Here is a 288,358-nt window from a genome sequence, read left to right on the forward strand (position 1 = left end):
TATTAGAAAAGATTTAAACACTGTTTTTCATGCTGAACCATAAACAATTATTGCACATGCACCTGTGGAACAGTCCTTAAGACATTAACGGTTTACAAGCGGTAGACGATTAAAGTCACAGTTACAATAACTTATGACATTAATGATACTGACTCTGAAAAACACCAGGAGGAAGATACACAGGGTCCCTAACACCTGTGTGAATTTCAAATGTTAGTTATATTTGAAAAACGCTTCTCTGCTTATGTTAATAATAAATAACGCCAATAACATAACAAACTATAAGTTTTCAAGCATTTCAACCTTTTAAATATTTTTTTTTCTTTGTGATAACAATTCTGGACAGTTACACCACCTAAACATTTCTGATATTAAGCTATAAAAAAATATCAATAAAATATTTTATTCAGAAATAGAAAGCATGTTCATCATGTATGATGTGCATTCAAATCATTGGCTGTTTGAATTTAATTTTTAGTGTAGCTTTGAGTAACATGATAGATCTGGGAGGAAAATATCATCACATCATTGAACTAAATATAAGAGGTGAGAATAGCATGAGTTGATAGCAGAACGTACAGAATGGATATGAAATGTAAATGCTCTTAGGTAATAACACTTCCTGTGCAGATTATTACAGCAATACCTTTGTCATTAAACTGTCATTTTAAAATACTAATGAAATAACAAATGATCTCCATAAAACCATTCGCCCACTGGGCAAACGGAGCGGCATGTCTGCTTCTGTGAGTAAATGTATTCTCTATTCACTAAAGCTTGGGCTTATCTATCATCCATATTACTTGTGCTGACATCCAGAGCCTGCCAGCTGTTTTCACTTTTCCTCAAAAGTAGACTATTTAATGCTTAAGCATACTGCTCTCTCCTGTGATCTCCTAAATAACCGATGGACACACTCCAAGTCATCCTCTAGGCTTTTTTTAACTGTTAGAAACAGGGCAGCGTACGTCCCACAGCTGATGACAATCATAGCAACACACTCCCGGCAATCAGTATTTATCTTAGATGAGGTGACATGAAGCCTTGGACTCTTCAAACAAAAGCCACCTCGTGACTTTAAGCTTTGGGTAAACCACACAATTATCCCAACATACTGGCAAAGCTCATTAACTGCGTTTTCAAAAAACAGTTCATGGTGTGCTTTGGGTTTGACCCTGAAGGAAAAGTGCTGTCCTTTAACAATCCCTATTACTCAATGGTGGTTGCTCAATTGGCCCCTAAAGTATGCGATTTATAATCTACCATCTTTGCTCACAGTCACAGAACGTTTTGAGCCAATCACCTGAGCCGTAAATGCCTCATGAAAAATCACATGACTTAACAATAAGGGCATCCTGCTGACCTGGGGTGAGTGTGAGAGAGTTTTAGGCCACTTGATGAAACTGCCTCTAAAAACGTACGTTTATTGATCTTGTGCATCCGTTAACTTAATTTAGGGCCAGATTTACTAAACAGTGCAAAATTACATGAGAGCACAATTTTCAAAAAAGCGCGATGGGAGTGGAATTATTTTCATAATGACCAACGCAATCTACCAAGACCAGTGCAAATTCAGCCTGATCTCACGGCAATTCGTACGAATTCTACGAGGTAGCTAATTCATACGAATTCATACGACCTCACTCGTATGAATTAGTACGATTTTTGCTAAATCGTACATATTTTACGAATTGCCCAATTCGTATGAATTCATATGAATGACCTACCCCTGACCCCGCCCCTAAACCTACCCATCACGTGGGTTTAGACAAATCGTACAAATTCATATGAGTGAGGTCGTACGAATTAGCCACCTTTTTATCACTCGTATACGAATTCGTACGAATTGGTCGTGAGATAGCGTTGACAAATTAGCGTCTGGTTTAGGGGGGGGGGGGGTAAATAATAAAAAACAGTAAATAATGGCGCAAATACCAGTAAATTGACTAGCGCAAACCTTATTAAATCACCTTGCATGATTCACTCATATACATTTTCTCATAACTAATAACCTCCCATAAATTTTGCATCTGAAATGAAAGCTCCTACAAATGCATATGCAATAAGGTCAGCCGCAAAAATAACCCTGTCCAAGCCTTTTCAGCACAAGTTTTTCACTTCATGTCTTCAGTAAATTCTGACAGTAGTTTTTTTTTAACGCCAAAAGCGCTGCACTGGCGCAAGCTTACATAAACATCAGTAAGAATGTGTAAAAATAATCAATAATATTTTGTGTTGCCATAATTTTCCAATAAAGTGTGTTAATGCATTTATGGAGTTACTGAGGATCACTGTATCATTTCTAGAATTTTGCATTATTTTTTTTTTTTTTTTGGAGGTTACACTGTTTTAAGGTGACAGTTACTTACTCAAATAAATACTGAGTAATATTAATTAACTACATGTACTAACTATAGAGTCACGGTAAGGGTAAGGTTTAGGGTTAGTTACGTGTAATTATGTATAATTTACTGTTATTACTATAGTAAGTACATGTAGTAACGTATAATTAATAACGTACTAACTAATTAAATTATAGTAATATATAATAAATAATGCAGCCTTGGTGAGTATAAGAAACATCTTACCAACCTAATATTTTTATATTTTATTTTTAAGTGTTCATTCCTACAATTAAAAGCTCATTCTTTCAAAGTGGGACCATTAAAAATGTTACTAAATGACTAAACTCTCTAGAGAGGTTGAGTGTCAGAGGCTGCTGACATCACTTGAACGGTCACATGATTGATCTGTCCTCCTGAGGAACAGAGGAAGCCAAATCCAGCCTTAGAATTGAATGTCTGTTCCTCTGCAACAACGGATGGAATCAATATTTGAGCATAATCACAGAGGACATTTATCACTATCATATGAAACCAACTGAACTTTGAAAAGCAGAACATCTGCATCTAAATTTAGCTCAAGATGGGTAACAGTAAGGACAGTACTATAGCATTCGGTCACCGCACAAAATAATTCATTGCGGTTTCGGTCTCTAGACGCATGTGTCCTTTTAGGTGGTTCTGATTAAGCTTTAAATCACGTTGTAATCATAAATTTTCCTCTACAGATTCCAGCAGCATTTCTGCATGACTTGAGTTGAGTATCGATAGAGCAGAGCAGAGCAGACGGGGCAGATAAAACACTCTGCTGCATCCTCTCATGTTGTTTCTCAAGTCCTCGTCTGAAAAAGGCATCAGCAGTCTCTCTGAGAGAACTAGAACCCATTCAAGCCCACCGGGACATACGCAGGGTGCCTTTTCTCACATATCCCACTGTGGGGCGGAGCAGCATTCTTGTGATGTTTTTAAAAACAAAGTAGAAAAGCAGACTGCGTATAGGATTTGTGTGGAAAAGGAACCCTGCTTATTAACAGTGTCTGTTTATGACGGTTTGCGTCAGCGAGAAGGAACTGAAGTTAGGAGATTGACACATGGATCTGTGAGCACAGAACTCACAGAAAGCTCTGAAGAAGTAGAAAGCCTGTCATTGTATGAATAGTTCACCCATAAATGAATATGTTGTCATCACTTATTCACCCTCAAGTTGTTCCAAACCTGTATGAGTTTCTTTCTTCTGTTGAACACAAAATAAGATATTTTAAAGAATGTTGGTAACCAAACAGTTGATGGACCTTCCATATAATATAAATACTATGGAAGTCAATGGCTACCATCAACTCTTTGGTTACCAACATTCTTTAAAATATCTTATTTTGTGTTCAGCAGAAGAAAGAAACTCATACAGGTTTGGAACAACTTGAGGGTGAGTAAGTGATGACAACATTTTCATTTTTGGGTGAACTATTCCTTTAAATACTTTGACTATTATTATTATTATTTTTTGTATTAGATTCAAGGAAGAATACACCCCTTTTATGATATTATTATTATATCATAAAAAGGTTTCACTAAATATTAATTAATATTTGAAAAACTTTTATCCAACAAAGTTATGCGATTTAGTCATGCAAACATGCAAGAAACCCCACAGGTGATGTCATATGATGTCACAGAGAGCCTGCTATATAGCAGGTCAAAAGTTTGTGGTTGGCAGGATTATTTTTTATTTTTTTTAAGTCTCTTATGCTCACCTTAATTTATTTGATCTAAAATTTTGTACATCTAGTTATATTGTGAAATATGATTACAATTTAAAATAACTGTTTTTCATTTACAGCATTATAGCCACATCATTTATTTGAAATAGAAATCTTTTGTTAGCTTATAAATATCTTTACTGTCACTTTTGAATGCAAATTTAATGTATCCCTGCTGAATAAAAGCATTACTTTCTTCAAAAAAAAAGCAAAAAAATAAATAAAAATCCTGCATCATATGTATTCAAGGTGTAAAGAAAATGTTATTACTTTTACTTAATGTTTCACCAAATTACATTTTTATTAAATTAAATTGAAACTTCTTAAAAATTGTTCAAGTTTAAAAGCACATAAAACTAACATGAGTTCATTCCTAAGAACTTGGCACATGTATTTGGCACATGTATTTCCTTTTCTTTAACCTGGACATTTATGATACTATACTTTCATTCTAATTTGGCTCCAAAAAGTCTGTGGTTTGGTGCCTTGTGAAATTCTTGATATGGTCCACAAAACCAGGGTAAGGTATATGCCCTGCGATAATTAGCTGTCAGGTTGAGGTATTACTCAAAAAAGGAAGTAATTCACAAACCAACAGGGGACGATATGCTGGGCTTTATGAAGAGACATTCTCATTACCGGCCAATCTTTATGGTGAGACAGTCCAATCTAAAGAGCGGCTCCTTCTCCCAAAAACCAGCTGTCTGTCTTTTGTTGAGGTTGAGCCTTTTTCCGCCACAGGGAGTTGGGGAGAGAAACGCGGGATGCTCCCTCCCCTCTTGCCCTGATGGGCTTTGCAGGTTTGGGAATCAGGAGAGAGAGTGAGAGGGATATGTTTGTTGTGTTAGGGGAGAGATAGTTGGACTGGGAAAGTGATCAGGACACATGATAGGGGATGTAATGAAAGCGTCTTCCTTTTGCAATGCATCGTTCTCACTCTCTCTTCCGATCTCTTTCTCTTGTCTCTTGCATGTCACACCTGCTGTGCGTCTCATGCAGCTCTCTGTCTCATCCCCATTTTCACTTCCTGTGTCTCTTTCCTCCAACACAAGTCCCACCACCAGACACTACTTCAAGGTTTAGTGTGATTTGAGCTCAATTGACAGCATTTGTGGGATAATTAACTACTATAGAATGTAATTTTGGCGCATCCCTCAGTTTTCTAAATCATATTAAGTTGTGACTGGTTTCTGCTGTTGGTGGTTGGATAACTCTGAATGATTCTGTTCCATTAATGATTGTTTTAGTACTTTTAAGGAAAATATATTTGGTAACAAAGAATGCAGTAGTAACAGTTTAAAAAATTACTGTCAAATGAATGGGCCCCATTCACTTAGCTTGTGTACACACATATTTGTGTTGGAATAAATCAAGTTTCACCAATAACTTTTGTACTAAAATGTATTTATGCAAAAACCACCAACTTTGCATGGCCTTATAATAGTGTTAAGATGAAATTTTATACATACCATAAGGTATTTCATCTTAAACGTATTTCTTCATATACAGTGAAAAAGTAAGAAAAGGTGCGATGTAGATTGAGTGAGGTTTGTATGTATAAAAATGTAGATATGCATATGTACAGATAGTGTTTGATGGGTCTGTGTAAAAGGTGTTGATTGTATTTGAGCTGGTCTTGAGGATGGCACACTTGCTCAGCATACTTTTAGGCAAGAGAGCATCTTTAGAAAGCCTGTTGGCTGAGAGTGACGAAAAGGCTGTAAAGGAAGCCCTTAAATAGAGATGGTTTGGGTGTGTTTTAATTCAAATTACTAACTTTGGGCACAAGGTCGCTCATTTAGAATATTTTGAATGAATTGACATTAGAGCGAGATTAAGAACAAATTCATATTTTAAGAATTAGGTTGACATTTTTGTGAGAAGTTCTCCTGTACGTACAAATTCAAAATAATCCATGTAATTATTAGTAAATTAGTCCCAATGTATATCATTAATAAAACATTGTATTATGAACTAAACGTATTAGTTATCTGTGTGTGTTTGACCTACTAATAATAACCGGTTCCCTTTTGAGGGAACTTACCGCTGCGTCATTTTATTGATGCTATGGGAACGCTTTAGCGGAACCGGTGTCTGAAGCATGTGTGAAATTACGCCAATCTTATTGGCCATGGTAGTCATATGATGTCACCATGGGTGTGCCAGCATTTTTATAAAAGGGCGCCCTCATTAAACATCACCTGCTTCTTTGTCTTCAGAAAGCTGCTTTTTTTGTGTGTGAGTGTGGAAATCTCCATGATTGTTTGTCTATTTTCGAACCAAATATGGTTTTCCCTACTGCCTCCCTTTGCCCCGCATACGAGAATTTGGTTGGAATGATGACCTGTGTTGTAGGCTTGATTCTGAGCAGACTCGGCTTTAAGAAGTTAATTCCTCACCGTGTACAGCACAGTCTGGAGGCAATATCCGATTGGTGGTTATGCATGAGATTGAAAAAGTTCCCCATGCAGATTTTGCTCATGTTCAAGTTGGTCAAGTGAATTTGCCACTCTGACCAACAAAAGGCTGCTTGGGTTCAAAGAGACTTCTGTATGAACTGATTTATACATTGCTATGTTAATTGACAATAGAAACTGTACCTGTTTTTTCTGGGAAATTTTCAAAAATTCTTGGTTGTTAGCTGAAGGAACAAGTTGAAATTATTTCTAGTGGTAATCAATATTGTGCTGTTGATTGTGCTGCTGCAAATGCTGTTGAATCAATAAAGCTCAACTTAAACAGAGAACTCTTTTATCGCTGCCTTTAACTGTCAATCAAGGTCCTTCCCTCATTTTGTGTCAGTTAAAAGACAGTGAGATCAGAGAGGATATGGATGTTGGGTCACCAGTGGGTGGGGGTTTATAGCCTTCTCTGCTTACCGGAGGCAAGGCAATGGCACGGCCAATCCCACAGTACATAAAACTGTCACACACCAACTGATGGTGATGAACAGTCACCGCCAACGTGCACATCACTGGACATTAAATAAATCCTTAAAATGAGTATTAGATGGTCTGAGTGTAATATCCTACAAACTATAAAGGGAAGGCCAGAGCTCCTAAAAATAGCTATTACTTAGTTTTTTTTTATGACCTGTCCAATAAAACCACTATGGCATTTTAATCTAATGAGAATGTGGCCTTGCATTACCTTTGCTCAGAGATTGTTTTATCCATCCAAGCTAAAATGATTTAGGAAATCATCAAAACACTCTCTATTCTCATTGACCTGCAATAAAAAGGTTCATGTCTGTTGTAATAATGACTTGAATCAGTAAGCAAATTAAGCTAGCATGTGCTTTTTTAGTTAACAGAACACTTGAGAATAATTAGCTCTGGTGTTGATTCCAAAAGCCCTTTGGCTGATGATGTCACGTCACCATTAAGAACATGTTTATCATAAGATTCCACCATGATCACGGCTCAACTTGCTTATTTCAGTTAGACGGCCTGTTCCCTCTTAATGGCTCATTTGACCCATATGTTTAATGGATGTGGAGTACTTTCAAGGATTTTTACTCACATTGCAGCGTTCTTTTTCGCCTGCTGGGTCAGTTATGTTTTTCATGCGTGTTCCTGGGTCAAAAGAAATAAAGATGTGTGTGATGGAATGGCAGCTCTGAAGGAAATCTCCATCTCCAGCCTTCACAGCCTCATTGTCCCCCCAGGGGGTAAAGAGGTCCTTCTGAGGGCCAAAGTCCTAGCGCCCCCTGTAAGTGCTTCTTAAGCTTCCTGCCATGGCCTGGCTTTGTTCTGCTGTTGTGAGAACAGGGGCTACACACAGAGTGCAGTGCCTGTGAGCATATGTTCTTCTAATTTGCTTTGATAACTGCCAGATGATGAGGCCGGGGCCCCTTTCGAGTCTGTGCCGTGAGGACCAGGATGGGACTTGTCTGGAAAGAGGAACGGTGGGAAGCCTAGAGATCTGTTCCTGGAATGAGGTCCCACTTTCTCTTCCTGTGACATGGAGGCTGTTTCGGTCACTTCCCTGTTAGTGAACCTGCATCTGTTGAAGGAAAGTATCAAGGAACAAAAAGAAAATGCTGATGCTCTGAAAGATCTATAATGAATTTGTAAATCATATATTTCTGGTATCATAGATACACTACAGTTCAAAAGTTTGGTGTCAGTAAGATTTCATATTTTTTCCTTGCAATTCTGACTTTTTTCTCAGAATTGTGATATAAACTTGCAATTGCAAGTTATAAAGTCAGAATTGCAAGATATAAACTCGCAATTATTAGAAAAGTCAGCTCAATTCTTACTTTATAAATCGCAAAAGTCAGAATTGTGAGATACAAACTTGCAATTGTGAAAACATTACCTCATCGTCCATACTTCTGTTTCCATGTAGATTTTGATTAATTAAAAAATGGCTTTCACAGTTTGACTAAAGCTATCCAGTTGGATTGGAACAGGCTATTTTTATCTAACTATTTCCATTTTTGGATGCAATGTACAACAGATCGTGAACAGACAGTGGGTGGTCTGAGAAACGAGACTAGAAGACACCACAGATCCTGATTTCACCAAGTGCAACATATTTGTTGATCCTGGAACAACATTCCAATCAACCAATCAGATTTGAGGGACAAGTTTACAGTTTATGTCAAGTTTAGGGTTAGGGTTTGGTGCTTCTACATCAGTGTTGTACACCTACCATTTCCCTCTGATTTTAGGGATAAGTTATGGGTAGGGTTGGTTTTAGGGGTATGGATTACATTTTCGGACAGGAATGTTACAAGATCAACAAAATATGTTGACCCAGGACCTTGTCTAACTTGGCTAAGTCAAAGTCTAACTTGGCAAAATCAGGACGTGTAGTTGACATGATGGAGAAAGAGTATTGATGAACCGAGTTATCAGAGAGATGCAAAACTGCTCTTCTTAAAGGCTCACTAAAGTGCCTTGAAATCCGCAGCATTATTCAATGTGTTGACGTCATTTCCACTGAATCAGGAAGACAGGGCGGGACATTGAACAGCTCCTCCCCTTTTTTTAAATAGTCAATAGCGTTTCGTTTATATCACAGCTCGGCCAGGGCCGTTGAGCTCGGTAAAGCCACAGTTTCCTCCTAATCTCTATCCGTTTCTCCTCCTAATCCATTATTGCTTTAAAATACAGCATTCAACCGATGTGTTTTGTGGTCTGCGCCGACTCGCACATGTGATCCACTCTGTGCGATCGTGAGCAGACTATGTGTGTGCACTGCGGCGGTTCACATGATACTAACATGAAACCAGACTTCATTCGCCTCAATGGAAAGCATATTTACACTGGCTGAATCATTCCCTGTCCCCTATATAGTGCACTATGTGAAAATAGTAAATGTGTGAACAAGTGACCGATTTTAGCCGCAGTTTCAGCGTCTATTTATTAATTAGATGATTTATGAATTTATTTGATCATTTATTAATTATCTATTATAAATTGCTACAGTATCTTTCATTTGCTCACAAAATGTGTTTCTTTAGTGTGTTATAGTTACTTCACTGGTTATGAAACTGTTCCTCAATTGTCCAATATCTGCTGGTTTTAAATCTGCACTCTCAAAGGCCTTCCACTCTGCAGAGCTGTTTATTTTATGTATCGTTCCTCTGTGCACTAATGGTGTCATTTGTAATGTGGATAGCTGGAGCCGGTGACGTTCTTTTTTGAGAAGTCTGTGGAGTAGAGTGTGTCCATAACTCATGGATCTCTTCACTCTCGCAGCTGTCTGGGCAATTATGCCCTGCACACCCTCACAGACACACAGAGCGGAGATGAGATGGCACATTTTAGCAATCAGTGCAAGTCTCCACTTTGTAATTTAGTGCTAATGTCTATTTCAGAAATGAGTCAATCGGCTGGAAGGCAAGGTCACGTCATCCAGAGATGAGAAACAGCAGATGATCAGTGCGATTTTAAATGATCCGATTATCTTTAAGCAAAGATTATTTTCAAAACAAAAAATTGGACAATTCTGGATAACTCTATCATAGTTAATTCAACTTCAGATATTGTTTTACTAACATACTTTTATACTAAGTAATACCCTAAGTTACCCAGCTAGATTATTTTTAATTAATCTTAACTGTGTTTAGAATATAAATTGAAATTCATTGTATTTAGTGTTCATTGCTAATTGTTCTCCTGCCTTTCTTCATGAGCAGAATATCCTCTTGCCAGGGTGTTATTGTTAACAAGTCTTGTTGGTGATTTAGTTAGATTTTTTTTAAAATAAATTGTTACTTTTATTCAGCAAACATGCATTAAACTGATCAAAAGTGACAGTAAATATCTAAGTTCAAAAGATTTCTATTTAAAAAAAAATGCTGTTGTTTTTAATTTTGTTAATCAAAGAATCCTGGAAAAAAATGATCATGGTATTAACATTGATATGAAATCATAAGAATATTCATACGAAATGTTTCTTGAGCAGCAAATCAGCATATTAGAATGATTTCTGAAAGATCGTGTGAAGACTGGAGTAATGACGCTAAAAAAAAATCTGTTTTGCATCACAAATCAATTACATTTTAAAAATATTAACATTGAAAAGTTATTTTAAATTGTAAAAATATTTCACAATTACTGTTTTTACAATATTTTTGATCACATAAATGCAACCTTCCTGAGCATAAGAGATTTCCATCAAAAACATTAAAATATCTTAATACCTTCCCCAAACTTTTGAATGGTACTAAATATGTTACAAAACTGGAAATTATTTTAAATAATTCTTGAAAGCACAGAAAGTGTCTTGAAATGATAGATAGCCGTTATATTTTCCACAGAAATGACCCTATAGATGAACCTCCTGTGCATGTAATCATTTGAAACCATGACCAGGAAGCAATTAGTTACTGTAGGTCTGGAGTTCGGACTGCAGGTCAGCCCGACAGATATTTCCACTAAAGCCCTGTCTCAGGAGTGAAGAGCTGTAAGTTTCGTGCGATGCGGTTTCCGTAGGGTGGAGAAAAACAAAAGATACTATAAATATCCATTGAAAAAGTCACACTAGATAAGCATCAGTGAAGGAAATCACTTTAAGTGCTATGTGTCACTGCTGCTATGTAATGTCACATTCCGCTCTATGCTTCTCCGCTCCAGAATGGGCTAAACGTTTTTTTTTTTTTTTTTTTTTTTACACCGTAGCCAATAAATCTGTTTGCCTCGGTAGATTTAAAGCACAAAGCATTAAATATAAAATATTTCAGTAAGCCGAGGTCACAATGTTAAAGACGTAAACGTTGAGCTGAAACTCGGGGAAAAAGTTTCCAACAGTAATTAGACAACAGAAGTAAAAACCTAGTATTTTACAGGGCTGAATATAGCTGTCAGCATGGTGATAAAATGTGAAAGATTTCCCTTCTGTTCTGTCCTCGCAGGACTTCACTCAGCACTGATCTAGAGGTGGTCAGACAGTAGTGAACCAGGATAACAACAACGGAGTCAGCCAGATCCAGGCTATTAAATGCTCCATCAAATAAGTTTTACTGAGCTGTATTGGGTAAACACTGCATGGAAGAGCAATAATAGTGACAGCTTTCAACCGTTTTTTATTTTTTTCTTTCGAAAAATTTGACTGGTCCTCATGATGGTCCACAGAATATGAAAGTCTAATGTGTTGAGAAGGGGCCAACTAAAATAAATGTTGGCAAATCACACATTCAATGTCATCATTACCTGACAGATACCACTGAGAGCTGGAGTATCTAATTGTGTGGTCACATTTACTCCTGCTTTAGAAAAATCTAGTTATTTTAATGGAAATCGGTGCAAAGAAGACTTTAACCAAAAATTGAGCGTCAGCGTCAGTTCTGGCAGGCCAAGTAGTCATTGGCCAACAACACGGTCTCATCAGCTGTTCAACTCCCCTCGCTGCTAATGGCTACGCTCAAAACAGGGCACCCTCTTTATGGTAAATGGAATGGATGCACCCTCTTTAAACAGATTCAGTTCGCTCCTAACTGCTTGCTGCTCGCTTCTCTGCAGCCCGCCACCTCCCCAGCTCCTCCTTGTCGTGTATAACGTGGCATTTGCTTTTCTGTCATCGTTGCTGCTCTGTTCATATGGGGAATAGTTCAGCTCTCCCAGTCCTAAACTGTGAGCGTTCCCTAATGCTGCTGCTGTCTTCTGACTCTCTGCTATTTCATGGTGCTCATGAAAGGTCAGAGGACTCCCTGAACAGAGCCATACCGCCAAAATTTAATTCAGAATTGATCAACTTGAATGGCAATTTATTCAATAAAAAATTCCTAAATTATTTTTATTGTCGTGTGTTCTTGACTTAATGGACCTGACAGAACTATAACTCAATCAAAACTGCAAAAATGTACTTACATTTCACTGCATTTTCCAGCTTAAATGAACACTAGTAGCAGTGAAACATCACAACTTTATGCACATTACTGGTGCAGATTATCAATTGCACAATATTATGTAATATTGAGGATTTTAGACTTGGACTCGTCCAATATTGGAGTGATGATCGGAGGAAGAATCATTAACAATTTGAGATATGCAGACGATACAATCTTGCTGGCCAAAAGGGAAGAGGACTTATACATTTAATTTTGAAAATCAAGAAAGAAAGTGAAAAAAAAAAAAAAAATGGAGCTGGCTCGACACCATCAAAAACCAAAATGAACATTAAGCAGTGCTCGACAGGATAGCACGGAGAGTTATTGTCCATAAGGTCGCCGAGCATTGGATACAATTGTATGGATGGATCAAATCAAATGTTATGACCTTTTACCATAGTGCATGATTTGTAAAATAGTACACTTTGTGGTTTTCATCATGTAGGTTTTCTGATGTAGTAAAGTTTCTCAAGAGCTCATATGGTACAGCATTACACTTTCAATGCTCGGGTACGAGTCCCATGAAACAAAGGCAATGACACTCCCCAAAAGAGCTCAAAAACTGTAGAAACAAGATAAAAGTGCCAAAATAATGGTCCATCATTAATAGGTAACTATGCTGGAAGTAATGCATAGTAGTGAGTAGTAGAACATTGATAAAAAGGTTGTAGATTTGTGGATTTGATGTACTTATCTAAATGATCATATGTCTTCATCAAATGACAAACGGGTCGCCTCCCTCACTTTATCCTCTCTACAATACAGTCTTAACCTTATGCTCCTTATTAACCTTGAAATACATCATGAGGCTCTTAAATAATTAGAGCTGTGTCATGCTTGTGTTTGTTTGGCACTTTGTTATCGGTTCCCACTGGATACAGATCATTTCCACTTGAACCGTTTGAATGCATTTTAACTGTATGCTCTCTCTACAACATCCATCTAGTTAAGATAACACAAACATCCCTTTAGATAGTAAGAGGATAGAAGAGTGTGTTTGGCCTTTTAAGAGTGTTCATTAATCTGTTCACATCTACCCTCCTTCATAGATACTTGTTGAAAACTATTCATATTAGTGGAAAACAGAGATGACTGTAATGCGGAATAAATGTTACGGTAATAGCTTAATGCTCAATACTCTCACAATGACCATATCAGGTATCCAAGCCTCGAACTCTTCTTGACAAAAGTAATAGACCGTTTTAGTAATGATAGACACAGATGTTTTGTATTGACTAAGATAATTATGCATATATAATATAGAATCATTCACATTATATCTTTCATGTACTTTTTACGTTTGTAATCACATACCACCATTACATTTTTAAGTGTTACGAATGTAACATTAGCCAGTTAATTGTAACCAGATTGATAGGTTTAAATTCAAGTAACATTGGTTCCTTAAAGAGGAGAAATTTCAAAGCTTTGAGTTAAATGTTTTCTGTCTAAAATGAACAAAAGTGTTATACTTATGTGTTTTTGCAAGGCCCTTTCTGTCTCGTGATCAGTTGTGATACACCATGTAGTGCAATGCCTGTGGATGAAAATATTGACTTTTTTGGTTTATTCATATGAAAACTGAACCCTGTAGGTGTTATGCTCCAGTGAAAGAGTTTGCCATTTTATGTCTGTAATAGACCTGTATTGATGTAGATAATCCATCTTTATTTATTCACCACTGCTTCCTTTCTGCATGTGTATTGAACTGAACGTGATGCCCTGATTATAGACTGGTATCTGCTGCCTGAGGCTGAGGCCAGATGCTACAGTCTGCATTCAAAATATGTCTGCGCTCTGGCTTTGATGTCTTACCCTACCAGTTCAATATGCCAGTGATTTCTCAGGAGGGCAGGAAAAGTTGGACTGTACAAATGAGAGAATCACTAAAGCAAGAACACAGGCATGGGCAGTCATTAAAGACTACAGAAGAGCTAATGTTTCCACCATATGCTTTGGATTGTAGCCTTTGAATAAATGGAAAATAATTACAATTTAAATCTTTAATCCATATGAAATGTATCTTATTGCATAAAAGCTTTAATGGCAGATTTAAGGCCAGACGAGCCATTATAAAACCAGCTACTCCAGACAAAATGCTCAGAATTAATAGCACTTGCACCATGTCTAAAGTAAGTGGAGCCTTCAATAGGCCACAATGTCAGGAACATACGCAAACTTCCTTTTGATATGGTGGCGTCTGCAGTCGGTCTTTGAGGAGATTTATCATCGGATGAAAAGGTTTCTGCGTATCGTTTTTGTCGCTTGACCGGGCTACTACACTTCAGTTCGCTTAAACTGGGACAAAGAACTGTGCACTTAAGTTAAATCACAACTACCAATTGGACTGGTGATCTTCCAGAAGGGATAATACATCTGTTACTTTTTTTTTCAAAGTCACAAATACTAGTCCCAGAGACCCTGAAGAGCCCATCAGACTTGGCAAAAGTCAAAGTCACAGTTTGGAAACGAGTTAAAAGCATCAAAGGAAGCAATTAGTTGATGCACAGGCGAGCAATACGAGCAGACAGTAAAAACAGCTGCGGTGGATCTGCAGGGAAACGTTAGTGCTTCTGAAAAGATGAATGCGCTGTAACCTGGGAAGAACGACTCTGTGTCATGCCTGATATGTTTGTTTGAAACTCCTCTTTTGTGCTTAAAAGGAAATGACAGTTTCAGGGCATGTAACAGTACAATATGATGTCAGATTGATGTCTGAATGTCAAGGTTCTTTTGACAGTTGATACTATTAACGATGCTTTTATTTTTTTCTTCAAAGAAAGTGGTATTGCTATCAGCAGGATATCCCCAGAATCAACATGAGTGCCACGGAAACTCCATTGTTTGTCCATTGCTTGTGCAAAACTGGAGATTATATTGTGTTAACCTGCGTCATGTCCAGTATCTCATATGCTTTTTGACCTATTGTACTTGATCGCTGACTTTCAGGAGATCTGCCCTCTGCAGTCGCTAGCAGTTGTACAACACTTCATATAGAGGTCATAAAGGGGTGGTTAATTTTCTTTTTTTAGTCCCGGCGTTATTTGTATAAGCACTTCATGATAGGCATCACATCCTCCCAAATGTTCCCTATTCAGTTGTGAAGTGGTGTGGATTAGGAAGTACCCCTTGTTTCACCCTGGTCCACCCTCTGCAGATAACATGTCCATCTCTTTGAAATTACAGTAAATTCCATGTCAGTTCTGTATATTAAATTGCAGTCATCACAAACTTTTACATTTTAAAAAGTCTACCCAGAATATCTGTAAAAATAAAAAAAATTACTGCCTTAAATTAAGTAGAATCAACTTGGATGTTAAAGTCATTTCAACTTAAATTACATTTAACTGACTATATATATATATATATATATATATATATATATATATATATATATATTTATTTTTTTATTTTTTTATTTTTTTAATAATTTACTTATTTTGCTGAGTTAAAGCACTGTAAAAACATATGTTGTCATAACTTATTGATCATATAATTTCTTACAGTGCATCATTCAAAGGTTTGGGGTCAGTAAGATTTTTTTTTATTATTATTTGAAAAAAAATTAATACTTTTATTCAGGAAGGACACATTCAATTGATCAAAAGTGACAGTATAGACATTTATCATGTAAAAACAATTGTGTTTTTACTGTATTTTTGATTTTTTTTTTTTATCCCAAACTTTTGAACGGTAGTGTATGGTACGGTGTCCTATAATACTAGTTTACTTTTTTTTAAAAATAAATGATTAAATACTAAATTATATACTCTTCTATTATAATTATTATTTTTTTTTTTAGATTTTTATAAATATAATGCCATTTTACTTAAAGGTGTTGCATATTCAACTGATTTAAAGCTTTTAAAATGCTGTTTTCATGTAAAAAAAAAAAAGTTTTTTTAATAAAACTAACAATATGCTATAATAGACTTATGTAACATAGCAAAATCAAAAAGGAGCATGTTCTGTGACATTTTTCTAAAGGAAAAGTTAGAAAATGTTTAATTTATTTTTATCTATACTAAAGATGCTGTAAGGATTTTTAAGAATATATCACATGAAAATTGCTACTACAAACTGAAAAATATCAGTGAAATAGCCAGAAGAGTGACTTCTTCAGGGATTTTTTAAAATAGCGCATGTAAGTTTGCAAAACTGCTATATTTATATGTACTATGAAAATTTTATAGATGACATTTGCTTTGATGTTTTGAGAGGTATTCTCAGAAAATTGCCGCTGGTTATGCCATTTACTAATTCATCAGTGGGACGCCATAGAGTGCTCTCCACTTTAAGATTGCATGCGTTTTACATAACACAATGAGACTGATCACACTGCAATCACATGGAAATGAACCATAGTTTATCTGCCCTGAGGCACGTGTGACTGAAATGACAGCAGCCCCACTAAAGACATTTAACATTTCTCAAAATGTCACTCAGGTCCTGGTTGGGAGGAAGAAAGAGTGAACAACAAAGTGAACAACCTCTGTTGTCTTTGTTTCAGTATTACCTCTAGTAGATGATAGTGATGAAATTGCTGAAGTTCATGTAACCGTTCACTCATCACTCCAAGAGAGATACTTGCCGACTGTCAAGTCGAGTAAGATTAAGATGAAAAGACTTTGAACGAAACTGCCACCCAGCAACTGGTGTAATGGTCATTAATGATAACTCCAGCACCTGTGTCAACAGCCTCTGTGCCTGAGTGTAATGAGCGTCTTTAGTTCAGGCGGCTCTGTCAAGTCAAGTGCAGCATGGCTACAATTACCCGCCATTGAAGTTCATCGAACGGAACAGCCGACTCCCCTGTTTATGTTTTTTCTCAAGGAGAGGCCAGTTTAGTTTAATGAAACCGAACAAAAAACCTGATTTGGTCTCTTTCAGTCACACAATGGGATTGCATAAGTGCCAATAGGATTGCTGACCCATCAGCATGTATAGCAGCTTAGCTGCTGCAAAAATTCAGTCTGTGCAGTTAGTTTACCATCATTAAAAATCATAATTTAACCCTTATGTCATTCCAAACACGTAAAACTTTTGTTCATCTTCACAACACAAGTAAAGATATTTCAATGAAATCTAAAGCTCTCTGTACACCTCCATTGACAGTTACACAATTACCAATATGACGCTTCAAAAAGTTCGTAAAGAGATCGTAAAACTAATCAATATGAATTGAGCGGTTTAGTCCAAATTTTCTGAAGAGACTGGATCGGAACAGAATTTAGGCTTTTATTCACATATAAACACTGATCAGTGAACATAAACAGAAGCTCATTCGTACTTGCTTGACACACGAGAATGAACCTCATTGGTTCTTGCCGAAGCTCAAACGTGATGTGTAACACGAGAATGAACCTCATTGGTTCTTGCGGAACCTCAAACATGCTGTGTAACACAAGAATGAACCTCATTGGTTCTTGCACGTCAAGCGAACATGCTTGAGTTTACCATATCTGATGTTTATCATATCAAGCACGCTATACCAAACTTTGAACAGTAGCATGCTTGATAAGGAACAAAATGAAACTTGATGTAATATATCCTGAATTATTTTTTCAAAATAATTTTACGACCCTACTGACAAACATTTCTTTTTGTTTTTAGCATAAATGTAACAATGTATTTTGAGATTAAAAATAAATAAATGTGTTTAAAAAAACTAAATTAAGCTAATTAAATTAAATTCAAGAAATATTCTCTATCATATCTAACTTTCAAATAAATGTAAGGATTTCTAGAATAAAACATAAATATTACACAATGCAAAAGTGATACAATAAATGTCATATAAAATGTTTTTGTGCCATTGGAAGTTCTGCTGTGAGCAAATGATCAAGTTTTTAAGTTTTTATAGTATGATCAACATTAGCAGGTATATCCTGAACTGAACTTGTGAACTCTTCTTTGTGTCCATGTTTCGACACTTTTCCCCCTGCCCCGATGGTGTACCTATGATAGAGCCTTTGCACTTCCTCTCTGTGTTGATTCGGGCCTCTTCCTGTGCCCTCTGGGGTCCAATAAGTCACTGATTTTGGGGTAGATACTTAATATTTTCTTACCACCCGGTTTCGTCTCTGCCCTAAGCTCTGTTTGGCTCTGTTGTATACTGTACTTGCTTGGTTAAGTTGGCTCTCCTTGTGGTTAAACTGAATTAAAGATGAGGTAACCGGAGCTGCACAGTAGCACTGATGCTGCTTAGCTTTGGGAAAATTAAGTCTTTTTGTTCCATTAAAATCTCATTATGTCTTGCCCCTAAACCCCAAACGCATCCCACCCACTTTGCCAAATGGGCCCCGTTGTGCACCACACCGAAGGCACTGGTGGAATGTGTAAATTCTTTGTTTATTGCCCTGAAAACACTTAACCCTCTTTTTGACCCAGGTTGGGTACCGCATCCATCCCCGAGGACATGCTGAGATTCAATGACCCAACTACTGCTGCAAACTCTAGTAGAGCGTCAGAGCAGTTCAGAGCACTGACTATTCCATACAGCACTGTTTATCCTAAATAAAATAAATGAATATGTCTCAAGTGACCACTGTGACGAAGATCAAACGGGTCAGATAACACATTGTGCTGATCATTTATAAAAATGGAAGCCATTTTGTTCACTTATGATAGATACATTCAGCTTTTCATTTTGCAATTCTGTGTTGTGCAAGACAGTCGTCCGTCATCAGTTTGTCCACACCCTTAAATAAAAGGAGTGTAAAAGCCATCTGGGATTGGGAAAGTCCCTGCATATTGCCTGGTTAATCTATTCCCTGTGTTTGGTGTGATGATCCTCTTATGGTGTCTGAGGATGTGAAAAATAAATTATGGAACTTGATAGATCAGTTCAATAGTCCTGAAATAAATAAATCACATTTTTATGTATTTAGTTGATCAGTGAAAGAAGTTCCTTTACTTTCAGAAAGCATTGATCATCAACCTCAGGAGGTTGATAATATTATTAAAAAAAGATCTATTGAATCTATTGACAATTAATTGAATTATGACAAATTTCATATGTGTGTTATGTGTGTAACTACCTAATTTTCAAACTATGATAATCTTATACTAGATAATAGATCTAAAAAATATATTAGTTATTGCTACCAGTGTTGGGAAAAGTTAAGGTAATGCATTATTTATGATACTAATTGTAACTAATTGTGTTCTTTTTTTATGGAAAGCAATGCATTGTTACTTTTGCATTACTTTTTCTCATCTCGGCTAGGCTTGCTTGTTTATTTGTTTTTTAATAACAAAAAAAAATTGCCAAATGTGAAGGCCTTTCACACCAAAAGTGAAATGAATAAGCCTCAGGCTGAAGGAAATGCACATTCACTCCTGTACAGTAGAGGCTCAAACAAACCTTTCAGCTGTGCTGCCATTCCGGATTGAAGTAGAATAGGACGCAGGAAAAGAAAGTTCAACACTCATACTTCAGCAAAAAATAGAAAATGAAATACAAATGAAATGTTTAGCTAAAATTATTTTTGCTTATTTGTATGGCTGAATTATTGCAGGTTTTCATAATGCTCTAAGTTTGTATTTCACTGTTTTTATTTATTTTGAGGAATACTGAATCAGTTTAGTGCAAGTGAGATGAGTAAATGCTCACATTAAGTCTAGAACTACAATAAACATCATGTTTACACAGCGCACACAACACCTCTGCTTCTATTTTTCTCTCATCATGGGGACAGGAGAGGTGTCAGTCAATAAATGGGAAAACAAAGTAACTTAAGTTACTTTTTAGAAAAGGTAACTCAGATATTTTGTTGTAAATGTAAAAGTAGTGTGTTACTTAGGGGGGGAAAGTAGTCTTATTACATAACTTGCATTAATGCCTCTAATGCTTTAAGAAAAAGTAATTGGATATCAGATTGTATGATATTCATGGAATTTGCCTTCCACAGAAAAAGTTGAATATGTTAAATGGCAATTATGCTTCATATCACCATGGCCTTGAATAATACAATGGATACATTTGGAGTCCTAAGTAGGTTATCAAGTAGGATGCAAAGGAAGAACCATTTTAGTAAAAGATACTGAAATTAACAATTACTCAAATAAGCCTTGTTTGTTTCCCACGTTCTGGCCAGTTGCAGTACAGAAGTGTGTTTGAAGGATCATTTTTCTTTCTGATACTAGAAGAGACAATGGTAGAGTTGTATTGTTACTTTAAAATATGGTAAGATGGGTTGGCAGGAGGGTGTTTTGAGTACTGTAATTACTGGACCAGACTTTACAGCAACATCTCTGTGTTGAGGAGGAACTTTATACTGAGAAACACCTTAGAGCAGTAAAGCTCACAGCACCTGGGCTTTAATAGGGAAGTGCTGTTTCAGCTATGAAGTACCCAGCAGGTTGGATTTCTCTGAGCTACAAATTTATGACATTGCCCTTATTTTGCCTCAACACTAAATATAAACAGTGACAGCTGAGGTGGGATAGAGAGAGTGCTTTGAGGAGTTTGTGTGGAATTTGATTTATGCCACATGAAGAAAAACAAAGCCTTTAATTGGGTGTTCTGAGGGCAAAGGAAATTTATAGAGCAGCTGCCTGTTACACAACAGAATAGTGGTTTATTTTCTTTTTTAAAGTCTTGATGGCAGGAGGGTGAAAATACAAACAATCTACGCATCTGCTTCTTATATAGCGAAATATGCCATAGAAGTGCTAAGGTACATAGCTGTGTTAGACACACAAGACTCTTTTCCACCATCAAACCAAACGATTCTCTTTGTGAAGCCATTTGTTCCGTGCCGATCCAGGACATAGCACGGACACGGTTCTTTTTTTTATTGTGTAATGAAATAGTACAGTACATACATATCCTAGTTGATGACATATACTCTAGGTAAGCATTGGAGCAAAAGGTGCCACCGAGGATAATAAATCATACAGAGAGGTAAAAGTTTCCAAACTAGCCTCACCTTCATTTATATAGCGCTTTTTACAATACAGATTGTTTCAAAGCAGCTTTACAGTGATAAAAGGAAATTAATGCAACAAAGATTGTTTTGGCTGTACAGCAGCTCTAGAAGAAAGTCATTATCAAGCTAAAGTATAAGTTTTGGTAACACTTTATTTTACAGTGTCCTTGTTACATATGTTACATGTACTTACCGTAGTAATAACAGTAAATTATGCATAATTACATCCAACTAACCCTCAACCAAACTCTAATCCTACCCTAACAGTAAGTACATGTAGTTGCTTAAAGGGATACTTCACCTCTGGGAAGATGAATGTGTATTTAAAATAGGTCATTTAAGTAGAAGAAATGTGGAGAAATTTTTGAATTTGGAGCTTTCTAGACTGAGAAAAGCCAGAAAATGTATTTTTGGCTTATGTGGATGAAAGACAACAACTCCCAGAATGCACTTGCTTCGCTGCCTTAGGAGGCCACGCCTACCGGTTAGAGAGCACAGTTGAAAACAACAAGGCTAGCCTAAGTAAGTGATGAGTTTGCCAGGGATTTAGAGACCCAAAATGTCCGGGATTCGGCTTTTGCGTTCTACAGTCGCCATTCATCATGTTTACTGTGGCGAGCAGGACGAGGCTGACGGCCGCGGGAGAACGGCGCGAGGCCGGTGGCTTCATTACTGAGACGCGCCGGGTCTCGCATCTCTCACGGAGGAGCGGGAATTTTCTTAGCAATGTTAAAACGCACATCAACCGATCACTTTTTTAGCGTTCATGTAAACACTACAGTCAGATTCACCGATCGGAATTAATTCAGTTAGATTGAAACGAGAGGTGAGCATGTAAACAATGAATGGCGACCGCAGAACGCAAAAGCCGAATCCCGGACATTTTTAACAGTCTCGCCCGCCGGACAAGTCAGGGAAAAGGAGGATGGTAACCCCTACTTACTCAGCTTTCTCCTATTATTCAGCTTTCTCCACAGAACAAGAGCATGCTAGCTTAGCTTCCAAAAAAAGACGGCTGATACTGTGTACATTCTGTGAGTGAGATCCCACCCTCTATGGGCGGGCTGAAAACATGCGGAACAACGCCATCTACTGGCTGTAGTCTTTAGCCTCTGGACAGAAAATCCTCCGATGACGCAAAATGACGATTTTTGCGTCATCGGAGGATTTTTTCCAGACAAAAAATACATAAATCTCTCGTCTCAGGGGGATATGAGGGGGGAAAGCATGGTAATTCGAAAATACTACAGGTTTTCTACTAATACAAAGCTTAATGCTAAATCCTGAAGTAACCCTTTAATATTACTCAGTACTTAAATATATAAATACACTGTAACAATGACACCTTAAAATAAAGTGTAACCTAAGTTTTTAATTTCCATTGTAAAAATCATTATTTATTAACTTAGGTGCCACGTACACAACACCGTTTTCAACTGAAAACAGTTTTGGCTGCTCATTTACACGACAGTGGCGTGGAAAGTTTCAAGTAAGTTTCAAGTCATAAGTTTCAAATTGCAAATTGCAAGTTTTTGACAATGGGTTTTGAAAAATGATACCGTTATCTCAGTGTAAACTTCAAAAATGTGAATCTGTGAAAACGGTGACGGCATGCACATGTATATTACGTTTTTAGTCTGTAGGCATGCGCATTTGAATGCGTATGTGAGCGAGCGTGTAGTCTTTCTTTACAAAGTGACATTGCCAATTACTTATCTGTCATTCATAATACAGCGTTTTTAGTCGTTTCCGCGGATGCGTGTGAACGGGAATGATTTCGATAACTTACAGAGAACAAACCCTTTTGTCGTGTCGATGGGGCCTTTGCAGGGGATAGTCTAGTTGATAGTCTCTGCTGACAATTTAGGGCTGGTTGTCGTCATGTTTAGGCGCAGGTCCTTCATCTGATCTGGATACGGCCTGGATCCGGCTGAGTATGGTAAACCTCGGGATAAACAGAGAGACTAATATTGCCATTCTTCTTATGATGTAACAAGTACAGGTATAGAGAGATACAACCACGATCGGATAAGAGCAATTTATTTGTAACTGTAATGAGAGCTGTCTCAGTATATGATACGGTCTAAATCCTGACTGGAAATTCTCACAGCTACCATTTTCTTCTAAAAAGGAACATTGTTGTGAGGATACTGCCTTTTCTAGTATCTTTGATCATTATAGTTTATAGCAAACTAGCTGCAAAGGACATTTATAGACGTAGTATTATGTTTAATATAGCGAAATATTATGTTTTTTAAAGGAGTTAGCTAGTATAATGTATCTTGCTGAAAAAAGTTATGCAGAAAAATATTGTAATCTATACCATTAAACGGTCACATCACTACAGACCCCTAGAGTCGCTGTGGAGTACTTGTATTTAACGTTACTGTCGTAAATACCACTCACGCAGAGCCGTCTGTGCACTTTTCTGACCGCGCTTTCTTCGTTGACTCTGCCATGATTTATGTCTGAAATGTGTGCTAGTGTCTTCCATACGGCTGCTTCATATGTTGTTGATGTATTTGACGTTGTGCCGTAAAGCAAGTCGTGATTCTCGCGAGATTTGTCGGGGCGCCACCTCTCAAACCTGCATTGCTGGTTTTGCCAGCGGCGTCCCCCCTGCTTTGCTATCAGGATGGTTCGCCCTACTAAGAGTTCGTTTACCATTGAAATGATTTTGAAGCTGTTATATTAAGGTACAAATCTTGCATAGTGTGCCTTTTAAGTTGTTATTCGTTATATGTTCCATTAAAAAAAAAAGAAAGTCATACAGTTTTGGAATGACATGAGGGTAAGTAAATTATGACAGAATGTTTGCTTCAAACTGAATGTACTATTTATGTCACAAATCAGAAGTGTTAACGCATTACAAGTAACATAAGATAACGTTACATAATCAGATTACTTTAAGTAACTAGTAAAGTAGTGCATTACTATTTAAATTTACAACAAATTACAACATTTCTGAGTTACTTTTTCAAGTAAGTAATGCAACTGACAACTGAAACCTCTCCTGTCTCCATGTTGAGAGAAAGTGCAGATGTGTTGTGTGTGCACTGTGTCAACATGATGATTATTGTAGTTCTACTAGAAATAGTTATAACAACTCAAAGTGTTGTAGAGGATGACTGTGGTCAGGGTGAATGTCTATATGCTGGTATTTCACTGATCCCCGCCAGTCTAATTTGTTTCTTGGGGCGTCTGATTAGGCCTTGAATTGCTGTGATTACAAGTAAAGCTCTCATGTTTTCTCAGCTGACAGTCAGTCGTATCTAGCTTCAGGCTAGCAATTAGACATCCTCTGCCCTCTAATAGTAAAAACATGGCCCAGCATTCAAGAACTGCATTTAACCTGAATTATCTCTCTGTAAAAGGGCATGTTTACTTTATATTGCTAGTAACCTTACATTATAGAGTGCATTGTGTTAATGTAGTGTTTTCTGTTAGCATGATTTATTCATTTAAGGAAAGTGAATTTTTCACTTTTTACATTCAGTGTAAAGCCTTATCCTGTTCTAATGTTTATTTTTTCATGTTAATGTTGCAACTTTCCTTTGTGACAACTAGCCCCCTCTATTCCCTATGACTCCTCTATTCCCCTGACGCAGTACTCCTCCTTCCCTGAACCGATGAGCAAAAGCTTAGAATGGGCCATTATCTCAAAACCAGCTGGGAACAAATGTGTCCTTTGTCTCTGCTGCTACAAAAGGTGTGTGAAAGTGACCAGGACATTTGTTTATTTTAACTGCTATAAAAATCTCCTTTCTCCCCTGAAACACAAACATTGTTGTTCAGTGCTCATTAAGGGATGAGGTGGGTTTGGTATTTGGTTTCTAGAACATTTAATTGTATATTGCCAAAACTGACTTTTCTAAATGTGCTTCTTTAAGGCTCATGTATATTGATGTGTGGGTATTTAAATTTCCCCTTATATATCCTCCACTGACTAAAGGGTGACCTCACAGTACCAAATTCAATTTGTGTAACTGCATAAGGAAATATATTCTTATGTGCAAATTTGTGGTGTTTTTTTTCATATCAAATCCTGTGTGAGATCTCTTTACCAAGCCCTGATTCTTTTTATATTATTTTGGAGGAAAATCAAGAGGAGTGGATTTAAACACGGTAGCATGATGCCAACTACACTCTTATTAATTGCTGAAGGAATAAGTGAATGTTAAAATAATAATAATTAAAAAAAAAACATGCAGGTGGGGGATGTACCCTTGTAAAAAAAGTGCTTATCATGGAAATAATATTATTAGAAAGAATTTACTTAAGTGCAAACTAAATGTAATGTTTTTAGAGACTTAAAGGGCTAGTTCACCCAAAAATGAAAAATCTGTCATCAACGACACCCTCATGTCGTTCCAAACCCATAAGACTTTTGTTCATCTTTGGAACATAAATGAAGATTTAATGAAAGTGAGATATTTCTGTCCCTCCATTGAAAGCTAACTACCACTTTGACACTTGAAAAAAGTTCATAAAGAGATAACTAATCCATATGAATTGAGCAGTTTATATGAAGAACTAATTATATTTAGGCTTTTATCCACATTTATCAACTCACACATCAGTTGTAGTAAACGGAAGCTCATGCATGTTCGCTTGACGTGCGAGAACCAATGATGTTAATTTCTCGTGTTACGCAGCACGTTTGACCTTCCACAAGAACCAATGAGGTTTGATCTCGCGTGTCAGCCTGCTTCAGTACTCCTGCATGTGTATTTTCAAGTGATCCTGAAGAGCTTTGCTGTGTGCGAAATCACCACCTATGAATCATTCATTTTCCAAAGACTGTACATCTACACTGCAAAAAATCTCAACTCATTATATTTTGTTTATTTTTTACATGGGCTTTTGCTTCCCAAAAGTTGAGATATTTTATTTCATAATACTGAAAAAATGCAGGGTTGAGCTGAATAAGACAGTAAAATATTCCTGTTTACAGTGCCATAGAGATTGTGGATCATAAATGAACGGCGCGGAGGAAAGAGTCACTCGTAATACATTGCATCATCATCAGAAGTACTTTTGCAGCTCTCAGAGAAAATAAAGTCCCATCAAGATGGTGAGGAAAACAAAAGGGATGCCGTTTCCCTTTATGAATAGATAGACAGATAGCGGTGTAGAGTTACAAAGCTTTCAATGCCCATTCCAGCTGAACTTTGTTCAACTCACAGCTGTCAAGCTCAGAGATGCAGAGAAGTCTTCACTTCAGCTTTGAAATCTATTATCACTCAAACATGTGTCATTTCTTGTGAAAGACACGGCAGGCCCATAGTAAGCCAACACTCCTACACTGGACCCATCTTCTTTCTTTAATGGGGGATACGATCAGTCAGAAGAATGACAGGCTGTCTGCTTCACGTATCATGGAGTTTAATGTTGGAAGTGCCGGAAGCATCCATTTCTCTGTCCTCCCCCTCTCCACACCTGTTCAGACTGCTTCCTCTACAGCCAAGATGATCTGAGCAGCAGCAGGTTGATGGAAAGCAGCACACACACACAGCTATGCTAGCTGGAGGTCAGCTAATACATTGCATATGGACAGTGTACAGTGTAGGAAGAACTTCTCAGTGTCTTCTCTTTTTCTCCTTTCACTGATTGGAAGCCAATGCATTTCACACCTGTTCATTAACATGGCTGGAGAGAAATGTGCCTGGCACATAGCTGAACATTTTACTACACAATGGAAGAGACTATCTAAAGTTTATAATGAGAAAATGTGTATTACAATGTCACTGCTGTAGGAGAAAAAAAAAATTCCCTTTCAAGGACAGTCTGTTCACTCTGCGGCCATATTTGCAAAGGCTCCAACAGCTATTTCGGGCATCCAAGACCAAGGCTGCGTCTCATTTCTCTGTCTTACCCCTTACTCTTACCCCTTCCCCTCGGTTTTGCGCGTTCATGTGAGGGGAAGTGGTGTCCCAATTCTCATTTTGACTAAGGGCTAGGGCCAAGGCGTAGGGCTATATAGCCCTTGAAACGAAGTCTGCGGAGGACCACACTTGAAAGAGAGGGGTAGGAATTTCTCAGAAGTGAGTCGCACAAATGTATGTATTTTCAGCAGTTTAATGACACTCGTGTTTTATGATACCTTTAATAAAACGTTCAAGCGGTTTTAATTGTAATGTTTTTGTTTTGAATCACTAGTTAACCGCTAGCTAGCAGCTATGCGCTATTTGCCGTTTGCTAATGTTTTGCTTATGGTGTCACCGGCGCCGCCGTTAAATACAATGAAACAATGTCTTGACTGATGGCACACAAGCGTGCAAAGATAAAGGGAGACCAGGCAATCGATATCACAACCCGAGACGACGGCATCTTCGTTTGTTTATGTCAACGCGTATCGCCTCTGTTGACGTAGCAGCCAGCTAGCGGAAAGGGAAGATGACGCAAACGGTAATCGAGTGGTGTCTCATTTCTTAGAGAAACGTTCTTCCCCCTACCCTCCTTCACTCGGTATCGAAGGGCAAGGGGAAGACGCAGACAAAGGGGTAAGGGAAGGGGAAGGGGTAAGACAGAGAAATGAGATTGGCCCCAAGCCCCATCTATTTGAATGGGGGAATCCTGAAATCTCAAAAAATGCTTGCTGAACTCACAAGTAAATAACATATTTCAAATCAGCAATTGGCTCTTTTATTTAGAAGGTGGGATGTATTCCGCCATATTGCGCGTTGCAGTTTCTCCCTATTCATAAGTAATAGGAGTTCACCGTCTTTGTTTATCTATAGTCTTTAACATATCTGTGTTTGCCCATGTAAACTCAACGCGGTGTGAAGCGTTGTGAATGTGATGTGGACCGTTGCTGACAGTTGGCTCAAAGTGGTAGTTTGTAGTTAAAATAAGTATTTTTCTCGAACACACCTTTTGTCGTGTTTGATTTTTTTCATTGTTTTCATCAACTTTGAGGCTCCGATCCACTTTCATGTTAATGGACTTTTTATTTTTTACGAGCACGTTCATCTGAAAACAGAAAGTCATAAACATCTTGGAAGGCACGAGGGTGAGTAAATGTATCACATTGTTGCATTAGAAAATAAAATGTCAAACAAAGTGGCATTTCTACACTAAACTAACCTACAATAATGTAAGCCACTAGGAGACCGCAGATGGCTGTCGTTCACTGTATTGCATTAATAAAAAGCCAGTTAATATAAAGATTTGTAATACAAAGTATTTTTTCAAAATGAAGTTTTAATAGTATTTTTGTGCTGTGACTGTGGGGGCGGGAAGTCGGGAACATGTGACGTACCAATGCACTCTTAGACTGTCTCATTAGCGTTTAATTGCTGAGTAAGACATTAGCCTACAAGCCTCAGAAGGACTGAACTAGAAGGACGCAGTCTCGGTAGGATGCAGCCATCCTTTTGAGAAATACCCGATGACTAAATGGGACATCCTACGGTATCATGGACTTAACGGACATGCGTACACGGCAGCCATTGTTAGTCCACAAGACCGAAAGTGTATATTAAGTGTGCCATTTGGGACAGTAGCTTTTATAAACATGCCTTGGAAGAAAACATTACTGGTGTGCATCTTGAGACAAAACAATGGCACTGATATATTTTAAGATATGTCAGTCCTAGTTACTTTGTTAAAACAGTTCAAACAGGCATTTTTGTTTGGGACTATGCTTAAGCCTTGTCTGTGAAACCGGGGAATACTGCTCAAAATAAATTGTGAAGTGAGAGGAACTGGCTTCATACATCCAAGGCATTTCAAATATGGTTCAGAAAAGTTCAATTAGTTCTGAGAAAAGATCTAGGATCAAAGTGCATTTATTTATTTATTTTAATTTATAATATCTATCTAGATGTCAGTTTTCCAGAGCAGAAGTGATGTCAACTTACATTTCCTGTTCTAGAACCCCATATTACCTGAAACATAATCTATCATCACCTGCTGTTCATAACCCCTATGCATTGAGTAAACTGGCAATTTAACTGCACAATAACTGCAAGAAAAGGACATGGACTCTCTGGGAGGAGCAATGAGGTGAGAGATCGGAGGGAAAAATACAGCTGTGAAAATAGCCCATAGATCACATGTTACCAGAAAAATAAGCAGAGTGATTCAAAGGATGCACTTTGACTTAATATAAAGGATACGGAGTGTGAGAGATTTCAGCAGCATGAAATTAACACACTGATCATGTTCAAATGATTTTCACTCCACTGTTTGTTGTCCTTTCTTCATTACACTAACAAGTGCTCCACATCTGCATGTGTACCTGTTTCTAATTTGTTCTTACTCAAACTTTAATAAAACGTGTAGTCTGACATATGAGACAATAGACCTAAATATGGAACATGTTTATTGAACTTTTAGACAAAATATATGCAGCATATTTTAATCCGTATCATATGTGATACATCAGTCTTTTATGGCTGAGCAAAAATATACAATTTGTTGCAGTTGCTGATATTTATATGGCTAAAAAGTAAGATGAAATTCTGCTATCTTGTTCTAATTATTATTCTAAGATATTTATAACTGTATAGACTACTTGCATAAAGTCCATATAAATATCAGATGTCACATATTTCCCAAGTAGATGATATTTATGAGTATATTAAATGCTTAGTTTTATGATCACAGCTCTATAGTTTTAATTCTGGTGTGGAACTGCAGCAATACATTGATGATAGTATCATATTTGATCTTTTTTAACATGATAGTGTTCATTTTGAAATATTACTAACAATACAAAATGCATTCTTACGTTTGCATTATAAAGATTAGTAAAGGTGGAAAATTGTAGGGTGTTTACATGTGGCAATGTACAAAAAACGAACAGACGACAACATGGTTGCTTCTCACTTTCAAAAAATCACTTTTTTCCCCCATGGAGATAATAATGGTATCGTTTTCAAAAACGTGCACTTTGAAACCCGCTTACAAAAGCGTGTCGTGTAAACGAACTAACAAAAGACAAAAAGTTGAAAAGTTTTTAGTTGAAAACGGTGTAGTGAAAATGGCCCCTCAGAATTATAATAAAAGGCCTTTTACTTGCTAAAAAAGTATAAACCATAATCAGATGACAGAAGGCATGTAGAAGATTGTGTATAACACGTTTTGATCATGTTGATAAGTTAGAGGCCTTGGAAATTTGCTAATTCACATATGATTCATAGGCTTTATAGTGTTAAAGATAGACCTACAGTAAATCGACCCAATGGTACAATTGCAATACAGTGAGAAAACCAGAATGAATATATCTAGCAATGACTTGAGGTGGAGCACCAGCAAAGATGAAGAAAGATGAACAGGTTCATTTAAATGGTCTTTAAAGTCACACACTACAATAATATAATAATAGGATCTGATTGAAAATGCATATGGCTATTAAAGTGCTTCAAATGAAAAGGAAGCAGTGAATGATGTTTTTCCACTCGCAGTCTTTTTCTTACAGTTGTTTCCAACATGATAGATGTGCCAATGAGCATTTAGTCAAAACCTCCAGATGAGTTTTAAGTCCACCTATTAGTTATGCTGTCATCTCTCTCTTCTGTTTTGCACAAAAGAAGTTGGCAAATGTTCAGAGCACACTCATTTGTACAGTAGATTAAGAGCAGACTGTATTAGGAATCATTAGGTCAGCTTGTGCCACAGGCAGACAGGTGCATACATATAGTGAGAATAAAATGAACAAAATCCTCTCTCTCCGGCTTACCCTTAAAAGAAAAAAAAGACGAAATTACCTGACCATAAGTGCTCTACAGCCTGTAATTTATTTGATGTGGATGTCAGCAATACTTTAATATCCAAAAAGAAAAGAAGTTTGAGGGTGGAGCCGGAGCCTAATTATAGAAGTGTGAGAGAGCCATACAGACTAGAAGGGGCCTGAGGCTTGAGCTAACCACTGTAACCCAGGACCAGCCATCCTTTGCACCTCATGTCACTTAAAAAAGAGGGCAGCTCTGCGTTTTGGCCACTCTTCATTGCCGAGAGGCAAGAGGGAAATGAAACGAAAGAGGCGGGCAGAAAAGCTTGCTCTCATTAACATCTGCACAGGGATTAGGACACTCTTTTAACACGTGCAACCCATAACAGTCCCAACATGTAATAATACAGAGCTGGAAGTCGAGGTAGTAATTTTGATATTTAAGAGCCGCAGCTGTTTGATAGGCTGGTTAGCAGTCATGTGAAAACGCAGAGCAAGGAAGATCAACATGTTTTGCATGATGGTTACTCAGCATCACGAGAAGTTCAAAGGAGTCACAAGGAATTTGATTTTCCTTTATCTTTGATAAATATCCGTAGAATTAAAATGAATGGTGCCTATAGGAGGTGTCAAGCTTCTGAAATGACGGGGAAAAAACACTGTAAAAGTACCACAACGTGATCCAATATGTGAGGACAGCCGAAAAAGGGACTTTTTCACACAAAGGGACTGACACTCACATTAGCAAAATTTCGCAGGTTCATTGTATCTTGTCAATAGTGTATATGAAGATCACACAGAAGTCACTTTCAAATCAAGTGACTTTCTGTTGGTCAACTCAACAAATCTGCGTGACCAACTTTAACCCATTGCAAAATCTGCGTGTATGGGGAAATATTTCTCCCTCACATGAACTTTCCAAATTGTGTGGATTTCTATTGAAATGACTGGATTTTACCTGTGAAAATTTCCTCACTAATTTTAACCTCCCCTTTAAAGGCACAACATCAAAAAGGGAGAGAGTGAAAAATGGCCATCAAAAGATTTCACTAACATTATATATATATATTAGGAATAAAGCATAACTGAAGACTTATTTTTTCCTTGTAAATATATAGCATCAGAGTCATACAGAATATGATTTTTTTAAATATTAAAAAATATGTTAGTTGACCTGAACAACTAATTTTTTAAGGTCGACCATCTGGGCCATTATTTGTGTTTACAAAGAGCTATTCTTAACAGCGTAATATGCGATTACATTTTAATAAGATATCATCAAATGCATATGTGGTTAGTGAGTCACTGGCCTGAATTTGGAGGCACAAAACCTTTGAGAATCACTTCCCATAATATTTATCCTTCAGCACCACACTCTAAAAGATCTCCAGACCACATGATAAATGCACCACAGATCTGATTTCTCAATCATCACCGGGGTGCTCTTGAAGCAGGCTGTTTAGTATTAAAGGGTTAGTTCACCCAAATATTCTGTCAGTAATTACTCACCCTCATGTTGTTCCAACCCCCTAAGACTTTTGTTCATCTTCGGAACACAAATTAAGATATTTTTGATTAAATCTGAGAGCTGTCTCACTCCTCCATAGGCTTCTAAGTTATTGAAACTTGCCGGCCCAGAAAGATAGTAAAGACAGTGACAAAGACAAAGCGACAAGAATACTTTTTGTGCGCAAAACCCCCCCAAAATAACAACTTTCACACACACATCACACACATGACCAGCGTCGGCCAATAGTGAGCCTGCGTTCTGACGTACAACCCAGAAGCGCTGCGCTGTTACACTACGTGAACTCACTCAGAGGCCCACACAGAAGAAAATGAATAGTTGAATAAAGTCGTTATTTTTGTCGTTTTTTTGCACACAAAAAGTATTTTTGTCACTTGATAAACTTAAGTGTAGTCACTTGGTCTATTTTAAACATTGTCTTTACTAATTTTCTGGGCAGGCAAGTTTCAATTACAGAGAAGCCTACGGAGGAGTGAGACAGCTCTCAGATTATATCTAACATCAAAAATATCTTAATTTGTGTTCCGAAGATGAACGAAAGTCTTACAGGGTTGGAATGACATGAGGGTGAGTAATTACTGACAGAATTTTTGGGTGAACTAACCCTTTAAGTATTAGTTTAGCAGGCAAACCTGTCTTTAGAAACCTAAATATTTTATACCATTCAAACGTAAACATGACCTGTTCTATCTATCACAAGAAGGATGGAGAAAAATATTAATGAAACAATATTTCTGTCTCCTTCAAAAATGTGATATCGCAACAAATAATTATAGTATGAGAAATCTGGAAAACACATGTCTCCCTTTAGATGGACGTACTTAAGCTACACTTCTTGTATACGGTAATACAGTATAAACACAATAAAATGTTCACTCAACAGATCATTACTGCTGGGAAACGTGCTGTACTCTCAGAATAGAGTAATAGCTTAAATACTGTCACTATAAAAAAAAAAAAAACAAGAAAAGTAAAAAAAAAAATTTTCTAACAGCGTTGGCCTAGATTAGAATATTACAGCAGTTTGGAACTTTGGCAGCTTCAGGAGAGACTTGATTGGACTAGATTGAAGGTTATAAGCCTTGTGTAGTTAAGCTAGGACAGTATGACGAGAGATTTAAAATGATGTTGGTCTTTCTATGTGCCATCTTATGTGTTCAGACTGGCTGCTATAGGCAATTGCTTGGGTGTTCAAGGTGGTTGCTCTAGTGTTGCTAGGTAATTGATAGGGCATTGCTAGGTTGTCAGGGTGTTCTGATTGGTTGCTAGGGCGTTGTTAGGTGTGAGATAGATAAGTTTGAATACTTTGGGATGGGGACTGACATTGAAAACAGAATTTTGTTTCATTTATTTCATATTATTGAAGAAATGATGCAGAGCTGAGCTGAATGCAAGACAATAAAATATTCCTCTTTACAGTGCAAGAGAAATTATGGATCATAAATGAAACAGCTGAAGAAAGGTTTCGTTGTAATACATTGCATCATCCTCAGAAGTACTTTTGCAGCTTTCACAGAAAATAAAGTCCTATCCAGACGGTGAGGAAAACAAAAGGGATGCTGCATCCATGCACAAATATCCAAACCTCCCAATCTGTTAAGCAAAGATTCATAGATAGATAGACAGAAAGAGACAGGGAGACAGACAGTTAGATAGACAGACAGATAGATAGACAGACAGACAGACAGACAGACAGACAGACTGTAGATTGAATACTGTATGGTATATACTGTAGAAGATGGATGGATGGATGGATGGATGGATAGTCGGGCCAAAGTGATCATGCTTAAAGTCATCTAAATTTAGAGCAAGAACACACTGAATCTTTAAAGATCTTTCACTGTCAGTGCCCATTCAAGGACATTGAACTCACTGCATGATTACTAAGTAGTTGACCAGAAAATTGTCATGTTCAAATTGTGTCCAGATGCCCTTGCATTATGGTGAACCAGATGAAATGGCACTGCTTTGAGAATGTGCTGGGATGAACTTGAGAGAGAGAGAGAGAGAGAGAGAGAGAGAGAGAGAGAGAGAGAGAGAGAGAGAGAACAAAAATGAATAGATGGGGCTTTTCCTCATGCACTTATACTCTCTGCAATATTGAGAATTTAACCTGTCTGTTGAAAAGACATTTTCTAAGTTTCCACAATCTGTCAAAAAAGTATCTGACAGTTTGTGTTCACATTTAGTATTGCTTCAAAATTCAGCAGGGTATGTATAATTGTGCAATGCATTGCACAACAATATTAGATCATTTTGAACAGGCAGTCTATCTCATCCATGTCCAGATTAATTTTTCATTCCTAAAATCAACTGGCAATTACATTCGGTTGATACGGCTCCTTGGACACCCTTCATTTCACGTGTAATGAACCTCTGTGGGGCCATCAGAGCCTCAGATGTGGTTGATAGTGGAAGGACATCTCTTGGTTTGACTAAAATCACAGCTGCACAATGTGGGCCAGGAAATTCTCTATTAGCTTTTTAAAGCTTTCTGTGGGCCTGTGGAAAACACACTATAATCTAATCTGCCCGTGTGGTTTTGTAAATGTAATTAAAGCAGCCACTGCATGAGGTCGGCGATCTTGATTCTGGAGGTCCAAAGCTCATCTGCTCAGCTAACCACAGGCCCAGTTGCTACAGACAGCAAAACAGCAAACAAATGAAGTAGTAATTATGACTGGCATGACCTTTAATTTACAGATTAATGAAAATCTATTAAAAGAGGTATTTTGAAACCAATGTAAAAGCCTCTACGCATAAATATATGGCTGGCAAAAAAACACAAACACACTCTGAGCTGCCAGTTTGACAGAAAGGCAACGCTCACATCCTTGCGCTCAGGAGCAGAATTAGATATCATTCATACACTCTATCAGCCCTTAGTGCTGAGCCAAACAGTCCCCTGACAGCCAACTCACATGTGTTTTGTGGACAGAGGACAATTCTTCTTTTGTCCTCATGCATGGACTGCCTTGCTCTGGCTCTTGTTTTAGAAAGCACTATTTTGTGTCTTCTTTCTTGTTTAGCCTAGAAACATTCCTCTTTAGAGATATTTGGTGATAAAAATGCAAGTTTGCTTTGTCCTTTAGCTGCAGACTTTGATTAGGTGGGAGTCGTGGGATGGTTTGTTGTTTGTTTTTCAAATGAAGAGTCCTGCCAACTCACTCCAACTCACTCAACACAGATTGCGATGAAAGGAGAGCCTAATCAAAGAGTTAGTGGTGGAGGTGGTAAAGATTGACAAGGGGGAGGCTAGTTTTTTTTTTTACCTCTTGCTGATAAAGTGTTCTCAAACAGATCAACCAGATTCATTAGGAATTTACAGCCACCTGTCAAGAAGATACAAATTGCTAGAGGAATGTTTTGAAAGGAGGGACTCTTATATTGACATAAACACAAACTCATGAATCTCAGGTCAAAGCAATGATCTATGGCATTTCATTTTACTGTTGTGACGGTCTGACACCATATGCTGTGCTAGGCTTATCATTTTAACATTTGTGTTGGCAATAAACTGGCAGCTTATAGTTACACTATCTAATTCATATTGTGGTGCACTGGTTAAAGAGCTGGATTGGTTACCAAAAGGTTGCAGGTTTGAGACTCATAAAGTCAATGAACCATCACTGCAGTGTAACCCCAGGTTGTTCCAAAGCAATTGTCCCTGTAATAAGTGTACGGTAAGTCATTTTGGATAAGCGGATGTCTGCTAAAATGACTACTTACTTGTTTCCAAGGCATTCATTAAAAGGAGGGACGGGAAATCAGGCATAACTGTTAGCAGTGTTAACCTACTTTGTTCTTTGGCTACAAAAGAAACCTTTAGTTCCAAATAAACAGACAATTTTAGATTGTTGATTGACTGATCTCTTAAAGCGATAGTTCACCCAAAAATGATGCCATCATTTACTCTCAAGTTTTTCCAAAAATTAAAAAGGATATTTTGAAGAATATGGGTAACCAAACAGTTGATGGGCCCCACTGACTTAAATAGTATTTTTTTCCCATATTATGGAAGTCAATGGTCCCATCAACTGTCTGGTTACCAACATTCTTCAAAATATCTTCTTTTCAGTATAAGAAAGAAACTCATATAGGTTTGGAACAACTTGGTTGAGTTAATGACAGAATTTCCATTTTTGATGAGCTATCCCTTTTTTTTTTTTTTTTTTTTTTAAAAAGAAAGATTAGATCCACATTGATTTTAAAGCTATATAGCCTTTAACTGTGTCATCAACTGAAAAAGTTTATATTAGTTTAGATATTTACAAGTTAGAGCTATAACAGAGCAACATCTGAGAAATAGATTGCGTGGTTATCATGTCCACTTATACGTGTTGATTCTGTGAGTTCACCTAAAAATATCGTATATCGAGATCAGGATCAAAGCCGGGGTCAGCTCCTCCGTGAATCCCGCCCTACCGTTTAGCCTAAATAAACCGAAAGGAGGGGCTTGTCCGCGACAGAGAAGCGAAGGGTCCCGTGGTGAGCGCTGCAGAGCCGTGTAGTGTGTGTGTGTTTGTGTGTGTGTCAGGTTTCATTCTGAGAGAGACTCAGGCGCGCAGCAGTCAGAGAAACCCGTCAAATGGCACGAGCGAAGCAGTCGGACTCCCACTAGAGCCGGACCTCACTGAACCAATATCTCCATGCACTTCAATGAGCAGCATGCCTCTGTTGAGGTCGTTTTGAAGATTGATATTTTCACGTGAAAAACGGTTCAATTACCTGGAAGGAAAACTTTAATCAGTTTATTTGAACACGAACCTGCTCAGCCTGATAAAGTTGTTGGATAAATATTAAAATTGACTATATAAGCTACGTCTCACAGACATGGAGGACATGAAATCGCTAGTATCACCTCAGTCCAGTCAGGAGAGGACCTGCGTTCAGCATCCCTTCCAAAAGCGCATTTTGACGAACTGGAAGGACGTGTGCGCTATCTGCGTGTGTTTGATCTCGTTTGGAGTTTGTGTGTTGCTTTACCTGAGGACGTCGGATCTGCAGTCCAGGGTGCTCAGTTTGGAAAAGGACCGAGATCCCCGTATCTCAAGTTGGATCTCTCTGGAACAGGTGGAGCCCGTCCTGTGGAGTCGACTGGATCAGATATTAGAGGAGGTGAGCGTATCTTTTATTCTTCAGATAACCTATTATTCTGCGGTTTTAATAATATCTAGTAATATTTTATACAAGTTATTTACATGAGTCATGGGTGGGTGCGAGGTCAGTGAAAGATAAAATACTCATGTTTTCCCACCTTGTGTTGTGTCTTAACGAGAGGTAGAAGTGCGTTACTCAAAAAGTTTGAGTAGAGAGACTTTGTGATTGAAGATGAGGAATATATGTCTGGAATTCAGGTGTGTTAAAATATGAATGTAAAGAAACTGACGAGCTAAGCTCTCAGTCTCCTCGCCCTCGTCTAAGTTTGTTTATTGGTCCTCGTTGTTTACGCACTTTCACTGAGCACTTTCAGTGAGCACTTTCGAGCTCATGCACAAAAGCGCATGCACATGGATCAGAATAATTATTTTCTGTGCCGTTTTCTTGGGCTTTTGTTTATTTTTGACGAACAAATAGTAAATAAAAAGTTCTTAATACAAAAAATAATTAGGACTACTACTAATTTCTAAAACTAACTCTTTACTGACTAAAAATAAACTAACTAGGCTACTAGATAATATGAATTAGCTTATTAGTTGATTATAATATTTCAACCAATTAATGTCATTCAATGTCTCACATCATGAGTAGGAAATAATTAAATCCTGATTATTAAATTACATTTGTTAGGTGCTGTAGCTTTCCAGATGCCAGATCAGACTCTTTTACATGGCTCAAATTTTTCACATCCTATTTAGCATTGCTGTAGAACAAGTGTCTATAAATAACACAATAATACAGCCAAAATTTCCTTCTGCCATTTTGACACATCCATTAGTATAGCTGTCTTAATAAAAGAACACTGATCTGATCCGGTAGCTGCACCTGTATTTTTCACATCTGAGCCAATCTGTTCAATGATAAGCAAATCTGCTACTGTAAGCAGCAAACTATTATTTGCTGCATGCAAAACCTGCTGAACACATTGTGTCACCATACGACCACCTGTTTTACATCAACAATCAAGCAGTTAGTGCTCTCACCAGCTTCAGCACTGGCTGAGCGCACGTCGTGTGTAAGGATTGAGCCTGAAGTGTTGAGGTGGAGGAAAGTGAGTTATAGCATATACATATATATAATATATATATTCAGTGCATTGCCTGCGGCCGTGGTCCCTTCACACTGGCCTCTGGTGGATCATCACATAGCTGCATGTAAAATATTTGCAGTGTTAAAAGGATCTTGGGTAGAATTTTGCTCGGGGAAAGGCTACCATCTCACTATCTGTGGTTCATAAAATAATAGAGTCTGCAGAGAATGATGCAGGTGAATATTAAGTGTGTTTAAAAGACTAAGCAGACTGTAGAGACAGCCAAGTGTGAGTCAATCTGAGGTTGAGTTTGAGTCCAGTTGAGTCATTTACAGATGAATCTCACTGAAATCTTTCAAGAACATGTCAAAGAAAGAATGTTTTTCTTTTTCTTTTGCATTATGACATGACAATTAAGCATATTTAGCTTTTTTTAATCTGCGTAATGCAAAAAACTGATAAAGAATGATAGTATTATTGTAATAAGAATCTTAATGAGAATTATCCTTCAGCATAATTTCAAAAAGTAAAATTCCCAGATGCATTACAGTATAGAGTTTTGCTGGATAATGTACTTAATTGTAATGAAAAATAGGCTTATGAATAGGCTATAATAATTTAGTTTTGTTTAATACTTATGGGCCTTTGAAAGCATCCGAAGTTTGTTTATCTCAAGGGTGTTTTTATCAAGGGCATATGCTTCTCATAGAGATATTTACTATACTGACATTTCAGCATCACCATAAATTGCATCTATAAGTCTCCATTAAAGGTGAGAAACATATACATTGGAAGTGCCTGTTGAAGTTTAGAAAGGTGCTGATTTCACAATTTATAACAGAATGTGCCAGAATGTCCTTTAGGGGTTTAATCAAGATCTGGCCAGTGGGAAAGTAGCGAAATGAGAGGGAAAGAGAATAAAAGAAATGGAAAGAGAGATAGAGTTAGGCCTCTGGGCACAAAGTTTGTGGGTCTTAGTTGTAATCAGACATTGGAATTGTAAAACGTTTTGTCATCCTTTCAAAATAGATTGTTAAAACCAGATCAAATACTGGGCATCGAGTTACCATTAAAGCTGGGAGGCAGAGAATGTCCCCTCCCTCCTAACTCATCCCTGCAAGCACTGGGGCATCAGCTGTCTCGTGTCATTACTGCAACCTTAACATTTACATCACGTCATCTTAAAGTCCCCATTAAATAAAAATCGAAGTTTTATGCTTTTAGTATGAATATATTCGAAAATATAAGCATTCAAAGCTTAGTCTCTCACTTCCGCCAATATGGATCAGTGATTTTGATTACATCACTTTGCACTTCAGCTTCTCATCAGATTTTCTGTCCAATCAAATGCTCTAGAATCTAAAGCGTCCCGCCCCCTGCATTATAAATAGACACTAAAGCTGCAGCTAAAATCGGTCACTTGTTCACACATTTACTATTTTCTACATGGTGAATGGCACATAGTGCACTAGGGGATAGGGAATGATTCAGACAGTGTAAATATGCTTTCCATTGAGGCGAATGAAGTCTGGTTTCACGTTAGTATCACGCAAACCGCCGCAACACACACACACACACACACACACACACACACACACACACACACACACACACACACACACACACACACACACACACACACACACACACACACACACACACACACACACACACACACACACACACACACACACACACACACACACACACACACACACAAGAGTCTGGTTTACCGAGCTCAACGGCCCCGGGCCAAGCTGTGATATAAACCAAACGCTATTGGCTATTTAAAAAAAGGGGAGGAGCTGTTCACTATGTCCCGCCCTGTCTTCCTCTTTCAGTGGATATGACGTCAACACATTGAATAATGCTGCGCATTTCAAGGCACTTCAGTGAGCCTTTAAAGTCAGCAAGAAAACTTTGCAAACCATGTTACTTCCAGAATTTGATGCATGAAGTCAAATGGTATTTAATGCGAAAAAATGTAGGACAGGACACAATTTTTACAATTGGTAAATGACTGGATTGTGAAAAGGGGGTGTTGCATTCCAAAAAGTTGTTGAAAAACATTAGGCTATTCATGACATCAAAGTGGTTTCAGAGGTGAGCAAGTTGTTACTTTTTGATGAAAGATTGCAAAACCTCTCCCAAAAAAATCTCTTTGGAATAACATGCACTGATGAATCATGTGCACAATAAGTCCAGAGAGATGGGTATTAAGAAAGTAAATGGGGTCATTGTTGATTTCATGTTGACTTAAAGAACACCTTTTTGAACAAAAAGGAACACACCCTAGCAGAATTAAATGCATCAGAAACGTCATGTGCTTCAAAGTGAAAGCTAATAAGTCTCTATCTTTTGATCTTGTTCACTGTGCTTCCACTCAATGCAACTCTTCATGCTAACTTTTCATCACTGGTTATTGTTTTCTCAATGTCACGCTGCATTGCTGTTTATGAGAGCACTTAGCTGTAAGTGAAACAGGGTCTTGCAAGCACTTTCCAATGGTTTGATGTAAAAACATATTTTTTAAAAGAAACCTTTTATGTGGACATAACCTGGGAATGCGGCACTGGAAAATCACGAGTTAAAGCTCTGGGAAACTGTTGCGTGTGCATTATCCCTGGACATTGCTCCTGTGGAAAAGCCGTTTACGCACAGCACATGGGTCCTTCCTAACTGTAGTGCATTTTCCACGGCTTTCGTGCTTGCAGAACAAATGTCTGTTGGTTAACCCAGCTGTCACATGTACTGTATATTTTCATCTTAACATTCTTCAGGTTTTCCTTTTCTTCTTAACCTCCATTAGTTTATTTTCTGTTTTAGAATATCTGTGGTGCTGCCGAGTTCAGTAGTGTGGAAAAACACTAGTAGTGTCTGAGAGCGGTCTGTGTAAAGACTTCTCCAGCTGGGAAGAGGCTTTGCCAGTATCAACCAAATAAAGCCCTGGAACGATCGTGGATAATATAAACTGGGGCAAGAAAAATGTCCAATAGCGGCCCCAGAATTATTTAGCTTGAGTGTTTCAATGTTAGATGGGGATGGCGTGACCTATAGTACCACATTGTAGACGTTTGACAAGCTTTACAATTCGGTCTTAAATGTAGCCGGTCAGTGATTGTTCTACCATGCAGAAAGTGGGTTTGTCTATTTTAGCTGGGGTTTTGTAAGTTTAGGATAAAAATGGAATAGTAGCTCTGTTTAATGTTACTCATTGTTCTCTAAATCCTGTTTATTTATAGTTAATCGTTCACTTTGATACATTTACTACAATACACTGGGGTGTCCGTCTAATATGTATGAATTGATTGGTTCCAAACGGTGACCTATGGACACATACATTCTTAATCAAATAACTAATAACACTGCAGCACCTGTCAATGTGACGCTTCCAATAGAGCAAACGGCTTCAGAAGATATGCAGAGAATATAGACATTGTGCCTCTGATGATGGTTAAAGTGACAAATTTATATGTTTAGCTTTTGAGGTCAATTCAAAAATATATTTTCAGAGCGTTTTCTTTTGAATTTGAATCTGATTCAAATGTCATGTAATATAGTTTTTTTTTTTTTTTCAAATGCAGCCTTGATGAGAATAAGAGACTTCTTGCAAAACCATTCAAAAATCTTACCGACCCCAAACTTTTGTATATTCTTGTTTAACTCTTGTTTAATGTTTGATTTTGTGGGAAATGTTTCCTTGAAAACTGAAGACTGAAAACAACAAGGGAGAGGAACAAACTAAAACCAACTAAACTAACTTTTGCATTATACCTTATGTATTACATGGTTTGTTTCTGCACAGCTGACTTCAATGTCCTGTCTGTTTATTTCCAGAAACTAGCTGCACGTCTACCGAAGATCCGGGCGGCTCGGGATGCACCTCACGGCTGCCTCTGTCCACCAGGTATGCCTGTTAACCCCATGTGTCCCTCCCTGATCACAACACACCTGGGACGCTGTGCTCTACCTGTTACTTAGTTCTGATATGCATTTGAATGTGTGTTGCGGTTAAGCATTTTGAGCTTCCCTTTTGCCTGCAGGTATAAAGATATTTTGTTGCTCCGGCATTAGATAGAGACATGATCCCTGTCGACTAGATCTCATTTCCCATGTAATGTAAATGAGTGAAAAGAGTCTCCTCTCCCCAACCCTTTGCTGTCCACTTGTGCCCTCGGACTGGCATTGCTATTGTGACAGGTGCAGCCATATTTTCATGTGCTGTTGGCAGTCATTGGCTTCACTTAGTGTTCGAGTGGTTCGTGATGCAAGCCGCAGTGTTGGGATGGCGTCATGTGGGCGTTCTTGAGCGCAGGGAACAGTCAGCAAGTTCACAGCGTACACTAATAAGTCACATCCATGTGTTTGACAGGACTAGCCTTGTTCAATATTCATAAAATTAGATGAGATATTTTTTCAGGATTCTTTGATAAGTAGAATGTTTAAAAGAACAGCATTTTTTTTAAATGAGAAATCTTTTGTAACAATATAAATGTTTTTACTGTCACTTTTGGTCAATGAAATGCATCCTTGCTGAATAAAAGTATTATTATTATAAAAATCTTACTTAACTCAAGTGAGATTGAAAACTGGAGTAATGGCTGCTGAAAAATCTGTTTTGCCATCACATTACATTTTAAATATATTAAGTATGTTAATTACTTAAACAATATTACTGTTTTTACTGTTTTGAATCAAATAAAAGCAGCTTGGTGAACATAAGAGACTTGTTTCAACAACTTAAAATATCTCAATTATCCTTTTAAAATGTATACGAGCACAAATTAAAATGGCCTACTTGTCCGTCACACTGTTTATAATAATGTGGCTTCTTAGCGGTTACATTTTTACTTGCTTCCCTAACGTGTGTGTGTGTGTGTGTGTGTGTGTGTGTGTGTGTGTGTGTGTGTGTGTGTGTGTGTGTGTGTGTGTGTGTGTGTGTGTGTGTGTGTGAATTTACACATCTCTGAGAACCAGGCCAGATGGTACAGACATCTCAGTGTTAATGAGGCTAGTCAGTACTAGTCATTGTTGTGTTAACTGAGTGGGAAGTGACTTCAGACAGCGCAGTGAAACCAGTTTAAGATGGACATGTCGTGGACAGGCACTCGTGAGCCAGGTGTGGAGACCGTTTAACAGCAGGCATCCCAGATGATGGTCGCGTTTGTTGTTGTTTGGTCTTTACTGCTGTGCCGTGGGAGAGTGTCTGATCTCGCAATACAGACTGCGCTTTTACTTCATTTCAACCATTTGATGAAAACCAGGCAAAAAATTTTTTTTGTTTAGCTGAAAGCTGAAGTGACTGTAGATATAGTGCAATGAAAGCACAGTTTGTACATTGTGCATGTGTTTTTTATAATGCATGTGTATAAATAATGTGTATGTAAAGAAGTGTCCACATATATGTGGTTCTCCATATCGCCAGCTGCCGCTTGTCAATCATTCCAGCATGCAGTGTTCAGATGACTTCCATTCCATTGTTTATTTTGAGTGCTCAGCAGTGGGCAATAGTCTGTGACTCCTTCATCAAGCGCACACAGTATGTGTATAGCATTGATGTAATGTTTGAGCTAGAAAAGAGGCATAATAACTTTTCTATTGGCAAAGGTATAATTGTTTCAGTTGTTTGCATAGTTAGCGCCTCCTCTTCCAAGTTCATAAAGAATGCTATGTGTTTGTCATGTGCAGTTCAACCCAGGGACAGTGTATTATTATTCTTGGCTCGGCGTGTTTAAGTGAAGATGATGTGTGGTGTGTCTATCTTTAAGACTTACCTGGTGGTTTTATTATTACTTCTCTGAACTGTGATTAGTCTGAGTCTGTACCTTTTGCAGCACTACTACAATCTCAAAACACCTCGCATATGGGCTTGGGGAATGTTTCAACACATCCAAATGAGTTTATTTTTTCTGGTTTTGCAAATCCCAGGGGGCTGCAGAGGTTAAATTCACTCAGCTCGTGTTTAAAAACCCATTTGGCCCATTCGCATTCACTCGGAAATCCTCCAATATTTGTTTTTATTAACAAAGTCAGAGTCAGTTCATACACACAACTGTTTACCCTCCTGCTCTGCACATTTCAGCACTGAAGCAGTAACAGTGCCCACGTTTCTTACTGTGAAGAGAAGTATTTACCTTCTCAGTGTCATCTTTACATTGCAGGAATGAACTAGCCTATGTGGATTATAGGGTTGCATAGTATTGGAAAAAATGGAAATTGTTATATTTTGTTTTTCTGTGATATACGAAGTTCTGTCATGAAACGTTCAGAACTAAATCTGCTTGCAATCACATCATTCTCAATAGGGCACAGCTGATCGGTTCCTGCTTTATCAGTAGCCAATGAGCTCACATGCTCAACCTTCAAATACTTGGTCAGCATTTGCTGTAGCAGCGAACTTTCAGAAACCCTCCACCCTTATTTAAGGTAATTTATGTATGCTATTGTACAGCAGCAGCATCTCTCACTTACTCACAGCATAATGTCGTGTATATTGGCAGTAGCAAGTCCTGTACTTTTGATTGCCAAGACCAAACATATCTACATTGTCATATCCATTACCATGCCAAACACTCCGGGTTGTCATGCCAGGAATATATTGCAATATGAAACATACAGGACTTTTGAATAGCTACAGTCAAGCCAAAAATTATTCAGCCACCAGATATAATTTTTTTACTAGTGGGTGCAGGACACTATAGTTCATTTATGTAAGTGAGGATAGCAAAATAAAGTCAACTGTGACATATTATACCTAAATATTCTTCATACAGTGACTACCAGTTAAATTTATAAAAATGATGTACCAAAAATTATTCAGACACTTTGACCTGACCATGTTTTGCTTTTATTTTTTGCTTTAATTGCTAATGCGACCTTTTTACACCACAGACTGAACAAAATTAAGCATTGCTTGGTAATTGGTTGACCTAAATTGCAGCTTGTGATGCAGTGTTGCAGCAGCTCCAGCCAAAGATATGTGCCAAGTTGTTCTGAAACAAACACAGGATCCCATTAACCCATATAGCATATAATATATCTGCATATAATTATCACAGCTTTTGCGATTAGAACATTTTATATCGCAATATAGATTTTATTTCTATATATAGTGCAGCCCTACTTATTAGAAAATGTGGCACTGTTTTAACCATGTACTTCACCTAAGCATGCCCATATTCATACTCGCATGAAACATTGCTTTAAGAATGAATGTTCTTAAGTTATATTTTCCATTTATTTTAAAGCTTGATATTTTGAACTTTTATGAGAATCATAGACATATGCCACCATGGCAGATTGTGTGACATCCTCATTCTTAAAAACATGAACAAATCCATGCAAGGTACAAGCAAATTTGATCCAGATAACTTTAAATACGGGTTCACTTGAAGTGAGGATAAACGTGACTTTTGCTGAACACAACATGCTTTGTGTGGTGATTTATTAGCTTCCAAGAGCATGAAACCATTTAAAGAGACATTTAGAAACCAAACACTCAAACAAACCAGTTGAAATTACCATAATACTTTAATAAATATTTAAATAGATTTCTATGTTTGATTTTGTTTACTTTTGTACAATAAACAGTTTTTTTTGTTTTTGTTGAGTCACCATTTTGTAAAACCGTTAAGAACTGCTGGTTTCTAAGAGTTATAAGTCTATTTTCAGTCTGCATGTTTCTTAGCTGTGCCCCTTTGAACAGATGTGTATATATAAACATCATTATTAAAAAATGACATCTGCGGCTTATCATAGATGTGTGACAGTTCTGTCAACAGTGACTGATGCATTGTCGCTATTTAGTCATCGGAGAAAACAAGAACGTAGTATGTATACATAAAGACAATGATTTATGGCTCTAAAAAATGTTTTGGAATGGTGTGTTTATCCGCCCTAGTATGGAAGAGTCACAATGACGTGAAAACCAAATGCACGCCGCTCAAGGTGTGAATGAACTGTGTAGACAATTGTGGCATGCTGATGGATATGATGCTCTTTGTTCTAGCAGAGATTTGTAAAAATGATGCCAGAGGCGCTTACTGCCAACAGCTTTGTCAGTGTACAGGAAAACTCCCATGTCAGTTAGATTGAATCCAGGCCCAAGCGTCCAGAACGCTCTTGAATCCACACATTGTTTTCCAAGAAGCTGAATGGCACTTTCTTGGATGTAGTTGTAGGAAACCGAGAAAAAGAAAGAGACTGCCGCCCTCTTGGCTTCTATGCATCACACACCCACAATGCTCTTATTTCTGAAAAACCAAAGACCCAATTCCCCAAAGGATTTAGTGTCTTTGTGACTGGATTCCGATCCGCAGGCCAGCATTGGTGGCATTAGTTGTGTCACCAGGGGTCGTAAGGGATTGAGTAAGAGTGCTATCTTTAAATGTGTGCATCACGGACACTGGTTTGACTGCTTGTCTGTTGGTCGTCAGTTGGATTGTTGTGGCTGTCATGAAGAGCGGGATGAGGGGTTTCATTGCATGCTGATCTGAGGGGATTAATCACGAGTACAACAGGAAGGGTGAGAGGCTTCTAAAGCCTCGAGCTTCTCTGCAGGAAGTGACATTTGACAGTTTACCTGGATGCAGTCCGAAGAGAAGCCACATCTAGTGTGTGTAATCAGAGACTGACTCCGGGAACTTTTATGTATGACATATTTGCCATATTTAACATCCTCATCATCCCTAAAAGTACAACACAGCAACACAGCCAAGAGGAAATGTCTATTGCTCATAGGTTAATTGAGTTCTCGGTTACACTTCAATTATGTATCATCTCAAATGTTTTCCTGAATATGACTCAATAGAAATAAAAATACACACATTAGGCAACTGTCAACAAACAGCAAGAGGAAATGCGATTGTAGCATAGCTCTGGGTGAATTTGATGAGAAATATTTGAGACTCTTGATTGCAGACTTTGCAGTTTGAGATGTTGTTGTGATCTCTTTTGAAATTCTCAAGTACACTTGTGAGAATACTGGGGTGTTTTCTCTTGAGAAACATCTGAGAAGTCAGACACTTCAGCAAAAGTCTCCATTTGCTCTACATTTAATCTCATTGCTGTCTAAGAGAATTAACTGAGATATTAGAGAGATATAATTTGAGGGAGAGACTGTTCACAGCTCATTGAGGTTTGTACAACCCAAAAACAAACCTAAACGGACTGGTTAAAATATTGCCATGTTTTAGTGCTGTAACTGGAATTGTTGTGATACCAAATTTCAGTCAGTATCTATGCCAGTAAAATTTCTCTGTACCATAACACAAACTACTGGAACTACTATTTTATTTAACTATTTGAAAATTGAAAAATAAATTAGTTAATTAATAATGTTAATAAAAATTCCAAGTAAATAACACGGCATATAGCATTCACTGTCAATCATTGACAATTTAGGATTGAATCATGCATTTAAATACAGAGGTCACTCCCAAAACTTTGCATTGTTGGTAGGATAATGGTACTTTTGTTGTATTTTAAATGGGTCACATACAGATAGCATACAAAGAGACACTGAAGCTGTCAATTACTTCAGTTCAGCACAAGCTACCTCTTGCAAAAACTCCCGAAAATTAATTTTGAGCTGCATTGAGTGGATTCTGGCTAACTTAAACACCTCAAATTGGTCATTGTGTTTGGCACTCAACAGAAATATCTGTGATTGGCTACACTGATCAATACTTCAAAAGCACCTTGTAAATAGACTCTTTTGACACTCTTTACAGACCACACACACAAATACACAAGTGTTTGAAAGCAGCCGCTCATCAGCGCGTACAGAATGTCTTCAAGACGACCGGAATTGCAGAAAAGCTTATATTTTCAATTTCAGTATCGAATTGGTTCTGAAGTAGCGGTACTTTTGTCAATGCCAGCTGTAACTCCTTATACACCAATTATGTATAGCAGGATTTTGGATCAATGAGATTTCACTGTGGACTGAGCTACCCAAAGAAATAGAAAATTCACAAAATGTCCTACAGCTCATTGGTTGTCCATCCTGGTACAAAAACTTTGGGATGACTTGTTGCTTTATTGTCACATTTGTTAGTATACAGTGTTATGTTATTATATTATGGCTGTTGGATATGGCACACATTGTCAGAGTGGTCAGAGCGTCTCCAGAGCTCCCACAGGGACAGGGTGCACACAGCACATGGCATTCTGGGCACTCAGAGAACGCCCAGTGCATTGCCTGATGACAGACCAGTGCAGACCCCCTGGACTGGATCAAAGAGCACTGCGGTGTGTTGGTTAGAGAGAGAGAGAGAAATACACAGAAAGATTAGCGGCGACCTTAAAGTAGCTACGTTTTGCATGCTCAGATTAACCCAGTGCATTAAAACCAGCTGATACTATGATTTGAACAGCACATGAGAAGAAGGAAAGGAATAACGTTGCAGCAGTTGCAGTTAAAAACACCTTAATGCTCTTGTAAACAAGTGGCTTCTTCTGATCCTCACAGCAGGGTCAGGTGAAAGGGTCGTGCTGCTGGTTATTTGAGGAGATCCAAGTTCACCTTGACATGTCTGCTGACAGGAAGAGGGGCTTTTGGATCTCGTTTCCTCACCCGTGATTACTTTACACTGCAGCTGCCAGAGAGTCATGACCGACACAGACTAGAGATCTTCAGATGGACAGAGGGAGTGTAAGGGAAGCAGAGAGGATGAGACTATGAGAGAAACAGGGTTGGCCAAAATTCTGATTTGAGACTTCATTTAACTCATATAACTGTGCTTACTAGGATACTCGACAAAACTGGCATTTTGGCATAATTTTGTGTGTTTTTGTCTGTTCAAGCACTGTCTGAAGCGCCTTTCTGTGCGCACGAGTCGTGTGTGTGTCACAGTCAGGAGATTGTTATCTTATCTTATCAAAATTGTCTTATCGCACTTGAATGGTTTAAAAGTATATGATTAAAAGCATGATCAAATATTGTAACTAGCCAAAGGATGATGGGAAAAAGCGGATGCTGCATTTATTGTGTTAAATATTTGTATATATAATATAAAATATATCTCTCTCTCTCTCTCTCTCTCTCTCTCTCTCTCTCTCTCTCTCTCTCTCTCTCTCTCTCTCTCTCTCTCTCTCTCTCTCTCTCTCTCTCTCTCTATATATATATAATATATTCTCTGTTTCTGGTCATTAAAAATATGGTCCCACTTTATATTAAGTGTCTTTAACTACTATGTACTAATATTTAAAATAATCATTTGATACAATATACTTGTAGTAAATACAAATTCAGTTAAATTCTAAATGATTCACAACCGGTGAGAAAGAAAGAGAGAGAAATGCTATCAGTCATGAGAGTGAGTAATGTGTCTGTTTTTCACATACCACATCTTGTGCTGGATATTTATTCCTGATGTTCTCACAGAAGATATTCGCATTGTATATTTGATTCTAATCAGTTTGAATCTTGGTCGTACACATATTTGTGGTATGAGGAATCTTCACTCGAAAACAAAGGAAAATGTATGATGAAAATTCAGTGGTTAAATATCTCAGCAAAAATATTCCATGTTATTCTGGGAATGTTGCTCAAATAAGTAGTTTTAGGAAATGCACGGTCGTTCCCCTGTGGTTTGCCAAAAACGAGCAGCATTATTTTAGTTTCTACAGATGCATGATAGTGAAATAAAGTGAAATTAAGTGTAATAGAAACCCAACTCCATTATGTCTATCATAAAAATACAGTTGGAATGTATGTGATAAAACAAAACCAATTTTACATAAAAGCTTGCTTGTCTGGAAATCTTGGAACATTATTTTAGTTATAACAATGTTATAGCCCTCAATTTAAAAATCCAGAGAGGAATGAAAATTGTTTCTTAGAACTGGGTTTACATAAAGGCTTAATTATATGCACATAGCTCAATGAGAAAATAAACCAAAAGTGCAAATAATTTACCAAATTTTCATCAGTCACTCTCTGCTTGTTTATCCTGATACATAAGGAATCCAAAGATAGACACTTCAAGACAAACAAACAACAACATACAGCGTGATTGTGTTTTACAAACAATTGTGTCACTGTGGGTTTGCTTGAATGAACTTTAAGCACAACATGTTGAAGTCTTTGCAGACATCATCACACCAGTCCGCTCTTTCATTCGTAGCAGCACGTAGTCTCTGGGGACCAAAAAAAAGGAATAATAATTAAGTTATTCAGGCATTAATGTCTCCATTTACTATAAATGAGAGTGCAAATGGTGCATATTTCGCTATAGGAAGATCTCTCACAAAATTTTTGAACAAGACAGAAATTCATGCAAGTTTTGATTTTCTTTGGACTTGAGCCAACAAACACAAACAATCTTCCCACCACGTTTTAAATTCATAGAAATTTTAAGTATTTCTGCAGATGGTGATAAAAAATTAGCAGTAAACTGAACCGATAAAATCTCCCAGCTGAACATAGGAATGATATCAAATGCTGCACAAGCTCGTGGTCACTTTGACTTTTTTTGTTTGAAATAGGACCGTTTAGTCACACGCTGGAGGAATAGTTTCATTTTGGAAGCCTGAAGATTCTAAATCTTTCTGCCTCCTAACAGATCATGTGTGTTTGCGTTCCCTGCTGAATTCCACTCATTGCACACACTGTACACTCAGCACTTCACAAGAAGTGTGCTCTGAAAAAGCATTTTAGTTGGAAAATAGTTTTTGGCTGTTTAGCAGTAGCCAAATATAATATAATATAATATAATATAATATAATATAATATAATATAATAATAATAATAATAATAATAAGTTTTATTTATATAGCGCCTTTCCAGAGCTCAAGGACACTTTACAATAGACAAACAACAAGGCAGTTGACAAAGACAGCAGACAGAACAACAGTAGGCAGTTGAGAGTGCAAGTACAGTAAGTGAAAAATGGGTAGATGGGGAGGCAATCAGCATAATACAGACAGATATAACTTTGAAAAAAAAAAAAAAAAAAAAAAAAAAAATAAAAAAAATAAAAAAAAAAAATAATAATAATTAAGAATTATAACATTCAGAAAATAGGTGAGTTTTGAGCATGGATTTGAATTCAGAGATAGAGTCAACAGAACAGAGTGATCGGGGGAGAGAGTTCCACATTTTGGGCGCAACAACACTGAATGATCTGCCCCCCATTGAAGCAAGACGATGCCGAGGGACGACGAGAAGGCTAGAATCAGCGGATCGTAAAGAGCGAGTCGGGGTGTAGGGGAGAAGCAGGTTACAGAGATAGGGGGGAGCCAGGCCGTGCAGAGACTTAAAAGTGAGAAGGAGAATTTTGAATTTGATACGGTAAGCCACAGGAAGCCAGTGAAGATCATGCAGAATTGGGCTAATATGTGCAGAACGCTTGGTGTGGGTGAGTAGTCTGGCAGCAGAGTTTTGAATGTATTGTAATTTGGAAATGGAGCTAGCTGATAGGCCAATGAAAAGTGCATTGCAGTAATCGAGACGTGAGGTGACAAATGCATGGATGACAGTTTCAGCATCTGAGATACTGATAAAGGGACGGAGCTGAGCGATACGACGTAAATGAAAGAATGCCAATTTAGTGATAGAATTAATGTGAAAGTGGAAAGATAGATTGGAATCGAAAATTACACCAAGATTTTTAATAGTACTAGATGGTTTGATAAGAGAGCCAGCGATCTCACAGGTGAAGTTGGTAGGAATTTTTTTAGTGAGTGACGGAGGTCCAGTGAAAATAATCTCAGTTTTGTCCATGTTAAGTTTTAGAAAATTTGAATGAAGCCAATCTTTTATTTCATGTACACAAGCAGAGATTTTGTCAGTTGTGAGAGATAAAGTAGATGTACAGGTAGTATATAATTGAATGTCGTCAGCGTAAAAGTGATAATTAAAACCATGACGGCGGAGGATCTGACCAAGAGGTATTATATAGATTATGAATAACAATGGCCCAAGAACGGATCCCTGAGGGACACCTTGCTTCAGGGGGACAGTAGGTGAGCGAAAATTCTGAAGTGAAATGTAGAACAGTCTGTCAGAGAGATAGGAGGAAAACCAGGAAAGAGCAGCACCAGAAATACCCACATCCGAAAGGCGAGAAATGAGTAGTTGATGGGAGACCGTATCGAAGGCAGAGCTGAGGTCAAGCAGCAGGAGCATAGACAGAGAACCAGAGTCACCAGAGAGAAGCAGATCATTCAGTACCTTAACTAGTGCAGTTTCAGTACTATGCAAAGGGCGAAAACCAGACTGAAAAGGATCAAAAAGATTATTTTCGACTAGAAAAGACTGAAGCTGGGAGGCAACAGTACTTTCTAGTAATTTAGCTATGAAGGGGAGATTTGAAATGGGACGATAATTAGATAAAACTGAGGGATCAAGGTTGGGTTTCTTGAGAACAGGGGTAACAGCTGCAGTTTTGAGTGACAGAGGAAATGAAGCAGAGGTAAGAGATGCATTGATGAAGTGAGAGATAGGTGCAGCAATAGCTGAATGGCAACGTTTCAGAAGAGTAGTAGGAGCAGGGTCAAGATGACAAGATGAAGGGTTGGATTTCAAGATTAACTCAGAGACAGAAGAAGGAGTAGACAGAGAAAAGAAAGACAGGGATTGACCAGGTTGATTCGGCAGATAACTAATGTTCGTAGCATCATTAAAGAGGCACTGGTTTACGGCATCTGTCTTTTCTAGCAAGTAAGTCAAGAATGAAGTGCAAAGTTCATCAGAAGCTAGAGCAACATGAGATGGAGGTTTGGTGAGTTTATTTATTGTGTTAAATAATGCTTTTGGCCTGTTACTTGATTTATTAATTGTAGCAGATACAAAACTGGAACGAGCCAGGTTCAGGGCCGATTTGTACGTTTTGATATGTTCAGTAAATGCCAAATGGTGAACAGTCAGGCCAGTTTTCCTGTAGTAACGCTCAAGCCGTCTACCAGTGGCCTTTAAGATACGGAGCTCAGGAGTGTACCAAGGAGACGAATGTGTGGAAGGGACACTTCTGGTCTTGACAGGAGCATGCTTATCGAAGATATCCGCGATTATGGTGTTATAGTTAGATAGTATCAGTGAGGGTGAGGAGATATCAAAGACATCAGAGAGATTAGAAGAGGAAACGGAGGTACAAAATAATGCAGTATCAACAGCTTTGAGATTGCGGTAAGATATGACTGTTGTAGAACAATTCTTAAGCATAGGCAGGCTGAGGCTAAAATCAAGAAATTTATGATCAGAAATACCAGTGTCAGTAGAAGTGATGGAGGAGATATTGGCCCTTGATGTACAGATCAAATCAAGGGTGTGACCACGGGAATGAGTGGGAAAATTAACATGCTGAGTCAGATTAAAACATTCAAAGATAGAAAGTAACTGGTTGGTGTTAGAGCAAACAGCATCAACATGAATATTAAAGTCACCAAGCAGTAGAATGGGAAATGACAATGAGCAGGCAAGGGTCAACAGTTCGCTGAGTTCAGAAAAGAAGTTAGACAGGACCTTAGGAGGTCGATAGAGCAAAATAATTATGAGAGAGTCAGCCTTCAAAACCATGTACTCAAATGTACTGGTATCATGAAAGTCAAGTTGCTTGATACGGAAGTTATCACGATGGATGATAGCAAGACCACCCCCTTTACCATGGGGTCGCGGTCTGGACAGATAATTATATCCATCTGGCGTAAGTAGATTTAACTGTAGAAAATCTTCGGGAACTTGCCAAGTTTCAGTAAGAAGAAAAATGTCAAGGTTATTGTCAGTGATCATTTCATTGAGATAAGGGGCTTTGTCCGAAATTGATCGACAGTTCAAAAGTGCAAAGTGATGATGCGATGGATTCAAATTAGGTGTATGTTGCAGATCGCTATCAGTGAGATAGATCAGAGAACGCTGAATGGTGGGACCGGCAGACAGTTGTCTAGGCATGGAAGATAGTCTATTGTTGGTCCAGATGCAAGGAGGAGCATCAGTCTTTGAACAGAAGGAACTCAAGAGTGTGCGCCGCGAACGGTGTATGTATCTTGGGCGACGGAGAATCCCTAGTCTCTGGCAGTATTCATACGTCACCGAATCAAGACGCGGGCGGCAGTTAAAGGCCCTCAGTTGTGATGTAGAATATTCAATATCCATCACAGATGTAAGACAAAAAATAATGCAGAGGAAAAAAGAAAAAAATGTTTTTGCACAAGGCATGTTGATGCTGAGAAAGTGAAAGCCCAATCACAAGCAAAACCACGTTAGCCAAACCTGAACGTCACTTCACCAAAACAGCTGACTAAATAGGAGGCAACGCACCCAGATAGTAAGCAGTAAACAAACAGCGCAACCGACAGAGAGAGCAGTAACTCACCCATCCGAGGAGCCGAGTGTGGTAGAGATGTAACAGGGAAGAAAGCTCGCAGCAGCCCGATGGCAGACTTATCAACAGTTCAGTTCAGAGTTTAAACAGTGAAAAAATGGAGTAATCCAACCAGGCGCGAAACAGATGCACAGACACGCACAGTATTCTCAACGTCTTGCAGACAGCAGAGGTGGTCAGTGCAGTGACAACAGTCCAGGTCAGTGAGCAATAGTGAAAAACGGAGTAATCAACACAGAGTTCCGATGAAAAAGAAAAAATATCCGAACCAGACAAACAGTACAAACAATCCAGGATTCGAAGCGGCAGCACAAACGCGCACAGCGTACTCGACCCGGAAACCGGAAACCATAAAAACATAATAATATAATATAATATAATCACTTGGATAGGTTCCAGCATCCATACATATAAAGCGGTATAATTATATTATATTATATTATATTATATTATATTATATTATATTATATTATATTATATTATATTGGTAAATGCATATTTTTCTTAAAAGGCAAATTTATTTTTCTATAAGGCCAAGGAAAGGAATATACTTATTATGACGATTTACATGATTTCATTATTCATTTACTATAATTAACATTTATATTTGTGAAATTAGGCTACATTAAATTATGAATTAAATATCTTTATTTGTTATATCAGGCACTGAGGTCAGAATTGTTGACGAGGGACAGTACTTGGAAAATGTGGTTACTGCTACAATTTCCCTTATGATAGATGTTAAATTGAAAATGTATTGAATGGGACTCTTAGCAAAGCCAACACAGCAAAATCAAAACCTAAAGTATATTGCCATTATTTTCCAGATCATTGAAGCACTGCAAAGCAGTAAATTTAATTGTAGGCAGACTTAGTTTTTGCATTCAGTCCAGGAGTCTGATAGTCTAATATCATAAACCAGTGCGGTCTGTGTGCATACAGTATGTGTATCAGAGTGTGTGTGTGTGATCCATGGTCCTGCTCCCCCGAGGCCAAGTGTGTGCTGGCATCATCAGTTGAGGCCCTGCTTGCTCCAGATTTCCTGTGGGCATCAAGGTGCATTCCCTCACTTCTACTCACAGGGAGCTCGCTCACTTCTTGTTAACAGCTCTGGGCAGATGTCCAAAAACAACAGTTTTTATTGAATTTGAAAGGAGAAGAAAAAAATCTCCTATTGGACTATTTTTGTTCCTCAGGCTATTGCCTTAACGGTAGTTGAAATTGTAGTAGCACATTTCTAAAGGTTGTGTGTCACCTTTGAGAGTCTAAGACTAATTAAGTGCTTGAAAGTCTTAGCAGAAGAGGATGTTGCTTCCTGCTCAGAGGCAAATCTCACTCTTTAACTCCTTCAAATATTTCGAAGTTTGTTTTACGCTGCATTCAGATAGCATTCACACCTCCATACAATATTCACTCTACTGCTGGGCTCAAAAAGCCTACCATTAATTTGCACAATATAGACCAAATATGACTGAAAATGCTCAGTCTTGCCAAGTATTGCACAGCCTTTTTAGTACGTTTCCACAGACATGTTATCAACTTATATTTGTCACTATGTTTACAAGAGCATGATGCATTTGTTTTCACCTCCAGACATTTTTTTTTTTTTGACTTATATTATATTATTTATCAGAATAATATAATAAAAAATAAAAAAGGTTTGGGCATTCTTATTTCAGAATACTAGAAACTGGAATTTTGGAGTAATCCTGTTATGCATGTTATGGTGATGATGCATTTGAAATCAAAATACACATATCAGTTGATATCAGACTGTTCAGAAAATGCATGAATTGTGCTGAGAAATGTTGCGTTTGAGAAAGTTAATTCATGACGTTTGTATACAGTATAAATGTGATGTTTTTAAGCATTAGATGCATGAATTTGTGCTCGTGGCCCAGGATAGAGATAGAAAAGTGGCATGCATTACATCAACCTTTTATTTGGTACAGAAGCACAGGCTTAGCTATTGTGTATTTTGCACAGGATCACAGGATTGTGTACACAGGATCTCTCCAGTCAGGAAAGAAAAGCTACACAGACTCATAAAACATGGCTTTTTTTGGCTTTGTCAGTAATTCTAGTCATCTTTAGAGTATATTACATGCAAAGTACAGATTTGTTTTCTCCTGCTCTATGGAGCGAATAAGGCAAGTGTTTACCTAGAACAAGCCAGATCCAAATCTGATTTCATCAAGCTTCTCACTAACAAAATTTGATCTTCAGTGACGGAGCAGGTTAGAATCTGTGCACCTTCTAATTTAAAGATTGTTGTTACTAGATGTTAATCTCCCTGATCTGGTCTCTGGATTTTAAACATGCCCTATGTGAAAAGGTTAAAAGAAAAGGTAATTTGTTGTCATATGAAAGAAGAATATCTTCATGCTTAATCCTCCAGTTTTTCAAGCATACATGGTCCAAAATAATGAAGAAATCAGCCCTCTTCTGACTAAACCCTTGGCATCAATGCTGCTTTTAAGCTAATAAGGACTAAAACAGATGGCTCAGTATGAAAAGACTCACGTAGATGACTTACCTCTCTCTTTTATGTCCACATCAGGCACTTATTTGGTAAATCGTCCTTGGAGTCATGCTTATGTCATTTCCTCTGAAGTTCTGAATCGCCTTTTCATATGAGACCAGAATTCATTAGATCAGTGACGTGCATATCTGCGTTATTATTGAGAGGCACTAAAAAAGGATTAGGTCACATGAAGGTAGCAATTTTTAGTCATTCATGTAATGGCATGTCAGTTTAATATGAGGTTAATTTGACTTTTACTACTAGCAAATGTATTTCACATTATTCTTAATAATTCAACTAGAATACAACTATTTAATTGAGGTGTCACCAATTGAATCCAAAAGTACCATGGGATATTATTTACATTGTCATTAGTGTTGCTGGATAACGCTGAATACCAAGAATATAATTTGGCCAATATAAAAACATTTTCCAATTCATTACTGAATATAACATTTTCCTTTGTCCCTCAATTCCAACCATATCAATGTGAAACCAGTTTTTTTCCTGCTATATTTCTTGTGCTAGTAATACAAGATATCCATTCCGGAATCCTATTGTCGAAATTACGGCAAAGTGACAGGTTTAATGTTGCACTGTTTAAGGCTGGAGATAACCACAAAAGACTGCTGCTAATTTAGTAAAACAAAATCTGTTTCACGCTATAGAAAGCCCTGAAGGCTCACATTGACCTCTGACCTCTCACCCCCCTGGGTCAGTGCTGATTACTTATAATCCCTATGAAGTATTTATTGGATTGGACATTGGAGCCTTTTTTATTGTCACCTCGACACAAATCCAACGATTTTTTGTACTTCTTTTGATTAAATGAACTTTATTTGCCCTGCTTTTTTTCTGCAGAGTCGCCTTTGTTTCGGTGTTTACAGTGTCCAGCCCCCATCCCCCTCCCCAAATCCAAGGAAAGCAATTAGGAACTAATTACGCCCATTAAACAGATAGACAGCATTTCCTTTCCTTTGTTTGTCCTGTCAAGTTTGAGAGCTTTGTCACCTTTTTTCATTCTATTGTCTTTTACTGTGTTTACCTGAATCAGCCATTTTCTCAATCCCTCTACTCATCTGTGCTCTGCTTTCATCCCTCCTCATCTTCACCTGTTTTTTGTTTGTTTTGTTTTTCATCTTTTACAAGCACATATTAAAGAATATTTCTACCCTTAAGTCAAAATGACAAAATCTTGAAAGAAAAACTTTTGGCTTCAATTCTTGTGATTTGCTACAAAGCTACGGTTTTCTTGAAGTTCTTTGATGTTTTAATTAGCATAACCTTAGGACATGAACATTTTATAGGTAGCAGTAAGCAATAAAATGTCCCACATATATTTTTTTTTATGTGTAACACGACCAATTAGTCATGTCATTTCAGACGTTTTTAATAAAGTACAAACACATGTATAGACTCTGTAAAACAAAAGCAAGCACATTTTAAAATAGTTTTAATTGTTTTTACGTTATTTTATTTCTGTAAATATAATTAGAAATTTTGGCTTTTAAAGAATTTTTTTTTTCTCACTTTTTTTTAACTACTGTATATGCTGCCAATGTTAGGTGACTTTATCCTTCCCCATTTAAATCAATATGTAAATTAAACATACATTTTTAATCTTTAGGCCAGATATTCTAAGCATGTACGCCGACACGCTTGCCTGGCCAACAAATTCTTGAATACAGTACCAAACCTCAGCACTCACTGGTGCGATAGAGTTACTTTCAAATGTCTGTGCCATTAAACCGGATGTGTTATTATTCGGGTTGCTAAATATAAACTTGTTTATGCTCTTGTTGCTTCTGAATGACAGTTATTGGCCTAGTGCCCCTTGTGGCAACACTGAGTATACAATTCGTGCTTGACGTATAAATTGCTCTGACCCATTTCAGAAGGCTACAATGTGTGAATCGAGCTGCCACAGCTAGAAATGTGTGTGTTCACGTGTTAGAGATGATGACTGCATTTATCTCTGTTTTCCTGAATGTATTGGCTCCAAACAAGCAAAAAACATTCTCAAAGTCAATTTTCATCTCGGAAGAAGAGCTGTGGGATTCCTGAGTTCTTGGTTTCTCGGATGACCAAATTCACTGAATTGTAAAGTAGCAAATAATTTAGCCTCGGTGGAGGTTCATCAGTTATATGGAACTACAATCTTTTTTTTTTTTAAGTGAGTTTTTATTCAAGTATGAATTCAAATACTCCCACAAAGAGTTTTTGTCTTGGAAAGACTTTAGAAAGTTCCACAGATGAGTATGAACGACACAAAAATGAGGTATATGTGTTTAACAGGGAGACTGGACACTGACTTAACTTCCACTCTAACGTCAAAAAGCTCTAGACCTCTGGTTGACTTTCTGGTCAGGGAGATGGGGAAAAGAGCGAGGAAAGCATGAGGAAAAGAAAGTGGGAGAGAGTTAGGGGAAAAAGTTGCCTGATATTTTGGGATACAATTACCTTCAATCAAAGCATTGAGAGCCTTGAGACTGCCACGTGATGTGGTTTGTCCATCCAACATGGGTGCTTGTGAATGTGTCTATTTGAGAATCAACACACCAGAGCTCAATTAACAGTTAAACTGCCAGTGAAGCAAAACAGATGCAAGCTCAGCGGAGGGTCGAAATGCGGCCAGAGTGAAATCATTTCACACACCCCTGTTGTTTCTCCATCTCACTGTGCAAATGACTGACACTTATCAATTCCAATAGCCCAGACAGGGACTGAGTTCACAAGCTGTGGAATCAGACGAGCCTCCTGCGCTGTCAACACGCCTTAGGCTTCCCAGAAATCTGCCCGTTTACTCATTTTATAAGACCCTTGGATCTTGCCAACCGGCATGAATTTTAAGAGACTCAGTGGGAAATTACGTAAAATGCTCAAGAAGGAAAATAAGACGGCGGCCAAATTGTACAGAAGTTTGCTTTGCTGAAATAAGGGAAAATCTGTTTGTTAATGCTAAACATTTAGGTATGTAATTTGTCAAAGGGCATTTTCTCAGACTCGTTTTCGAAATATTTACTTTAGACAAATGAGCTTTTCAACCTCTTCCACAGCCAACAGATGGTTTATCAGTTGCTCTGGAGCGGAGGACCTTAAAGGTGCTTTAAATTTATGTTGTTTATGTTTCACAGGCCCTTTTCCTAAACAACTAGTACGATAGTGTTGTTTATACTGCCACTTATTGGCATGGAGGCAGCATTGCACAAAAGAAAAGGTTTTCAGATACAGCTATTGTTATTGAATTATATTCACAGGCATATTTTTCATATTTTTCAAGTGATGTCTGATCTCTGGTAAGACTACCATTGTGTGGAAGAAAAAAACAAAAGAAGTTTTGGCGCCTCTTGTGGCAACACTGAGAATACAACTCATGCTTGACGTATAAATTGCTCTGACCCATTTCAGACTGCCACTGCTAGAAAATGTGTGTTCATGTATGCGGACAAAAAAAAAAAAAAAAAAAACTCAAGTAGTTTTTCAATGCCACTAATACGACTGAACCTTCATCTCATGTGAGTAAAGTAGTTTAAGCTTTGAAAATTAAAAGTTTTTTTTACTTTAGATTAGGGTCTAATTCTCACTATTAACCAACAATTAACTATGACTTTTGCCTCAATAAATTCATAATTACTGCTTAATAGTTAGTAAGGTAGTTGTTAAGTTTAGGTATTGGGTGGATTAAGAGATGTAGAATATGGTCATGCAGAATAAGGCATTAATATGTGCTTTATAAGTACTAATAAACAGCCAATATCTTAGTAATATGCATGCTAATAAGAAACTAGTTAATAGTGAGAATTTAACCCTAAACTAATGTGTTACCGTATTTTTATTACAGTATGTAACCTTTTCAGTGTGACACAACTCTGGGGTTTGTCAAAAACAGTTTATTATTCGCCTCTGGCTTTTCTTCTGGGCAGTTAATTTGGTGGCCTTGGTATCTAATTGATTTTCTGGTTATGGTAAGAGCCGTTTAAACTGAAAAGACTCTGGTTGTGTTTACTCCAGATTTATCTCCAGGTTGATTGCGTTCTGTACCTGAGGTCAAAGGTCAGTTGTAGCTCTTCAACAAGCTGCTGTTGTTGAGGCATATCTGATGATGCCCTACTGGGAATGATTTTCCCAGCTGTGAAACAGGAGTGCGAGTGCCCACTTAGTTTGTGTGTTGGGGGAACCGATAGGAGCGATCAAACATGTAGAGGCCAGAGAAACGGGGAGGGTGCAATCATCTACAACTCCTTAGCCATCCTACCTTCCCCCTGCAGAGCCCCAGTTGGTTTGCTCATCTTGCTGTGAAGCATCCGTTTGATGTCCTCAAGATAAACAGGGTTATTTACAGTGCCGATGGCTTTTACTGAGGGGCCCTTTCTGGGTTGTCAAGCAGAGGTGTGTGTATAAACGTGGGACTGTGTCAGAACCTTGTTCTCAATTGGCTTGGTCAGAGTAGACTAGTCATATATACACGTGATCCATCAACGCTGACCTCAACTTGCCCTGTTGACCACAAGACGCTTTGTAGACTACATTTTCTTTTCATTTATAGAATAATGAAAGGGCGGTGTAATGAGTGGATAGTATTTAGTATGATCTCCCCTTTAATCAGGATGCTCAGCAAATTAGAGCAAACCTCAAATAAGCACCGTAACACAACCACACACTATGAGCAACCCCTATGACAGTAAAGTGTAGTCTGACTACAAAGTACTGACAGTTACGGTTTTCAGAGAGTATACAAATATTCATATAAATCATAGGCACCTGTGTTGTTAACCTGTGTTGTTCAAGGCTTTTGAGCTTTTTGACTGGTCTTTGACACCTTTTTTTCTCCAACATGATGCCAATGATTGAGACATTTCCACCAAAAGGTGGTCCCACTGAAAAAAATGATTCGTTGAATTTAACAAAAAAAAAATTATGGTAAGTGGTTGCACACAATTGATTTTCAATTCTCACTAAAATCAATTGTGTGCAACCACTTACCATAAAAAAATTGATTAAATTCAACGAATCGTTTTTCAAGTGGAACCAGTGATGGCAGAGGTCAGAATAGGGAGCGGATAATGTCCTGACAAAGTACAGTACAGTGCAGTTGATCTAAAAAAGCAGTAGCCTAGCTGTAATTCAAAAAGAAAACCAAAACTAAATGGTACAAAATTTACAGTGCATTTAGGGTCCAATTTCGGGAGTAGTCGTAACATTATTAGAATTAAGTTGTAGTGTTTTGAGAATAATCTCATAATCTGTCTTTTATGCGAAGAAAGCAAACTTTCAAGAATATATTTGCAATATTTTGGTTACTTTTTGAGATTCTTTAGGACTTTGTAATAGTAAGACTTTAATCTCATAATGCTACTTTATCCTTTATTTGCATTAAAACACCTTTGTAAAAACAACAAATCAACAAAGTGATAGTAGACAAACATTAACATATTTATTTGTGATTACTCCAATCAGTTTATTTTCCCCTTTTGTTTGAGACAAAATATGATTCATTAAAATCTATGACATTTATTCGTTTTATAACTTTTTTTTTAACTTTTCACCATTATATGAGAGTCAGCCTATCATGACAAATCCTCAGTAAATTAAAATATGTACTTAAATCTAGGAATAAAACCAATAAGACCATATTTGTGGTAAGTTAAGTATATCCATTATGTCATCATTCGGCTCCCTAGGCTAAGTCAGGGGCCTGCCGGCTGAATGAGTGTTTGTAGATAAAATCAAGCATGTTTTCAGGCTCCAAACCTATATTTACTGTACTCCAGCCCAACCAAAGCCACAGGGGAAGAGAAGGGGATTTAAGCTTGGTCTTTCACAGTCACAGATGAGCTAGTGTGGGGATTGTGTTATCAACTAACCAAAGTGCACTATGGTAATCCAGGATTAGAGCACAAAGTGACTGTGTGCATGTGTGTTGCGGCTTTCTTTTTATGTGCCAACCCTTTAGATCCCCATGTTTGCCTTCTATCAGTTACAGCTCTAACTCTGGCAGGAACCTGGTAATTAATCTTAATCCCGAATTGAAGGTAAAGATGGAAAAGACTCAGAATGCAACATGCTCCTCTCATGTACTGCTCACGCTCACCCTTAAAATGAAGTTCACTCAAATCCCATTCTGACATGAAATTTCAATGTACTATACGTTTTTCGGTTTTTAATGAATTTCCTGAATAAATGTGTCAATTACAAGGCCTATAGAGAACACTAATAATATTTGTGGCTTTAAAGCAACATATTGTATAAAGTGGTATAAATAAACACGCTCGTGCAAATATATCTGCATCGCTATGATCAGATGCTTTCTTAACTGCTGTTTTCTCACCTCTGTCAATTTTGTAGTGTGTTAATTTGTCATTGAGAGGATAGTGTGCAGCACATATTTACATATTCATCTAAAAGTCATGGAATATTACCACTCCGCTCCTGATCACATGCTCTGCTGTGGACTCAGTTCATGAAAAATATGGATTGGTTTTGTTGGTAATATGTTTTGTAGGTAGCATTAATGGTTGCTCTTGTGATTTCTGTACTAGTGGCACCTAATGGAAATGGTGGATGGCAATTCTTTCCTTGTTAATTTTGTACAGGATGGGATGTTTTTTGTCGCTTGCCAGATTAAACATGACAAATCATTTATAGCAGTGTCAGTGTCTCATTGCAACGTCTTAATGCTCTGTTCTTGGAAGGCAGAGAAGCAACTCAGCACCTTTGTCTTTTAACACCTGATGCCATCATTTCGACAGACTGTCGAAAATGTTTGGCTAGGGTTCATGGGTATATGTGAGACAAGAGACACGAGAGATACACAAACGCCTGCTGTTTTATTTACAGCCATCCTACACACACACACACACACACACACACATACACACACAAATAAACTCTCATACACACTTGCCAATTTCTAATGTCAATGTCAACATTTGCTAATGACCATGTGTTTTCTTTTTTGATGGACGAAATGATCTTCATGGGCTTGAATGAATAGTTCCCCCAAAATTCAGTGTTGATTCATGTTTCAAGCTGCTATACTGTTATTTTCTTGAAGCACAAATAGAATTTTATTAAAGAAACATTACACTTCATAAAAACACATCATAAAAGAATCACGAAAATAGAAGCCTTTTTTTTTTTCTTTTTTTTTTTGCTATCAATGACATTGATGGGCAATTGAGTGAATAATGAAAGTATGTACATTTAGGTCTTTTTTGTCTTTTTTTGGAGTTTAGCCATCTCTGAGCCATGGGATTTTCGTTTTTTCATCTTGTAAAGCCTGACATTAAATAATAGTTCGAAAACTAAATTATTTTAAATGCAACAGTTTATTGAACCTTGAACCTTCATCTAAAAATAAAAAAAATATGCATCAGGCTTTTATGGCTCATAAAATATGATAAAAGAGAATATGGTAGGCACACTTGAGAAGGAAAAAAAACAGCATCAGTTCAATTCAGAGGGCCAAACTGAGCAAAAATATACAATTTTGCACAGTTGCTAATATTTAAATAGATGAAGTTCCACAACCTGAAAATGGATGGAATACCACAACCTAAAGGTAGACCATTTTAGAATTATACTAAAAGGCATTTTAATATCAATCAGATTACAAAAAGCATGTAGTAGATTGTGTAAAAAGGTTTTTCTGCAAAGTTTTGATAATTAAAGTCTTAGAAATTTGTGTTATAAATTATATAGTGGCTTTACAGAGATAAAAATCCAACCACACGCATTTTTCTCATCCTTCTAAAATGATGGTGTCAACACACATTTACCTCCTCTGTCAGTCTGCTGTGTTTATAGTCAAGTGACTTCCGAGAGGCTGAACTCTTATTCCTGAAGACTAAACATTGCTGTCTTTGTTAGGAGTTGGTGAATTTGCCGTCATGGCTGACACCTCCACCTCTCGCTGTCTCTGTGTGATTAGTGGTGTGTGTTAAGCAGGATTTCCCCACGTGTGAGGCCCAGACGATGGATTGGGGGAGGACTCCGCTGAGAGCCAGCGGTGGGCCCGTGCACTTGAGCAGAATATATCGGCGTCCCATCTAACTTGTATTGTGCATGTGAAGTGCTGTAGGTAGAAGGTGCAGCAGTGTCAGTGGCAGCCGGTCAGCAGTGCTGGTATTTGGTTCAGAGTTCTGCATGGCTGATCAGAGGGACTGAGAAAAAGAATAGGCCATGATGTGAACAGGGGCCCACATTGTTCTGTGTATAACAGGCCAACAGCAGATGGTGAATGAGCCAATATGGCTTACATACACCCACATGTTGACATGAGTATGCTGGATGTCACATATATATTGTCATGCTGCCTGCAGGAATCCAGAACCTGCAACTGAGCAAGACTTGCCGGGAGCCTTTCGCAGTTAGATGTTTTTATTGGATTACGAGTTTCACACTACGCACTTTCAGTGCTTTGAAGGTTGATTTTTTCCTGGACTTCATTTACTAGGGCTTAAAATAGAGCCATTCATACTCAGGATGTTGTATTTGAATAAAATGTCAATTCCCATCTGTTCCTTAGTGATGGATTTAAAGGGATATCCATTTTAAATTCTGTCATTATTTATTCACACTCATGTCGTTCCAAACCTCTGAGACTTTCTTCTGTGAAGCACAAAAGGAACGTTCACACCACCCTAATACAAACAATGAAAGTAATTGGGACCTTTGAGCTCCAGAAAAGCACCGTGAAAGTAGTCTGTATAACTGTTGTGCAGTGTTACAAATCTTTCAAAGACAACTTGGAATTTAGAGATGAAATTGTCACATCCATAGGATTATGATAAGACACGCAAGAACCAATGATATTTGGTTGTCTGACTCTAGATATGACCATGATATATCATATTTGAATGAATGCAAAGTGTTATGGGTGCATTTTGAGGTACTTTTATAAAAAAAAAAAATTACATTAGGGATATTTATCATTTTTTTTAATGATAAATGATTAGGGATGCATATTATATCTACCAAATTAGATATTAGCTGATATTTCTAAATTTATTGGAATGGTTTGATATTAAATATTAGATTGTGCATGCAAATTCTTCTGTATCTTACAATTAGGTTAACTCTGATGTCAACACTTACTTAATCTTAAATTTATCTTAAAACAAATGATTTAATACAGTATCATAATATATGCACATTTATCATTCTTAATAAGATAATCTGTGAATCCCTAAGTTTTGGAGCTCTACTTTTGTGTCCCACTGAATAAAAACCAAAAAACAAAAAACATGAAGGTGAGTAAATAAGGACAGAATTAAACATTTTGGATGAACTATTCCTTAAATGTAATGCCAAAACCCTGATCTCCTTCAGTAGCATTTAATATAATATATACCGCAGCCTGAACAAATATACCCAGATATGAATAAGATAACTTTTGTGCTATGTTACGATCTTTCAGTTACAAACTCTGCATGACAACATCTGTTCCTGGAAACAGCCTGTGTGTACAGCATATCACACATTTTGTGGCCAAGAATACAGGCACAATGTAGCCATTAGGTTGGTGGCGAGGTAGTGTGTTACTTGATTTCTGTGAAGAGCTTTCTGACTTCCTTCGCTGGTGGAATGCCTGGAGGGTAAACATATTGTGGGCCCCCTCGCGAGCTGGCCTATTCCTCTCCACCAAATGTGAGAGCCTCCATATGCTTAACTCTGAGAGGCTCTGGACAAACAAGGCCTGTTCCCTGTATATTTATGTTGTGTTATGGTTTTTTGAGTATGTGCGTACACATTATGTATGTGGAAGAGGTCACAGCATTTTTCTCTCTGTGATATAGACACCCAAAGCCTCTTAAGCCATAAACTTTGTATAAGGATAGGTTAGTTGAGTCAAGAAAGGCCTGTATGCTGATAAAAACTCAAAAGGTTACTTGGATTTTGTGAAGTTGGATGAGAGAATTTTCAATCTTTTTAACAATTTTCATTTAAAAATTTGGCTTTTTGTCTGGATCTATTAATTTATTCAAAAAAAATTAAGGTAAGATTTTACAGTAAAGTCCCATTAGTAATGCATTAAATAAAAATTGACTAACAATGATCAATACATTTCTTTGGTATTTGTTAATCATTGTTAAAATACTGTACAATTATGCATTGTTAGTTCATGTTGGCTCAAGTCCACGAAATAATATTAACATATACAGCTTTTTTTAATAGTGTATTAGTAAATATTGAAATGAACATCTTCTAAGATGAATAAATGATTTATAAGCATTTTTCTTTGTTAATTCATGTTAATGAAATAATGCAGTTAACCCTTACATTGTGGTCTGGTCATTTTGACCCGTATATGATGTTCTTTCATACTGAAAATGCTAGTTACTGCATTGGACTAAAACCTACTGCTTTGCTCACACAGGGTATAACATTTTCCCCGCAAAATCTGTGAATGTTTGTGAATTTTTGTTTTGAGAATCGTGTTACACTTGTAGTGTTCCGGGTCAAAAAATTACCCGTCTAAAAAAAACTGCTTATAAATCTCCCGTTATGCTATATTGTCACCAAATATTAGATTCAATCTTTCTGTCAACTTGTTTTCTTTCAATTAGCACTGGTTTTGTATTTCTTTTTGGAGCTGATTTGCCATAGTCCTCATTGATCTGAGCTCATGTATCTAAAAAATGTTGAGGTGAATAAGCTTGAGTGAAATTTCTTCATTCATAACCTGCTGCGGATGAGCTCAGATCAGTGAGGCCTGCAATCAATCAGCTCCAAAAAGAAATATGTGCTGATTGAAAGAAAACAAGTTGACAAAAAGATTGAATTCAATATTTCGTGACAATATAGCATAATGGAAGACTTATAAGCAATTTAAAAGGTCGGTCATTCCTTTACCAAATTAGGTAAAGGATTTTCAACAAAGCACAGGGGTTAACAATGTTAATGTTAACAAATGGAACCTTATTGTACAGTGTTACCCAAATTAAAATGTAATGTATTATAATGTGCTAAGTTCAGAAAGTTTCTCTAAACATCAGGCAATTTAATCTTTTTAGCTTAGTTCAGGTTGTAATGTGGTGCAATTTTTCCCAAACACGTAATAAGATTTTTTATTTCTGAGAAAAATGTAAAAAACTGTTTGAAAATGAATGATTCACTGGGAGTGTGAACTGTATCACGCTGAACTTGATTGGCTCTTTTGGAATGTTAAATTTCATTCCATCATCTTTACACCCTCTACACACTGACGCCTGTGTCTGCAGTAGCTGTTGGCACTGGCACCCGCTCCAGGTCTGGTGGAGAGAGGACGTCCTGGCCAGTTGTACAGGCAGGGATGGTTTATGCCTTCAGTGAGACGGCGTGTTTGGATTTCAGGGTCAGGGTGGCACGCAGTGGTGTAGGGTGACCGCTCGGCCAGCTGGACATTGCTGGAGCTTCCAGTTGGTCTGATGAGCAGATGGACTGAAGGCAGGCTAGAAAGATCAGCGCTGATCCTAGACAGGCAAAGAGAGGAAGATAAACTAGTGGAGGGGGGAAAAAAAGAAAAAGATGGGGTTCATAGGGTTGAGGTGTGTTTGTGTGTGTTGTTGGAGCGCGTTCTGGGAAATGGCAGTGTGTGTGTTCTTGCAGCTTGTGACAGGAACTGAGCTGAATCAAGCCTCTCCAAAGCACAGCACATCTCAGACTAAGTACTTCCCCTGCTTGAGATCTCCATGGCAATGTAACATACAGTATGTAAATCAAATAAACACACATGCATATACACACATGAGTTCTCATACGAATAAAATATGATATTCATCAATTTAATTGGATTTGATGTCTTTTAGCATAAAATCTTCAAGGAATAGTTGAAGCAAAAAAGTTTCTGTCTTCATTTACTCTCCTCATGTTGTTCCAAACCTGTATCCCTTTCTTTCTCCAGTATGGATTTTTTTTTTTTTCATGCAAATTCAACAAATGGGTCTGGAATGTTTGGGCTTCACAAAGGACATTAAAGCATTGTAAAATTATCATAAAAATATTCCAAAAGTAGTCTGAAAATGGCAGTTCACACCAAGGACGGTGAGTATAGTGATAGGCCTAACTATAAAGTTTTAATAATCATTCTAATTCATGAGGAAATCGCACATAACTTTCGGAATAACTTTCAGAACAAGGTTTTTTTCCAGCTGATGAATAATGAAAATATTGACAGACAATCAGAATCCCAATGATTTTAAAGAGTGTGACTTTTAAAAGTGTCAGAAGACTTACAGTAACTGCAGCATGCGCTTTTAATAAACAGAACTTTATTGTCCTTGGTGTACAATAATATAGTTACTGTTATAGTTATCTTTATAGTTATCATTCTTGGTTTGAATGGGCCTAAAGACTCATGCACTGTATTCCAAGTTTTTCTAATAGCTTTGTGTAAGAAACAGATTTGTTGAAATATATGTTGATATATAATCAGTATAGCTAATGCTGCCTTCACGTGCTATCATAATTATCGTAAATACGGGTTTTCTAATCAGAAATTGGACATGAATTCCCTATTAAGTCGTATTTACTACTGGGAAACTGAGATAATTTGGATACCCGAGTTTCCGAGTCTTCAATACGTTTTGTCCATGATTACTATTCTTTCTGACAACAGAGTACTTTAATGTGACTAGCTCGTAATCTTCAGTAGTGGAGAGTACGAAATTTCTGATAGCACGTGAAGGCAGCATTAATCTTCCACTAACACGTTAATTCCATTGCAGATATGGGTTCATTTGGAGTGTTCACATACAAAATTCCTGTTCTTTCACATATTCTTCAGTCTGGATGAAAGTTTTTGATGTTTGTGACCCAAACAGATTGTGACAGTGCAACCAAGGAGACTGGTTTTGTGCCACTGAATATTATTTTGAGGCGTAATAGAGAAGGGTGTTGAAAAGTTCTCTGTGTCCCCGTCAACAGGCCATAACTTCCGAGCACACCGCAGCAACAATTTACAGGCACATTGCACATGCCTCAAGTTTGATTATTTGGGTTTTTGCTTCAGTTTAGTCTCACTTCAGTTTTGTTCCCAAATGTAAATCGTAGATAAATGGGAGTTAGAACACCACACTTACCAGCTTTGGGTTTAGGGAATAGAGAAATGTCGGTATTCCGGTCGCTCCTGACTCATTGGATGCTGCTCCGTGTTTGTGGCGGTGCCTGTTTCTCTCATTTGAGTTAGAAACATATAACGGAAACACAATCCTTTGTGATTTCTCCCTTTTATTCCGGTTTATTCTTTGTTCGGGCATGTCATCTTTCACCAAGACTTTTGTTTATAGATTTGTACATATTGCTGATTGGGGAACAAACTTGAGGTTTCTATAAGAGGCGAAGTGGGGTTACAGTTGCCCCAAACCTTTATAGAATTATTATTATAATTTTTTTTACATCTGCTTAATGTCTTATTTTTTTTTTGTATCACTTTAAAGTACACATACTGTACATTCCCAATTTGGAAAGTACTCCACTTCCTTTCTGGCTCACATGGAATTCAGATCAAGGAAACAAACGTAAATCGGGGAACTAAGCTTATCACAAAAATGCATTTTACCATGGAAAGATACGTTTAGTTTTTTTCCCCATAGTTCAGAACCGGAAAGCATTATTTTATTAGTTTTGCAGATATAATTACTCTTCCCAATAGAAAAGACTTGAGTTACTTACTTTTTGTTGAACTATCACCAATTTCTAAAAGGCAAAATGAATTTGTCTCTCATAAGTTTTCATGTCAAAAAAGTCAGTTTTTGTTTCCTTTTTCATTATTCTGATTGGTTGACACATGAAATAAATCAGTTAACGCCTTTTGAACATGTCTGTGAAGTAATGAAGAGGACTGTAACTAGGTAAATTCCAGTAATTTTCCAGTAATTATGGTTTTACCTGTGATTTTTACCAGTGGGAAACTCATTGTTTATTGTTTATACCTATACCCTATATATATATATTATATATTTATGTTCTTCTATGGTTCCATGAAGAATCTTTAATGTCCAACTTCCCAATTGCACAAAAGGTTATTTATAATAGAAACAGTTTATTAGATCATTCAAATGTTCTCCACACTAAGAATTTTTATTTTATTTTAAGAACTGTTAAGAACTAAAAGGTTCTTTGCCAAACAAAAAAAAATCACTGTAAAAACCCTCTGTTGGAACCTTTATTTTTAAAAGTGTACTTCCATATTTTGTTTCCAACATAAATGCATGAGAAGTCTAAATAATGACTGGACAATTCGTACATTTTCCTGGTTCACTTGAAAGCAGCATCATTCCGTGTTTTCTGACTGCATTATTGTTGCTCTCACCAACTCTGCATATCACTTTTCCAAGTCCTCAGTACCATCACGGGAGTTTATGAAAGGTGCAGTAAGCAATATATATAATTTTTTTAAATGCCATGCATACTACAGTATGTCCCTGATTGTAGCCTTATTTCAGGTATGGTAGAAATATACAGGTCTCTCCTGCCCCGGCATTAGCCCTGTTAGCAAAGCCAGTGCATGGGTATTTTAACATGTTTTTAGCTGTGTAATGTTTATTTCAACGGTTCTGCTTTTGTAATCAGCCGACAGGCTGCATTTATTTGATGGCCACTTTTGACACACAAGCCACAGTGTGTTGAGAGCCGCTGGCCAAACGCCAGCCCTGTAACACATATGGTAAAGACATTGAGCTGCTCCCTGTTTATTTCAGAAATGCCACTGAAATCTCCTTGTCAGACTTCTGTTTTAATAACTCTTGGCATGGCATGCCTTTTTACCCTCAGTAACCCAATATCGGCGGACGCCGGCTCTCTGAGCTCTCATCGCACTTCATTTTTTCGCTCTCGGCCACAGCGTGAATAGGAGCGGTAAAACCCTCAGCAATGAGGTCCTATGGGAGTTTAGCAGTCTGCAGTTTTTCGCTTAACCGATGTGACAACGCTCAATAACGGATTTGTCTGCCTCGAGTCTCGGGAGAATACTGACGCCATGTTGGGGGAAACCTCCCCTTTTTAAGTCCGTCTTTAAATGTATTTTTTAGAATGTGTGGTAAGTTGCAAAGCTATACAGATTGATTGGTGTTTATGAAAGGAAATTGTGCTGTCCTTTTGCAATCATGAAGTCAACATTAATAAATGTGTTGTTTCTTCCTTCTGATGAATTGTGTTTTTTTCCTTTCAAGCAAGTGTACTTTACTGCAAAGTCAGGTCTTTTTTCAAAACAGACACACCAATCTTGCCCTTTTAACACCATTTTAATATAGTTGTTGCATTCAAAGCTCCCAAAGGTCAAAGGTGGGCTTGCAAGCGTATGCATCGCAATTACAATTGTCAAGGCAAAACCATAAAACATCCCTTAAGCTTCCCTCAAGTGTCAGATTTTCTGTTCACCAGTAGTATAGGTGTTGGTTTAACCCTACCCTGATGACCATTTGTCTTGCACAAGTAATGTGTTTGTTGCTTTGGAGGATATGGGCAGGGTTGTGCAGAGTGTTCTTCAGAGGCAGAGGCTCAAATGTACAAAAGGGTCATCTATCACCATAAGGGGCCATTTCGTATCACCATTTTGTGTGTTCTTGACCGGCCTACAATTCACATAATAAGAGGCCTATAGATGGCACTTGAACTTAATTTAACCAACTCTGATAGTTTCCTCAAACAGTAAATCAATACACAGTACATACTTACCATTAACGTGACTTCTTTTACTGCATGGTTTTGTTGAGTGCTTTGTAGTCAATTCACATCCGATTTTTAAGCGATGCAATTCAATTGTAAAATGAGATTTAATTGTAAACATAAATTTTCCAACTTTTGAGTGATTTGTTACTGTTTTGTACATGTTGTCATATTAATTATAATTCAATTGCTTTTTGTTTTGACCATAATATTGTTGTTGATAATTGTTGAGAGGGGCACTTTTGATTCATTTTGAAAAAGGGGCTTTATTTATGTATTTATTAATTTCACCCACTTCTGGAGATATAACCATTTTATTGAGTGTTTTGCTTTGCTTGGCCACCGTACAAACACAAAAATTTTATCTGGCAGCGTAAAACAGCCTTTTTAAGACCAGTCAAATCCTACACCAACCAGTTGCATCAGCAGATGACTAAATGATCACAAAAACAACAGACAGTTATCCAATTATGGCTAGCACTCATTTATCTGTCTTAGAGAAAACCATGTCATGTAACCTGATGAATATTTATGATCTAAGCTGTAGGCTGTACCGATTTCAGACTTCAAATTGATTAAACGCGATCTTCATTTTGATCCTTAAAATCACAAGATTGATATTTTACTCATTGCCTGTGTTGTCCCTCCAATATATTTTTTAAATTCCTGTTTGTTATCAGTAATTTTGCATTTTGGGTTATTTTTAGCTGTGCTGAATAAGCCCAGACGAGACTTTCTCCACTGTTACTACCCACACAGCCTGTCTTCCGAAACTCTTCCTGCTTATTGGGCAGAGATCCAAATTCACACTGGATATTTTCGCACCATAAAGGCTGTTTGATGCTTTCTCACGGTTACAGTGAGCATCTGACACTCTGCAAACAGCTCTGAGGTTACTGGGTACATTCAGCATTCTCCTGGTTAGTTCACTGCGGGTTAGGATGGATCATAATTTCAAAGAATTGCTTTATAAAGTTGCATAATGTTAAAGTTTAATGTGTGAACACCTTTTTTTCTTCTTTAGATTCATGTATTCACATATTCTCCTTGACTGACTGTAACACACACGTCCACACACACGCACACACACATTCTTTTCATTTCATAGCACTTTTGCTACTGAAGTATAATGACTTCAGCATCTGCAAAGGCTGGCAGGTGTTAATGCAATTCTCTCTTTATAATCTGCATTTTATTTGTAGTAGATAAGTTGACCTCAGGGCCAGTAACAGAGGATTTTTCCAATGGGTGGGGATGAAAAAGTGGAATTCAGTCGCTCTCAATGGCCCTATTGAGATTCTTGACGCTTCAAATCCGTCCTGTTTCTGCTAATGAAGTCAAATGCTTGTCCTGCTGGCTTTGCCTCGGTGATTCATTGAACAGGACCCAACAAAGGTTCAGAGCAAATAAAAGCCAACCATATCTGCTTAAGTGAAATGTCTGTGGATCTCAATTCAGTCCAGAAAATTGGCCAATTAAAGAGGAAATAAAGCAAACTCTATTTAAACCAAATGCCCCTTGCACTTCCTGGCCACACTTACTGTGCATCATAGCTCAAAGAAAATCCGCCCTACACTACAGCTTGGTTTCTTTCTAATCTGGTAATTAAACTGAGTGTGGGATTGTAGTATCATTTATATATACAGTATTTACAGCTTAACCAAAATGGAGAACTAAGAGTGTATTAATTTGAAAATAGACAAAGTCCGAAAGCTTAAACCTGCTGCCTTTGGATGATGCATTCCAAGGTAGGAAGGCATCAAGGCACGTCCGAAATACAATGTTAGCTTTACTTCACAAGGTGTGTTTGGTCAGGGTTGGATCTGAACTCTGCATGTAGGTAGATTTCCATGAACAGTATTGGGCATCCTTGGTCTAAATGTATGTTTTTGACCAATGTCATTTTTATCAAGAGATTAGTATTGTAGTAATTCAACATTTGCTTAGTTATCGCCAAAGCTCTCTCTGTTTTGTCGTAGATCAATAAACTGCTATGCTTCCTCAGAAGTCTGCCTGAATCAGTTTCAAGAGGTAGGCTATCTTTGTGTGCAAATGCTGCCTGCAAAGTCATTGACTGATAAGGCAGCGAGGCAACAAATCAGATGTCTAACCTTTCATTCGCAGCCCAAGACTTTCTTTGGTTATTCAGGTTATGTCAGCATTGCTATGCTGACCAGCTCAAACCAGCATAAACCAGCTTGGAAATGCATGCTGATCTACACTGGTCTTTTCAGCAGACTAGTCAATAGTAATGCCTCTGTTGGGCGTTTCTCAGATTTCTAATCATGAATTAATTTCTGTGGGGCCAAATTTCAGTCGATGACTATCTAAATCACCCATTTAGATGGAAAAACAGCCAAAGAAAATCCACTGAAAGATTTATGTGGTGCACTCCAGTTCTCCACTTCACCACCTGGTACAGTCGGAGTAGGAAACCTTTCTTCTGCTCAGAACGAAGGAGGCGATGTATATTGATGTATATTTTTTCCTCCTGGGAACAATTCGGGAGAATAATGGTAAATTCAGTGTAATAGTGGTTTTTCTGGCATCATCACAAAAGAGTCTTTGTAGTGATCTCCTGTAAGTGGCTCACCGTAATTATTTAATCCCGGCCGTAATGGCGCACTTTTTCTGCTCTATGGATGGTTGGGGAAAATATTTCTCCACCTAGCCTCTTCTTGGCATGAGAATGAACAAGAACTCTGCACCAATTCAGACTTTCTGGGAATTCTACAATTGGCAAGAAGTACGATAGACAGGATGAGGTGCACATTGACTTGGCTTAGAACTGTGTGCCCTTAAGAAAGCTTGCAAGGTTATTTTCCCAGCCTTCTAATGTTGTATGTCTCCTTTCTCGATTTTATAAGCAAAATACTCTGTTGCTGTTGAGCTTATTGTATGCACGTCAGATGTTTTTTTTTATTGACCGGTAGGTGCAAGTGTAGTCAAGTGTTTTCCAAACTCTTTCAGTTGATAACTGAGTGCTTCTGAATTTTGAATCATGGTATGAGGTTAATACAGCAGGGCCCAGGAGCGAGAATGAAAAACGACTTGTGCTGTGATCCTTTTTCAAACTGTGACTGCAGTTTAACGAGGCAACAAAGCGCCGAGGGATCGTCGTGAATGGGCCAACTGTCATCAGTGGGCAGACGGGAGTAGAAACACTGCCGTTCGGCTCCTGTAACCGGGCCTGCGCTCTCTTTGGAGTGGGAGCTGTTCAATGAGACGTCAGTCATCTGGATTGCACCAGGTTCAGCATGGGTTGGAGTGTGTGATGGACTGTATGCTTCTCTAGGCTTGAAACTTTTGTGGACCTATTGGAACTTGATAGGGCCTTTGTTTAAGGTTTATTGGTTCCCTTAGGATACTGGAGGTGCATAGAGCACCACATCGCTTTTTCAAAGAAGTCAACTAATCTTCTCGGCCTTCTGGAATTGCCACATAACCGTATTTTTATTTGGAGACCAAGAGAACTTCTATTTGACAAGGTTATATATAACAGTTGTGAAAAGTCATGAAATGCATGCAGCGATTTTTCCAGATTTCAAAAGGTGTGGCGAAGACTTTGTTCATCTTAGTAGAACAAAAGTGCAAAAGTTCACTTCTTTTCCTCTGACCATCACACAACTGAAGCAGAACTAGTTTACTTTGACTAAATTGTAGATTTATCTTTCTTGAATTATGGCTTCCATGATCAATAAGATTTAAGATTTCATTAAAAAAATTAAAATAAACGCATTTTAAAGCGTTTATTGGTGGTTAATGTGACCTGTACATGTCCAGGTACATAAACATCATAAAATAATTCTTAAAATGCATATGTGTAACAACATGTGTAATGTTCTTGCACTGAAGTTATCCATATCTGAAAAGGAATCCATGCTTTGTTTGCACAACATTTGCTGTTTTATTCATGTCCCTGTTTCATCCTCTGCTTGGACTTTGCTGTGCTGCGCTTGCAGTTTGGAAGTCTGGAAGCTGAAGCATTCATTCTCGGGCACTATGGCATGTGTACAGGGGCAATCAGAGGACAGAGCATTTGGAGAAATTGGCAGATGATAAGGGGAGTGGAGCTGGCAGTGGATGGGTATTTTAGGTTGTATGGTATTCTTGAGGTTATTCCTGGGTCTGTATAACAGTACTCGGATCATTTTATGGCAGTATTTCAGCTGGGTTAAGTAAGTGTGCCTTAAAAAAATTGTTAAAATGTGCTTTAATTGTCACACAAAAATAGTCTTCATTTTCTAAATGCAATTTTTTTCCTTTTAATTTTGGGGTTAAATGTAATCTGGACATTTTGAGATTCACAATATGTTTATGGTACCATAGTGAATATTTTCCATTTCCATACTCTATATAAAATAGAGTATCGTGATGTGAGCATGCGTGACTTTTAAACCGCAGAAAGCAATTTTTCTGCAGGCGCCCTCAGTGTGCAATCTGAATGCTGCGTGCCTAAATCAAGCGTGAGAACAGAACAGAGCGTTTTTACTGTTATGGCATGGAAGAAAGCACAGAAACAGGAAAGGTGAATTCAAGGCAGGATAAGGACTTGGCCAAAAAATAAATAAATCAACATCTGTGTTTTTGGAATGTTTTGGATACAGGAAAGATGATCTATATCATCGAGTCAGATAACTTGCAAGACCTGTCAAACTATTGTCAGCAAAACAGAATGGGGCCATTGACACAGAACGCGGTCAAGGCGCAGGTCTAGAGACGGTTTAAAGGTTGAATTTTTACCTTGAGTGTCGTGTAGAACAGCATGCCAATGAGCGAGATGCTGCAAAAGACGTGAACTCAACGGTTAAGGACATCAGTCTAGTGTGTTTTTACATAGAATAACAATGGCACATTCCTAACCAGGTAAGCAAAAAATCGATAATACAGGTATTTGCGAAATGCACAACATACAAAAAGAGTTCAAAAAGACATAAAGAAATAACGACACGTCACGTATCATTTATTCAAAGACATGGTGCTTGCAAATAGCTTCAATAAATCCGGCTTCCAATAAATGTATACAGACAAGTACAGTATGTGTGTAAGGAAATATTGTTTCAAAATCGTGATTAAAATCGTAATCACAATATTGGGGAAAAAAAAATCATGATAGTATTGGCAGCCCTACTATCGGTGCAACATTTTGCTGCCACAGAAATCTTATGAAAGAGTTTCCAAAGTTCTATGCAGTACCATTGCAGTTTTTTTAGGAGGAAATGATACCAAACTATTTGGGTCCTCCTCATAGTTTAATATTCAGGGTTCAGTACTATGAAAAGGGGTGGGGCCGGTGACTCGGGTGCCTGCGTGTCAGCATTCAACAGAAGATCTCTATTTCCTATCACTTTCCAGTCCTCTTGCATAAGGACGGTAACAGGTGGTTGTGATATGCGGCTTGATATTAATACTTTAACTGGCATAGCACTGCCTAAACATTTAATGAAAGCATTAAATGTTCCTTGTGTTTATAGTTCGGTGTTGTTTGTTGTGTGTACCACCTCTCGCTCTCTCACACAAACATACTCCCCTAGACATGCATAGTTTTACACCCAGAGTCCTCTAGGCATCATCACATGGGGTATTTTTGACGCCCAGGCTCAATTGGCCTTTGGATGAAGGTTGTCTGTAGAGCAGGAAGTGGACTCAAGTCCAGAATGCGTCAGGAATCAGAACACATGCTTCCACGTGTCTGTGTGCTCGGTTTCGACTTTCACTTTGGGGCTTTAAGGATCTCCACACCCAGTATACAGTCTACCAAAGTGTCCACTCATCCCACTGCTGGCTGCACAGGCTCAGTTTTTGACACGTTATCTGCTTCTTGCTACTGCCACTTGCCGCGACTCTGTGGTGATGTATTTTTAGCCCCGTTTTTGCCTTTAATTATTGCAGCCACGGGGATCTTGGTCCAAAGAATTGTAATGTTATTTCTAGCCAACATTATATAATGTTGGTTTAAAACGTTATATAATAAAGTATTGAAATACAATTCTTAGCTCTGCTTGTAAAAATCTGTCAGAAAAAAATCAGCAAAAGCTTTAGGGGTGCAACAGTTTGTCAAGTTGCAAGTTTACCTTATCTACCCCTAAATGTGAATTTATCACCTACGAGTAGTAATATGTACACTTAAAGTACTACTGTAACCTTTTAGGGGTATATTCTGTAAGGTGAAACGTTGTCCCTCTAAGGGTACTGTCCCAATTCTGAGAGACTGTATCAGGGTAAGGCTTTACTATGGTATAGAGCTATTGCTTTCGAGATTCTATAACTTTGGGACTGATTGTAGGTTGTTTTTCAATCAGGACCTGGTTTGAGGGGAAAGAAAGGCCGTGATGGGGCTCCAGGTAGGTCTTTAGTAATCATATGCCTGTGCCTGCAACTCCATGGATTGCTGTTTTGTATAAGCTGCTACGTATGTGCTTTTAATAGCAAGATAAGCATGAAAACAAGCTTAAAGCATTCAGAGATGCTAGCATTGTACATAATATATTTAGAGATGAATTGAGTCCTAGTGCAAAATTAATAGCATTAATACAACAGAAACCTTTGGATGCAACACTGAAAGGTGTTTGGGGTCACATCCATCAAAATGGTATTTTTATTTCACACAATTATACTGTAGGAGTTGATAAACTTTTGACTTGAAAAATGAAGACTGTTACTGTTTGCAGCTATTAGAGCAAGAACTGCCCGCTTAGAAAGGAAGAGACTGTCTGACTGACATGTATAAAGTGATCAAACACAGTTTGTTTAACTTTTATTTATCATTTAGTGTGGGATTATCTGAAATAGAAAATTACGCGAAAAGTACTTTTTTATACTTTTATTAGTTTAAGGGTTAACTTTATGTCTTATGTACACCCTAAGTCTTATGTACATATTGGTACCTTAGAGTAGTAATATGTACTACTATGAACATGTTAAGAGTAAATAAGGTACAAAGATGTCTTTTTGAGGTTACTGCCTCAGTGACAAGCTGTTGTACCCCTAACTGTTCAATTTTTGCAACCCCCCCTCCCCCCGAAAGAGTACAGAAAATATTGTAAAATAGCAGAATAAAATACAAATTCTCAGCACTAATTTTCATTTTCGTCCCGCAAGTTGCATAAAGCCTGCCAATGAGATGTTTTTGTGTGCAGGACAGTCCATTTGAGTCTGCTACTCTGTGACCTATAGATTCCTCTATATTTTTGGCTTATGAAGTGGTTTCAAGTAAAGAGTCATGGGATCACATGGGTAAAATGAGAGTGTTTATGATGACAAAGATTGATATGGAATGTTCAGAGAGCTATTCTTGCGTGACCACACATATATTGTGTGTGTTGTTCACTTGTTCTTTGACATTATTCTTGCTTTTTGGTCTAAAATAGGGCTTGCTGCCTCAGCAGCAGTTTTGATAAATGCAGGTTCTGATTTCTAAGAAAATACAGACTTCTCAAAACAGGAAAGGAAAGAATAATGATGGACCCATAGGAAAGCTTCGTCACCGGTGTGACTGCACCATTACTTAAGGCTGCCATATTTAATGCACCATTCAGACTCACGGTGATCCACAGAGTTCAGTCCAAATGTAGATGATCTTCTTGTTGAGGAATACAGTAAACAATTGTTTTAAAGGAATTTTTGTTCTCTCTTGCATCCATTAAGTTTTTTTTTCCTCAAGTCAAATATTCAAACTCTTACTCCCCTAAGTTTCTGGCCACGAAAGAGAGAGTTGTTATCTTTACAAACTCTTTAGAGGAACAAAATGGTTCCTGGATGAAAATCCTGGAACGAACCCTTATGATTCTGGTCAAATAGTTCAATAGTTCTGTAACAAATTGCTTCAACGGACTGATTTCATTTTTGCAGTTGTCCTGACATAAGTTATAAAAGAGAAGTTCTGGGAGATATTAAGTTACATAGGCGGAAAAGATTTGTCATCAGCAATTTTGAGTTTGCTCTTCATTGATAAAGTTTGAAGCTTGAATCATGCTTGAAGCTGTGATCTATTTCTGCTTTGATTTGAAGTTTCTTGGTTAAAGGATGTAAAAGAGGCTGTAAATCATACTAATGCATGTGCTCAGAATTTGAGCTTTTATAATACTTAACATAAGGCTATCTAACTAATTTTGATCAAGCTGCATCATTGTTTGTTCAAAGCCAAGATATCCTGCTCATGGTTTCTACAGGATTGGAGCAATGTTTTTCACAAAGATCTACACATCCCTCACCCTTGCATGTTCATTTGTTAAATATTGAAGCATATTTTCATTATGCTTTCTGCAAACAATAAAAGCGTAAAACCATAGTTTTATTTAACACGTATTTTCCCAGAGGTTTTAATCTATCCTGCATTTTCCACCAGAATCACTGTGGAAAACAGTGTTTTTAACCTTTTTTTTGACTAACGATGTTAATGAAATCTGTTTCCACTGTGTATTACGATGCTAGTGTATGATTTAGCATTAGTTATGAAGGAGATGAACAGTTTGTGATGTCTGGGTGGGGTTCGCGTGGACAGAACAGGGGTGTGATTTATCTGTGCCGGCAGTCTTCCAGTGATGTGGTGTATTCTCCCACTCAGTTCTCAGTGGTCTGTTGCTTGGTGGACAGACTGCTCATCCCTGTTCCAGAGACAAGCAGCACTTTCCCACTGAGAGCTTTTCAATCCTGTCATCTACTAAATTATAAACACATTTTTTAACGCTTTATTTAAACGCTGTGACGCACTTCGTTAAACTACCTGCATGTGAGCTGTTATCTTCCTCAGAGATCGTCTTACGGTTAGAGAAATCTGAGGCGTTGTTCATCAGAACAGCCAGAACACCCACTTCGGATTCTGGTTGAACTACGAAAATTCAGACTTGCGTGACGTTTTTCTTTTCCTGTTCTTTGGGAAATAAAATCAGTCATTGTAAAATGTTTGATGTAATGTGCACATGGTCCAAACAAGATGAGTGTCTATTTTTCAAGATTATATATATATATATTTTTTTTCCAGTGTGACTAATCTCTCTTTCTCTCTGTTTTTATTGCAGGTCCTCCTGTAAGTAGACGTTGTCCCTTCATTGACTGGATTGTGGTAATGTGACTCAAACTCTGTGGCTTTCTGTGTATTTGTGTGTGTTTTGAGAGTGAATTTATCTTTCATGCGTTTTCCTTATTGTCACTGCTGATGGAGTGCTGATTACAAAACTTTTATTTACATAATGGAAACTGTTAATTACATTTCCTTCCGCCACACATATAAACACCCACACTCTCATCCGTCAGAAGAGCTTGTGTTAAAGGTGAAGTGGGCAAGTTTTGGATTTTGAAATACTTCCTTATAATTTCTATGAGCAGAGATTCTTTGGCTCTATCAAAACATTGCTTTGATTGTTTTAGGCATTCTAAGCATCCCAACATGGCAACACTGATTCAACCAATAACGTGAATGTAGGGCAGGGTTATCTGTTTGGGTAACCAATGACGTAGAAGTAGAGTGTTCAGGAGACTTGAGTGAAAACAATCATCATTTTTTTCAATTTTGTTTGGTGACTCGAGTGCCACAAAAATTACACACTTCTCCATTAAATCGCATGGCATTATCTTGGACATATCAATGTTTTCTTCTGACTCTTGGACGTTGGTAATTTTGCTAGACACTAATATAGAAGACTACAGCATTGGTAGACACAGTCTGTTCAACTTATATCTTTTGAGGGATAATGTTGCTTAATGAGGTTATAGTGAGAAAGAAGGTCAAGAGAAATATATATATATAGTAGAGGAGAAAAGAGAGTTGGGCCGTACAAAATTAGGTGCGGTTGGACAGCTGCAGTAAGAGGGAGAAGGTTGAGCTTGAGTGATTAATGAAATAACGGCAGCCACAGGCAAACACTCCTCGCAGAAAAGACAAATTACAAATAGGGTCTCTTTAACTGTTTCTATTAGAAAGCAATGAGAGTCAATGAGAAGAAAATTAGACTTCTGCTAAAACCTACTGTTAAAAAGACTCCAGTAATCTCACATTTGTCTTCAAGACTTCAATGTCTCAAACTGCTGTCAGATTTGCCAGGATGCATTAGATTTGATTCTCCATAAACTATCCGATAGTTCACCCAAATAAGAAACTCTGTCCCGCTTTATATTAAGTGTCTTTAACTATGTAGTAACATTTAAATGAATCATTATATACAATGCCCTTATTGTGTACATGCAGGCATTTTTTTTTTTATAAGCACAATATAAAAACGTATGCATTTACAGTTGTTATTAATTTCTTTATTTGCATATATAATTACTCTGTTGACCCATCCCTTACACCTTAACCTACCCATACCTCCAAACCTGTCCCTAACCTTACCCGTATCCCATCTCAATAGCAACAAAAGTGTTTTGCAATACAATTTGAACACGACAGGTACTAACCATTTTTTATGCAACTTATTAGTTAAAGACACCTAATATAAAGTGTGACCAGAAACTCCCTGTCATCATTTACTTACTGTTGTAACATATTCAATAATCATATGATAATGTTCATTATCATTGAACCTCAAATCTAGCATGACATGTCTTCACGAAAAGACCACTTTGTATGGGGTTTTTATGTGATTGTTGGAGCTGGAATGAGCGTGTCCCCTCTCCCTTTCACACACTTTTATTTTAGTTTTTGGGGTGAACTGTTCTTTTAAGTCTTCTGAGGTATGAAAGTGAAACTTGTGAGCAATAAACTTTCCCTCTGGGTGAGCTACACGTTCCAGGACCCCAAAAAATACACATTAGTATACAAACATTCCAACACCTGCTCGTATAACCCATAAATTGAAGGTAAATTGAAAAGAACTGAAAGGCAGGTGAAAGTACTGTCAAACAATGCACACAGACTTAAACATTAAGTTGATATTTCTACTGTTGTCAAGTAAGAATGTTTAGATATAGTTAGTGAATTCTTTTAATCAAGTCAGTCTTCTTTAAACAAGTTTGGTGATCTATTGGCAATCAGTGTCAGTATGTCTTTAACTACAGTGTTTGTTTTCAGTAAAGGGAGTTTGGCAAGCCTGGTCCCTGATCAATGGCCCTATAGAGGGCCATCCTGTTACACTGACCTATGGAAATTCTTAGAAGAGTATATACTGCAGATTATCCAACAAGAACACTAAGACAACACTCTTACTGATGTGATGGCAGCTGTAAACTTCATCAAATTGGCTTTTTCCTGTGCGCTGAAAGTGAATACTAAATGTTTAAATACATAATAGTCTGGGGTTCTTCACAGGTCACCTCACAGGAGCATAGCCCTTTGCCCACTTTTGAAGGCACGGCTGGCCAAACCCAGCCTTAAACAATTAGTAGTGACACGAAACATTTTACATTGACAGAAAGCACATTCGTTAGTGTGTTGAAAACTCCTGTGGAACGTGTCATGTCAAGCACATGCTGAACATTACAGGTGAAACACTTAGGGGTGGGAATCAGCAGGGACCTTGTGATACAGTATTATATCATTTATGCTTAATGTCAATTGTAATTTTGCAATCCTTAAAGGGATAGTTCACCCCAAAATGAAAATTCTGTCATTAATTACTCACCATCTTCATCTTTGGAACACAAATGAAGATCTTTTTGATGAAATCTGAGAGCTTTCTGTCCCTCCATTGACAGATATGCAACTACCGCTTTGATGCTTCAAAAGGTTCATAAAGAGATCGTAAAACTAATCCATATGAATTGAGTGATTTAGTCCAGATTTTGAGACTTGAGTAATTAATGACAGAATTTTCATTTTTGAGTGAACTATCCCTTTAACACATTTGTTTCTCATTCACCTGCATTGGACTATATATATGGATATAATATCGATTATATTCTTAGGTGAGTCTGTTTGTGTGTGTTTAAAAGAATCAAGTATGCATTGACCTCCACAATAATGCGTCCGAAATCACATACTCTCTGAGTAGGTACTTCTTTTGTACAATTTTGTACAACGGTGTCAATGCGTTGCTTCACTGCTTTTTACAAATCCTCTCCAGTGGCCTCACAGGTTAGTTATGTGTTCATCAAATGTGCACTTTGTAATCTCGGTGGAAGTAGGTAATCTGTGTACTTTTTGCTGTTTTATGAATACTTAAAATTCTGACATACTACTCTTCCTCATACTGATTTTTATCTACTATGTAGTAGGGAAGTAGGCATATTCTGACCTGGGTTAGTAAGTCTCTTCAAAAATAATATCAAAACGAAATATATACATTTTTGGTATGATGATATCGAAACAGTATTGTGATGTAAAATATCACAATACTTTATGCTGCTTTGTTTTAAAAGAACAGCATAATTAAATTAGTTTTCCCTGGTGATGTATTTGATGATTTGTCCGCTGAATATCTCTTATCCATGTAATGTTGGGCTCTAGGGAAGCGTTCGCCCCCGTTTTCCTCTGGGGTGCCCCTTCATTTACCCAGCAGCGCTGTGGGCTAAATGAGAGCCACATGTACCCTGCTACCGTGGATCTCAAATGAAGTGTTCTTCCGGTGGGTGACCTCTGACCTCGCCAGACGCTCCTCTGGGCCGGCCTGAGCAGTGCCCAGCAGGCCACAGTGGCCTGCTCCCACTCACCACCTGGGTCTGCACCTTAGACCTGCTATGCATACTTCAACACGTTCACATATACACGGCACATATAAGCCAGCTTACTCGTACACAGCATAGACCACTATACACACTCCAAATGGCAGCTACATCCAGCAGAGATCTGTTCCTCTCTCTACACACCGCCGCTTATAAACACCTTCCAGCTGCGTCCAGGTCCCATATACCTTACATGTGTGCCTATGACCTTTGAACCTATAGATCCTATTAGTGGTCTTTCATTGTTTCCCACAAACTTCAGCAGTGATACAAATTAGATTTAAAGAGAGCAGGATTTTTGTCATTGGCCAGTTACATAAATACAAAATAATAGTGTTTTTGCTTTTTTGAACTCTTTAAAGGGTACTTCACTGCTGGCAAAATGGGCTTTCAATAAAACGTATCTGCCTATGCAGTAGAAAGGCGAAAATACATTTTAAATACGTGCTACCTGACTAAATAAAACAGAGAAAAAGTGCTGTTGTCTTCCCCTTTTTGGCAAATATTAGGAAAACTTCAACACCCATAATGCACTGTGCATGTTGCCGTCAAAAGCCACTCCCAACGTGTTTGTAGTCAACATTTCAAACTGGATGACCATGAACAAAGTGTTAGGCCAAACAGAGGGGAAAAACTGAAAGAAACTGCCGTTTTCTCAAATGTTTGGGGTCTGTACAATTTTTAAATGTTTCTTATGCTCACCAAGGCTGAATTTATTTGATTAAAAATACAGTAATAACAGTAATATTGTGAAATATTATTACAATTTAAAATAAATCTTTTTTTTATTTATTCCTATGATGCAAAGCTGACTTTTCAGCATTGTTACTTCAGGTTTCAGTGTTACACAATCATTCTAATATGCCAATTTGATTCTTAAGAAAAATTCTTCTTATCAATGTTCAATTGTGCTGCTAAATATTCTTGTGGAAACTGTGATAAAAAAAAATGCAGAATTATTTGATGAATAGTAAGTTCAAAAGAAAATAATTTATTTGAAATGTTTGTAATGTCACTTTGGATCAATTACACACACACACACACACACACACACACACACACACACACACACACACACACACACACACACACACACACACACACACACACACACACACACACACAGGTTTCCATGTTTTATGGGGACTTTTATATAGACATAATGTTTTTTATTCTGTACAAACAAACTATATATTCACTGAAAACTTACTGATAGATGCTGTGTGTAACAAAAACTTAGCTTTTCAATTATATTTCATATCTTTTTTTCTGCATACATAAAACAAAAATGTGTTATTTTTTTAACTAAGTTTTAATTTTTAATATTTGAAAGGTGTATGGTCAAATCAAAGTGTACAGACAGAAGACAGTGCCACGGATGTTTTTGTCCGTCTGCAATAGTTTCCTCCCCGGGGCTGAGGCTTGATAGATGGCTTCCCTCTCCAAACTGTAGCCCAAGAGGAAAGCCAACACACACACACTCACACACACAATAGTATGTAGTTCCACAGGCTCATGAAATAAACTATAAATGCATCATCATATAATGAAGAGCGTCATGGTAGTCTTAACAGAAAGGATCTTTCTTTGAATGATCAAACAGCTGTCAGGTTTTTACCACTAAACCTCTGTAATGACTAAATAAATTTTTTTTCCACAGTGGAATAGCTCACAGCGAAGGAAGTAAACTTATTTGATTTGATTTAAACCAGAGCGATCTCCTCAATTGACTCTGAAGTCAAGCATGATATAAAGGATTCTCATCTGTGAAACTGTTTTTCATGCATGCTTGGGCCCCTAAATGAACATCTTTTTTAATCAGACATGTGGTACTATTCATTGTTCATTCTAGCACCAAATGCTTATTAAATACACTGAAATGATCTTACTCAAATATCAATCATGATTAGTGATGACATGAACTGAATTGACTTTTACAATGAAGAAAATCAGTATTTTGCCGTCTTTTCCAGTTCTTATACACGCTTAATAAAGATATTTTACAGGGGAAAATTGTGAGATAATTAATCGTATTTTCAGGAAATATTGAATTTTTTAATTATTATACAGACAATATTATATATATTTTTATCTCATTGGCATGTTTTTTTTAATTATTCTTTTAAGCATAAACATCACTAAATTAAATCTAAATCACTATATAATTAGTGATGTTAAAAAAAATGCCAGTGGGGTTATAAAAATTAAACTTAATTTAAGATTTATTATTTGAAAAACAGTTCTGGATTAAATTCTTGTTTTAAGAATGTATATTTTTACTGGAAAAAAATATATAGATTCAAATTATTTTTGTGTGATTTATTTTTAAAAGTTAAAAGCCATTTAATAAAAATAAACATGTTATTATATTAAAAAAGATTTTCTGGGGTCCAAAGAAAATTATGTTGTAAAAGCATTTGATGGTGTTTGCATTTGTGGAATGCTTCTTTGGAGTGTTTTCCTGCTGCAACCTTTGAGCCTTGCCACAATGAAATTTAATGCTGGATCACAGAATTACTCAAAAAAATTGTTTTCATTATTCAATATTGAAATCAACATCATTGTAAAAGCAGACTTAATTTTATTATGGCTTGGCCGGGTGTTGGGTTCTTCTTAATCAGTAATGTTGACTGGTTCTTTCTTTATTCTGTACCCATTTCTCTCACCCCTTTTTCAGGGTCCACCTGGACGAGCAGGCTTTCCGGTAACTGTCTCATAACGTGTCCTATTGTCTGTCTTTCTGTCTTGTTTGGTTTTCTTGCACTTTACCTTTCTGTAGTAGTGTCTGATTTTTAAGAAGCTGTATCGAAACAATTCAACCACAAAATGAAAAATACCAAATTATTTATGTTGCATATTCTTGAAAAGCATGTCATATACAGCTTCTTTATTAGGACACACTGAGGCCACCCTTTAACCAAGGGACTGAGAATATACAACCAATGTATTACGTTGAGAGTGTTTAGCTTATTTTCTCAAATTCTTAATATTGCCAATATACAATGGAGTGAAAAAGAGGGGCTAACAATAGGGGACTAATAATTTGGTCATATTTAGTTTGAATATGACTAAATTTATAAATTGTTTGATCTTGCTTCCACTGAAGTTTAAGATGTTCTTTAGATCATTCTCAAATCTGGAAAACAAGAACATCAGGTTCTACATGAACGTGTGCACTCCATTGTTATGCTTGTAAAACAATTTGTAATGTAGAAAAAGCATCAAATTAGGAATGACTCCAAAGTAGTGCACTGTGGTCTCAGACTTTTGGACCCCACTGAACATTGCCATAAACCAGATAAGCTAAGCTAGACTTAATGTAAAGCCTCTTAGCTTGGCTTTATGGACAAGTCTCTTTTCCTTCAAGTTAGCATATTGTATTTTATACATGATTGTATTCTCTCTGGCCCTTTGATGTCTGTCTGGATCCACTCTTCTGAATTTCTGCTGAAATTCTAATATTACTAACCAAAACTCAAACACATCTGTCTTTCATTAAAGCATGTTAGAAGAAGTCCATCTTATTGTATGTGAACTCTAGTCCTACCTGCCAATTATAACCTACAAACCCCCATCACTCATGACAGCTCTTCTTGTGAAAATCTTTTTTTTGTGTACGTTTTGTTTAAATTGTTGACAGGTCTGGTCAAAGTGTGAATGTGATCCCTTGCCAAAGCTTTTGATTGATTGCATCGTCAGGAAATGAGATGGAAATTTGTATTTTTGTAGGATGGAAGGTAGGGGTAGGAAGGGGAGAGGGGGCAAGTATTTTACACAAAATGTGTCCATTAGATTAGTACTTCAAAAAAATATTGATATTGGCTTTCACGCTTAGTTGAACTATTAGGGGATACTTGTGGTTTGTATATTTAAGCTTTGCTGCACATTCACATACAGTGTATATATATATATATATATATATATGGCTATTTAACACTTCTGATTTGTAGTTAAGGACTTTGGGGCTCATTTGGATAAGTCTGGACTTTGTATTGTACTTCAAGCTACTTCTAATTTAAAGCTCTAGATATATCTATCTACAGTTGTTAAATAAGTTATACTTACGTTATACTAACAGTTCAGAGTTGTACTAATTAATGCCATAAAGCCGTATTAAGTTTATCTCAAATCAGCACCTTGGACAGAGCCAAGAGAATTCAGTCAAGTGACTTTCCTCTTGGGACGTTCAGCGGCAGGCAGCGAATTAACTCTGAAGGTCCAACTAAATGGACACTTCCAGGAACCTTTATCTGAACAGCTTTAAAACTTTAAAAACTAGGCACCTGCAAAGCTACAGTCCATGTGCTCATTCATTGTTTGAGCAAATGTTTTGTTGACTTCTGATGAGTTATGGAGTCTTAGCCAACTCGCCCCATCGCCCATCCCCCCCTTCCATTACGTGTTACTCGAGTGAGTCGTCAGCAAGCTGTCAACGCTCCCAGCCCTTCTAATACACTGACCTGCAACGTCGGGAATGCAAATAAAAACAGCTGTAGGAATGGACAGCCTTACATAATAAGTCACTTCAACATTGCAGGAGTTTATGGCCATGTTACATAGTGTAAAATGTTTGGAAAAGCATTAGTCCAGGCCTACAAATGGTGAATCCTTATGACCGTTTATTATATCAGGATCTCATTTCCCAAATGTTCTAGGGATTTTCTCCATAGTTAAAGAAAGTGGTGGGGTGTATTAGTGTGGATAGCTAATTATGATAGGATGGATTGTTTTCATAGTTCATAGTTGTTAAACAGATATTTCACCCCAATTTTTTTTATTCTGTCATCATTTAGGACTCATGTTGTTCTAAACCCGTATGGATTTCAATGGAACTTTAAAAGGAGAACATTCTATTGTTGACTCCAATGATCATGATACCTTTATGGTGCTTTTGAATAATTTTTAAAGCTTGATGGCTTCAGTTTCTGTGCATTGTAATTGCATGGAATGAAGCATGGAAATCCAAGTTTTTTTTAGAGGAAGAAAGGTAGTCATGCGGGTTTAAAGTGACATACTGATGAATAAATGATGACAGGATTTTCATTTTTAGGTGAACTATTCCTTTAAACTCTTCCAAAAGGAAACAAACTGTCATGCTCCCACACTTTCTCAGTCACTTCATCATCTGTGATGGTCAGCTAGCAAACATTGTCTAATGCAAGCACTGTGAAATGGCCCTAAAACAATATTTGCTGCATTAACTCTATGCTTTCATTGGGATCATGTAAGCACTGATGACGCTTGATGTCTGTCTGCTACACGTTCATTTCAAATTCTTAAGTAGTTAACTTTTAGATTTTGAAGAAGTCTTTGGCATGCGTGCATCATCAGCTTTCAATTTACCAGTAGGTGAATGTTTAGTAATATAGACATTAAGTTGGCGTCACACTGGTCAGCTTAACATTTCCAACTCTTCGTAGCCATACCACTTGAATATGTGGCTGAATGTAATTTAGTCTCTAGCGATAGTGGTAGTAACTGCAGATTGTAGAGATTCAGTCTGTCAGATTTATTGTTCCTGATTTTCCTCTTGACTTTGCATTGACCACTAGGGAGACAAAGGATCAATGGGCATTCCTGGAAGAATGGTGAGTGATTTGATATGCACTAAGCCCAACAAGTTAGTCTGTTGTATATTGCTGTAGTCTTGAATAATTGGTCATCAATGCTCAGTGGCATGCCATTATTTAAAGCTAAACATTTGTAGCTAACTGTACAGCTCATTTGCTTTGACACCAGTAATTTATGCCAAAGGCCATACTGATTCTATCAGATCCGATTGGACAATATTAATGTTTGCTTTAATTGCTAAAGTATGTCATATACAACATCCAGTATAATTGATTATCACTTCCTAATTTGTTTTGACCTGTTTTAGCTTGCACTGTGAATGTAAGCATTCACAAACTTTCACATGAATTCCTTCCAAATGTTTAATGTAGCTTTTCAGCACAACTATATGATATAAACCAAAAACTCTATCTTATTTATTCAGCCATAAAATGGTTTCCACTTCATTGCCACCATTGATAGTTAAGGAAATGTCTTACTGAGATGTCTGAAATATTTCCGTCACATTTGAACAAGGGCTGAAGAAAAGAGTTCTTTCTGGCCGCATTTGATGAGAAATTCTCTCTCCTTATTACTCAGTTTGTCTTGGCTGCTCAGTCATGTAAAAATGATTTACTTGTTGAACTTTAAATAGAAAATAGACTTCAAAAAAGTTATTTTTTTTCTTGTCAGTTACACTCTACATGCTGAGAAGGTCAAATTTGCAGCCAAACCTAGAGGAGATCTTGGAAGAAAAGTTTTGTATATATATATCCAAAGAGAGACAATATAGATATTCAAAGCGAGAGAAACAGATTTGAAAACCACAGACAGTTGTGAGCTCTATTTTACCTCCTCATTCATAAGATTTGTGCATTTGGAATTGGCCACTTTTCAGATTAGCACAATGCATGATGTGTCGCAACAGAATTCAGGGTCATCCAAAAACCACATAGTCATATAGATGTCCCCCTGAAGCGTAGCAGCTACTCTTCCTTAAACATTTTGACTAAGAAACCGATAAAATTGCATTGTCCTCAAAGGAGACATTCCAGAATCTTGGCCCTTGTATGGTTACATACTCTAAGCTCACCCTAATGCTTTCTCTTGAAAAACAATCCCTACCTAAAAGCAGTCAGCAGCGTTCAGCTCAAACTGTGAGCCCCAAGCCGAGTTTTCCATATTTCACCCAGTGTAAAGCTACATTGTGCTCCTTTAGATTCTCACAGGAAGCGTTTTTTTTTTTTCACTCTTCATGACTTATCCTTCCCCCCTCCAACCTCCTCCACTGACCAGTCTGTCTGTGAGAAAAGTTAGCAGCCCCCTCATCTACTATCCATTACTCCCCACAGGCCAGCAGTGTAACACTCCAGTGCTTCCGTTCCCCTGTAGCCTCCACCCCTCAACAACCAAAAATGCTCCAGTACGTCAGTGTGTCCCATTCCCCATCCTCCAAACGCTCCGTCTCAGGCTGCTGCATGCCTGTGTCCTCTCAGAACCTCGCTAACCCTGGTTCCTCTCTCTGTCTCTCTCCTTCTCACTGTGCATGTGACTGTGTCTGCTGTGACTGACCAGGGCTTAAAGGGAAACCTGGGGGAGAAGGTAAGTGCAGGACGTCAGCCTGCATGTGCAGAATTGAGACTCTCTCACTGTGGGTGGCTGTGTTGATGGGGGTGGGGGGTGGGGGGCGACAACCTGAATCCATTGCACAGAGTGCACAGGTATCGTGATTTATATCAGGAAGGCTTCAGGCTTTATTTTGAAGGGCCTTGGGGGTCACATTCGGAAGACGTTTCCCACAATGCTTGGATTACCTGTTTATTCTTGTAGCACTGTGAAGTTTTAAGACTCCCCAATCTAGACAAAGAGATGTTTGGAATGAAGCAGCGTGCAATATCCTACCACTTCAGGACACGTCCAAAACTATTAAAATGTTGTGCAGTCACTAGAAGTCACTTCGAATCTGTGTTTGGTATGACTGAGCACTCTAGACTGAATTTAGTACATCGAGCTTCAGTTCCTGTTGTGGCAAATGTGGTTTGAGACATTCTTAAACCAGTTCCATTTGGCAGCTTCGCTCAGTGTTTGTACAAGCCAGCAGTTCTGTGGCCTCCCTTCATCAAGCTGGAATGATATTGTAATGTCTGAGGCCCGAACAAGCAATGTGAGGAGAAACATATTCTTCATCCTTCACCATCACAGAAAAGAAGTGAAACTTCCAAAACACTGTGGTTCTAAAGAACTTGGATGGGAAATAAATAGTGATGTGACCACCGGGCCGACAAGTAGAGAAGCAGACAATATACGACCTTGGAAAGACCCACCACATTCTCATCCAGAATAATCAGTGGGCTTCCCTTGCTGTTTCAGGGGTTTACTTTTATCCCCTCTTTTTAAGTGCGGTCATGTTTTACCTTCCAGCAAGGGTAAGTCTTGACCCAACAAATTTTGGGTGAAGAACTTCACATCATTGTATATCAAAACTAACCCCCTCAAGATAAATGGGCACATTAGCCCTGAAACTGGCAGCCTTAGTTTCGTTCGTTCCTCAAGCAAATAAATTCAGTTGAATCATAAGTAGTTGCGTTGGAAAGCTCAAGCCAAATGAAAATCAGGCGAATCGGTGATTGATTGGTTGAACTTTGCAAGAACTGCAGAACTTGAGACAATGTATTCTTTAGACAGAAAGGATTACTTGTTGAACGAAATGAAATCTGTGAAGATCGTATCATTCATTAGTAAGACCAATTCTTAAATATCAGCAGAATTTGCTCCTGCTTTGGCTGAATATATTTGGACTCTTTGTCCAGTACCCATTCCTAGCTGCCAAATGCTTGTAATGTAAGCCTGTTCAAAGGGATATCTCTAAATCTTCAGTTGTCCTGTTGCACAGATCTCTGCAAGATTCTGTGGGTAACCATAAACCTTGGGGGCAAAGCTTAGGAGTCCTTTCCTTTTCCACAACCTGAAAATCAGCCTTGTACGTCACCCCTTTCACTCTCTAGTGACCTTTGTAGGTGACTCAAAAAAGTGCTAAAACAAATACTCCTTCGTCCCCTGATAAAGTGGGCATTGAACCAGAAAAATAAAAAATTGTCCACAATTTGATGGATGGCTGAGTCATCAAAGGTGTCTTCCTGATAAAGTTTCACATGAGAGAGCTAATTAGGGAAAGTGCTGGAAACCTGAGAGCTTTCCTGTCTGACCACAGGGCGTAGCGGGATTGCGCTTGGATGTTTGGTGCAGTGCTGCGGACAGGCAGACACCGTGCAAATCACCTAGTTTACGCCAGATAACCAGCCCGCCGGGCCGTTTGCTGTTTACTCAGCAGTGCTCCCTGACCCTCTCAATTCGCTGTCAAGATGTAAACTACAACTCTGAAATGAGAACCAGGGTCTGCTGACATTTTACTTACTGACCAAAATACAGTGTTCACCTCTGAGCCACATGCAAGCGCTCTCCGTGAGGCGGCTTAGCGAAAGAGTTATGTTAAACAGATGTTATAGGGTTTTTCAGAAAGGGTTATTCTATTCTGCAGATACAATATATTCACTTATACATTTGGCTTTGTGCACTAGGTGTAGTTTAGAGGATATCATTCTTTCTCTTTTCTGTCACTTCCTCTCCTCACTGTCTTTCTACCTCTCTTATCTGTCCGTAGGGAGCGCCAGGAGAGCCAGGTCTGTCTATCATTGGCCCACGAGGACCTCCTGTAAGTGTTTGCTCTGTCACTGCTTAAACTCTTCAACATCTTCCTCTAATGCCAGATCTCCAGAGTAGATACAGGTTATAGGTGCAGATTTTAGCAGCTTTTGGCCTCAATCCTGTGATTCCAAGAGTTCTTGGCAAGGGGTTGTTCTATTGTTTTTCTTTCCACACTTAACTTACAGACCACCCCAAATTGAGCTCGATAAATTTATGGTCTAGGCTAGATAAGCAGGATCAGCGTCATCTAGCACACTACTGTATGTGGAGAAAATCCAATGAATCTCGTCTAATCAAGACTTGATCTCTAAGGTGCACGAACAGGACAGGAATCCCACTGCAAGCTTGTATGGAAGCACTTACACTTCATCAGTGTATTTCGGGGCTGTGACTCCCACGTAATGACGCCCATTTGGAATCTCATCTTCATTAGCAAGAAGGAATGAAAACATCCCAGCCCTTGTCATTATAATCCAGACATTAGACGTACAGATTGTGCTGTATCTGTTAATGAGTGGTCAGTCATCATGCGAAATGGGGCTTGTCCCCAAACTGGCACTCTTTCCCTTTCTTCGCATTCCATTCAGCAAGACAAAACTGTAATGTTACGCCGTCAGAAGCGCAATTTCCTTGTTGATTATGCCGTGCAAAACTTTGTCCTGTGGTTTCCCCATTCATCCAACACACTCTTATGGCAGGGCCGTCAGACTGTTCAGACATCTGTTTTTCTGCTTGCTGATTATACGCTTTTCTATACCTCTGACCCATCACCTCTAATAAGGCGTCAGGAGTGGACATCAGGCATAGAGAACTGGTGACAGGTGAAGTTTCATTGCAGGGCTGTCTCAAAGGGAATGTCTTCAGCAGTTGTTCTGAAAGCATAGGCTTTGTCCTCACCTCCAAAAGGGTCACAGAGGTTGATTTGAGGCAGAAGTGTGGAGAGGCCAGCGGAAATGACTGCTTTTGCCAGGCAGGTAGACCTGATAGGGTGGTAAAAGTTTCTTTCTCACACATAAGTGGAACAGTTGTGGAGTAAACAGAGCGATCATTAGATGATGTGTTGAGTTTTCACTACATTTATAGTTATTGTCTTATCTGATCAGGTCAGGGCCAAGGTTTTTGAAAGTTATAAAGATAAAACATAAATACAAGCTATTCTCGAATACGCAAAAGGAAATAAGAAATACTGAGGCTTTCAAAACAATTAAATAAATGTGATTATTCCTATGATTTCATGATATCGGTCTTTGGAAGGTCAGTTAATTACATTAAATATATATATAGGTAACATTGTTACTTTGAAAACAAATACATTTTTGCAAAATCCCTTTTGTAGTAGCACTGGACCCCAGTTTGAAAACCTCTGTCTTATGTGTCTTTGTTTTTGTCATATTTTGTTCAAGGTACACTTTGAAAAATTGTGTCTGTCCTGAAAACGACTGAAAAGTGATATGTAATCTGGGTTTAATTCCGAGATCAGATTGCGGTCAGAAAATTGATGTTGCATCACTCCTGAAGAATGTTATGGATTGCGTCCACAGTGGATTTTTGGTTTAGAGGATTATTTTTTTTTTTTTTTTTTTTGCTGGACTGGACTTGTATTCAATTGTTTTCTATTACTTTTTGCTACATTTTTGTGCCAACAAAAATGCTGTCAGTCCTGTTTTGGGTGATTCCGAGGGGGCACATGCTGCTACTTCCATTATTCCAGACCTTTAGGTTCCCAAGGCAGAGAAAATCAGCCATGTTCCAATAACTACCTGAGACCCAGACACACAATCCCCTTCATTAGCTCCGTTCACCTCTTCCTTGTAATTTTCTCTCAGGTTGCTCCAACGCGGTCTTTTTTTTTTTTTTTTTTTGCCAGGCATATTGAATGACTTCCTTTTTTCCCAAGGGCTGCAAAAGTTTATTCAGGAAAGCAAACTTAGTATTGTTCACAGGAGAATGTAGCACTAATGATTACTGACATTTACTTATTCAGAATGTGAGAGCCAATAAGACAAATTAAATAAGGACAACTCTAATGTCTTCTAGTTAGTTCTTTCCAGTGTTGAATTTCAGTCAGTGTCCCACAGTTTTTAGAGCTTTATTTGTCTTTGTCTCCTCATCCCACACAAAGTGCTTCCTACAGAACAGGAAGGCTCCTGTCCTTCAACCTCAATTACGACACAAGTTTAGAGGAACAATACTCCGTCTCTCAACACAGACCTCCTTTCATCGAGTTCACATAATCCTCATGTTTTTCGTATAGAAAATAACTGCTTATCTTTTTTCTTTCTGTTTCCCCTCAGGGTCAGCCTGGTACTAGAGGATTTCCAGGCTTTCCGGTAAGTGACTTTTGTCTGAAGCCAACTGGACAAACCTCTAGTTTATTTGTGAGTTTATAAAAGCCACCAATTAGCTACTGGTTGCCTTGACCCCTTATTTAATTGATGCACATGGAAATGACTCAAGGAAGTGCGACTAAATGTACAGTAGGCTTGTGCAGCTGTCATATAAGCACTGTAAGGTATATAATTGTCCTAGAACCATTTCTATAGGCTGTCTACCTCTTCTGGATATTAAATGCCCTTTTCAGGTGTTTATTACCCTGCACGATCACTGTTCAGCAGGACACATTGTTAAAATACAGTACCCTCAGTGTGTCTAGTTAGTGCTTTACCTTGACTCTCAAGGCAATATTTTTTTTTTTAATAAACATTGTCATATTAGCTTGTCTAGACAGGAGAATTGGAGCTGTTTTGTGCCTTCACAATATCACCAACCTGCTGTTCTCCCATTTCTTTTCCAGGGCCCCATCGGCTTGGACGGGAAATCCGTAAGTTTTGCTTTATTCCTTACAAATGTTTGAGTAATCGACACTCATGCAGGTTTGGAACCTCCGAACCCTTGCACAAAATTATTTGGCAGTAATTGATAATTGACGGTCATTTTGGCAATGAAGAGGATAATTATGGTAATAATAATTATGCCAATTATTGTAATAAATTCACTATTGTCGCCATCATGACAGAAACCAATTATGATATGTGTACAAAGAATGAAGTAATTTGTGCTACCTAAAAAGACTAAAGAGAATGGATGTTTTGTCTTTGCCTTTTTTCCCCCAACCTTACAGGGACAGAATGGTCCAAAAGGTGATATGGTAAGTATTTTTGTAACCATTTTAACCTACCATTGTTAACTGGCTTGAGAGATGCAGTGCAAAAACAATACTAAATACTTTTAGTTTAAAGGGACACACATAATGAGATCTGTCATGTTCACTTTTACTAGTGAAATACCGCTGGAATAAAAACCATTCGTCATAAAGAGAAATATGTAAAGAAGTAAAACGTATCATAAAGAAAAATTTGTCAGTGTCCATAAAACTCACCAGTAGAGGCTTTTTATTTTCAAGATGGCTTGTTACACTGATGTTTATCTAGGCTGTAAGCATGGCCATATAAATTCACAAGAACAACACTCTTGTAGTTTGATTTATGGGTAGAGTGACTGAATTGTGTATGTGTGTGTGTCTGTGTGTGTGTGTGAGTGAGAGAGAGAGGAGAGAGAAAGAGATGATAGGCCACATTTCATTCAGTGGGATTTGTCAAAAGTAACTTTAAGTATTTAGCCGCCTGTGGTATTAAAACAAGGACATTGGGTTGGGTCTGTCCTCTTAAACTGCGACTTGAAAAATGTAGTCAACAGTTTTCTTTTTCGTGATGAAAGACAATGGGCAGATAGTTTAGGCTCCCAGACTGTGTGCTTTAAACCATTCCTTATGAAATATAGTACAACCTCTATGTTCCTTCTTTTATAGTATCGTGAGAAAAGGCAAGCTTAGAAACTATAAAAGAGAAGCACTTTTCCGAAATGACACCTTTATAAGACAGCATCAGAGCTGAACGGCCCCTGCTGAGCTTTTGAACATGCCTCACTGAGCTTTCAAAGTAATACATACTTTATATAAATATATCCATCTTAGGGTATATTTGTGTAATTTCATTCATAAGTTTCTTCTCAGAATCTTCACATTTGCTTTGTTTTAAACTTATATGGAGGTATTACAGAAAAGATTTGTTGCTATTTCTGAATGAATATTATGACACGGAATCGATCTAACTGTCATTTCAAAGGCTGTGGGTTACATGTTTTTCAGAGGGCATGATGAATTGTGGGGCATTGATTTATTAAAAGCAGCCACTGATGCTCTTTATACAAACACACAATGATACTTCTAATCTAGCAAAACACTTAAAGATGGTTTTTGTTTTGTATTTCCTTTTTCAGCATAAGAAATTAATTTATAAGGAACTGTTTTGTGCGTTTGTGCATGTTATGACTGAGAGGTTTGGCACTGTTGGTCGTAAACAGGAAAAGATAATCCAGTAACACATCCGTATTGTAATTGTGATTATTTCCACAGGGTCCTCGTGGTCCTAAAGGAGTACCAGTAAGTATTTGCTTAAATATATTAATACATCATCATCATAATTCCACAGTAGTTTTTATGTGGCAGTGGAATGTCATGCATGAATTATGTTGGATGGATTTTTAAGTGTTTTGTTAATTTTATTTTTCAGGGTGAACCTGGTCCAAAAGGAGAGAAGGTAGAATCATGCATAAAATGCATTAAAATAGCAGCTAATTTTCTTATAATTTGTGAGGACGACACATGATAGATTTTGTTTTTCTTTGTTTTTCTTTTTTATTCTAGGGTGTATGTGGTGACTACACTCACAGGGTGAGTGAATGTTTTATTGAACTTATTGTTTTTGCGATATCATAAACACCGTGAATGTTTCATTTATGGTTTAAAGTAAGCTACCAAATATACTTCAAAGGTTGTCTGGTGTTGAAAAAAATCCCAAGTTTATGTTTTCATTCCAGTTTGTCAAAGTGATTTCTCTCGTTTACCCTTAAAAAGACATGTACAACATGTTTTGCGGTTAATTTAGAGACATTAACAGAGAGGGAAAAAGGGAAGGAATAATGGATTGGCAGCTTGGATAGTCTCAGATAGGCAGCACATGAGCACATGCCAAGGCAGGGCCTCAAATTTGATCAGCCCTCTCTCAGGGAAATCACAGTTTCTTGTAAACACAGCAATTTTATCAACAGCCTGCTGAATTAGATTTGATAAGACTCTCTGTTAAAAGGGGTTTTGGTAACAGCCCCAGCCTATTTAAAAGTAATTTTGGCCTTTTGAAGCTATTTTATCAATTATGTAATCTCAAAAACAACACGCAATATAGAAGCAGAAAAAAATAGTCTTGGCAGTAGATGTTTCTACTGAATCTGTGTTTTGCTTGAAAAAGAAAGTACAGAAACTGCAGCAGGACACGTACAGTTGATAGATTTGTTTCTAAGAATTTAATCGCTGCTTTATTGTGTAAGTGTAGTACCATACAGATATATCACATCGAAACAGTCATTTTTCATGCATGTCAGCCAGGCCACGTGCACTATTTAGAAAGCTGCACATAAGAGGGTATTTTTGGGTGGTTGTAGTACTGTAGGTTATTTGCAGATAGGGTTAAACCCAAAGGTCACTGCGCTAGACTGAAAGGATACACTCTTCAGTGATGGAACAAAAAATGGGTATTATCACTTGAATGTGTGTGTGTGTTTGTTTATGTATCCGTGTCCGTGTATTTGTATGTTGGGCCGTTTTAAGCAGGGGCTCCCAATGAAAACGCTGGCAGCTTTGCGCTCCAGTCAGGCTCTGATGTTGAAGGTTTGTGGGCTGTTCGCTGTCCCTCATCCCTAATACCGTGATATGTGGGTTACAGTCCTGCTGCAAAGAGAGACATAGCTGAAAACTGTGCTCTAGTTTATCCACATGCACTGTTGGAGGTGCAGAGAAGTGCCTGTTATTATAACTGATTGAAAACTCTATAGGAATGTATAATGACACATTTTATCACACAGCTGTTTTCCTGCTTTTTCTTTGGCCTTCTCAAGTAACTTTTATGGTTGCGATATATCATTTTAAGGTACACTATGCAGCTGTAACTTTATATGTCATCGAAAATGCATCCAAATGTTTTTTGGATATGTTAAATACATAAATACCATGTGTCTTTTATATTTTGATTGGCCTCCTTATGCAGAGTACCTTAACACAATGTAACATTATGGTTAAATTGGTGGAAAAACCTTCTGCAGGGAGATAAGGATACTTGAAAACACTTGCCTTCCTTATTCGTATGTATTTTTCTCTAACTCGGAAATTCAGTGAGACAATCAGTGCACTTTTATATATTTGATATTATAGATTGTGTAAATTGCTTTTTCATATATTACGTTTATATATTGGAATATATTGAAATATGTACACTACGTTCAGAAGTTTGAGGTCTGTGTGATTTTTTTTTTTACAAGGATGCGTTGAATTGATCAAAAATGACATGACATTTATGTCACAAAAGATTTCTATTTCATATAAATGCTGTTCTATTCATCAAAGAATCCTGAAAAAAAAAATCCTGAATCCACTGTTTCCACAAAATTAAGCAGCACAACTGTTTTCAACATAACATCATAATAACAAGGAATGTTTCTTGAGCAGCAAACCAGCATATTAGAATGATTTCTGAAGGATCATGTAACAATGAAGACTGGAGTAATGATGCTGATAATTCAGCTTTAAAGCTACAATATGTTTTTTTTTTTTTTTTTTAGCGGTCGCTATAACCTCTTACAAAGGCGTAGTTTGGTGACGCATAAGCGGAATTATGGAACTTGTCGTCATGCCGATGGATCTAATAATGTTTATTGAGTGAAAATATTCATGTTTTTTAACATGACTGTGGTATGAAGCAGGGCGCGATTGCTAATGAGAGACAGATATCGGCACCACACGCGAGTCCCACGGAGATAAAGGAATAAGGACATTTCATTCTACCGAACTACCCCAAGCGCAGAATTACTACTCACAAAGGTCAGTTTATTTGACGAACAACAATAGCGTGAGCATGCCACAGTTGTTCAAATAAACACCGGCTTGGTGAGCGTAAGAGCATACAGACCTGAAACTAATGAACAGTAGTGTATATTCCATGTACAGTAAGATCCAAAAGTCTGAGACCTCATTGAAAAAGTTTTTTTTTTTAAATTAGAGTGCAAAATGTAATAACTTTTGGACTTTTGGAACCATAGATGTACATTTTTATGTGTAATTCACAGAGCAAAAATATGAAATACAGGCAACTCACAAGAAGGCAAGTTGTATAGGGTAATATCAACTGTTAAGTGGTATATCTATAAGTCAATAACTCTTCAATCTGTACTTTGCAATGATGCTGATCTCAACAGAAACGCCGTATTGTCAACGTCTGTGCTGGAGGACAGGCCACAGTAAGTCTGTTGCGAAACTCTCTTTGTGGCAAGACTGAATCCAGCCTGATCTACACAGCATTGCTGCAGTGTTACAGATGCCGTCACAGTGGAGATGAAACATTATCATTGATAATGTTTGATATGGAAATTAATAGGGCTGTCAGTCAACTACAAATGATCAAAATCGAATCAAATGCTTAGTTTATAGTCTTTTACCTGCATATTACTAAACATAAATCTTTTATGTTTAATTTGAGATATTAATTTGATAATTGTGAGAATTTTTACATTTAGGCTAGAAATGGCAAACCTACAGTAGCCTACTCCACTCTGATGGACCTGTGACTGTTCAGTGATGCTGAATCCTTTTGGCTCTGTCTCTCTATCCCCTTGCCTTGCTTTTTCCTTACTGTTCACTTTCTTTTTCATTTTGTTTTTCTGTTTTTTTCCCTTCCCCTCCTCTTCTATCTCTGGCCCGTTTCCTCCCTTTGGCCTCCTGATGAACTTGTTGGCCTGGTGGTTTTGTGCACCGTGGCCCACCTGTGCTTTGTGACCTCAGCAGATGTTACCCATCACCGTCCGCAACATGCCCTCAATAAGCCCTCTAATCCTAAAGCGCCTCAAGGTACATCTCTCTCTGCCACCCTCGCACCCCTTCCTTACGGATGCCAACCTCCATCCACCGACTGCCAGCCAGGCCTCTTAGTGCCACCTGTGTTGAGTTCATTAACAAAGCTCGAACAAACAGCCAGAGTTGAATTATCTTAGCCAATAGTTTCATTGTCTTGATATGACATAGTCCACTTGAAATACACTTCTTTCCTGAAGTAATGTCCAATTCACAAAATTTATAGGCTTATAAACTCTACCCCACAGCAAGAACTTCTGTCAGGCCCTCTCTGTCTTCTATGTCCATCTGTTTTAACTGGACATTATCTCAATAAAATTCTCTAATACATAATGGATTGTCCTTATATGTCTAGTCCTATTGTAATGTTGGGGTTAAGGATCGTTCAGGTATTTTTGAGCTGATTTTGGATATAAAAGATTAATACAACTACTAGAGAATTTTGCGATTAAATATTTTAAATTATTCAAATTTGGAGTCTTTTAGTCCAATTCTGTTTTAATCAGTAACATTTACAATACCGTTCAATTTGTTAACATTAGTTAACAATTTGCATAAACTAACATTAGCTAACATGGGAACACTATTTTAATGTGTTAAATACATGTGTTAAATATATGTTAAATGTGTTTACTATTATAGTACTTGCGTAATTACACCATAACCAGGACAAATGAATATAATGAATGCTCCAATTTTTTTTTTGTTTATTGTTCATGATATCTGATGCATTAAAAATGCATTTGTATAAGTAGGAGTTGACCAAAATTAAAGTATTTTTCTTTATTTAATTTTAGATGTTGCATTAACTAATGTTGAGACATTATCGTAGATTGTTACTAACTGACTTTCAGAACATATGCATTTCAAATGAACAGTCTTTTTTAGGAAAACAGACCAACAAAATCTTCTGACATCAACTTGCACTCATAGGCCTGTCCAGTTTGTTTGTCCAATCAGATGCGCTAAAGAAATGTTTACAAAAACACTCGTTAGGCCATTTCATGGGGTGTTCAAAATGTATATATTTTATTCTTCGTCAGTCTAAAATGACTCATCAGATTCCTTAAGAACAGTAAGCAGGGCTCCAGCCACAATACCAAAACAAACAGAAGTTTACAAAAACAATGACAGTCAAAAGATGAGACCGCTTAGCAGAAAAGTGAGGCTGTTCTAAAAGGCTCTCTGCTTTTACTGCCCACTCCAGGAAGTGCCCCTGGCACAGGTTGACCACGGTTGGCACCCGTCCTCCATCTTAATTCTACAGGTGTGAAGTCTGTGCACGCCAATTTTGAGTACCATGCTTGGAGACAATGGTACAGACTGTGGAAGACAGAAAGTGTTAGGGAAAGATCTTTGCAGCTGATTGGATTGGGTCTCCGAGTTGGGTCGGGTCTGTGCATTGGATGGAGATCATGGAATGTCTCCATTTAATGGATCCACATCTGGCCTCATAAATCAAATCTCGACAAGTCCTGTCAAGGAATAAATGGATAAAATATGGATCTGAAGCTGATGGATGCGTTTCGGATTTCTTTGAGCTTCAGACTTTGCTACTGAACAGAGACCGTGAAAAGGTTTTCTTTGTCACGGTATCTGCTCTATTTGTGGTTAATCAGTCTTGTACACGGTTGCCAGTATGTAGGAGGTCTTAATTTTCTGTCTATAGTAGCAGACTTGGAAATAAATGCTTTTAATGGAAGGAAAATTATTCGAAGTTCTAACACCAAATGTTCCGTTTGCAGACTAAGCCTCTTTAATGTTGAAAACAGACATTTTAAAAATTAATTACACAGCAGAAATCTTACATAATCAATTTTCCTCATGGTCTCTTTTCAGGAAGAGTAGGATATTGTTTAGTCGAGTCTTATTTCCTATTTTCACATCCCTCTCACTGTGTAAATACTGGACACTTTCCTGTAGATGATTTTGTTTAGTCTCTTTTTGTATTGAAGGTCTCGTCTTGCTCATAACTGAAAAGTACTGAGATAGTTTTAAAACAGCCATAAGTGGATCATGTAGAGCAGTGGTTTTCAACTGGTCGGACACCTGGGAAAAGCTATGCTAAATGCAATTGATAAAATAAATAGGCTTAACAACCTTTCAAAGGGAGGAGAAAAATCATATATTTTGTTCTTTGCGTAAAAGGCTGTGCGTCCAATCAAACTCACCGGAAAAAAACATGACCCGGACTACATGGAATTTGAGTTCACTCACAGTGAGGATAAAATTTGAAGTTTCAGTTTTAAACAAAAAAATATTTTGGGTTGCCACTTCATGTCCAATTCTAAATGGCATCTTTAAAAAAAAACTCAGTTGGGAACCACTGATGTAGATGTTTCGTGAGGCCACTAGCAAAATTGTAGGGTTTGTTAAGTTTTAGACATTAGTTAATGGTTAGTGGGCCACTAAAGAGGTTCTTAAAGCATTAAGTGAAATGTTTCCCAAATTTTTCCCCCAACTATTTTCCCAAACATGGTACTCTTAAAAACTAGAATAACATCAATCATCTCATCCTGACACTTGACTTTCAACTCAACCTTCAAACTTGGGTTCCTCTCAGCTTCAAATCCATTGTCTCATCATTTAATTATTGTAAATATTTTAAAAAGAAAATCAAAATCACATTTTATAAAAGACTTTGAGTAAATATTCCATCAATAAATTTGCTCATTCTTTGATTTCATATCTCATTATTGTGAATTACTGGATTTGAATCTGAGTGGATCATGCCACTGATGTTATGAATTGTACTTTATATCCAAATTATTTCTTTATCTCAGATGCTAACTTCCTGTCTCTCAGCAGGGCGAGCCTGGAGCACAAGGACCACCGGGACTACCGGGACCTCCTGGCCCCCCAGGGCCTTCGGGGACTCCTGGTCTAAATGGTGCTAGTGGGCCCCCGGTAAATCTCACTTTATTTATTTATTTATTTATTTATTTATTTATTTATTTACTTGCTTATAACCTAGATAATGTACAGTCAGCTTTTTTTTTTATTATTATTGAAAAATAAACCCCTTTGTGTCATGTGTGATGAGGAAACCAGCTTATAAATCATATATGATGTTTTACAGAAAGTTTTCTGAGACTGGTAGGTTTAGGGGACAGAATATGCAGTTTTTACAGTATAAAAAAGTGTGTGTGTGTGTGCGTGCGTGCGTGCGTGCGTGCGTGCGTGCGTGCGTGCGTGCGTGCGTGCGCGCGCGTGCGTGCGTGCGTGTGTGTGCGTGTGTGTGTGTGCGTGTGTGTGTGTGTTTTAACTATCTACCTACTCTTTTTTGGCTTAGGGTAAACCCGGAGAACCTGGAAAACCTGGAAAAGACCCAAGGGTGAGTATTCGAATACATGCATTGTCATCCTTACCTTCCTAGCACGGATACTCGACATCAGAAATCTATAATGCTTCAAACTGAAATGTTGTTTCTTTTTCTTTGATTTTAGATGCTACCGGGGCTGAAGGTAAGCTTGAAAACCACACAGCTGTCCAGCTGCACTGCAATGATAGTATTTTCCACAGGCGAGTCATAAACAGGCTCACATGAAGTTCACACACAGTTCAGCAGCCTACAGGGTGGGTCCGCTCTGTCTTTCCCAGTACAGAAGGGGTGGATACACCATAATTGATTAACCGTGTTGCTGTTGGATAAGTATGTATTTCCCCTCATGCGTTAATTGCCACTGAGTTTATACTGGGGAATATTAATTGTGCTCCATTTCGAAGCACTAGTCCCTAATAGGAGCGTGCTTCAGCTCTCTATAAAGATTGTCTGCCGGCGGTCTATATAAGAGCTGTAACTGGAGGCTTACTCCTTTGGACATGAAGTTCCCAATAAACGAATACCACTCTGCTTATAGCCCCTTTTAAACAAATTCTCGATAAAAGCCACAGAGCAAATAGGTCTTGGATGGATATTTGATTGTTTTTTATTTTTATAGGGTGAACCCGGTGTACCTGGACTTAAGGTGAGTGTGTCCATCAAAGTTCATGAGTAGACATTGTTTGTGTTATCCGAAAAGCCATTTTTTAAATCCCACATCTTAGAACTAGAAATTTGGCACTGCTGCTGATTGCTTAAACAAAACGGATCCTCCTTCTCAGAGGAGCCTTCAGGAATTAAGCAGAATGACGTATCAATTAATCATTCGGCAGGGTGATTGAAAACCTCTAAGTTGCAGGGCAGAGCCCTGAATGTGAGGCTTATTAATCGCTATGCTAGATGAAAAAATTGAAACTTGGAGAAAGAAGCTTGGCACGTCATTCTAGACCATGGATAAAATATTAGTGGATTAGAAAGAACACAATTCATCTGGTCAAACTCTACCATTTGCTTTTTTCTCTAACTGATTTTTCCCCTTATCTCTCAGGGTGATCGTGGTGAAGGAGGTCCAAGTGGACCTGAAGGCCCCAAGGTAAGAATCTGTAACCTCTGACTGGTTTAAGCAGCTTAAATAATTAACCTGCTCCACAGGTCACCCATCACTTCTGGGTCAACCCATTACATAATCCCATACATCAGATTGACAGCTCCCTTTGAGTCTGATTCCTGTTGTTTTGTCAATCAATATCTTGAAGTTTGGGTGCAGAAAAAGGCGTATTCAAATTACATACTTTATTTAATCAGGCCTCCAACAGAAGAGAGTGGGATTTGATCTAAAAGTGTCATTAGGTGTGACATCAGATACCCAAAACATATAGTTTTGATTAAGCCAGTGGGACGGCACCTTTATTGGTTGAGTTTAAATACCACTGGAGCACTAGAGGATTTAGACAAAGTACCGACTGATAACAGCATCTGTTTGGGGTTTTACTGTCTTCCCCTTCAGCAGTGTGCTTAACTCTAAAGTCATTGAGTGCATTATCCCTGAGGTAATGAAAGATTGAATTAAGATAGTAGATGGGGCTTAGTGTAATGCCTCCTATGCTTACAAAGACTGGATTTATTTGAAGAAAAATATAGTAAAAACAGTAATAGTGTGAAATATATTTACAATTTAGAATAGCTGTTTTCTATTTTAAAATATTTTCAAATGTAATTTATTCCTGTGATGGCAAAGTTGAATTTTCAGTAGCCATTACTCCAGTCTTCAGTGTCACATGGTCCTGTAGAAACATTTATTATTATCAGCAATGCTAAAAAGAATTTTATTAAGTGCTTCTTAACATTTTATTTGAAACCATGATACATTTTTTCAGGTTTCTTAGATAAGAATCTATTTGAAATAGAAGTATTTTGTAACATTACAAATGTCCGTACTGTCACTTTTGATTAATTTAATGCGTACTTGCTGAGGATGTAACCATATATTCTAGAGAAAACTAGCTTTTGGTATTTTTTTCTTTCTTGAATACTTTCCTGCACACAATCAATCTTTCCACACTTGTTTCCAGAATAGCACAGAACAGTGGGTCAAACAGCTTAGCCTATGTGAAGTTACAAGTGCATTGATTGACACTTTGTGAGGGATAAATGTTGGCACAAAAGCCACATATAATTTTTTCCATGTGAAATTGAATTTGCTTTGCTTTGAAACAACCTATATAGTTCGCAATCTTGGATTTGTGTTTCGCTTTTACTCGTGGGAACTCTGGAACAACCTACATATCGATTCCCATCCAAATCTACCTTAGTGAACTTGAGCTTTCTTCCATCAGCCACATACTGTAGTTCATGTCCAACACACGCACCCAGTCAATATCTAAAGCTAGATTGATAGTAAGCATGTCACACAGTGAGCTTATGGAAAATTCCTCTATTCTAGAGTTAGACTTAAGTAGATTTGTGTTTGTCACGTTTATGTTCACTTTTTTTAAACTTAGCTCAGGTGAAATGTTTCGTGCTATAGCAGAGAAGCAGTTATTTTGCACAACTGCACCACCTTCTGGATACTGGCAAGTGTTGCGCTCTTAAAAACTCACAAAACCAAAGATTTATGAAGGCAGGTCAAAACTCATTCTCCCCTGTGTGCTGAGCTTGTCTCCTGTCAGGCCTCTCGTTTCTATTCAGAAAAGAGACGTTTTTACATTCATCTGTGAGAGAGGCAAAGGGCCAAGTCAATGGCTTTACAATTAAAAGGTTCAAATCAGAGGAGACATGTTATCCGGCACATTACCAACGCCATTTATCAACAGCGGACTTTGTCTTCCTCCCACGAGACTTTATTTCTGAAAAATTACGGTCTGTCGCCTTCATGGTTGTTTAGTAGTTTACTCAGCAAAGCCAAACCATACAGCATTGAATAGCACAGAAAGGTTTGTTCAAATAATTCCTCCACTAAACAGGAGACTGAACTGGTTTGTAGATAAATGATGTCATGGACTGAAACTGTTGTCCTGTTGCTGTGATAGATGCAAATTAGTTGCAAATTAGTTGTTTTGGGCTGAAGAAAAGTTTATTTTGCATTTCATAGCATATTGTTCACTTATTTTCTTTGTTTCTCTTTAGGGAATTAAAGGAGACGAAGGACTGAAGGTAAGAAACTCATTTGGTTCTGCTTGCTATATGTTTAAATAATGTTTGGAAGTTTAAAAGTGATATAATTTTGACATGTTAAAATACTTTCAGCGGTAAGTAACCTATTCGTAGGTTGATCAACTCCATAAAGTGTAAACACTGTGTCTTTATGGTGCTGTGAAAACATTGATCTGTTTGTTTGATCTCGACCAGCCCAACATGGCAACATTGACTCAACCAATAGCATGGGTTTGGGGGAGGGGCTAACTGTTTGTTTAACCAATGGCAGACCAACTTGCTATTGTGTGTGGTGACACATAATTTGCACACTTCACCTTTACATATTTTGTTGTTTGTTGTTCTGTGTATGCAAATCTTATATTTGCATTCAGTTTTGATTATCATGTCATCTTTGTGGTTTATTAAAGTGGTAACACTTTACGATAAGGTCTCATTTGTTAACATTTGTTTACTATATCAGTTAACATGACCTAGCAGTGAGCAATATTTTAACAACATGTATTAATCTTTGTTTATGTTAGTTAATAAAAATACATTCTCTGCTCTTACCCGTGCTCGGCTGCATGAATGGGCAGGGAGTTCTTGCCCTGGGGTGTGTTTCCCAAAAGCATCGTTAGCCAACTATGGTCGCAAGGTCGCTTGTACACTAGTTATTGCAGTGCACTGTGGGATTGAATAAGTGCGCTCCATAATGTCCACTGTGGTTTCGGACACCACTACAAATGGCTGTCCCTTCAAATATTGCCCTATTTAAGGGTATAGCGGGCGATTTCGGATACAGACACATAATTTTCAATTAAGCCTGAATTACTTGGTTAGCTGGATCAGGTGCATTTAATTAAGGCTGAAGCTAAACTTGCCCTCCATGAACTGAGTTTGACACCCCCGGCTAAAGCATCTTGAAGGAGCATAGAGTATAGAGAGTAAATCTAAACATCTAAAGATTTATTTTTGTATAACTGAGGCATTTGCTCCTACCGAAGACATGCATCTGCTGGAGTGATTACACGGTTTCTCACTGGGGAGGTTCTGGCCTGTAAAGAGGAGTGGATGCATGTGAAGTTTACACCTGCTGATACACAAATAGTCCCTACAGGATACAGCTATCCAGACTGTCTAACTGCTTAATGCTGAATGTTGTCCTCTAAAGCCAGCGGTGATAGACAGCCTCCCTGAACTCCTCTGCGTAAGATACATGAGAATGTGTTTAACATAAAAATACAAAATGCCTCTGTTTAACTAGATCAAAATAAAATACAAGATACTGTGTGGAAAAAAATGATCAAAATAAAAATACAGTATTTTGTCATTTGAAAATACACAAAATTTATCTGGACATATTCTGAATGCGAAGAACATTTTTACAGCTGCTTAGAAACTTTTGGTTTCATTTCACCCACCTCTTCCCTTCCCTATACTGTATGTACCGTCCCAAACTTCCTGTTTCCTTTAGAAAATACTTTACAAGAAAGAAAACTGTGCTCTCTAAACAATTTCATGGGGTGTATAATAAACCCTGTGTTCAGATGAGAGAGCAAGCTGAGGCTTGAGTCCATAGGCCAGACATCTTATGTGAACTCTGTCCCACCGAACTCCTTTACAAGCCTGAGTTTGATGGAATTTTCATTTCCTCTGCACATCCTCTCCTCCCCCCGACGTCTGTCTCAGGACCACCCTAGAGCCCTATAGTCAAACGTCCTGATGCTCACAGGATCAGAGGCTTACTTTAGATCATGATCCTTATTGATTTATTGTTTCTGGCTTCTTTATTTGGATTGTGCCAGAAGAAAACACTTTCTCATCTCATGGTTTTGTTTGGGATTACACAAACAATGTGTATTGTTAGACATGATTGGTTGGCCTCCAGCAGTTTGTGTGTATCTGTGGTGTACAGTTTGTTTTGATCTGCTGAAGATGTTCCCATCTGTGCATTTGTGTAGGGCGAACAAGGGATGGATGGGCAAACAGGAGAGAAGGGGGAGAAGGTACTCTGAGCCTGTGAAATGTACTTTGTGGTGCATTTAACTTTTGGTGTGTGTATGAAGCAAAAATCGAACTATCATGATATTTGCATGGCATTGCATGATCAGCAATGTTCTCAAACTTCTTGGATATCAACTGCAACACGATATAAGAGACTTGAGATTGAGAACTAAAGTGGACAGGAAGGGTTTAGTGAACAACGTCTTAAATTCTGCTCTGTTCGTTCATTCATTTTCGGGTCTCTTCTAAATGTGCATTCTTATAACTCATCCACCTTCATTGACGTGTGCACCACTTGTAGACACCAGCTTATGTTACTAAAGTGAGGACCTGCAAGGGCTGAGGGCAGGCCATATTCTTTGCAACTAAAACCAGGATGTGCACAAAGACATATGACTCAGTACCGGAGTCATGCTGGGAGACCAGAGGGATTGCACGCTAAGAGAAAAACAGGCCGCTAGCTTCAAGACATTCCCTCCTTCCTTCATCTGATCACCTGTGCATCTGATTTACAGGCTTCTAACCCTGCTGTTTGTGGAGAGTCCCCTGTTACACTCAGCTTGATGGACTTAGCACACTTATTTTTTGCTACCTGCCGTTGTCCCTGCCAAACACATGCTGCCATACTCTTCAATTGTTAGGTCTGTTGTCATGACAGTGCTTTGTGTTTCTGTATTGGAGCGGTCTGTTTAAGTATAAGAATCTTTTCATCATCAGACTCTGCAGATGTGCCAGCTGGGGAACTGACAAATGAATAAGCACATCTGCAGCAGTGCTATATTTAGTATTTTTTATACATTTATATACATATACAACTTGATCAGCGCCTAATTGAATGCAGAAAGAGTTTTTTTTGCGTGAGTTTGGGATATGATTGAGGTTGCAGGCTCGGGACCGGGCTATTGCCTGTTTGAATATATTATTTAGGGATTTATATGTAGTTGCTACGAATATCCTTTGACACGGTGCCCCTTAACACAACACTGTATGTAACAAATTAAGGCAGAATCAAAAACGAACCAGAAAGTGGTACTTGCATCGCATGTTGTATTGGGCACAGTAGTTCTAATAGTTCCATGATATTCTTTGAAATACCTTACTTAGAAATATTACTACAATTTAAAGTAACTGATTTTCTATTTTAATATCCTGTGATGTTAAAGCTGAATTTTCAGCATCATTACTCTAGTCTTCAGTGTCACATGATCCTTCAGAAATCGTTCTGATATGCTGATTTGGTGCACAAAAAAACATTTATTAGCATGATTGTTTTTGTTTGTTTGTTTTTTTGGAAATTTGTGACATTTTTTTTGAGATTCTTTAATGAGCAAAAAGTAAAAATAATAATAATAATTTATTTGAAATAGAAATCTTTTGTAACATTATAAATGTCTTTACTGACACTTTTGATGAATTGAATTTATCCTTGCTTTATAAGTATAAAACAATTTAAGAACTTTTGAACATAACTATGTTTAAGTGTACATAAATATAGTACTATGGTAATAATCAAAGTTTTGGACAAACCTATTATACAATTTAAAATAAAATAATTATATTAGTGACCAAAATTTTTATACAAAACTATTTCTTGTAACTATATTTGAATTTCATATTTGTCTAGATTCCAGCTTTACTCACTATGTTCATTCTCACAACTGACTTCATGAGGTGCATCCTGGGATACTTTGTATCGAAGTAGTTCACATGTGCAACATGATGATGACAATAAAATGTCTTTTAAATTAAAAAGTTAGTTTCATAAAGAAATTTTTATGTTGGCACAATTTATGTTTGTATAGATAACTCATTTCAGGCATTTTAGCATAATAATGAGAAACAGATTAAAACCAGTGTGTTCAAACTTTGAACTAGTATTACTGTATATTAACAATGTGTACCATCACTTTACTATGGTACCGACACAGCTCCTTTTTGTTGGGGAAACTGCTGTCTTCCATCAAAAACATCTGCCTTTCTCATTAATAGGCAGTACTAGGTATTGTGTCATGAAAGCCAGTGAACATTTATGAGATAAAAAGGAGATAAGCAAACGCTAAATTTACTCCTTTTACTCCTGCAGCCAACAGTGGGTGAGCCTCATCTGTATTAAGTGAGGCTGCTAAAGACTGTCTGCATTTCCCTCTAACTGGAAGAAATGCAACACACATTTACAGAAACAATCAAACGTGCACACACACACACACACACACAGAGTGAAAGACAGATGGACACGTAACGCATGCTGTCCCTCTGCCATTACACTCTTATGTCAAGTAGGAATGAGAGATGATGGCGTGACATGAATTTAAAGAACTGCCCAGTGAAGTGGACCTCCAAGATCAAATGAGAGCCGCTTTTTTTCTTTCTCTTTGACATTGGCTCTCAAAACTTCTCAGTTACACGCTCCCCTCCAGACTGAGATTGCTAAAATGGAGAAATTAAAGCAATAAGTCAGAAGAAGCCATGCATTACAGTGATTTTACAGGGTTTTTAGGCACTACATAATTGAAGTTGTACTGAGCACTTTTTTATTGCTTTAAACATAAATCCAACATAAAACAAGAACATTAAAAAAGAATTGTTCGGCAAAACAGACAGTCCTGTCCCAAACTCAGGCCATTGGCTGGCGTGAATCTGGCCACACCCAATCCGAATGTTCAATCAGACAGATTGCAATTACGCTTGGTGCTGCTAGTGCCTCAAAAATCACACACTGTGTCTTTAAAATTTTTAATAGTTGTTTTTCTCTTCAAACAAGCATCCTTTGTGTCTCAAAGAACTTGAGCAGTTCATGATGCATGTCTATATATAAATGGAAATTATTAGGTTTATTTTGGAAATTCCTTTCACCCGTCTTCCCTTTATACCTCGGGCCAAGAACATATACCAAGCTCTCGTATTTCATAGGAGCCAAAGTAAGTCATTACTTATTATGAACTGTCCTGACGGAATCAAGATTGTCAGCAAAGAAGGCAGCCACTTCTTCTCAGTGCTGATGACTGTTCTCTTCACCTTCCCAGAGTGCCCCTCAACTCCAAAGGCTCCGTCCTCATCATTTTTAGCCTGAAGATTAGCACTCCCATAAATCACTTGCTGCCTGTGTCAGTCCACACACTAGCCTCTGCCCCACCAAGTGCTCTTCACTCTAAAATAGAAGCAGACGGGGTAGAATGAGACATGACGATGGGCAGCAGGGCCTAATGGAATGGTGTGAGTTGATTGGAAATGAAGAAGATCAAAGAGACTTCCTGTTTTCAGCATGGGTCCAAGAAGTTTCTCTTTCATTAATTAAAGTGATCAACCATCACTACATCGTTCCATTCCCTAAACGGGACGGGTACATGCAGTCGGACTCTTTCATCTACTGGGAACACGCATAAACTCTCATACGACTTGTCCAAACCCAACCGCCCTTTCTGGTCCCTGATTGGACGGTGTTTATGAAAGCAGCTGAGTATGACAAGCAGTCTTGTCTCAAGCCCAAAAGCACACCAGAGTGCCTTGGATCATTAATACCCTCTCAAAATGCACACGTGGCGTCTGTCTCTCTTGATAACCTGCAACCCTCTCCAAGGTCTGACCACTGCACCTGTCAAAGCGGGTTATGCCAAGCTAGGCTCTGCCATCTGCCCTCTGCTCAGACTCACTGGAGTCTTCATGCCATCTTTGACCTCTGCCCTCGACTGCCTGTTGTCTGGCCGCCAGTCTTCGAATGTCATGCGCTGTTTTCTGTAGAGGCTTTCTGGACATGTTGTAAAATGCTTCCCTTGTGGCACTACCATGTAATGTAATGATTGAGGACTGACTAATCTACCTGTTTATTTGTTTGTCTGTTTGATAAACCTACTAAAGAATCCAGCTTAGTTTCCATACTGGTCAAAGCCGGTTTATGCTGATTAGATGTGCTTTGTCTAGCTGGTTGACCAGTGAAATATTGCTGGTTTACTGTGTTGGGAAAACTTTGCTTTTAAATGCAACACATTACTATGTTGCTTTAATTATTATAGAAAGTAATGGTGTTAATATTGACTTACTTTTCCTCACTGTCAGCTGACTGAAAATCTCTTTCCTCCAGTGGAAGTTCTTGGCTTACAGTCATCTTTTACGTTAGAAATACATTGGAAATGTATATTTTATATTGGAAATGCTGAATTCCACTGAAACAGTATTTTGAGAACATAAATCTCAATTTAACAAGTAAAGTCACATTTACTCTTGTTCACTGTTGAAATAGTCATTGCAATCGAAATCTGCACTATCAGGTATTTTGCTTGAGGGCGAAAGATTTCCCAACACAGATTTGGTCACTCGCTTTGACCAACAGAAAGCTGCTTGGTTTGAGAGTGACTTCTGTGTGAGCTGTGCTTTATGCATCGCTAGATTCACTACACTGTTGACAATTGACCAAAACATTACTTAATTAATGTGTCTATTTGACACGTTACAAGTCCCTACACTGCCAGCACATAGAGCACAACTTGCCAATACAGTGGTGAGCAGATGTGCTGGGCAATTCTGGTTTGTCATCATGTCTAACAATCTGCTGAAGCAAAAGTCTTTCAGTGGTGTTTTGCATGTGCTATGAGTGCAATCTTTGGTTTTGGCTTGTGAAATATTGAAATGATGAGTAATTGTTGATGATTTTGCAGGGTGAGCTAGGGATGCCTGGAATGCCTGGGAAACAAGGAGTGAAGGTAGTTCACTTCTACTGCAGCCTATATCTAACCACATTCCCTTTTACCCATGATCCCCAGCCTTTTATAAAGAACTATCCTTTTTTCCCAGAACATTGCATGCTCTTCCAGAAGCATTCCATTGCTAAAATTGCTCATTTGAGAGCTCAATCTTATCTGTTATGATTTTATGTAGAACTGCTTTCACACCAAAAGGCGATTAATAGCTCATTATTACACGGCTCTGTGGAATACTTGATTCTGATTGGTCAATCGTGCCATCCAGCGGTATGTTATTCCCAGATAACAACCGCTGAAAACAGATAACACGCTGTCAGGCTCATCCAGGTTACTGAAGTCAGCAGCGCTATACGCTTGCTAGGAACGTTTTTTCTTCAGGGAAGTTTTGCATTTGGTGAGCAAATAAAATATTAAAACTCAGTCAAATCAATATTTTGTGTACAGGTATTTAATTACACCATCCAGTATCGTGGACTCGCTCTCGTTTCATACAAACGCAGCTGCTGCCATATTGTTTTGTACACTGTTGGATTATAAGATACAAACAGGAAAATTTTTAAAACAGTTTAATCTGAAATCAATATCTCTTATCTCCATAATTATTTATATGGCGAAATGCTGTGTAATAAGTGGTATGACTGTGTACCGTATTTTTTAAATGTCCGTCGAGTTTGAACTTGCCGCGCTAACAAACTGCTCTCTCTGCAGAAGCTTTGCATTTAAACACCTAATAAAATATTTCAACTCGGATCAATATTTCGTGTCTAATTATTTATTTACGTGGCAAGTAGCCGTGTAATAATCAGGATAATGTACATCCAGCCGGTTGTTGTCTCAGAATAAACCCCCTTCAGGCTGATGCAAGACCGCTTCGCGTCGGGGTCTTCATCACCCTGTCGGGGGTTTATTCTGAGATAACAACCGGCTGGATGTACATTATCCCTTATTTATACAGGCACGTCACATATAACCGTCTCACCTTCTGACACTGTAAAGTGGCGTCTGAGACTTGAGGAGGGAGATGGCAGGAGAAAGACGGATGGTGCCACAAGCAGTCAGATCCCCCAGTCACCCTCGACCCCAATGGGTTGAGTGTCCTCATGCAGCCACAGCTGTGTCTGTAAATCACTGCCTTCATGTCTGCTCATTAGTTTGAGATAACAGACATGAATTAAATAACTGTCATGTGCTCTTTACTATTAATAATAAACCAATTGTAGGGGGGTGGCTCATTGCGGCACTGTTAGTGATCAGCTATTTGCGTGCCTGGAGAGCACAAACTTCGACATACCAATCTAAATATTGATTCCAGCATGTGCTTTCTAATTGCTTCAATAGAGATTATGACATCTGATAGAGATAGACCATTGGGGGTTTACGATAGATGTAAACAGTGTTTGGCTAAATAATTACAGAGAAAAATCATCAGTTGAAATTAAGAATGACTTTTTCAGGCAAAATATATGATGTTGATTCCTTTGTTGATTTCAAAGGTCAGCATTTGAGGATGTGTTTAGGTCTTTTCTCACTGTTTTCCTTTTCTCTCTTTTTCTGTTTTTCTAATGTTGAAATCTTGAACCCTTCAGGGAGAGCCTGGTTTCCCAGGCGTCCCTGGACGAAAGGTAAAGGCCTGGTTTGGTGTGGCTGTATCTTTAACACATTTGCTGAGGATATGAAATTCTTAAAGAAATGTTTCTGTCACTATGAAGGGTCAGGCAGGTGTTTCTGGTATCCCTGGAAAACGGGGCTACAAGGTACACCTGAATGCACGCTGTGGCTATGTCTTGCATAGGTGCTTGTTCTGACATTATTGAGGGTGAATTTTACTCACGCTTTTGCAGTTTCAAACCTGAATGACTGTGTGTGTTTTTTTTTTTCCATGGAACACAGTTATTAATTTTCAAAGATTTGTGGCCATTCTTTTGAGTTTAATGATAGCCTATTGTCAAGATTCAAAATGACAAAATAAAGCATCATAAAAGTGACCATACAATTATGCACCTTTTTCCAAAAATGTAAGTGCTATTTTAGTATTATTTATGTACTGTGGTTGTATTTATTAATATTTTTTTTTTTTTGTGCCATTTTATTATATGTTTCTATTTAGTGTTAAAGTATTTTCTTTTAAGCTTTACCACTTTTAAAGTTTAAGTTTTTCATTAATAATCATATTTCAAATACCTAAAACGTTTTGATCTGGAGGGGAGGCCTTTAATGCTATTACTCAAAAAATCACCTTTTTTGTTCCACAGAAAAAAAGAAGCCATGTGGGTTTGGAATAAAAAGAGGCTGAATTAAAATAGCAGCATTTTATTTTTGTATGTTTTATTTTTTGGGTGAATTGCATTGATTTGACTTTAATTATACATGCCTGTCTGAAAGACATGTGTGAAGTGGTGAGCTGAATGTCTGCACTCAATGGTGTTTGTACACCTGGAATTATTATTTGCGGTCAAACAAGACTTTGTGTTCCATTTATTTTCTATGCACATGCAAATACAAACAATCATTACATCTGCATGGTTTACGGTGTTGCAACAAATGAAAGAAGACGGTTTGTTTTAACACTTTTAAAAGTTGTGATAAATTAATAAATTAGTGTTTCTGCTAAACAGAAGCCCTACAAAAGTGGCCTCATATCCTGTAGCTCATATTTGTTGTGGTGTCTGAAATAATCTAATCTAATGTGACCACACCTTTATCCTCGCTCCCTGTGTTTAAGTACCACATCTGTTGTGAATTAAATACGCTAACTGTAATGCTTCAAAAGCAAATGGGAACAAGATGCTCACACTAGAATGTTTTGTACGCCTTCATTAAATAGAGCTGCGCCTTGAATCTTTGAATCAGTCAAGTCATGGTTAACTCCTAAATTTTTATTTATTGCCAGGGAGAAAAAGGCGAGTCTAATGCTGCAGGAACTGGTATTAAAGGAGAACCAGGTACCCCAGGACAAGCTGGACCCAAGGTACATAGCCCTCATTCTCCGCCAACTAGCTCCAAGTAACCTTATATCTGCTGCTAAATTACTTTCTTTGTGTGGCATGACATGCCCAGTCTACCAAAATCTGCTTACGGTTTAGTAAGAAGTGAATTTCAGTTTCATTATTGCATGTCTTTTCACAGGGTGAGAAAGGTGATCAAGGCATAAAGGTGAGCAATTGACATTTTATTACCCAAAATGAGTGCTTGCTCATTGCAACTCTAGATGACTTAGCATCATTGTTATATTTTAAATACGTCTTTGGAGAACAATAGCACAAATTAATGCATTTTGCCTTGCAGGGTGAAACTGGCCAGGAAGGCCCATCTGGACCAAGGGTGAGTAGAGGCTTACATGTGCACAGTGTAAGGTTTGTCACTGGCACAGAGAATGATGCAAACAGGTCACATGGTTTGTTTATTGTGTGGTTGATATCAGAAGTAATGTTATATATTAATTGATTGATTGTTCTCTCATTACTCAACAGGGACCACCAGGTCCGACCGGGGAGCCAGGAAAAACTTTAATCAACAACAATGAAAATGTATGTCTTTATTTTTTAATGCATACAAATGTTACTTTATTTATAATTTGGTCAATTTGCATATTCCCTTCTCTGCCTTGTTGTAAAAGTTTCAATAGATTAATTTGTAATGTATGAAGGCACTAATTTAATTTTGTTTTTCAGGATATTCGCAATGTGCATTCAGTGGTAAGCATCAATGGCCTTTTCTGTATTTGTTGTGTTGTTAGGAAACTGGATAACATTTTATTTGAGTATCCGGCCAAATTTTTTTTTTACAAAAAATCGCAGTTTGGATTTAAATAAGCAAATGCTTAAGAGTCTATGATTGGATAATTATAAACAATTGATGCACCTCTTGATGGAAATAAATGTTGTGATTTTTTTTTTTTTTTCATCAAGAGGTACATTCATTTTTGCTCAAGATCTTGTATTGAGAATGCAAGAGTCCAACACTCTGTAAAGTCTCCTCCAGCACATCCCAAAGACTTTCAATGAAGTCAAGATCTGGACTCAGAGGTGCCATTTCATGTGTGAAAATAATTCTTCAAACTCACTCCAACCATTCCTTATAATTCAAGCCTGATAAATCTTGTCATTGTCATCCTGGAATATGGCCATGAAACGTCTTCCTACATGGTTGTTTTAAGAAATGAAAAGCTGCACACTCCATCAATTAGGGTTAGAAGAACTGTTGCCAAACATATAAGATGCTTGAAACATAATCACTGAAATAATGATCCAGTCATAGACTCTTAAGCATTTGCCTATTTAAATCCAAACAGCGACTTTATTTGTGGCCGGTTGTTGTATAAAAAGATAAACGGAGAACAAGCATCTATTTTTGTCATTTTAGGGTGCTCCTGGTCTACCTGGGCCTCCAGGGCTTCCTGGGACCCCTGGTTTGAAGGTAGCTGATCAACTTTTCCCATTCTTAACTCTTTTATCCTTGATTTATAACATTGGAAGAATTTCATACTAAATTTTGGTTAGATTTGAGGAAGTATTTTAAGAAGTGACATATCACTGTACTCCACCCTGTTCTTTTGCATTATACATCCCTTTTTTTTTCCCTCAGGGTGACGTTGGACTTCCAGGTCCCCCTGGTCTTGATGGGGAAAAGGTAAATAATAATTAACATTTACAATAAATTAAACCTATTTTAGCCACTAATCTGTGAGTAGTCCTTTGGTGGATGTATTTACTCAGCTCTTGATCCTTTCTAATGCTGAGTGATTGCACCTGTTTACTTCTTAGGGTCCAAGAGGAAAGCCAGGGGAACAGGGACCCATCGGCCCTCCTGGACTAGAGGGACCACGGGGAGAAGGAGGAGTCATGGGCTTCCCTGGCCCAAAAGGAGACAAGGGAGACATGGGCCCCTCAGGATCACCTGTGAGTGACTGCACCAGCTTTCCCATCACAAGTAGTCTGTCTGACTACACCTGAGCTGTTGAATAATCACAAGGGTCTTGTGCCCTTTAACCCCTGCATGAAACAATATTCTGATATTACGCAACGTATCATAATATTCAAATGATGTAAACATCATGTACGCTCATTAAACAGATTGCCATTACCAAATTAAGCCAATATTAGTTTTTCTAGAAAAAAAAAAAAAGGCAACTCAGTAAAACGGCATCTTCGATATTTTCAGAAGACAATGTATTTGTGTGTTTGGAATATTCTGAATTGCAAGAACATCGGAATATTCCAATAATTGTGGAGCATGTAAACATCTTTTTCAAATTAAAGGCTTAACCAGAAAATAGACCTTAATCAGAAAATGATTTGCATGTAAATTTGGTTTTGTTTCTTTGAGCAAGTGAGATCATCCTGAGTGCTTTTGAATTTTGAAATAGTTTGTGGTGAGTGGGCAGCATTGCATCCTTAAAAGCCTACAATTTACTAACAATTAGTCCTATCTGTTGGATGTTATGAGTTCAAAGGTCTCTTGGTTGCGGACTTTGTTTTTAAGGATGTCCCCCCAACTTAACTTTTCTGTTCATTTTAATTGCTATTTCACATTCTTTCCTCATTCTGTAGGGTTTAGATGGCCCTACTGGAGAAAAAGGGGTTTCAGGGCCCCCTGGCCATATTGGATTGCCAGGCCCAATGGTATGCAATGGTGCCCCTCAATCAAACGTCATTGTTGAAAATACATCACATGACTTTGGGGTGCAGTGTATTTCATCATGCCAGTTTTAATTCTGTTGAATGAATGGTGAAGTTGAGTACTCCTTCTCCTTTTGCTTTTTCATAACGTCTTCAGGGTCAGAAAGGTGAACTTGGAGAGAAAGGAGATAAAGCAGAGCTGGTATGTTCCACATTTTTTAGCATTTGATTTGCACATTTTGGGGGTTTTAATGGGGTTTCAATAGATATTAGCTTAGCCTATTAGCTTATAACTATTTTAAAGTGAGAAAATATTTAGAATTAAATATCTTAATGGTTACTCTCCTATCTGTGTTGTTTTAGGTGTATGGGCCTGCTGGGCCTCCAGGACCTGCAGGGCCAGTTGGGCCAATGGTGAGGGCATTGTCTACTCCATAAAAGCTTATGATAACAGCAGACATATTACAGATGGATATGTGGGCCTAAGGAGCATCAGTGCCTTTTTTTTTCATTTGATGGTGCATCTATAAAGAGGAACTCATTTTAAACAGCTCAAAATGTTTGAGTTTTAATGCTATCATCTCATATTTATTTTTTGTGCTTATCAGGGAACTCCAGGTTTGTCAGGACCAAAGGTAAGTATCCCAGCCCTAGTCACTTTATATTCCAGTTTAACTACAGTAACTTCAAGGAATAGTTCACCCAAAAATAAAAATTCTGCCATCATTTACTCACCCTCAAGTTGTTTTAACCCTGTATGAGTTTCTTTCTTCTGAACACAAAAGAAGATATTTTGATGAATATGGGTAACCAAACAGTTGATGGGGCCCCATTGACTTCCATAGTGTGAAGAAAAACAAAATACTATGGAAGTCAATGGGGCCCAATATTTGGTTACCCATATTCTTCCAAAAATCTTATTATGTGAAAGAAAATAATACAGATTTGTAGCAACTTGAGGGTGAGTAAATGATAACTGGGTGAACTATCCCTTTAATTTGAATAGTTATGTGCCTTGCCATATGTTAAACAACACATTAAATCTTTTACGTTCTTTCTGGGTCAGGGAGAGCCAGGAATAGGCTTGAGAGGAGAGAAGGGATCACCTGGACAGAAAGGAGATAAAGGAGACAGGGGCCATCTTGGACTCCCTGTAAGTACATTTCTGATTTTTATAATCTAGTGTTTAATGCTTTGCATGCATTGCAATAACAATGTATGATAAAATAGCTGTCCGATTCATCAAATCAATCCTTATGAAGTATGTCATATCAGTGATACCAGTGAGTAATTAATTTGATAATATTCATACACTCTTGTCAGCTGAACCAAGATATTTTTGTCTTTCCTGAGTGCAGCATTAATGGAAACGCATGTTTTGTGTAAGGTTTGCAAATATCATTGTGCTGCTATTTCATGTGTCTCTGTAACTAGATGTCATGGTTCATGGCTAAGTGTCACATTGCATGAATCAGTGGATCTCAACATTTGGCAATCATATATACAAGTGCCATCATGTAATCATCTTGTCACATTGTTTTATACACATTTTAATAGATTACCAACGAGTTCCTGATGGTTTCATATTACTGTAACTGACTGACATTCAAAATACTCTGTGGTTGTTTATAAAATGTTTCCTCTCTGTTCGTTAAATAGCATGCCATAGGTTATGTTACTGTGAATTTCAGGGGTCTTTTCCTGACTTCTGGTGTATATCTGTGGTGTCAAAGTCATTGATAAACTTGTTCTAGTCACATCATCAATGGCACAGTAACTCCTTTTAAACAAATAAGAGAAAGTGTTGAAAATGTCTAGAAAATCTTTAGAATGCACTGCAAAACAACTGCTGTTTTAATGAGTATTTTTTTCTTCTTTTTCCTCAGTAAAAAATTTAATAAACGAATTTACCTAATTGTATCTAAGCATAAACCTCACAATGTTGATTCTTAAGAAAAGACAAAAACATGTTACCAATGTTTTAAGAAAATTAGAAATTAGATGAAATTTGGCTTAATTTTATGTAAAATGAAAATTGTTTACAGATTTTTACTGGAAAACAAATAAAAATTCATCTTAAGATTATGAAAAAACAATGAACCAAAGCTTTTTGCGTTGTGGAAGGGCTAATATAACCCAGTGTGCTCCTCTGTTCCATAACCTAGTGAGCTGCCTACCTACAGTAGGCATAATTTTAAGGCATCATAGGTACACTCCTGCCACAAACACTTGGCTGCACCAATAACCTTAGATTTTTTGTTAGCGTAGCAAAATGCTATCATCATCAATATAATTAAAGATATAGTTCTAAATCTATATCATAGGGCTGTAGTCAAGACCACCTTGGTATAGACTAAAAAAAGTATAGACTAAAATATAGGCTAGCCTATAGAAATTAAATTATTATGTAATAATGAAATAATTAATCATTTTAATTTTATTTAAAATAATTGACTAATTCAAAGAACAACGAAAAAATAATAATTATATAGGCCTAAAGGAGCACACACATTCGTTTCGACTGTCTGATCAGCCTTACATTCTGTTCCTGTCAATCATACACGCGATGTCAACCAATTAAACTGCATGAGGGAGGGCCGAGCCAACTCACACACACACACACACACAAGAGATGCGGATAAACCGCGGATTGGGCGGATGATGTGACGAAAAATAATATTTTAATTAAATTCGGGTGGGTGGCGGCTGAAGCAATCAAATGAAAAAATTATGAGCTGGGTTATTTTGTTTCGATATTAGCTATATTTTAAAACAGCCAGTTATTGGAGCCTAGCCTACCACTCGTGGAATAGGCAAAGAAAGAAAGGTATTTGCCCATTAATTAGATATTAGGCAAGCAGGCTAGTTTTCGGGGTGTTATGGACAATTAAAAATGGGAATATTCACGTTGCACTAGCGGTGGACTTTCAGCGAGTTTATTTAAACATTTATTTTTTAAAGATCCGTTTGTGAGTCAAAAGAGCCGGCTCTTTTCAGTGAGCTGAGTGAAACGAGACGGCTCACGAAAAAGAGCCGACATGCTAGTGTTTCACTTTCCCTCCAATAATATTTTGTTTTAATATCGCGGCGACGTATGTGTGATTACTGGGAATATAATAAAGACACCTGGACTCGGTCGAGACCAAAAGCCATATTTGGCAAGACCAGTGGCCGAGACCGAGACAAGTCCGAGTCCAAGACAAGTCCGAGACCATAGAAAAGCGGTCTCGAGTCCGGACTCGAGTACTACAGCCCTACTATATCATGCTAAATATAAAGGAATAGCAGAGTCCATACAACAACTTTAACGGCCAGAGAAAATATATCGTTGAAATCTATTTCAGAACAATATTTTTCCAACTGATGAACATTGACAGCCAATCAGAATCCATCCTGCTTTAAAGAGCTAGAGCTCTGCTTTAAAGCGGCAGACGACAAACCTGCAGCGCGCCGCTTAGAATAACCAGAACTATACCATCGTCTGCTATCGTTATAGATATCTTTATAGTTATCGTTCTCGGTGTGAACAAGCCTTTAGCTTCAAGTCAACTCTCCTATGCAGAGATTGGAGCGCTATTTGTGTTGCCGCCTATGTATAGTGTTCCAATTCAGTCACTTATGAGGTTGCGCTTCACTTTAACATGCCACCTTAGAAGGTAGTAGACGGCAGTGCAGCTCACTAGGTTTTGGAATCGAACAACTATTTACAAGTATTATTTTTAGTTTTAGCATCTCTTCTGGAATTTAAAACCCACCTGTTGTTATTTTATCACCTTTCATAGAGCTGAAAGGAATGATTGAAAACAGCATGCTGTATTAAGGACCGGTTTAAGTCACGTTCACTAGCAGTCACTCTATAAGAAGCTAAAGTCACATTGAAAGGAGTTACTGCCTGTCTCTTACATGTCATCTTCAACATGTCACCCCTCCATCAAAACTAGTGTTGTTTTTATGTGGCACACAAGTCACTGCTTCACTCACCCACCCTCTCCTCCCCCCACACTTCTCCTCTCCACCACCTCCATCTCTCCTCTCGCTCTGTAACTCTTTACACACTGTCCAGGGGGCTCATGGTTTAGACGGCAGGCCTGGTCCAGTGGTGAGTGGCGCAAGACCCGTTCCCATCATCCACCCCTCTATTTCCATCCTTCCCTCTCTCTTTTCCCCCTCCGCAGACTGCCTGCTTCACTCTTTCTGTCTGTCAGCCTCTGCTTGAGCTGTTGCTTGCTTGTCTTCTGCGTTTGTGTCTTTTCTGTGTTGTCTAATGGTCAAGGCCTTGTTTAGATCTCTATTGAGGTTGCATCGGCATGAGTATGACTTTGATTTGACTTTGTCCCTAAGCCTGTTTGGCTGTTGCCTCTTGCTGTTTCCAGAGGTACCGCGCTCAGTTTATTTCTCAACCTGTCAACACGCGAGTGAGTGAAGGGGAGCATGACCAAACACTTATAAACATCTCGCTCGCTCTCTCACTCTGAAACGCACTTTCTCTTCCTTTGAAAAGTACGTACTTAGTGCTCTACCAGTGAATAATCCCTTTGCATTTCATGCCGTCACAGCCCTCTTTACCTTTATATATATATATACTCGAACATGCCTGACCTCTGTTGACCTTTCGAAGGCTTAATTCCCTTCAAGCTTCAGAGCTTTATTTCATTCCAAGACAAGCTTTGACCTTGTAATGTCATACCAGGAGAGAGCATGATGGGATGCGGCTGCATGAACAATGATTACAGTATGGCATACGACTGTACAAATGGCTGAGAAGCAAGTCTCCCGAAAAAGCAAGATGTCTAACAGCCCTTCTCTTGAATCCTCTCCAAGTCATGAGAGGAAAATGGAAGATGGATTCGCTGTTATATTTACTTGTGTGTCTGTTTATTTCCCTTTAGATCAACAAACTTTGGAGTTTTTTCGAGTTTGGACCTCAGATGACTGTTTTCAAACATACATAAAGAGTTTAAAATAGCTTTTATTCAACTCTGAAAAGTTTGTTGATCTATTGGTGCTCAACACTGACTAGTTTCTCTCCCTTTCTGACCTCGTCACCGAACACCATCCCCTCTGTTGAAGCTCACGCATGTCACTTTCTTTGTTCAAAGGGTCTGATAGGACCAGCGGGAGTGTCTGGGCCTGCAGGACCAAAAGGAGAAATGGTTAGTCCTCCCATTCTCATGACAATTGACCAAATGAAATATTTTTGAATGTACATCACAATTAATTGCATTATTACTTAGGTGATGAATAACTCATGATCAGTTGTTGAATTATTACATGCTTAACGCACACGCAAGATAGTAATGCAACAGTTTGCTCTGCTAATTCAACATCCCCTTGTCAACCTATCAAAAACATTCACTGATTGTATAAGGTATAAAGTCCAGTGTAATACAGTTCAATATAATGTCTATGCATTTTTTTACTGTACAGGGGGAAAAGGGCGATATGGGAGTAGCAGGACCAATTGGGCCTCAAGGCATCCCAGTAAGTGCTGTACCAGAGCACAATTTAACATTTTAAATATTGTAACGTTTCCAAACCACATATACAGTAAGTGCATTCAAATGAAAAATAGACCATCATTAATGTCTCTCCCCCTTTCATTCAGGGTTTAGTAGGACCACCGGGATTAAAAGGAAATCGGGTAAGATTGTAAATGCTTTCTTCGTTTGTTTGCAGAATATGTTATTGTGACTTTGAAGGACAATAACATGAGTCCACTTTCTTAAAATAAAGGGATGGACGATATTTCTAAACCAGCATGAATCTGCCCAACTTTGAAGCATTAGCTACTGTTCATTATTAAATAACGGTGACTATTTAATTTTTCATTATCAGTTATTATGCAGTATTTAGCCGGGCTCGGACTCAGACGCAATTGTGCGTTATAAAGTTAGAATCGCAAGTCTGAATCACAATTCTGACTTTATAACGCATAATTTCGTCTGAGTCCGAGTTGTTTTCGCAATTCGGAATTCTCAGAGTTTATATCTCGAAATTCGGACTTTTATAAGCAGAATTGCGAGTTTGTATCTCACAATTGTGACTTTATAACTCGCAATTGTGTGTCACAAAAGTCAGAATTGTGAGATAAAAAGTCACAATTACCTTTTTTATTTTTTATTCTGTGGCAGAAACAAGCCTCCATAGAGCTCGGCTTTATCGATTGTATTTGTTATGGAGGTTTTTTCAAAGACACAAGCAGAAGCATGCTGGGTGTAAGAAATTAGAATGGCTACTGCTCACTGCTAGAAAATATGTGTATATTATATACAGTGGGGTCTAAAAGTCTAAAAATGAACAAACCTGGAAATAAACGTCTTAGGATGTTGACAAATTTAAAACACAAAAACGTTATGACAAATAATGAGGAAAAATGTACGTTTCTGCACTATTTTTCAGTCATTATCCATCAGTTGTCCTTGCTCCCTTTGAATCACAAGATGCTCTGTGAATCTTTCTCAAATCAATCTGAATGGAGCATAAGATTGTATACGCACGCGCACACACATAAATATTTATTCAATTGTAAGTCAAAATGATATGTTAATCATTTAATTTCTATTTTATAAAATGTATTAAATATACAAAAATGCTAAACAGTCTTTTGGATGCCACTGTATATGTCAATTATTCATGACAGAATTGTTTAAACATATAATCTTACTCCAGAACTGTTTATTTGTCAGTCCTTTATACAAATATATTTGCAATTTCTATATTTTAATAATTTATTTGCAGTATATTTAAAACATATTTGTGCATGATTAATGCAAAAACTGACCTATGATATAAACTGCTAAATTTGAAAGTTTCTGAGAGTTATTATTATAAAAAGTAGTACATGTGAATTGACCAATGCTTTTCCGTGCTTCTCCTGTGCTTTCATCCTCCTAGACTGTATGCCTGTCTCCTATTAACACTAATTTCCTCAGTTAATGACTGAATGTCTCCCACCTTGAAAGTCAGGACATGTCAGTGCTCCTCCCAACATCCTCCACTGGTTTTGATAAATCTGTCAGCATGCTGCTGCTCAGCTCAGTGGGAAGGTGCTGTGGAGGACCCTTGGACACGGTGCTGTTTTTACTCTTGTCCTTTCCTTGTCTTCCTCTCTTTTTTCCACAGGTCTTCCTATCCCCTTTTCCTCCCCCCGCACCCTAGCCTGTGTCCGTGGCTCTTTTTGCCGAGTCGGGCCGGGTCGTCCTCTCTGTCCCCCTCTCACTCCCTGGCCTCCTCCTGCTCCTCCTGCATCCTAATGTCGTAGCCTGGGTTAATACTCCTCCTCTTCCTCACCTCCTATACTTTTGTTCATATCCTTGACTTACCTCCCTACCAACCTGCATTGATTTTCTCCCAATTATGCTAATGCACAGAGTTCTTATTGTTCCACGAAAGCCACATCTGGATCTATTTTGAAAAGGCACATAACCAAGCAATGTGGGAAATGGCATTATGTCGGTGTAGAGCTCATTCTGACATCCTGATGAGAGTATTTAGGACTCCTGATGTGAGCCAAAAGTTCAGAACCAGTCTTAAGGAATCGGTATTTGTCAAACAGGATTAGAAAATGAGCTCCATGTTGATTCACAATGTAATTTTTCCTTCCTCCATTAAGTGTTAGAATAACTATCATGATGAGGGCTGTTCGGAATGTTAGAACTCTGTATTAAAGCATAGAAAGATCTCATTTATATAGCTTAGATGTAATAGTTTCCTCCAAAGAACCCTTAAACTTTGCGTGCAGCCTTGAAGATAAATCATGAAACACTCTAAAAAGCAAAGCTGGTCTTAATTAGTATAGAATAGGGATGTTGATTAAACAGTTTTAGTGCCTCGTCAGCTTTTGTACATTAGCCTTTGTAATTTAATTTCATTGTTCTATATGGAATCAATCATAGTTTGTCTGCTTATTAGAGCCAACATTTGCTGCCAAGAATAAGGAATAAAAATATATTACCTTCAAAGGTTTAGATGTAGGGATCAAAAATGATGTTCAGTCATCATCATAACCCATTACCTTTATTCAGCAAGGACACATTAAATTGATCAAACGCACCAGTGAAGAAACATTTACTGTATAATGTTACAAAAGAGTTCATTCTCTTTCATTTTTTAAATGCTGTTCTTTTTCATGGTTTCCACAAAAATATTAAGCAACACAACTGCTTTCAACAGTTGATAATAAATGTTTCATATTAGAATGATTTCTGAAGGATCATGTGACACTGAAGACTAATAAGTAATGATGCTGAAAATTCAGGTTTGCATCACAGCATTGAATTGCATTTCAAAATTCAGTATATTAATAAAATAGAAAACTGTTATTTTAAATTCTAATAATAATAATATTTCACAGTATTACTATTTGTACTGTATTTTTGATCAAATGAATGCGCCTTGATTGAGCGTACAAGACTTCTTTTAAAAACATTAAAACATCTTACTGACCCCAAACTTTTGAATGGGAGTGTATATGTAATTGTTGCTTAAAACCTTTTCATAAGTCAGTCAAATTATTTAACCTTATTTAATCATTTTTAAATATTTAGTAAATATGCATTCAGTATTTTTTTACACAAAGTTAGTAATACTTCAAAAAAATATTTTTAATATTTTTAAATCCCACACTAACCACACTGGCTGACCTCCTTAAACCCTCCACTTACCCTCCTTAAATTATCCCAATACTCATTGTAGTTCAAAAGCACATCTACTTTTAGAGTGTCTTGTAGTTATTCTTAGTGATGGTGCTTTTCTTACAAGTACTGCTAGTAGACTAGGAGGTCTGACTTTTTCGAATGCACTGTTGTTTGCAGGGGGAGAGGGGCAAGAAAGGCAACAGGGGGGCCAAAGGGGATAAGGGAGACCAAGGAGCCCCAGGATTAGATGCCCCGTGTCCGTTGGTATGTCTTTCGTTCAACGTGCAGCACTAAGGCAAAAGGAGACTTTACGAAAGCCACGTCTCCTTATGTCTTTGTGTAATAAACACTAACAACTGCCCAGAAGAGTTCTGGTCCAAGTCTTAGAATTACAATGTATATACATATAAAGAGACCTTGTGCTCATATATTTCTCATACATTACATAAGAAATATTGTAGATAGGGATTTGAATTAAAAATGACTAGGCACCAGAACTCTTAATGGGATTTTTGCTTTTCAGGATTAGGGCTGACATGAATTTGGTTCTGATGAACACAGTGGGATGGAGCCACTATTCAATAAATCATAGTTGAACTATGTGGAGTTTACATCCCTGTGGACATGGTGAACAAATTCCTGTCAGTCTCAGGTCCAGTGTGCTCTGGACCAATCAGACGCTGGAACACAGCGGCCATTGTGGGGGTGTGGATGGACGACAGGATGTTTATTTGACTGATTTCATAAACAGGGTTTCCGAGGCTTTAAAGGGGAGAAAGGTGAACCGGGGCTGCCAGGCCTGGACGGGCTAGATGCCCCGTGCGCTGTGGTATGCTGCTGTCTATCCCTTTCCTTATTCTGCATGCTTCCTGCTGTCCTGAAGCGAATGCTGCAGCATAGCCTATCCGGAATGAAGAACAAATGAAGAATAGAACAGAAAAAAAGCTTGCATGGCATCTCAGCATTAATATCTTTTAACTCTGTTAAATCTACAAACTTTCAAGGGGTCGTGATCTTATGACTAGTCATTGTACTATAAAAATATCCCGTAAACTTCCTTGTTAGTTCAAAAACAGCTTTTATTGAAAACAGGCTCCTAAAACGACTCGTTTCAAAATATGTCTCCAGACTACTTCTACTTCTACATCATTGCCTCTTTGGCTCCGCCTACCGATTCGCACATGTCATACAGCAGTCTAAATGCGAGAGAGACGCAAACACAGACTTACTCGGACAACAAAACGATAGAGGATTACAAGATGTTTTGCAGTGCCAAGTTGTGGAAAACAAAGTGTTTGCATTGCCTTCCTTGTGATCCTAACATTAAGAAAGCGTTGATTAACTTTATTAACAGTGTTCCGGATCGCGTCGGTTCATGTTCGCTTCATTTTACTGCGGATTAGTTTTTAAACGAGAGACTGAGAATAAAAGATGGTGCAGTGACGACTATATTAGTTCCGACAGAAATGTCACAACACTCAAGTGTGAGTAACAATCTTTTTACCATGTGTCACCATTGCTTTGACTGTTACAGATCAGATCATATGTACTCACTTTACTGAAAATTATGAACGATGAATATAAGAACGACATCGCGACATTCATTCATAATCCGTTTACGCGAAACAGTTATCCTTTGTCAACTATAGCTGTGGTAACTCCAAGTACTTAAACTGTATTTGCCACAACAAAGACTTATGAAGTACAGTATATGTAATATATGCATACATATTTCACAGTTGGCAAATGTTTCAATTAGATAAACACTTTTCTGTTGCGTCTTTGTTTCAACACTAATATAATGTAACTACAACAATACTATCTCACAAATACATTAGGAATAAATATAAAGATGATTAATTACCATACCACGCTTTCACAGACTGGAGTATCCTTCATATTTGAGGTGTAGGTTCATTGTCTTCTGATTCGAGGGCTCAAACATATGGATGAATTTCACTGGTTGGTGTCCGATATTCAACATCGGATGTTTTTAAAACAGATCCACATATGTAACGGCAGAGACGTTGAAAATGATTTTAAAGTGCCCCTATTATGCTATTTTAAAGTTTCCTAATGTTGTTTTGGAGTGTCCTACAACAGGTTTACATGCATCAAAGGTAAAAAAAACTGTATATACATTTGCACATGAACATTTTCAATGATTCTCAAACGATTCATCACATGAATCAATCTCTCTAAATCCCTCCTTTCCACGAGCTACTCTGCTCTGATTGGCCAGACAGCTCAGTCTGTTGTGATTGGTCTACCGCGTGTCGAAAACAAAAACAGCCATTGCCATAACAACGTCAGCTCTGCTTGTCCTGAGGCTTCCTACACCATAAACTAGACACAGTAACGAACAATGGCGTCGATTTTACCATATCAGTGCGAGCGCGAGTCCGATGATGAAACATTGAAAGAACTAGATATTAAACCCGAACCTCCAACGCAAGGACGACTCTAGCAGGACATTTCTCAGTGATACACTACTCAGTTTGAGGTACATTATGAGATGTTGCAACTGTAATTCCTCACCAGCAGAATTAACAAGTGCATGTCCATCAACAAACCGATTATTTTACTTGTACTTATTTATTTACCGAGTATTTTTCTAATTTATTGCAGTGAACATGTGTAAACTGTATCAATAACAGTGCATATATTAGCCGAGCTCTAGCGTGAATGACTGATGTAACATAAACGTTGGTAAAACAAATCTTGCTCCATGCTTAATCTTTCCTCAAAGTAGTGAGAACGACAGACAATCTGCATTAATAGACACAGTTTTAGGTAATAGTGGCCCACAACTGATTAGCAGAAGTATTTCAGTAAGACAGTGATAACGTGTGTTAGCCAGTTAGCAGGAGACCAACACAATATAAAACTCAAAACTAAGTATTTTGAACACCATCTTTCAAGAGCAAGCGGTTTGCAAATCCTGCATTGAACTCTGAGATTTGAGAAGCAGTCTTCAGTAAAATAAAGGGAACACAGCAAAAGTTCAGGATTATACTGCTATGATATCGTGGTAAAGATGAATTTTAACCATTGGTTCTTCACATGCTCGTCCTTGGGCAGTGAAAAACCCTGGCTTTACCTTCACATTGTAGAGCACAGCGTCTTCTGGACATGATGCTGTCCAGTATCCACAGGAATCAGCTGCTGGTTTGAGGTTCAAGTTTTCCCTGGTGTCTGCACACGCAATAAGTGGACGGGCAATATACTAATGTTTCGTCTGGACGTCACAACGTCAAGACTCGTTTGAAAAACGATTCATTTCATTGACTCAGAGTCGACTCTTACTTTTGAAAGACAATAACTTTATATACAGTGCACTTTCAAATGTAAAACTTTGCAGGATGTTTTCATTCACTTAGAGCTATATTACACACTACATGAAAGGTCATTTTCAAAAATCCATAATAGGGGCACTTTAATATGCGAAACATCTCCTCAATCATAGCAGTGGGCATCTACTTCAAAGTCTTGAATGCGGCATGCCCATCAAAACTGAGTGTTTCAAAGAGAAGGTAAAAACAGGATGGAAAATAGCTTATTACTTCTAAATTAGGATGTTTTTTATGTGAAAATCTTGCTAATATTATAAGTGAACCTCAAAGAACATACAATTTTATAAAAAAAAAAAAAAAAAAAAAACAGTTCATGACCCCTTTAATTACTAACCATTTTTTAAATCTGTTTCAGAAAAACTACATTTATTATATTATTAAAATATTAAAAATCTAACCGTTTGTTTTCACCAATACGTTTTTGTGTGAATTTAACACTTGCTTAACTTGATTTGTAAAATATACATATTGAGACTACTTGTAAAATAAAATGGTTGCTACTTCTTCATTTTTTTTTATATATATATAAATATATTTTTTTTTATATGAATGCATGCATTCAATTTTATTTTTTACTTATCTGTGTATCCAATATTCTTACACTAACCTGCATATTAACGAAATAACACTTCACCACGTCTGTTTTCATCCGGTAAAATGGAGCACCCTGGATCACCACAAATATCTGCATGAAAGAAAGTGTTCAATAGAAATGCCTTATTGCAAAAAGCAGGTATCTTGACTGCTCATTATTTTCTTGTTTATTTACCCGATTGAGTTGTTAAGAATGTAAACCCTTTGGTTTGAAACATCCAGGTACATCATATTTGCATATATAGATTATTCTTATGGTTATAGTTTTGAGTGCTGTTTTGTAAGTGTTTATGCTTGTGTGATTGATTGATTGATTGATTGATTGATTGATTGATTGATTGATTGATTGATTGATTGATTGATTGATTGATTGATTGATTGATTGATTGATGAGGGGAAATGTATGTTTCAAAAGTGCTACTGAAATGGTTATGTATACTGTATGTGCACGGATTCTGTTTCATATCTCAAGAAAATGAAATGATGTTTACTATTCTTCACCTCTCCTCTTTGTTTTAGGGCGATGATGGTCTGCCAGTACCAGGGTGTTGGAATAAAGTGAGTTCTCTTGACTGATCATATTTACATTTTGCTTTTGAAATAATTGCGTTCATACCATCCTTACTATGATATAACTTGTGCAATGAATTCATGATATGGAGGTATAGATACTATATTAACTGTCATCTACAATCCGTTTGTAATATATAATCATAATTTAATACAAATTGTTTTATCATTTTCAATCTGCTGCAATATAGTACTTTACGACCAGTTGTTTCGAATCTGATTTGAGCTTTATTAGCGATTACACTCTTTTCTTTCTATACAACATCCGATAGGAAACAATCTATGCCTCCATTTGCTTGAAAGATGTGTGCTTTGAAAATAACATGTGGTCTTTTGCCTCTTGTCTTGCAGTGATGTTAATTCCTGAATGCCATGTGTGATTGTAAATAGAATATTTATTTTTGTACTTTTTTTTTGCCATTGATCTGTTATAAGGATGGAAAATACAGCAAACCATAAAAATATTGGCAGGACTTTTGTACAGATGTTTATTTTTATTACTGGTAATGTTTTTTTTTATGTAATGGACTTTATACTGTACCTATGCATTATGTCAAAATGTTTTGATCAAGGAAGAAATATACTGTGGCAGCATATGCATGATATTTGTGCATTATGTTAACTGATACGTGCCTATTAACTTATTGTATCATGGTGTTTTAATGTGTTGTGTCGGACCACGCTGCACTGATTAGTGGGGCTGGAGTTACAAATTGGCCTTGTGTGTAAGAGGAAACCCTTTGCTCTGAGAATAACATGGACATGTTCACACCAAACCTAATGATCTTACACTGTAACTGCATATGTTTACTGACAATTAAAATGACTTATTTCAAAGTCCATTCTACATGCAGTATAATTATCAAGTCAGTAGTTTCAGTGCATAAATTATAAACATTTGCACTGCATGACTTGTTTAGTGAGCATTTCAAACTGTTTTGACTCCATATTCACCTGCCAAATATATTATTGCAAAAACTGAATTAGTCAACTGCTTCATGTAAGGAAAAAACATGTAATCTTCATGCAGTGCTTTGCCTCCATGGGCTTTATGTAAATATGCCAGAATCTTGCCCTTTCAGCAGTTATTTTCTGTTTCTATTTCTATTCTTATCTCTGACAATTTAATAATAGAGAGAAATTCATTTTTTTTATCTCATATATTGCTGCTCACTGTCAAGCACATCTTTGTGTTTGCTAATAAACATCTACACTACTGTTCAAAACCTTGGGGTCAGTAATATATATACTGTATATATTTTTAAAAAATGCTTCTGTTCAGCATGATGTGACACTAAAAACTTGTACATTCATTATTGCAAAAACAGTCTATTTCAAATGAAAAAAAAAATCTTTGAACTTTCTATTCATCAAAGAATTCTGCAGCAAATCAGAATGATTTCTGAAGGATCATGTGACACTGAAGCCTGGAGTAATGATGCTGAAAAGTCAGCTTTGCATCACAGGAATAAATTCATTTTAAAAAAATATATTACAACAGAAAAGAGATGTTTTAAATGTGTAAAAATATTTCACAATATTACTATTTTTACTGATTTTTTATTTGAAAAATTCAGCGTCTTTGAGCAAAAGAGAGTTGTTTTTTTTGAGTAAAAAAAAAAATCTTACCGACCCTAAAATTTATAACAGTAGTGTATGTCCCGTTTTACCTCAACTATCAAGTACAAATGAAGAATAAAAGTTAGTATTATAAACTTGCAATTTACATTATAATATGTTGATTCCCAAGACACATCAGGGTCATAGAAAAAGGCCCTTAGCTAAAATGGTTTTGTTTTGTGTTCATTCAGTGTTGAAGTCATTGAATTGTGTAGGACTGCTGCTGCTTACATTGACAAGCTGTTCGGGTTCCATTTTGCCTGTTAATATGGAGTTAAGCATGGTTTGTAATCATCAGTGTCTATAAACTCTTTATTCGTCTGTAATACCTCATACTAACATGTGCCTTAATGCTTTTACTCTGCCAAAGTAGTTTTGAGACATATCAACCGTAATGTAAAAGAAGCTATGCTGTCAACATGAGGAATATAAGACAATAAATGGCTGTAAAAAAGTTCAGCCAAAACGTTTCCTAACATGTCTTTTTTTAACTGTTTGTTTGCATAGTGATTGGGAAAAATTAACACGCTCTGGATGTTCACATGCTGCAGGTTTGCTTGTTACCGTGATTTGCATCTGACTGAAGTGTGAAAACTGCATCAGGTTATTCAGTTATTCTCAGTGTTGGGGAAAGTTACTTTTAAAAGTAATGCATTACAATATTGCGTTTCTAACTAATTGTGTTATAGTTACTTTTTATGGAAAGTAATGTGTTGCGTTACTTTTTATCATCTGGGATGGGATTGCTTGTTTGTTTTTAATGACAAAAAAAAAAAAAGATATTTTTTTGGCAAATGTGAAGGCCTTTCACACCAAAAGTGAAATGAACAAGCCTCAGGTTGAAGGAAATGCACATTCACTCCTGTACAGTAGAGGGCGCAGCTCAAACAAACCTTTCAGCTGTGCTGCCATTCTAGCTTGCAGAAGACTAGGATGCAGGAGAAGAAACTCCAAAGCTGTGTCCAAAATCGCATACTGTCTGAGTTTGAACTTACTTCACGACCGTTAAAAAAGTATATTCTAAATAGTATGAATGTAATCTGGACGTACTGCATTCACCATGTTGTCATTATCATGTGACCTACCAGCGTCAGTTACATCGCTTCACCTCCACTCATAAATCCTCTCCCGTGGCCTCATGGGATAGTAAAGTGTCCATCGTATGCACACTTCAGAATCTCACTGGAAGTAGTAGGTTATCCGGAGACTTTTTGCCTACTCATTTATGAGTACTATGAATTCAGACACATTTCTCGCCTGCTATATAGTATAGGGAAATATGTGATTTCGGATGCAGCCCAACACTCACTTCAGCAATAAATCAAAAACGAAACGTTTATGTAAAGTAATTTTGCAGTTGAATTGGATTGGATCATCGATGATCAGCAGCAAAGACACTGATTAATAAAGTGAGATTAAATACATAAAGTATTTTGTCTAATATAACATGAAATTATTGCAGGTTTGCTTAATATTCTGTGTTTGCATTTCACTGTTTTTATTAATTTTGAGGAGTAGGCCTACTGAAATCTGTTTTTGTGAGATGAGTAAATGCTTACATTTAGTCTAGTAAACTACAGTAACCATCATGCACTTAGGCCTACTCCTGATTTCTCTCAACATGGGTCAATAAAGCCAGTCAATAAATGGGAAAACAAAGTAACTCCGATATCTTAAATGTACAAGTAATACGTTACTTTACTCTTTACTTGGAAAAAGTAATCTGCTTTTCTTGTAATGCATTACCCCCAACACTGGTTATTCTACATGCATGTTGTCTGAAGCGTTCTCCATCTCCAAGTCAGGAGTAAAGTGTGTCAGTGCATTACAAATGTGTGTTTCTTTTATTAAAAGGGTCAGAATCCGTTCCAGCTAGCCAAGAAGTAATCCAGCGGTGAGATTCACGTGGTTCTGGTTTGATTTCCTTCATAAGCAACACAAAACCTTGAAGAGGTTTTGGACGATCTTTGAGTTTGGGCTGCTCTTCGGTGGCTGTTTGAAGGATTTAGTTTCCTGTATAACCGTCCTGTAGTTCTGGAAGGCCTCAGAGGGTGGCAGATATGAACAGACTAAAACTGACTGAACTACAGACGATAATTCAGAAGTAGCCTGTCATTTCTCCAAGTTTTACACTCTTTTCTTTATTCACTATGTGAAAGAAACATTTTAGCACATTTTCTTCCTTTTTAATGACAATGTTATGTACAATTATTAATGTTTGTGAGCAGAGGATTCAGCGCAGCTCATTGAACATGCAGATGTGGTGTTATTGTGTTTCCAGACAAACCAAGAAAGAAAAATCTTTGATGATTCCTTATTCAAACTATCACTGCCTTCTATTGAGAGTTGTCGGTAGAATATAACCTCACACTTCACTCATAGTACATATTTACACTATACGTTTTATTTAACATGTATGTACATAACGGCTGTGCTTGTACAGCATAGTGATCAACCTTTAAAAATGAGAATAAAATCACTTATACAGCTAAAACCAAAAAGTGAACATGAAGGACTATCACTGTAACTGAAATGCTGTGTACCAACTTTCACCATAAACCTCCTAAAAGGTATTTAGCAAAAACAGTATTTACAATTTTTTTTTTTTTTTTTTTTACTAGTTGCAATAAGGGCATTTGATGGTGTTGCAACATGCTTGTACATTTCACTGCTGTAAACATAAATGTCAATGCTGACTTGATCTGTATATTTTGCAAACTCTTTGAAATGAAAATAACTGAGCGCAGTTTGTTTGGGTACTTGTACAGAACGGCTGTAATTTTAAGAATGTATGAGGCAGCTAATGCAAGAAATAATTAACCAGCAGTGACACATTGGCCGTTTAATTTATTGTTTGGTTCACAACATGTGTGACCTTCAGATAAACTATTTGTTTATATGAAGTTTTATGGCTGCAAATAATTAGAGTAAACATCTTCAACTATTTTTGGTTGTCCAGAATATGCAAGTTATTGTTATCAAATTCACAGAATATGGAGTACTGCTAGGGATGACATTATCACTGCAACCATGGTGGGGTTTGTAAGGGAAAATATAGGCTACTAATGTCCTAACAATAATTATGACCTAGATTAAAAAAGGAAAATTAGATGTGGTAGCAAATGTACCAGCAGCTATTTTTAAAGTAAATGCAAGCATTCCTTACGTTATATTTTGACACCTGTTTCAGTCAAAAATTGGTTGTATATAAACCCATTGTATAGTTTCATTAAATCTTCTATTCTGTCAAGTTTTAATCGTTTAAGAAGATGTTATACAGATAACATATAACTTATTTAAGGCTAAAAAACACCTATTTTCTTATCAATAGGCCATTGTGGTCACTATTAGAGGATAAGTCAGTTAGGCCTAAGTGAGAAATAACAATTCATTTTAAAATATGTCTATTTGTAATATTGTTCTTGGATTATAAATGACAGAGGTCTACTTGTATTTGATTTTGAAGACATTGTGTGATATATATGTGTAAAAATGAACATTTCATAATGATACACTCAAAAATAAAGGTTCTTCAATGGGTTTATTGGACACATTTTCACTGTATAAGGTTCTTGAGTCGTATATGTCAGTGTTTCTCAACTTGTGTGGATCGAGGAGTAGTCAAAGAAACAAGACAAAAAAAAATCTAAATGTTTTTCTGATGCGAGACTTTTATTTTGAAAGACGTGGGTGAACGCGAATGAGATGTTGTCAGGCTATGTCAGTGTCATTATTCTAACATTATTTTCGTAGTTTGTTACGAAATAAAAAGTCTCTCGCCTCACAAAAACGAACTTTCCTGTTCTGTTAGACTTTGTGCTGTGCTCGAGACTCGCAAACGTTAAGAAAAAGTTTTTTTTTTAAGTAGCCTATCAATCATGCTGGTTTATGGCATCAGGCAGTAAAGCCCTTCTAATTTTAACCTTTATTTTTAAGTGTTCACAACAGTATGTTTAAAAACATGTATTTCTATGTGTTTTTCCCTTAGTTATAATATGATATTGGTTGCAAATAGGCCTACTAATCATTCTGTTCTGACGTAAGATAATATATAATGCTCAAAAGAGGAATGAATCAGATCTTATGCAATCTGTATTAAAATAGCATTAGGGGCATGCCATGTTATGAAGTGGTTTTCATGTTATTGTGCACAACGCTTCATTTCTTTTTCTCAGTATAATTTTGCACATTGAAGTGTGTGTGACTTTTTTCCATGTCTTGAACAAGAATATAATGTTTGTACTGTAAATCATGTATTTTTATGTCCCTGTTGACAAATGTTTTGATCTCATGTTGTCCGACTTTGTACAGTGTACTCTTCAAAAAATGTGTCTCTCTGATCTTGACTAAATTCAAATGTGTGACAGCATTTTTAAAAAGCTTTATAATCATTTTTTTCCCCAAATTATAGGGTTATATTGACCTTTATTGAGGAGTACACTTTCAAAACAGCTGTCAAGCTTATAGGAACATTAACCAAACTTGCCAGTTGCAGTTTTGAATGCCAGTTTATTCTTGGATCATTCTGATGTCCACATCACACACTGCCCATATTTGAGCACTGTTGTCTTTGTTCACCTGCTGCTCACAGATTTCTTTCTTTAGATCATTTACAAGTGTGTTTCATACCGAGAACAAATTATCTGACAGTTTGTGTGATATCTTTGATACTGTTGTTGTTGTGTGTAATTAAACATGGATAAGAGGGCATTTATTCAGTGCTTTTACAGGAAGTGCAAATGCAAGATGCATTGCAACCACTTGCATGGTTATTATGCGCCTACTTGTATACATTTACATTTAAAGTGTCAATCTGACTAACATGTTACAGTCTGTTTGACTAAAGATTGGCTTTAGGGTTATGTTTATCTTTTCCTTCCATTTCCCTTCTTTAAATTGTTTAAAATCATGCATTGAATGAATATGTAAAATGTTATTATTGCTGATTCAGTATATGCTTTTGGAGACACCATTATTATTATTTAAAGTTTTTTCAAGTTCTTTTTTTCATAATGACTTTCTTTTTTTAAAATAGGCTATATCTAGCTTTTTGTTTCTTTTTCAAAAAGACATCAGAACTGTATTATCCATGCAGTGAAATAAAGGAAATGGAATAATGCAAATGCACCGACTGAACTCTGTTCTGTTTGGGAAACAAATGCTGGTTTTAAAGAAATTACAAAAACAGAGTTAAAGGGATAGTTCACCCAAAAAAAAAATATATATATATATATAATAAAAAAAAAAATTCTGTCATCATTTACTCACCCTTAAAATTTCCCAAACCTGTATGAATTTCTTTCTTCTGCTGATTACAAAAGAAGATATTTTGAGGACTATGCCTAACCAAACAGTTGATAGACCCCATTGACTTCCATAGTATTTTTTTTCCCATATGGAAGTCAATGGGGTCTATCAACTGATTGGTTACCAACAATCTTCAAATTATCTTCTTTTGTGTTGAGCAGAAGATAGAGTATGGGTGTGGGTGAGTAAATGATGACAGACAGAACTATTTTCATTTTTGGGTGAATTATCCCTTTAAGGCATGCTGTTGACACAATAAGAAACATTAAAAAAAGAAATCCAAAGACAAAATTTGCAATGAAAAACAATCTTCCAAAAAAAAAGAAAATTCTGGAGATTATTTTGATGTATTCATAAAAAATTGCGAGAGTACATTAATCTCTTATGACAGGATAGCTGAAAGCTACAATGAAACGTTTCCCGTGTCGTGTGTAATGCTACACTGCCACCGCTAGATGTCAGTAGAATCCACAGTTCCGCATCAGCGCTCAGTCTCGTGAAGACAGTCCTGTTGCTGCTGCATCCTGTCAGCGCGCGACTCAGACTCAGACCGATCGCTCATATGAGGACAAGCAGCGTTTCTCAATTATCCACAAATAAACAGCTGTGGAAACTCTATTACACCCTGACAGGTGGTAAGTAGTAATTCAACATTTGCCTGTCCGCTGCGTTTAATTTCCTTTAATATCAAATTTGCAGAAACTGTATGTCATATTTTATTCAATTTGTTCGTTTGTAAATGTCTTTCAAGTTCATAGTCTTAAATGACAGTCTAATTGTTCCTTCATCTTAAATCAAATCTCTCGCTAATGCCAGGTGTGGTCTTAATTAAATTTTGAATGAGCATATTCAGCTGCTCAGTTCAAAGAATTATCCTCCATTCATAGTCAGTAATGTTGTTGATGGTCTTTTTTTCATTAATGTCACATCATTATTGTCATGTGTTTTAAATGTTATATATTTACACTATTTATTATTTACGCCCCTGGACAATAGCAGTGTAAAATTACAGTGTTAACAGTTTTTTTCGTGCAATATTTACACAAAATTCAGAAAAAACATTTAGTCTCATGCTTCTAAATAATATTTGATCAAATAATTTGTTTTAAGGAAACTGGTAGCCCTTTATGGTAACACTTTATTTTAGTGTCTTTGTTACATGTGTTACATGTACTTACCATAATAATAACAGTAAATTATGCATAATTACATGCAACTAACCCTCAACCAAATCATAATCCTACCCTAACCCAATAGTAAGTACATGTAGTTAATTATTATTACTTAGAACTTAAATATGTAATTACACTGTAACAATGACACCTTAAAATAAAGTGTAACCCGCACTCTATGTACGTATTATTGCAATTACAATAACTGGGTTATAACTAGGCACTAAACCTGAACTTACCCTTAAACTTAGGGTATATTACCCAGTACTTTCTTAGGCAAGTACAAGTACACATACTGTAACATAAAGGGTTACAATTCATGGTTACACTTTATTTTAAGGTGTCTTTGTTACACTGTAATTATACATTTAAGTATTAAGTAATATTGAGTAACTACATGTACTTACAATAGGGTTAGGATTAGGGGTAACACTTTATTTTACAGTGTCCTTGTTACATATTTTACATGTACTTACCATAGTAATAACAGTAAATAAGACATAATTACATACAACTAACCCTCAACCAAATCCTAATCCTACCCTAACCCTATAGTAAGTACATGTTGTTAAATAATATTACTCAGTACTTAAATATATAATTACACTGTAACAAAGACACTTTAAAATAAAGTGTAACCAGATTAGGTTAGGTTTGGTTGGGTTAGTTGCATGTAATTATGCACAATTTATAGTTATTACTATAGTAATTATGTAACAATGACACTGTAAAATAAAGTGTTACCCATTTTATTTTGAGGTCAGGTGTCAGTGTTGCAGTGTAATAATGCATTTAAGTACTGTGTAATAACAATTAACCACATGTACTTACTATAGGGTTAGGGTTAAGATTGAGGTTTGGTTTAGGGTTAGCCGCATGTAATTATGCATAATTTATAGTTATTTCTACAGTAACTACATGTAATGTGTAACAAGGGCACTAAAATAAAGTGTTACCAAGTAAAGTGTAACCAGGAAACATAATATAGTATTTATAAATATGTTTCCTTTAAAAAAAATAATTTTATTAAATATCATTTAGAAGCATGAGACTTAAGTACTGTAGATTAAATTGACATGCCCTGTCCAGATAACCAGAAAATCTGTATTTTGTCTTCTGATTGCAGTGGCCAACCAGTGAACACATTTAAAAGCCCAAAGGCCTCTCTATGGTTCCTAGTCACTCTCTGATCATGGGGAACGGTTCGATCAAAGCTCCTCGACTAGAGGAGACCTGCCTGTCCTCCGGTATAAAAGAAGCCCCTGTTTGGGAATCTGTGGAGCCCCTGAAGATGAGGATAACCCATCTGGAGGAAGAGTTGGCACGGAGGGACCAGGAGTTCCGTGCGCAGGAGAAGCGTTTACAGAGCCTTCAAAGGGAACTAGAGGCAAAAGTTTCCCAGATCGATAAGCTCCAGGATGCCATCGGGTATAACAGCCTCGGGCGCTCCCCGCCAGCACCACTGAGGCACAGCCGCAGACTTCTGAGTGTGATCAACCAGGGCTCCACACGCTTTCACAGAGTGGCTGTGGAAGTGCATCGGCGCCTTAAAGCTAAGGAGGGCGTTTCAGCCGAACCTACATCGAGAAACTTCTGTCACGACCACAGGGTCCATCACATCTCCACTGAGAGACCTCACATCCGCAAAGACTCCAGGTGAGTGTGCGGAGACTGACTGCACCACTGGATTGTTTGTTTCATTATGGAGTCACTGGAATACTGACTCCCCTGGAAAGGTGGAGATAGGAGTAAGGTTTAGCCAAGCCTTTGTAGTGTCTCCAACCCCCAAAAGGGCTTGAAAGCCTTGATTTCCATAACACACTCTGAAGGGGATGGAGTGGCTAAAGAGAACACAAACCGTGGGCTATTTGTATGCATGGACAGGAATCATTACTGTTTTAATTAAACACGCTCTTGATGGCAGTCTACAAATCTCCAGCACTAATTCATTCATAAGATCCATTTGAGGTCAGTAGAGAGTTTCAGATGTGATAATGAGAATCAGCCGTAGTATAGTACTGAAGACCAAAAAGCATCTGAATATGACATGTAAAATGTAGACGTATCCCCAAGTCAAGATGTTTCAGTCCTGCAAAAGAAGGAATAAAAAATGTATGTACACTTGAAAAATGGAAGTAAATTTATCCAAGAATTTAAATTCCCCAAATTAAATCTATTTACACATTTATACATAATACATATAATTCCAAACTAAGTATAAAAACTTGCCCATATTTTAGATTTATGTTCTGCATTCCAAGTCACGTGATGACTTTGTGTGAGGAGCAGACCAAAACTGAGTAAGAATTAGTAAGAATAGGAATTGTTCTTATAATAATTAATAAGAATTTCTTAATTTCTCACTGATCATCTTCCCCTCTGCCTCATCATGTAGTTGCGTTCGAAATTAAACATACGCTGCCATATAATATTTAGACATTCTTGCACCAGATTTGAATTTTTACTTAAGTTGACTTCAGTTTAGTCTGTTCCTCACACAGAAGTTGAGAACACTTGAAGTGTAAAGCATGTATCATAGCGCTTTATACAATACAGATTTTTTACAATACAATATACAATACAGCATTGCTTATTTTCCTGTAGCACTAAGAAACTGATCAATGAAGCCATCATGAACAATGACTTTCTGAAGAAGCTGGAGCCTCAGCACACTCGAGAGTTGGTGGACTGCATGTATGAGAAGATCTACCCTGCAGAGCAGCTGGTTATTCAGGAAGGAGAGCCGGGGAACTACCTCTACGTGCTTGCTGGTAAACTCCAGATGTTTTTGTTACCTGCTTTTCATACTTTTCGTATTTTTGAAATCAAAGTATTTCACTGTACTCTTTTTTTTCTCTGATTTGATTATCTGTGTTTAGAGGGTTTATTAGAGGTCATTCAAAATGGAAAGCTTCTGGGTCAGATGCGTCCTGGGACAGCCTTCGGAGAGTTGGCCATTCTCTATAACTGTAAAAGAACAGCCACAGTCAAAGGTGTGTGTGTGTTCCTGTTTTGGTGTATTTTTGTGTTTAATAGTTTACAGCAAGATAAAAAAAAAATATTGTATGAGTAAAATATGATATTTTTTTTACAATAAAAGTCAATGTGGTCTAACATTGTTTAGACCACAAAGTCTATGGACAAAAACAATTGAAGATTTCTTCAAAATATCTTCTTTTGTGCTTTTAACAATCCTTTTAAGAATACTAATAAATCTGGCTAAATGTGAGTGTAGTTCATAATGTTTAAAACATCAAAACATCATATAGATGTGCTCATGTTTTGATCTTTTAGCATATGTGCCTTGTAGACTGTTTGAGTGTATTGCAATGCTGCAGTGATACTGGTTGAAAAGCTGCTGTAGGTAATGATGTTAATAAAAATTGCAATGTCAGTGTAATAATTAAATCCTCATTTATTTATTTTTTCAGTGAAATTGCAATGTCAGTGTAATAATTAAATCCTCATTTATTTATTTTTTCAGTGAAATGATTTTGCTTCCGTTACCTAAAAACTGTTAGGTGCATTTTTTTTAAATAAAACATTTACTTTTTACTTAATACAAGTCCAAAGCATTACATTTGGATGCAGTCTGCAAAAAAATTGGGTTATATCAAACATGACCTTTTTTTCTGTTATTGTTGACCCACTTTTATTGCAAACATTGGATTTGTGTTATAGTTATAGATTTGTGAAGTGGAACTGATGGTGATTGCATTTATTTAGCTGTGACTCAGTCCCACATCTGGGCTCTGGACCGGCAGACGTTCCAGACTATCATGATGAGATCCACTCAGGCCAGACATGAGGAATACTTCAGCTTCCTCCGCAGGTACATTCATGCCACTAACATTTGTGCATATTTATCAGTTGTCAACTTCACACACACTAACAAACACACACTTCTCTGCTTGGCTGCTTCAACACACATTCAGCGCTTATTTAAATGCTTATTGTAGACCTACTACAGTAGTCACAAATGCGTATCAGTGCATCATACATTGATGTAAAAATGTAACTGTTAAAATAATGTTGGTTGGCCAACCCTTTCGATCAACCTTTGCGGTTGAATGTGTTATAATGAAGAATTTCTGTCCTTATTTTTTTGTGCACCTTTTGACATAATTTTTACGGATTCGATTGCATGCTGTTTACCTTTAATTCTGATTAAACATATTGTTACATTTTTTTAGTGTGTCTTTGTTGAAGGATCTACCAGAGGAGAAACTTGCCAAAATAATTGACTGTCTGGAAGTTGTAAGTTTTCAGCATTTTATTGTGTCTATAGCATTGTCATTTGTTGACAATGCATATTTATTTCTGAAATGAAATAAAACCAAATCATGATAAAACCTCATGTTTCAATCTTTTTTAGGATTATTTTGACAAAGGAGAGTACATTATTCGTGAGGGCGAGGAAGGAAACACTTTCTTTATCATTGCTAAAGGAGAGGTATGCATTATTGCATTAAGTATTAATTTATATATAGTCCATTAAATATTATTTTCTTTTTTATTTCAATATTGTAGCATTGTGCAATCTATCTGCCTTGCCAACATGAATATGCCTGTAGGAGTCAGCAGACACACGGCCCATAGAAGCCCCAATGAACTAGTGCTTAAATGGGAGTCTATGGCAGATACCTGTACCATTGATTGTAATGGAGCAAAGATTGATTTTAATTGAAAAAGAGACTGGAGATTAATTATTTTGAGTACAATAAGTCACGATTAAACTCTAAAACATCTCTTCTGGAGCGGGATGGACGACATCCTCGGCTAGATTCTGCTGTTAGAGGTTGAGTACACCTTGTGGCTGCACAGATCCTCCCTCACGTGGGAGTCATCAAGGACAACAACACAATCTTTGACTCTGCGGCACATGTTCCATCGATAGCAGCAATCTTACTGGCCGCTCCATACAGGACTAGTCATCCCAGCCCGGAGTGTCACAGATGGCATGAGAGATCTTCCGCTATGGAACTGAGTTCAACGCCCGAGCCCGCCATGAAGATTGAGCCCGAGCTAACACACGCCACGTAAACGCCACGTCTATGTGTGAGACCTGCCAGCCAACGGGTCTGTCCTGGAGCTAGAGCCAGAAGCCTCCTCCATTCTGAGACTGGAGCCCACTACCAGGTCCCTCCTGGAGCCATGCTGTGGGGTCAGTTCTTTCCTGATCCGGTAGAAGTGTGCTGGCTCATGGAGCAATCTCCCACCCTTGTCCCCACCCCTAGACTTTTCCCAGAGACTTCTCTAGATTATCCTATTCTCTCTGGTCACCTGCCTACTCCATGGTCCCCATCACCATTGCTGGCTCCGTCCAGTACCCAGGACTCACTAGCTCCACTGGTTTCACACAGCTCCTTGGCTCCGCCCCCACCACAGATTCCCACCAACTCCCTGGCTCTGCCTCAGGTCTCCTCTCCATCTGCCAAGGTCTTCAATACAGATCCCCTGGCTTCACCTCAGGCCTCCAGGCCCATGACTCCACCTCGGCCTGTCAGCCCATCGGCTCCACCGGGTTCCTCCTGCCTTCTGGCTCAGCTTTGGTCCTCTCTCTCTCGGGTCTCTCCCTGTTCTGCGCAGCCCCCATTGTTGCCTTGGTCCCTTAAGCCGTCTTCCAGCCCTGCGATCGGGTCCGTCAGCCCTTCAGTTATGCTGGGGTATGCCCAAGGCTCTGTCCATGAAACCCAGCACAGCTCTGCCTTGACTCCCCCCTCCGTCAACTCCGCCATGGTGTTCCCTTCGATCAGCTCCTCCTGTTTCCTGTCCTTCGCCCATCCCTCGTCTTCCTCCTTAACCCTCTCCCTGAGTTCTGTCAACCTTCTGTCAGGGTTCTGTGTAGTTTTATTGTGTTTCTTTTCATGTGTCTTGGTTTCTTCTATATAATTTTTAGCGTTTTTCATGACCTCAATTACTCCCTGTTTGTTTATATAGTTACTCATTATTGTCAACTGTGTCTCGTTTATTTAAACCGCTGGTTCAGTTCAGTTCTTTGCTGGTTCACATCTAATGTTAAGGTTGGTAGTGGTATTGTCCTTTGTGTATTCAACTGTGGATAATGTACGTATTTCTTAAAAGTATCTTTAATTGATAGTCTGCATCATGCATCTTCTGAATATCACTGCGTATGTGACAGTAAGGAGATTTCAGATGCAGGACAGAAATTCCAATTGCGATGGTGGTGAATTTTGTTAGTCATACACTCAAGAAGTAAAATGTACAGTAAGATGTTTTTGTGTGTTCTTTTCCAGGTGTCTGTAACACAGACTACAGAGGGCTTTTCAGAACCACAGGAGATTAAGACTCTTGGAGTGGGTGATTACTTTGGGGAAAAGGCTCTCATAAGGTTTGGAGAGGGTATAATTTTGAAGTGTTTTTAACAATATTGAACACAACCAACAATGACTCCTTTGTGACTGTGGACTTCCTGTAGGCCAGGAAAAAGACTTATTACATATCTCTACAATGTCCACAGATTGTTCGCTAAGAGCTGTAAGAAACAGAGATTCTGTAGGAGTGGATGTGGGAGGTGGAATGTCAGTCATCTGAAAAGATGTTCATTCTCAATGTACCATTGTTGAAGAGCACACTCAGTACTGAAACAACCACAGAGATGCTCACATAGGCTACTTAGACACAAGAGAGCGTATATATATATATATATATATATATATATATATATATATATACATACATACATACATACATACATATCTCCAAACTGGCACAACATCATTACATATGTCTTATAATTCCATTTCAGTGAGGATGTCCGCTCGGCTAATATCATTGCAAAGGAAAATGACACACAGTGTTTGGTGGTGGATAGAGAGTAAGTGATGATTCTTCCACACTAACAAGTAGGGTTGTCACCATATCATAATTTGACTATCACAAATATCGTAAGTTGTTAATACCAATTTTGATACCACAGAGAAAAAAAAAAAAAACGAATATGTTATTAAACATCCTGTGTTATTTTAAAAAATCTAATATTAATACCGTGTTATGTAGCCTTCAGGTATTTCTTAATTAGGTATATCTTGTTTCAGATTTTTCAAATAATTATCAAAGAAAACAAAAGAAACATAACAAATAAATCAATAGAAGAGAGATACAAATTAAGTGAAAAATACAAATCAAATGTAATCAAATTAAAAATAATAAATATATTATAATAAAATGATAATAATAAAATTATCAAAATAAAAAAGATGAAATTGTCATTGTTATTACTCTTTTGGATACATGTCACTAATAAATTGGTGGTTGTCTGGCATCATGTTATAACTTTAAAATTATAATTTTATAGCTTTTTGCAGCTTTTAAATTAGTCTTAATTATTAAGAATCACTGATCAACCTTTTTATTTTAATATAGACTACTGCTACATCCCTAATAACAACATACAATGAAAATAAATGGGTATAGGATTTACTTTGAAACAATTTCCCCTTAGGAATTGAAAGTAAATTTTACAAATAATTACAAAGACAAAAACAAATCAAAACACAAAACATTGAATTAAACTGTAATCTTTGTTTTATTTACATCTTTGAAAAATACATTTTTACAGCATATTCTACCTATGACTAAAACAGTTACTATCACTGTCTCCGGATTTTTAAACAGTAACTTCAATCAGATGGTGGGAACCTACGAGGAACTGCAAGCCTATCTGAGGGAGTATGTGGAGCAGCTTTCTCTGAGTGATGAGATGAGGAATGCCATGTAAGAACACACCTAATGGAAACAGACACAGCTAACTACTGTAGGCCTACTCTATTCCTGTATGTGACAGTCACAATCATTTCCCCACATGCAGGCCTCAGTCGCCTCTTTACGAACGCTCTCCAGAGGCAGCAGAGTTCAGGAGGCTGAAGGAGAAGGCTGCTGGTTTGTCCAGTTACTCATTCATGAAAGAACTTCAAGTAGTGGCCACACTAGGGATGGGAGGCTTTGGACGAGTGGAGCTGGTTAGATTTAATTTATACAGCATACATATCACTCTGATGCATGAATATATCTAGTAAAAAGTTTTGCACCAATGGCATGTAAAAAAAAAAGTGTTTTATATTGTTTATTGCATGCATTTTGTGTCTTAGGTCAAGCTTAAAGATTCAGAAGATACTGCGTTTGCTTTAAAGTGTATTAAGAAAAAGCACATTGTGGACACCAGGCAGCAGGAGCACATCTATTCAGAAAAGGACATCCTCCAACAGACCCGCTCTAACTTTATTGTCAGGTCAGTCTAATGAGCATATCTTTCCTGCCGCATACTGACATATTGTTATTGGAGAAGTGTAAACACACAGGAATAATAGTACAATTTATATTCATATAATCCTCAACAGTGATGAAGGTATCTGTAAACAGATTGGGCTCAAGAACAAGACTTAAGTTCCCCCTGAAGGCCACTAAATTAATTAATTAGTTAAATCAATATAATGGACTGAATGAATGGCTTGCTGCTAGACCGCAAGACCGGTGGGAGAAACGTAGGTAAACAGACTGTTGTTTGCTGTTTGTTAATTAAGGTCTGATGGATGAACTTGCCCTTCGATTAGACTTGCTTATTAGATAATGTTGTGTCAATTATGATAAGACTTTCCGGTGTTTTGGAAGCTGGCAACTTTGATATTTACTTATGTCACTGTCACTAGGGCTACAGACACTATTTATGGATATCATAGCTGTACATAGAAAATGGCCAAATATAAAATGACATGATGCTAATTTTTTTTTGTCTGGATTTACTCAAAAATACATAAAACATGTAGTTCATCATACATACAATGGCATAAACACACTATGAACAAATAGAATTTCTGAATAATTTTTTTTTAGATATATATATATATATTTTATATATAAATTCTAAAGTGTCTAATTAAAAGGATGATTTTCTTTTTTAAATAAAACCTTATTAAGTAGTTTGGCATTATAATTTATTAATATTTATTGATTACTATTGATTTCATATTATTGACTATTATTCCTAAAAGCAATTAAGCAGTATTTTTCAAGTTGTATAATATATATATATATATATATATATATATATATATATATATATATATATATATATATATATATATATATATATATATATATACAGTATATATATATATATATATATATTTAATTGTTTGCCAAATTTGACGTTTTACCACATGACATTTTTAGAGCCATTAAAATAAACTCGTTGAAAATGCTATAAAAGCTTTCAACATGTCAACTAGTACATTTCTACAAACTTGGCACATGTGTTTTAAACCAAAAGATTTGTCCTTTTCTTCATCTTTTTTTCACAAGATTGGTACTGCTGAGTGTGCTTAATGCATCAAATCTGCATTCAATCTAACTAAAATCTAAACATTAAACCTGAAATTTGTCGTTTAGCAGACACTTTTATCCAAAGCGACTGGAGGCCACAGTGGTCTCAGAGCTCAGTAACCTGCTCCATTCCTTCAAACAATGTAATGACAGAGTCATACTGACACACTAGTCATTTGTCTTATATCTGTCACAGTGGTGTCAGTGCCATTGTGCTTTTCATCTGTGTCAAAAAAGGGGCTTCTACTTTGCATGTTTCTAGGAAACTCCTCTGGGAATTTCAAACCATGCTTATATTCCTGTCTAAGTGTGTGCTCTAGCTCATTTTATTGCCTCTCTGGCATTTGTAGACGAAAAGCTAGCACAGCTTTACATGCAAGTCTAGTTCTCTATGAAAGCTAGCTGTAAGAAATGCTAAAGAGACACTAATCGAGTGTGTCAGGCTGCCCTTGTGTGTTTCAGGTTGTTCCGGACATTCCGGGATGATAAGTGTGTTTACATGCTGCTTGAGGTTTGCTTGGGAGGAGAGCTGTGGAGTGTGCTAAGGGACATGTGAGTGTAGGTTGTTTTGACACTGTGCATATTGCACATCACAGCCCACCATCTTTGATAAACATTTATTTTGATCGCATACACGGTTATTACTGACTTATCGCTAATTGATTCATAGCTGCTAATAGATGTAGAATACGTAAGTCTCTTAATTTAGGACGTCATGATGTTTTGATTTCATTTAGGAGTTGCTTTGACGAGCACACTGCCCGTTTCTGTACTGGATGTGTGCTGGAAGCTTTTGATTACCTGCACAGCAGAGGCATCGTGTACCGAGACCTGAAGCCAGAGAATCTTCTTCTGGACGGGGAAGGCTATGTCAAAATGGTAATTTTACATACATCACTAAAAACCATGGTGAAAGGTCCAAAAGTCTGAGGCCACATTAAAAAATGTTTTAATGTGGTAATAAAAATTTAAGCAAAAAATAATAATATTTATGTAACATGAATAAGAATTATTTCAGATTTTTTACAATTGCAAGGCCCCGAAGACAGTGATGGTCTTATTATTGGAATATACGAGGGTCCGTGGCTCTACCGTTGGAGAAAGCATAACGGCTAACTTGGATCACGTGTGCCTTGATAACCAATCACATTGCAGCATTGACGTCATTGAATTTCGTTCAGAGTTGTGCTTCAGTCAGTCACTGTTTGCGGATACCATAACAATATATGAGAAGTGTGTAAACTGAATCATACCTGTCGCGCAAAAGAGGTCTGTGACCTCTTATAAAACAGCTTTTTTTTCAGTGTGACTGTCTAAAAATGGATTAATCCAAAACGGACGTTTAAGAGCAAGCATGTTGAAGATTAGCCGAAGGGCTGTCGATTCATAAAATAATCCGTTTTCCCACAAAAGCCGTTTATTCAGCGTGGTGAAGCCTCTCCTCCATTGACATCCTTTTTTTTTTTTTTTCGGCCTCTGCGTACCACAGTGTTTTTTTTTTTTTGCTAACCTTGCAGGCTTGCCTATAAATTGCTTTACCGCTGCTCTTAACTAATTTGTAATCTTACCGTCTGTGACAGTACAGAAGGTAAGATGTTTTAACTTCTATTGAAAAACAAGATGCTCTTTGGATCATTCTCAAATAATTCTGGAGAACATTATCATCAGGTTTTACATAACAAAAAAAAATGATTTTATATTTTCAATTAAACTTTTCACGCAGATATGATCATATAATTTGTGATTATTTGTAATACAATAATTTTCCCTAGTGGTCTCAGACTTTTTTACCTCACTCTGTATGGGAGTCTGGAATATGTAGCAATGTCTCAGACTTACACTGAGCATGCTTATTATCTACGCTGTTTTTTTTTTTTCAGACTGATTTTGGCTTTGCTAAAAAGATCGGACTAGGTAAGAAGACTTGGACGTTCTGTGGCACTCCTGAGTATGTGGCTCCTGAGGTCATCATGAATAAGGGTCATGACTTTGGAGCTGACTGCTGGTCCATGGGCATCCTTATCTTTGAGCTCCTAATGGGCAGGTAATCATGTGTGTTTCATATCATGTGTTTCATCCACCAAATGCTTCCACAGGACTGAGTTTGTAGGCTGACTTCCCAAAAATGGAAATATTGAAAAAAATGGAAACTTTTAAAGCTACTTCTGGTTCAACCAATACTGCGACGGGCAAACAATGGAAAGTGTTTGGTAGAAATAATCAGTTTCGCAATTCCATTTGGTGCCACTAGTGGCGCAGAAAATTGCACATTTCACCTTTAAAGAGCACAGATTTCCCAGACCTTCAGAGAATCGGTTCTGTAGCTAAATTGGCACGGCCTTCCCTGTGCCTCTGCCAATACCCTCTGCACCATGTTCAACATTCGTTTTATAAAGGGCAGGGCTCTCTTGACCAGAGCAAATGGTCCTCTACAGTGAAATTAGCCGGCATGGCTTTCACTGTGTACTCTATTGCCTCAGGCTTCAGTCAGCATCACCATGACAACAGAGTATTGGGGATGGGACTATGTAATATATGCAGTTGCAGTGTGATTAACCAGCTGGATGAAATTTTTATGATGTAATGCCACATGAAGTTTACATCTTATCAAAGCTTACTGATGCATACTGTTAGCTGAGCTCTTGTGCACAGTTGCGTTATGCATTTTTGTGACATTAATCATGTATTGTTTAACTCAAATTCACAAAGTGAAATACATTTTAGGCATTGTCTGCCTTATGGTTTAATTTGAGCAGTTTAAGTGGCTTAAATTATGATAAATGACCTTTGATTGTGTTTGAAATATAACATCTCCCACACGACTGTCAGCCCTCCATTCACAGGCTCTGATCCGATCAGGATCTACACTATGGTTCTTCATGGGATAGAGAAGGTGGACATTCCCAAGAGGATCAGCAAGCGTCCAGAGGATCTCATACGGAGACTTTGCAAGTATGTTTCTCTCATTCTGACACTTTTTTCAAACTCATCTCAAATACGCAGCAGATCACTGACCAGAAGTTTTGTAAACACATAATAGCACATTACTGTGCATTTCCTTTGAAACGTGTTGTCGTGTATTTAAATATATTTGTAATGATTGCAAGATTACATTTAATATTATATTAACTTTAAATGTAATATCAAATATTATAATGAAGTACTTTACATGTGCTTTTGTATGTTAGTCAACACATCAAAATAAGGGTACTTTTTTAAAGCACAAGTTATTATAAAGTTATTATTTAAAATGTAAAGTAAAACATTTAATATATGCCATTTTTTGTATTTAAGTGTGTTAAGAAGAATCATAAAATAGCACATTTAAGTGGCTAGTTATCTACAAGTTCAGTTTCTTAAAATATACTTTTAAGATTTGAACTACACTACAAGTGCACATTCAGGACACTAGGCACACATCTTTTTCATGCGAGTATTTATAAGCCACATCCCTCTTTGTCCACCAATTTGAATGAATTCTTTCTGAGCTTATCGCACTAGATTGCTAACTTGAAACATGTGCGGTGCTGCCATAGAATTTGGCATAACATAGTCTTCTTGACTGGAGTGTGCTATTGATGCCTTTATATGCTGCCTATGTAGGGAGCTTACTAGATTTTGGAACAGAGCCTCTGTCATTATATGCTTCAGACATGCTTTCACTTCATCATCTGTGCAGATTGTAATCAAGAATAAAATAGGATTTTCATGCGAAAAACTTGGTGAAATAAGATTCTGCATGTGTCAGTATCAATGTGTCCCTGTCAATGTATGTTATATACAGTATATTTATTGTTGTGAATTTTTCTCTTGCTTGGCCTGTATGAGAACAGTCAGAAACTCACTCATCTTCCTCACTGTCTCCAGACTCAATCCAGCTGAACGGCTTGGGAATAAAAAGAATGGCATCACTGACATCAAGAAACACAAGTAGGTCAATTCACAAGTTCGCTTGATCATATAATCATGTGACAAATATAGTTAAACAGGTTAGGTGTGCTCTCCTTGGTTAAAGGACACTACAAGTGAAGATTAAATACAATTAAGTGTACTTTAAGTTACTTTTTTATTACTATTTATTACTTAAATGTTTTATAATATTGATTTCATTAGGTTTAGTGTCAGAACTCCGTCTCTGTAGCCAATGTTATGAATCCACCAATCCTGCCCATACATTTTTGTTAATATTAACTTTATTTGTCTCACTGTACACTGCAGGCCTCACACTCTCATATTCTCATGTAAGTGTTTCATTTTTCAGCATTAAAGAACATTAGACACACCCGGGAGTAGACTGAACCACTGATCCATGTGTCTGATCACGGGTTGTGCATTGTTGAGTCTGTTTTGCTGCTGGTCTGTTCGCTCTTTTGTATGTCACAGCACAATGGGTAGCTGAGCTAGCCTGCCAAATTAGCCTCAATGCATTCACAGGGGGAGCAATTAGTGACCAAAATGAGACGCACAGCTGTTGTCATCTTCCACAGAGCAGTGAAGCCGCAGACAGCAAGGTGAAGCGCTGGGCCCATCCTTTAACAGTCACACAAGTGATAGAGCCTAAAATGCATGTGCACTGATGATGCTCACTGGACCAATAACAATCAACTGGGACTCACCACACTTATTATGTTACTAACTCTGTGTGTTTGTACGGAAAAACTGTTGTTTTTATATTCATTATGCTTGAGTATTCTTATCACACAGGGGTGATTCAGGTAACATACACACAAAGAGCTCAACATCATTTCTATTATGTCACTAAATTATGTTCAGAGCATTATGCAAATGAAGGCGCATGCTCTTGATACAGGCATGAATATGCATGTGCAGGTATTGGTAACAATGTGTCGTCAGACGAGTGAGATCTGAGATATAAAACCGTTCAAAAGTCAGATCATTTTTACAAATAAAAACCCTGCAAGGACACGTTAAATTGGTCAAAAGTGAAGACATTTATAATGTCTTAATACTGTTTTCAACATTGATAATAAGAAATGTTTATTGAGCAGCAGATCAGCATAGAATGATCATGTGAGCTGAAAATTCAGCTTTGCCATCACAGGACTAAATAGCACTTTAAAATATAGTAAAATACTGATGTATTTACAGTATCTGTATTTTTAATCAAATTAATTCAGTCTTGGTGAGCTTCTTTCAAAAACATTAAAAAATCTTACCGACCCCAAACTTTTGAATGCTAGTGTATCTTCAGAATTTTATAGTCATATTATGAGGAATCAAAATGTTTGTCTATGAAAATATACAGTAACTTTCAGAACTCAAAACATCCTTCCCAGTCCAAAAGAGACCATTAAACTGCAAACATGCAAAGAGGTTGTTATGGGGCAGTTTAAAACTAGAACGTGTGAAGAGAGCACTTACGAATGCATCTTAAAGGAACCATAGCAAAAATAAAAGTGCACATGGCCTGTTAAATTCTAAAGGTCAGTGAGAGTGTGGAAATGGGCATCAAAATTAAATTAATTTTGGAGCAGTAAAACATTTTCTAACAATAATAGTGGACCACAGGGGAAATAAAAATAAAAATGTACAATATGTTCCCTTGAAACATTTTCTCACTACAGGGAAAGTGACAGATGAGGCTGAAGATGTGTGCAGATGCTGTTACTGTACTGTGGAGGTTTAGTTTGTTCCATTGTTTTCTCACAGGTGGTTTCAAGGCTTCAACTGGGAGGGACTCAGACGGCGGAAGCTGATGTCTCCTCTGAGGAGAGAGGTGAAGCGTTGCTCCAACAGATTTTAGGCTGTATCCCAAATCGCATACTCTCTTGAGTAGGTGCTTATTTTGAATAAGTAATTACTTTGCCAACTCTAAAAAGTAAGTTATATACAGTATGAATGCGTGTAGTATGAATGTAATCCGGACATACTGTATTCGTCATTATCATGTCAGTTGTGTCGCTTCCCTGACATTCATAAATCCTCTCCCATGGCCTCGTGGGATAGTAAAGTGTCCATTGACTGCGCACTTCAGAATCTTGCCGGAAATAGTAGGTCATCCAGGCACTTTTTGCCTACTATTTTATAAGTACTGAGAATTCAGGCACACTACTTCTGTCACAATTTTATTACCTCCTACTGTATATAGTAGGGAAATTTGCAATTTAGGATGCAGCCAATGCTTTTACATATGTCTTGAGAAATGAAAGCCAGTTATCCTAAACTTGTGGTATTTTCCAGCTAAAAGGACCTCTGGATCACAGCCATTTCGACATGTTTCCCCCTGAGCTTGAAGAGCCTCCAGATGAATTCTCTGGCTGGGATAAAGACTTCTGAAAACAAGCTGTTTCTATGAGCCTGTTCTGCAGAGCATCGCTGTGCTCTCAACTAACTATTTTCAGACCACTTCACTGACCAGTTTGCCTTTATAAGTGAGCAAAGGCTTAAAGACGATCTAATATAAAGTGATGGTGGACCGTGTCTGGACTGGAGAAGTCTCAGTATTACCTCAATGTGCTTTATGGAGCATTCTGCAACCTACTGACTTGTTCAGGTGGACAAGAATCTTGTTAAATCTCATTTTACAAAATGAAAGGTTATTGCAGTGATATCTCATTATATAGATAAATCACTGATGCCTTAAATCTGTCTATTTGTGACATTTAAACTTCATTTTTTAAGACCTAATATGTCATTTATACATTTTGATGGAAACGTCCTTTCCTTTATAATACTAACAATATTTTATGTACAGATGTAAATCATTTATTTTCTGTTGTACTTATTGTGGTTTGTCTAAATTAGTGTATTTTATTCTTTGGATCAGAGTCTAGATATTTCACTAATGAGAAAAACAACACTGTCATCTACTGGTAAAAATCTGCAAGCACAAGCAAGAGAGACTTCACCAATGTGTTTCTAAGTAGCACTCAAAGTAATAAGTGTTCATAAAGGTTGTGCAGATGGATCACTTAAGATGTAGTACACACACGATTTTGTGAATTTTATGCTGGTCTTCCACATGCAGGTGCTCAGACCTGCGCAGTGTCATGTGCTTTTAGAGAAGCTTCATTTTTTTTCTAACATAAGAGAGACTGGTAGGTTAACATAATAGTTGGAAATTTCTTCATTCCGTGAATCACAAATAAATCTTACCAAGTCAAATATCATCGCAAAATAAAAATAAACGAATTTAAAAAAATTAATTAAGCACATTTTCCCACCAAATTAGATTATTATAATGCATCCACGTAACCTAATGGTTCCCTTTTGTCTAATTATTAAAAGATAAAAGCAAAACAAATAAGCACTACACTTGCTACTTAATGGCTCTAAATAAATACAATACAATATGCCAGGGGTCACCAACTGGCGGACCCCGGTCCGAATCCGGACCGCAAAATGCGTCCATACGGACCGCGAAGCCTTTTGACATAATGAAATAAATAAATGCCGCTATTTTCTAATAAAAACACATTTATATCAGGCACATCAAAGTCAGCTCAGTAGAGCCGTTTGGGTCCAACAGCGCAACGGGTTGCTATGGTTGCCATAGATGGTTGCTACTACAGTTACTATGCTCACTGTTGCTACGTTCAGACGCGCAGTCATTGCGTGCAATGAAGAGAGCAGAGAGCGCGCAGACAGATGAAACTTTCAGCGAGTGAAAAACGCAGAGAGATAAAACTTTCAGTGAGTGAAAAACAATGGCATTTTCAAAAATTAGTAAAGTTGACGCTGAAAACCGAGTTTTCCGGTGGGAAAATACGCATTTATTCTTCCTGCATCGAGCTGTAACTGTTACAAGGCCTGTGTGTCTCATTTGCTCCGAGTCTGTCGCGGTTGTTCAAAGTGGAAACATTAAATGTCATTACGAAGCTAAACATAGACACTTATTAGAATAAACTTATCTTCAGCAGTCCGAGGTAAGGGCGCAGAAAATAAATGAGCTCAAAGCCCAGTATGAGCGATCTACACGGGTCGTCCTCTCTCACTCATTCGCCGCCCAACATCGAGCATATGAGTGTTCACTGAGAATACAGTGAATTTTAAACAATTTTATTTAAATTTCATAAGAGGTTATTTACATTTTTATGGACTGTACAAAATAAGAGATAAAGGGTTTCTTGCACTTTTTAATTTTTCCAACACTGGTGGCACTATTTTTTGCATATGTGTTTCTGAATGATATTGCTGATTATCAACATTAGATACATTGATTTAGTTAAGTAGAGACAATACAAGGAGGTTTGCGTTGATTGTGATTGTTAATCTCAGTTCAGCCGAAAAAAGCACTTTAGTTTTCCTTTTAAGTTGTTAATGTTAAAATTAATGTATGTTTAGTGCACATTTAGAGATGAAGGCATTTTGCACAGTTTCCTTAAAGGTCCCATGACATGCTACTTTTTGTAGGCTTTAATATAGGCCTTAGTGGTCCCTAGTACTGTATCTGAAATCTCTTTCCAAAAATTCAGCCTCGGTGCAGAATTATAGCCACTATAAGCCAGTCCCAGAATGAGCTTCCTTCAGACGGGCCGTTTCGGTGTCTGTAGCTTTAAATGTTAATGAGGAGGAGAAAGGCGGCGTGAAGAGGAGAAAGGCGGCGTAAGGTGGAGGGTGGGTGTGGCCTTGACCATCTGCGGCAACGGTAGACCATGCATGTTTACATTGGATATATTGCAATGGCACGGAGACACGCAGTCGTTCAAGCATTTCAGTTTGACCCAGAATCTGATCCAGATGGAGAAGCAACGGATGAAGAAGTTGCAACTCAGCGGCTCCAGCAGGACGTTTCCGAATGGTTAGTTTATAATATTATGTCTGGATACGGTACTTTATTCGGATGGTTTAGTTATTATCATGTAGCTAACGCTAACCTACTGTTGCCTTTTCACGAGAGATCTGTAACGTCTGTATTTATCTTTTATTATTATTACAATTACATCAAGCTCTGCGATCTTGAAATGCGGATATCGCGCACGCCGTATAACCAACAGGAAAACGGTTATCCAAATAACAAAGAAGTGTACAACACTCGTGTTACAGTGTGTGTATTCACACACATACTTGATGCTATCTACCTTTACATTAGCGCAAGTAACTGCATAGCTAATGTTAAAGCCACATTCTACGTGTAACAAGCTAGGTAACCATAAACAGTAAAGCAACAACTTGTATCATTAGTTGACTTACTTGTCCGAGTTGTGTAACGTTAGCTGAGCCAAAGAGAGTTGGTACTGATCCAGACTTTAGTTTCAGACGTTCAGCAAGCCCAGCTCGGTATTAACCCTTCGGTGTTCATTTGTACATCCAATTATTGAGCAATTATTATGCTTCGCTCGCTCAAAAGCCATTATATCTCTCGTGGACAAACTAAAATCGCGTGCGCGCGTTCCTACTTCCCAGGGTGCGATTTGTGAAAAAAACAGAGGGGGGGATGTTTTGAAACATTTTTATTCATAAAAATAAAACATGAGAACATGAACTTCATTCACTGCATTTGCTGCTCTGGACCCTTTTCATTGTTCCCAGCTAGCTAGCTAGAGTTTTCGCGCTGAAAAATTACATAAATATTTGTAGGCTACTTGGTGACATTCTGAAAAGCACATGGATCAAAGCTAATGGACAGAATCAGATAAATCAGAGCTTAGATTCTCTGCCCGAGCCGAACTTGACCCGACCCGGGCCGGGCCCTTGATCCAGCACTTGTGTTACAAAATGCAACACGTCACTTGTCATGTTCAGCGTCTCCTCCACTCGCTCGCATCACACCGGGCCCGGGATAATAAACTTTAAAAATATTTATTTTGTTTAAAAAATATTCTATATTCTAAAACCTTGTTAAATTAGAGTTGTAGCCTACTAGGCCTACTCCTCCTAGGCCATCCAAAGTTCATCCAAAGTTCATTCATGTTCATTTTCGTGTTCTTCCTTGTTCACGTTTTTTTTTTTTTTTTTTTTTTTTTTTTTTTTTTTACGTTTCTTCATTCGGATCCATTTGCGATCCATTTCATTCTGAATAAACAAACAAGGCAGTTTACATGATTTGTCCTTGTTGCATTATTAATTAAGATAATAATTAATAAATGCACGCACAATTATCCGTGAACTTGATAAATGTTGCAGATATGTTTTACTATGCACAAACAAATGCCTTTCAACTTATGTGTGCAAAATTCAGAAGCAGTAAATGAATGTGCAGAAATTTGTACAGAGATTCTGTAGGCCTACTATGTGTTATAGCCATTAAATAATAAATTTAATAAATAAATAAATAGGCCTAAATAAATTTAGTTTCATATTTGTTAAAATATTATAATGTTGTTGTTTTTTTTTATCTATGTTGATTATGAAAAGTGAACAGCACGAAGATAGGATTTGCAGTAGGCTATATCGGGAGACTTGGAGTGGGTCAGACATGATTTTGACCACTTCATTAAGTTTTGTTTTGTAGAAAGCCTTTCTTTAAAGTGAATTTCGTTTTGTATAAATTGTATCTTAATTTTAATACATTTTTCATCAACGAATTGCATGTATTTAAGAAGCAAAATATAGCAGACATAAGCCCTATTCGGACGGACTAGTTTTCCAAACGACGTTTGAGTTACAATTCTTATCAACCTACGTCTGTGATTTCATGTAAGGATTCGGACGGGACTAACATCTCCGTGTTTATTACCGAGGTAGGAGTGTCTGTTTTACATGTGGGCATTGCAGAAGATCACGTGTTCAGAATGCGTGGATTGCGTATGGTCATTTGAAATTAAGTAGGCTACTTTTAAAATTAAGCACTTTGAAATATAAAGTAAAACGTCCTAACGTATTTAGTGTTTTGTAAACCTTTTATAAAAATTGTAGTATAAAAAAAAACTAAACATAGATTTATCATCATGATTTTATAGAACTGGGTTCTTATAATAAACCCACCGGAATAAAAAGTTTTAACTTACACGTTAAATATAATTTACACGTTATGTAATTAAGTGCAGAAATGAAAGTAATTTTACCTGAAACTGATATTACAGTAGCCAGTCTTAACAGTTTACGTGATTTGGCTCTTCTTGTTGATTTAATTTTTTATTTAATTTTTTCTTCGCAGTGTAGGCTACCAAACACATTTACATCCATTATCGGTGCGCAAAAAGCAGAAACTTGAATACCGGCGCGATAGTGAGAGATTGTATGGCAGTTCACGTTGACCAAAACACATAAGAAAAAGCGTTTTGGAAAAAAAATGTCCGGTAATCACAGACATTCGCATTCGGACGGGATTAGATTTCTCTGAGGACCGCCGAGTTTGACGAAAAACAGTAGGTAATTTGCTCTGGAATTTTTACAGAGGTCGTTTGGGAAAAAGACAGACATGGCAGATTCGGACAGGATTAAAATCTCAAAGTACGTCTGTGAAACAGGTATTTCTCTAACGCCCCCCTGTGAAACTAGTCCCGTCCGAATAGGGCTATAGGCTATAATCATGGAGGCGCCCGCGCGCCCCGGTCACTTGCACTGCACGTTAACTAGAGCGCATATCATCATAAATTAACCGAAACTCAGTGTACCTCAGAGAATATTAAGAAATATATCTAAAGAAAACTTGAAATGTCTTTAAACGAAACAATTTAAAACGAAAAGAAATAGGCAACACTCTGATGTAATTCATGCATTTCTCCATATAGCCTATATGTGCATTCACTACGGAGATGGCGATCGTCAACTTCATCTTTGCTTCATCTCAACTTCCCTGGCGCCACCTGGTTATAACGGCCCACGTATTAAAAAAAAAATGTGTGTAAAACTTCTCTCTCTGGTCGGGTTTAAATCGGGCTCGGGCTCATGATTACAGTTAACGTGTCGGGCAGGGCCGACAAAGTCAATTCGCCTCATTCAGGCTTCGCGTCTACCGCGCCGCAGGACCTCTAGACGCGCGTAAACGCGTCTTTACATTGACTTAACATTGAAATCACTCGCGCCAGAAACTCAAGAGTGAGTGAGTAATCAAAAAATCTTTGCGTTTAGTCTCAATTGAGTAAAACACCGTATGTGTAACTTCGGCCATTCTCAGTGGTGTGACTGGGACACTAACCCTGCTTGTCATCATAGAAACAGATAATCAGATTGTGATTTTTATTCCCGCTTCAGTAATATGCTGAATATGCGGCGTAAAAAAAGACCTGCAACCGTCTCGCAAGTGTTGATAGGCTATTACTCGTGAGGTGTAACCAATCATATAGCGCCGTGGGCGGGACATTGAGCAAGTCTTCAGAGTGGTGATAGAGGCTGCGGAGCCTGCAGTCAAAGTAGCGCATTTTAAAATAAAATGGACTTTAATCAAACCACGGATCCGTGATAAGTTTTGTGATCCGCCTCGCCACTAGTGTAGTAGCACTGATCACTTTGAGGGGGGGATAAATTTATCCCCACCGGGGATAAAAATAATTAAGCAGAGGCAGGGATACATTGACCAGAAAGGGGGAAATCCCACGCATCCCCCCCGGCAAATCGCACCCTGCTACTTCCTATCGCATTTTCTCATGGGCGGAAATATTCTCTGGGCGGGCAAAGCAGAGACAGGGGAGGTAACATTCCTCCTTATAACGTCATAAGGAGGAGATTCAAGATCAGCGCGATTGAGCGTCCATTTTCTCAAAGGCAGAGAAAGATAGCAAAAGCTCGATTTACACCGATTAAAATTTCTAGAAACTTGGGGACCATATACAGGCTAGGGGAACTCATATTAATGTTAAAAAACCTCAGAAAGTGAAAATTTCATGTCATGGGACCTTTAATCATATTTTTTGTCAGACATTGTTACTGGTTGAATTCAGATATTTTGTACCAAATCAACTTAAAGGACATAACAGAACAGCATTAAAATTAGATCAGTTTTGTGAAGGATTACTTATGGCTGCTTATACATATGAAAAGACATATGTTTATCCATAACATTATATTTTGTTCAATAAAAAAAAGTAATCTACACTCATTTCTTTAGTCTGGTAAAACCCATCAATTCATATTTTTAGATATATAATTGTCCGGACCTCGGCTGGTGAGGAGGGTTCATTTACTGGACCTCAAGCGATTTTAGTTGAAGACCCCTGCAATATGCAGACCACGTGGTTAAGCTTTCGATTACTGTATGAGTTGGTCTGTCATTAAATATTTTTTGGAACAATATTAATATTAATCAGTATTTTTTGCAGTATTAAAATTACTACAATAATTTTAAATGATAAGAAAAACGACATGTAAGCCAGTGCTTGTGTAAACTTAAAATTCATAAACTCACGACACATGAAATATCATCTCAGAGCACCGGAGACTATCAGGACCGCCAGAGGAGGGAGACACAGAACAAAGATGACATGTTTACTACAGTAAAGTACGCCTCCACTGTGGAGACTAATGGGACTAATACAACATTAAATTATACACTTACCCGACACTTTGCTAGTACCGAAATGGACTCCTTTTGCCTTCAGAACGGCCTTAATTCTTCGTGACATAGATTAAACAAGGTGCTGGACACATTCCTCAGAGATTTTGGTCCATATTGACATGATAGCAACACACATTTGCTGCAGATTTGCATCAATCGAATCTTCCGTTCCACCACATCACAAAGGTGCTCTATTGGACTGAGATCTGGTGACTGTGGCCATTTGAGAATAGTGAACTCATGTTAGTTCAGGAAACCAGATTGAGATGAATTTGAGCTTTGTGACATGTAGCGTTATCCGGCTGGAAGTAGCCATCAGAAGACACACTGTGGTGGTCATAAAGAGATGGACATGTTCATCAACAATACTCAGGTAGGCTGTGATGTTTAAACGATGCTCGCTCAGTTGGTCCAAAAGTGTGGCAAATATCCTCCACACCATTACACCAGCAGCAGCCTGAACCGCTGATACAAGGCAGGATGGGTCCATGCTTTCTTATTTAAGCCAAATTCTGATCCTACCATCTGAAAGTTGCAGCAGAAATCGAGACTCATCAGATCAGGCAAAGGTTTTCCAATCTTCTATTGTCATATTTTGGTGAGCCTGTGTGAACTGTGGCTTCAGTTTCCTGTTCTTATCTGACAGGAGTGGCACAAGTGTGTTTTCTGCTTCTGTATCAAGGTTTAATGTGCTGAGCGTTCACCGTTCAGAGATTTTCTTCTGCAGACCTCGGGTGTAACGAGTGCATATTTAAGTATACTGTTGCTTTCTATCAGCTGAACCAGTCTGGCCATTCTCTTCTGAACTCTTGCATCAAGAAGCCATTTTCACCCACAGAACTGCTGCTCACTGGATATTTTCTCTTTTTCGGACCAGTTTCTGAAATACTCACACCAGCCTATCTGGCACCAACAACCATGCCACATTCAAAGTCACTTAAATTCCCTGTTCTGATACTCAGTTTGAACTTCAGTAGATTGTCTTGACCATGGCTGCTTTGCCAAAACTTTGGCAGCTGACTTGTTGCCTCATTGCCTTAGGCAATGACTTTGTAGGCAGTGTTTGCGCACAAAACTGATTTCAGATCACTTCTGAGGCAGCATTATAGTTTAACTCAACTGTCACGGAATAAAACGCAAAGGGTTGTGGGATATCAAAGGAGACATCCAGCCTTCAAAAATCTGTCAGATGAAGGTATATCTCATGAGACAGGAAGTGAAACTTACAATGGATTCATTTCAGACAGGCCTTAATGCCTTCGTACCTTGGAATGCATCCTCCGAAGGCAGCATTTTTAAGCTTTCAGACACAGCCCATGTCTACTAATGCATTGAGTTGCTGCCATGTGATTGGTTGATTAGATATTTGCTAACTTCATCTCTGTTTGGATCCTAATGAATGAACTGGGTTAAACTAAGTGCAATCAAAGTGTCGCCGCGCGCCAGAGCGATTGAGTGCACGCACTGAGACGAGAGAGGTATGTATCAACTCGTCTTAGTTAAGGGAATAACATAGTTTAATATGAAAAAACGGTGTAGTGTTCCTTAAGCACATATCCAAGTGTTTGTGCGGAGTGTGGAGCGCGCACTACATGACATGGAGGCGCCGGTGCCATCACTCGCATTTTCCTATCAACAGTGGAAACAACTTAAAATACTCCATCATTTCTGGTCATACAGAAAAGAATAATACATCAGTCGCAACTACTTTTATTTGTGTAAACTCACAACAACAAGAAAATGTTGTGCTTTTGTAAAATAAAATAAAACGAACAGGGCACGCTTTTATGATCTCCGTGAATTGGAGTGTGTCTCAAAAATGAACTGAAAAACAGTAGACAAGCCTCGCAGACATAAGAAATATAGCTATCTTTATAAAGCTTATAAAAAAATGTCCACCAACGAAAAAAATCCATTCGAAAGAAAATACGTACGGTACCATCTGATTATGTAGGCTAATCCTGTCCGTATGAAAGGCGCATCTAGGCTAGCGGAGATATGGAGATATGTTTGCAGGCAGCCTACACTGATTTAGAAAAGACTAGTTCATTAATAAACAATTAAAATGCTTCGTTATTTTTTTCAGACACATTTATTATCATTAGCCTACTTTTGCCAGTGCTTTGCTGCAAGTTTTATGCATGTGCTCGAATATAGGCTATAGCCTATTGGGTTTAGTAATTAGCTGCAATGTGATAAATATTAGAACCTCATTGTGTAAGAAACATAGGGGGAACAGAATCCGACGGCAAAGAGTTCAGCTGTCGAAATCCGTTCCCCCACCCCAATGATGAGAGATGTTGATGTATCAGCTTAAAATATGCTTATTCTATTCTGTGTGTGGATGGATATTAAACAGCATCAATTTAATAAATATTAGAACCTCAGTGTGTCAGAAATATGGGGGGAACAGAATCCGACGGCAAAAAAACAGCTGTCGGAATCCGTTCCCCCACTCCCATTATAAGAGGTGTTAATGTAATGGCTTAAAAAATGCTGATTTTATTTTTGTGTGTGGATGGAGCTTAACTTGCATCAGTTTAAAGAATTATTATTTTTTTTTTTGCCTTTTATTATGATAGGACAGTGTAGTATTAAGACAGTTCGACGAACCGGGACTTGAACTCAGGTCGTAAAAAGCTAAAGAACAATGAATGCTAGTGCAGAGTGTACTGACCACTAGGCTATTGGGTTTTGTAGTTTTCCGCAATGTGATCAATATTAGAACCTCATTGTATAATAAACATAGGGGGAAAAGAATCCGACGGCAAAGAGTTCAGCCGTCGAAATCCGTTCCCCCACCCCAATGATGAGAGATGTTGATGTATCGGCTTAAAATTTGCTTATTCTATTCTGTGTGGATGGATATTAAACAGCATCAATTTGATAAATATTAGAACCTCAGTGTATCAGAAATATGGGGGGAACAGAAACCGACGGCAAAAAAACAGCTGTCGGAATCCGTTCCCCCACTCCCATTATAAGAGGTGTTGATGTAATGGCTTAAAAAATGCTGATTTTATTTTTGTGTGTGGATGGAGCTTGACTTACATCAGTTTAAAGAATTATTATTTTTTTTTTTGCCTTTTATTATGATAGGACAGTACAGTATCAAGAAAGTTTGACGAACCGGGACTTGAACTCGGGTTGCCCAAAGCTAAATAAAAAATATTGTCAGGGCACTGACCACTAGGCTATTGATAATAGTAACTTCCTGCAATTTGATAAATGTTAGAACCTTATTGTGTAATAAACAATTTTTTTTTTTTTTTGCCTTTTATTATGATAGGACAGTACAGTATCAAGAAAGTTTGACGAACCGGAAGTTTGATTTAACCGACAAATAAATACGTGTCACAGAATAATTGACCCATAACATAATAAAGGATTTCATTCTGATCTCAACACGTTCTCTGTGGATATGTCTGGAAATTGTTGCTACAAGGAAAAACCTTATTTGCTCCCTCAATGAAATGCCAAAGCAGTCTGCTGCTGGATCTCAGCCAGTGTGTGTGTGTGTGTGTGTGTGTGTGTGTGTGTGTGTGTGTGTGTGTGTGTGTGTGTGTGTGTGTGTGTGTGTGTGTGTGTGTGTGTGTGTGTGTTTCAGGACAGTGGTGGCCTGAAGTGGGATATGCTTTGTGACATTAGTGGAGATCTCATCCAACTGGCCAGCCATACTTGAGGAAATGCCAAGAGGCAGGGGTTGAGCTGTTGTCATAGCGATGCATCAAGTATGTCCTCATTCTACTATTCTGCCAATCAGTAGTGTATTAATCTCAGTATGACTCAGATCTGCTCAATGAGCAAATCACAATCTCCTGCACAGGAGGAAATTATTCTCTAGACAGATATAAAAAAATCTGTGTGCCCTGGATGGGGAAACATCCACCTCCTTTAGGATATTGCAGATCTGACTGCAGTGTTGTTATAAGTTTATTTTTTATAAATTGAACACTTTCCTTTTTTGTATATTTCAAAACAGCAAATCGGAATCTATTTTAGTTGTGATAATTATGACTCACAACATACACAACAGTGTGATTATAATTATTCATTTTAGGCATTTAGTAAGGCATCACTATTATGATAACTGCATTGTGCGTTTCATGCATAATGAATTGTTATACTGCAAGACTCCTTTTCAAACACAGATCAGTCGGTTTCCTGTTTGGCTTTTTTCACCTGCACTGACCCACTTTTGTATGTTCTCTGTATTAAACTACACAAAAAGGCATAAAATAATAATAATGCTACCCCGGTGTCGCCCCACTGGAGCACAAGTATGCATTTCTGTAAATCATCAGTCACTGGCACACATCCACTTTATATTTCCCAGATTCATTCGTCTGTTTCTGTGGTATCTGTAGATGCAGAGGGTGGGTATGACATATTTTATGACTCCATTGTGTTGGAGTTGCTGGAATGTGTGCAGCTACACCGGCCTTCCTGAACCTCTGAGGGTACAAAAAGAGGGCTCTTATGTTCAACAAGTCTCTCAGCTCTCATAAAATGTTCTATAGACTGCCCCAAATACATCAATTGTCAACAATTTTGTTGTATTTCTGGAGAATTCAATTAAAATGTGCTGTATCATGCTTTATGTGGCGTTAGTAATATAGCCTAGCTCATAAAATGTTCTAGAGACTGTTACTATTATTACTACTAATATATATTTAGTATTTAGTTCAACGTTACAATTCGTTCATATCCCTCTGTTGCTTTTAACCATTGTTAGTTAGTTAGTTAGTTAGTTAGTATACTTTATTGTCCTTTTTCAGGAAATTTGTCTTGAACTCAAAGCTGCATTAGTACACAACATATACATACACACACAAACCAAAAAGAAAAGAGTAAAAAAAAAAAAAAAAAATGACTACATTACTACATCTTGCTATTTAACATATTAATAGATACAGGAATAAATAATTTTTTGTAACGGTTACTCTTACACAGTGGGACTCTATACCGTCTCCCTGATGGCAGAAGCTGATACACTGGAAATTATTCACACAATGACTAAAGTTGACTGACTTTAACTCATGCATTACCGCTATCTACCAGATGGAGGCGCTAATATCAAGTGTGCTCAACTTTGCCATGCTGATAAACAGCTTGACTCTCTAGTGTTGAGATTTTATAGTACATTTTTACGAGTGTGGTGCACACTTATAGAGTCTATGACTTCATAAGTCCCACATATGCTATGATTTTACATTTATTGTTTACTGTGGTGGGGGAAATCACATTAGACCGTTCATTTAAAGCTGTTCTGTTTGTGTAGCAACCGCTTGAACTCTGCTATCATCTGTATTAAAGGGTTAGTTCACCCAAAAATGAAAATTCTGTCAGTAATTACTCACCCTCATGTTGTTCCAACCCCGTAAGACTTTCGTTCATCTTTGGAACACAAATTAAGATATTTTTGATGAAATCTGAGAGCTGACTCACTCCTTAATAGGCTGCTAGTTAATCGATATCTGCCAGCCCAGAAAAGTTACTAAAGACAATGTTTAAAATAGTCCAAGTGACTACAGTGGCTCAACCTTAAGTTTATCAAGCGATGAGAATACTTTTTGTGCGCAAAAACAAACAAAAATAATGACTTAATTCAACCATCTCTTCCATGTCATTCTCCTAAGCTGCTGACGTAGTGTAACAGCGCAGCGCTTCTGGATTGTACGTCAGAACGTAGGCTCACTATTGGCCGATGCTGGTCATGTGTGTGATGAGTGTGATGCTGGCCAATAGTGAGCCTACGTTCTGACGTACAACCCAGAATCGCTGCGCTGTTACACTACGTGAACTCACTCAGAGGCCCACACAGAAGAAAATGAATAGTTGAATAAAGTCGTTATTTTTGTAAAAAAATAAAAAATAAAATGTGCACACAAAAAGTATTCTCGTCGCTTGATAAACTTAAAGTTGAGCCAGCGTAGTCACTTGGACTATTTTAATAATGTTTTTACTAACTTTTCTGGGCTGGCACATATCGATTACCTAGCAGTGTGTGTAGCCAGCTCTCAGATTTCATCAAAAATATCTTAATTTGTGTTCGGAAGATGAACGAAAGTCTTACGGGGTTGGAACAACATGAGGGTGAGTAATTACTGACAGAATTTTCATTTTTGGGTGAACTAACCCTTTAAGTGAGAGAAATCTGAGATTCTTCATACTGAGAGTAATGCTTATATTTGCTGTCATTCTGCCAATGGCCTCATGACCTGGATTCTGATGTTTTCTCACCTGATCCTTTAGTCACTGCATATCTTATAGTCTAAATATTAACATTGAAAGGTGTACCTCCCAACATTTTCATCTAAGTCATTATCAAATTTAATTTTTATCTTTTGTTAATTTTATTTTGAACTATGACAAAATATTACAATTGTTCACTCACAAATCTTTTGCTATTCACCAAGAAATTGAGTATTCTCTTCCATCTAATTTTATTTTACATCATCATTTCCGTTTTGGGGCTTTTTAAGAATCAGAGTGTGTACGGTATATGACTATAAGGTCTATTTTTTAAGTGCAGTACAGTACATCAGTACATGATGAAAGAAATGTAAACCAAATTATGTTATTTAGAAATATCTTATTTATTAAAAAATACATTTGAATAACAATGCAATATGCATAATGAATTATTCCGTCCATTTGGTACACTACAATACACAAGATGAGTACAAATCGCTCGTCATCATATAATTTTTCCCTAACAGACAAAGAATTCTGCCATACATCAGCTCTCATTAATTTTTACACACAGATCAACACCATTACTCAGAACAGTGACTGAAACGATAGGTCAAGCGTACATCAAAAGACAGTACTACATGCTTTAATACACTTTTCTGGCCAGAACAATATCATGTTACAAAAGTTTGATTAGAAAATGTGTTTCATCTTTCACACGAAGTGGTCTGCAAAACAGCTAGACCTTATCTAGACATCAGTATTTTAGTACCTCACTCACCCAGCTGTCAACAAAGACAGTCAAACACTTAATGCTCACTTTCGGAGCTTAACCTAATGTTGTCCAGTATACCTGACTGTTTTCACTGTGGATTAACTTTAGAGTGCAACAGTTGGGTTCTGGAAGTACTCCATTCATTTTCTCCTTTGGGAAATTGATTTTGAATGATAAGTTATAAACCCTTTAAGACAGACCTATAGTCTAAGCTACGAGTTTGTTAATCCATGGTATTTGCTTCTCCTGAAGCCGTCAGCCCGCATTATTTCATCTTATTTTTAAAATAAGTGTTTAACAGCAGAATTCCTGGTGAAAAACTACATTATTACTCATTGTTGCTATACGGAATATTAGGCGTAGAATTTTTTATATAATGTAATTTATATATATATATATATATATATATATATATACAATATTTTGCAATTAACTCAAAATATATTGCTTTTATATATAAAATGAAGAAGTTTTATATTTCTCCATCATTTTTAATTTGATTATGCTGTTCGCAATGCTTTGTGGGATTGTAGTTCTTTCCCTCACTAAAGCGGTTAAGCTCACAGTCTTGTACCTTTGTCTGTCTGATTTTCAAAAACTTTTTTGCGTAAAATCAAAGTTTGTAGTGTTGTGATTCATTCTGATTGGCTTGGTTCATGGCATATAACTCTTTAATAAAGACAAAATCCCAATGGGAAAATATTTGTGGGGGAAAAAACTCTTCCAGAACCAGCGCCGCTGAGAAAGAGCGTGGGCACTGTTGCACTCTTCATAACTTTTTATTTTCATTATTGTCCCTGAGGTCCACTAATAACTTCAGTAAAGTTTATGACTTGAACTTTTCCAACTTTTTTTTTATTGTATTTTATCTATTTATTTGAGCTATTTTCAAACTTTTTTACATTTTGACTGTCATTAGTTCTTCTGTTGTTTATGATTAGCAGCACTTATCTAACTTAAATTAACTCACTATGACTGGGCATAACGTTTTGTGTTTCTGAAATTTTTTTTTTAAAGGAGTTCTGATAGTGACAGTATGACTTTAATCCAGCTCGGTTTGGTTAGTTCACTGTATATTGATTTTATTCAATTTAATTAACCATTTATGTCTTTGGACTGAAATTTGGCAGGCACATAGGAAGCACTTGTTAATTCATAGTTTAGGATGATATTTCAGGTTCATACTCTGGGCATTGCTTCAGTTTTAGGGAGGCGAAAGGCCGCACACATTATATAACATCAGACAGGCGAGCAGCGTACAGAACTGCCATAAGTAATTTACATGTTATCATAAGCCCCGTCATCACATTGATATATGTCTGTAGATGGAGGAATTCACATGTGGGAGCGCCCCTCTTCCACTCTCATCCACACATACTGTATGATCCATGCATCATGGATACATACATGCATATTTGTTATGTCTGTATATACACACTTACACATGGCAATTCTTATAATTGTGGTACAAAAGAATGTATATAAATTTATAGCATGCGTGTTCAACATTTGTTATAAATTGGGTGTATTTCAAGTATTTTACAATTAGGACAGTGTCTGGTAAATTTTCTCAGACAGAAATTTACATTAGACTATATTTAAGAATTTACTGTAATTCCCTTTTTTGGAAATCGCTTTCTGTAAAGCATCTTCCCATGTTTATATAGTCTTTAATAGTACCTCATTAGCTGACAAATCTAATGAGTGCTTTATAGAAATGTCACGTCACTCAAACAAGCTCCTTCAACAGGTTCCATCAACAACTTAACACTTGCATTAACATATACACATCTCACCTAGTATTATATACAGTACACACAATACCAGTATATTTTTCTCTCATTACTCAAATCCTGTTCGTCTTTTTCTTGTGCATTCTCTCCCATTTTGTTCCTCAGTCTGGAATAACCTGCAAACTGCAAAAACCATCACTTTGTCCTTTTGCTTTTTGGAAAAGCTGCCCCATCGCCGGCCATCTGCTCAATGTCTGGTGAGAAAACAAAAGCTGAGAGTTAACATGCTGCTCATTCACTGTGTGCGTGATATCAGTTGTACTGAAACAACACTGCCGAGAGATAGAGCCTTACTGTCCAAACAGTGCTAAAACAACAACTGACCTGGAACACAAACCCTCCTCTGCACTCTGACAGCACTGGAGACCATGCACTGAACACTTTGTTGTTTCTGTTTTATATTGTTTCTGTTCTGACCTCTATTTCTTCTTCCTCTACTATGGGAGTCCACGACAGACCATAAATAACTGTATGATGAAAAGTTATGAAATTTGGTTCACTAATTAAGGCGAATAGTATGAGCAACTTGGGGCCAATTCGGACCTTTAGGTTCCTGTGTTAATTTTTGTTTTTTACAACTACTCAAATTTTGTGACCCAGTCATTTCAAAAGGTGAAACTCACCAAACTGAAAAAAGTAAGAGTGCAATGAAATCAACAGTGCCATTTACAAACAGGAAATTAGGCGATATCTCTGCAACGCTTGATAGAAAACTGCCTCTAATGACTAATTTAAAGGGATAGTTCATCCAAAAATGAAAATTCTGTGATCATTTATGTTATTCCAAACCCATAAGACTTTGTCTTTGAAACACAAATGAAGATATTTTTAATATTCTCTCATTAAACCAGTGAGATTTGTTCAAATGCCATTTATCATATTTGATGTGCTCTATGTATGTGTGCTGATCAGTGTTTATATGTGAATAAAAGCCTAAATTAAATCTGTTCATCATATAAAGCATCATATAAATGTTTTTAAGAAGACTTGGATTCAACCAAAACCAAACCAAATTCAAAAAATATCTTCATTTGTGTTCTGAAGATGATATTTTGGGTTTGGAATGTCATTAAATTATGTCTATTTTAATTTTTTGCTCAACTATTTAAGGTAAAATTATAACATTTGCAATAATTGGCATTAAAATCTTTTTTTTTTTTTTTGAGGAATGCAATGTACTCAATGCCATTAATGTGCTTGGCCACACAATTTTGCTGCTGGCGTGGCAGCTATATTTTACATTTACATTTATGCATTTCACAGACACTTTTATCCAAAGCGACTTGCGGTGTCTTGTCTATTTACTAGTCATACATGTTATTATTAAATTGTCAGTTTTTGATCTTCATGTTCATAGTTATTGCACTAGGAACTGGCAGACGATGTGTTTGTGCCTACCTGATCAATACTACTGTGGCCACTGATAGTCCAGCTTCTGATGGCCCAAAGCGATCATGGAGTTTCTGTTTGTCCTGGGGCGCTCTGCTGACATCACATCTGGGCTGTGGGGAAGATTGAAACCATTTTAGCAATCTTAATCGTGTCAAATTCTGACACATTTGCAGTCATTTGGGATTGAATTTGAAGTATGCTTTCCTTATCATGGCAAATATTGGGAAGCTACTTAAAATATTTTAAATATGTTTTGAATAACCTTTTCTATATAGCACCAAAGAGAATGTTAATGCCTCATTAAGTTGGTCTGAACTAATGGAAGACAGTCTGACCCAATTTTTCAAATTGCATTGCACTTATGCAACACACTGAATATTACGAAATGAGAAAAACAAATACTGTCAAAATACAGTAAGCGTATTGTATGAATCACCGGTCCATATGGATATTCCTCAGAAAATATCTACTCTCTGGAGGAGAGTGCATTTAGCATAGCTCCCATATCTCATCTAATGAGTGAAAAACATGGGGAATTCTCCTACTCCCACCAGCATACCTCCAACCTGACACTGCAGCCCTGGAACTATTCATCTGAGTCTGTGCCAACCTATGTGTGGGATCACTGCTAACTTGGAATAAGTTGAGATCCAGGAGAATTGAGAATTCTTTTGTAGAGGAAAAAGGCATTTTTAAGGTGTTCGTCCCTAAAACGCTCTTCCTTATGTCACAGATAAAGTGTCTGTTATTAGTTCAGAAAGTGATATAGAGCTGCAATTTGGTCAGCAAACTTGGATCTAGCTTCTAGCCTTGCAGAAAACCAATAAGCACCTTGGTTAACCAATCAGTGTCACAATATAAACTGATTTATTAACATTGTGAAAAATGCAGTTATGTACTAACAGCAAGTGTAGTGACTGAATCAGGGTTATTATTTTTAACAAACTATGAAAAATCATAGTTGATATAAAGCTGAAATTAAACTGAAATAAAAATTAGAAATGTTGCTTTGGCAACTAACTGAAATAAGTTCAAGTTTTAGTAGCCTACTAAAATTAGAAAAACTGAAATAAAAATAGATTAGGCCTAAAGCTAATTAGAAAAATTAAAAACAGTAACAATACCGGTGCACTAATATGTATTAGTTCATGCTTAACTAATGTACAGATAAACATGAGTTCACGTATGACTCATGAAGAGCTATTCACGGTATCCCGTTGCAGACAGCTGAAAGTTGAAATACATGGCTTCGACCCATTGTGAATTACACAAATTTTCACTATTAGTTAATACTAAATGTTTGAAGAGAATTAATCTTTGATGACATTTAATTATTAGAAATTAATATAAGACTTAAACTATTAATCAATCATTAATGAATGGCTTAGTTCATTGTGAGTCATACATGAACTAGAGGTCATGTGTGCATTAGTTAAGCATGAATTAAAGGTGCAGTAAGTGATTTATAAGAAACGCAGTTGAAAGCGCTGGAGAGACCTAAGACCTGAAACCGGACGCCAAGGTTGTTGTTTCTGCTCCATAACTGAGTAACACTGGTTTTGGTGTTTCACAGGTCCAAGATAAGCTGTTGTTGTAATGTTAGCTGTAGTAACAGGACAGTTTTGAGGGTCATTGTTTGTCTGGAGCTGCTGTCGACTAACAACCAACTCTTGTATTTACTGTATGTTTATTTTTTGTTCTTCCTTGTTGTTTGTTTGTCATCTTCGCTTTATTTTCCATGAAGCATTATATTGCTGCTTACATTGCTTTATAGTGTTACCAAAACTAATAAAAATGACAAAAGCGCATTACAAAATCATTAAAACTTAAACTTCTCTTTAAATGAGAAAAAAACAATTCAAAATACTAGAAAAGTATAAAACCCACTAAAATAATCCTGGACTGAATGAGATCCAATACCTAATCAGTGTTCTGCTCTCTGCTCATTCATACAACGTGGTGCTAGTCACCGACTACCACATGAGCCCAGTGCTGAGGTATTTAAGAGGAGGCAGCATTCAGACGAGATTAGGACGCCCAGCAGTTTACCAGCGTTCGGTTGTGATGAGAGTCTTATCTTGCATCACGGACACATAGTGAGTCATAACATCAAAAGAGCAGAGCCATTAGTACTACTTGTGTTTGTGATGCAATTTCCTAGAAGTTACTGTAGTCCAAATGGGAACAACACCCAGTTGTTCAAAGCTTGAATTAATTTCCATTCTGATTCATTTTTAATATCAAAACTAATTGTCTGTGAAATAATGTTGATCAGGCTTTTAGAAATAATATATATTCTATTTATTTATAAAATAACATTCAATGTGCCTTCAGAGGGAGATCAAATCTGGCAATTGTTTTGCGTGCTAATGATCCGAAACTCCTGAATTATTATGAAAACAGGGATGGAGTACCGGTAAAGCTGTGGACATGATCTCTTCAAGGAGCCTGAAGACAGTCCCAGCCTGCTCTGGTTCCTCAGTTTGGTCTTCTTCACCAGTTCCTTCACTCTTCCCCAAGTATAGTTCTCACTCAACTACAGACACACAAAGGTACAAAATTATTTTAAACAGTAAAAATTCTATAGTTAAAACCTTTTAATTGGTTAAACATAAGTTCCTTTATATATATGGTGAAACACTGGAATGGATCTAATGGGAAATTTGATGTCATTTTACACAGTTATATGTACAGTTTGTAGAAGTGATAAAAGAACAATTCATTTTGTAATTGACATTCCCAGAATTACCTGTGTGACAATTTACATTTGATGTTTCTTCTTATTTTTTATTTTTTTTGTTATCAGTTATATAAATGAAGGTTTTGTTACATCTTGTGTTGTTAAATTATTATTGCATTATAGCCATAGTGTTGTGTGTTACCATGATGGTGTTTTGTATTTTTGTATATGACACCATGCACCTTTTATATAATTAGTATTTAATTTGGTATAACTCTTTACCACCTTTTTTAAGTTCTTTAAAGTTACAAAACAGATTTTATTTAGATTTTACTTTGGAACATTAACATGATTTATCAGTTAATGAAATATACAGTTGTGCTTAACTATCCCTCTTATTGTCATAATTTCCACATCCCTGAAGTGGAATGCTTTGTCATCTAAATAATTGTCGCTAATGTGACTAACAGTTTCAACTGGCTCTACTTCCATTCCTGAGCAGCTTCATTTTCATTTTCTGTTGACTAAACTACCGCAATCGAGAGTAATTTAATGAGTAAACCAATGCATGAGACAGAGAGGCTTGACCAAACATTCACTATCCATTTCCCCTGAGTGTTGAAAGATGAGTGTTTGTCAAAGTGATTCAGTGTGTTGAAATTCAACTGCCTCACCCGTCTGTGAGGAGCAGAGAGGACCTCAGCGCTGTCGCTCAGGTACTTGGCTTCTCCCTCTGTGTAGCTTCTTCGATTCAGACCCCTTTTCCAAACGGGAAGAGCAGGTTGACAGCCCATCTCACCATCTGTACAGGAGAAAACATGCTCGTAAATAGTTCTCTCTATGAGAGGAAATGACTATCTTGTGAATTTGTGATCTATGACTTAACACTATGTCCTCTGAAGGGTGTGGTGCATATAGATACTGAAACATACATTAGCTCTGTTTTCCCGCCCACAAAAATTCCCAGAATCCCTGAGATATGCTTCTTCTCTCTATATGGAATTCCAGAAATTCCACCTATCACTAAAGTGTTCATTTCCCATTTCTCTAGAGACTAATGTTTGGTCGCCCACCCACCTTTTGGAACATGAGATGGAAGGAAAGCAACCAGGAAAAACATGACTTTAGTGCTACGTGGACAGCAAGGGTTTATATGCGGGACACTTAGAGGGGGTTATCTAGATAGATAGATAGATAGATAGATAGATAGATAGATAGATAGATAGATAGATAGATAGATAGATAGATAGAGCCAGCAAACCAACCATCAGCATTTGTCAATGTAAACAGATTAATCTTATCCCTGTATGTTTGACTCCAGGTGTGTTTACACACTGACCTCTCACGCCTGTCCTGAGGGGGCTGCGCGTGACCTCAGGGATTGTGGTCAGGTCAGACAGCGTGCTGCTTGATGCTGTTAGGCTGTAGTGATCACTGTGAAAGTGTCTCTTGAGCTCTTGGAAGGCCAAGCTGGCTGCTCCACAGCTGCAGTGATGTATGAAAAAGTCCTGAAAAAGAGTTTGAATTGAGAATTTGTCTCATACATATAATATTGAGGCCATTTTATTTATTCATTTTGTTAGTCATCTATTTATGAATGCATATGCATACATTGTAAATGTACACATTTAGAAAGCTTTTGTTTTGTATAGATGAAATGCTCCAAAACTAAATAAAAATGTGGTCATTTGGGATAGAAGAGCACTCAAAATAGTTCACTGTATGAAATCTAAATTCAATTTGCTGATGTTCACGCCCATGGGTCAAGGATGATAGCACATACTTGGCCCGTAGATTAGACATCTGGTTTAGATTTATACAAGTGTAAAATTACTGAAGCCCTCAAACACGTCCATTCAACTTGCTCTACAGTTCAAATTCACTCTCAACAGTTAAATCATGAGACAAAATCAAAATGACCCTGATTTTGCTTTTCCTTTGGTAAATGTCTTTATCTGGGTCACTATTTTAAGCATTTTCCTCATGTATTCCACATCATCATTTGCACCACCTCAACAGCTGAAATCTGCTGGTGTCATTTCCACCAGTCTTTCTTATAGTTACACATTCTTTTCCAAACCAGATGTGCAGTGTAGTAGATATGACTTATGCATATTAATACACAATATTCAAAATATAAGAACCTATGCTTTTTAGAAAAAAAAGAGTTTGAGTTTTAAGCCTCTGAAATTCACATGACAGTGTTTCGTGCAAGTGATAAGATGTTTCCCAAAATCTGTTTACCCAAGATTGTCCTATTGTTTCCATTACATCTGTATTTGCATGGTAAACGCTTTCTGATTGATGAGGTGAGGATGCCATGGTGGATCCGTTTGCTAAGGATTTTGTTGTTGTTGGCACTGAGAGCAAAGACATGCTGAACACTGATTCCTCTTTAAGTATCAATGCATCATAAAGATCTTTAGATGGATTTGAAAAGAAAGAAACATGAGCATTGAACATGGTCTGAAGATGAAAGAATTCACCTTAAATGTCCCATAAACCAAAATACCAAATCCTTCAACATATCTTTTGATCGGATTGGTCACGCCTGATAACTGAAGAGATCAACATGTAGGACTAACAAGAGAGTAAAGTGACACTACAATGGTGGTAACTGAATATTGTTTGAGTCCTGAATGCTTTTTATGAGTACGCAACACATTCTCATACCTAAGGCGTCACTTTTTGTCACTTTCAACCATGCTTCAATATCTGACGCTCAAAGCACCCTGTAGCGTCCATATGTGACGCTTCGGTTATGGGTAGGTTTAGGCGTCATGTAACTGACGCTTTCGGAAGCGTCAATATCTGACGCTCAAAGCACCCTTTAGCGTCAATATGTGACGCTTCGGTTGGGTAGGTTTAGGTCTGTGGTAGGGTTATGCGTCTCATATGGACGCTAAAGGGTGCTTTGAGCGTCAGATATTGAAGCATGGTTTAAAGTGACGCCTTGGGCATCCTGTGTGGGTTTAGGGGTAGGTGGGTAAAACAGCCAGAGAGGAGACTGGCGAGACAGCTTGGTCCATTATAGTGGAGACTGAGGCACGTTTCAGGAGTTCCCCTGCCTTTTGATGTGTGTAACAGCATGTTGCTGCCTGTTGCTTGTTCTCCAAAGACACACACAGCCCAGGGAATTGAAGACCCAGGGAGATCACACCGTGTGGTCCATGAACTATTAATGTGTCATAGTTTTTCTTCTTGGAATTTTAAGGAATTAAGAATTTGACAATTGACTTTCAACTGAAAAATGTTTGATTCCTTGACGATTCCATTACTTTTACTACTGAGCATTTCACTGAGTGTTGTTTGGCTGATTCAAAGTGATAATTCATAAGTTTAAATTGTATCAACCTGAGGCCCTATTTATAAAATGAGCAAAAAAAAAACATCCTACATTTGATCTTACGATCATTTCTCAAATTCAGAGAAAAAACCTGCATATGTCTCTTCTAGAAGTGAAATCTATGAATCGCAAATGCGCATGCATGGTTTCTGTAGAAAAGAACATTTTTAAAATGTCCTCCTTTCTTTTGCCCCTATTTCTCTCGTGCTTTCTTTGATGACTTTGAAGAGCAGGCTCCCTACTGAGCTTACTCACTGTGACCATGTAAAGTCTTTTCTGGCCCCAGGGCCCGACCTGACAGAGCCAGTTTAGAGTTGACTCTCTGAAAAACCATGAACAAAGCTGTTCTCATCCAACAGCACAGCATCCAGAGGTCAGGAAGACGTCTACGCAATAGTATACTGTCACAGCCTTTTAGTCGGTAAGCAAAGGACTAGAGTGAAGAGACTGGGGTGAAGGACTGGCAAAGGGGAAGGTATATTAAATACGTTAGCAAATTTCACTCAGGAATTATAAAAATGGTTTTTATCCTCCATCACATAGAGTAATAGAAAAAAGCAAGAACACAGAGTGATATTGAAACCTGCCACAACAGTGAATTCTCTCAACCTATAGCAGTTTCAATGGCTATTGCACTATGCACACAAGAATTTGTGTATTGTACAGGATTTGATATACCGTGATTTACTGATTTTATTTAGAAAATATTTAAAAATACATAATTAGCTAAATAAATGAATGTCATGAATAGATTTGGGGCATTTTCAATTCTTAAAGCAAAGCCTCTGTTCTTTCTTTTGATTTATTGCATGTTCAGATTTTCATAAAACAAAATATTCTGGAGGTCTCGTAAACGTTTCTTAAAAATGCTGGCGGGGAAAGAGTTAGTATAGGCTTTATCCCATTTCTGGGGGTTGCGCCCAGCTTTCTAACTTGCATCCGCATTCAGCAAAAACAAGCTCCCTTCCTGGTCTCAATATTTTGGAGTTTTGTTACTAATTCAGGAGAGGTACAAATCCAAAGGAAAAAACAAAGGCCGACATGTTAGAAAAACATCCATAATGTTATACAAAACGTAAAAGTGCTGTTTTTCCTGTGGCTTTTGGCTGATAACATTCATGCCAGGTGCACTCTTGTTCTTGTTCAAGCACGTTTGCTGAGTTTTTATGGGTTCCACGTTGTTAACTTAACTGAATCTGAACAGCTTTATGATTTATAGAATTCATTCACATGTTGGCATTTTGCAGTAAATAACTGCTAAATGACAAAAGGTAACACTTTAGTGTCGGGTCCAATTCTCACTGTTAACTAGTTGCTTATTAGCATGCATATTACTATGATAGCGGCTGTGTGGTACTTATAAAAGCACATATTAATGCCTTATTCTGCATGACCATATTCTACATCCATAATCCTACCCAATACCTAAACTTAACAACTACCTTACTAACTATTTATAAGCAGTAAAGAGTTTATTGAGGTAAAAGTCATAGTTAATAATTGGTTAATAGTGATAATTGGACCCTAATCTAAAGTGTAACCTGACATAAACCTTTCTGTTTACCATTTTTTAACCATATTTTGTTTACCAAATTAATTTTTGTTAGGTATAAATCAATACTCATCCGCTTTTCAATCAGGCTTTTCATCAAACAAAACGCATTGCATGACTGAGAGAGCTTCTCTCAATGACCCACTAAACAAAGACACAGGAAAAGACTTTGGTCCTGAATAATGTCAACATGGGACGCATAAAAACAAATGAAATCCATGTGAGGGGACATCAGGTCCTTTGAAACGAATACCCCATCTGTGTGCGGGTCGAAAAGGGCTGAACCCAGCAGCTCTGTTTATTAAATACACTTTTATCCGTTATGACTGAAAACCCCTAAACCCCACTCAAAAGAGCTGGATTTACATTGACGCAGTATGAATCAATAATCCTTTGCCCCAGGCATCAATATGGGGCTTTGACCCACAACAAATTGTAATTCCAAGACGTCATCTTTCAAACCCAGACCTACAGCAATGTCTTTAACCAGTTTCAAATTGAGAAGTATGATGTGTTTTCAAAACTTTATCTACACTTTTTTTATTCTCTGGGCCAAGCTTATAAAGATGAACACTGGCAGGTGAATGATACCTCTTTTGTCTTGATTACTCGGCCATCCTTCTGCAAGCCACAGATCTGTTTCTGTAGTCGGAGGTTGTGTTCCTGTAGCTGACCGATCTTCTCTATAAGTTGGCAGATGTGCTCTAGGTACCCCAGTCCTGAGCCCAGTGGGTTGGACTGATTGGCCTGGTTCACCTGGTTGTCAAGACAGAGAGAAAAATCATTACGGTTAACTACTCATTTTATTGAACTTTTCATAAAACATTGTAAAAATGGGGGCTGTAAACATATTCACGCTGGCTGGGAGTGTTCCCTTAGGTAAGGACCCCCCACCCCTCTCTGGACAATAGGTATAGGCTCTAAATAAGGGGATTACCCGAGATGTTTATGTACACTATAGGGGGTTAAGTGACTTTTGTTAAATAAGTCAACAAGAACAGTGTGAACTGTATCCTATTGTTTGAAAGCCAATGGCTCATTTGATTGATGGGCTAATGAGCACAGAGCAAAGCAAAGGTTCCCACAGTAACTGATAAAGATCATTCCAGGTGTTCAGGTGAACCAGAGGGTCTTAAACTGATGACGTAAGCACCATGATCTCCACCCATTATTTAACACTAAAAGTATTTTCACTATCTCAATGGAATCATTAATAGGATTTATCACAGCTCTGGAAACACGTTTAGATGAACAAGATGATCTAAAATAGAGTTTGCCAACTAGTCCGCTGCATTTCATCAAACAAATTGACACATTCCTGGAGACCAGCTATCATTAGACAACTGAACATCATTCATTTTTTTTAACCAATACTGACACTAGCTATGTTTCCATCCACTTATTTTATGTGCATTTTGGGATATCGCTTAAAAACTGCTGGATGGAAGTGCCAAGATGTGCATAAATTCTAAAAATGTGCGTAAAGAGCACATGAGCTCGTTTGAGTCTGAACATGAGCATAAACTACAATGGAAATTCATTTACCAAATAAATTCCTCTATGCACATCAAAAAAATCATTTGATTTTGCGAGATGGGATGGCATAGCCGGACTAACCAGCGGACCAATCTTTTTGCACCACATCTGACATGCTGTTTTGGTTGTTCTGAAATGCCTGAGCAAAGTCTTTCGTCAAAGTGGCTCGGTATAATTACCTCCCAGAACCCTTACAAGACTGGGTTCCCAAACAGCAGCATCTGCCTCCAATAGCAAGATAACACTTTATTGAGTTTCATCTGGACGCTCTGAGATGCAAGAAATATATACGAAAATTATTTTATACAGTGGCTTCTCCTACTTTTCTTAGTGATATTTAGCACCAGTTTATCAGGAAGTGACGATTTTGTTCTCTTCGACTCACTGGATGGAAATAGTGCTTCATTTGCAAATGTTTTATGCGATATTCCAATTTGTGGATGGAAACATAATTTGCTGAAATGGCTTTATGAAAAAAAAAATCCAAGTCTCAAGTGTTTGGACCCCACACAACTGAAAGCTTGAATTTTCTTTTGCTTTTGAAACTGAAGGTAACTAGTTTAAATGTGTGATTTATCATTAGGAAACGTGTTAGATCCGGTTCCTATTGTTTATTTGTTGATTCATCCTTCCATCTTTGCTTGTAGCTGCAGATGCTCACGTTTTTCAAAAAAATTCAAAGGAAATTTTGAACAAATATTTATACAATCATCAACATTCCAAAAAGTGTCCCAACAAAAGCAGGATGTGAGTTCAGGTCTCGGGCTTTTCCACCCCGAAAGCTTTTCCGTGCCACTTGCGTCCAATCCAGTCCCAAAGCCCAGCATTAATGGAAACACAGGGGCTAAACAATAGAGGACATGACGGAGATATGAAATACTAGGAGCTGACATCACTCGTTTCCTCAGAAAGAGTGTGAGATCCTCGGCAGGTCACGATTCTGCTCCCTTGAACATGAACTTTTCTCATGCTTCTCTAGTAACACTGCACTATCACACTTCCATATTTGATTTAGATGGATCATATAAGATATTTCTTATTTCATTTGATGTCCACTTACTCTGTAACTTTTTTACAACAAAAATTATACAAGACCTTGTTAAAGTAAACAAAACTGGTTAAAGTGTCTCTTTGAGGCTCTTTCAGGCTTGGACTTGCTTAGATCATGTATAATAACCACAGTCTTTCTCTACACATTTGTAGACAGGTGGCTCACAACCAGGTGCTCTCTCATAAAGCAGCAACCAGCACTGATGCTTGATGTGGGGTAGCCAAAGGAAAGTAATTGTTCCAAGCCTTTATGACTGCAGAAACATGACAGATCTTATCTGCTTCCCCTTGCCCAGGATCCCTAGTGACCCAGGGGAAGGGAAGACACAACTGTTTGGGAAAGCACCACTCCCTTTCTCCCCCTGATTCTCTTCTCATTGTGAAGGATCTACGTTTCTCACGTGCGTTTCTGCACAGACCCTGAAACAAAGCGGGGAATGTTTTCCTATACACAAAAAAAAAACATGGAGATGATTTTCAATAAAGCTGTTAACACTTAAGCTTGACGTTGTGGTTATTGATGATTTAGCTCTTTCTGCTGTGAGGATGTGGTTTTTAAACCGTACACTGAAGATCAAAACAAACTGGGGAAAACAATTGTGCATATGCCTCTGGGTTGGATTGCAAAAACAATATTTTTCTAATTACATAAGCTCTGTATATGAGGGAAGATATTATAAACCCATTCAGGCGTGTCTGAGAAAATAATCCTTTTTTATTTGAAATATTTCACTGGGTCTGTTTTAAAGCAATACTAAATGTGACACAACTGGAGAGGAATGAGGAACCAGATGTGTATTCAGAGATATAGGAAAAGGTATATGGATTTTTATTTGTGTAACCAAGAACATTGAAAACAATGGTGAGTTCAACATGTAGATATAGAAGCTGATTAGATGAGAACAAAAATTGTCACTTCCTGGGAAATTGGCGCAAAACATCTGTAACAAAAATGGAAGTTGCTGAAATCGGGGAAGAAATACTGGCTCTTGTATCCTAAATCATAAATGCGCAATAAACGCTGTCATTTTATCTTGCGTTCAGATGCTGGTGTTTGGGAATGTGATGTGAGACGCTTCTGAGAGGGAATTAAAACGCATCATTCAGATGACAGACTTTGGCTCAGGCATTTCAGAATGATCAAACCAACATTTGAGATGCTGTGCGATGCGTTTGGTTCAATGCGATGCGATGCTTCCGCTGGTTAATCCAGTTATCCAATCACATCCACATCCTCCAAGTCACATGAGTTTTTTGTTGTGTATCGAGGGATTTATTCAGTAAATGTGTTTCCATCATAGTTTGTGTGCATGTTTTTTTTATTGGATAAAAATCAATAGAGCGCGTACGTTTTTTATGTGCATTTTTAGAATTTATGCACAGCTTGGTGTTTTATTTTATGCAATATCCAAAAATGTGCATAAAAATAGGTGGATGGAAACAGCTGTTGTAAAACTACAGAACGCATAATTCCTCTAGAGTCAGACGATTATTCCAGGTTCACTTGTTTTTTTTCTAAAGATTAATTTACGGCCCATCACAACCCAATACTGTGACCTCAGGTGATACTGTTAAATCCTGAGAGATACATGGTGCTTGTGTTCTTCTTGAAGTTAGCGCTATATTTTCATTTATTGTACTGGCGGTTATGAGCCTTAAACAAAGCTGAGAACTAATATTGTTGGCTGATATGATCTCTCACAAAACAAGCTTTGTGTATTTATCCAAAGACGTCCTGCTGGATGTGTTGATATATCCTGTGTTTTTATCTGAAAACCATTGAAAATCCTTTAAGTGTCACGACCTGTTACGTCACATTCCGGAGTGTCAGCCAAAAGTTTGAGGCTAGATGTGGCACACACAGCGCCGGTCTCCACGCTTCATCTATCATTAGATTAAAGCCTAACACTCGCATTATGGAAATGTTGGCGTTATGACTGTGTTTATGTGCTACAGCTGAGGAATTCAACTCCTCAGCTGTAGCTGTCCTGGGGGTGGCTGAGGAGCTCCAGAAGGGCAACAGCAATTACGCTGTCTTCATTCCTCCCTGATACCATATTTCGCTCTGCTCCACACATCCGTCAACCGAGACTCAAAAATGCTTTTAATGTCCCATTATACCACATACAGAGAGACTAACATATTCAAGCTAGCTGGCAACCAGCCGAACACATGCATTTGATTAACATAAAAGAGTCTAAATCTCTTTTACATGTTTTATAATTCCCAATGCCATCTTTAAATATTGCGAATTAGCCTTTCTCCAAGCTGTCTCTTCGCCGGTCCATATCTGATTGCTCAGGATCACTCATAATTTGAGCACACAGGACTCCACAGAACTGGAAGTTGTACATCATCTGCCCCTGTGCATTCATTTCTGAAATATTTTGGCTAATTTGATTATGCTTTCATCTATTGGTAATAAATTACAAGGAGTTTTGAGTTATGGCTGTATAAAGGGTTTATTAAGTGCAACTGTGACATGTTTTATGTCACATATGGGGGGTTTGGAATGCTGAAACACTAAGAAAATTTTCAAAACACCTTCTGTGTTTCACAAAAGACACAGTCATACAGGTTTGGAATGACAATGAGGGTGATTAAGTGATTTATTTTTATTTTTGAGTAAAATATCCCTTTAAAAGCGTATAACTGTTTGCTCAATTTCCCCCTAAATAAGTGCAGAAAAGATAATATAATATAAGTAAACAATCAGTCTATTGTGATTGGCATACACCTGCTGTACAGTTAAATCTTCACTGTAGCTCTGTGTCCTTCCTACCCTCATAAGTTGGGAACAAATCAGATTAGAAACGAGGAGGAGGGAGGCCCTTTGAAGTCGCCATGTTTGAAGCGGATGGGAAAAAAGCTCATAGTCCCTTTTCAATATCCTCTTCCTCAGGCCACAGAGCTCCATTTAACAGGCAAGGGAATTAGCTTATTAGCTGTGGTGACAGGTGATGATGAGGACCGAGTTTACCGCCCTGGCTACCTGTCATCGCAGCTCCCATAAAGTCGACCATTCGTCAAAAAAAAAAGTCCAGTCACTGGCCACCAAAAGACCTAGGAGCTATCAAAGAGGCATTATTTGGATAAATATGTGAGTAATTTGAGCTATTTGACACCTGTTTGATGCATCCAGGGAGGCTTGGACGAGCATGGTGGACTGAGGGAAACAGTCCAGATGAGAGGCATTGCATTGGCTGTTGCAGCTGTAATCGACTCAGCCATCTGCATGCTCTCTCAACACAGATGAACAGGTGCTGTGTGATGTGGCGGCCACGTTAAAGGGGAGAGATCTGTACAGCACACCCCGCAGGACATCCTCTCAGCTCTTAAAATCTCAGGCCCTGTTTACACCTGCTATTAAGATGCGTTTTGGTTGATCGGATCAAAAGTAGATGAGGGAGACACACTGGCCACTGGCATTTTAATACGTCTCTTTTGTCCACTTTAAACAACTTCTGTCCTGATTTCTTCGAGGGGAGGGTTTATAGGCTGGTAAATGTATGGATATTTTTTTTCCAGATCTTTCGATCTAATTGACAAAATAAGCTCACGCAATTTACATATGAACATTGACAGAAGCCGCAAGACCACGCCGAACACTGAGTAGTCCGTGTTAGAAATCAGGAATGGTGAGAGAACATTGTGCTTGGTACATTTTTCGTCTTTAAGCCTAACTTGGGTCCCCAGCCGGCAAAGTTTAAAATCCCGTCTGGTTAGTACGCTTCCCATAATGTTTACGCATCAAGACCGTATAGGCAGAGAGTTTGTCGGTCTTTTGTGGCTGTTCGAACACATTCGACCGCATAAATGTCTACTATATGCAATTTGGTCGAATACGTTTTCGACTACCTGGAAGTGGTCGAAAGTGGATAAGCTCATAACGTTTTAGACCCAGTTGGAAGCGAGCTGAGGTGTGCTCATTTTTGTGTGCTATATTTTCATTTTGTGGGGAAAAAAACTTTACAAATCAGCAGAAATGCTAAAAGAAGCCGTTTCTTTCTACGGAAACACTGCTGACAGGAAGGCTTTTATCCTGTTTTCCTTTTTGGTCGTAGCATACACACTCAGTGATGAGCTGATGACGTCAAGCTGTGGACAGACCGTCATTACGGCTAATGAGAAAGGATATGTGTGTGCTTCTAAACTGTAAACAGAAGCTATTCATTTTACCATGTTCACAATGAATATTTCACTGACACCCTTCATCTCTCAAACAGCTTAATTTCACATTCTGCGCTTGCATCTTACATTTTAAGAACAAAGGACTGTTTTCAGTTCACATAATGTCAATGAAGTGCTTCACTTCCGGATGCAATTAGCATTATATTATGTTGTGTAAACGATCGTTGTGAACTTGATTGACAGGAAGAGCATTTCACTCTGATTTTCACTGGGTATGAAACAACTTAATTTCAAAGACATTATTTAGACTGCTGATCTCTTAATCACACTGCAAACAAAATCTTAATCAGTGTTTTTGCCTTGTTTTCCAGTAAAATAGGTAAACACCATTTCAGATGTTTACTTCTATTTGATAGACATTTCTATATCTGTAACTGTTTTTACAGTACACGCCTTTGTTTTTGATTTTCATTAAAAATACCTTATCTTTAGAAGAGACTAATAAAAAACATAATTCTCCCATAAATGCTGTGTAATTCATAGCAGTGAGGTAAAAAAGAGCATAATGTTCTTGTTTAAATCACATTTAAATGCTTGCTATACCTCACTTAGCCTGCAGCACTCTTCCATGTACTCATCCAAGCTGTCGCTGGTTGTGCTTTTCCTCAAAGGCTGCTGCTGAAATTCAGGTCCTGTTTCGCCATCGTAAGCTTCAATAGAACACTGGTTCCTTGACATCGTGTCCTCAGCCATTGCAGTGCCTGTTATTTCCACCTGTGCTGATATGATTTCAGTTTCATCTTCACAGTTCTCCATGGTATTCCTCAGGGTTCTGTCCTCGGACCTCTCTGAATCTGCTATCAGGTCTATTAAATCATCATCATCAGCATTCTCATCCTCTCTTCTGTCTCCCAGAATGGTAAGAGTATCTTGTTCAGCACATGTACAAGATATTTGTTCAGTTTCCAAAAAGACTGAACTGTCTTCAAGAGGATTGTCAGCAGGTTCATGAGAGTTCAGGTTGCCAGAGTCACACGAAGACCCTCTACTGTGGACCACAAAGCTTTGCTCTGAACCAGTTGGGGTGGATGGGGAAGTTGCTCCACTAGTCATCTCTACCCCAGAGTCCTCAGATTCAAATTTATATAATCTTTGAAGCTCAGAATCAGCAAAAATCGAAGATAGATAGTCTGTTTTTGATTCAGTCACAGTTGTATCAGGAGCAGCGCTATGGATGGAGATCACCTCATCAGCCTGGAGAGGCTCTCTGTTATCCTGCTCAGACATTGGAATGGAGATGGTTGAAATGGAATCCTCAACATTTAGTAGTTTCTCAGGGAAGTTGTTGAGGAGCTTCATTTTTGTTAGTACAACTTCATTCTCTAAAACAATATCCCCTTTACCTGCAAAACAAATAAAAACATTTTAATAATTTTGTACTTTCACAATATTAAAATCATAAAATACCATCAATTCATAAAGTCCCGTAATCATTATGCCTATAAAAGTTATTTTGAAGTGTGTATTTTATGTGCAACTAGTACCACCAGATGGAAATGCAAAAATTATGATTATTCATATTTTTTCAAACTGGTTTCCAGAAGACTCCCCGTCTACCAAACAGATTGCCCCACCCAAACTCACTCTAATGGCTGGACAAAATGCTCAAACAAACAGCAATATTTCAATATCACCACAGAGCCACAATGATTACACTTCTCAGGGAAACCAACTATCTTCTGGACTTATATCTGTCTCTAAACATTAAATTGGGATAGGGGAAAATATTTCAAATTGCACCAAAAAAAAAAAAAAAACTTTAGCAGCTTTAAAGCATTGGTATTAGAAAAATTCTCACTTGTGTAGAGACAGTAGTAAAGCTAAATTTCACTGCATACTTCAGCTCACATTATTCAAGTCATTTAAAAGAATTTATATGCAGACATGCTTTCCTATGCAGAAAGAAGAGAGCTTATCTCACTATAAAGCATTCTTTAGCGTCAGTTTTCTACAAAGAGCCATATACTTCTGTCCTGTTCTCATCTTTGATCTGTGCATTAGCTTCATGATGAGGCTCATCTCTTTCATAGTATTAGAAATCTAATACATTTCAGGTGTCATTCATATAATTTCTTCATCTCACTGTTTCCATAATAAAAGTATGTGCTTGCATCTTCAACTGAAAAAAGTGGAGGACTTTTAAATGCACTTGTCAGTCGAGATAAATAAGACAAATAAATTAATATATATATAGCACAGTTCTCTTTTAGTTTTTTTAGTTGTTTTTTTTAAATTTGTTGTCTCTTGTTTTGTTTTGATTGTCAGGAAGAGGTGTGAGGAGAGGCTCTCAGTGAAGTGGAAACGAATGGTTAATTAGATGATTTACAGGATATTCATTCTGAATATTTTATAGGAAATGCTTCACTAATTTACATACTGTGAGGAAATTGGCTTTTAAACAGCTTTTAGCCTTGACCTCAAAGTTTGACATACTCTTCACACCGATACAATGTTAGGTTAGAAATCATATGGTAGGCTAAGTTATTTCATGAGGCCTTGAAAAGATAACAATAATAGCCACTTTAGCCATTCCCAGCTCGATAGAGTGTTTTTTGTGTCACTTTTAATAATAAGCACTCCCATGCGTTCTAAGAGAAAATAATTTATTATCTTTTTTTTCAGATTGGATAGTAACTGTGAAAACACTGATAGTGTTTCAATTACGTGAGGTCATACCACCTTTGCTTCTGCTCCAGGTTTTTTCCCATTCAAATCAGTGCCTGTGTTTTTACAGTCCTTTCCCATAAACCCATGTGTGTACACAACACCTGGACTCCAGTAACTGTGTAAAATCAACTACAAACAGACTTCGTTGTTCAATTTTATGTAATCTAAATAAAAAATAAAAAAAATCTTACCACATAAAATTTCTCGTCCCATCTATACGGCGAAAATAGTTTTTGCGTGCATATGATCCGCACTTTATGGCGTGTAATACGCACGCACTACACACCCCTAATCCTACCCAATGGGTTTACAGTGCATATTATTTGCACGCAAAAACTAGGCGTATAAATGGCACGAGAAATAAATTTTGTGCTATATACACACTTTCATGAGATCGTGTTGAACAAACAGGTCCTGTTTCATATTACTCTAATCCCTTTTTTGCTAACTAGGTTGAATTCAAGTTTCCAGGAACGGTAATGTGTCTGTCCATGATGAGTGCAAGAAGACACTATAATATCTGAAGAAACATCCATGAAATACAGCAGCATTTTAGTCTAATCAGAGTTTACAGTAGTGGGCCACTCTGCACCATGCTATACAAATATGAAACATAAGAGACTGAAAAAAACAGTATATTGTCCGATAATTACCTACAAGCAGTCCCGACATGAAACCCAAGCATACAGTAATTGGAGTTCTCTGTGTGAGGCCCTGAATAATATTTTAGCTAATTTACTTCTACAGGTCAATTAGACCGACCCATTGGGTCAGTCTTTCATACACCCGTGCTCTCCAGCTGAGACTACAGAACTGCTGATGGTGGGACATTTTTGATGCCACTCAGTAGGGGCAAGTAGTCAGCATCTAAATCCCCCTCGGTTTTCAATTAACATCGCTCAGACGTGGCCGCTTGTAAAGAGAGATCAAAAAGCCCTCGCTAGCCCCTGGCAGCCAGGAATGTAAGTAATGCTAAGGTCCTTCATTCTGCAGAGTATAATGCATTGAAAATAAAAACAGGTCAATGATAGTGTTGGCGGGAATCAAACCCCACATATTTCTGGTCCTTATCACTCGGGAGGCTGCAAAAATCTGATGGGGGATTATTTCAGGAGTGAAAGGCAGGTACAACACTATAGGAATATCGACACATCATTTTGCAGACAGTTTTTGTCAGTCTTCTTTGGATGCCACATTAGACAAAATACTGCTTAGTCCATCATGATACTTTGTCATAATTTTGTGCTTAAAAATTAAATTATGGCATAAAAAGTCTAAACTATAAGTCATTATGAGATAAAAAATTCGAAATTACAATATGCTGTCATATTTGTGAGATATAAAGTCAAAATTATGCGTACTAAGTGGAAGTTGAGAAAAATAACATGAAAAGTTGAGTTTTCATCTATGTAAAAATTATGTTTTATCTAAATTTTGACTTATGTTATAGTTATAATTTTAACTTTTATCTCTTATTTATAATTATAACTCAGTATCTCATTTATAATTTTGACTAAGTATGTAAGACTTTTATGCCATAATTTTATCTTTTATCTCACAAATATGAGAGTATGTTGTAATTTCAACTTTTTATCTCAAAATGATGACTTAGTATCTCATAGTTTAGACTTTTTATGCTATAATTTCATTTTTAAACTCAAAATTATGACATAGTATGTTATAGTTTCGGCTTTTTATGTCATAATTATTATTTACCAAAGCATGATTTCTTTTCCTTGTGTGGCGGAAATGGGCCTCCATAATCTTTTGAGGTTGCTTTGTGCATATTTTCTTATTCACTGATTTCTTTTCTCTCTTTTAAAGCAGCACTGTTAGTCACATGCCACCTGCAGTAGTGTTTTTCTTCTAGGTCAGCGGAGAATGTTTTTCACTGTGTACAACTGGCAAGTTCCTCACATTTTTGAGCTGATAAAATACTCTGTTCACGTTCAAGAATCCTAGAATCATCTGCTCCAGTGTAAAGTGTGTGAAGGTAAAAATACTGATATGTTCCAGATGGATATTATAGGTCAGTGATGTTTTAAGGCAAAGTCTAATAAATGTTTAATTTGAAGAATTTCTGCGAGACATAACTACTCAAAACATATTGTGTCAATTATCTGTTCTGAAAGAGAGAGGAAAAGTCTGCTTCAATAACCAAAAGTTGCTGCTATTCATTTGAGATGAAGAATGTGAGAGTCATTAAAGGCCCTCGATAGAAACATTCACAGGGATGAAATGTGAAGAATTCATAAGCTTCGACAAGAACATGTTTACTCCATCTGGCCTCACCCACTCATGTTTAGCACATTTAACACTGCTATGTTTGTGAGTTCTGCTTTACTAACACAACATTAGAGCTACACTCAGTTTAACTGACATTATTAGTATCATCAGTCAGTACGATGATATACAGCTATGCACTCTTGACAGTGAGGTGAAGTCTGATTCATTTCTCTGAACCGGTTCATCAGCTCTTTTTACATCATCACGTCTGACATGACGTGCAACTGAAGCCATATGCAGACAGACACCCTATTTTATCATAATTATAAGTGTGTTCATTGCCATAAATATTACATACTCTGATTTACTGCTCATGACTGATAAATGGTCTTGGATACATAAATTTTGTCTACTTTCATGAGTAAAGCCTTAAAACTTAGCATGCTGAATGTGGTAGGTGAGCTCTGTTTAGGAATCTTCATTTGTAAACCAAAAATAGTTCTTAGCATAAAAAAACACAGCTTTTGTTGAATTGAAGTGCAGTGTTTTTCTAAATGAGTTTCAGCTACTTGACAGTATTGTTAGGGGATGCAGTGGGATAAGTATAGTGGGACGGTCTTGTCTGTAGACACATCCATTGTGATTATGGGTGGAGAGGTCAGAGGCAGGCCAGGGCAGGTCTTCTATTTTTACAGCCAGGAGAATGTCAGAACCCTGTTAGCACATGGGTGGCCAGACTGAATGACCCCGAGAGCACGTGAGCTAATAATCGGTTTGCTAGAATCCATATATGGACTGTTTTATCATAGCATTGAAGTTCTGGCCTTACAAGCCATAACACAGGAACCTATATATTATTTTTAATAAATACACATTTTTAAGACTTGTATCAGTATTACTATTTCAAATTTTTTATATTAAACATTTAACCTCTTTTTCACCCTTTGTGCTAAATTAGAGTGGTTGAATGGAAACTGAAGATCTGCATCATTTACTCACCTTCATGTCGTTTCATACAAATGGAGATATTTTAAATGAAGTCTGAGATATTTCTGTCCCTCCATTTCAAAAAGTTCATAAAGGGATCGTAAAACTAATCCATATGAATTGAGAGGTTATTCCAAATTTTCTGAAGAGACACAATCGCTTAATATGATGAACAAATTGAATTTAGGCTTTTATTTACATAAAAACATTCATCATCTCACACATCAGATATGGTAAACGGAAGCTCAAACAGGTTCGCTTGACGTGAGAGAACCAATGAGGTTCATTCTCGTGTTACGCAGAACGTTTGAGCTTCTGCAACCAATGAGTTTTGTTCTGTTCATCATATAAAGCGGTCGAGTCTTCAGAAAATTTGAAGATTTGTATTCCAAAGATGAACAAAAGTCTTATGGGTTTGTAACGACATGAGGGTGAGTAATTACTGACAGAATTTTCATTTTTGGGTGAATTAGGCTAACCCTTTAAGTTCATCTTTATATGTAACTTTAGAATTACTATATTGTCTTTGAAGTATGTTCTGACAAGAATTTATGGTAAAAATATACATTAATTTGAAACTTGTATGTCATATATTTAAATTGTAATGATGAACAATAATGAAGTTGCATTTTAGTTCAAATGTAAAATTATAATCGAGTATGCACAAGTGCTTTAGTATGTTAGTCAAAACATCAATATAAGTGTACTTCTTTAAAACTTGGAAAAAGATTATTAAAACAATGATTTAATAAAGAGAAACTTTTAATTTGACATTAGAGCAAGTGTACTGACGTGTGCTAAGAAACAGTCATGAAACATACAGTACTCTTAAGTACACTTAAGTTGCCTTTTCATTATCTGCAAGTATAGCTTTTTAAAATATATACTTTTAAGATTTGAAGTACACTACAAGTGCAATTCAGTACAATCAAGTGCACTTCTTTTTCCCAAGGGGCAAAACATTAAAAAAACAACCACCCAAAAACACCCAGTGTCACCCAATTGAGGTGAATTTCTTATGGGCAAAACGCACATTCACGATTCCCAGATTGTAAATAAAGTTGTAATCCATTGACTTTTCTGTCTGAATTGCTCCTTGCTGAAGGAGGTGACAGAGGCCAGATGTCAGGTTTGATGAGGTGTGAAATACAGCCCTACACCTTTTCTCCCTTCTTCCTAATCTAAAGTCAGCAGACCTTTAGTGCCTCACACTTCTCTGTCTCTCTCATCACAATGCCAGAACATTTTCCCCGTGCTCCCCCAAGGCAATGGTTTTGACCCTAAGGAGTCTTTCCAGAAGCACATTATCAATGTGAGCTGAACGGCCCAGTCTTTCATTATCTAACAGCATTAGGATAAGGCAAGAATGTGCGGGAGCAGTAACATCAGTCAAGCCTTCAGGCAAACTCACCCCACTCTTCTCCCCCATCCCCTTTTTTTGAGAGAGAGTCAAATTTGATTTTCTACTTACAGTTTTCCATTTATGACCACAGGGTACAAGTAATCTGAATGTCACTACAATAATGGTGACATCTCTCGTCTTGTCCCTTCAGGACAGCTTCATATCCGTATTACCTGACTGAGTCATGTGTGTCTGTGATTTCACACACTGGCTGATCCTACGCATGAAGAATTTGACTCTGTGCCTGGTTGCAGTTATGAGTCACGTATAATATAACTCAAGTAGAGGAGAAGAGCCCCTCTCAAGAATCTGTCACCAATAAAACATTCACATCTGATATCACTCTGTTTCTTATGTGAGTTTTGCTTGAGGTTGAAACACCTGTCTACCTCACTGTCCTCCTCTATGGTAACACTGATCATCTAACCTGTCATATATTGAGAATCACAGCTGCTTTTTAAACTAATTTAGTCTGTATAAGACATAAACATTCACATGAGAGACAATCCCATTGATATCTGTTTTGCAAGGTTCCAATTACAACCATAAAGGTTTTATTATAACTTTTTTAAGTTACACAAAACTCTTTATTCTCAAGTTCTTTTAAAACACAAATGTACTGATGCTTTATAAGTCCAGAAACCAATAGATGGATGATAGACTTAAAAAAGTTGCTGCCTTAACTGAGTTGAATCTTGTATAACCTATAAAAAAAGTTGAAAATTGCTTAACTTATTTTGATGAGTTAAAGCAATGTAAAAACATATGTTGTCATAACTTATTGATCATATAATTATTTTTACAGTTACTAGAAACAGATTATGTATTCAATTCATTTCTCTATTTCAATTTTTATATAACTGATATTTTAGGTTTTGCTATATGTTCATAAACTGTTTCAACATTCTGGTGATATGATGTGTAGAAAGGCATCTGAAACAAGAACCCTATTGAACAATCGCAATATAAAGTCTAGACAAAATGCTTCTGTGATTTACACTAAAACAAAACAAATGGCTTATAAATTGTTTCTCATTAAGCTGATGTTTGATTTGAATTTCTTACTAATTAAACACAAATCTGCCCCTTGTTTTGCCACATGTTTTTCTAGTTAACACCAAAGCAACACTTACAACTGCAGTTGAAAACAACACTGTATATATAATAAAGTCTGTGGCTAAAGCTTGTGGGTTTTCTATATGAGCTCAGCTTTTAGAGTTAACTTAATTGAAATGACATCAGCCCAACTACCTGTGGAACTCATCTGATGATAGTTAGATGAATGTTTCTTTGAAGATAACACATGTTCAACCAAGCAGACAACAACGCAGAGTTCAAATTACAGGTTTCTAAATATCCTCCAACACCTCAGCCAGACAAATTACTACCTGTGCTGCAAATCCAGGTGTTGCATGGAGCCAACTGGGTGAAGCAATGCATTCAAAGCAAAAGATCGCATATTGAGTCACACAACTTACCTTTCCTCCAAGGAGCAAGGATAGCAAAAGACTTGTGCCAGCTGAACACCATGCTTGGTTTCCTCTTCTTAAGACTCATTGTTGATGTGCAAAACTTCAGTAGCTTTCGGTGTCAAGAGGAAAAACCCCTCCTCAGTGGCTCATTCAAGCACACCTCATACCTTAATGCTGGTTGATATTCCTTCTCCTCAACTGAGTGCTCAAATTGTTCAAATGTTCCAGAAACCTGTGCTGCTCGGGGTATATCCAGTTTTGAACATACTGCCGGAAAAGTTTCATACACGAGTGTATGTGAGAGAAGGAGGCTGGTTGTGAAGAGTGCTGTGCTCTCACTGAGGAGAATGAGCAGACCATTAGCAGCTGGAGGAGGAGGGGTGACGGACTGCCAGATGAAGGGAGGGGAAAGACTCCGGAGAAACCTTTGTGTGCGTGTGTAGAGAGAGAGAGGGAGAGATAGTGGGAGAAGTTGGAAAATATGCAATCATATACCAATGAATAAGATTGCTTCATTGCTTGAGGAATCCTCACTAAAGCTAGCATACTGTTATTGTACAAACTTGGGTTTGAGGTCAATCTACATCCACTAAACTTTGCACAGAACTGTTCTGACTTTTTTCTACATGTATTTTGCCTTATCCCCCCCCCCTACACGCTTTAAAAAGTATACTTTTCACTTTAAAGTGCATTTTAAATGATTGCTTCAATAATCGTTTGTCAAGTTTTATAGAAGTATTTTGATTAGTTGATTAGCATACTAAAGTACATGTAAAGTACTTGAAAAATTGTATAACTTTAGTGTGTTATTCAATATAATATTTAAAGTAGCTATATACACTATTAAAAGTACTAAATTGCAACAGTATCATTACAAATGTGTAATTACAAATATTTTTAAATACATGACATACAAGTTTCAATAGAAATGGTCATATATACATACACTTCTTTAACCACATTTCAAAAACAATGGATTAATGAAATTACATATAGGCTAAAGATGTACAAAGTCCTACTTAAGTGGGTCAAAAAACACTTTAAAATTTGTCTAACTGCATTTAATATAAATTTAAGCTATAATACATTTTAAGTGTCCAAAAAAAATATATTCAGCTTGGCTATATATAAGTACCCTTTTTCAATATGCTTAAAACTTCAGGGCTTTTTAAACCTATTTGAACTTTTAGACAAGATTTTGTAAAGCCAACATTTTACAGAAAGAAAATACCCAAGAAACATGAAACTGAAAAATGTCTTCTCATATACAAACATATTTTGGCATATTAAAGACATTTGATTTACTATAATCAACAAATTGCTCTCAGCATAAACATCAGTCATGGTTATTTAAACCTATCTTTTTCTAAGTTGTGCATAGCTAAATTGCTCATATTTCATTATTCAATACTGAATTGTAAAAATATGTCCAACTTTTCTTAGAAAAGGGTGGAATTCAGATGCACCCACACACTACAGTTTTCAGGGTCACAATGAAAGGCTTTCTCAGCCGCTCCTTAGTTCAGACGTGGGAGGGAAAGTTAGAAAAGTAATGCAGCAATAAATGAAGCGTCCCATTGTTCTGTGAAAATAAACAATGCTGTAATTTGTCACTTTTTTGCAATGTTTATCACAGCCTAATTATATCTTTAATGGCAGATAAGGTTGTTTTTTTGACACTGCTGCTGACATCCGAAGCCGTTCTCGTTCTCAGTTGTTTTGGTAAAGAACAGGTGAGGACATTGGTTGGGTGACAGGCACAGTCGAGTGGTTAGAGATCGCCCTGGGCTAGAAGATGAAGCTAAGAATGGGTAATTACCTCAGACAGGCCTGGACAATACTGAGGTCTCCAAATGCAGTTTCATTGTAAAACCAAATGAAGAGCATGAAAGCCTCAGGTTCCCTGGATTTGTAATGCCTGTTGAATATGATTATATACTTGCAACTAGCTTGCATGAAACCTTTGTTATGCAGTCAACCATTACACAAAATTTGGCTTTTTACTGTAAAGATTATGTTTTTTAGCTCACGACCCCACGCAAAGTTTCCAAAACAACTGTTACAACAAAACCACAACTCTAAAAATGACAACAGCAGTGAAGAGACTAAGTACAAATAACCAGTTTCTGAATTAATATCAGGTCTCAAAAAATGCTTTTGTAATAAGCAGACAAATTACCTGTCTACAAGAACTATTTTTTACAGGATTTTCTCAACTACTATCTGGTGTTACATTTTCGTTAAATTGACTGTAAATAAATAATTTATAATTAACTACAATCAGTAATAACATACAATCCATTACTGATTCCAAATTACATGACAGAAATTGTAGTAACGTACCATTACACAATTTAGGTAATTTAATCTAATGTAATCTTTTTGATTTCTTTTAGATTACTTTTGACCTCGTATCTCTCAATGAATTGAATAGGACAATATTGTACCACATTGATATAAATATACAAAGAGAAAATATATATATCTTTTCTCCCTAATTATTCTTTTTCATGTTTTAGATTTTCCTTTCTAAAAAACATATTGCTTTTATACATTCAGAAAGTCTTCTAGTTTTGTGAAATTACATACACAGACCGGATACTTGGAAGTGTGGATAAGGAAAATTGAGAGGCTACAAAGCATTTGACCACTGGATTTACAGAAATCATTTATCAGCATTGCATATCCAAAAAACTCCTGACACAATATTTATTATTTTAATTATCACTCAGTAAGTCATTTAATCATGTATTGCTGTCTTTGGAAGTATTTTTCTTTCAAACACATTTTTTATTTAAAAAAATATTTATTTAGCATTTTTATGATTTACTTATTTTTTATTTTTTTTGCTTTTCATTAAACTCACAAACCCCAGTTAGGAAAACCCTGATGTAATATAATGTTTAATGCACTTCAGTGATAACAAACAATCAATAAAATAGAATGGTTTTACTGCCATTGTGTGTGAATAACGTAATCATGTAATCGATAAAAAGTAACCCTGATTACAAGTAATTTTAAAATTACAAGTACTTAATTTTTGGAATCGGATTACGTAATCCAGATGTAATCAGTTACTATACAGTTCCATGATGGGAACACATCTCTGAAATGTCTCCCTGAAGACTGTGCACAAATACATCTGGTTGTCTTTTGGAGCCACACATAGATAGGATGTATAAGAATAAAGGAAAAGTTGGACAAATGTATGTTTACTTGGGAACCTACAATGTGATTTTTACAATGTCTTGTTGGTCTTGGATTCTTCAGACATCTATCTCTCCAGATTCGAAGCTCTGTATTTCATATTGTTATGTAAGTCTGACTTTGAAAAGCGTTGTAGTGGAACATTTCATGCTGCTTTGGAGCTTCATGGGTGTGCGGCATTGCTTCGTAAAGACTCACACGGGGGTACAGAAGCATTCCTGTCGTGAGAAACAGCTCTGAGAGAGTGGAATGTTTTAACAGTGATCTGATATTACATCATCTATTTGAAGATTAAATATGCAGAGGAGGAGTATTTCCCTAATGGAAACTAAAGTGTGAACAGGGTCATTTTTAAAAGCCAGAAGGTCACAGTGATTAGGCAATACTAAGTTGTTATGATTTCACAGTTGACAATATTGAATTTCGCTCAGAATTCTATACAGGTGTTCAGCTGTCTGAATCATTCTTGTGTTTTGATATAATCTGAACCGTAACCGAAGGTGAGTAATATAGTCTCAAATGAATAACATATGTTCTTTATTTCTGCTTATTTTCATTCCTTTGTTTGCTGCAGATGTGGCCATATGAAAGTTTGAGAGGTTAATCATTCAGATTGCGGAAGTGACGTATATTAAAAAAATTCTATAGATGTTGGTTTTGCTTCACTGTAATGTCACTAACAATGATTCACTGATTCAAAAACTATGAATCTATAATTAAAAATCAAAATGTGATGCATGATGCAGGTCTGATTCTATTATTTCAGAGGAGAATTGTACTTAATAATCACAGAGAGTAAATGGAAAATAGGTCAGAGGGGGAGCAAGATACAGAGAGATCAGTATCACCTTTCTTGTTTCAACCTGCACAGTCACCCCTTAGACCCCTTAAAATCAAAACATATAAAACTTAATGCTGATCAATACAGTGTCAGCTACGATGCAAAACATATGAACACCAAATCTCCATGAAGATTTTTGTTACGGAACAATTTTCTACAAGCTTAGTTAATTTTCTTAATAGTTTTAATTAAAGTTTGCGGAAAAAATGTTAAAATTCATATATAGGGGAACATTCATATTGAATTTTTAAGTACAAATAATGCAAGGTTTCTCAATTAATATGAGGTCTTTAAATAGCTTTTATAATAATAAGACAATAATTGAGTGCAATTATTAATTGAGTAAAAGAGTGCAACAGTGTCAACCGTATTTTTGGAATTTTAGAACTACTTTTTACAGGATTTTCTCAAATAATACTACATTGTTTTGACCAAATTACATTGTAATTTGACCTTGTTTATCTCACATTTCTTGTTGGCAGACTCTAGGTAGGACTGTAGTTCATGTCATCTTAAATCTCCCTCCAAACCTCACATCGCCCAGTGGGAACAACAAAGCAGTTTATTACTCTATAAGACCGTCATTCTCCTGAGATTCTAACATCTCAGGGAGCAAAATGTTTATAAATGACTTGAGAGCTGTATATCTTGGCATGTTTATTAAATATTACAGTCCAAGCAGATTCCTGGTAAGCAGAACCATATGGGCCTCCAATCTTTTGAATTAATACTCTTTTTTGCTGATAGTAAGGGCATATCTGGTTCATATGTCCTAATTATTATCCTGTTTGACACACTTCCATTTTTCTGAACTTATATCAGATGGTTTTCATGGTCCAGTTTCAGGTGTTCCCTGTTTTGATGAAAACCAGAGATATGTTCCACAACAACATTCATACAGCCTTTAGTCACCAAGCCCCAGAGCACCTTCACCCTGTTTGATATTCTGTCACATGATTTTAAATCAAAGTGTGTTTTCGGCTTTTGCAGCTGCGATGAAGCCGGACAGACCCCCCGTCACACCCCAAACACCATTTTCCCCAAACTCCCCAAACATTTTCCCTAATCTCATTTCCTCAAACCGAGGACCGTGCAACAAAGACATCAAATGAAAAGCGGGCATCTGTTGAAAGTTGATTTTTCCTACTTATGGTGACATGTCCTTCAGCACATTGCCAGAGAGGATGTATTTTTCTTCTTTGGGGATTTGTTTAGCAGATTTGAGGTTTTACTTTTTATTATTTTGTGGAAAGGCATCCTTTTAGATGTTTATCAACTGCTCAGATCAGTCTAATTTCAGTGTAAGTGCTTGACATTAAAGAGAAGAGGATGTTGCCTAAACCAGGAATAACCAAATTAGTGGTAATTTACTTCCAGAAAACTTGCCACTTTGGGTGATCGGGAATACAGTTGTTTTGATGTTTTTCTCCTAAGAAAAAAACATGAGAGCTATCAGTATTTCTGCCTTCCCAAATCTGGCTTGATTACATTTGGCTTTTCCTCCATTTCAGAGGTGTTGACTTTACTTCAGGCCAGTGTTTACATGAATATTGCAGGAATTGGGTCAGATGGGGCGAGGGCTTCACACACTCTGTTAGATATCTGTGACCTTAGTTATTCAATTATTCTCTATGTTATCTTAACACTGAGCACTTTTAATAAACGTGTCTGCTGGCGGCATTTGGATTAAAAAAAAGTTTTGATTTTCCAAAACTTCAGCATCATGACTTCATAATCGTGAATTTTTACATTCCAGGGTGCATCACTGGAAAACCAGAAAAACAATCTCTCCCCAAACTAAGAAGTCTCTCTTGAAGCTGAGAAAATGCTGAAAATATGTGTTATAAATAGCTGTGGCTTGCTTAGTTCTGTCAGACTTTGGCTGTTTGCGTTGTGCTAAAGTGATAGTTCACCCAAAAATGAAAATAAAATGTACTCGCCATCATGTCGTTCCAAACCTGTATGACTTTCTTTCTTTGGTGGAACACAAAAGAAGGTCTTTGGCAGAATGTCCAAGCTGCTCTTTTCCACACAAAATCAAACCATGTAATGTGTCTGTCAACCTTTTATTTAAAAATTTTAAGTGAAATATTCTTTTAAATATGTTTCTGACATTAACTCTCCGACATTAACAGAAATTTCCATCATTTATGACACAACGCTTCATGCCTTTGACGGAAATTTCCAGCAGTCCAAAGCCGCTTTTCCACTGTCGGTCCAAATGGTTATAAGAGCGGTTCCAGTTATATTTCCACTTGGTTCAGCTTGGTTCGGCATGGCACAATGGGCTTTATACACAGCTGCACTACTTCCTGAACTTCAGGCAGGTCCTTTGTTTCCTGTCTGCCATTATTGGACCAACTGATTAATCCAGGTGGTCAGGCACACCTGGATTAATCAGTTTGTCCAATAAAGGCAGACAGGAAACAAAGGACCTGCCTGAATTTCAGGAAGTGGTGCAGCTGTGCATAAAGCCCATTACAAACTGTTCTCGACCCAGAATTCTCACCATGCTGGTAGAATGCATGTAGTGTTTTATGGTATACAGTAGGGGGCGTTATTAGGCATTTTCTGAAATAGTACATAATCTCCTGATCAAAACACATGTGAAAAAGTAGAAACAAGTGATAGAAGCATTGCTTACACTTATGTAAAATAACGCAATCATTAAACATTAAACAGCATATACAGTCAATCAAAACTGCCTAACATTACCGAATGGGTTATCCTCCGAGGGGGCAAGGGAGACAGTGCCTCTTCAAAAACTGGATGACAAAATAATCCATATTACAAAAATAAACAATGCAAAAATTACAAAATGTGACAAAATAAACAGTGGGAGGTCATGCCTCTCTTGCCTCCCCTGAGCCCATAGAGTTTTAACAGACACCCTAAAGATTGTGTTGGATTTGGTGGGGGGTAATTGAGAATGAATGGGGGAAAGTCACGTGAGAGGAGGCAATGCCTCCATCGCGCTGTGATTGGATATGATTGGTTCATGCGATAAACCCCGCCTCTTATTTTTGCGTTTGAATGAACAAAATGGGAAGACTAATTAAAAAGTAAGTAAACAACTCAGCCATCGCTTTGTCACGTCAAAATCAAACTTGAAATGGCCTGAAAACATGACAACTGTGGGTTTTTTTAGTAAGCAATCTTGATGAAATTAAAAGTACATCTTTGTGTCTGTGACAAGTGTTTATTGAACTTGATTGATGAAAATAAGTTGACTTTTAAAAAGGAACTGGACATCAGTTCGCATTACTTAAATTGTTACTGTTTTTAATTATTATTTTGGAATAAATGTAAAATGCTTAAAGACACTAACTTGATGAGATTTATACTTGGTTTTATTAAATAGAACATTAGTTAATGTAAAACATTCAACATATAAAAATACAAAAATAGATCTGTATTTGGTTTCTCTTTTTTCATGTAATGTTTGTTTATAATATTTAAAGTGCAATTCTGCATCCTGTTTGCCTCTATGAATGTAAATTACATTTAAATTAAAAGTAATTTAAAAGCATTCTCAATTTAATTCAGAATAGCGCAGAACGTTGTTAATTTAGTCAACATTCAGAAGAGAATTGAACCAGATCTCAAGATAAAATGTCACAAAACTTTTTTTTCTGACAACATTTTTTTTCTTACTATTAACCTCTGTTTGTCAGGACTTGTTTAGTCTTCATCAGCTGAGCCTTGTTGGCAACAGCACAGAAGAGTAAGGTAAGAGCAGCTGCTTTCCCCATCTCCCATTCATAAAACAAAGACAGGAGAATATAAAAATATCTGTGAAAATCTCCCTGCTGTCTATGCACATTTAAAATGACATCACTGGCTACACCTGCGTGCTGTTTTCCTCCAGCATCAACACATGTCTTCGGCACATCGTCATTTGATCTCTTAAACAGTGAATAAACCTATGTTTATCTCCAATGAGAGGACAATAAAGCTGGCCTTTAAACAGGATGATTTATGATGAGTCCAGGAAACCTTGAAGTGTTGGTGACAAAGACTCAGACAAGTTCCCTCATGTGAACTCCCTGAGTGTTGCCACAAAATCAAGGACAATGGCGGCGCTACGCTCTAGTAGAAAAATGAAGGCATGGGAACAAAGTGGGCTTAGATTAGGCTGACACCTCTTTAAACAGCAATATATGCAGCAAGAAAAAAGATAAAAAGTGTCTTTGATACAGAATTCTTTCCCCATTTATTTCCACTTTTCATCAGGAAAGTCCCTTAAGGATAAGTATGATTAATTGTATTGAATTGTACTTGTAGTGTACTTCAAATCCTAAGTATATTAAAAAAGGTACACTTTCAAGATTGTTTCTTAGCACACTTAAGTACACTTTGAAAAGTGCACTTTGTTTGCATTTCAAATGAAAAGTTTTACTTTAAAGTACATTTTAAATCTTTGTTTTTTATAATCTTTTGTCATACTTTAAAGTACACAAGTTTTTGATGTGTTGTACTGTGTTGTTTGATATAACATTTGAAGTTAACATATTTTAAATGTACTAAATTGCAACTTCATCATTTCAAATGTTTCAGTATATTTTAATTGGTTACATGACATACAAGTTTCAATGAAATGGCATTATAGTATATTTCAGTTTACCATACTTATATTTGCCTGTACACTTTAACCATTTTTGAAATTACAAAATATGTTCTTAAGTCCTACTTAAGTGGGTCAAAATGCACTAAGTTCAACTTATTGCATTCAATACTGTAAATTGACTAAAAAACATTTTCATTTATTTGTAACTTAAGTGTCCGAAAACGTTACATTCAGTTCACACTTAAGTATATATTTGTAAGTTATTTCCATAAAAGTGTGCTAGAGTACACTTCTTTTTCACATGGGATTTCATATTACAGGTCATAATTACAAATGTAAATATAAGGTTTGAAGCAATACTCCAGTGAGAGAGGGGTAAAATAAAGTGGCACACTTTAAAGTCTAAAATTACAGACAGAGAGCTGCAATGGAGGAAATGGGTTAATAGGTCGTTTCCATATGTTTACAGGCAGCCAGCTGTCCATGATAACCTTCCTGATAACCCGGATGGATCCCCCACTACTCCAACTTATCACGCCCTGCACATGTATGGCCACCACAATTTAAACCCATACATGCTATTATCCTGGAAGCAGGGGCGTAGCAACCGGGGGGGACGGGGGGGACACGTCCCCCTCACTTTTAGAAACCGGTGATTCTGTCCCCCGCATTTTTTTTTTTCGGACAAATGCACTGATTAAAACAATTTTTAATATAAAAATAAAAAATAACCAGGCAATCACCGAAAACGTGTGTGGATGGATGGATGGATGCGTGTGGAGGAATGGATGATTCTGTTTTATTTCATTTGATGTAAGTGGCGATTGATAGCCTATAGTTGATAATAATATAGGCCTAATGTGCGCTGTCGAGGCTCGTGAAGTTATAACATTTTAGAAACAATATAGCCTAGTTAAGAAACAATATATAGCTAGGCTACACACGACCAGCTGTTTTCCTGAATGCCATCAAGATTGAAACCGTGACTGGTTTCATAACAGTTCAATAAACAAACAGTTAAAATTAACTTACAATAATTTTACTTGATGTACTCAAAAATGTACTCACTTACATTTTAGTCGCAATGACTGTTTTTGCTCTGTTTCATCAGCGAAAATAGTCCCAAACAAAGATCACAGCAGAACGCGCATCTCACAGCAACACTCGTTGCATTACTGAATGATTCAGCGTTTTGAACAAATCGGTTGAGTCAAAGATTCAATTACCCATTCATAAACTGCCTCATTCTGAATAAATCAGCCGTTTGAACGAATCGTTTGAATGAATGACTCAATGACTCGCTCATTAAGACGGTCGCCTGCCGCCTCCTACTGGCGGTTTAGTTTCATAAAGTATCATTCTTTTCAACATTCCTTATTTGTATATTCAAAAATATTTAAAATAATCTAATTTAATACAGTTATATTTTTTCAATGTAAATTATTTAATTTGATTGGTAACAGCCTAGTGTCTTATTATTTTAATTGAATATATTGATCAAATTTAAGAATTTAAAATGAAAGATGGAGCATAAAATTAGGGGGAAAATGCCTTTATAAAAGGTACAAAAAAAATTGTGTTTTCAAACAGTGATGTAATGAAACATTGACAATTTAAGTTTGAAGGGAGTAAAGCCTCTGTTTAGGCTATAAGGAAATGTAATTTTGCCAAAAGAAGAACTTTTATTTTAAATAAATGTTCATTTTAAATCAGCCTACTTCAGTGTGATATGTTACCATAATTTGAATAATTTGATACCAGAATTTGAATAATTGTAATGTGATGATCAGATGCAGATATCTAAATCAGAGAATATCATCGGGCGGTTTGCGGGTGGATTATTTATTTTTAACAGTGGATTCGGGTGACTCAAAGTGCACCAGATTAATGAATTTATCTTTAAAATGTACAAAATTTTCTTCCGGGGGGGCATGCCCCCGGACCCCCCTAGAGGTACCAAGCTCCACCAACAAAAATAATGTGGGAAACACATTAGGATATATGATGATCTACAAAAAAATACACATTTAATTATCTTATTATTAAACATTATTAGGATTTTACCACCTCCGCCTCGTTTTGAGCCAGGAAAATGAACATCACCTTTGGGTCACGTCCTATGGTCACATACAGCTTTTGTCCCCCCCACTTTTATAATGGCTGCTACGCCCCTGCCTGGAAGAATGCATAGCTCAAAGTCTCCACTTACACTCCATTGTTTGGATATCACCCCTCCTACAAATTTCAAATTTCGGTCAATCATTTGCTAAGGTGACATTACCCTGCGCTGACCTCACTGTCAGGCTCTTTGTGTTACCAAAGAGTATAGAAGCCCAAGAGGCGAAACTCAATAGAACGCTCCATAGCAACAGTTGCCCCCATGACGTGACGGCGCGGCCGCCATTATGGACTGAAAACTGAAGGAAAACGCCGAAAAATAATGGGAGTCAATGGCACTGAAAAACTTAACATAACAAAAACTTAACATAACTTAATTTTTTCTGGCCGTCATATCTCAATATGAAAACAATTTAAAATACATTAATGAGGATGACCGACGTTAAATGACGTTAAATGACAGAAAATATACGTCTATGTGTTGGTTATGCATGGCCTAATTATTACCCTTAGGAAAATAGTATTTTGGGACAAAATATTACTATAGAAGTACTATAAGACTACTATAGAAATACTATAGCGGCTCTAGGATATTATAGAGGTATTACAGAACATAACATACTTCTGTGATTTTCTGTAATACCTCTATAATATTTTAAAGCTGCTACAGTATTTATATAGTAGTCTTATCGTACTTCTGTAGTATGTCCCAAATTACTATAGTATTCCTATAAGATTACTATAATATTTTGTCCCAAAATACTATAAGATTCCTATAGTACTTTTTAGTAAGGGTATGTCCCCCACCGAATCGGCTTCATTAGCCTACCACTTACGGTTTGCAAAGATAAAATTATAAAATTACTGCAAAACTTTAATCTATCAATATTTATGTTCTATTATGCATTTTCCTAGTTATATGACTAACAGAAATTCATGAAATAATATAGGCTATAGGCAGACACACAGTAATAAGATATAAGTAATAAGATGTTTATTCAAATGTTGATTTTGAAATTAGTGAACATCACCATATATATGATTTGGAAAAATAAATAAATAAAATTATAAATGAACATTTCTAAAGACAGTTAATATTTTACATAGAATATCACAAAAATATTAACTTGTTTTTTCAACATCTTCAGTGAAAGTGCACACAGTGAACGTTTCAATGGGAAGAACAAAAACAATCTGTGAATGTCCTATTACAGGCGGAAAGGTACAAAAAAGATGTGCAATCTAGCAAGTGCACACATGAACTATAAACGCCTATTAAAATGGATTTTGCCATTGACTGGCGCTAACGATTTCAGCAGCTTTCAGTCCATAATGGCGGACGCGCCTCCGCAGCGCCATCTACAGACTGTTACCCATAACACAACAGAGTTTCGCCTCTTGGGCTTCTATACTCTTTGGTGTTACACCAAAATATGTAAATCATCTAGTGTTTGATCAGTGCAAATTGACTATTGAATTTTACAGTATTTAGTTGAATATTACCTTTTTATGTCTTTGTTTGGTTGTGTCAATCAATGTTGAAAAAAAAAAACAATGTTCAAAAATGTTCCACTCTTATGAAATAGCTCACCAAAAAACTTTCTTGATTTATATAACTATACGGAGCCCCACAAGGATATGCGGGGTGAAAAATATGTATACTAATTCGTTCATTCGTTTTAAGTAAATCGTGTGCGTGATATAATAATTTCTTCTTTTGTTTTAGTAAATCGTGGCCAGATTGTAATAAATCGTTCCCTTGAGGATGAAGCCATGATTTCCTAAAACAGCGGAATGAATTAATAAGTCTGTGGTATCTGTCAGGAGTTAGTAAGCAATGAAGCAGACGAGACAGGAGAAGCGAACTTCATCCATCTTGTTTACTCATTACATCACTTCAGGTTTAACCTCAATAGTTATGACTTCCTCCACAACACAATTTACTCATGAACGTCATGAGCTGTGGGAACGAACATTTACACGACAATGATGTACTAAAAAAGGAAAAAGACAACAACATTGTCAAAATGGTCCTCGTTCTTGCGGATCCCTACCGTGGTAACGTTAATCCAGAGTTCTCGAGAGAGAGCACAAGTTGAGTTTGCTCAGCGAGTTTACTCTGGCGTTGAGTAATGATGCTCATTAAATATGCCCTTGTATCCGAGCTGCACCAATCACATCGGGTTATCTGATATAGGCGGGCCAGAGGCGAGATGACGACAGCGCTGCGACGTCGAAGTCATTAGGCTTGTTTGAGATGAGCAAAATCTGCGCAGAATCGATCACCGGTGATCAGCGCGAGATGCATGCCGGTTAGAAATGTGTCCGAGTGCGGCCCGCCTTGCTCTGATGTCATGCTGACGTATGTCAAAAATCTCTCGCGAGCGCAAGGCGCACCTGTCGGATTCTGCAGTCGAGCGCAGTTGCTCTCCACCGACTGCGCTGATCAAAAGCATGATGGGAAACGACTTGCTGACGACACAGCTTAATGTTCATTGGTTTAAACAACCGTGATGTATCGTTCTCTTTTAAAATGTTTGATTTTAAAACTCTAATATCATGTTTTATGAGTATACGTTATGTGTGAATATTCCCAAACTATCTGACAGTGCGATCTCTTTGGGTTATGCAATGTAATTAAAAAAATAAAAAAAAATAAACATATATGTCTGTATTAAATAAAAAAGATTGATAAACATGTATTTGGAATGGAATTAAGTAGGCTACTTTGGGTGACTTGTTTATCATATTTATTTTCATATAAAAGCAACAGAACTTAAATTCCATCCAGTTTATTATCAACACTGTGCACGAGCGTGAATCCCGCGATATCCGTCTTTGATCTCACATGTGTCAGATCCACTACGAGAAGAGAGAACTGTCCGGCTTGCCTGCGCTTTTCTCACTCCTCCTCTCACTGCAGCCGCCTACTCTCGACTACATTTCAGGCGAGGCAAGGCGCATCTCAAACAAGCCTATTAGTAAACATTGCAAGATGGCTATGGATGAACACCAGTTGTTTAAAACGGCTTTGGCCGCTACAATGAAAGATTTAGACTTTTTCTCTAAAAGAGGAACAGAAGACCAGTTAGCTCCGCTGGTAGCCAGGCGATAACTTGTTGTGATTGGTCGTAGTGTTATCCAATTGCGTGCAGTGAGATTTTCAAATGCATGCTTGGTGCCGCCCCTCGAGCTGGACGATTTTCATTAGTCGACACCAGACCATTAATCTTTCAGATTTAGGTCTGGATTTTCAGGTTAGCGGATCCCTGAAAATAATTGAAAATGCTGTATTCTGCTGCCAGGCCAGTAGTTGGCGATGTCACTTTGTAAGGAAACACCAGAGTTCTATAAACTGAAGACGTATACACACAACGTCGCCAGTTTCACAAATTCATGTTTTTGTAGTTTACGGTACGACGATAATAGTCTAGTTTTCAAAAACCCCGTTTAAGGCCAAAATGTAAATGAACAGCCAAAACGGAAAATTTATTTTTAGTAGAAAACGGTGTTGTGTAAACCACCCCTAAACCGAGAGAACAATTTTTTTTATCACGATAGATAGGCTATATATTTTTTGTCCACGTGACGTGCGGGGCTCCATATACGCCACATTCTACTCTTCATAAAGATGCTTTTTCAGTTCAAATCGACTTTTTTTGGATCCATATAACATTTATCTTAGCAGGTTTGCGAAGTCAGAATAAATATTTTTTATATATACTGTATGTAATGTTGAATGCATGAATGGTAGAGATTTTTCGGTTACCCATTTACAATAAGGTTTCATTTGTTAATAAACATCATGCAGTTAACATGAACTTACAATAAACAATATTTTTAAATCATTTAATTTTAATGTTAATTTCAACGGTTGTATCTGTTAATCATAGTTAATGCACTGTGAACGAACATAAACACGTGTATTTTTATTAATGAACATTAACAAAGATTAAAATAGGTAAATGCTGTAAAAAAAAATTAAAGTTAATTCATGTTTGCATTAATTAATGTTAACAAATTAGACCTTATTGTAAAGTTAGCGATTTTTCATCTTAAAGAAAAAGAGGCACAAGATATAATAATTTTGTTTGTGGAAATCAACGTAATGCCACATATCCTGTCACTTGGACTTAACTTGTATTGAACATTCCTTTAATATAGACTGAAATGTAAATTGATCAAAAGCCACTCAAGCCTATTGTAATTTTTTTTTTTTTTTACGTTTTACAATGACCTGAATGAATGAAACCCTTCCCTGACACATTCTGTCCTATCACTGGATGAGAGGCTATTGGATTTCGAGCATAATTTGGGCAGGTTTGGCCTCAGGCTCTGTGGCATCTGCAGCGGTTCATTCTTCAAGATGGAAGAAAGGAAGGAAGGCTGTGACGCAGAGCACACACTCTCCCAAAGGAAAGATAAGACTGCTCTGGGACAGTGCTCAAGTGGGAGTCCTGTCCTTTGACGAAAAGCTGTTTTGTAAATGGATCTGCTCTTATCAAGCGTGAAGAATTTCAGAGCCACCTTTGTTTCACTGCTGTTGGCTTATGCTCAGAGTCCACTGAGTGTGCACTCAAAATCAAATTAAAAGCAATAAAGCATGAGTTGACGTGTTTTTCAGCAAAGCGCAATTATGTTCATTGATCATGCATTACTAAGATTGCAGAACATTTTTCTAAATTAACATGTGTTAGATTAACTTCAAGAATTATATTGAAATAATCCAGAAACACACTCTATTACACATTGTGAAGCACATGTCTTTAAATAGCTTTTCTGAATTAAACCATTGGGATAAGCAGGACAGTATTAATAATAAAATAATTAAGCCTGCAATTAATACAGATCAGAAGTGTAGACAGTTAAGTACAGAATGTGAAACAAATCAAGAATAGTAAGTATATTATAAGAGTTTTTCCTTATAAATGCAGCCACTGCACTACACAATATGTGTTCAGCAGCCAATAGCAGGGCCAGGCTCACCTAATTTGAACTCAACTGGGAATCAAAGAAAAGCAGAAAAGCAACTCTCTACTGACACTTTGTGGTTAATTCAGACCATAGCATTAGATGTGTTAAAGAACAAAAATCTATCTATCTATCTATCTATCTATCTATCTATCTATCTATCTATCTATCTATCTATCTATCTATCTATCTATCTATCTATCTATCTATCTATCTATCTATCTATCTATCTATCTATCTATCTATCTATCTATCTATCTATCTATCTATCTATCTACCTATCTATCTATCTATCTATCTATCTATCTATCTATCTATCTATCTATCTATTAAATAAGTAAATAAATATATATGCAGTGCTGGGTATAGTAACTGATTATTATATATAATGATAATTACATAATCAGATTCCAGACAGTTGAAATATATTTCCAAATGAAATATAGCCTAGTAGCCTAGCAGAAGATGAACTAGGATGTTAATATAGCTTTTTTAACGTTTTGTTTTTTTAAACACAAAGAACTTTTCACTAATTTTCAGATAATGAAAATGCATTTGAATGTGTGTGAAGTTTCAGACAATTTGCCAAAAATAACTTCTACCCTAGGACAAAGTCAGTTATAAATGACGGCACGGCACCCTAAAAAGGTCAAAGGTCAGATGTAGAAGAAAACTAATTTTTGAAAAGTTTAGCCTTAAATGTAAAATATAAAGTTTTTTAGTTTTTTCTTTAGCTGTGATTTCATAACTAGTCCCACTGAGGGTTAAACTTTTGCCTTTACGACGATATAAAATTGTTTATTAATGCTACGTTGCTTGGTAACCGTAAACGTCATACTGTTTAAGGGAGGAACAATTGTTTATTATTGTGAACAAACTGAACATTTTCAGGTTCAGGTTCGTCAGTTGAGGTTGTACACTGTACAGTACGTAAGTGATTTTACCTTGAGCAAAGTGTGTTTAGGGCACGACATGAAGCGGAGTCACCTCTCATTACTCTTAATAATAATAATTTCCCTTTCATATCAGCCTATATATAGCTAATTTTACATCATTGTGAAAGTTATACAGCAATGTGAGACCTGACAGAACGTGACCAAGGTTCTTCGAGCTCTGCCCATCTACATATCATCTTTATGCCACAGGTTTGACTTCTCCACTTCCAAGTGCTGTTTAGTCATGAAACTACCTATTCTACTAATTTCATATGGGTTTCTACTAGAATAGCGGTTTTCAATTCAATAATGTTTGTGGACAATTTAAGAAATTGCACGTTTTGTTCTACGACATAAATGATACTTTACTGTGTAATTACAAACACACATAGTCATTAGGGTAAAGCGCCGCCGTTTCTAAAATGTAAGTTAGTTGCCCAAATGACGTTATTTTAGGAAACCCATCGATTAAAAGCTAACGTTAATTCTCCTCAGAGTGTTTGTTAGGACTGAACAGCTCTATACATAAATACTGTGTGTGTGTGTGTGTGTGTGTGTGTGTGTGTGTCACGTGTGTGTGTCGGATAGATCAAACAATCTTGTTACGTTCAACATCAATCTTGTTACGTTCAACATCCACATTCCTCTTTGTTGCACCGAATGAACTGTACTTTCGCGGGAAATATCAACTAGGCTGTTTGCATCCGCACCGCAGTAAAAGGGGTTCAAATTAATTATTAATTCATCTCAAGCACTTAGACTTGTTTAAAAGCTTGCCTACAAAAATAAGCAATAGGGAGTCTTTATTTAATTGTAATTCAACTGTTCATAGCAATATGTTTATATAGTATATCAATAATATCGAGTCATTAAACGAACAAAGTTTAGACGTACACCCCTCCATATGTGAGCTGTAATGGTTTCGTCCACAGTGGCGCGAAACGCCTCGCGCCCTATTGCAAAGTTTCACGTTACAGGCGCGCTGTTGGTGTATCTGCTGGCGGTGTGTTTGCGACTCATGTGCTTTTAGGAGAGCGTTTGTATAATTTTATATAGTTTTTTTGCAAAGAAAAGGCCCCGTTTCGGGTACATTTCTGCTATTTGCATTCCTTTCTGCAGTTACAAAACGCTTTCTTATTTTTGTTGTGTAAGGCATTGTTGTATGTTACCTAATCCGGTCATTAGTTAGACATATTTGCTTTACCAACTGAACTGCACAACAGTTATTTGATAAGGTTTCGGAAACGTTTAATTCTACACCTAGTTTACCCGGAAAGCTGCAGAAATGAGTGGGTAAGTGCCTTCTTTGTGGATGAAGTATAAGGTGTTGGCAGAGCCATATGTTTTAATTGACTTCACTTTTACGTTGCAGCATTGTGAAAGAAGAGACCCGCAGTGTTTCTCCTCACTGCCCCAAACCTAATGAATCTGAAGAGCCAGAAGGTACTGCAGTGGAGGAGACCACTATGGGTGGGTAAAACTAATCACATTCACAGTAAATCCTCTAGAAACGGTGTCAGACCTGTCTGTGCAAGTCCATGCAACATTCAGTTAATCTCCTGCATGTTACAGAAAAAATCCAGCCTGGAGAGATGCTTATTACCAAAGAGATGGAGGAGGAGGAGAAGCATTTAGTGGAGGAGGGAGAGAAGAAAGAAAGAGAAATGATGGAGGAGGTAACCCGTTATATAAAGAACCTTATTTATATTGATATGAAAACCTGGAAATATAAGGAAAATTTAAAAATAGATCCTGAAAAAGCATGGCTATCTAGTTGTATTCAGCTCCAAAATGTCATTGTCTTTATGAGTGCAACTGCAATCCCTATTAAATATTTTGTTCTTATCCATTAATAACATACTGTAAATGTAATGGAAAAGACATTTAAAATGTATAGACCCTTGAGGCTCTTGCAGTGTCACTATTTTTATAAATTAAAAACAATTTACACTCATTTTTTTATATAATAATGCTGTTTTAACAGGCCAGGCAGACATGGGAAAAAGATTCTCAAGACATGCGTTTTAAAAGACTTCAGCACCTTTTGGAGAAAAGCAACATTTACTCAAAGTTTCTGCTCACAAAGATGGAGCAACAGCAGCAAGAGGTACGAATTGTGTTCAAAAGACAGGAAAGAGTTGTCTTGCTGGAGGTTTATGATTTCCGGACGTAAATCTAACTTGAAGGTGTTTATCTGAAATGAATTGTAACATGGTGGAATGGCACGGATGTTGATGTGTGTGAGCAGAGAACTGTGTGCCGTAGTTGCTTTGCAACACCTGCCCCTGTTGTACAGCGACTTAAAAGGCATTTAAGACCTGCCTTTTTTCTTCACTCTTCATTGAAGTGTGATATCCACCACACTAAATAAATCTTATGATTCTGTTCAACATAATCAACATTATGCACAATCTTATTGATTGCTGCATTTTAATCCAGAAATTAAAACCTTTTTCTAAAAATGCAGGAAAAACTTAAAAAAGAGAGACTGGAAAAGAAAGCTACTAGTCAGAAGCAAAAGGTAAGTGTGATCCTGCTTTATTACAACATTTTGACCCATTTAAATAAAAGTAAAGGTGTAATTATTGATTTTCATGTCTTCTGCAGGGCAATGCTAAAAAGACCGTAAAAGGTAGGCCCCTCAGATTGCATTTCAAAGAAGTGTTTATACAGTGTTTGGTGTGCAATACATTAATCTGTTAATTGTTTATAGTTGAGAGAAAGAAGCGTGAAAGGGAGGAGGATTACAAAATCGCAGATGTCATTTCCAAAGAGGTGAGTCGTCAGTTTTGTTTGTTTTTGTGACACCAAAAAAATGTGTATTTTAATTACTGATGTGGATTTTTCTCTCTTTTAAGGAAATTCTGTCAAAAGCTAAAAAACCAAAAATGGAGGAGGTAAAGTTTTATTCTTTTATGGCTTTTGTTTTCAGGCATTGTAAAATCAGTTTATGACATTGTTTTAACTCTAAAGATCAAATTATACTCAAGTATAATTGTGCACACAGTCAAAAGTAGCCTTTCAAAGTATACTTCATTTGATAGCACGCCATGCACAAACACATGCGGTCAACGTTAGGGCTGCCACCGACTAAAGTTTATCCTAGTCGGCTTTTAGTTGTTCATTTTAAGTTATTTTTTTGGGGTGAAATTCTAAACCATAATAATGAGCATTTAAAATGGCCTTTAAATTTGCGCTCTAGCACGTGGATACAGTTTGTCGCAGCGTCGCTGGTAAACATTGCTTGAACTTTACTGAGATCAGAATGCATACAAATAAATAGCCTATAATATAAATTACAGTCTTATCTTAAAAAAACAACAACTAAATTTTATGAAAATATTTTTAAAATGTAGGGCATAAATATAAACAATAAACAAACAAATAAATATACAGCAAACTGAAACCCTTAAAAGATAAATATCAGTGCAAACATTATCAGGCCAACGGACAAGTAGCCTTAACACTGAATGAAGAGTCAGAGGTCAGAACACAAACAAAATAAATATGCAGTATATAAAAATTAATCAATAAAATAGTCCTATATAAGTCATGTTTGAGGTTTCACATTTCAGTGTCTGATTGAAAAAAAGGGATTAAAAAATGTCCTTGTTCATGTTTAAACTACAGTTGCATTTATCTTTTTACCCCCTGTGATCTACTGTTCTTGGGTTCTACTGGAATAATTTGTTGTCCATTTCTTTTTTGACTGAAGCCAATAACATTTTGCGCACAGTTAGAAAAATCAAGATACAGTATGCATGTACTGTGCTGTTGACAAAATTTGTCATGCGCACTATAGCGTATGCATAGAAAACTTATAGTTGGGTATACTTTGGACTTTAACTCTGCTTGGATGAACAGCATTTGAAGCTGTTGTAAAATGCTGATGAGCGCACTCTTTGTATTAAGGCCAAGTTGCAACATTGCTTGGCAACCATATCATATAAAACCTACAGTTAGACTAATGAACTACATAACTTTTCTTGATCTGTCTTGTAAAGGAGGCACATGCATCAGTAAAACTGGAAGCTGAGGATATAGAGCAGCTGAGTGACTCAAACTCGGACATTAAAAGCAGGCTGTCTGAGACTATGCGGGAAAACAGCAAGCAGATGCTGGATCCAGAGAGAACTGTGAACGGCCAACCGGTACCTGCACAGCAACCCAGTCTCTTCACTGGGGGTGTGATGAGGTGGTACCAGGTGGAAGGCATCGAGTGGCTCAGGGTGAGTACATTTAGCAGTCCTGAATGAGTAACGACCAGCAGAGGGCAGTATAGGAATCCTCAGTGTCTGAAGAGAGCTGGGCTGTTTCTCCCTAAAGCATCGTAAGTTGATCGTAGAGACCATTGGTGGCAAGATCAACTTAAGCTTACGGTGCTTTTGGGAAACGCAGCCCTGGATGATGTTCAATATGTATCTCAATATTATGTGTATGCTTTGAAATTGTGTATGCTGGTTAAATTTTAACCAAACACTCATGTCTTAATGCTCTCATACTTGTGAGTTGGAAGACAAGGAAGTTGTGTAAATGTGTATTATGTTTGTATAATGGCTAATAAACTGTTTTGTCTGCTTTGTAGATGTTATGGGAGAATGGCATCAGTCTTGGGAAAACCATACAGTGCATTGCCCATATTGCAATGATGGTTGAGAAGAAGGTCCTTGGACCCTTCCTAGTTGTGGCTCCTTTGTCCACTCTTCCAAACTGGATCTCGGAGTTCAAGCGCTTCACCCCAGAGGTGTGAATCAATAACTGTAGTTCATCTTCAGTGAAATTTTTACTTTAAGACAAGAGCTAACAATTTGACAGCTTTCATCCATTTAACTATTGATTTGTCTTTTTTGCTCTTGCTCTCAATGTTAAGGTGTCCGTCCTGCTGTATCATGGTCCTCAAAAAGAGAGGATGAGCCTGGTGAAAAAGATCCGTCAGCACCAGGGTTCCCTCAGAATGTGCCCTGTTGTTGTTACATCCTTTGAAATAGCCATGAGAGACCGGAAGTCTCTTCAGGTAAACCGATCGGGAATTGCATATTTGGTACTCTCATACAAAAAGTAATCTGTAGCCGGTCATTTACATAAAAACTTAGACTGGTCTACTTTGAATCTGAAAAGTAAGACAGGTTAACTAGTCTGACCAACTAGCAGTTAGCCAAGGGCGTCTTAACATATGTTTATGCCCCTGGTCGTCTTGTGCACAATTCATCAGGACAAGACTTTTTGTACGTTTAATCTTTCATCAAAATGTCTTAATTTTCTCAACATGGAAGTATGTGCCACTTAACCAAAGATGTGGGCAGGACCAAGCAGTTTTGAATGAATGGACTTCTTATGTTTGTCTCCTCAGCATTTCCACTGGAACTATCTGATTGTGGATGAGGGCCACAGGATTAAAAACTTGAACTGTCGGCTGGTGCAAGAACTAAAGATGCTGCCAGCTGATAACAAACTGCTCCTGACAGGAACCCCCCTGCAGAATAACCTGTCTGAACTGTGGTCTCTCCTCAACTTCCTCCTTCCAGATGTGTTTGATGATCTGAGAAGGTAAGTCACATGTGGCTCCTATCATGCAGATTATTCTTGAATAGAAGATTCTATATTTTTTTTCATGTAAATTCAAACTCTGTATTTAATATTTGACAATATTTTTCCCTGCAGTTTTGAGTCTTGGTTTGACATTAGCACCATTTCCGACGCAGAAAATATTGTGGCTGGTGAGCGAGAGCAGAAGATCCTTCACATGCTTCATCAGGTATCTTCACTTGACAATAATAAAGTTTTGTAGATGTTGCTAAAGCTACACAATCTTAAATGTTCTTCGACCAACTAGCCGTTTTGTAAGTCTATAATTTTTCTGTTGTTTTGCTTGTGGTTCTGATGCCATTTTTAACTTTTTCAGATCCTCACACCCTTCCTTCTGAGAAGACTGAAGTCAGATGTCACACTGGAGGTTCCACCTAAGAAAGAGATTGTTGTGTACGCACCCCTCACCAACAAACAGGAGGCCTTTTACATGGCCATTGTTAACAAGACTATAGCAAAGATGCTGGGTCAGGAGAAGGTTAGTTTTATGCAGTGTTAAAGGTGGGATCAGTAGTTTTTGAAATATGCTGTTGGCCAATGTTGATATTTGAAATCAAACCAAACAAACACAACATACAATCCAATCCTAACAGCCCTGCTCTGAGTCGGTTTCGAACCCCGATCCCCCTGCAAGCGAGGCGAGTGCGCTAACAATGACGCTATACACCGCATTCACTAGCCGTCGTCTGCGCGACTTTCATTAACTGGCCTCCGTTACGCACGCAATCCAAGAGTGGATGTCTGTATATACAGAAGCGCAACAGAATAATGCTTCACGAAAAATAAAGCGCAGATGATGAACGAATGAACAAAATTAATGTACACAATAGTAATTATTAACAAGAGATGGTTGTTAGTTGCCAACAGCACAGCAGCTCCAGACACACTATGACACTCAAACCCAGTGTTACTCACGTGTGGACCTGAATCAAAGCAACCTCAGTATCTGTTTTCAGGCCTTCCCGCTCAGCTTTCTCCAGCGCTGGACAGTGTTTCTAATATTAACACGGGTACTAAGATCTTCCCAAGACAACCCTTTATTTTTCCAGTAATTTCTTCTGAGCTTTTCTCTTTGTATTGTCTCATCTCTATTTCTGAAGTCTTTCTTCAGTTCAAATCTCCCTCTTGCTCATTCTCTCTCCTCCACCGTCATGCACTGATTGGCTAATGCCCTAATGCTGATTGGTTGACATTTGTTGTTGACTGACTAACATCCAAACAGCATATTTCAAAAACTACTAATCCCACCTTTAAGGCCTGTTCACACAAACACGAATATTCAGCATGAAAATGCAGTCCGATTTGTCATGCAATTTATTCAGACCAATACGTGAAAAATGCAAATTCATTCTGGTGACGCTTATGGAAAAGCAGAAATACCTACTCCAGTACATAAAGTGCTGTAACTTTCTGTTTCTGTCACCAGGAGAAGAAAGCCCTGCTGTATTTACATGTTTTCATACAGCCACTCAAATTTGAGTTCGCTAAGGTCTTGCATCATACATCAAATACATGAACACCAAATGAACAGATGCATTAATATGCTGTTCATTTAATTTAAAATGTTTTATTGTGCTGAATATTCATCTTGTGAACAAGGCTTTTAAATATTAAATGAAAGTTTGAAAGTTAGATTGTGGTTGAGTATTTCTTCATGATTGATTAATGTATTTTATTACACCTCTTTAAGGATGATTCGGGACCTGTGCAGCTGACGTCCAGTGGCCGGCCAAAACGCAGGACCAGGAAGCTGGTGGACTATTCTGAGAAGGACACTGACTCTGTGAAAGACCTTGAGAAATATCTAGAGAAAGTTCAGAAAGAGATGGAGAGTCAGGAAAGGTCAGTTTACCAATTTGCTCTAAACTCAGCTGTTTAATGTCACAAACAATGTTTTTGACATGACATGGTTACTCTCTCTTTAGCCCCAGTCCAGTGATGGATGTGTTTGTGCCGGTTGATGCTCAAATCAACTTGAAACTGCAGAACGTACTGATGCTGCTCAAGAGGTGCTGCAACCATGCTTACTTGATAGAGTATCCTCTGGACCCTGCCACTGGAGACTTCAAGGTACTTCACTTAATACTAGATGTAGAATTATGAGTGATCACATTTGTAAGGCAATAGAACCAGTGCAATAATCATCTCATTGGGACAGATTGATGAGCAGTTGGTGGAAGCATCAGGGAAGTTTCTCATCCTGGATCGAATGCTTCCTGAACTGAAAAGAAGAGGGCACAAGGTAATGATCACTTGTCATACATGCATTTTAATGATTAACCTCTCTATCAGTAAGTGTCAAAATCCATTGTGATTGTAAGTAAGCCAGTTGTGCGCACATTTAATTGCCTGTATAAAATTGTTGTATGTGGATTATATGTAGGACTGAGTGATACATTGGATATTTGATTCTAACAGTACAGCACTTTATTTGGCAATTGAGTTTCCTAAAGATGTTCAATGCTTTCTGCATTAATTTTGAATCTGCACTACCATTCAAAATATTTGTACAAATATTTTTGAAATAAAGTCTCATTCGCCAAGTCTCCGGTTATTTGATCAAAAATACAGTAAAACAGTAAAAATGTGAAATTTAACATGTAACTTTATTCCTGTGATGAAAAAGCTGAATTTTCAGCAACATTACTCCAGTCTCGAGTCACATGATTCTTCAGGAATTATTTTAACATGCTGGTTTGCAATTAACATTTCATCAATATTGAAAACAGTTGTGCTACTTAATGGTGAAAACTATAATTTATAATTTTGGTCTTAATTGCATCCACATCCTTTTTTATTTTTCAACAGGTGCTGATTTTTAGCCAGATGACCTCCATATTGGATATTCTGATGGATTACTGTTATCTCAGGGGTTACGAGTACAGCCGACTGGATGGCTCAATGAGCTATACAGACCGAGATGAGAATGTGAGCAGCAGTTTGGTTAACACAAATTGCCATTGCATTACAGTTAGTCAACTGTCCACTGAACACAACCCACACTATTTTTCATGCAGATGAAGAAGTTTGCTGCTGATCCAGAGGTGTTCCTCTTCCTCCTGAGCACTCGAGCTGGTGGTCTCGGGATCAACCTCACATCTGCCGACACAGTCATCATATTTGACAGTGACTGGGTATGATTGTTTTATTTGTATTTTGCATGCTTTTAAACCAATTTAGAGTTCAAGGTTAAAATTCTGTTCTTTCAATCATTTTTGTGTGAATGAAAAGCCTCTTCAGCATATAATATTTTGTGAATTTCATCTTCAGAATCCTCAGGCAGATTTGCAGGCACAGGATCGGTGTCACCGTATTGGGCAAACAAAGCCTGTGATGGTTTACCGCCTCATTACGGCCAACACCATTGATGAGAAGATCCTGGAGAGAGCCTCTGCCAAGAGAAAGCTAGAGAAGATGGTCATTCATAAAAGTATGTAGCTATTGAGACGGCCAAATTACCAACTTTTGAATTTAATTAAACCGTTTAAGGATTGATCTAGTTTTTGCAATGAGTGACTTTTTTTTTTTTCTCTCCCACTTATGTTTGTCATTATAGATAAATTTAAAGGTTATAAAGCAGATCTCAAACAGACCAAGAGCTGCATGGATGTAAATGAGCTTGTAGAACTGCTGAAGTCCAGAGACTACGACGGGTACGGATATTCATACTGCATATCTCAACTGTTGCAAGACTTTTTATCCATCACAAAGTGTTGCCAAATTCTCCATTGTTAGTTGCATCATTAGACGCTGTCCTGACATGATTCATGCTGTTGCAGGGCAGTGAAAGGCACTAAAGGAAAGGTCATCAGTGACAAAGATCTGGAGATCCTGCTGGACCGCAGTGATTTAACGAGTAAGTACATCAATGTCCTTCACATCTCAGATCTTAATGTTTCTTTGTCTATGTAATGTGTGTTCAGTCTACTGCATAGTAGTGGTAATAAGTAATGATACTTGGATATTGTAATGCTCATCTAATGCAAATCAAATCTCCATTTTCAGATCAAGCCAAGACGCGTTTGAAACAGGAGAAGGACAGGGTGTTTAAAGTTATTGAGACTAAAGATGACAATGCTGACATCAGCCTGTCTTGAGAGCTTAGACACTTGAAGCTTGCCTTTAGGCCAAAGTTGAGTTTTTCCCACTGCTTAATCTGATCAAGCAATGTTAACTGGTGTAAAAGCTGCCTGCTGGTTATACAGAAAGATTGAGATCTTTTCTATTTTAGACTTATGTAAACCACCACTGCTGCTTTTAATCAGTCCATCCTTGGTTATGAATTTATTTTATCTGTTTTAACAGTTTTTTTTTTTGTTTCATGTCTCTTTTTTTGAGGGGGGATTTGCACTAACGAAAAGAATCCCCTACTTTGGCTTCTCTGTAAATACTGTTGTACATTTCATATGTAGTTGACTGAATAGGATTCATTTACATGCTAACTGCTTCAAAGCACTTTGCTAGAATACTGTAGAACACAAACGTTCCTTGTTTTTGTTTTTTCATGTCTTTGAAATATAATAAATATTTTATATTCAGTATTTGTGAAGTTTATTTCATTTTTGCATTTAGAAGAATATGATGCAGAAGTGCATTGTTACATGGAAGTTTGCGCGTGCATACAATAGCTGTGATGGGAACAAACCAACAGATGCCTGCATTCGCTCTACAGGGCATGTAGCTCATGTCCATCAGAAGACAAAATCACTCAAGTTCATTTTTGCTGTTTGTTCTCCTCTTCTAGTTTTCTTCTTATATCCTGGATCACTGTAGGAAAGAAACAATTCATTTGAAAAATGCAATGCAAAATATTACGAGATAATATTTGCATTCCAAACAGGATTCATATAGTTGAGTGTCTTTGACTTAATGGGCATGTACACAAAATGTTACAATTTTTATTAACATTTGTTGAAAACGGTTGTGCTTCTTAATTTTTATTTTTTTTCAGGATTCTTTGATTAAAGTTCAAAAGAACAGAATTTATTTGAAATAGAAATTTTTAACATTACATAATGTCTTACATTACTTTTGATCCATTTAAAAAGCTAATTTAAACCGGGAAATTTTAAAACTTAAGATTTTGCCCTTTCTAATTGACCAATCAAATACAACATTGATAACTTCTTGTACAAAGGGTCCATTTAAAAAGCCCATTTAAACTGGGAAATTTTATAACTTTCAAACTTAAGATTTTGCACTTTCTAATTGACAAATCAAATATAACGTTCATGCAGCTCAAGAGCTAATACATTCAGATATTTGTTAATTTCATTGATAATTTGCAATACGTTTGAAAGAACAGGATTTATTTGAAATAGAAATATTTTTTAACATTACATAAATGTCTTGAATATCACTTGATCTGTTTAAAAAGCTCATTGGGACATTTTAAAACTTTTTTTCAAACTTAAGATTTTGCACTTTCTAAATGACAAATCAAATAAATATAACATTGACCTCAACTTCTTGAACAAAGGGTCAGAGATCATGCAGCTCAAGTGCTAATACATTCAGATATTTGTGTTAATTTCATTGATAATAATTTGCAATACATTAGCCATTAAAATAAAAACAAGCGGTGTCAGATTATATATATTAGGAATCAGAAATCATACCATCATCAGTAGGTGAGAACTTCTGTGCATTTCTTTGATGTTTTGTTGTGATGTCAGTAATGGTCATGGGAGGATCAGCTGCATCCATGTGGCCCATCTTCTGTGTGATCCTGTCGCTGATGCCGAGGTAATCCTTCCGCAAGTCTTCCATCTCTGCTAACAGCACCTCCCTCTCTCGCTCAAGCAAACCAATGGCCTCTTTGAGTCGTTCTCCCTCCCTGGCGCTTGCAATCTGAGACACCATCTTTTCCTTATGAATGTTCTGCAGCTTCTCTGTCAGGACTTGCTTGTCTGTCTTGAGTTTATTGACCATCTCCATCAAGGTCTCGCACTCTCTTCTCAAACCGTCGGACTGCTGCAGACAGGCATTCTGCTGCTCCTGTAGTTGAAGTATCTCCACTCTCTGCTTCTTATGAATCAATTTCGATTCATACTTCATGGTCTCCACCTGCTGAAGTGCTTTGTCTCTTTCTGTTCGGCACTTCTCCAGCTCAGCGTTCAGTTTTTCAGCCATGTCCTGAAATTCCTTTAAGTTCTTCTCATTGTCGGACTCTTTGGAGCGCGTCGACTGAATGAGCTCTTTATTCTTCTCCTGAGTTTTACGTAAATGATCTCTGAGGTTAGCAGATTCACTTCTCATGGCCGATGCCTCCTCTTCAAGCCTCTGATTAATGCTGATGTTCTTCTTGTGTTCAGCATCCATCAACTGCAAGGTCTCTCTACACAAAGCGAGATCTCGTCCTGCTACATCTCTGTGCTCCTCCAGTAGTTGCTGCTTGGTGAGCAGCTCTTGAGACACCTCCTGAAGCTTCTTTAATGATTTTTGACAGCTCCTTTTTTCATTGAGCTCCTGGTTGAGCTGGTCTTTCATCGTGACAGCACGTGTTTTGAGACGCTCATATTTCTCCATCAGTGCTTTGAGCTGCTTCATCGAAGTTTTGTTGTTACTTTTGGCTTCAGCTAGTTCCTCCTTCATATCTTCACAGGTATGATCGAACCTGGTGGTGATCTCTGTATTTTTCCGCTCCTCGCATTTCAGCTTTTCAGCAATAAGTTGGGTTTCTCTCTCCTTTTGCTTTGATTTCTCTTTCATATCTTTCAGTTCTTGTTGCTTGACCAACAACAAATGGACAAGATGTTGGTTTTCCAAATCCTTCTGTTGCAGTTGTTCCTTCACGACCTCAAAGAAGTCAAGATGTTTGCCCTTGAAAGATGAACTTTTGTCAGCTCTGCTTTTTTCTCTGCCCTTAGATATTTCCTTCAAAATGACTTTGGGTGGGTTTGAGGAACATTCAACAGATCTTGTTGAATTAGACCTAATCAAGTAAGCGAATGGTAGGTGTAAAGCTTCAGAGCTACTGCCCATCTGTAAATCATATTTTGACCCGAGGATACTCATTGTAGCCTCTTCTTTTTTAAGCAGATCTGCTCCGGCTAGAATTCTGTGCAGGGATTCCATTGTCTGCTCATTAAAATCTTGATTGACATTTCCATTTGTGTTTTGTAGTAAACTCTGTCGCACTTTGAGGAACCTGTTCTCAAGGGTATCCGCTGAAGCATGTTGTGATTTAGCACATGGGAGTTCTTGTCCTTTCTTCCACCCACTAAAAAGCATGTCATTAGATTGCACTTCACTGCTGGTGGCTCCTGGCTGATGGCTGCCTAACTTATCAGGAATTGGTCTGTCTAAGCCCTGCTGTGTGTCTTGAATGCCATCAAGTTTACACTTGTGCACAGACCTTCTGGTCCGTTTGACGTTCGGGTCCATTTGAGTTGAAAATGTCTTTGTACTGCAAGAGATTCAGGCAAACAAAGCTTTACTTGTAATAAGAAGCACTTTATTGATGCTGAAATTAAATAAAAATAAATTTCTTCAAAAGCTCTTACCTTACTTGCATTACTTCCCACCATCCAAACGAACTGCAACAGAAGCCTACTGTGCGACTCAATCCCCATTGTTTAAAATGTTTTAAAATGTCTATCACCATAGAAACAGGACCAGTGCTGGCAACGCCAAGCGCTTGGGAAAAAAAAGAAAGACGTTATAAAAATGGTTTTGAACCAAACCAGTTCTGCTTGAATGGCTGTAACATTAGAGCTGCAGCACAAAAGCTTCTTTTATCACTCTGGTGAGATGCAACACTTGTAAAGTCCAGCATGTTTTGGTGAAACTTCCGATTTTAAATATCTGATTTTTTTTGACATTTCAATTTGACATTGTGTAAGTTTTTTTAAGTTAATTTTTAATAACTTAGTTTATATAGTTAATACTTTACAATAAGGTTGAATTGGTTCAATTAGTTAATGCATTAGGCATTATGAACCATAAACAATACTTACTTGCCATTTATTTATCCAGGTTAATAGTTAAACATACTATTGTTTATATCATATTCATTTTACTCATAATACATTATCCCCGGTTTCACTGACAAGGCTTAAGCCTAGTCCTAGACTAAAATGCATGTTTGAGCCGCTTTAACTGAAAGGAATTTGCTCTAATATCTTAAAACATGTCAGTGGCATTATTTTGTCTCAAGATGCACACCAGTAATGTTTTTTTTTCTAAGGCACAAATGCTATCAGGTTTATTACACTTCTAGTCTGCTTGATTTCCGGTTCCATTTGAGTTGAACATTTCTTTGTACTGCAAGACGTTCAGGCAACAATGCAGACAACAATACTGAAGGAGTCAGAAACAGCAATTTTAAATATTTTAATTGTTTAAAAAATAAATTAAATGGCATGACCTTAAAAGACTGACAAATCAAGTCATCTCATGAGCACTCCAATAGGTCAGAAGACACAAATGAAAAGGGGCTCTGATCTTAGAGAAGTACAACAAAAGGCAAATAGATCACATTCATACACATCTCAAAACATCCTCTGATGATCTACAGCTGATATTCAGATACTCATTTACATGCATGAGGCTATGATACAGTCTAAAACAACACTGTACAGAAAGAGGCCCAGTAGAGCGGTGACTTGGATGGATTTACAACTTCAGCATTCCTTAAAAGCTCTAAAAATATCTCACAAAAAAACCCAGCAAAAAAGCTGGTATGCTTTCACACTGAGTAACTGGATGTGGTAGAAGGCTAAATTGAAAATGCTACAGTTCATCCACTGAGAGCAGTAATTAAACCGTTAAGCATATAAGGGACTTAACATCTAGTTTTTAAATTACCTTTCAGATTATAAAACAGTTGTAGTGCTTCCCTGATAATCCCTCAAACCAAGAGAAATCCAACGCTGCATGTATATCTGCTGACTTAAACCTGAATTGATAAGCATTTGTAATGATGTTCCTTGCTGTTAACAGCGTCATATTGGTGGTGTGGATATTGGTCAGGGCAAATTATGCTGTAAACTTTGGTTAGAGTCTACATGACCAAACATCAAAAAAACTACACAACATAAAAGCAGTGATTGTTCAAACACTAGGCAGATAAGGCACAGCAAACTGTCAGTTGGTCTTCAACTTCGTAGCTTGTGTCACCTGATCTGTAAGCGTGGCTCTTATAGAGTTCACAACAGTCTGTCGGACATTTTCTTCCATGTATTGCTCAGTAAGTGGCTTCAGCACCTAGAATGAACAAAGAGGAGAAAACATTAAGAACTACATTTTTAGATTTTCTGAAGAAAATGTGAACAGTGCTTATCTGAACATTTTTAGCCTGTTGCCAAATGGTTGCTTGCTAGGGTGTTCAGGCTGGTTGTTTACAGGTCAAAGTCAAAAGGAGTCCACCAACAAGACCCAAAATATGTAAATCTATTGGAATTTTTTTACACACCTTAACCACCACCAGGCAAACATTGACCAGTCCAATTACTTAAAGTAACCTTGCCTTATTACTATATAATATGTAAGAATTATTTTAATATAAACTGATTTGGAAAAAAATCATATTTTCTGGTATTATTAGATCCCTGGACTTAAGGTTATGGGCTTGTTCAAATTCTTACAACTTTCATTCATCTTCAAAACATACATATTTTAATGAAACTTAATAATCAATTAGGGTTCACCCAAAAATTTAAATTACTCCATACTTTACTCAACCTCAAGCCATCCTGGGTGTAATGACTTTCTTCTTTTAGCCAAACACAATCAGACTTTTATTTAAAAAAAATATCCTGGCTCTTCCAAGCTTTATAATGGGAGTGAATAGAGCCTGAGTTTTTGAAGCAGGCAGTAAATTAATACAGTGATTATAGTTTATAAAGTTATAAATATGGATATGTTTCTTACAAAAACTCACCATTTCACTTCAGAAGGCAAACCACAACACATGCTGTGTTATCAAACCCCCTGGAGCCGTATGGATTACTTTTATGATGGATGGATGTGCTTTCTGGAGCTTCAAAAACTCAGGCTCTATTCACTCCCATTATAAAGCTTGGAAGAGCCAGGATATTTTTTTAATACAAATCTGATTGTGTTTGGCTGAAAGTAGTAAGTCATATACACCTAGGATGGCTTGAGGGTGAGTAAATTATTGGATAACTTGAACTAACCCTTTAAATGGAAGAGGTGTTAGTGAGGCCAGCAGGGGGCGCTCACCCTGTGGTCTGTGTGGGTCCTAACGCCCCAGTGTAGTGACGGGGACACTATACTGTCAAAGAGCACCGTCCTTCGGATGAGACGTAAAACCGAGGTCCTGACTCTCTGTGGTCATTAAAAATCCCATGGCATTTCTCGTAAAGAGTAGGGGTGTAACCCCGGTGTCCTGGCCACATTCCACACATTGGCCCTTACCAATCATGGCCTCCTAATAATCCCCTTACATTGAATTGGCTCTATCACTCTCTCTCCTCTCTCCACCTATAGCTGGTGTGTGGTGAGCGCACTGGCGCCGTTGTTCTGTGGCTGCCGTCGCATCATCCAAGTGGATGCTGCACACTGGTGGTGGTTGAGGAGAGACCCCTGATATGATTGTAAAGCGCTTTGGGTGTACAGTAGTACATATGAAAGCGCTATATAAATGCCTCATTCTATTCTATTCTATTCTATTCTATTCTAAATGTGCTTGCCTGAAACAAGCACAAGCCTCATTGGTTCTTGCGCATCAAGCAAAGACATATGAGCTTCCGTTTACCATATTTGATGTGATCTATGCATGTTGACCAATGCTTGTATGCGAATAAAAGCCTAAATTAATCTTGTTTATCATATAAAGTGATCCATTCATATGGATTACTTTTAAATTTTGATGAAATGCATTTTCAATAGAGGGACAAAAATCTCTCAAGTTTTATTATAAATATCTTAATTTCTGTTTCGAAGATGGAATAACGTGTATCCCTTGTTAACGGGATAATAAACTATGTTTTTAACAAAGCAAGACCAGTAATAATACAGAAATAAAAACATTTGAAATGCTAAATTCTATATGTGACCCTGGACCACAAAATCAGTCATAAGGGTCAATCATCGTAAAGCAGAACAAATAAGCTTTCCATTGATGTATTGTTTGTTAGGATAGGACAATATGTGGCCAAGATACAACTACTTGAAAATCTGGAATCTGAGGGTGCAAAAAAAACAAAAACATATCGAAATATTGAGAAAATTGCCTTTAAAGTTGTCCAAATGAAGTCCTTGATGTTGCTGCATCCACTTTTTTTTTTTTTTTAGATATTTACGGTAGGAAATTTACAAAATATCTTCATGGAACATGATCTTTACTTAATATCCTAATGATTTTTGGCATAATATAAAAATCTGTAATTTTGACCCATACAATGTTTTGTTGGCTATTGCCACAATTACACCCGTGCGACTTATTTTTGGTTTTGTGATCCAGGGTCAAATATAGTATTTTAGTCTAAACCCAGAACAATGCAGAAATCAAAAGCACTTCATAATGTATATAACATATGAGAATAATGTAGATTCACCGTGTGAATTCACATATAATATGGTGGTTGAGGGGAGATCCCCTGATATGATTGTAAAGCACTTTGGGTGTACAGTAGTACATATGAAAGCGCTATATAAATGCCTCATTCTATTCATTCATTCTATTCTATAAATCAAGCCCTATCTTGACACTGCCAGTAGGACACAGGATGCAAATCAGGCATTAGAATCAGGACTGGCTCTAAAATTCATGGGTCCTATGACAAAAATTTTATTGGAGGAACCTCTCTTCCCTGGACTCTACGAGAAAGCTAAACTAAAGAGGAGCTCGATGGGCCTCGCATTATCTCAGGGCTTAGAAAAATGCTAGGAGTTTCCAGGAAATGGGGAGTGAGACTACAGTCTCACCTTTAGAAACATGGGTTATGACAAGACTAAAAGATAATGATTTATAGGATGAGATGAACACAAAAGAAGACCGGAAAGCAACTGAAACAACAATGTGTGGGGCAGTGGAGAGAACGTAGAATGGACCCAACCAACATGTAGAAGCACATCGAGGAAGCATAACTCACCTGTTCCCACAGGGCCTCCGCTATGAGGTCTATAGCCACACCCACTTCCCGATACTCTCCTGAGTATCTGACATACGCCCAGGCACACAACGAGAGCAGAGCCACCCCCATCACAAGACTGGCCAGAGCTGCGATTACTGATAAACCAATGAAACCTGTTACAGTGGAGACCATGTAGGTGGCAAACATGACAGCAAACAGAGTGGCCGGAGTTCTCGCCGCATAGAAAATGTTCTTGCTTTCATTGTGTTTCACAAAATTTGTGTACACTTCATCCAGCTCTGTCTCTAACTGCTGCTGGTAGCGCTGACAGAACTCCACACCTCCCATTTTCTTCACAGAGCAAAACTTCTCAACAGAGGTTTTCTTAAACTCTTCGTGATAGCGCTGGAGGTCAACTGGGGCGATGTATGGTTTGTCTCCTCCACATACCTGTGACACACACAACAAAATGATAAGCTCAGACACATTTCCTAATCTATCTAATCACCAGGCGTAGATTTAACTAAACCATAACAGGCATTTTCTTTGAGTTATCTAGGCCAAACCTACTATTTTAGTGCAATGGCCTCAAGTTATTTTCAGTTATATAGGCTAGCTCATCTCACGTCACGATCCTGCTATATTTAAATAGAATTTAGGTCCCTCTCCATCCATGATCCATTTAGTAGTGAAGAATCTTGACTAAATGCACTTGATATGCAGGATGCATTTGTTCACACTCTTTCCTTTTTGTCTGCATGTATGCTGTCAAATAGAAGAAATAATAGTGTAACTCTACCTGCTCCATGACTCTGTTATAAGTGTCTTTCGCTCCAGCAACAGCTGTCAAGTTGTTCGCTTCAGCAGTTGCCTGAGTAAAAGAGGCACAGTGAGCATTTAATACCTTCCATATAAACAACCATGTTTTGGGGTCAGTAGGATTTTTTTTTTTTTTTTTTTTTTTTTTTTTAAGAACGCTGTTATTTTGAACTTAGTATACATGAAAGAATCCTGCGGGAAAAAATGTTTCATGGTTTCCACAAATATAATAAGCAGCACAATTGTTTTCACAATTATTACAGTATTTTTGATCAAATGTTTTTTTTTTTTTATAACCATCCCAAAACTTTTGAACTGTACTGTAGGTGACTTTTAAAGATGGAGATGAACATACCTGCACCATGGATTTAGGATGTGGAAGCTCTTCCCCTTGATAAATTTTGATATATGCCTACAAACAAAGGAATATAAACATGGGTATTTTACTGGATGTTCATAAAGCAGAACATGTTAAGTAATATAGTTAATTAACATGACAGTGACCTGTTAACAACTGTCAAGCTACATGAGTGCATTAATATTGACTTCAGTTGGTGTGAGGTCACAGGTGTGCCTTTTTTTACAGTGCCTTTAAACATGCCTCATCCAATCAGGTTGTAGATCCATGACACAATAATTGTTTAGTGTGATTAATCATTTACTTAAAGGATTAGTTCAGCCAAAAATGAAAATACTGTCATCATTTCCTCACCCTCATGTTGTTCCAAAATCCAAACCTGTAAACCTTTGTTCATCTTCAGAACACAAATTAAGATAATTTTGGTAAAATCCGAGAGCTTCCTGACCCCTCTATAGACAGCAACGTCATAACCACTTTCAAGTACCAGAAAGGTAGTAAAGACATCGTTAAAATAGTCCATGTGACTACAGTGGTTCAACCTTAATGTTATGAAGCAAAGAGAATACTTTTTGTGCGCAAAAAAAGGAAGAGAAGAAATTGAATGAATGAAGTCGTTATTTTTTTTTCAGGTTTGGAACGACTTGAGGGTGAGTAATTAATGCCACAAATTTCATTTTTGGGTGAACTATCCCTTTAATAAAACAGAGGTTTCTTGCCTTATTAAAGACTTGCATCATTTGCCACACAAATTCTACAGGAACACTTGAAAAGAGCCTCTTCAATTTAAATCCTGACACAATTTACTGCTAATCTGATTTGTGTTTACAGCTGTTAGTACAGCTAAAGTAATCAAATCTGACCTTGAAGTACTCCAGCAGGTCTCTGCATGTGACTTTAGCTCCACTGATCTCTTTCTCTACCAAGTTCTCTGGTGCCAGCAGTAAAGGCACTAGATTCTGCAGCTCCTCCTTAAACGCATCATCAATGTCTGCAAAATAAGAAAAGAAGAAGTTCATGATGAGCCTAGAGTTCGGACGTTCATGTGCATGTCGGTATCTGAGAGAAATCTATCCTGACCTTTCAGTCTGCCATCAAAGTGAGGGTTGGTGGCCACCTTCAGACCTGGATGTGGCAGCAGAAAGCAGTCTATGCTGGAGAAACAGCTGTGAATATGCTTCCTAACACTCTGCAGCTCTTCGTGTTGATTCTGCTTCACCTGCATAGCACAAATGAGACATTCATAATTTGTTCAACAAGCCTATGCCGTGTTCATCTATTGTGTGCTTCATCTCACCTGTAGTCTCTTCTCCAAGAAGCGATACCCTCCTTTGAGCCCATAGTCATGCTCGTAAGGGAAACACCAGTCTCTGATCAGAAACAATAGTTTCTGGAAAACAGTATAAAAAAAAAAAAAAAAAAAAAAAAAAAAAAAAATTTAAAAGTGAATCTCAAGACCAACAAAATTAGAAAAACTAAAATACTGATGATGGTGTGTAATCGATGCCCAATTTATCATTCAAACTTTGTTCACAGAATAAAGAAAATATTAATTTCCAAAAAAATTCTTCTGAAAAAATATCAATTTTCAGATTTCATAGTGAATTATTCTGGTATGGAAAAAGTGCTGTTTTAAATCACATTTGTGACTTATTATTATTATTATTTTAAAAAGGACATATTTTATGCTCACCAAGAATGCATTTATTTGATGAAAACAAAAAGTAACTGAAATATTATTACAAATTAAAATACTTTTTCTAGTTTAATATATTTTAAACTGAAATTTATTCATGTGATGCAAAGCTGAATTGTCAGCATCATGACTCCAGTCTTCAGTGTCACATGATCCTTCAGAAATCATACTAATATGCTGATTTGCTGCTCAAGAAACATTTATCATCAACGTTGAAAACAGTTGTGCTGCTTGATATTGTTGTGGAATTATTTTAAGGATTCTTTGAGAAATAGACAATAGCAATCTTTTGTAACATGCCCAATGTCTTTAATGTCACTTTTGATCAATTTGATTAATTTAATTCAGTTTAATTTTGATCAAGTCCTTGCTGAATAAAATTATTAAAGGGGTCCTATTATGCCCTTTTACGAAGTCTTGATTTAGTTTTTTGGGACGTACTCAATTGTTTAAAAGAAAATCACATTATTTTTCACATATTTTTTCCAACACGCCATTTCGATGAAGACCCTCTATCCAAAATACGAAATGTGCTTTAAGTAGTTAGCTGGGCCAGTGTGATTGATTGACACTACTTAGAGTGTGTGTGTCCAGGAAATGTCCCGCCCCTTCGTAATAGCGAGCTCTACTCACTCAGATGTAAATTGCCTATTATGGATAGTCAATTTCAAAACGATTCAAGCCTGATTTAGACTTAATAATAATAGTCAAACAAGAGGATTGTGCAGAACGGATTTCAATCACAGACTATGCTTGCAAGCACAGCTTTCACAGTTTCAGAGTGGTATGTTTTCTTTTCTTTTAGTAATTTTCTTAGACGCTTTAGATACAATGCTATACACCATGTACTAGTGATATTTGTCAGAAAACTATAGTAAATCTATGGTATAATATATATTAAATATGGGCACCAGTGTATGAATGTATCACTTAGATCACATATATTTTTTCATTTCTTGAGCGGATACACCAAGGGCGATTCTAGAATTATTTTAAATATTAGGGGGGCTCAGCGGCCCCCAACAAGGGTGATAAAAAAAAATGTTTAGATATTGTTTGTATACTAGGGTAGGCATGAACAATACAGTAGGTTCTACACTTTCAAGTCAGTCCATTAATATTACTTTAATTTCTAATAATTTTAAATAACCAGCTAATATTCATTAAGAATACAGACAAACCTTATATTACTGTAATTGTCTAGATTGGTAATATGTGGGTAAAAAAATTCTCATCAATTGTACAGTAATGTTTTAAACACCTTTTTTTTTTTACTTTACATTTGTGCAGTAAAACGAGAAAGAAAAAGAAAAACGGGGGAAAAAAAAGTCTCATGCCATTTAGATGAAAGGAACATAAAAAAAAAAAGTTTACAGTAGATGGGAAACCGTCTTGTATTGCTCCTGCATCATATTATGTACACTGCATTTATGACAAATAACTACAGTTGTATACGTCATGACAATCTATCAATAAATGCACACACCTTGTCCTCTGCTTCTGACGTTGGCGCCGCGCTGCTGCGGATTGAAGAACACGCTGAATAACATGGACTAAAATACGGGGAGGAGTCAAGCCTACCGCCGTTTTCATACGAGTTTTAAATGGGACTGAGGCGATCACGAATTAATGTACATATTATGGAGTTAATCGCAAATGTTGGGAGGCTGGGTGGAAATTTCAGGGGGCTAAAGGCCTCCTAAAATGGGCCTAGTGACGCCCCTGAGATACACAGAGAATAGAGCACAAATACATTCCATCAAAACAAATTATATGATTCTTCAATAATGGCTTTAAATGGCCTCTGAAACATTTGAAACATCTGTGGCATGTGAGGCACTTTTTGCCCTGAGCGCTGGTTAATTTGTGGCCATGACAAGTACTCCGGATGGAAATAGCTTTCCTACCTGAAATGGTTTCTCATAGATCTCCTCCATTGCAAGTCGTCCGTATTCTGTGAAAAGCTATAAAAGACACATGATGTTACTGTCCCACTTACACTAAAAACACACCACTACAACACACACCAACAAAGAAAGTTGCTACCTGGAGATGCTGCAAATCATCTTCTTGGATATTCTGAGAAAGATTATAAACCTAAAACAAACAAGGTCACATTATATGATAAAAGCACACAATTTATGACAAAGCCCCACGTAATGTCAACCTTTACTTATGCATGTGCATCACTAACATGCTTCTACATACCTGCACAGAGCTGGTCATGGTGCTTAGAGCAAAAACAGTGGCACAGTCTTTGATGGTGGACTGACTGTCAAAGGCTCCCTGAGTGTCCACCAGCAGCACAGCCACCTAAGGACACACATAGATAAGCCTTATCACACAGTCAACATATCTTGACAGTGACATAATACACATCTTCAACAGAACAACCCATTCACCTTAGTTCCATCTTCCTTTTCCACAACAAACACCTCACTCCAGGCCTGGATTCCTGTGGTCTCTCTCTCACAGCCTCCCCTCCAGGAGAAACCAGTCAACGGCTCATCATCTCCACCCATCCATGACTCAGATGACTACAAAGAAACAAAAGGGATTGTTAATATGAATGTCCCGAAATGCACGTAATGAAGCATGCATGCTCGCACACATGTGACCTAGCTGGTTTTATACATGCAGGACACAGCCCACACGTTTAGACATGTCAAGGATAGGAGTCATCAGGAACTTGTTCTCAGGAATAATGATTCAGATAGACTTATTTTTTACTGATGTGTTGTAGCTCTCATGTCTTGCATATTTGAATGCATAAGGGTAGTTGACCTGTTATTTTACAGTCCTCACAGATTTCAGCTGTCTTTTGAAAGTTTCCAGGGATTCTGCATTCCGGATGAGGGTGGGGAGAGCATTCCACCAGCATGGAACAATATTAAAAGTAACAATGCACAACTTTCAAATTTTTTCATGAAATGCAAACAATAAAATCTGTTTTATCACTCTTTCATATGCCGTGACAGATCACTGTAGCGCCTCAGTACAAGGCACACATGTACCAATCATCTCTTCTTGTTTACTACTACTTAGACCATGAAATAAAAATGAATGAACATCAGAAGGTATGTCGAAAGAAACGTATCACGTATCAAATGTAATCGCTGTCTCATGTCATCGCTCAATCAGTGTTTCAAAGGGGGGAAACATCAACAATTTGAACAGCTTGTATACTGTTTATATATTGAAAGCTATTTAATGACCATAAACTAGTTAGAAAAAAAATAACTCTAGAGAGGAGCATTTTGATTAATATATGCACAATATTAAATTTTCATTACATATTTACTTAACCTGTTAGTGTTGTCATTATTTTATGCTTGAATAAATCTGTCATGTAAACAAGTTATTAGTTTATTATTGTTTAATATTTCACCAACAAATTGGAGTAGAAATATTTCTGTTTTTATTATATATATATATATATATATATATATATATATATATATATATATAATATAAAAACCACCTTATGTGCCATTTGAATGTTTGTACAACTCAGTTTGTTCAATTTGAGTGTTGATTATTAAATACATTTCATTAACTGATGGCTAAATAAACATTATTTTCGAAACGTTTTTGTTTTCAGCCAAGTGTTTCCTGAATTTTCGGTTTCAGCCCAGAATTTTTATTTTGCGCATTACTAGTTATATTATATCAATCAAAATTAGATTAAAAAACAGAGGGAAAAAAAAGGAATAAAACAGTGACCAATTTTAGCATCTAAAAATATACAAGTTCTCATTTACAAATATACACATTTAATCTAAAATTCTAATTTGTGTCCATTTGTCAACTACCCATATGCTTACATCACTGAAAGGGGGTTCATTCTAACCTGATTGTGCATGTAACGTAGCATGAAATCCAGCAGGAACGACTTTCCCTTGCGGAAGGCACCGGCCACAGACACCACAACCACGTTGAGATCCTTGATATGTTCCTGCATCAGGATTTTTTCCAAAGCGACAGCATCCAACTCAAACTTATGATCGTCCTCGTTAGCGATCACAATTTGAATGGGTCGAGCCCCCTCTGGAACCGGGTCCTCCTCCGGCTCAAGCTCTTCCGCTACAGCACATGGTGCCACACCATTAGTATCAGAGCTGAACTCCTCCAATACGCTCAACGCCTCAACCGGCCGGCACAATGGAACATCTTCCACACCGGTCATATCTGTAGGGCAAGAAAAAAAACTGTAAAAAGTCATTAGCAGGGTTATCATGATTAACTACAACTAAAATACTATAAATATTTTTGTTAATTGAAATAAAGGTAAAATAACAAAATATAAATAGTATGCGAAACACAAAGTAAATGGAAATAAGACACTGAAATTTAAAGTTGAATAAAATGACTAACTGAAAAACTAAATGAAAAAAAATATTAAAACACGAGTAGTAAAATAAAGACAAACGCAGATAAAGAAATTAATAAATTAAACTAAAATTTTTATAAAAACAAAATATAAAAATAAATGTTAATTCAAATCATTAATAAAAACAATAAAAGTATATAAATAACAACTAATAAAATAATAATAAAAACAATTTGAATATATATAATTATATATATATAAAGGCAGCTTTAAATTTTTCACTGTTTAAAATGTCAGAAGTAATCTCCGCTTATGTTGTGCAAGGGGTTATTGGCCAAAAAAAGCATGCATGTAAGAAAAACCCACATACTGAACACAGTCCTTGGTGATCAGACATGGGTTTTCTGATGTTCGCAACTTTGCTTTTTAGCACTCAACTAGCAGCTCATTACTGTGGTCACTTTCTATTCCAGGAGTGTGTGGGTCTCTGTTCTAACCCCATGCACTTTATCCATGAGCTGTGATAAGCCTAGATCCCTTCGGCCACAGGGCTAAATTTGGTCATTTTTGTCGTCTAGTTAAGACATATGTAACACAAAACAAACACCCTCTCCCCTTCACTTTACTCACTTCAGGCTCACGGCCAGATGAACTGAGCTCCTGGATCAGAGTCAAGCAGTGTCAGAGTGAGTTAACACACACCAAGGACACACTGGACAGGGGACAGTTCATTCAAGACTGCTTTATATACACAATCACACACTATTATATATATTATATATATATATATATGTGTGTGTGTGTGTGTGTGTGTGTGTGTGTGTGTGTGTGTGTGTGTGTGTGTGTGTGTGTGTGTGTGTGTGTGTGTGTGTGTGTGTGTGTGTGTGTGTGTTTTTCTGGATAAATTGAGAATATTAAGCATATTTAAAAAAAATAAAAACAAATAACTAGGGGTGGGAGATATTGACAAAAATGGATATCTCGATATTTTTTTCCAATATCTCGATATCGATATTCAGACGATATTTTTGCCATCCTTCAAAGAAATGTGTGCAAACTGGCAAAGAAGGTCCAATTGGTCTTTTGACTTGCTGCATTTGACCTATGTAGGCTATAGAAGAAACAATAAAGGAGCTAACTAAACAGAATCTGAGGAAGCCCCTATCTTTTTCCACTTACAAAAAAAAAAAAAAAAACGGAACTAGGCACCTTTTGCAACAGTGATTATTAAATCAAACAACAATATTGTTGATGATAAATTCAAAGTAAAAAAAAATATTTTCAAAACGCTATAAATCCATCAATTTTTTCCCCAAAACGCTATAAATCCATCCATCCCCCCCCCAAATAAAAATTGATGGTTTGTCTTTTAAAAAAATTCTTTTGTCTTTTATTTTTCGTGTTTGCATTTATGAGGAAAAAACAATATTACATGTCAGTTCTCCATTATGGACGCGAGTGCTCTGAAAGCGGCAAAAAGACTAAAGACTTTCAAACTTTCACCGAGACCTCAAAAAAAGCCAGAACAAAAGCCAAAACAACCAAACAAAAACCAAAACAAAAAGCACAAAGCCTTTCTTTAAGACGAATTTCGTTTTGTATTAATTGTATCTTAATTTTAATAATTTTTTCATTAACCAATTTCCTGGATTAATACATTAAAATTAAATATAAATATAGGCTAGCTATCACAACATAAGGCGCCGTGCTTGAACTGGAGATTATATCATCATGAACCGAACCGTAGCCTACTCGCCTCACAGGCCTAAAAAATGTGAAATATATTTACAGAAAACTGGTTCTAAACAAAACCATCCAAAACAAAACAAAACTATGTAGCCTAATAAATGTGCATTTCTCCGTTGCGTTCACAGCCTAGGCCTACTGCGAAGATCGCGAGTCATTATAGCCTATCGTCAACTTCATCTTTGCAGCCGACACAGAAATTAATAAACAATTAAAATGTCTTATTGCAATATTTTACATATTCATAATCATTACTTTTGGTGGATCTTTGAGGCAGCTTTTTAGGTTTATGGCGTTTTGGAAAAGAGCTCTTCACGTAACGTTTCACCAAGGCACAGCGGCCCTTCAGCACATAAGAAAAAAAGAAGAGAAAAAGCACGGACTTACTAATTACGAAACTTTGATGTGGTTGAACAGGTGAAACAGTCACAAATTCCTCTGCAACTCAAACCTTCTCAGTACGAGTTATGAAGGAAGAGAACAGCATTACAGTTTTCAGCGCGTCCTCCTCTGATTGCTGTGTTCTGACTGAAAAAGTGCGTGCAGGAGCATATGCGCAAACGGTTTGTAAAATGTATTTTTGTAAAATGACATGATAAAATAAAAATAAATCATATATCATTTTAAAAACGGTTTTGCGCATGTGCTTCTGCGCGCACTATTTCGAATTTACGTATGAGTTTTTGACGACACGGGACGGGACCATGGGCTGGGCCACTCGGAGGGTGCTTCCGCAAATAGTACTGCCCTACTGTACATTATTTAAAATCGCAACATATAATTGTTTAGAAGGTTATTGTGTGCGTTATTTGTTTTCTCTTTAACTTCTTTCAGCTCGTTTCATGTTTGGGGGGTCGGATTGTACAAATTATGAAATATTCGATATCCCAATTTTGCATATCGTCCAGACAACAATTTGGATATTATCGTCTAAACGATATATCGCCCACCTCTACAAATAACATGGAATTTATAAGGGGTTGTGATGTTAATTTCTGCGGTCTATTTAAAAAATATTTAGCCTAATTATTTGAACTGATATATTTTTAATCAGTTTGAATGAATGATTTAATGTGATAGTTTTTCTCAATTTACTCACCCTCAAGTTGATCCAAACCTGTATGAATTTCCTTCTGTATGACAAGATATTTTGAAGAATGTTGGTCACCAAATAGTTTGTTACCAAGAAAGAAAAAAAGAGAAAGAAGAAAGAAACTCATACAGGCTTGGAACAATTTGAGGGTGAGTAAATGATGACAAAATTAAAATTTGAGCGAACTATCCTTTAACGACTCACTCATAAACCTCTTGTTAACTAAGAATAATAAATGCAGTAGAAGTATTGTAAACAAAACCTTATTGTAAAGTGCTACCAACATGCATATTACGGCAATATATATTTTTTTCCTCCAATTAATTCCAAAGTGAAAATGTTGCTAGTTTTAACAACTAACACAGGTAAAGTAGACATTGGTATCAGCTTTTGAAAGGCCCAATATCATTGATGCAGACTACTAACTTGAGACATACAGCTTCAAATCATGGGTACAGCAGGTACAACCTGCATCATGCATATGTTTGTTTCTTATCAGATTTTAACTGACTGATATGTTTGCCCAGATAAAAAGTAGCTTAATATAATTGTCCTGTGTCCAGTAAATCAACATGTTATGATGTTGATTTACTAGACACACCAGCGAAACTAAAAGTAAAAGTAAATTTACATGGCAAATTACCCTGGTGAGATCTGAGACTAAACACACAGGCATACAGGACATCCACCACCCTAAAGCTTAAGGAAGCAAACAAAATGCACAACTCATGCCAAAAAAAAAAAAAAAAAAAGCGTTTGAGATGAATATGGATACAAAAGATTCCTTAAAGCGAGTTTGATACAGTTTCCTGTACGAAATCTTTGAAACCCGTTTCGTCTCTGCGCGCACGCGCGCGCACGAGCACGTCAATCACAAAACAACTGCAAAATTCAGTGAAATACTACAATAATTTAAAATGACTGTCAAATATACATCTCCACTCACAAACTATATTTCAATTGGATTTTAACACATAACGCATACTGAACGGCCATGACAAAGCAAGAAGTGAAAAAAGCCTGACTCCAAAGTTTGCACGGTTGCAAATTAAGCCATCTAATAATAGCTAGCATAAAAATAACCGAAGAACTCACCGAGAACACTACAGTTTACCAATAATCATGTGCTTAGAGTGTGTCTTTCACTCATAAAACCGTTATGGTGTCAAAATGACAGGTATCTGAACTCTCCGAAACGCGTCTCACGAGGCTTTTAATTCCAGTAATGCGAGTCAACACGAGCTAAATGTTTGTCAAACTCTCTGTCAGCTCTCAACGCATAACAGATCTGCTCTCGGGCGCGAATTGATACACACCTGGTCAAATTTGACCGTGACCAGAAATAACACGAGTTCAAGTCGTGTTTTTAACTTTTAACGTGCCAATAAACACAGGCAAACTCAAGCTTACAGTGAAACACAATGACTTTGAAGAACGGCTTTTCGATAATTCACCATATGAAATGAGCTAGTCACCTTCATCAAAGTTGTGGCACTTGTGGTTTGCTGAGAAATGCCGATTCCTCGGTCCGCTGTCTTCCGCCATCTTGGTTCTGTTGAGGTTGAAACTTTGCTGCGTGACGTAACAGCCCCAGTTTCTCTCGTACTGTATATGAACTTCATGCTCTCATTCAGAGACGTTTGGGAAACTAACGAAGATGGGGTTGTCTTTGTTGATTATAAACTTACAATGTAATACTTAGAATAAATTATATGTTACAGAATAAACAAAACAAACAAATATATTTAATGAATTTAATCATTTCTGCCTCAGCAAATGTGTGGCATTAACCATATGGGACTCCACTCTTTATAAAGATGACCAGATTTCTTCCACTGAAGCACACAATGCTCTTTGGATCATCTCAAGTCATGCTGGACAACATGATTATCGTGTTTTTACATCATTTTTTCATTAGAGAGAGAGAGAGAGAGAGAGAGAGAGAGAGAGAGAGAGAGAGAGAGAGAGAGAGAGAGAGAGAGAGAGAGAGAGAGAGAGAGAGAGAGAGAGAGAGAGAGAGAGAGAGAGAATGCATTTGCATGCAATGCATGGCCCCAGACTTTTGGAGCCCACTGTGCACGGAATACCATAGTGCAATTTTTTTTTTTTCTGAGAAAAATTATTGGAAACAAATGAGGTGTTAAGATTTAAAGGAGGAACCCTCAGAGAGACAGCATTTCTACTAGAGCTGTTCTATTTTTAGACTGACACATTTCAAATCCATTTGCACACATTGCCCTGTTTCATAAATCTCGAGGCCAGAATGTCAGAAAATAATTATTGAAAAATAAAATAAATGATGAATTCATAGAAATTTAAAAGGGAACAAACATACTAATGTCTGATGATCATCCTTAGCAAATGACACTGCGGTTAATGTGGTTTGTGAAACAGTAATTCTATTACAACAATTACTGATCATCACTATCCAACTAGTATTATGGTCATTGTAACAGGATTCCATCAGATTAATATATTCAGATCAGACAGAGCTTCAGCCTTTAGTCTGTGCAATGTGCTGAAGTTTATGATTCTATGGGTTTATTTTATTTTAGCATCAACGTTTAGTCTTGCGATTAAAAAAGTTGGTAAATGCATATTACAAAGTCAGAACAGCAGCACCAAATGGGCCAAATATTCTACATAAATGCGCAGTACTGCCCCAATCCAGATAGTGGCAGTATGACACCAACAAACAGAAGCGATTTGGACGGTAGTGATCATAGGGTAGTGATCGAGAAACGAAGCTTCTCGTCACTTTGAATCGAATCAATTGAACCTCGCAAAATGATTCACTGATTCGAAGTGCTCGAAACGTCACACGCTGGTGACCCCTGCTGGCCAGAGCGAGATAATGCAACGAAAACTCAGCTCAAACATCCATAAAAACACCTTTTACAAAACAATTGCAAATGTTTTATTGAAGGTGTAATCTATTAGATGCGATACAAATAATCCAATACCGTTAAATATCAAGTGTCTTTATGTGTTATTTTATTAAACTTTATTAAACTTGTTTTGTTTGTTTTATGTAGCGTTTTGGTTAATCATACCAAGAAGAAACTTCTAATAACAATTTTTCATTTTTCTTATACGTATGTGTCATTAAATGTCTACAAATTTATAAAACTGATCCGAGATCAGATCAATCTGGTTCATGGGTTTACATAGATAATCATCAACCACTGATTTTATAATAATAATAATTATAACTTTTTACAGTCTATTAATTTATGAATAATAATAATAATAATAATAATAATTATTATTATTATTATTATTATTATTATTATTATTATGCTTTAAACAACAAAACAATTCAACATACAGTTTGGAGCTAGGTGAACAAAAAATAAAACACACACACACACACACACACACACACACACACACACACACAATCAAATAAAACATACATTCAAATTGTATCATTCAAATATTTTTGAACTCAGAGCAGATGAACAGTTTAGTTTAGTTTAGTTTAGTTTAGTTTAGTTTAGTTTAGTTTAGTTTAAAAGCTTTTCTATTAGTAATTTTTTTTTTAATTGAGATAACTTATGAATGTGAAATTTGACTTAAAGTTAACAGATTAATTACAAAATTAATTATCATACTTTAAAATGATTTGGTTAATTATCATAGAAAATCAAAATTAAAGACATATAGAAACATATTGCCATAACTTTTTCACATGACTACAACAATCAACCATTGACATTTACATTTCGAAACAGTAACGAATCCTTACTGAAATCACGTGACTTTGGCAGTTTTGTAGGCGCTCCGAATCACTGGAACAAATGATTCGCAAAGGTTTTGAACTGAAGCTTCACGAAGCGTGTTTCGAAAGCGTTGATCACTAGACTAGTGGGCGGTACTCTGTAGTTTATTAACTCAAAGTGTAGTCATTTGTACTACCGTGTTGTAAGTTTCTTTGCAATGGTGGATTTGTAAGTCCTGTCTAGAGCAAACGGGTTGATTCATAATGACCGAGGTGTGTAAAGAGGAGTTCGGCACTGCAGTGGGTCCAGTGGAGAAATGGACCCTGCGGTCCGGCAGTGTGTGTGTGGAGATCATCTCTCTGGGCTGTGTGATAAAGTCCATCACAACAGAAGATCGCAGCGGTCAAAGTGCGGATTTAGTGTTAGGATACGATGATTTAGAAGGCAAGTTCTATCATTCAGTTAATGAGAGCGTTTCATTATTTATTGTGCATTACAGGTATTTTAGACTGACATGTTGATTAGAGAAAGCTTAAAATAATTTCTTGACCTGTTTACAATTTATTAGCTTATTCCTGCCAGATGTATCTTCTCTGTACAGAGAAAAAAAAAATTAAGAAACAATAATGGTTCTTTAACTGTTTCTAAGAAATTGTTTCTGATTAAATGGAGAATAGGCTACACGAAGGCTTTTGCTTTTTAGAATTTTATTAGATTAATTCTAGTTTGTGAAACATCTAGTTTGTAGCCTATAACATTTCAGAATGTAACGTTTCTTATGAAATTCTCCCAAAAACCAAATAATCCAAGCTGCTAAATACACATTCATTTTACAGTGTTGAACTTAGTGTCAACAATTGACTTTTGGAAGCATAATTTTTACTTAATGATATTTTCAAGGATTTCTCCATATGAAAAAGCAGCTTTTAAGTAATAAAATGTTCCAATAAAAATGTAATGTCTAAAACTGACTAAAACATCTTTTTAGATTATTTCATTCATAGGCTAAAACATAAAAAACTCTGCAGTTTAATCAAGGTGTTTGTTTGAAAAAGAAAGTTCAGTGTAGTAAAGGCTAAGTCATCAGGATTAATCTAATTAAAAATGTTATACATCATATTTAAGAGCACTGAATCACTGCAGAGGCTGTCCCAACAGAAAGGCTTCTAATAAATCTTCTCTTTATTGCCCAATTTGTGCTTTTAAAAGGCCAACATTACAGATATTGAGAAAGCTGAGTTGCTGAGGCCCTTTATGAAATAGCCTATATATAATTGTGGGAAGTGAATAAACAATTGCACAACATTTACTCATTTCACAAAAATCTTTGAAAACTGATGTTCGCTATTCAAGAATGTTCGTAGATTTTGAAACAAACACAAGGGGAACTATCATTTCTGTAATCCAATGCCACATTTCCTCAACCTTGGGGCCTCAGCAGACTTCCTAGTGGGCCTCAAGATGACTTAAAATAATTTAAAATTAGACAAAACAAGCTTTTTAAACAACTAAAATCAAGATATTTCTTTATAATGGCATGGCCATTTTTATACAGAATATACATTTTTCTAGCATGCCAAGCAAGCTCTAAAATATTTATATCTAGAAATCCTTATCCAGTAAATGAACATCTTTAAAAATCATGCAATGATGCAAATTCATTGGTTAAAGAGACTAAGAACCCTTAAAGGGATAGTTCACCCTAAAATTAAAATGAAGTCATAATTTACTCACCCTGGTGTTGTTCTAATGCTGTATGCCCTTCTGTCTTTTATGGACCTCAAAAGAATATTTTTTTTAAAACGTCCCGCTCGTGCTCAACCATATAATGGCAGTGAATAGCAACCAGCATCAAGCTTTTTAAAAAAGACTCAAAAGTTTCACAGAATGATCCCATGCGTCACATGCCATATAGTCAGAGTGTTCTGGGGGTATACGCTATGAAATGTAATGTATTAAAGGTATAGCGGAGGATTTTCTTTTTCCGGGTGGATCATCAAGACTATTGGTCCTCCTAAGTGTCAATCATTCTGGTGATATGTTTACGTAAGGCCGTCGTACGTGCTCGTGCACACGATTCACACGATGGCGTGCGCTCAAAACACAGGTTGGGCTTCCCACTGATGCCTCAGTCGCGAAGTTTCTACTTGACAGGTAAAGTTTGGCATGCTATTTGGAGAAATCCATTTAAAATCACTGCTAGTAAAAGTTAATGTAAGCTATGATTAGCTCGTGCATACGTTTAATAGGCGTTCCCTCTCGGGAGCAGGTAGAATGTTGCGCATGTGCATTAAAGTGGAGAGGGCGGTTCTTTTCTAAAATTCGGGAAAATCCTCCGCTATACCTTTAATAAACAAAAATACTGACTTTGGCCGTTGGTCTTCAAGGGTTAGGTCTCCCCAAAATAAAAATTAAAAAACTCTCCTTCATGTTGTTACAAACCAGTAAGACCAGTAAGCATCAAAGTGGTAGTTGCGTATCTGTCAACAGAGGGACGGAAAGCTATCAGATTTCATTTAAAAGATCTTTGTGTTCCAAAGATGAACGAAAGTCTTACGGGTTTGGAACGGCATCATTTTTTGGTGAACTAACCCTTTCAATGCACTGCTATGCGAATTGCACGTGGCTCTGTTAGCGCTGCAGTTCACTCCGTCTTGCTCAGAAAAGCACACAAGTTGTGAGAAATCAAGATTAACAAAAACACAACATGAAATACAACGCCTAGAAATCCCAAAAAAGTATCCATGAACCTTCTTCACCTAGTTGAATTTCTCCGAACCAGAGATATTTTAAGAACGTTCAGCCCTTAAAACTTCTGGAATCTTGACAATTTCATTTACAGAAACTAGGAGAGTCAAGTCTTTCAATATTGTTGTGGACAATGGGTGAGCCTTGGAGTCAAAAAGGTTGAGAACCACCGCTGTAATCAGGCAAAGTTATGGGCAGATGATTTCAGAATAATCAAATGTGTGTGTATTAATCAGCCTTGTTGACATATCCGTCTATCGCTAGACACAACTAACTAGAGATACTGAATGAAAATACCGATTCATTTCCTTTATTTTACTCTAGGTTATCTCTCAAACCCTCGCTACTTTGGAGCTGTGGTAGGCCGGGTTGCAAACCGCATTGCCAAGGGCCGGTTTGTGATAGATGAGAAGGAATATAAACTGGCTATAAACAATGGACCCAATGCTCTGCATGGAGGACTGAAGGGCTTTGACAAGGTTAACAAACGCATATATGTCTGTCCCTTTTGTCCCATTATATGTTATTTGTCATTTCATTAGCTGACATTGTCGCATCTGGCATTTCATTGAGGACAGTTGTGTGTTGTAGGCCGTGTGGACCACAGAGGCTGTGGATAACGGAGTGAAACTGCGTCACAGTAGTCCAGGTGGTGATGAGGGTTACCCTGGGAACCTAAACGCTTGTGTCACCTACACACTGGAGAAGAACACACTGAGTGTGCTGTACCACGCACAGACTGACCATACTACACCAATCAACCTCACCAACCATTCATACTTCAACCTGGCTGGACAGGTAGGGCTACATCCTCAGAGCTGTTCCAGACAAAACATGATCAGTCGTGGCGATTTCTGTGGTTGTGGCTCCTAAATGGTGGATTCAGTGAGAGAGGTTCAAAGACGGCCTCTTGCGACCAAAGATAGCCTGCAAAACTTTTCTAAAAGTGTCAGAAATTTAGCATGAGAACAGTGTGTTTGCTGCTACGACCTACGTCTACTTACTAGCCAACAAAAATGCAACATGAAATGGCGTATTGATCAATGCAACATGGCGCTAAAACATAAAACATTGACATGCCAAGTTGGCCTCTTTTCCGTGTCCATATTCTCCTCTTTCGCTTCATCCTCTTTTTTTTAAGCACACATAAAAACCACAATTGCCAAAGTGTGATTCATCTTGCTCTATTTGTTTACCAGTAACACATGCTCATGACATTTTATTCTTCTATGTCGTAGCCTACGATTCAATAGGTGTCATCATCATCGTACAGTCTACATACATGTCGTATCCAAGTTTATTAGATCCATGTCGTTCATTTGTTACGAATTTATAGAACTCTTGGTGACTATATTTAAGATTTTATTAATCGTCTTTTGTGGACACAGCTGGTGTATTCCTGCTATCAATAAATGCTATTTAATGTCCCACGTTCTGCAGGGAACACCAGACATTTACGACCATGAGGTGACCATCTCAGCGGAGTCGTACCTGCCTGTGGATGATACAATGATCCCCACAGGTATGTTATCACATTGTTTATTTTAGAGAATTAGATCTTTTTAGAATTTAGATCTTTACAACTCTCAAGAACAGAAACGGTCAAACGTGGTTTTGTGTGGTTTCTTTACTATGTAAAGGGGAGGTGAAATCTGTGGAGAAGACCCTGTTCGACCTGAGAAAGCCTGTCCTTCTTGGCTCTAGATTGAAAGAGCTGCCTGGTCCAGGGTTTGATCACAACTTCTGTCTGTGCTCACGTGGTGAACCGCCACTGGAGAGAAAATGTGCACGGTAACGTGTCATTTGTATTGGAATCTTGACTTCATGATATAACACTTGATGCATCTTAATATTAGCACACATGTTGGTCTCTGTAGAGTGGTGCATCCTGGGACGGGTCGTGTCCTGGAGGTGAGCACTACACAGCCTGGGGTTCAGTTCTACACCTCCAACTTCCTGGATGGGACATTGAAAGGGAAGGGTGGAGCTGCTTACTCCAAACACAGTGCCTTCTGTTTAGAGACCCAAAACTGGCCAGATGCTGTTAACCAGGTAATGTAATTAAAATAAAATTCAAGTGGTGGCACTTCATTAATGTACACTACCACTGATAATTTGGGGGTCAGTAATTTTTATTACTTTTATTCATCAAGGATGCTTTGACAAGCAATCATATTTTACAATATTACTGTTTTTATTGTATTTTTGATCACCAGTTTTGGTGACTTCTTTCAAAAACGTAAAAAAAATCATACCAACTGCAAACTTTTGAATGGTAGTGAACATTATACTGTACATCATACACAGAGCCTATTTGTGAACATGTTTATATTTATGCAATGTGTTTGCTTAGTTCAAAGCATAATGGTTCTCAATGAATGAGATGTTCTACCTGTTCTCTGTCTCTCATCAGCCTCATTTCCCTGATGCTCTGCTGAGACCAGGAGAGACGTACACACACACGACATGCTTCACATTCTCTGTGGTGTGAAACTACTTTTCCAACATTATACAACTGCACTTTTTTTCCTGACAGAACATTACATGTATTGCTACTAAGTAAATAACACAAACTTTTTAGATGTCTGGGTGAATACTATAATAGAGAAAAATGTTGTCATGTAATGAGGCATCTATAACATTTTGACATTTGTACAAATTATATCAACATGATATAATTAAACAATGTTATTTTGTAACACAAGTGCCAAAAACTGTTAGAAAATCTGTTCATTTTTAAATAAATAAAAATAAATATATCCACAGATCTAATATGATGTTTTATTTTATATATAATATAATGTTTTTTTCTAAATACATTTGATAATGCATTTTTTGGCAAAATTACATACTTGATTGTAGTCCTACATCATCAAAGAAGTTAATCATTCAAAACTCTATTAATGTATTTTATATTTGACAATTCATACTTGCCTCATGCCATACAGTTAAGATTCATGCACATGCCTGGTGTTGGTGCTTATTTCTGTAATTTTGCATTTAAGCAGTCCAATAGGACTCTATTGAAAAGAGACCAAAGCTTTTTGAAACTTGTATATTTTATATGAAATATCATTAGGGAAGTGACAGAAATAAACTTTCCCATTGATTCCCTGAGGCATTTTTACGTGACATGGCATAAAGGCCATGTATGGTAACCCATACTCTGAATTTTCCTCTGCATTTAACCCATCCAAGTTAGTGCACACTCATTAGTAGCAGTGAGTAGTGAACACACAAAAACAGCCATTTTGAGATGGATTGGGGGTTTTGCCTTTGCTCAAGGGCACCTCAGTCATTTCCTGCAAGTATTGAGACTTGAACCCGCAACCGTCGGGTTACCAGTCTGACTCTCTGACCATTAGGCCATGACTATATTAAACCCCATTAATGTATACGTAATCTTAGAGGTGAATGCATTTACACTGCATTTACAACAGTATAAATAATGTGAATTTTGAATATAGAAAAATGAAATGACGCTTTTAATTATGAAATTAAAACTGCCAGTAGGTGGCGGCAAATCGCTGTCTTAATGAGTAAAGCATTCATTCCACTGGTTTGTTCAAAACGGTGGTTTCATTCTGGAACATGGCAAGTGGGTGCTTCTCATTTCTTATTTGTGCATCCTTGTTTACTTTCCACGTTTCCTTTCCTTGTGTTTTAGCTCCACCCCCTTTGCATGTAAGGGAAGAACGCACCAGTGTATCTTCATTCTTAACTCCTTAGGAAGCTTTGTCACTCCTTGGCTGTGTCCAAAATCGCCCCCTATGCCCTCATTCACTACTCCCTACATTAGTCCACTAATATAGTTCACTTGAGGGAGTGAATGAAAACGAATAAGCAAGTTCAGACATTGAGTGTGCAAGAAGGGTTGCCGCTTTTGCATAGTTTGTGCTTGCTGTTTAATAATTATTTGAGACTTAGCTAATTGGCAGCTCCAGTAAGATGAAAGTATTTACCTTATAATAACTCTCTCATGGAAACTGTAACATGGAAACAAGTATACACCTTAATTAAACAATTTAATAATTCATTAAAAAGGCATTTATACCTTTATGAATTTATGCTGTAGCCTGAATTTTGGGTGCTGTTTTATGGAGCCCCTATAAAGGGACATGGTGATGGGGAAAAAATATTTCAATGCTTTTCGTGAGTCAAACAAAAGAAATAGTTCAGCCAAAAATTAAAAGTACTGTATGTCATCATTTACTCACATTAATGACATTCTATCTTTCTACTCTTCAAAAATTGGTATGGGAAACAGAATCTACATTGTTGTCACATGACCTCAAAATGTTGTGAGTGATTTCCAGTTATCATTATGTGGGCGGGAAAAAAATAAAATGGTTATTTTGCATTTAAAACATTTTTATGTAAAATGCCTTGACATTTAGCAATCTGATCAAATAACGAGTCATGGAAGAGATCACAATATTACTTCCTTTCTGTCACTGGAAATGGCAGGTTGAGTTGAGCACATTGCATAAAGCCTACATTATTGCATGCAGTGCTCTGGTTGTAAAGCCTACTGCAATGTATTTGCAAATGACTTTCTAGTATACTAGAATACCAATATTAAATTTCCTGCAAAAATAAGAGTAGTATGAAAGTATGCCATCACAACCATAGCTGTGATGGCATACTTAAACACGAACCATTTCACACAAAGCTGTACTGAATGGGTTTGTTGCATTTATTTAGTAACTTATTTATTTAGTAAATTATGCAGTTCTTTTCTTTTTTTTTTTTTGCACTGTGCATTTGAGAATTGAAGTGTTTTCCTGTGGTTTATAGCATCAAATACAGAGATAAAAGAGGGCATGAATAAGTAGTGCAAGAAGGAATGTTACTCCTAGAAATATACAATCCACTTTTCTTTATTAAATAAAAAGGCAAAAGTGCCTATTCAAATCTTTTTAAAACAAAAATTAAAAAGAGGGCAAATGCTACTGAGAAAGAACAGAGTATTTTCTCTTTACACATTTATTGGAATAATAGTACACATAAACTGTGAAAGGAAATTAAACATGATTTTTAATCTCGATTACATTTCATTTCAAAACAAACAAAACTGAGGCTTAACCATCCATTTATAGCTCCGCTGATGAGTCAGGAGCACTCACACGACTGAATCAGGCCGATAGAGAGTGGTGCAGGCCTGCAGGGATGACGTCAAAATCTGGAACAGTGGTTCCCTCAAGATTTTCTTATATGATGGGGTTTTTCAATTTATGAGTAAAATTAGACCTGTGGTAAACATAACTTGACGCTACTTTGATGTTTTGCTCTACAACGTAAATTAACATCTTTAGGGAACCACTGGTCGAATTAGTCTTGGCTGATTTTGCACCACTCTATTGACCTAATATATGTGTCGAGTTTAAATCTCTCTCTATCTGTACAAACAAGACTTCCTCTTCTCCACCTGCAGTTTTCTCCATTTTTTTACCACCATAATGATCAGTGCACATGTAAAAAAAAAAAAAAAAAAACATGCATAGGCAGCCAATTAATCAGCACATGACAGATGTTCAGAGCTAATATATTAACCAATCTCATAAACCATAAATTCTGACTAATTAGCTGCAGGAAATAGAATTTTTTTAATGGTTATTATTTACATTTAAACATTTAGCACACGCTTTTATCCAAAGTGACATCCAAATGAGGAGAACAAAAAGCAATCAAACCAACAATAGGGCAAACATGTGACCAGTCCCAGTCTAGCACAGTACACATAGTATTTTTTTTTATAAATTAATATATATATATATATATATATATATATATATATATATATATATATATATATATATATGTGTGTGTGTGTGTGTGTGTGTGTGTGTGTGTGTGTGTGTATGTATATATATAGTAAGTGTTAGTATTAATGGGTCAAGTGTTGACCCGCTCGGGTTGAGTTAAGCACGTCATTCAACCAGCTTGAAAAAGTCCAGGTAAATGTCTGTGAAAGTGATTTTGTGCCTCTTTGGGATGGCACCACAAGGCATTGTCCACTTGCAGAACTCATGCTTCTGGAGCGGACTAGGTCTGAAGTAGTGAGTTTAGGTATAGGGGTGCAGAGCCAGTGGTTGTTCTGTAGGCAAACATCAGTGCCTTGAATTTGATGCGAGCGGCAATTGGCAACCAGTGTAAATTGATGGAGATGTGTGATGTGTGCTCTCTTTGGCTTGTTAAAGACCACACTTGCTTGCAGCATTCTGGATCAGTTGCAGAGGTTTGACAGTGCAAGCTGGAAGACCTGCCAAGAGAGCATTACAATAGTCCAGTCTGGATAGAACAAGAGTTTGGACAAGAAGTTGTGTTGCATGTGCCAATAGGAAGGGTCTGATCTTCCTAATGTTGTATAATAAGGCAAATCTGCAGGACCGGGCAGTTCTAGCAATGGGGTCTGTGAAGTTGAACTGATCATTAATCACAACTGGTTCCTGGCTGTCCTGGGAGTTATGGTTAATGAGTTGTGATGAAGTGTTGGATTGGCTGAGACCACAAGCTGCTCTGTCTTTGCAAGGTTGAGTTGAAGGTGGTGGTCCTTCATCCAGCAAGATATGTCTGTCAGGCAAGCTGAGATGCAAGCAGACTGTCAGATCATAAAGGGCTTTCACACTCCACGTTTTGTTCCATTAACCAGTCAAACCTTGACTACTTGAATGCTTTAAAAAAAAACTGATTGAGTGGCCCATCAAGTCAATTCCTAAACCATAGTGTGAATTTGCCAACCGAATTTGCAGGACAACTTGCACTGTAAACCTTAACGCACAAAATATTTAATTGATTTGAGGGTAAACTTAAATTAAACAAATTAGTTCAATCTCATTCACTTTTTTTAAGTTTTTAAGTAATCTGAATTGTTTCATTGTTTTGAGTTTTATGCATTTAAGTTGAGATATTTAAGTTGAGATTACATGATAATTTTTAGTTGAATGAATGAGCTTACTCAAATATTTCATTTTAAGAGCAATTAAAATGCCTAAAAGAGTACAAAATAAAAATATGCAAGTTCTGCTTAAAAACGTAAACTTAAAAATAATCTTAACTTTGAGATTTTGATGTAATTGATTTCCTCGATTTTTTTAAGTTTTGTCAACTTATTTGGCTTACTTATTTGACGCAAAACTTGTCAACTTACAAGTTGACATGTACAATACAGACATGTGAATGTGACCAAATGTGCAATAAAAATATAAATATAATAAAAAATCTGTTTAAAATCAACTCATTTGTCTCTAAGAAACTCCTCACATCTAGCACCCAGGGAATCAGACAAAAGATGAACAATGTAATTGCTGGAGGAACAGAAAGTGTGTCAAAACAAACCAAAATACACTGCTATTTGAAAAGAAAATATGAATACAAAACGTATTCCTTTTCCTAGAATTTTGGCATTAATGTGCATATTTTACCCCTCAAGTATTTCTCTCAAGCATCCCCCTGGCAAAAAACAAATCCCCCTTTTAATGTGTTCCTTTCATAGTTTTTTTAGCAATAAATGTTGCCGAACCATTTCCATGTTCAGAGGCTCTGAAGATGGAAATGGGACATATTCTAAATATAGTGACCACAACAAATAATTAATCTAATACCGGCACACTTAATTATTTGCATGACAGTGTATTGTAAGACTGGAGAAACTGGAAGAACTGGAAGAGAGGGCTACTCTCTGAGAAAACAAAGGAAATTAACATTTGAACTCTCTTGCTATATTACCATCCCCGTTGAGTTGATCACCTCCCAATTTACACATCATTCCCTTCACCCATCCCTACCTGAATTCACCCAAAAATCTATATGGTTTAATATGAACAATTATGATACAGAATTATACATGTTTGGTATCATTTGAAATGTCTCAGTGCGACTGTACAAAGGTCTCATTCCCACAGAAGTAAACCAAAAAGGTAATAAGGTGTGAAGAGCTTAGAGATATCTTGTTAACTGCTGTAGGTTAGCCCCTATGTAAATCAACTTCTGTCCCCAGTAAGTCTGGGACGGTGATTAATGCAAATTCACACTGTGAACTCATGTTTACATTTGAAAAGAGGTTTCTGCCTTGGTCTGAGTATTTAGGGAGATGCTGAATGAAGGCTTGTGGCAATTTGTAACTCAAATTAGCCTGTGATGCTGAGAGTGGCCAAGACTCTCAGCATCATGTATTTTCTAATGTCAGGTTCGCATCTTTTCACTACGGAGGAGGATTAGGGCCAGGCAATAATAAAAAAATAAAACCATCTCGAGATTAAAGTAATTATAATGCGAGATTAAACTCGTTAAATTTCGAGAAAAAAAGTCGAAATAAAATCTTGAGAATAAACTCATTAAATATCGAGAATAAAGTCGTTGTGTTGCGAGAAAAAACTCGTTAAATTTCGAGAAAAAAAGTCGAAATACAATCTCGAGAATAAACTCATTAAACATCGAGAATAAAGTCGTTGTGTTGCGAGAAAAAAACTCGTTAAATTTCGAGAAAAAAAGTCGAAATACAATCTTGAGAATAAACTCATTGAATTTCGAGAATAAAGTCGTTGTGTTTCGAGAAAAAAAGTCGAAATGAAATGTAGAGAATAACGCATTCGATCAGTGTTCATTGCATAGCCTACTGATATCAACCTCATCAAGGTTTCGTGGTTTCCCAGGATACCATAAGACACATTATTAATCGTTGTTGTTTGTGTACGCCTCCATCCACAGAATGTAACGACTGTAACCATCTATTCTATACAGCCATTAATGGCAATGCTGTACGGTTTTAGTTTATCATAGCTTTCCATATGCCAGAGTGTATTTGGGCCAGCGCAAGTGGCGTCTTCTCAAGCGTCTCCTTCGTCGAAATTCCACACCTTGAGGATCAACAAGTTTAATAATGCGTCTTATGGTATCCTGGGAAACCACGAAACCTCCATGAATTTCATGTTGGACAAAAGCGAGTACATCGCGCAAATTGGACTGATTTTTTCTTCTAAAAACACCTAGCCGACCTAGACCTAATGTTCTATTCTTTGTTACTGAAAGAAAGTCAAAAATATAGATTGTCTAAGTGATCTAACTCTGTCATGTCCTCTATCAGGTTATGCAATGAACACTGATCAAATGCGTTATTCTCTAACGTTACATTTCATTTCGACTTTTTTTCTCGAAACACAACGACTTTATTCTCGACATTTAACGAGTTTATTCTCACAATTCTTCGACTTTTTTCTCGAAATTTAACGAGTTTTTTCTCGAAACACAACGACTTTATTCTCGAAATGTAATGAGTTTATTCTCAAGATTGTATTTCGACTTTTTTCTGGAAATTTAACGAGTTTTTTCTCGAAACACAACGACTTTATTCTCAATATTTAATGAGTTTATTCTCAAGATTGTGTTTCGACTTTTTTTCTCGAAATTTAACGAGTTTAATCTCGCATTATAATGACTTTAATCTCGAGATGGTTTTATTTTTTTTATTATTGCCTGGCCCTAATCCTCTTCCGTATTTCTCTTTATTCCAGAGCATTTGATGTTTTGTATATATTAGGATCTTTGAACTGATTATGAAATTGGCATGATACATTTACCTGACATAATAAAATGTAAACTTTTGATTTTATTCTGACCGACTCTGAAATAGTTTTCCCAAGTAGATTAAACGGATTCATATGTTTCCACAAGTTTTGCGTCAGATTAGTGACGACTAATATTTGCCATCAATTCAAGTGTAGGCCTACTTGGTTTGCAAAGACAAGAAGTGAATTTCCGTTTAGAACAGCAAATGCTGCTTTGACCAATCTAAATTTGGGTGGGTCTTACCTCTGTTTTAATTTAATGTTACTTTAGATAAGTGTACGTGGGAAACCACGGCATGGCCAACCCAAAGCTATTATAAGAGAAGTAAGTTGGTCAGCTTATATCTGTAATAGTGGCCATACCTCTACTGAAGTAAACGTTGATTGTGTAAATGTGAATGTGACCGATCTCAGGTATAGCAATTACCTAGTTTGATGATCAAAACTGATGGGCTTGTGAACGTGAGACCCGCGTTAAACAGAAGACCTCTGAGCTACATACAGTAGTTTCCTAATCTGGAACGGGTAAAATATACTTAAGAGTTAAAAAGAATAATCAAACATTCGCTCACTTTTAATGATGCTCAGATATCATTAAAACCTTTTTCATTTATGGAGTCAGGTGAATACATATGAGAAAATGTATTTCATTTAATCTTCTTGTGTTGCGTAAAAGGAAAGACAGTAAAGCGCAGTAAAACCTTCACACGTATTATTGGAGACCGCCATTGGACCTATAAATGGGCTTGCACTATCCATTCAACAAACCGCTAATTAAAAATAGATTTGATTTGAAATGTAACTTAGAAATGTTTTACTGTAAATATAACTATTAATAACATCTTGAACTAGAGAATGTGAATGTGTGTTCAGACTTGCTGCACGACTCGCATTGCTGAAAGACGGAAACTTCACAAAAACCTGACAACCTTTATGCACCTTCATACGTGGCAAATAAATGCATGTCCCCATAGCAACTGTGAAGAAACTTGTACTGCATAGACGGTACAAATGATATTCAATGTAGCCTTCGAAGCCTACAATACATGTTTTCCTATAGGTTCCACACACACGTCAGCCAATTTTACATCCCATAATCTTATATATTCTGTCATCCAAAATATCTCTTTGGCAGATAATGTCCACACATCTGCACTCATGAGTTCTTTTTCTTATTAAGCGTAGATTTTCATCAGGATCATCTGTGAGCATTTAAACCCTGTGAGCATCTTGTCATACAGGGATTACCGTCAGAAATGTAGGGCACAGAAATCCTGTAGGTGTAGAAATGTAATAGAAAAGAATTTCAGCTTCACATACAGTTGTGCACCTGCACAATTTGGTACCAACTCTTCAGTCTTTAGCCTATTTTTTGTGTATCAATGTGTCAAGCTATTAGTGTGTTGTTATTGTTGTAGTTTCTGTTGTGTTCTTGTTTCATTCTCTCTAAGGGACAAAATAAACACTGGAGGTTATTCGGGTTGATCACATGGCTGTATACAGGACCAGTACCAAATGGAATTTAAAAAATGCATCGAGGTAAAACAGCACAATTAAATATGCATTATCAAATCTTCCATGCCTGCTCGACCATGATAGAATTTAGCACGCCACACTCACTTCAGGGCACATATGAATTTATTCAATCATGTCACCTTTCCAAGCATTTTCTGAAAGTCTTTTATTCAACACATTAGCTGAAGGTCGCGAGTGCAGGAGAGTTTTAAATGGACATTTACCTCATCCGACGAGTTCTGAAAGCACAACGTGAACGGATGTGAGACCTTCACCTTTGATTTCTGACATTTGGTTTAAATTTTGCGTTTACATTTTTTCACACAGGATCATATTTTACAAATGAAGTGCATTTGAATCTGTTCATTTGAAGCATTATTCAATGTCATTATGAAAACAGTGTCATTTGGAAAGGCAGAAGATGCCTTTTTGGCCTCACTTTGTGTTTAACCCCATTATGCTTTGGCATTTCAATACTTCAACTCTGTTATGAGAGAAAAAAGTCTACTGTAAAAAGTGAAAGCAGGAACTGTAAAAGACTGTAAAAATGCTAGTAAAAACTTAACATCGAGTTCCCTTGCTATATAGAAAAAACTATTTGTAGCACAACTTACATTTAATGTAATTTTACAGTAAATAAACAGTAGTTTTACAGTAATTTATGGTGGAAAAACTGTAAACTGATTTTTTTTCTTAGTTTTTTGTTATCAGTTATGTACATTTGGGTTTTATGTTACATCCTATGTTGTTAAATTAATATGTATTGTTTACAATATTTTAGTTTCATGCATGTTACCATGATGGTGTTTTTTATTTGTATGCATGAATCTGAGTGCACCTTCTACATATTAAATATTTATATAAGGTGCACACAGTTTCATGCACACTTATGTAAAGCTGTTAGTGATGACCTCTGATTCATCACATGGCTTTCTCTTTACCACCCGTGTTATTATTGTGGTTTTCAGTATATGTCAAATTTACAAAACAGATTTTTATAGTTTAATAGCAGCATGGTCTTGCTAATTCAACAAAAAAGGGCTGTTGGATTTGCTGTTTTTTTTGTAAATTACAGTATTAAATAGTTAGATTTACAAGTTTTTATGTTAACATGTTAACATTTTTACAAAATTATTCTGGCAACCACAGCTTCCAGTTTTTACTCTGTAAAAATAACAGGATATTTTTCCTGTGTGTGGTGCAATGATTTTTGCCATTATTAGACAATTCGCACTGACCTTTTACCCCTCTAGAACATTTAAAATGTATTGGGGACAGCACAAAACATGCCTTTTATCAAAAATATAATGGTTACAAAGGAATTTCCGAGGAATTTGCATTTTATTTTTCACCTCATTTTAGAGGAGAGCCTATAAAGAACAAACATGTTTTTGAATCACAGCCACAGTGTACCTATCAAAACAAACAATATTTTACCAGAGCGAAAATATCTTTTCCCTCAGAGGGAACATAGCAATCAAATGTCACTCATGTTTTGTTTTCTTTTCATTCCAGATCAGGCCGCGTCTGTAAATATCTTCTTTTTTTTTTTTCCAAACTAAGGTCTGCATGCAGAATTCTGAAGCAGGAGTTTCCTGATCCCTCTGCAAACACTTCTTGCCTCGCATCCTTGTGACATTTAGACAATGATATTTGTGTAAATTACAAACTTTGCTAGTGCAGTAATCCAGACTGATAACATTCATATGTATATGACGGATATCATGTCATAACACTGGGGTTTTGTTAGTGCTGTGTGTTTTTCATGTGTGTACAGTCCATGTATGCACATGGATTATGGCATTTGTCACCAACCATCTTGTCTTTCTTTCTCTCTCTCTCTCTCTCTCTCTCTCTCTCTCTCTCTCTCTCTCTCTCTGAACAGCTCACAGCAGTTTGTACATGAATAAACAAAACTGCATTATCTAAGCCAAGGGGGTCTAACATTTCTAACTTTTGAAACCAGTGGAGCCATTGGCATCATTGTACAAAGGATGATGCTAATTTGATTATTATTTTGCAGCCCAAAATAAAAATGCTTTAAAATGGTTAAACTTTATTAAGAAACTTACTATTGTTTAGTTTCAAGCTAGCTGTTGTAACTTTAGTATTTTATATATTTTAATTCAATCATTAAAACTAATGCCAGTAGATCAACAGTACCAGTGTATACACCTGCTTAACTCAACCCGAGGGGGTCAACACTTGACCCATTAATACTAACACTTACTAATATATATAATATACTTACTATATATATATATATATATATATATATATAATTTACAAAAAAAAATTTTAAACTTGCTATGTGTACTGTGCTAGACTAACTGGGACTGGTCACAGGACTAACATATGTTTGCCCTATTGTTGTTTTGATTGCTTATATTGTTCTCCTCATTTGTTATGTAGAACATAAAATATTTTGGTAACACTATACAATAAGGTTTCATTTGTTAACATTAATTAATGCATTAACTAACATAAACTAACAATGAGCAATACATTTGATATGTATATTTGTTAATCTTTGTAATGTTCATGTTACTTAACAGTGCATTAACTAATGTTAACAAATACAACTTTTAATTTTAATAATGTATTAGTACATTGAAATTAACATTAACAAATATTAATAAATGCTGTAGAAGTGCAGTTCATTATACATTAAATGTAGTTAACCTTAATGTAAAGTGTTACCAATATATTTTTAGTGACTATTTCTGCAGGTTACATAGTTACATCAGTAGGTGGCAACAAATGGCTCTTTATGAGTGAGTCATTCATTAATTCATTCTTTCATAAAACGATTCATTCAGGAACAATATGAGTCAATGACTTGCATACTCTCTTCAGTAGGTACTTATTTTTGAAAGTTACTACTTTGCCAGCGCCACAAAAGTCTATATAAAAATTCTATATTTTTTATGTTCTATATGTGTTTAGTGTGAATGTAATCCTAATGTACTACATTTGCCATGTCTCATTATCACATGACACAGCGTCAGTTTTGTCACTTCACTGCCATTCATAAATCCTCTCCCGTGGCCTCATGGGATTGTAAAGTGTCCATCGTATGCACACTTCAGAATTCACTGGAAGTAGTCATCCGTTTTGCCTCTTTTATGAGTACTGAGAATTCGGACACTCTTCTTTTGTCACATACATTTTCACCTATAGTATGCAATTTCGAATGCAGCCATTAAATCATTCCCTCAACTAATTAGTTAAAGGTCCTATTCTTCGCGATCCCATTTTTCAAACTTTAGTTAGTGTGTAATGTTGCTGTTAGAGCAAAAATAATACCTGTAAAATTATAAAGCTCAAAGTTCAATGCCAAGCAAAATTTTATTTAACAGAAGTCCCTTTTCAAAGCCTACAGCGAACGGCCGGTTTGGACTACATCCCTCTACTTCCTGCTTTAATGACGTCACTAGAACAGTTTTTTGACTAACCTCCGCCCACAGGAATACACAAAAAAGGGGGCGTGGTCTTGTTGCGCTCCCACGGAGAAGAGGAAGAGTTGCGTTTGTAGAGTGTGTTTGTCGCCATGTCGTCGAGACGCTGTTATTTTCATCCCGGAGTCCAATCACCTTTGTTTGGACTTCACTAACGCATGCATCTCCACGTTATGGTAAGAGGCGTGACCTTTCCGGGCGACGTGCGCTAAGCTGCTGTCGAATCACAACACTGGCACAATCAGAACTCGTTACGTATTTCTGAAGGAGGGACTAATAATAGCCTACATTTATAGTGCTTTTGAATCACTTTTAAGTTTGAAAACTACAATTTATGTGGGAAAAAAATTCATAGTAGGCCTACCCTCTTTTTGTGTTTGACGGAAGAGAGAGATTGAATGAATTATGAGAGAATTTTAATTTTGGGGGGAACTGTTCCTTTAAGCATCCTTGTGAAAATCCTTCTCTTGCTGAGTCACCATTTTCTTGATCTGCATTACCGCTCTACTTCTTAAAGGTTGCTTTTTCATATAAGGAGACTTAACAAAGTTCACAATTATGTTTTATTTTGTGATTCAACTTAGTTTCAAACCACTTTCTTAAAAAAAAAACAGAAAAAATGGGACAGTTGACATAAGAGTAAGGAAGAACTATAACATAAATGTGGATAGATAATTTGGTAGTGGCAGAATGTGAGGAGAAATGTTGAAAGAGTTCATATTGAAATCTCTTACTTTGAAATGCAAATTAGGATCCTTCCTAATCTAAATAGCTCTCAATCTACTCTCAATTTAATATTGACAGTATTAAGATTTATAGATAATTGAGATATTAAGATTTCATTTGTGATATTTATTTGATTTAAGATGCATAAATTACTTCAAATGTCTAGTTATTAATCAAATCTGATCTCAAATACTATGAGGTTGTTGTTGAGAAGGGGGGCTTAGCTATTTTCAGCTTATGTATAGAAAACAGTAAAGAGACTCAAAACAGTCTTCCCAGGAGAAGAATTGACAAAGACTCTTGGCACAAATCTGCTTAGCAGTTTTAACACTTTTTCAGCAATCCGTCTTTAATCCCTGTCCTTGGTAAATCCTCCGGCTGCTTAAGAACTGAATGTTTCTAAGTGATAAAACAGATGTTTCTCCTGAATGCTCCACTTGTTTATCAATGATGGTCTCTCTGTTCAATATTCTGCCTGACCGACTTCTCAACTGTGTGTGTACTGAACACCAGTCTCTGTATACTAGCTTTACAGTCAGGGGTGTTAGTCATTCCAGTAAACTTCACAGGTATGTTCCTGTTGTTGATGTTGAATTTTCATGGACTTTAATTTCATCGAAAGGGAGCAAAACAACATGCTTTTAAACTAACAAGGTGCAATATTTGTATGCTGTTTGTGCACCCTGCCAGCAAACCAGGAAGATTCAAAACATCTAAAGGTCATTAAAAGTAATATTTTACCCAGTGCAATACTCAGCAGCATTTCTTGAAGCAATTTCTCTGACCAGAACCGCCTGCTCTCATTAATGACGGTTAGTGAAGGATTGTAGCCAAAACTTTTTCACACATTTGGAAGCTGTATAAATCAATCTGTAATGGAAGCTTGTTTGGCAGCTTGTTACAGATGGTATTTATGGGATATTGTGGATCTAAAAAGCTCTATAGGAGAGAGAGTAATATATTTTGCTCTTAGAATAATAATGTGCTCAAACTCAATGTCACAATATAAGCAACCCAACACAATAACATCACACAACTGTTATTTCATTTCATTATTACAATGCAGAACACCAGATTGCTCTGATAGTTTTATTAGTGCACACATCACTGTTTCATAAGAAATAAAGCACATATTTCTACCCCTAAAAGATTCATAGTAGTACCTTAAGGGTACATATTCAATTCAATTCAGTTTATTAATAAAGCACATTTAAAATCAACCATAGGTACTAATATACATCTTTTATGTAAGGTACAAAAAAAAGTTACGTATCATTTTTTTTTCCTGACAGTGCTCACAATGCAGGCATAATTTGTGAGTGTGATCTGACATACCTTGTGTTGAGATACACTACTACAAAAAGCATATTTGATGAATGATATATTTTTGGCTGTTTTTGATTAGTGTTCTCCCTCTATAAGCCCCCTTTTAACTAGTGAGCGACGCTCTTTGAAGTTTACTGCATCATCATATTCCCCAGTTTGCCTGTTGATCACTGATCTGTGAAATTAGGTTTAGAGCTGACTAGACTGTAATTATGTTGATCCTCCTAACCTTCTGCACTGCAATTGATAGGAAAATACCTTTTTGCATGCCCTTGAATTTTTTTTATATGCAAGGAATACATGCATAACCAAGGGAAAGTAGAGCAACTGTGATCATGCATTCAAATACACTAGAAATGAACATTTTTATTCAGTAAGGATGCATTAAATTGATCAAACAAAACAGTAAAGTCTTCACATTTCAAGATTGCATATGTTGTTCTTTTGAACTTCCTATTCATCAAAGAACCCTGAAACAAATTTTCTACAAACATATGAAGCTGCACAACTGTTTTCACCACTAATGATAATAATAAGAATGTTTATTGAGCAACAAATCAGTATATTAGAATGATTTCTAAAGGATCATGTGACACCGAAGACTGCAGTAATGATGCTGAAAAGTCAGCTTTTGCATCACAGGAATAAAGTACATTTTAAAATATATTTAAATTGAATTTTTTTTTATTAATTATAATGATATTTCAGAATATTATACTGTTTTTACTGTATTTTTCTTTTTTCTTTTTTTAAATGCAGCCTTGCATTTAAGCGACTTCTCATACAAAATAAGTCATAAAACGCCTTCATTAAACTAAAAAAGCAACCCCTAGTGATCAGTTGAGGAAATCCCAAATACCGGTATGTCACATTTCATCAAAATGAAGAAAAATATTTTCTTGTGCGCAATCGCTGATGGTAATTAAGAGCTGATGACAGCTGTCTGAAATGAATCCTGTTATTATGTCATGCATTGCATATTAAGAATAAAATCAGCGTTAATCACATTAATAATCATGCATGCAAGGATGGAGTCAACAGAACACAATGGTGCATTGTACAGTACATGCTGTAAACAACCTTGCAAGGTTTCCTTCTCAACAGTGCAGGACTATTGGCATGTAGAAAGGACAGGTCACCCATCGGGTGTGCATGCAAATTCCTCATTACTATGCTTTCCGGCAGAACAGAATTCGACGAGCTGAGCAAGCAAATCATTCCCACAACGCCTCAGGAGGGAACCGAGTCTGACAGAGGAGTGTGCTGTATGGATTATCATCCTTAATGTCAAGACATCCTCTGCATCTCAATGGTGCTCCATGGCAGTTCACCACGAAATTATGAGAGGATGTAATCCGTGATGCTGAGCTCAGAAAGAGAGGACAGGGAAAGGAAAACTAAACGGATGACATCAATGAGAATGTACAACATAAGAGACGAAGAGTTAAAGAGAGATCAAGTGTTAAAAAACAAGATATGTGACCATATGTGACAAAACCAGTCAGAAGTAGCTCGGGTATATTTGTGGCAATAGCATTGTATGGGGCAAAATTATCGATTTTTATTTTATGCCAAAAATCTTTAGGATATTAAGTAAAGATCATGTTCCATGAAGATATTTAGTAAATTTCCTATACCGTAAATATATAAAACATTTATTTTTGTGAGTGAATGCAGCACAATCGCCAACATAAATGGACAACTTTAAAGCCGATTTTCTAAATGTTTCGATTTGTTTTTGCACCCTTCAAGATTTTCTTATTTATTCAGCTTTCATATGATGTATAAATATCAATTTCAGAAAATTGACCTATGTGACTGGTTTTGTGGTCCAGGGTCACATTCAGAATCAATCAAAAACCTTTTTTGCTCCAGAATGAAGTTGAAGGTGACAGAGGCTTTAAACAGCAGAGCGAAGCGTGAATGTCTGATACAAACTATAAGACAAAGCACTTTGCTGTCTTCACAACTAGATGAACTTCCCTGACACATGAGAACAGCAGAAACCATCACTGTCTTCAGGCAAAGACTACAGATCACCTCAGTCACAAATACTTACATTTAGAAATATATATATCTAAATATATATATTTTTCAAGTTGGCTTGAAATATAGAGGACCTATTATGCTTTTTACATTTTCAGCTTTCTTTAGTGTGTAATGTTGCTGTCTGAGCATGAAAAAAAAAGTCTGCAAAGTTACAAAGCACAAAGTCACTACAAAGGGAATTATTCGCTATCAGTGTGCACTGTTTCTAAACTCACTGAAACACCTCGATTGCAGTCTTGAGTTTTCTTCCAGGAACGAACAAGTCACAGTATTCCTCATTTAAATAATTCCCGGCCAAGGCCAAGTATTATGAGGTTAAATGACAAAATAACTCATTCACTAGATGTGTGTGGGGTGGGGATAAATTAAGTGCGATCTGCTGTGACGACACAATCGTGTTGCATTGTGGTCTATGGATCTGCCTAATGTTGATGTAGCACTCGTTTGGATTATCAGCAGTAATAAAGTAGCTTTTTACTTTATTATTATAATACGAATAATATTTGAATTCTGTCAGAAGAACTAGGGATCGCTATGGAGACGGCGGGTTAGCATAAGAAGTAACAGACAGACACAAGATTAATTTAGAAATATAATTGTTTCAATTTGATTTGGAAGAAAAGTATAAAGTCAATAAAATACAAGAAATTACAGAAACACAATAAACAATAAAACTGACTGTGCAAATTTCCACCTCGAGTGCACTCTTATCGGTGTTTTCAAATATGTACCCACATAGTCAGTTCAACATTCAGGAAAAATAAATAAATAAAATAGACAAAATATCACAAGAGAGTATAATCTCTCTCTCAAAGGGGTTTCAAGTGTCTCTCATGAAAAGTTAAATGTCTCTCAATTCTGGATGATAGTTGACTATACACCCTCAAGAAGAAAAAAGAAAAGAAAAAAAAAGAAACAGTTCTTTAAGTCGAATTTGTCGTGATTCAATGAGTTTCAGTGGAAACTCAAGGAAAGGATATCGAGCTTCCTCTCCACCACGCGATGTCTCCTTTTCTACAACTGGGTTGGCTCGCCATCAAACTCGCAGTCTACAGGATGTTACGGGAGGTCGTGCAGATCTCTAAATCACTAGTTCTCTTTTATACAGACACGTAGCCAACAATGGTGACGCTGAACTCTTTATGATCGATTTTTTTCTTTTGCTCTCACTCGGGCGCGCCTCGTGTATGATCGTAAAATGGCGTCGATGAACTGCAATGTGCAATGGCCATGCGCTCTCACTCAGGCGCACCTCGTGCGTGATCGTTAAATGGCGTCAGTGAACAATAATAATTTATTCCTCTATTCAGTCGGCTTCTTGTTCAGAATGCATCAAATTAACTATATCTTAACTTCTCAATACTTTTTTCGAAGATTTTTAACCTCAGATACATAAAATGGATCGCAACGATGGGATTGCGTCTGCTCTTCTCAATCAAGCTCGTCTCTTCTGTCCTTGCGCATGCTCGTCGACACTCATGACGTTAATGACAAGAGAGCTCTCATTGGTTGATCGCTGAGAATTTATTTTAGAATATATTCACATATTATACTTAATATTCTTAATCTTAATAATCTCTTATCGACTTTTATTAAGGGAAAATCATATAACTAAATTGTGTAAATTAAATATTAACTTTATTTAACCTGTGTTACATTCTCCCCTCCTAAATTCATGCAAGTCCCTTTGCATGTTCTGCTCGGCTGACTGGTGACCACACCGTGTAAACCATTAGGCAGCAAGGGAAGGACACTCAGAGTTTCATCTCCACCAAGAGATTTAACAAAAGCTGAATTCAGACCTTGGAACAAAGATTGGACCACATATATTAATGGGTTTCCTGGCTGAAAATAAGTAAGTCGCTCTGGTTCTCCTCTCTGTCTAACGGAACGCCTCGGTAAGGTGTCTATCTCACCTTCTGATTGTTGTTCGGCTTTTTCACAAACACCTGAACTTTCAACAACACTGGTTACTTCAACTTCATCAACAGAACTGCCCATTACGGCTTCGACTTGGCCCTGACCAGGTAAATTACTCTGTCCAAGGGTGCCGGAAACATTAAGAGGTAAGTGCTCACCGAGTGTGTCGACAGGTAAGTATTCACCAGGTTTACCAACTGGTAAGGCTTCAATAAGTAAATTATTACTCTGGTCGCCCTGCAAGGTGTCGCCGATAGGGAAAGATTGTTCGGCCGAGTTATCAGTAGAATCAGCGTTCACTGTCTCTCTTTCCGTACAGATATCATGAACTGTAGAGAAATGTGCTGTCTCTATACTTGGAGTATGGCTGTACTCGCAATATGAATTTCCTTCTTCGGAATCAGAGAGACAAGTGTCATCAAATAACGGAACCTTAGGATTCTGTCGTGTTCGAGGCCTTGAGATGGATTCGTTTAGAGTGGGTGGTTCAACTTCAGTAGACGGTAAAAACCCACACGGGAGCAACAGATCTCGGTGAAGAGTACGCAGAGGACCGTCCTTTCTCTCTGGACGAACAGTGTAAACTGGCAATTCAGCTGCCTGACTCACCACAACATACACCTCAGACTCCCACTTGTCTGCTAACTTGTGCTTCCCGCGTAACCTAACGTTCTTCACCAACACTCGATCACCAATCTCCAAAGAGCAATGAGTTACAGATTTGTCAAACCTAGCTTTGTTTCTTTCTGCACTTTTTGACATACCACGTGACGCAAGCGAATAACTTTCTTTCAGATTGTTTTTTAGATGACTGACATACTCCGAATGAGACTGTCGTGGACCATCTTGATACGGCAACCCAAAAGCAAGGTCAACGGGTAACCTGGGTTGACGTCCAAACATCAATTCGTAGGGAGTGAACCCAGTGACCTCATGTTTCGTGCAGTTGTACGCATGAGCTAAAGGTTTTACGAAATCTCTCCAACGAACCTTGTCTTTTTCTTCTAAGGTACCCAACATACTGAGCAGGGTCCTATTAAAACGTTCGACAGGATTTCCCCTGGGATGATAAGGGGTTGTCCGGGTTTTCTTAACCCCTGCCATTTCACAGAGCTCTTTGATGGTGCTTGATTCAAAATCTCGGCCCTGGTCGCTATGAAGACGCTCGGGGAACCCATAGTGCACAACAAAATTTTCCCAAAGACATTTCGCTACCGTTCTTGCCTTTTGGTTGGGTGTGGGGACTGCCACAGCATATTTGGTAAAGAAGTCAGTGATTACCAAGATGTCTCTCGTATTACTTTTGTCTGGCTCTAATGAGAGAAAATCCATACAGACCAACTCTAAAGGTCTTGTGGCCTGGATATTAACTAACGGTGCAGCTTTTTGAGGCAATGATTTCCTCCTCACACAACGACCGCATGTCCTGATCTTTTGTTCTATCTCCGCAGCCATCTTCGGCCAGTAGAACCGAGACCTTACCAAATCTAGAGTTCTCTCCACCCCCATATGACCCATACTGTCATGCAAACTGGTCAATACAGAGGGCCTCAGTTTCTCAGGTAACACGAGTTGGTAAGTAACGAATTCCTCTACCTGCCGTTTCCGATAAAGCACACCGTTTTTTAACTCAAGACGGTTCCACTCTCTTAGAAAGAAAGGAAGATCTGGGAGTTCCCTCCTGACTGTTGGTGGAGGCTTTTCTCCCGACTCTAGGCAAGATACTACTTCCCGAATGACTGGATCTGCCCTTTGCTCATCACCGAGGTTCCCTGACAGGTAAGATACAACAGGTAACCCCTCAAAATCACCTTCTTGTTCGTAACTATCAGGTACAGCATCAGGGTAAAGTGCAAGAGATTCAACAAACGCAGCACCACACCCAACGTCCGTTGGCTGTCTGACCAGATGTTTCTCACATATAGCCTGAACTACTTCACTTGCGGTGTCACAAGAATCTGCAGCTTCCGTGAGATGATTCTGCATAAACTGTTGAATTCGTTCGTACTCTTTTTGAGATAAAGGATTTTCGGGCAACTTTTCCTGTGGTCGCCTTGATAGACCATCAGCATCAGCATTTAGCTTGCCTGCTCTGTACTGTAACTTAAAAGAAAAAGCGGAAAGGGCAGCAAGCCACCGGTAGCTAGTCGCATCTAGTCTCGCCGTGGTTAGAACATACGTTAGAGGGTTGCTGTCGGTAATGACGGTGAATTGGCTACCATACAGATAGTCTCTAAACTTTTCAGTTACTGCCCATTTAAGGGCAAGAAACTCAAGCTTGTGCGCCGGGTAATTGGACTCACTGCGGGACAACCCTCTACTTGCATATGCAATGACTCGCATCCTCCCTTCCTGTTCCTGATACAAGGCTGCTCCTAAACCCTTGGTGCTGGCATCTGTATGTAGGAAATAGGTAAGTTTAGGGTTTGCAAAGCCCAACACAGGCGCAGTAGTTAGTTTGTCGATAACAGACCGAAACGCTTCCTCACAAAGCGGCGTCCAACGGTTTCCGAACGACTCTTTAGGGTTATGGTATGGACCCTTACTCTCATCTCGTTTACCACCTTTCCTAGTCGGCGGATACCCTACAGTCAAGTCGGTGAGTGGTTTCACAACCCTAGAATAATCTTTAATAAATCGGCGGTAATACCCCGAAAAGCCCAAAAACGACCTTAACTCTTTAAGGTTTGTGGGACTCGGCCAGGTTTTTAAGGTTTGTACTTTCTCTGGATCGGTCTCTACTCCACGCTCTGACACTATGTGCCCTAAATAACGTACAGACGTCTGAAAAAACTTGCACTTTTCAGGGGCGAGTTTTAGCCCATACTCTCTGAGCCGAGAAAGAACTTTTAACAGCCGTCTTTCATGCTCTTCCAAAGTTTCAGAAAATATGATCAGATCGTCCAGGAAGACAAGTACTTCCCTGAGATTGATATCCTCCATACACTTCTCCATCAATCTCTGAAAAGTACTTGGGGCGTTAGTGACCCCCTGAGGCATGCGATTAAACTCCCAAAACCCCAGGGGGCAGACAAAGGCGGTTTTAGGTTTGTCTGCCTCTTCCACCTCTATCTGGTAATACCCAGATTTCAAATCGAGAACGGAAAACCATTTTGATCCAGTTAAAGCGGAAAACGTCTCCTCGAGATTGGGTAATGCATATGCGTCTTTAACTGTTTGAAGATTTAACTTCCTATAGTCTATGCACAACCGTACATCTCCATTTTTCTTCCGCACCACTACAATAGGCGAAGAAAAAGACGACTCAGACTCTCGGATAACGTTACTCGCAAGAAGATCGCGCAGATGTTTGCGGACAGCTTCCAGATCTTGTGGATGAATAGGTCGCGCCCTATGTTTAAAGGGAGTTTCATCATGCAGATGTATACGATGTTTCACCTTTTGCGTATGCCCAAAATCTAAATCGTGTTGGCTGAAAACATCAGGCATTTCTTTGAGTTTTTCTGAAATCCGGTCCCGCCATTCTTGTGGCAATGGGGACTCACCGAAATTCAAGGCGAAATTAGAATCCTGAGTAGGCAAGTGCTTACTAACAGGGGAAACACTCGGCTGGGGGAGCACGGACTCAACTGCATGCAGTTCTGCTATTATGCATCTTGGGGGAATGGCTATATCGTGCTCGGTTTCGTTTTTTAGTACCACAGGTAACCACACAGACTGACTAGAAGGAGTAAGTAAGCAGCGCTTCACAAACACACCACCAGGTAAAGAGGATTCAGACGGGTGTTCTACCACTACACACTTATCTATCCCACCGGGTACCGCAAGAGAGCCTTTCACCACGACAGTTTGACCAGCGGACATGACCTCCGGTATGTTGCCTCTTAATCTCACCTGACTCAGAACGCCACTCGTGTTCTGCTTTCGCCTCGTTTCAAGAGTTTTCAAAACCACTCTATACCCAAATAGAGATGGCTGGTGCTTCGGGGATACTGCCACTAACTGCTGCTCATAGAGGATGTCCAGAGTGTTTGTGCCTATCAAGATCAAAGGCTGAGTGTGAGACTTTACATCTGGAACGACTAGAGCTACCGTGGCCACTTCAATAGTCGCACCCAAAAACTCCTCAGGGAAAGTGATGTCTACCTTTACGTAGCCTTCGTACGGAACGGAAAACCCATTGGCGCCTTCTACTTCCAAAATATCGTCAAGAGGGTTAATCGGGTGCTCTGAGAGGTGTCGTTCATAAAAAGACTTAGGCACAGTTGTGACCTGCGATCCAGTGTCGAGTAGACAATGACATTTCTTACCAGCTATGCTGACTTCGGCAACACATCTAGCACCAACTAAGCCCTTAGGTAGGTTTGCACTCTGCTTCCTAGGAGCTTGGCATTTCTTGAAGACACGATTTACAATGGGACCACTCGATTTAAGCTCAGTTCCTGTATGTCCCGCGACAGGAACTGCCTCTAGTTTAAATCTACGCTAGTGGAGGGATTCTGTGACTCCCACTGTACCTGTTTCTCCCTTAACAGCCTACGTTTAGTAGCGACAAGCTCGGGGTTTGGCTCAGAACTACAGGACGATGCAATGTGGCCATCCTCACCACATGTGAAACAGTACCACGGTCTAGGTCTATCAGTTGGCTTCTTATTGACCGGAACTACACTCGCAGCAGCCCCTGACTTCCTTTGGTCAGGTGGTGCAGGCCTTTTGACTACCTCTCGCGACGGAGTTCTCTTTGGATGTTTTGGTCGGACTGCAAGATTAGCTAACTGACTCTGCAACTTGACAATCTGCTTCTTTAACTCACGCGTTTCAGTTTCAAGAGGACTCACTCTAGGAGCCTCATCTTGTTCTAACTCAGCAGAAATCCACGCTTTCTGAGAGTGCATAAACGCTCTCTGCTTAGAAGACCCAAGGTGTTGCTTCATTCGAGTTGCTTTCGCAGTATGTCTATCCTCCTCTGTACGAAGCATAAGGAGAAGCTGTGCAAAGGAAGGAGGATTGTTTCGCTTTTGCTCTAGTCGTAGTTCGGCAATTAAGTCATTATCCCAGCAGCCCCTGCAAAACTGCTTTAGGAGATGCCTATCTGCCTCTGCTGGGACAATACCATCTCTTTTGACAGTTGCACTTAAAGCTGATTGTAACCTGTACAGATAAGTAGATGGCCTTTCACCCGCATCCTGCAATGTGTTCATGAATTTGGCTAACAATTCGTCCCCGTCCTCCACAGCCCCGAAAGCGGAGTCCAACAGCTGGAGGTAAGCAGAAGGAGGAGATTCGGGATTCAGATGCTTTATAACATCCGCCGCCGGCGGCAAAAGACTGTCTAGTATTCGCCTAGACGCATGCAAATCGGACAAAGAGGGATCTTTCAAAATGAATTCGACACTAGAACGCCAAATGTCGTAATCTACCTCGTTTCCAGGCCTAGGGCATTTTCCTGAAAACACTCTGAGCCTGGGCTGTATCGGCCCTTGAGCAACCACTTCACTGCTCCGCACAACATGCTCAACTACTAGCCTTTGGACCTCAGGAGGGTTGAGAAATTTGGACGACGTGCGAAGGGTCGGTTCAATCAAATTGATAGGAGTAGGTTGGGACGGTACATCATCTATCTGACTTGGTGGATTACGAATTGAGTCGAAATTCCCATCCGGAGACGCCCAATATGGTTTCTCACAGGTATTGTCACCAGTACTACCAGAAACAGCAGGCTCTGGTGGGAGGTCAGCACTCATTTGCGACAGCATTTCACTCAGTATAGACTCAAAGTTGTTTCCGCTCAGTTCTGCTATTTCTTTTAATCTGTCCAGGTAGGATTTTGTTATGCTACTACCAAGTTGCTGTGTAAACACACTGGCTAATGCTCTCACATCGCACTTAACACCTGGTTCGCTTGACAGCTGGTGAGTATACGGCAATTTTGGTCCGAGTGATTGCAACGCTTGACTACTGTTGTACTCAACGATTACGTTTTGGTAGAACTCGGATTCTTTGTCATCGATGCGCACGGTTTTGGCAAATGACCCGTATCGTTTCAGAGCATCAAACAATTCGTCATCGCTCTCAGTGTCTGTTAAACCACTGACTATTACGGAGTTTGGGATAATAATCCCTTCAGCTTCAATAATCTCCATTATCGTCGCTTGCTTAAAAGCAAAAGAGAGAAAAGGAAAATCAAATGTGTAGCTGTTAGTTCTCTGCAACAGCGCCGTCTCCTGGCTGGCTCGCCAAAGTTTATGTAGCACTCGTTTGGATTATCAGCAGTAATAAAGTAGCTTTTTACTTTATTATTATAATACGAATAATATTTGAATTCTGTCAGAAGAACTAGGGATCGCTATGGAGACGGCGGGTTAGCATAAGAAGTAACAGACAGACACAAGATTAATTTAGAAATATAATTGTTTCAATTTGATTTGGAAGAAAAGTATAAAGTCAATAAAATACAAGAAATTACAGAAACACAATAAACAATAAAACTGACTGTGCAAATTTCCACCTCGAGTGCACTCTTATCGGTGTTTTCAAATATGTACCCACATAGTCAGTTCAACATTCAGGAAAAATAAATAAATAAAATAGACAAAATATCACAAGAGAGTATAATCTCTCTCTCAAAGGGGTTTCAAGTGTCTCTCATGAAAAGTTAAATGTCTCTCAATTCTGGATGATAGTTGACTATACACCCTCAAGAAGAAAAAAGAAAAGAAAAAAAAAGAAACAGTTCTTTAAGTCGAATTTGTCGTGATTCAATGAGTTTCAGTGGAAACTCAAGGAAAGGATATCGAGCTTCCTCTCCACCACGCGATGTCTCCTTTTCTACAACTGGGTTGGCTCGCCATCAAACTCGCAGTCTACAGGATGTTACGGGAGGTCGTGCAGATCTCTAAATCACTAGTTCTCTTTTATACAGACACGTAGCCAACAATGGTGACGCTGAACTCTTTATGATCGATTTTTTTCTTTTGCTCTCACTCGGGCGCGCCTCGTGTATGATCGTAAAATGGCGTCGATGAACTGCAATGTGCAATGGCCATGCGCTCTCACTCAGGCGCACCTCGTGCGTGATCGTTAAATGGCGTCAGTGAACAATAATAATTTATTCCTCTATTCAGTCGGCTTCTTGTTCAGAATGCATCAAATTAACTATATCTTAACTTCTCAATACTTTTTTCGAAGATTTTTAACCTCAGATACATAAAATGGATCGCAACGATGGGATTGCGTCTGCTCTTCTCAATCAAGCTCGTCTCTTCTGTCCTTGCGCATGCTCGTCGACACTCATGACGTTAATGACAAGAGAGCTCTCATTGGTTGATCGCTGAGAATTTATTTTAGAATATATTCACATATTATACTTAATATTCTTAATCTTAATAATCTCTTATCGACTTTTATTAAGGGAAAATCATATAACTAAATTGTGTAAATTAAATATTAACTTTATTTAACCTGTGTTACATTGAGTAGACTCACTTTCCTCTGCCAAAATCAAGGAGTCAAAGGACTGTCCACTTCAAATAAACTTATATCGTCCACTTGACGAAGTTGAACGCACTTCAAAATGGCGGTGGGGATTCCCCCGAGGGGAAGTTCTGAGGGCAGTTCGCAAGTCTAAAAGTGGAGTTAAACGCAGCCAGTGTTTTGAAACTCGTGGTTATGGAAAGGGCGTGACATTTCCGAAAAATGCTTGAAGCGGTTGACCAATCACAACACACTGGTCCAGCCGACCAATCAGAGCACATCATGCTTTTCGGAAGGAGGGGCTTCATAGAGACATGAACAAAGCGTTACTGACAGACTGGGAATAGAGGTGCTGCAACAATGGAGAATATGTGAAAAATAATGTGTTTTTTGAACATTCAAGCGTGAAACCTATTCTTAATAGACTCCAGAACCAAACAAAAGAGACTTTTGTAAAAGGGCATAATATGGCCTCTCTAAAGTCAGTACTCATTCATTCCGTGGACTGAATGATTGTAAATTTTGAGTGCTTCTGATTTCTTCAGTGTTTTATGAACAGCTAAGACTGATGCTGAAGTTCTTTCCACAATGAACTATTTGAGAGAAACGCGGCCCTAAATGGCATGAGAATTTTTTTTTATTGGTTTGCTTTTTATATCAGTCAAATTATGTGGTTTGCAATTTTGCATTTACATTTATTCATTCAGCAGATGCTTTTATCTAAAGCAACTTACAAATGAGGAAAATCAAAAGCAATCGATCATTGGTTTTTCAAATTTTGGTAGGTTTAAAATACTCTTTTGTATGATTTTCTGTCCTCTCTATCCCCTTCTGACTCACAGTTCACCCTCTCTCTCTCTCTCTCTCTCTCTCTCACACACACACACACACACACACACACACACACACACACACACACACACACAGACACACACCTGCTTGTAATGCCAATCTACTCGACTCAAACCCATTAGAGCTGATTGGATCACTAGCATGATGAACCCCATTTCGGGCTTCCTCTTTGACCCTTATTCATATTTCATCTACCGTCATTCACTGAGAGATCAGTGGAAACTCATTATGAACAATTCTGCTCACGTATCCAATTCCAGAAGGGTGCTCATGCTGGTGAATCAGGCCCCGGCCTGTGTGATTCAGTCTGATAACAAAGGCTCTATACGTACGTAGGCAGAATTTTAAGGCATCGTAAGCCTGCTTTTCCACATTTTGGCAGCATTGCATGTTTCCTTCATGGAAAAGTCAATCCCATAATTCATTGATGAGCTCAGTGAAAAAAAAGCCATCCAAGATGGTAAAGAGAGTAAGAGAAATCTCACTATTTTACCCATTTTTTGTGTGTGATGTAGCCTATATGCTTATTATATTATTGCATCTTTATCTTAGCAACATTATTACAAACTCTGTTCAAATCAATTGTAAGTAAAGTCTATTTTTTTCTTTGTGTAAAATGTATACACTGTAAAAATGATATTTCAAATTCAAGTATTTTCAGTAGTAATTATTTCTACTTCAACATTTTATTATTTCAGACTGTGTATGTGTTACAGAAAGGTTGGTGGTCTTGAATCAACATCTCCATTGGTCCCGGCTGGAATAAAATTGCGATCATATCTGTGCTGTGATTGAAAATCATTAAGCATAATACAGCATTGAGGTTTGATGTTAATTAAACCACACTATTATCAACCAGTCTTTTCAGGTAGATTAAAGAAAGGTTTGGCCTTTAACCTTTTGTCAAGAATGTTGAGCCACAAATATGTAAATCCCGGCATCCATTACAGTATCACTGCATCTGCTTCATAAATAAACTAGCATTTGAAGACAGGAGTGAGAGATCAGAGAAAGGACATGGGTTGAAGGATCCGTTCACCTGAACACAAAGCTCATGGCAGTGAATCTGCTCTGCCGTTGTTCCCTGACATTTACCTGACTTTTAGAAAGGAAGCTGAACTGCCGGAGGGGCTGCTGTATATTATTCCGCCATATCTCACCATATTTCCAGTGACCCGTTCACACACTTTCATCTGCCTCCCATGTAATAACGTAAATCACAAAGGGTGAATATAACAACAAAATAAAATGTTAGGTTACACGTCTGCCTGTTTCACAGCATTAGGACGCATTTTTGCATTCAAAAGTGCAATAGTTTATGCCTGCTACAGACCAGAATCCTATAAGTTCATAACAAATCACACTGTACGAGATGAATCTATTAAACTTGGATACGACATGTAGACTGTACGATGATGAGATCTATTGAATAGGCTATGACGCAAGTTAGTATAGAAGAATAAAACGTCATCAGCATGTGCTAGTGGTAAACAAATAGAGCAAGATGAATCGCACTTTGGTAATTGGGGTTTTTAACGTGGGCTGAAAAAAATGGAGGAAGCGAAAGAGGAGAATATGGATGCGGTCATGGAAGAGGCAATCTTGCAAATGGAGCTTGAGGTAAGCAATTTTAAGTTTTAGCGCCATGTTGCATTGATCAATACGCCATTTCATGTTGCATTTTTATTGTAGATGTAGGTCGTAGCAGCAAACACACTGTGAGATGATTGTGCTAAATTTTAGACACTGTCAGAAAGTATCGCATGATATCTTTGGTCGCAAGAGGCCGTCTTTGAACCTCTGTCACGACCAAATAAATCTCCACAATTGATCATCTTTCATCTGGGACATCATAAAATCGTACAGTTTGTACCGGGCATTCACATACTATCCATTCTAAATAGTAGGGATGTGCCCGAAGCTGAAATACCATGTTCATAAAGGAAATTACCATTCTACGGAGCGCCTAAGGAGACATGGTGATGGGGGCTTTTGCATTACTATATAGTTGGATAATTATATTTTCTATAATTTGTGGGCATTAGGGAGTAGCTATCAATATGCAAGGTATTGAAGTCACTTTTGAATGCACACTCGCTTTTTACTTACACTTTCCAATTCGCAATCACACCTACTATTTATAGGGAGCGGTAGTACTGACCACACATGATAAGATATTTGTCAATGATGAGTGTTCAAAATCCTCCGACATCATCCTGTCAATCATCTCTCCTTAATATCTTCACGTGATAAGTGAAATCTGATATACTGTAATGTAATGTAAGCCTAAGCATGGCCCTTAAGGGGCTCCGTTGAATGTGTTATTCATTTTCCCTGCCTTTCCGAATTCAGAATTATTCTTCGGGCACATCCCTACTAAATAGTATTTGAAGAATTAGTGTGTCCCAAACTGTAGGATGTTGAAATGGGTTTTCCGAAAGTAGCCTACTATATCCGGTGGAAATTCAGCCACATTAATTTGAACAGATGACTCTTATGAACCGTTTTTTTTTTTTGTGTGTGTGTGTGACTCAAAGACATACAGTGCAAACAGGCTGTGTAGCCTGTGCCCGAAATCGTGTACTTTCTTGAGTAGGTACTTTTGAATAAGTATTTACTTCACGATCATTAAACACATAGCCTACTGTTTTTCGCCTACTATATAAGTATGCAATTTCGTTGTGATCTCCATAACCATTGTGATCTTCAGATGTTCCACATAAATCAGCCTCCTACTCCAGTGTTGCAAATGTAGCACAGTTCCTGTCGTTTTGTGAGTATGGAGGAGTGTGTAATGTGCTTTTCATTTAACGGAGGGTTAGTGGAGCGGAGCTGTCACTCGGGTGGAGTGAAGCACTGTGGGACAGACGCGCTCAAAGATTTAGTAGCAAATCATGTCACAGTTGACAAGAGAACAGGGACTCTTTCATCCTTCCGGAGGAGGAGTAATGGAGAAAACTGAGAAACGTGTGAAGGTGAGAAACTTTAAGAAACAAGTATGTTTGTGAGTGCCAGCGGCTCTGTCAGAGAGAGAAAAGATAAAAGACTTTAAAGGAATAGTTTTAGGATTCTGCTACACAAGGTACTCCACTTAAGTTAACTATTTAATTTAAATTTAAATCCTAATCCTTTTTTTTTTTCGTTTTTAATTCAATTCAATTCACATTTATTTAGATTCTGTTGATTCAGAGTTTGCGTCATCTGACATTTTTACAAATGGAACAGTTCATTGAACCTTTTTTTGTAAAGAAATAATTGTGTGTTTTGTTTTTTATTCCTCATATAGTGGGAGAATATGGCACATTTTATTCAGAGGCCTCAATTAAGCAATATACAATTTAGTGCAGTTGTTAATATTTGTGCCCAAAAGGTATGATGGATTTATGATATCCTTGTAATATAAAGCAATGAGATTAAAGGATTAGTTTACCCAAAAATGAAAAATCTGTCATCATTTACTTTTTATGATGAACAGATTTAGGCTTATATTCACATTTAGGCCTAAACATTCATCAACTCACACATCAGTTGTAGTAAACGGAAGATCAAGCATGTTCGCTTGACGTGCGAGAACCAATGAGGTTTGTTCTCGTGTTACGCAGCTCCTTTGAGCTTTTTCAGGAACCAAAGAAGTTTGTTCTCACGCGTTAAGCAGGTTCGATTGATCTTCTTTTTACTGTATGTTCGCTGATCAGTGTTTATGTGAATAAAAGCCTAAATTCAATCTGATCATCATATAAATTGATCCAGTCTCTTCAGAAAATGTGGACTAAACCACTCGATTCATGGATTAGTTTTACGATCCCTTTATGGCACTTGCTTAGACTGTCAATGGAGGGACAGAAAGCTCTCAGATTTGATTTAAAAATATCTTAATTTGTGTTTTGAAGATCAATGAAAGTCTTACGGGTTTGGAACGACATGAGGGTGAGCAATTGCTGATAATTTTTTCATTTTTAGGGGAACTATCCCTTTAACAGCATTGCAGATTACTGATATAAAATGGATGTAAATATCAGTTGTCATTCTATATCTCGCAATAATATGCCTCAAATGCTTAGGCAAAACATATATTGCAATGCAATACATGTGATGTTTGAGAGATGTACAAATAAATGTTCCTGGAAATGACAGAAGCCAACTGTGTACAACAGGTTTTTCAGCAAAGTTTTGATCATGTTGATACTTTAGAGGCCATATAAATGTGTGTATCAAGTTTGATAGGTTTTAGATAGTAGATTTCAAGCGTGTAAGTAGATTTCAAGTAGAGTTCACTACACTCTAAAAAATGCTGGGTTGTTTCAGTTTGGGTCAAATATGGACAAACCCAGCCGTTGGGTTACATTTTTAAATGACAGTTTTTTAACCCAACGGTTGGGTTTGTCCATATTTGACCCAAATGTGCATGGGTTAAAATAACCCTGCGTGTTTTACAACTGAACTAAGTTCAGCTGAAGCTTTGTGAACACAACATGCTCCAGTCACACTATAAATCTGTCCACAATGTCATGAGATTTCAGACTAATGACCGCAGCTAGTGTTGAGCTTGATCACAAGCAGCACAGATCACTATGTCAAAAACAGGGTACGGGTAGTGCTTGCTTAGGTGCTAATGGATGACAGAGCAAAGAGACACATGTGATACTGACATTCCCTGAGGAGCTGGAGCCATAAATAGGCTTTTCATTGCAAAGGCGAGAGAAAGACAAGAACGAGAGCAGGTGAAACAGAGAGAGAAATGGAGGGGAACAGGGGGAAAAAACAGGGCTGCATGTCATCATTATTTCATCACACTCTTCAGTAGGGTTGGGTACCGAGACCCGGTTCCAATAGGGAACCGGTTCCGACGTAAACGGTAGTAACCAGACCGAATAAGAACGAAACTTTCGGTGCCTGATTTCGGTGCCTGACGTTTTTTACCGCCCCCTATAAAACATCTCGCGGCACGAATGATCCAATAACATCTCCAGTTAACCAGCAGAGCGAGCATTAATTTAGTTCGTTTGTTAAATAAGAGGCGATTTTGCGCTGAAATGCGTTTTTTAAATCAAGTGATCAAAGTGCTCGTTGCCGCTGCGATCAGTGGCGCGGATACAGTGTTTTCTCTTGTGGCTCGCGCACTGTCACTCGGACGCGCGCTTCGTTGCGGAGATCGATCTATTTATGAGGCGCCGTCTATATGATTATGTGCGCGGAGAGTTTGTGTGTGTGTGTGTGTGTGTATGTGTGTGTGTGCTCGCGTCTCAGATGAGTATGCGCGGATATTTCCGCGCGTCTCGTGTGTGTAGAGTTTGCGTGTTTGTGCGTGAGCGACTTTAGATGTGATGTTGAGCATTTCATATTAGTTTGAGCATTCAGCAGTATACATGTATGACTACTTAGTAGGCCTATGTGTATGCAAGGGTTTCATATGTGCGTGAATGAAGTTTGATTTAAAGGGATACTCCACTTTAAAATGAAAATTCTGTCATCATATACTCACCCTCATGTTGTTTCAATTCTTTATGAATTTCTTTCTTCTGCTGAACAGAAAGGAAGATATTTAGAATAATATCAGTAACCAGACAGTTTCTGGTCTCATTTACTTACATAGTATTTTTTTTCCTACTAGCCTATGGAAGTCAATGAGACCAGAAACTGTCTGGTTACTGATATTATTCTAAATATATTCCTTTCTGTTCAGCAGAAGAAAGAAATTCATACAGGTTTGAAACAACATGAGGGTGAGTATATGATGACAGAATTTTCATTTTAAAGTGGAGTATCCCTTTAAGCCCTAGACGACGCCTATCTATTCATTCTGGTGAAATCACAAATTATAATGGACACAAAGTGTCCCTGCTTGATATACAACCACTGATGAGCATAATCGTAAAAAAAAAAAAAAAAAACTACGAATGCGGATTAGAACCCAAAACCTCTGACACGCCTGACTAAAGTTCAAGTTCAGCTGCCAGTGTTCCTCTTCGGATAAGTCTAATATTTTAATGCCAACTGCAAATCTTGCATATCAAGTATGAAGTATATCAATATCAAGTATATTTATATGAGGCTATACTGTGTGTGTTAAATATTTCTGCTCAGTGTCAGATATTTCTCTGTTTTGTAAAAGTCATAATATGAGAAGACAAAATTTTGATGTTAACTCAAGTGTTATCGGCTACATCAGTAGCCTTTTAAACAGCACAATTTTTCATTTAATCAGAAATTAGAAAATCTTTTTCAGAAAATCACACACACACACACACACACACACACACACACACACACACACACACACACACACACACACACACACACACACACACAGAGGTATTATTTTTTTGATAAAGTGTGTGCGGTTTAGTTTTGTTAAGTACCGTTTCAAGAACCGTTTAAGCACCGGAACCGTTTGAAAAATACCGAGTAGGTACTGGTATCGGATAAAACCCAACCGATACCCAACCCTACTCTTCAGTCATATATACTCACGGTTTTGGGGTTTGTAAGATTTATTTTATGTTTTTGAAGAAGTCTATTCTGCGATATAGGCTGCATTTATTTGATCAAAAAATATGGTTAAAAAATAAGTTATATTGTAAAACATTACAACAATTTAAAATATCTGTTTTTTTATTTTAATATATTAAAATATAAATTATTCCTGTGACGCAAAGCTGAATTTTCAGCGTCATTACTCCAGTCTTAAGTGTCACGTGATCCTTCAGAAATCATAATATGCTGATTTGATGCTTAAGAAACATTTATTATTATCTGTGTCAAGCATAATAATTTTATTGTTTCATGTTATAATTTTGTCAAGTTATCCAATATTATTTAATTCTGTTAATTAATTCTAATATTATAAATGCAGCTTTTGCAAGACTAAGGTTTAAAATGTCATCAACACATCATTTGGTGAAACTTGCACTGTGGTGGATGTTCGTTTTAGATAGGCTAAATGACAAAAATCCCAATGTTTTTGTAATGCCTGCATATACACTGACCTGACGATGGGCATTATACTATTATTATTTCAGAAACAGAAGTAGGTTAATCTGTTGCATAAAAGGAGACACACGATGTGAAAAATCTTTCATGTTTTTCTCTGTATGACAGTTGTCTGACATCCACCCACACTGTTATAAAAGGAGCCACAGTGAGTCAAATAATACTAAAACACTTCTGCCCCTAGTATAAAAGTATGTAGCTGCATTTGTGAGGCAACAGCCTTGTGATGGAGAGACCTTGAAGTTGTCTTCCATCACTGTTTTTATTGCGTTTCTGTCACAGTCTCACTGAGTTTGGACTTGGTTTTCAGTTTGCACCGGTTTCCACTTGTCCCTGATTAGTTCTCATTTAGGTCAGGTGTGTGTCTTAATTAGCCTTGTTTGTGTATTCAAGTCCTCTGTGTCGAATCATTTGCTGTCAGGTCACGAAATATGTATTGTAAGCAATTCTCTTTGTGTGATTTATCTTCCTTTGGATTTATTTAAAGATATACTTTGCTTTTATCATCATCGTGTTCTACAACACAGCTTTGTGGCAGTTTCTTTCTGTTACTATATGCATAGAATATTTACCTGAGGCTTAATGGTTAATATTTTCTGTTTTAGCTAAGTGAGTATGGCCTTAAAGGGAGTGCAAACCTGGGGAGGCACACGTTTTAGCTAATTTGTGGAAGTGTTTTTGCAAATGTATATTTTGGTAAAATGTTTATTGTATTTACTGATGTTGGTTTTACTCTTGTTCTTAATCATCCTTATGTAGCCTATTTAGCCTACTTATAAATCACATGGCGAGGAAAGAATTAACTTAAAAAAAATGGTATGTTCCATTTAGTAAGATTGAGAAAGATGTGTGCGTATAAGATGGCCACCATTAGTAGCCAGAGATGGGCTGTATCTGAAATCGCATTACTTATTAATAATACTTATTTGTGAGAGATTTATTTACTTATTAAATAATTACTTATTCAAAATACTTACCAATTGAGTATGCTATTTCAGACGCAACCTTGGACTTATTCGTGAGAGATACGAGGGTCCAAGGCTCCACCATTTTAGAAAATGTAACGGCTAACATGGATCACGTGTGACTTGATATCCAATCACATTACAGCCTTGACGTCATTGAATTTCGTTCAGACTCAGAGTTGTGCAACAGTCAATCACTGCTTGCAGATACGGATACCATAGAAATGAATGAGAAGTGCTTTAGGCCACATTTACACATAGCCGGGTATTTAGAGAAACGAATATTTCTCCCCCTCCGTTTTCAAAAATAACATCGTGCACACAACATCGTTTTCAAAAAAATTTGTCGTTTACATCAACCCGCATAAATACAATGGGCGGCAGTGTAGGGAGAAGGAAAGCCATGCAAGCCAATCAGAATCCTCAAAATCGACAACAACGAATAGCACGAGCGACTTCCTGTTCCTTTCAAAACAACAGACATGGCGCGAGGTTTGTTCGTGTGGACACAGACAGCGAAGCAAATGCAAACAGGCCAAAAGCGTATGCACAAAAGTAAAAATGAGTACCACTTTAACAGCATCCATGATCAAATAGTAGCCAAACAAACTCTAAACATAGGGAAACTTCTTAATCTTATCGATGCCTTAAAATTGAAACCCCTTAAACTGTTGTTTTATTTTATTTTCCTTTGTCATTTTGTTTTTTTTTTGTTTTTGTTTTTTTACTTATGTTTAATTTCCTCTTCCTAAGTTGTATATTATTTTGCGTGCTCCGTTTCCTGATAGAAATTGTATTTTTGTGCATTCTGACTTAGCCAGTTATTGTTGTAAATTTTGTGCATTCTGTATAATAATAAAAAAAAAAAAAACTCTAAACATAGGGCGCTCACATGACGTAAGCATTTTCTGGCGCATAATGTGACGTTTGAGAACCTAAAACCCCATTTCTCCCAGTTGACACGGCAACACATAACCGGCGTTTTCAGAAATCTCCACTTTGGCCGGAGTTTTTAGAAATAATCGTTTTCTGGGATAAAAACGGCGTTTTCGTGTAAATGACAGGCCAAAACGCAGGGAAATATCTGCGTTTTCCCATCGTGTAAACGGGGCCTTAAACTCATTCCTGTTGCATAATTGTCTGTGACTTCTTTTATAAACCAGCATTTTTTACAATGGGCTATAGATTCATTAAATAAGCTTTTCCCATAAAAGCAGTTTATTCAGTGTGAAGCCATTGACATCCATAAAAAAATGGTCTCAGGTCTCCTTCCCTGCCACAGCGTTGGCAGGAGTTATGCTCTTCTTTTTTTCTTTTTTCTTTTTACTAACCTTAGTGGCTTACCAAGTGACTTTGCTATTAGCAGTCACCTTGATTTTGTCAAGTATGTTCCTAAATCAACATATTTTGTTGTTCCTGGAACAACATTCCTGTCCAGAAATTTGTTGTCCTAAACCTACCAGAGAAACTTGTGTGTTTCCTCGCAAAAACTTTTGTGTTCCACCGAGAAACTCTTTTTCTGAGCACAAGGTTTTGCGAGAGAACGCAAAGTTTCTCGGGGGAACGCAAATCATTTGCGAGAGAACAAAAGCATTGACTTATTATATTTCCTCCCATCTCATATTTTTTTTCCACCACCATGTCCTTAAGGGGCTCGGAAGAATTTTCTT

At 37.4% G+C, this 288,358-nt stretch overlaps 7 protein-coding genes across 35 annotated transcripts; 4 read left to right on the forward strand and 3 right to left on the reverse strand.

Moving 5' to 3' along the window:
• Nucleotides 1–37,031: 37,031 nt before the first annotated feature.
• col13a1 (collagen, type XIII, alpha 1) lies at nucleotides 37,032–141,724 on the forward strand (the record flags this gene model as incomplete). 25 transcript variants are annotated; one of them, XM_081351144.1, is made up of 45 exons in its annotated part: nucleotides 37,107–37,698; nucleotides 42,608–42,677; nucleotides 79,570–79,611; nucleotides 82,288–82,331; nucleotides 88,542–88,568; nucleotides 91,417–91,452; nucleotides 92,990–93,016; nucleotides 95,076–95,126; nucleotides 97,414–97,449; nucleotides 97,914–97,940; nucleotides 98,241–98,267; nucleotides 99,534–99,560; nucleotides 99,691–99,717; nucleotides 99,825–99,851; nucleotides 103,008–103,073; nucleotides 105,882–105,983; nucleotides 106,369–106,410; nucleotides 106,523–106,540; nucleotides 107,018–107,044; nucleotides 107,447–107,491; nucleotides 109,525–109,551; nucleotides 111,495–111,539; nucleotides 116,190–116,234; nucleotides 117,821–117,856; nucleotides 117,944–117,988; nucleotides 119,125–119,202; nucleotides 119,361–119,387; nucleotides 119,520–119,555; nucleotides 119,705–119,761; nucleotides 119,906–119,929; nucleotides 120,597–120,650; nucleotides 120,819–120,863; nucleotides 120,998–121,132; nucleotides 121,784–121,855; nucleotides 122,010–122,054; nucleotides 122,216–122,266; nucleotides 122,461–122,487; nucleotides 122,919–123,005; nucleotides 125,916–125,951; nucleotides 126,952–127,005; nucleotides 127,280–127,333; nucleotides 127,458–127,493; nucleotides 130,666–130,752; nucleotides 134,955–134,993; nucleotides 138,480–141,724. In XM_081351144.1, the coding sequence occupies 45 exons, from the start codon at nucleotides 37,414–37,416 to the stop codon at nucleotides 138,510–138,512; spliced, it is 2,328 nt and encodes a 775-aa protein (XP_081207270.1). In that variant the 3' UTR covers nucleotides 138,513–141,724. The 25 variants fall into 25 exon arrangements, with proteins under 25 accessions (XP_081207263.1, XP_081207264.1, XP_081207270.1 ...); XM_081351145.1 differs by lacking the exon at nucleotides 130,666–130,752 and adding an exon at nucleotides 131,240–131,317; XM_081351126.1 differs by lacking the exons at nucleotides 130,666–130,752; nucleotides 138,480–141,724 and adding exons at nucleotides 131,240–131,317; nucleotides 135,357–137,384.
• Nucleotides 141,725–144,272: 2,548 nt separating this feature from the next.
• On the forward strand, nucleotides 144,273–158,743 carry prkg2l (protein kinase cGMP-dependent 2, like; the record flags this gene model as incomplete). The annotated part of the gene is made up of 18 exons (XM_081350413.1): nucleotides 144,273–144,760; nucleotides 145,709–145,875; nucleotides 145,984–146,097; nucleotides 146,831–146,936; nucleotides 147,298–147,361; nucleotides 147,480–147,557; nucleotides 149,362–149,456; nucleotides 149,874–149,942; nucleotides 150,743–150,841; nucleotides 150,936–151,086; nucleotides 151,216–151,355; nucleotides 152,909–152,998; nucleotides 153,184–153,325; nucleotides 154,327–154,490; nucleotides 155,276–155,398; nucleotides 156,314–156,376; nucleotides 158,117–158,183; nucleotides 158,648–158,743. 18 exons carry the CDS (start codon nucleotides 144,273–144,275, stop codon nucleotides 158,741–158,743), a joined length of 2,316 nt encoding a protein of 771 aa, XP_081206539.1.
• Nucleotides 158,744–173,308: 14,565 nt separating this feature from the next.
• On the reverse strand, nucleotides 173,309–211,963 carry LOC308682181 (uncharacterized protein). 2 transcript variants are annotated; one of them, XM_081351694.1, is made up of 8 exons: nucleotides 199,116–199,542; nucleotides 190,899–191,698; nucleotides 184,170–184,334; nucleotides 180,020–180,188; nucleotides 179,355–179,482; nucleotides 178,415–178,536; nucleotides 176,007–176,110; nucleotides 173,309–174,802 (listed from the first exon to the last, which is right to left on the reverse strand). In XM_081351694.1, exons 1-7 carry the CDS (start codon nucleotides 199,192–199,194, stop codon nucleotides 176,017–176,019), a joined length of 1,557 nt encoding a protein of 518 aa, XP_081207820.1. In that variant the 5' UTR covers nucleotides 199,195–199,542; the 3' UTR covers nucleotides 173,309–174,802; nucleotides 176,007–176,016. The 2 variants fall into 2 exon arrangements, with proteins under 2 accessions (XP_081207820.1, XP_081207821.1); XM_081351695.1 differs by lacking the exon at nucleotides 199,116–199,542 and adding an exon at nucleotides 211,897–211,963 and having other exon boundaries at nucleotides 173,421–174,802.
• Nucleotides 211,964–216,459: 4,496 nt separating this feature from the next.
• On the forward strand, nucleotides 216,460–225,873 carry hells (helicase, lymphoid specific). The gene is made up of 23 exons (XM_081351738.1): nucleotides 216,460–217,041; nucleotides 217,121–217,218; nucleotides 217,321–217,424; nucleotides 217,733–217,855; nucleotides 218,216–218,269; nucleotides 218,356–218,380; nucleotides 218,462–218,523; nucleotides 218,607–218,645; nucleotides 219,753–219,977; nucleotides 220,334–220,492; nucleotides 220,619–220,762; nucleotides 221,099–221,295; nucleotides 221,410–221,503; nucleotides 221,651–221,812; nucleotides 223,025–223,176; nucleotides 223,260–223,404; nucleotides 223,493–223,576; nucleotides 224,143–224,262; nucleotides 224,352–224,468; nucleotides 224,605–224,764; nucleotides 224,891–224,987; nucleotides 225,114–225,190; nucleotides 225,340–225,873. The coding sequence occupies exons 1-23, from the start codon at nucleotides 217,034–217,036 to the stop codon at nucleotides 225,429–225,431; spliced, it is 2,538 nt and encodes an 845-aa protein (XP_081207864.1). The 5' UTR covers nucleotides 216,460–217,033; the 3' UTR covers nucleotides 225,432–225,873.
• cccdc110 (coiled-coil domain 110 molecular ruler complex subunit) lies at nucleotides 224,881–228,925 on the reverse strand. Its single transcript, XM_081351741.1, has 3 exons — nucleotides 228,840–228,925; nucleotides 226,953–228,742; nucleotides 224,881–226,101 (listed from the first exon to the last, which is right to left on the reverse strand). Exons 1-3 carry the CDS (start codon nucleotides 228,848–228,850, stop codon nucleotides 226,049–226,051), a joined length of 1,854 nt encoding a protein of 617 aa, XP_081207867.1. The 5' UTR covers nucleotides 228,851–228,925; the 3' UTR covers nucleotides 224,881–226,048.
• Nucleotides 228,926–229,653: 728 nt separating this feature from the next.
• On the reverse strand, nucleotides 229,654–245,000 carry atl2 (atlastin GTPase 2). Of its 4 annotated transcripts, XM_081351744.1 has the most exons (15): nucleotides 244,893–245,000; nucleotides 243,424–243,457; nucleotides 241,209–241,290; nucleotides 240,099–240,436; nucleotides 238,651–238,785; nucleotides 238,457–238,561; nucleotides 238,295–238,345; nucleotides 238,156–238,212; nucleotides 235,850–235,942; nucleotides 235,633–235,771; nucleotides 235,416–235,543; nucleotides 234,550–234,606; nucleotides 234,175–234,246; nucleotides 233,394–233,825; nucleotides 229,654–230,541 (listed from the first exon to the last, which is right to left on the reverse strand). In XM_081351744.1, the coding sequence occupies exons 4-15, from the start codon at nucleotides 240,432–240,434 to the stop codon at nucleotides 230,422–230,424; spliced, it is 1,725 nt and encodes a 574-aa protein (XP_081207870.1). In that variant the 5' UTR covers nucleotides 240,435–240,436; nucleotides 241,209–241,290; nucleotides 243,424–243,457; nucleotides 244,893–245,000; the 3' UTR covers nucleotides 229,654–230,421. The 4 variants fall into 4 exon arrangements, with proteins under 4 accessions (XP_081207870.1, XP_081207871.1, XP_081207868.1 ...); XM_081351745.1 differs by lacking the exon at nucleotides 243,424–243,457 and having other exon boundaries at nucleotides 244,893–244,971; XM_081351742.1 differs by lacking the exons at nucleotides 241,209–241,290; nucleotides 243,424–243,457 and having other exon boundaries at nucleotides 244,893–244,995.
• Nucleotides 245,001–247,219: 2,219 nt separating this feature from the next.
• Nucleotides 247,220–252,997, forward strand: galm (galactose mutarotase). The gene is made up of 7 exons (XM_081351705.1): nucleotides 247,220–247,583; nucleotides 250,212–250,366; nucleotides 250,479–250,685; nucleotides 251,328–251,409; nucleotides 251,528–251,678; nucleotides 251,765–251,939; nucleotides 252,301–252,997. The coding sequence occupies exons 1-7, from the start codon at nucleotides 247,403–247,405 to the stop codon at nucleotides 252,376–252,378; spliced, it is 1,029 nt and encodes a 342-aa protein (XP_081207831.1). The 5' UTR covers nucleotides 247,220–247,402; the 3' UTR covers nucleotides 252,379–252,997.
• The last annotated feature ends 35,361 nt before the right edge of the window (nucleotides 252,998–288,358 follow it).

This window comes from Scardinius erythrophthalmus (genome assembly GCF_964197995.2).
Source record: "Scardinius erythrophthalmus genome assembly, chromosome: 21".
NCBI lineage: Eukaryota > Metazoa > Chordata > Actinopteri > Cypriniformes > Leuciscidae > Scardinius > Scardinius erythrophthalmus.

Excerpts from the sequence above, each read along its gene's own strand:
- LOC308682181 (XM_081351694.1), bottom strand. The coding sequence starts at position 199,194 with ATGAGTCTTAAGAAGAGGAAACCAAGCATGGTGTTCAGCTGGCACAAG. Across the intron at positions 191,699-199,115 it reads CCTTGCTCCTTGGAGGAAAG|GTAAAGGGGATATTGTTTTA; the intron begins GTAAGTTGTGTG and ends TTTGTTTTGCAG. Across the intron at positions 176,111-178,414 it reads TCATGTCCACAGCTTTACCG|CCCAGATGTGATGTCAGCAG; the intron begins GTACTCCATCCC and ends TCTTCCCCACAG.
- hells (XM_081351738.1), top strand. Across the intron at positions 218,646-219,752 it reads AAAAACCAAAAATGGAGGAG|GAGGCACATGCATCAGTAAA; the intron begins GTAAAGTTTTAT and ends TGTCTTGTAAAG. Across the intron at positions 220,493-220,618 it reads TCAAGCGCTTCACCCCAGAG|GTGTCCGTCCTGCTGTATCA; the intron begins GTGTGAATCAAT and ends CTCAATGTTAAG.
- cccdc110 (XM_081351741.1), bottom strand. Across the intron at positions 226,102-226,952 it reads GTTCTCACCTACTGATGATG|TGATCCAGGATATAAGAAGA; the intron begins GTATGATTTCTG and ends TCTTTCCTACAG.
- atl2 (XM_081351742.1), bottom strand. The coding sequence starts at position 244,962 with ATGGCGGAAGACAGCGGACCGAGGAATCGGCATTTCTCAGCAAACCAC. Across the intron at positions 238,786-240,098 it reads TACGTTACATGCACAATCAG|TCATCTGAGTCATGGATGGG; the intron begins GTTAGAATGAAC and ends GTTTCTTTGTAG. Across the intron at positions 238,346-238,456 it reads CCATGACCAGCTCTGTGCAG|GTTTATAATCTTTCTCAGAA; the intron begins GTATGTAGAAGC and ends TGTTTGTTTTAG.
- galm (XM_081351705.1), top strand. The coding sequence starts at position 247,403 with ATGACCGAGGTGTGTAAAGAGGAGTTCGGCACTGCAGTGGGTCCAGTG. Across the intron at positions 251,410-251,527 it reads TGATACAATGATCCCCACAG|GGGAGGTGAAATCTGTGGAG; the intron begins GTATGTTATCAC and ends TACTATGTAAAG. Across the intron at positions 251,679-251,764 it reads CTGGAGAGAAAATGTGCACG|AGTGGTGCATCCTGGGACGG; the intron begins GTAACGTGTCAT and ends TGGTCTCTGTAG.